Source organism: Taudactylus pleione, unplaced genomic scaffold, assembly GCF_031769625.1.
Source record: "Taudactylus pleione unplaced genomic scaffold, aTauple2 ptg000116l, whole genome shotgun sequence".
Classification (NCBI taxonomy): domain Eukaryota; kingdom Metazoa; phylum Chordata; class Amphibia; order Anura; family Myobatrachidae; genus Taudactylus; species Taudactylus pleione.
Genome location: NW_028284518.1, coordinates 8417884 through 8706241, shown reverse-complemented (window position 1 = coordinate 8706241; position 288358 = coordinate 8417884). Strand labels below are relative to the sequence as shown.

The following is a 288358-nucleotide window of genomic DNA, read 5'->3' as shown; positions in this document are numbered from 1 at the left end:
TATGCGTGCGCACATTGGCCACATCAGTGGCAAACATGAGCAAGGACACATCTGTATAATACTACAGACATATATACAGGGCCAGTGATCACAGCAAACCGTTAGATGCGACAGTAGGGCACAGCCCCGTTACATCCCTTATACTGCATATTGTGACCACAGCTCTGGCAAATCATATTATATAAAACTGCTATAGTGGTCATGATTTGAGCCATTCAAGCCAAGAGAGGGTTTCCAGGCAACTACCCTCCCCCCTCACTTGGGTTTGCCTATGATAACATCTACTGTAGATGTATTGTATAGTTACATAATTAGGAAGAGTGAAAAAAGGCACGGGTTCATTGAGGTAAATAAATTGTAATTGTATGTTGTGTATTGTAGGCATGGCAAAACAAAAACCCCATTGTGAGACAGTTGCCAGTTTGTCAATTTAGACCCACAGGGGGAAAAAATTACTTCTGACACCAAAAATGGCATTTGGATAAATAGCCTGGATCAAATAGGGTTGGTATAATTTAAGAGGTTTGTTCAACTAACACTGATAATATTATGAATCTATGCATTTACATATTTATGCTATTTTTCTAAATAAATAAGTCGCATGGATCAATGAGGATTATCTACAGACAAAAGGGGGTAAATTTACTAAGAATCGAGTTTGGTCGAGTTTTTTAGTTTTTAAACTCACTTTGCTTCACCAAAACTCGGGTAAGTTTTCCCTTTAACAACTCGCAAATTTACTAAGAAGTGGGTTTAGGTGAAAGTGAGTTTTTCGATGGTGAAGTAGATCAAGTTTTTTCCTCCAAATTGCTAGTTTAGAGGAGAGTTTAGAGGAGAATTTAGAGGAGAGTTTAGAGGAGAGTTTAAGGAGAGTTTAGGTGAGATTACTCACCCAAGATTGCAGTGTATTCTCTCTCCCAAACTCACCCAAGCAAGCAGCCTGAACATATCAGTGAGATATGTATAAGCTGCTTTTGTGTTAAGACATGTAAAAAACATAACCAGCCCCCGACTTGCCAGCCAGTCTTGGTACCTACAATTACGAGAAACAAATTGAGTAGGGTTCCACCGTAAATAAGGTACCAGCACCAGGCTGCAGGGCCAGTCCTGGTTTTAATTATAGGGGGTTAAAATTTGTGCAGGGGTACCCCTATAATTAAAACCAGCACTGGACCCTTTCTATCGAGGGGCTGATGCCACAGCCAGGGGAGCCCTTTCATCAGGACCCCCAGCTGCAGCATCAGCCCTGACCACTGGTCATCCCAGGCCAGGGATCCCTGGGGAGTTGGGGACCCCTCTAATAAAGGGGTCCCCCTCTCCAGCGGCCTAGGCTGATAGCCCGGGGCTATCCCCGCCACCCCTGGGCGGTGCATGGTCGGTTGATAGTGTTAGTGTGTAGTGTAAAATCAATGGTTAAATATTGTCTTTAGTTGTGGAACTACACATACCAGCAAGCCTCTCCTGCATGCTGGTATTTGGAGAACCACAAATACCAGCATGTGGGGCATTATGGGCCTGCTGACACTTGTAGTTCCACAACCAAAGCAATATGTAAATAAATATCATTGATGTGACCACAAGGTTAATTGTGTTTAACCTTGTGGTTACATCAATGATACAATGTAGCAGGATTGGATGGATTACTTCAGATACTAGGTGAGTATGTCTGATAGTGAGTGTGATAGTGAGTGTGAGTGTGCATGTATGTTATAATAAAATTTTACTTTCACGGTGTATGTTGTGTTTATTTACGTATTGCTTTGGTTGTGGAACTACAAGTGCCAGGGGGCCCATAATGCCCCGCATGTTGGTATTTGTGGTTCTCCAAATACTAGCATGCAGGAGAGGCTTGCTGATATGTGTAGTTCCACAACTACAGACAATATGTAACCATTGATTTTACACTACACACTAACATTATCAACCCGGCACCCAACGTCCACGGGTGCCGGGGATAGCCCCGGACTATCAGTCTAGGCCAGGGGTACCCAGGAGTGGGGACTCCTTTTTTGGAGGGGTCCCCAACTCCCCAGGGATCCCTGTTCTGGGCTGACCAGCAGTCAGGGCTGATGCTGCGGCTGGGGTCCGGTGAAAGGGCTCCCCTGACTGTGGCATCAGTCCCCCACTAGAAAGTGTCTGGAGCTATTTTTAAATATACGGGAGACCTCACGCCATTTTTTTTCTCCATATATTTTAAACCAGGTCTGTCCCTGCTGCCTAGTGCTGGTTCTTAAATTACAGTGGAACCCTACACATTTTTTTCCCTGTAATTTTAAGAATCAGGACTGGCTGGCAAGTCCGGGGCTGGTTAGTCTTTTGGGGGGACCTCTCATAATTAAAAAAAAAAAAATAACCCTATTTAAACAAGTTAAAAAGAAAAACAGACACAAATCACAAACTCACAGCTCAGGAGGTGAGTGTTTAAAACTTCTATTTCATAGTGAGTTTGTTACAATCTCACACGAGATTGGAAACTTGATTCTGAGTATATTTGCGAGTTGCATCTTTTTCATCTAAAGTACTTCCTAATTTGGCCGATGGTGAGTTTTTTCGAGTTTGCAGACTCACATGAGTTTAAACAGTGAAAAAAGAGAACTCACTTCCAAACTCACTCGAGTTTGTCTTTAGTAAATTTACGAGATGAAAAAAATGCCAAAACTCACATGAAAATGCAATCTCACCAAAACTCACACAAACTCGACTCTTAGTAAATTTACCCTAAGGACTTTATGGGTATAGTGAATAGTTCATATCTTGGCCTGTGTATGGTCTGGAAGCAAGTGTACACAAGTACAAGCTATACAGAGTTGTATGCATTTCATTCACATCTCCATTTGTGATTGACAGCATCAGTGTGCTGGAAAGTGGCAGAAATCCTTATTGTCCCAGTGTTTCTTGCATGGTGTGTGGAGAGTGATGAATGAGATTGATGAAATCAACACTGTTTTGCTCCCACCCAGTCTGGCCCCAGGTAGATTACTAGATTCTTCAGGGAATCAGGGAGATCAGCACTCATTCTGGGTGATTCAGGGTGACTTGGCAAGTGTATGAAACTGCAAACTGAGAGTTGGGTGAGATATATTTTGCTATAAAGTTAAAAGCAGACTGTATGATTTGCTCTTTAACAAACATATTTAAATTCAACATTATCATGACACATGGATTTCAAGTGAACTCTAGTCCCTATCTTCCATGATTAGCACTGCTTGTCTGTAGGTGTTCACCAAAAACAACTGCTAGGTGGGATGTACTTTTGCAGCAGAGATTCCTCAAGCTGTGGCCTCCAGGATTAGCTCAGGATGAGATTAGTGGGAGAAGTAGAACACTTGCACTAATGTGAGAGCCACTGAATGTATACTAGTGTTGTACAGGCATAGTAGAGCAGATAAAAATGTTGTCCCTCTCTAATCTGGGAAATCCAAATATTTTCTAGACTCAGGCTCCATGGGATCTGTCCATTTACTCTATTATTATGACATGGCTTGTCCATGTCACTACACTAACTGTACAGCCCCGCCTCCCTCTGCTCTATCAGTGACTGACAACTGGCATTAATGGGAAGTTAGGTTTAACCCCATCAGTGCCAGGCGTTACACACCTTCCTTACAAGACATGAAGGCTATTACTTGACCATCAGTTTAATAGGATTGTTAGATAAGGTATCTTCCTCACATAACATTTATAAAGTCCGTTCAATTTCATGTCATGTAAACAGCTTAGATGTCATTGCTGCTTCATTAATACAACCTACTATCAAGTATCATTGTCACTGTCAGGTAACAGTTAAGGATACCAAAGGTCTGTTTCTGGGAATGAATATAAATGAAAGGTACAGTATGTAGTCATGATATCGACACTCACTGTCGACATTCACCATGTCTACATGCTCATGTTGAATTTATTTATGTTAGTCTAATATACCAAATCCAATTTTATCATTAATTTATTAGTTATGGTACAAATTACACACAATGACATGCCATAGAAGGTAAAGATGACCCTGCCCAAATGAGTTTATAGTACATTCCAAGATATCTGGGTAACAGATGAAACATAAAGCATTAACAAAAACAATTGCGGCTGGTGATAGGGAAAGTGTATGTTGCCACTGTAAGGCAGAAGAATTATCAACCAGCAATATTACAGGTGTCAGTAGCCACTGGCAATATTTTACAGCTACTGGTGGTATGTACAGTATAGTTGGAATTAATACAGGCAGTGGAAGTTGAAGAGATAAAAAGATAAATTAGACTTTGTAGAAGATTGTCCATCACAATTTATATCAAGTGAACCACCTTTGACTTTTTGTTATGAAGAAGGCTTTTACTTTTGTGCCACATGTGCACTGTTTTGGTTATTTGCAAGCTCAGGGTGACTGTGTGCCTGGTATATTTGTCAACATGTTCTCTGTTGAACACAGAGCCAGGACATTTGTTCCCCATGATCGCAGAAGTAGTGGTGGCAACTGCTGTCACAAAAGGAATAACTATTGCATTTACTGGGTCTTGTGTTCTCCAAAATATCCTTGTATCTTAGTCCTTGGAATGATGACCATTCTTTGTTCTATTTTGTAATTTTTTACTACCTTTAAAAAGAGTTAACTGTTTTATATTTTAAGAAGACAATTATGAGGGAGGTAGGGCAAGAGTTGTTCTAAACTACAGTTATCTATAACTGCTGTTTGCATGGCATTTGTCTACAACTACACATGACAGTGGCTTACTTTAGCCACTTGCCTGGCGTGGTTGCATTGTTTGGAACCACGCCAGGCTGTGCTTTACCTGACATAGTTGCAAGCAATGCAACCATTCAGAAATGTCCACTGATTATCAAGATTATCTTTCTGCAGGCGCCAATGGCAGAATGACCTCCCATCTCCGCTGCATCTCTGCATCCTCCCCCGATATGTGCCATGCTGCCGATCACTGCTGATTGGGCAGCATGGCAGGACCCCCCAACTGGTGAATGTAAAGAGGAGTAGCCACTGGGGAAATGTAAATAAAGCAGCCCTCTGCCCCCCCTCCCAGTGTTTCCCTGGCTGCTTCTCAGAGAAGCAGCTTCCAGGGAATTGCAAAGTCGCAATTGTAATATATATCATTAACCAATATGTTAAAAATTGATATTAAAATTATGTATTTACAAAATATGATTTTTTAAAAAAAATAAACTTGTGTTGGATAAGTTATAGATAGATGTCCTTGACCTAATTCAATCATGAAAAAATCCAACAATTTCTGAGCGGTTTTTGGTAAAAATATTAGCCAGGTAAGTGGTTACCCCTCCTGGGAAACAGTGAAGTGTGTTGTTTATCAGATGCTCATAGGGCAGGGAGACTCAACCTATCTAGTCCAATTCAAAATAGAAGAAGAGAAACTTGATGAATTTAATTATTCTGGTTTGTGAGCTGGTTCAGCTACAATTAAACCGTTTTGATACATGTGGTAGAACATAAAGGGGAAAAATTCTGAATAGGTATCAAAGCTAAAAAAAACATGTAACTTAGTATCTGGAACAAACCATGTTGTAATGCAATGGGTTGGGTGTTACCCAGTGTGCCTACTCACCTGCTGTCACCCCCAGTCCTGGAATTTGGCGCATGCTCTCACTCCAGCGTGTGTTTTCCGCACGCTGGAGCTTTCCCTGTGCTCTGGTAACTGCTGGGAAGCCCCAGAGCCTCTCCCTGATCTCACTGCTGCTCGGTGACACCATCCGAGAGGGTGAACCCAAAATAGCAGAGCAACTCTGCTATTTTGGTGTAACCCCCTTGGATGGTGTATATTTTAGATTGGACATGCCCTTCACCAACCTAAATCTCTCTGCACATTTTACATCTGCCCCACCTGCAGTGTAACATGTTTTTCCAAGGTGCAAAGTTACTTGATCCTTTTTGCTTTACTCCCAACTAGGAATTAGTCCTAAAGTTATCTAAAAGTGGGAAACTTTTAAAACTAGGCAAAGGGCAAGCAAGAAGTAGCTAAGTCTAGATCTAGGTGAAGGGTTTCTACATGTACATAGACAGGTATAAAAGTAGATTTTTCTTTTTTCTAACAAATTTCACAAACATTAGAAGAAAGGTAGCAGTCATCATAGACCTCTATTCAGTTGAGTTTAGTTCTTTTTTTTGAAAATTTGTGTCAATCAACTTTGTATACTATTAACAGACATTTCAATTTTAATTATGTTATATGTCTTCAATCTACCTGTATAATTTGGCTTGCCCTTCATCATTTATTATTGTCACACTGCTTTGTCATAAACAGCTTTGTCCCATCTTTTTCTTCCCACATCCTAATTGTGTATGTAAGGTTTCTAAAGAACGCAGAGTAGTTCTACAAAAGCATCTTGTAGTTGTAATGAGTTATTAACTTGTATTATAAATTTGTTCAGGGGTTTGTCAGGTTTGTTGTTTTTCTTGTCTCCTTCATATCTTAAAAATATGCACACATTTGAGTTATGACTTTCCTACAGGAACTAACAGCTGTATGTGGAAATCATGCATATAAATCAATTACAGAGGCCTATGTTCTATAAATGCGCCCATTAATTAAGCAATGTCAGATGCAATGAACCATGAAGTTCATTACATCTTTAGCATTCAAAACACAGCTTATTTGAAGAAGGAGCAGAGAGTTTACCTTATAGTTAATAAAATTAGCCACGGTTTTGTCGAAATTCGTAGTATCACTTCTAATTCAAAGTATTTTAATAAAACAGTTTTTGCTGATTTTTGAAAATACTGCAATGCAATTACTAGTAAGTTATAGTGCACTTGAGTACTTGTAATGTCAGTCTTGGGAGTTTTAGGATTTTCAGTAAAACATCAGCCAAAAATATTGCATTTTATAGGCCAGGAACTGGAAAGACATAAATGATGTTAAATTTGTCCTGGATGACTGCAATTTTTGATGATCGTGGTACTGTGATTTATGACGGTAACATTTTCCAGTCATTACATGATTGCATTTTAGTATTGTGACAGGATTTGCATATGCGAGTATGCCAGCAAATTAACTACTGAGGAGTGTTGTTATGTTTGACTGATAAAAGAAACCTAGTTTTTTTTTATAGAACTACATAAAGATTTGAACACAAAGCCAAATTGGTTAAATAAAATCAGTATATTACAATATTGATAATGCAAAGGCTAATATATGAGGTTCTTTCATGTTAACTTAGCTGCTGTAAACTATTGTTTTATGCTACAGTTTTAAATAAATACATGGAAGGAATGCTGTGCTATAACAACTTCCGGTTATGCTGTGCTATAACAACTGTTCTACTGATAGGGGACAAAATGTAATCAAAGAATGAGAAAAAATACCTTCGGTACTGATTTCAGACTTTCCCTCAATCATTTGGGGACCATCCTAGTCCATTGCTTAACTCCTGAGAAAATGAGGAACACAACGATGGACCAGGGACAATCTTCTCCTGGATGAGATCAAATGGAGAACTTTATAATATATCTGGGTCTGCATTAATTATAGTTAATTGTGCAATCAAAAATGCATAAAATTAATGGTAGTGAGTCTTGCACATGACACTAGCACTATTCAAATAGCATGAACAACAATCAGGACATTCTGACACTTTGAGGATTATTTAAAGTTGGGAAAAGTTCATTCATACAAAGTTCACTTGCGTCCATATATAAACTGTGATGCGAAGAACTGGAAATGAGAACTTATGCCAGCTACTAGTGTTTTTATCTTATGCGTTAGAATAAAATTAAAATTTGACATTACTCTATTTGAACACAAAGCTAATAATGTAATGAATAATTTTTTTATAAATGACTAGGTTGTGTACATATAGAGTAAAACAGTCATAAACACAAGACTACTACTAAAAGCAAAAGTTGTATTTACCATAGGAAATATAATTAATTCAAATACCTCCTCATTCATTGGATATGTGCCTATAAAAATAGGGAATTAACTTCTTCCAGCAGTCTGTGAAAATGACAAGTAATGCGATCAGACAGATTCAAATTTTCATTAATCATCATAATATAACCTTGATGTTAATGAGGAGGTGAAATAACAAACAACCAATCAGAAGCAGCTTGATAATGCTGCTAATAGTCATCATCATCACCACGTATATTTGCAATCTCTATATTTCCAATAAAGAGCAACTGAATATAATGGCACTATAAAAATGATTAGATGAGGAGTGATCTGTACCTCTGTTCATGGCTGAGTGCTGGTGGACACAAGGACCAATCACGACTCTTTTCCAGGAGTTCGACTTTGACATGCGCTACTACACGACTTTCTCCATTCATTCTATGCTGTATGGATTTTCAACTAAGACTCTCCACTTCACTGAGCCATAGAAGGCCTTACAGTGTGCCCCAATACCCTGTGCCACCACTGCTTACCATAGGGAGCATATCACTACACACCACACGGGCATACATGCTAAAACTAGTAGGTGCACTGAAACACCCAGCATACCCTATACGCTCCAGGCTGTATCTGGCACTATATCTGCAACCTGTACCTGTGATAAACCCTGTGTCTAATGCCACCTGTTTCTACTTGGCTAATAAATCTATCAATTGTTTAAGTTATTTGTTGTGTGGACTAACCGCCACTCGCATCATCTGCTGTGCATCCAGCCCAAAACCCCAGCATCCTGCTAATAGGTTCTGAGCCCCATATTACTGGTGCTATCACTCTGCTAATGTAAATAAATGTTAATGAGGTAAATACCATTTACATATACTGTACATACTTTTTGTGTATATGTGTAGTATGTAACTGCAAATTGTATGCTGAAAAAATAGACATATGGCCAAATGTAAATTAATACACTGTAGTTTTGCCTTTTAGGAATTTTCATTAATCCATGGTATAACAAAAACACTAAAATCAGCATCCAGTATTAAAGTATCCAAGAAGTAAATAAGATAGTTCTAGGGAACCTTGTAAAATTCTAGGGAATCTGCTTAGATCCTTAAATCCTCTTGATTATCCTGTAAGGTTCATAAAGCTGAACCAGTACAATTTAGAATTATCTTTTGTTTAGGCTTAATTTCTTTAGTTAGTATAGTCTAGAGATTTGTGCTGACCCCCGTGTTTTTGTTTTGGATCTGGATTCTTCTTTGTGTTTTAGTTTTGGTGTAGCCAAACCACCCTCAAGTGTTTTGGTTTTGGTTTGGGATGTTTTTTTTTTAAAAAAAAAACCAAATTGATAAAAACAGCTAAAGTAATTTAATTTGTGCGATCCAAAATCCAAAATTCTGATTTAAAATCTGAATTCCGAACCATGGAAAGATCAGAACCGCAACTCAGATCTCTCCGAATCTCCCCAGGAGATCAGAAATTCGACTCGGTTTTGTTCAGATTCACAAAATTCGGGTGGATTCGGATTTCTGGAGAACTGAACTGCACATCTCTAATATAGAACAAGGCTGAAGGAGATAAATACATGCTGGAGACAAGGCGGGAGTTGTGCTATATTTTTTTTCCTTTTTAGATTGAACTTTATATTTCTTTTCCTTTACGAATTTATGAATCCTGTTTACCCCAAGAATATATATTCTATGACACGCAAGCAAAAAGAGCCACTTATAAGTGCCAACCAAATTGTATCATTAAAATATTTATCTTTGTTGATTCTATATTAAAATATATATATATTTTATTTAGCCACTTAGTTGCTTGGATGACTGTAGCAAGCTACTGGTATGTATAAGAACAAGGAACATTGTGCTTGTAACTATAAAAAAAATAGTTGCTAGATATTAAAGTTGGTGGCTGTACCGTATTACTAATACATTACTAAATTGTGAAATCATTCTCTGTTCACAGGTGTTAATATTGGTACACAAGTACCCAAAGGTCATGTCGAATGAACGGCCAAATTGGAAAGCTATACACACTTACCATTTGCAACTAGGTATGTCTGACCAGACATTACAACTGGGCATTTTAATTTGCTTGTCCAATTGTGATGTTAGTGTCAGCGGTCCCTGTAGCCAGTGTAAAGGCAGTCGGTAGGTTTTCCATACACACAGCCACCACAGCCACATATACCGATATAGTTGTGTGCTGCAGGGCTGACATCATATGTCTGTGAACAATTTAGACATACTGTATCAGGTGTGCACACTTGCTGATCCACTACCGATATATTATTTTTCTGTATATTCACCCGTAAGCAGTTATACAAATCTCCCCCATCCGTACTCTTGGTTTCATAGCTGTCATCATTATTAGTGTGACGTAAGGGGTGACTTAAGAGAGAAGGCGGTCTGTGGGCAGACTCCGTGGGCCCCTCCTCTTTTGTGAAGGTGCAGGTTAGTAGACCCTGGTGTTGTGCCTGAGTCTATTGTGCATGCGCCGGTCTCTAGAAACATGACGTCCATGCCATGTTCCCCATGGTTTTTCTACTGCGCATGTGTAAACCTCTGAGAAAATATCTGTTGAAAAATTTTCCCATTGATTTTTGCAATACCACAAGGAGCCAAGTGTATGCAAGTATGGGTGATGCAGATTCATACAACTCCAGTGCCTCTCCACATGCTGCCTAAGTGGCCTAATTGGGTTGCAATAGGGAATTCACATGTTGACTTAACTGCAGAATTTGCAGTTACATGAGGGAGAGGCAGTGGAATATCTATAATGAGAGCAGAATGTGCGGTGCACATTGGCCCCTGGGTCCAGAGGGCCTCGAATCCTGTTAACATGTATTATACTCAACACTCAAGAGTCCAGCATTGCTGGCGGTGCTGCACAAACCACAGTGACAGCAGCCATTTTCCCAGAGATATGCACATGCACAGTAGAAAAATCATTGGGAACATGGCACAAGTAATGTTCCTAGAGACCTGTGCATGTGCAGCACAATGCCAGAGTCTACTCACCTGCGACTCCCACAAGAGATGAAGCGGTCAGCATGGAGATTGTACATAGACCCCCTTCTCTCTTAAGCCGTCCCTGGGCTGATGCAATTGCACACTAATAATGATAACAGCTATGAAATCAAGTGTACAGATAGGGGGAGAATTGTATAGCTCTGCATATGGGTAAACATATCAATTTAGTTACAAGCATGCAATTCAAATCCAAGTAGAAGATGGCACTCAGGAACTTCTAATAAACATATAGGTTTATTGAATGCAAAAGCAACATTTCAGAGACATGTTCAGCTTGAGAAAGGAGCAAACTAGTCTCCAAACCCTTGCTTCTGCATTCAGTGAACTCATACGTTTATTGCAAGTTCCTGAGTGCCATCTTCTACTTATTATAATACTTTTACATTCTGGATCCAGGACAAAATATTTATAAAGTCCTCAGTATAGGGGTCTGTCTGTTTGTTCATGCTAATCTCTTGGACCACTGGACGGATTTGATGAGGTTTTCAATATTCTATATACAGCATTGGTAATGGAAGGTTTAAGTGTATGAACCATTCATTTGTGACAAAAGGGAGCTGAGCAGTGATGATTTTAGTTAAGTGAGTCACAGAAAAAATCTGCTGTTAAGGAGCTGTCCAGGGTGCTGGAACAGCAAGAGAGGATCTGAATCTGAGGCTTGCAATAAAGTAAGTGACAGAAAACGCTGTTGTGCTGTGTGAGTGAATGGCTGCTGCTGCAGGGCTGAGGGCTGCGCTCTGATTGGCTCTCTGAGACAGTGAGAGCCAATCAGAGATAGCAATGTGCCCAGTTGCTTAGCAGCAGCCTAGAGAAGGAAAGGGGTAAGGGACTGAGCAGAGTCACATCTGTGGCAGACAGAAAATGAGAGAGAGCCTCCAACGAACCCATGAAGATGCCCTGATGCTGACAAAATAGTCAGGAAAAAGCCAGGGGAGGCATAGCTATTATAATTAAAAGAAAACACAAACAACCATTTGAACACAACCAAATGATTTCCATTCGAAGGTGGCAAACATCAGACAACAGCCATCAAATGAAAAAAACACTACAATCGGAACAAAAACATTGATGGTTAGAACCTTTGATTTCCGATGTTAATCCCTACACTGAACCTGCAGGTGGACTCTGGCCACCACTCCTCTACCATAAAGTACTCCCTCTCCAGCGTGAGACCACCGCTCAGTCACATGCCCTTAGTGAACAGGACAGGGGCACCACAGCAAGGAATCTCAACAGTTAGCCCAGCAAATACATGGTACATTTTGCAAAGAGGATACTGCTCATCACCATGTTCGGCAGTTGGGGAGGCTGCGGAAACATGTACAGATGCCCCAGCCTATGGTAGCTGCAATACAAATCTCTCATCCATGATCCTCCTGCCCTTCTCAGCACATCCTAGTGGCCAGGCCCCACCCCGCTGCAGGGCAGCAGAATTGAGGGTTGTGGTGACACTGGTGAGATGCAGAGGGCAGGAGTGAGAAGCCAGGGGTTTGGGTGAGATACAAGGGAAAAGAAAAGACAGATCAAAGGACATGCCAACAAGGACATAAGTTACTGGGGCAATAATAAAAGCGTTAGGTACTGTACATATATATATATATATATATATATATATATACCTTTTATTATTGCCCCAGTAACGTATGCCCTTGTTGGCATGTCCTTAGCTCTGTCCTTCCTTTTGTTTAATTTATTTCCTAATTACACTGACATAAGATTTTGCTGTAAATTTTATATTTAGCCTTAGAGCTCATTGTTAGTGTATATCCCTAGTGTATTCTGAGTGGATTAATTATTTTATGACTTTACTGGTAATTAAATGTGTGTCGACTTATTTATGTTACAATGGTTGCAGCTTGATTAGGTCTACATTAAAAATAGTAAATTAGTATAGTCACTTTTTTAACTTTTTCTATGATTATGATTATTAATTGTAAACTATAAATTATTTTGGACACTGCTCTACAGACAGCATTAGGAGTTAAATAATATTAAAAATAATAATTTATTTTATAGACTAAGAGGAGAGAAATAGTTAATTTAAGAACTGTTCACAGTAATTCTTTATAATACTAAGGGTGCCCACTCAATTCTTTATAATCCCAAAGTGGCACAGTTTATTCTGAATAACTTGGCCCAGATTTATCAATGAGTTATATTCTTGTTATCACTCATTACTAATATTAAATAGTGCTCCAACCAATATGCTCCTAACTGTCATTTTGCAAGCACATGATAGTTGGGAGCTGATTGGTTGGAGCACCATTTAAGATTAGTAACGAGTAATAACAGAATATCATTTGTTAATATATCTGGGCACAAGAAAGCACAAATACTATACTTAACTATCAAGTAAGGGGTATTGTAGTAGTTAAAAAGGGACTGTATGCACTACAGCATATGTGAATACTGACTATTGCAGTGCCACAATAATGGTGCTATCATATATGAACATTTTAATCATGAATAAATTCCACAGGTACCAGGAGAGACAAAGAGCTAATTATCATGGGCATTGGACCAGGCCCAGACACCCCTACCACTGATATCTGGAGAGCAGCACAGTAGCAGAACTCCCGGAGGCCATGGAAGTATTGGCCTCTAAGTGCCAGCTTTCAGGGTGGCACAGAGAGATCCATCTATAATCACTGTGTGCACCCTTGTGATCACTGCAGTTGTTCAGGCAGTGGTTATATAGTATATGGATCTATCCTACCCATAACTGTAGGGTTCATCTGGGCAGCCGCTTGCCAATTGCTGTCTGGTACAATCAAGTTTTTTTATTTGAGACAAGGCATGCACGCTGCACCACTGACAACGGAGTTGAACGCAGCATGAATAGGAGCAGCCAGAAGACTGTCACAACCAGGCACTAGGGACACCTCTGTTGAGGCCAAGAACTGGGGGTTAAGGTGGTAGAGCAGTACCTGACAGGGGTGACAGTGAACATGTCTTCCTATTGCAGCCAAACCCAGGTTTAGCTAGACCTGCCCAGAGGCACGGTCTGACCCACTTGGTGGTCTTCACCAGTGACCCCTCCTATTGGGATTTGGATGTCACCGCACCAAGTGGGCAGGTCATGGCCCTCTGGACAGGTACCTGGGAGTGGCAGAAGACAGGAATATAATACTAGAAAATAACACTGAGAATTATTGGAAAATGTAATAACACTGGGAATTACTAAAAACTGTTGTAACAGTGGAGATTAATAGCAATGAGACAAAACTGGGATTTAGTAGAAATGAGATGGCCCTGGGAAACACTGGAAATAAAGTGGTACTATAAATGCTGGAAATGAACCAGATGCAGGCTTGCTCTGGGAGACACGGGAGATCCTGAGACTGACTTGTTGTAATGAAACACAGAGATGTAGACACAAGTGTACTAAGTAAAGCTAGAGATCCAGACGGTAACTTGCACTGAGAAACACCGAGAAATGTAGACACAAGTGTACTGAGAATAGCTAGAGATCTAGATGGTAACTTGCACTGAGAAACACAGAAAAATGTAGACACAGGCATATACTGAGAATTGCTAGAGATCCAGATACTGAATTGCTCTGAGAAACACAGGAAAAGAGCTGGACATGTAACACAAAAAAGCAGCATGAGAAGGAAAACTCAGAATACTGATAATCAGCTTAACATCTGAACATGTAACACATGGAGGGAGCTGGGCAGCACACCTGAATTAAGCATGAGAGCAAATACATTTAACACAGGGATTCATCAAGAAAAGCTGAACTGCAGACTGGAGAGAGACTCACTGGAATTCACTGGAAGTTGAAAACAACAGGGAGCCTGGAGTGAAGTAAAAGTACTCAGTCACTGGAACACTGAAGTCTTGAAATAAATGAGGAATTAAGTTGATCAGGCAACTTCCTGTTCCTGGAGTCAGACCTAAATACCCCTAGGCAGTTGATCATTGGATCAGAGGATCAGCTGAGTGACCACGGGACTTCCAATGGGAGAGACTAGTCAGGTGATATGGACTAAAATGTCTGCGCCCATGCCCGCTACCACGGGATCCAGGATGCATGCATGGAAGCCCTAGCAGACCCCGGGGAGAATACTCAGTCACCACTCGCCTCCACTGGCAGTGACTAAGCCCAAGGATGCCGGCATGGAGGTGAGTAGTGGCCGATCCCAGGCTGCATTGTGACAAAGACACAGGAGAAGGTGTGTATGCTGGCTGCAGGGGGAAGGATTCTGGGTCTGTCAGGAGAGAAAGAAGGGGTGCTGGCTGGAAAGAGAGAATGGGTTCTGGCTGGGGAGACAGATGGAATGCTAGCTGTAGAGACAAAATGGGTGCTGGCTGGAGAGACAGAATGGATGCTTGCCTGAGAGACAGAAGAAGTAATGGCTGGAGAGACAGAAGGGGTGCTAGCTGGAGAGGCAGAAGGGGTGCTGGCTGGGTATATAGAATGGGTGCTGGCTGGATATACAGAAGGGGCACTGGCTGGAGAAACAGAAAGGGTGCTGGCTGGATAGATAAAATGAGTGTGGGCTGAAGAGCCAGAAAGGGTGCTGGTTGGAGAGACAGAAGGGGTTCTGGCTGAAGAGACAGAAGGGATGTTGACTGGAGAGACAGAAGGGGTGCTGACTTAGGAGACAGAAGGTATGCTGACTGGGGAGACAGAATGGGTGCTGACTGGGGAGACAGAAAAGGTGCTGGCTGTAGAGACAGAATTGGGCTGGCTGAAGCTGGAGAGACATTGCGGGGCTGGAGTTGCAGAAACACAGGTGGGTAAGGCTGAAGAGAACTGAAGGGAAGTGGCTGAAGATTATTCTTAAATGGCAGGATTACTGGCACATTACTTCCTCCTTTGCCCCCCAGGTGTGCTACTGCTCATTAACTGATGGGACAGGGGGGGCTGCCTATTTTGTCAGTCTCAGGCCCCACAATTTCTGATGGCAACCCTGTGTCCAGAGGCCAAAATGTTTATTGTGACCATTTTCTAGAAGACAAGCCCAGGAGCTTATTAATATTGGCTGTTGCAGAAGGAGGGTTTGTGTTTTCTTTTTAATTTAGGAATAAACCACATTCATATCACCAGTGGTTTGGATTTTCATCCTTCAAAGGGCTGGATACAATAAATGTTACAATTTGGACATCATGTGGTAGTTTAAAACTCAAAAAAAGAGTGAAACTTAAGTATTTCCCCATTGGTCTTGACTTACACTTTGAATACTTCAAAACAGTTCCCATAGACAGTACACTATGTAAAACAATAATAATTATTACAAGCAATACGTACTGTATTATAATCCCCCATGTGGCAAAATGGGCTGTGGACATACTCTACCACCCTGTCTTTCTCGCTTAAGTTTATTTGTGTGAACAGTACTGGGCTGTTCCTTGTCTCAGGGCAGCCTGGTGAAGGGAGCAGGAGCAAGATGGAGAATGTAGGAAGAGGATTAGTGCATTTGGGAGCTGCCTGGAGAAGGGAACCAGAGCAGGATGGAGAATGTAGGAAGAAGTGCATTGCATGTATGAGCAGTTTGAAAAAGGGAGCAGGAGCATGGTAGAGAATGTAAGAAGACACGCAGTGCAAGTGGGAGCAACCTTTAGAAGGAATCTTGAGCAAGATGGAGAATGTAGGAAGAAGAGCAGCGCAAGTGGGAGCAGCCTGGAGAAGGAATTGGGAGCAAGATGGAGAATGTAAGAAGAGGAGCAGTGCCTGTGGGAGCAGCCTGCAGAAGGAATCTGGAGCAAGATGGAGAATGTAGGAAGACATGCAGTGCATGTGGGAGCAGTCTGGAGAAGGAATCTGGAGCAAGATGGAGAATGTAGGAAGAGGAGCAGTGCATATGGGAGCAGCCTGGAGAAGAAATTGGGAGCAAGATGGAGAATGTGGGAAGAGGAGCAGTGCATGTGGGAGCAGCCTGGAGATGGGAGCAGAAGAATGATGGAGAATGGACAATGTACTCCTTTATTGTAGCAGGACAACAATTTCCTGTCCTGTTTTATTTAGCAGTTGTTTTATTCTTAGTGAATCTTATTTTTGGGGTGTAAGATACACAGATATATTTGGTGTATATATTCAGTCTGACACTAGACTAAATGTTATAGCCTGTGAAATGCTAACGGCAGGATTTCAGCAATGTAGTCACTAGATATAGGGGCTGATTCAGAGACGGACATAGTTTTGATGTTCCCACAGTTAAGCCAATATTTGCTACTGCGCATGGACAAAAAGTCCAAGAATTCCTTACTGCGTACAAGCAAGCCCAAGTGTTCAACCCAGCATTAATAACACTTGAGAAGGGATTTTCGATCCCTGGGTACATCAGGGTAGAGACTGGGAGGTGACTAAAGTGATCACAAAATGAGGTAGCTTCATGTGCATGTTGTGGAAGTGTTACGGGCACGTCTGAGAATGCTGCTGCATTCCCAATAGCAAATCCACAGGTACAGAGGCCATGTTTAGTTGGATTGGAGGAGAGTAGCCAGAGTAGACACTTGGCTACCACAAATTTGACTGATGTTGCCTCAATGTTGGAGTTTTTAAAAACTCCATCGCAAATGCACAGATCAAGTACCCTTTTACACACTCCATTGCACTGTCCCACACAAAAGGAAGGCTGAGATTAGCATGGCTTTAACTACTGTACGGCTGCATTACCAACCATTTCTGAATCAGGCCCATAAAGCAGTAATTTGTTTTAAGTCAAAGCCAACTAATCATCTTTGCCAAAAGGTCTAAAATAAGTATTCTTAACCATAAAAACAAAATTTGTTGACTGTTAAGGTCCCCACAGTACTTACAGATGTGTCCTCATACACCTAGGGGTATATTTAGTAAGTATCATGTCTGGCAGAGGCTTGCATGTACCAGTAGTTCCACTGTGAAAAACAATATTAACCATTAATTTACACCATTATGTCATGATCCTGACTCATTTTCCCATATTCTCCTATGTGTTTGTTCCAGCTAGCACTAAGGTCCGCTTATGCTGTGACCGCACATCATTCCTGGATGACATAGAGGTCTGAATACACTGCATATTGCATCCATGAGGGTTGTCCATACTGTTGCTGCCCTGTGTTTACTCAGCATGCTAGGACTGAGGCTGCACATGAGAGTTCCCTCCAAAATGAAATATTGGTGCAGCCTTGTTGGATTCAGTCACCTGACTCTCCTCCACCACTCAAAGTGCTGCTCCCAAGCCAGCTGATTGCAGCATCCAATCCCTGGGGATCCACCCCTTTAAATTTAATTTCCTGACTGGCCCACTTTGCCAGTACAATGTCACTTCTGCTGAGGTTACAGCTCTATGCTGAGCTCCAAGGTACTCTGTTTCTAAACAGTTCCAGTCCGTACCATTCCAGTTCCAATTCTGGTTATCAAGTCTCCAATTCCATCTAGTAGTCCAGTCTGGTGTTACCACAAAAAAAGTGTTCATAACTACCTCCATCAGTCCCAGTCTATATCTCCAATCATTGGTCCCAGCTGATATCTCCAATCATCGGTCCCAGTCGATATCTCCAATCATCGGTCCCAGACAAAATCTCCAATCATTGGTCCCAGCAGATATCTCCAAACATCGGTCTCAAACTGGTCCCGTACTTCAATTCATCATCATCTGTCTCAAACCGATCCAGAAGAGGCATCCAAGCCTTCAGCTTTAGGAGAAAAATCTGATATGCCAACCCCAAATATGGTCTCCAGTGCCTCAGCCCCAGCAGGGGTCCTCAGTGCCAAGATCCCAGGTGTCATTCATAGTGCCATAGAGGCAGTCATGAACTCCTGTCAGACACTTCTTGAGGGTGCCATCATGACGTCAACCTGCATAATTCAGGTCCTAGATGAGCCATCTGAACAACCAGAGTCTGCCTGTTCTGGTAGTAGCCGGATTATACTTCCTTTCATACCAATAAAAGTTCCTACGGACTCCATCCAGTTCCATCTGTCAGAACGGGGTCAGCTCTGGTTCCAACCAGTTCAAGTAAATCCCATACCAATCTGGTTATGATTCCTTCAGTTCCAACTAATTTAAGTTCCTCTGGACTCCATCTGGTTCCATCCATCTGTCCAAAAGCCCCTTCAGTTCCAACTGATTAAAATTCCTCTGGATGCAATCTGGTTCCATCCATCTGTCCAAAGGCTCCTTCAGTTCCACCTGATTCCAGGTCCTCTGCAATCCAGTTCCATTTGTCTGTCCAAGGGCTCCTCCTGTTTCTGCTGGTTCAAGATATCCAATTCCAATTCGATTCAGTCCCACTTTGTTCCTACTGATTTAAGTCCCTCTGGACTCAATCCAGCCCTGTCCATCTGTCTGAAGGTTTCTCTGGTTCCTGCTTGTTCAAGAAAATCCAAATATATCCAATTCTGCCTCCTCCAGATAGAGCTGGCTCAAGTTCCAGTATCAATTCAACTCCATCTGATACCAATTAAAGCGTCTCCTTACCCAATCTGGTTCCATCCCTTAGAGTAGCACAGGAGGGGCACCTGAGTCTTCAACTCCAGGAGAAATCCAGATGGGGTCTCCAGAGCCTCTGCCCCATGAAGGGTCTTCAGTATCACATATTTAAATATTGGCTCCTGTCAGTCTTCTCCTGAGGATATCACCCTGTTGGACGACACTCACTCACTTTTTCAACTCTGTCTTTGAATTCTGCCCAGTCAATCAAGACTTCCAGTATGGTTCAGGTCTAAGAAAGGCCATCTGAATATCAGGGTTTCATCTACTCTGGTTCCTGCCAGATTCCATCTTCTTCAGTTCTAACTAGTTCAAGTGTACCTGGACTCAATCCGGTTCCACCCGTCTGTTCAAAGGTTTCTTTGGTTCCAGCTGACTCCAGTTCCTCTAAATACAATTAAGTCACATCTGTTGGTTAAAGTAAAGGACTCCAGTCAATTTCAGACATGCCATTTCTCCTCATGAGTGTGCTTTGCAAGCTTCACTCTGCCAGAACTGTGTGGTGCTCCAATGCCCTTTTACTTCGACTGAGATTTTACTCAGTTTTGTGCTTTAGCATGCCAATACCTCATTGACATTGATTTGGGAACACCAGTGAAAATTACTCCCGACAATGTTATCAAATGCTTACTCCTATCCTTTAGAGGTAAAGCCTTGGAATGGGCTAATCTGCTCATCAAATCCAAAGATCTGTTTCTTAGTGATCTCCCCACCTTCATTAAAGCTGCTCATAAAGAATTTGCTTCAAAACCAGTCTGTTTGGGACCATCTAAGTATCCTTCCCAATCTGCCAAAGATCCACATATTGCTCAGCCCTCTGTGGCATTGCTGCCTGAGCAAGATCGGATTTTACTTGACCAGTGTATTAAACACCTTCAAGCCATCAAGAGATGAGACATTTCAAAGTCTCAAAGCCCTCAGACCATGGACTTGAAAGGAGTCACTTCCTTGACTCCTTTCAGCAGCTCCTCTGAAAGTATTAATCTCCTGAAGTTATCATCGACTCGCTCTTCTAAATATTCATCTAATACTCAGTTTCCTAATCCATTGCTTTCTGAGCAAGATCAAGATTTGTTAGATCTATACATCAGGAATCCCAGGAAGTACAAGAATAGGAATACTCCAAAAACAGTTCAAATACAACATCTTGTTGACTTAAGTATGGGTTATGTTTCCTTCAGTTCATTCTCTGATTAATTTTGGTATTCCAGTCATATGGATGCATCATCTAACTTAAGTTGCCTACACACATACCGATTTTTTACCTGATCTTGGCGATTCCGACGCATCGGAACAACAGATCATGTAAAAAATGCCCAAATCACTAGTCCCCACTCATGATCATGATGCGATGAGCTTCCTCGCTGGTCGCACATCGCATCGTCAGATCTGCCATGCTGTAGGGCAGATCTGACAATCTAGGACACGATGCACTGTAAAAAGTCTGGATGAAGGAGAGATCGTTTGAAGATTGGACACCAAATCATTTGCAGATCATGTACAGAGCTGCCGGGGAGAGTTTCAAGGGAAATCATATATATCGGCTGATCATGAGCACATCACTATGTGTGTAGGCACCTTTAGACTCTGCTGTTTTCAGGTAAAAAATGAATCCAAAACTCACTTTGGATATGGACTCTGATTCCAATAGTGAGTTTATAGATGACTCAAGTTACAATATGGGGGTTCTATTCTTCCTAGTCATGTATTTTCCCAGGAACAAATTCCAGACTTTTATGCCATTGATCCAATGAACTTTCTAGATTAAGTAAACTCTCTTTACAGTGATGACGAATGATCCACTTGTTCTGACGACAAAGGTCTTATCTTTGAAGACGAAATTGGGAAAACTTCTGAGGACTTCAGCTTGCATATGTTCAGGAGTTCTTCTGGATTCCACTTCTCTACTTATTTTTGTATGGGAATTCTATTTAAAGTACTTCCAAGATTCAATGTGGGTGTCCAGAGTCCACCAATAAAGGAGGGGGTACTGTCATGATCCTGACTAAATTTTCCCATATTCTCCTGTTTTACCTCTGCAGTATTTGTTCCAGCTAGTGATGAGGTTGTCTCGTGCTGTGACAGCACATTAATCCCGGATGATGCAGATGTCCATCTGCACTGCGCATCACATCCAGCTGGCTATGAGGTCTGTCCACACTGTTCCTGCTCTGTGCTCTCAGTGTGTTTACTCAGCATGCTAGCACTCAGGCTGCACACCAGAGTTCCCTCCAAAACTCAGTATGGGCACAGCCATGTTGGATTCAGTCACCTGACTCTCCTTCACCACTCAGAGTGCTGCTCCCAGACCACCTGATCGCAGCATCCAATCCCTGAGGATCCATCCCTATAGCTCTGTGCTGAGCTCTGTATCTGAATAGTTGCAGTCTGTATCATTCCAGTTCCAAGTCTGATTATCAAGTCTACAGTTCCATTTAGTACTCTAGTCTGGTTTTACCACAAATACTTGTTCATAACTATCTCCATCGGTCCCAACTGATTTCTCTAATCATTGTTCCCAGCCAATATCTCCCATCATTGGTCCCAGCTGATATCTCCAATCATTGGTCCCAGCCGATATATATCTAATAAATCACAAGAGAGGACAACCCCCAAAACTCTGCGCACTCCTTATAATGTAACAAAACACTATTCAACCAAGAAACCAATGCAATACTGTAAGTCTTACCTTACTGCTCATAGGGGATGTTCAATATGGTGGATAGAATAGTACTCCTTCTTGGATGGAATCTTGCAGGTATGGGAAGAGAAAACAAACAAAAAGAAAACAATATAGTGTAGTAGTTCATGACAAGGAGGTTCTTAGATGACACAAAAGTGTGACTTCTTTCTCTAATTATGGACAGAAAGGATGGTTGTATTGCACTCACGTTCAAATACTATGGATTCCACATATAAAGGTATCTTTAAGTTAGATGGCTTCGTCACCACTGTGAATCATTCCAATAGTGTACCTCACCCATGCATATGGTACAGTATAAAAGGAGGGCGTACCCCAACTCACACTAGTTGTAAATGCATAGGCCCATAAAGGTATCTTTCAATCTTGATAATCTTCTCCTTATGCAGTGGTTGGTATCTTATCCTCTGGCTCCCCGGGAGGGCTGGGCGTCCTTGCTGAATATCAGGAAGAGACTCACCCTGATCCCCCCATGGTCAATCCTCACTTTGCAGCCCCTTTGTGCGCAGTTGTCCACTGTATTTTATTATACTGATATCTCCAATGATTGGTCCTAGCCAATATCTCCAATCATCAGTTCCAGCCGTTATATTCAAACATTGGTCTCAGGACCTGATTCAGACCTTCTCGCTAGGAAGCGTTCGCACACAGGAAGCCGATGTTTGCATTCTGCACATGCGTATGCATCGCAGTGTGGTTGCACAAACCAGTGCGACCGATTGGGAAGCGTATGCTCACCGCGCATAGACAGCCCTGTAAAATTAGTGACATTAGAGGCCATTTGTGGGTGGTGACAGGGGCTGGCCACTAGAAACAGGGGAGTGGAGGTGTGAACGCAGGCATCCATGAGCATCTTAACGCAATTGCAGAGGTGAGCATATTTATAGGGACCTGCTATTTGTCTCCCTGCTGTAGTGTAAGTTCCCCCTAGCTGTTTAAGCCTGGTACTTGTCTGAAACAAACTCACTTGTGTCCATGTGATGTCAAGCATGTTTAATACCGGGACAAACACAATCATTATTAAATTTACCCCCTTCCCTCTAAATGTCATGCAGCAGGAAATGCCTGGTGCGAGTGAACTGCCAGGTCCCATGCATCTCTTCTTATTCCAAGCATCTTTTTTGCATCTTTTTACCCGGAAAATGCATTTTACAATAGATTATTAAAATAAATAAACAAACTGAAAATAAATATTACAATCTCAAATTCAAATAATTCAAAATAAAATGTAAATGAAGATAACTAAATAGACAACAAAATGAAAAATGTTTTCCTTTATGGTATTTTATGGTGGTTTTGCCCATAACAGACTTGAAAAACCAAATATGCCCGAGAGTGCACAATCTGCAAATCCAAAAGAATTCCGTATTCATTCATTCAATCATTGCCATTAAACTTGGATTATGGCAATGCTTACCAACATTTTGGGCTCCCATGGTCATGGTGCCTTTTCACCTGGGTAATGCCTATCACTTGTTGCCACACAGACCAGAATGATCCTGTCACCATGAAAAGTAAGACATATAATAATTTGTGTCTCTAATGATAGAGCATCTCTCTGCATACTGTCACATGATGATGAGATCTATGAATCTATGGTTTTGAAGGTAAACTTGCCTCCCTAGTACAATCACAATATAAATTTAAAGTTGTAAAAACAAATAATATATATATATAAAAATAATGAAAACACCATATATATATATATATATATATATATATATATATATATATATCAAAATTGAAGTTGAGAACAATAATTTTTTCCTTTTTTACTTTTATAATTGCCCTAAATTAAAATATATATTAACTTGCCTATATGTTTTGAGGTTTTGTGGAGTGCATGCATAATTTTTTGTATACGTGACTGAGTGTGCATATGGTATGTGCGTGTATAAGTATTGAGTCTATTTGCATGTGTACGTGTTTGTTAGAGATTTTTACTTGTAAACTCCATTGGTGCAGCAAATGATGTGAATGATAAATTATTCTCTGTAAAAGTGCTTAGCATTATTATGGTGGTGTACAATAAAAATAATTATTATTTTCCAAATTCACTCAATTGAATTGTATTTATTTCGTTATGAACTGCATAAATATTAGAAAGTTTAGATATCAGTATATTAACTGGTGGAAGTGAAATGATAGGTTATTAAAATACCAAACTTCATATTATTGTGGATCTATAAAACTTTTACAGCCCAGTCTGATTTGCACAGAAATTACATCTCCAAAGCTCAGTTCCAAAGACACATGTTAATAAGCTCACAACTTTTAATTAAGCAATATGTATAAGTAGATTCCCATTAAGCAGTGATTTGTGGGCCAGTTCATTACAGTGGGTTTCAACCACAAGACACATATCCAATACAAATCAAGGAGTCTGAATATTATCTGGCTTAATGTGAGCTTATGTGTTATATTTTATTGCTGGTTCATAATGGTTGCATGAAACTTGTATTTCTGATCCAGCAATCCTGTGGTTGTAGGAAGCTAATTAATGCATTTCCTCAATGAGAATGTTAAATTATTTAAATAAAAATCCTTATTTTGATAGATTAATCCTACAATCTCAATTAATTGTAAATTTAAAGAAAAGGCCTGGTTTTGTCAAAGTTAGGACAAAGCAAACACTATTTTTTAACTCTTTTACCACTATAGATATAACATTAACTTTCTCTTCCAGTGAGGTTCAGTAGCAATTTATATCCAGATGGTACTCTTCACACTTACAATCCTTGACTTTGATTAAGATATCAATGGACACAGGGTAACATAACTCACATGCTGCCTGCAGGGACCTGACTTGGATTATGATATGTTCTCAAACACAATAATCTGTATAGAAAAATTCTGCCCTGTGCTTCAGGAGGCACTTCCAGGGTTCTTGAAACTCAGGTTATGGTCAGGATGGGTACAGGATGCCTGCGTCCAAGACCCCGGAGGTTAGAATCCCGACTCCAGTATCCTGACCATGTTACAATCACGACTGCTCTAGGTAAGTAACCCTAGTCTAACCCCTAACCCTCCCTCCCCGATGCCTAAAAGCTAAACTCCCCCTCCCCGCACACTAAACCTAACCCTCCCCCCTAGTGCCTAACCCTAACTCTCCCCCTAGTGCCTAACCCTACCCGTAACCCTAATGCTAACCGTACCCCTAACCCCACTACTTACCTTTGGTATGCAAGCGGTCGGGATACCGATGCAGGTATTCTGATAAGTGTTGGGATTCCAGCAAAGGCATTCTGAACTCCAGAATCCCCGCTGTCGGGATTCTGAATGTATCCCGTTATTGTCGGAAATCATCACCAGTGTTTCCCTACTGCAAATAGATTTTACACGATTGATGCCCAGCACAGAAAATGTGATTGGGACTTTTAATGTTACCAAAGTGGGTAAGCCATTGATTTGAAGATTAACATCATTGTGTCAGAGTTACTGTTACACACATTGGCAAATATATGATAATTATATGTCAGGAATTAAAAGGTGAATGGTGTGCAGTTGAGCAAATGGAATAAAGTTATAATAAAATTATAATCCATTCCCTAACACCCTTTCTCTTCTTACATTACTCTCATGACCAGAATAGAAAAATGTTAGACAGAGAGAGGACCTCATTCAGAGTCGGTCGAAGCGGCCACACGGTCGTACGGGAAAAGGGGCCGGATATTCAAAGGATTCCCTCGCAAGTTGCGTCCCTAAGTTCGGATCGGTAGCTGGCCGACCAAGGGGAGGAAGCGGTCGGAATTCCAAAAAATACGCCCCCTTCTAGTACGCATTGCACGTCATCTCCGGGCATATAAGGATTAATCGAGACCATCAGGAACCATCGAAACTGGTCGTAGAGCTTAAGGTTAACCATACCCTCTCTTAAGCTCTACGATCATGTCAGTGTAAAAACCTCCCATGTCCCATGTGCCATGATGCTACTTTGTTAATTATGCACTCCCATAAACCGTATGCACTCCCATAAAACGCCGTTCGCATAATTAGGCACGCCTGCGTTCGGATCTCCACTCCCCCTTTTTCAAGCACCTTCCCCTGTTACCACCCACAAATGCCTCAATCTGTCACTCAAACTACCGACCTGGCTGTGTTCAAGGAGAGAGAAATTTCTGATTGTAGCGGCTAGTTTGCGCACGCGCATTGCGAACTTTACGCATGCGCAGTATAGCGAACATCGGTGGCGTACGACCGTGCGGCCGCAACGACCGACTCTGAATGAGGTCCAGAGTCTCATATAGGCTTTCTTTGAGTTTTAATTGGTTAAAAAGCTATTCCAATCTAACAAATGGGAAGTAGATGATACATTTTTAAACTTCTGCATTTAGCTGAGAAGATTATTTTAATTATGTGTGCAGCATTGATCAGATCCAGAATGTCACCTCCAGGATCATCTCAATCCCCCATAATGTTCTATACTGGTGTAAAGATCATTGAGACCAGTGACCAATCTACAGTACATGTATCTGAAAACAAATCTATATATTGCAAGCATCTATTAATAAGTTATTTTATTAGAGGTACTTGTATACCCTTTGCGACATGATAGGCTTACTATGCTCCTGTTATGTGGACATTGGCCCTGTAAGCAGGTAGTGTAATACCGCTGGGTTCCTCATTTATTCATTACAATGATCATCAGAAGAAATCTCCTGTATATGGATTGAAATCTATAGGAATCGGGATGTAGTCAGGATCCCAATGGTCAGAATGCAGATGGTCACAATAACGGCAGCATCATCCCGATAGTCACAATCCTGGCAAATTCCGACAGTGAGTATTAGGGTTAGGTACTAAGGGAGGGCTAGGGTTAGGCTGCTAGAGGGGATGGTTAGGATTAGACTGCGGTAGGGGTGGGGTAGGATTAGAATACTTGCCAAAATCCATTTGGATTTTGACCTTTGGGATGCCGCTTTTGGTATTCTGACAGTCGGCATTGTGACCCTCGGGATCCTGTAACCAACCAGGGTTCAACTTCATCAGGAGTAAACAATTTGGTTAGAGCATAGAATAACGGAAGCTTGATTAGCCTTGACGGCCTTTAAACCTAGTCAGGGGCAGATGGGGTTAATAAATGTTGCTAGGGTTTTTAATGAGTGGGGTTTAGTGTCTGGTGATTAGGTTGTCTTGTTATTGGCTGGGTAGTGTTAAGGGGGGGTGATTTCAGGATTTTATAGTTGCTGCATTTCCTTGGCTTTTCTCCTGACTTCCCACTCTTCTTTACCTACTGCATTTTGTATGTCGGCTTTACTTGCGGGTGGGTAAGAGCGGCAATCCAGCATCCAACGTGCTGCAATATGGGGGTGTGCTCCACTTCAATACTTTGGGTAGGCTGATTTCAACATACTGGGGTCAGCAGCACTTCTCACCAGAGCGGGCCAGAATGCTGTATTGGTATGAGTGTCAGATACCTCCCACTCGATGAAAAAGGGATAGTTGGCCTCATGCTTGCCATTGATTATGGAGTAGTTGGCCCTAGCAAGTTGTGTAGCTATTTGACTAAGTCAAGTGGATTCTGAATAGCCTGCTGTTCTTTCTTCTGCCACCATACATTTATAATTTTAATAAAGCTGACTTTTTTTTAATGCCACATTCTGGTATTGTGTCAATATTTTATGTTAAGTCTGGTTCATTTATGTGTTTAGCTGACCTCTGACAATAGAGAGTTTAAAAGCATTGTGGTAGCCATTGCTGGTGGTCTCTAGTAGCAGCATTTCCATGTAGAGCATGGGGGAATCTATTTTAGAAGGTTTGAGGTTGTATATTACAGCATTTAGCAATCTGTTACTGCTGCCAGCCAGTATTGCTGGGGGGCTGAGCACGGCAGAGCTTCCCTGGGGAAATGTATTTGTTAAACTGAGGAGTTAGATTTTCTATCCCTGAGATAAGTGGCGGTAGAAAATAGTTTCTTGCGCTGCATCATAATATACAAACCCTTACTGCTGTGTGGAGACTGTTAAGTTATGGTAAAGTAAATAATTGTGTTTATGTAAAGTGTAGCATTCCTCCAATCTGGTGGTCGTCTCCCTGAAGTCTCCAATGATTTAGTGAAGCTTTACTCACTGCTGTTAAGGCCCCCACACAAGGAGCAATATAGCGGCCGATCTGACAGATTGGAACGATATCACAGCTATATCGTTCCATGTGTTGGCATGATATCATCCACTGCGCGCTCTCACGGGGTCGTCAATCACTCCTCCAGATCTTTCAGCATGCACAAGAGATCTGGAGAAGCAATGTACGATCCCATGCTGGTCTATGAAGGCTGGCATATTGGGCGGTCGGCCACCACATAGCTCCTTGTGTGGGGACCGCCCGATATGTCGGCCATCGGATTGTGGATCACATTGCTGGGTACACATCGTACACAGTTGTTTTGCCGATACCTCTCTATTCATCCAGATAAGAGGCAGCAATAACACCACTGCCAGTCTGAAACAGACAAGTGTTAGTAGCAGAAAGCTATAAAGTAAATTACTAATTTTACCATAATTTACTAAACTGAAATTTAAATTTAAATGATGTTCTATTATCAGTAAAGAATTATTTTTCAAGTGATGTATGTGCATATGTGTTGCTCACAGACACTAATATTTGAATGTCACTTATGAGGTAAGAAAAAGTTGGGAAACTGTACTGTAGAGTATATAAGTTCCAAATCATTCAAATACACTTATACTGTACATAGTAATAAGCTACCTGACAAGTGTGGAACTATGGTAATGAGTGCATTACTCTATAATAATGCTATGCTAATTTTCACTTTACCATATGAACACTATTTATTATTTATTTATCATTTATTACCAGTTATTTATATAGTGCACACATATTACACTATTTAATTATTTGTTTTGTGTTTGGGGTATTTAGAGGGATTTACTTTCAGTGAGTCGTTAGCCCCTGAAGGAGGTGCTTGAACTGCACCGAAGCAGCCGTCGGGTCACTGCTCTGCAGAATGACTAGTTATACACTTTTTCATGAGATTCCCCGACAGCTACATTTGTATAAATGTACCCTCTTTTCTTGATGTATACATCATGTCATACCTGCCTATTTGATATCTTATATGTGGCACACTGGAGGATACGAAGAAATGTAGCATCTATCAAGCTCCATGATGTGCTGGCTTATATTATATATATATATATATATATATACATTTTAAGAATGGTCAATGGAACTACAGTATATCAGCCAACATTACCCAGATCTGAAGTTCATATTGGCTACAAATAAAAGTATGTTGCATGGGAAGAATTGATATGTCATAACTAACCCCCATTCCTGCCCCCAGGGTCCTAAACATAAAGGGAAGCAGGGAATTAAGATTATCACTATTATCATGTGAATAGATAAGTGTTTTTCATCATCCTGTTAAACGCGCACTGTAGTGCTAAATGATATGTGCCTCCAATAGAAGCAAATTACTTAGCACTTCAACAAACACAGCATGAAAGCATTCCAATAGAAACTACATTGCTGACATGCTCAGGCTTCAGATTTATTAAATAAATCAAGTGATAATGCTTTGAGGAGCAATGAAAGAGAGCAGCAGCGATGCTACAACAATTGGTTTGCATTTAAACAATGTACTATATAAAATGTTAAGGCAAGAGTAAAAAATGTAAACTCAATGATATGTAACAGATTATATGCTGCCACATTTACCATTCTATTTACAGGATGGGTAACCAAACTTGTAAACGTATCAATAACATCCAGCTTAACTAATGATCTAGTCTACATAAACTTTACAAACCAATCCATTTAACTAATGTTTTTGTTTTGTATTTATGCAATAATAGCTATATACATTAACTACAATGTATTTATTTCTATACTGAAAATAGCCCCTGACTGTTGAAATATAAAAATACGCCATTCAGTATATACTATGACTACAGTGCATTACAGGTGTTAGGGAACTACACACCTCAGGATGCCTTAGCTCCCCAAGCAGCTACATATATATCCTATACAGTCAGGGCCGTAGCTAGGGTAGTGCGGACGGTGCCATCGCACAGGGCATCACAGGTCAGGGGGCGCTGTTTGGGCCTGTCAAATTTCTGTTTATTATTATTCTCACTTATAACTTCCTCTTATTTCATCCCCAGCATCTCCTGGCCTCCCCTATCTCTTCCCTGGCTCTTCCCCCTTGAGGTCATTCCCCTTTTTTGGGTGCATTATGCCTACCCTCCAACATGACCCCTTCCATCTGGTACAACACACTCTGCTCCTGGACTTCCCACCTAATGTATGATTGCAGTCACCTGTGTTGAACTAGGTAAATGATGAGACAGGTGTTTTTGCACAGGTGGATGCAATCATACATTAAGAGGGAAGTCCAGGAGCAGAGCATTTTGTACCTAATGGAAGGGGTCATGTTGGAGGGTCTGTATTATGTCCCTTTGAAAAATGACGGGGGCGCCAATGCTCTTTCTGGCACAGGGCACCAAAAAGTCTTGCTACGGCTCTTTATACAGTATATACCTTAACCAAATTAAATCTCACCAATAATAAGTGAATAACATCATAGTTCTATGTTTATTTATACAGATATTATTTACATGTAATTACTCACATATTAACATCAGTAGCAATGGCAGAACTAGCATAACCATAGGGTGCTTAGTGGGGGTGGGAGTTGGGGAGTAAGGTACTGATTATCTGGGCTCAAACTTTTCTGGGGGCCAGAGCTAGCTATGGAGGCTGACAAGTCTATTTACTAAGCTTTGTTAGGAGATAAAGTGAACGGTTATAAGTAGGGGTGTGCACCGCCACTTTTCGTGTTTTGGTTTTGGATCTGGATCTTTCTTCGTGTTTTGGATCTGGATTGGTTTTGCCAAAACCACCCTTCCGTGTTTTGGGTTCTGGGTTTTGTGTTTTGGATCTGTATTTTTTTTAAAAAAAGCATAAAAACAGCTAAAATCACAGAATTTGTAGGTTTTTCTGCTCCTATGCTATTATTAACCTCAATAACCTTAATTTCCACTCATTTCCAGTCTATTCTGAACACCTCACACCTCACAATAGTGTTTTTATGTCCAAAACGTTGCACCGAGGTAGCTGGATGACTATGCTAAGCGACACGAGTGGGCGGCACAAACACGTGACCCATCTAGGCGTGAAACTGCAGTGGCAGACAGGATGGCAGTTTGAAAAACTAGGCCCCAAACTGTACATAATGCAAAGAAAAAAAAGAGGTGCAAGATGGAATTGTCCTTGGGCCCTCCCACCCACCCTTATGTTGTATAAACAGGACATGCACACTTTAACAAACCAATCATTTCAGCGCCAGGGTCTGCCACACAACTGTGGCTGAAATGATTGGTTCGTTTGGGCCCCCACAAAACAAGCTGGCAATTAATGTGTCCCTGCACAAACTGGCTCTATGGAGGCAAGATGTCATCCTCATCCTCCTCATCCACCGATTCCTCACCCTCTTCAGTGTGTACATCCTCATCCTCACAAAGTATTAACTCGTCCCCACTTGAATCCACCACCACAGGTCCCTCTGTACCTTCTGGAGGCTGGTCTCCCTGGAAGAGCTGATAATTCATTTTGATGAACATCATCTTCTCCACATTCTGTGGAAGCAACCTCCTACGCCTTTCGCTGACAAGGTTCCCGGCTGCACTAAACACTCTTTCGGAGTACACACTGGAGGGGGGGCAACTCAGGTAAAATAGAGCCAGTTTGTACAGGGGCCTTCAAATTGCCTCTTTTTCCTGCCAGTACAGGTATGGACTGTCTGCCATGCCTACTTGGATGCTGTCACCGATGTAATCCTCCACCATTCTGTCAATGGTGACAGTATCATATGCAGTGACAGTAGACATGTCAGAAATTGTTGCCAGGTCCTTCAGTCCGGACCAGATGTCCAAACTTGGTCCTGCCTGCCCTGCATCACCGCCAGCGGGTTGCTTAGGATACCTAAGTTTTTTCCTGGCAGCCCCAGTTGCAGGAGAAAATGAAGAAGGAGCCGTTGACGTGTCACGTTCCGCTTCAGCTGACAGCGTGTTCACCAGCAGGTCTTTACACCTCTGCAGGCTTGTGTCGGCCGGAAAGAGAGACACCACATAGGCTTTAAACCTAGGATCGAGCACGGTGGCCAAAACGTAGTGGTCTGATTTCAACAGATTGACCACCCTGGAATCCTGGCAAAGCGAATGAAGGGCTTCATCCACAAGTCCCACATGCCGAGCGGAATCGCTCCGTCTTAGCTCCTCCTTCACTTTCTCCAGCTGCTTCTGCAAAAGCCTGATGAGGGGAATGACCTGACTCAAGCTGGCAGTGTCTGAACTGACTTCACGTGTGGCAAGTTCGAAGGGCTGGAGAACCTTGCACAACACGGAAATCATTCTCCACTGCGCTTGAGTCAGGTGCATACCCCCTCCTTTTGCCTATGTCATAGGTGGATGTATAGGCTTGTATGGCCTTTTGCTGCTCCTCCATCCTCTGAAGCATATAGAGGGTTGAGTTCCACCGCGTCACAACCTCTTGCTTCAGGTGATGGTGGGGCAGGTTCAAGAGTGTTTGCTGGCGCTCCAGTCTTCGGCACGCAGTCGCTGAATGGCGAAAGTGGCCAGAAATTTTTCGGGCCACCCAAAGCGTCTCCTGCACGCCCCTGTCGCTTTTCAGAAAATTCTGCACCACCAAGTTTATTGTGTGAGCAAAACATGGGACGTGCTGGAATTTGCCCAGATGTAATGCCCGCACAATATTGGTGGCATTGTAAAATATCACAAATCCCCAGGAGAGTCTAAGTGGGGTAAGCCACTGGGCGATGATTTCCCTCAGTTTCTCTAAGAGGTTGTCGGCGGTGTGCCTCTTACTGAAACCGGTGATACACAGCGTAGCCTGCCTTGTAACGAGCTGGCATTTCTGAGATGCTGCTACTGGTGACGCTGCTGCTGTTGCTGCGTAAGGTGATACATCTACCCAGTGGGCTGTCACAGTCATATAGTCCTTAGTCTGCCCTGTTCCACTTGTCCACATGTCCGTGGTTAAGTGGACATTGTGTACAACGGCATTTTTCAGGACACTGAGGACACTTTTTCTGACGTTTCTGTACAGTCTCGGTATCGCCTGCCTAGTGAAGTGGAATCTAGACGGGATTTGGAACCGGGGACACACTACCTCCATCAATTGTCTAAATCCCACTGCACTAATGGCGGATACCGGACGCACGTCTAACACCAACATAGCAGTCAAGGCCTCAGTTATACGTTTTGCTTCAGGATGACTGCTGTCGTACTTCATCCTCCTCGCTAAGGACTGTTGGAGGGTCAATTGTTTAGTAAAAGTAGTGGTGTTCCTACTTCCTCTCTGGGATGATGAACGACTCCCAGCAGCAGCAACAGCAGCAGCGGCAGCAGTAGGCGTAGCAATGCAGGATCCTCCAGAGGAATCCCGGATAGGAGAGTCAGTCATGCCAGTGACATGGCCTGCAGGACTACTTCCGATCCTGACTAAGGAGGAAATTGACGAGGAGGGAGTTGACGGTGTGGTTTGCAGGCGCTTGGATACAACAGGACAACGGGATTTAGGTGTCCCTGGACTGCTTACGGTCTTAGCCAAAGTTTCTGAACTTGACAGTAACTTTTTATGAACGCGCTGCAGGTGCCGTATAAGGGAGGATGTTCCTAGGTGGTTGACGTCCCTACCCCTACTTATTTCACCTTTACATATGGTACATATGGCAAGACAGTTGTTGTCCGGATTTGGATAGAAATATTGCCAGACCAAAGAGGTGGAATGTTTGGTCTTCTGCCCAGGCATGACCGTGATGGGCTTTTTCATCCCACGGACAACAACTGTCTCCCCCGGAGCCTGATTTAAACAAACCACATCACCATCAGAATCCTCCTTGCCAACTTCCTCCTCAGCGCCAGCTACACCAGTATCCTCATCCTGTTGTACTTCAACAGTGACATCTTCAATTTGCATATCAGCAAGTGGACTGTGGGTGCTCCTTTCAGCACTTGCAGGGGGCATGCAAATGGTGGAAGAGCCACCTCTTCCCGTCCAGTGCTGGGAAGGTCAGGCATCGCAACCACCACCACACTTGGACTCTCCTTGGGGATTTGTGATATCTTCTTAGAAAGCACAGTTCTTCGCTGTGCTTTTGCCAGCTTAACTCTTTTGATTTTTTTAGTGGGAGGAGGGCTTCCATCGTCATGTGAAGCTGAACCACTAGTCATGAACATACTAGGGATCGACCTTAGCCGTTCCTTGCCACTCCGTGTCGTAAATGGCATATTGGCAAGTTTACGTTTCTCTTCAGCTGATTTAAATGTCTTTTTCAAGGTCATTTTCCTGAACTTTGCCATTTGGGATTGTATGTGCCCTCTACTATGACATTGGGCATCGGCCTTGGCAGACGACGTTGATGGCATGTTATCGTCTATGTCATGACTAGTGGCAGCAGCTTCAGCACTAGGAGGAAGTGGTTCTTGATCTTTCTCTATTTTATTTTTATCGGAGAAAGTTTGGTCCTCCATTTATGTTATATCGATTTGATATATACGTGCGGCTAAACACAGAAAATAATTTTTTTTTTGGTTTGGACTGGAGTGTACTTTGTGGGTTACAGCACCCTTTAACGGTCAAGCCAGCCGGCCCTTTACTTATGACACAGGCGCACGCTTGGCACTACTTTGTTGATGCACGTGCGGCTACTGCGCACACAATTCACAAACACAGAAAATAATTTTTTTTTGGTTTGGACTGGAGTGTACTTTCGGGGGATACAGCACCCTTTAACGGTCAAGCCAGCCAGCCCTTTACTTATGACACAGGCGCACGCTTGGCACTACTTTGTTGATGCACGTGCGGCTACTGCGCACACAATTCACAAACACAGAAAATAATTTTTTTTTGGTTTGGACTGGAGTGTACTTTCGGGGGTTACAGCACCCTTTAACGGTCAAGCCAGCCGGCCCTTTACTTATGACACAGGCGCACGCTTGGCACTACTTTGTTGATGCACGTGCGGCTACTGCGCACACAATTCACAAACACAGAAAATAATTTTTTTTTGGTTTGGACTGGAGTGTACTTTCGGGGGTTACAGCACCCTTAACGGTCAAGCCAGCCGGCCCTTTACTTATGACACAGGTGCACGCTTGGCACTACTTTGTTGATGCACGTGCGGCTACTGCGCACACAATTCACAAACACAGAAAATAATTTTTTTTTGGTTTGGACTGGAGTGTACTTTCGGGGGTTACAGCACCCTTTAACGGTCAAGCCAGCCGGCCCTTTACTTATGACACAGGCGCACGCTTGGCACTACTTTGTTGATGCACGTGCGGCTACTGCGCACACAATTCACAAACACAGAAAATAATTTTTTTTTTGGTTTGGAATGGAGTGTACTTTGGGGGTTACAGCACCCTTTAACGGTCAAGCCAGCCGGCCCTTTACTTATGACACAGGCGCACGCTTGGCACTACTTTGTTGATGCACGTGCGGCTACTGCGCACACAATTCACAAACACAGAAAATATTTTTTTTTTTGGTTTGGACTGGAGTGTACTTTCGGGGGTTACAGCACCCTTTAACGGTCAAGCCAGCCGGCCCTTTACTTATGACACAGGCGCACGCTTGGCACTACTTTGTTGATGCACGTGCGGCTACTGCGCACACAATTCACAAACACAGAAAATAATTTTTTTTTTGGTTTGGACTGGAGTGTACTTTGGGGGTTACAGCACCCTTTAACGGTCAAGCCAGCCGGCCCTTTACTTATGACACAGGCGCACGCTTGGCACTACTTTGTTGATGCACGTGCGGCTACTGCGCACACAATTCACAAACACAGAAAATAATTTTTTTTTTGGTTTGGACTGGAGTGTACTTTCGGGGGTTACAGCACCCTTAACGGTCAAGCCAGCCGGCCCTTTACTTATGACACAGGTGCACGCTTGGCACTACTTTGTTGATGCACGTGCGGCTACTGCGCACACAATTCACAAACACAGAAAATAATTTTTTTTTGGTTTGGACTGGAGTGTACTTTCGGGGGTTACAGCACCCTTTAACGGTCAAGCCAGCCGGCCCTTTACTTATGACACAGGCGCACGCTTGGCACTACTTTGTTGATGCACGTGCGGCTACTGCGCACACAATTCACAAACACAGAAAATAATTTTTTTTTTGGTTTGGACTGGACTGTACTTTGGGGGTTACAGCACCCTTTAACGGTCAAGCCAGCCGGCCCTTTACTTATGACACAGGTGCACGCTTGGCACTACTTTGTTGATGCACGTGCGGCTACTGCGCACACAATTCACAAACACAGAAAATAATTTTTTTTTTGGTTTGGACTGGAGTGTACTTTCGGGGGTTACAGCACCCTTAACGGTCAAGCCAGCCGGCCCTTTACTTATGACACAGGTGCACGCTTGGCACTACTTTGTTGATGCACGTGCGGCTACTGCGCACACAATTCACAAACACAGAAAATAATTTTTTTTTTGGTTTGGACTGGAGTGTACTTTCGGGGGTTACAGCACCCTTAACGGTCAAGCCAGCCGGCCCTTTACTTATGACACAGGCGCACGCTTGGCACTACTTTGTTGATGCACGTGCGACTACTGCGCACACAATTCACAAACACAGAAAATAATTTTTTTTTTGGTTTGGACTGGAGTGTACTTTCGGGGGTTACAGCACCCTTAACGGTCAAGCCAGCCGGCCCTTTACTTATGACACAGGCGCACGCTTGGCACTACTTTGTTGATGCACGTGCGGCTACTGCGCACACAATTCACAAACACAGAAAATAATTTTTTTTTGGTTTGGACTGGAGTGTACTTTCGGGGGTTACAGCACCCTTTAACGGTCAAGCCAGCCGGCCCTTTACTTATGACACAGGCGCACGCTTGGCACTACTTTGTTGATGCACGTGCGGCTACTGCGCACACAATTCACAAACACAGAAAATATATTATTTTTTTAGCACTTGGGGGGAGCACCCCTGATGGACAGAGCACCCCCTGGACAACACTACAGCACTCCTTTTGGACTGGGACACTGCACAGGACTTTGGAGTGGACACAGCCCCTATGGAGAACTGACTGCACAACACAGTCCAGCCAGCCCCTATGGACTTTGAAGTAGTGGACACAGCCCCTATTAACAACAGCAGCACAGCACAACACAGCCAGCCCCTATGGACTTTGAAGTAGTGGACAACAGCAGCACTACACTAAACTACACTACACTACACTACACTACACAGCCCTAACTCCCACCCTCCCTCTTCACTGTCCACAGCCGAGTGAGAAAATGGCGCCGACGCGGGTACCTTATATAGGATCCAAAACCCGCGAGACTCGGAAGGCGGGATGATGACGTTTTGCCTCGATTTCAGATCCGAGTCAGGCGGGAAAAGTCGAGCCTGACTCGGATCGGACTCGGATCTGGGGGGCTCGGGGGGGTTCGGATTTCAGAAATCCGAACCCGCTCACCCCTAGTTATAAGGTAATAGCCAATCAGCTCCTAACTGCCATCTCACAGGCTGTGTTTGAAAAATGGCAGTTAGGAGCTAGGTGTGGCCATACCCTGTGCTTGACCATTCCCCCTCTATAGCTAGGCTCTTGTACTGCTACTCAGAAGAAAAGCTTCCAGCATTCTAAGGGCTGCCCAGGGATATACTTACCTGAAAACTCTCATTGCTCAAAGAACCCAGCAGGCAATGGGTGTTAAACAAATAACAGGTTTGAATACATAACAGAATAGTGCGTAAACTGTGCAAAAAATCAGTGACTTTTGGATTCAAGCAACTTCACTAATCACTAATCAATGTGGATTTTTTTTGTAGAATTTTACATGGGGTCGCACTCTGGGAGCAGTGCACAGTTTTTGTGGTTGTGTGGCTCTTTTGCAGTAGTTTGTTATGTAGCACAGCTTTATTTTATGTACTGTACTACAGAGCTCTCTCTTTATAGCAACATATTAAAATGAAGGCATAAATGTCATAATAGCAAATGTGATATTATAGAGGGTGTCATATAATGTAATTAATACATTTTAATATACTTTTGTATAGATAATACACTTGTTGATGATGGACTGCTACTAAGGGATCACTGTACTCTTGTGGAGGTACAGTACACCATGATTAAATTGTTTATAGTACTGTGCAGACTTATTCAGTTCTACTAGAGATAGTCTGCACCCACCAACACAACATTAATGCCACTCACTTCATTTAACTATGCATGGCCAGGAGAAGCTTCCTTTAAAGGAAGTCCACTATCATAATGCAATATTTTAATTTTATTGTGCAATAAATAATAATATGTAGGTGAGTGGCTGAACCTGGCCCTGCTGTTTGGAAAAGACAAGACTCTGCTTGTCAGCTAGTGGCACAAATCCAAACCAGCCCTCAGCTGTCGATTCACTAAATAAAACTTAGAAACCAGTGAGGAATGAAAAATGGATCTTAGTCTTCTGTTGTTATAAAACATTATATATGCCAGCCCCAGCAACACAGTCCAGCCAGGTATAATTCAAATGTCTTTATATTCATATCTTTCTTACAGGTACAAGATATTATGTTAGAATCCCTTAAAAATGGACTGCTATTTTTATTTGCAACATTTATTGGCATTTTAAAACAATTATTTAACTGCATTGGCTTAAATTTTACAATGGAGTATGTCTTAAAATTAGGAGGCTTGGCACATATGGTAACAGTGGGGGGAGATGTATAAATCCTTCTAAAGAGAAGTGGATAAGTTACCAATAGCAGCCAATCAGCTTCTACCTACTGTATCATATATTAGAATGTACTTGATAATTGCCAGCTAGAAGATGATTGGTTGCTGTTGGTATCTTATCCATTTGTCCATGTCAGGATTCAGCCTGAAATCGTCCGTTACTCACTGCAGTGGTGGCTTCCCCTGACTAGCCATCTGATCAGACGCCAGGTGTGGCTGGTGACATGCTGAGTATTATCTCTGGGGCCCTGTTGACTTCCACGCAATCCTCCATATCAGAGTTGTGGCGGCCATGGGTGCAGCCATGTTGTCTTTCTCACCTAACTGGACCCTCCTCTAATGGTAGCCTTGCCATCTCTCAGATGACACACTCCTCCAATGGACAGCTACTTAAGGGTATAAAGCAGGAATCCAGGAAACAGGAAGTCACTTGAACAACTTCTCTTCTCCAGTAGCTGGTAGCTTCAGATCGCTGTACCAGGCTCCACACTGTTGTATCCCCAGTGCGCTTCACCAGTCTCTGAAATATTCTCAAGTGATATTCAGCATCAGTCACTACTGATACTCTTCAGTGATATTCAACATCAGTCACTACTAATACTCTTCTGTGATATTCAACATCAGTCACTACCGATATTCCTCAGTGATATTCAACATTAGTCACTATTGTTATTCGCCAGTGATATTGAACATTAGTCACTACCAATATTCTTCAGGAATATTCAACATTGGTCACTATCGATACTCTTCAGTGATATTCAACATCGGTCACTACCAATACTCTCCTGTGATATTCAACATCAGTCACTGCTAATATTCTTCAGGAATATTCAACATCGGTCACTACCGATACTCTTCAGTAATATTCAACATCAGTCACTACTAATACTCTTCTGTGATATTCAACATCAGTCACTACCGATATTCCTCAGTGATATTCAACATTAGTCACTATTGTTATTCGCCAGTGATATTCAACATCAGTCACTGCTAATATTCTTCAGGAATATTCAACATCGGTCACTACCGATACTCTTCAGTAATATTCAACATCAGTCACTGCTGAGACTCTCCAGTGATATTCAATATTCACCAATGATAATCTCCAGCCACTCAGTTGTCTTTCTTATCTACCTGTCAGTTGCTAATTCCTGGGTCCATGAACAGGGGGCCTCAACCTGCTCATTGGGCGCAGCTAAACCCATATACCAATTGAAGGGGTCACTGGTGAAAACCACCAATGACTTAGATTCTGCGCCTCTGGTCAGGTCTCGTCAACACCCAGAATTAGCCGATGAGGAAGTCGTATGTAATGCCTCCTCGTCTACTGCTGCCTCCCCACGTAGTCATCCTGACTCCCAGTCCTCTGACTGGAAACCTGTCATAACAGTCCATTTCTCCACTCTTCAGTAGGGTTGATACATTTCACCCAGGGTTCTAAATTGTTACCATTGGCCACAAGCTATAAAGTTAGATGGCTGGAAAGCACTTAGATAACACAAACAGAATCATGGGATGTCCTCCTGGAGTCCAATTGCTACTGAGATATATGAGGAAAGTAATCCTTTAGAGGGTGTTGCCCCATATGTCATAATGGCAGGTAGGATTGGCTTATTAATCAACATCTGTAGTCTCTGCATGAAAGAAATGAGATAAATCATCGTTGCTCCTTATGGTAGAACATATGATTTATGCTGTACTGTAGATGTGGTTGTCCATGACTTCCAAGTTTACGGTATGGTTTTACATTAAAATGTCTTGTACAAAAAGAGCTAAAAATAAAATTAAATGTTGAAACTTGTATAAAACACACATACATATGCACACAAAAGCACTATATATCCTGAAAAAAACAATGTAAAACAGATTTGTGTAGAGTAAAGGATAATAAATCTTTATATTCTTGGTGGCATTGATACTGTATGAAAGAGATGGGATATGTTGTGGCCTCCTAAGCAGGAAATTTAGCAAATACTCTTAGCATCTAAATGGTTAAAGAGTATAATATCTTTAGTACTTCTGTGGTTTTCTCCCCACTGGGACTTTCATGGCAGCCAGATCCGATAGTCCAAGGGGTGCTGCAATAATCTTAGAGAATCCTTCTGCTAGGAAATGAGTTAAAAAGAAAATAAAATGTTGAAATTTGCACAAAACATACACACACATACACACACAAACACACACAGGTATATACTCAGGGCATCACTTATCAGGTACCACAATGACTACTACATACTATTCCTTGCACCCCAGTTTATTTGCATTATCAGCGTGGTCCTTTTGATCTCCTCATTATCTATCTTCTCAGAAAACCATCTACTTTTATCTACCTTTATGAGCTCTACCCAAAGCCTCTACATGTTACATATATGTAAATGTACTGTAGATGATACACTAGATCCTACATACGTCAACATGTGGGTAGTTATTATATAAATTTTACATTAACATACAAATTGTAGAATACATACAGACTGCATATTTTTCATCCATTGCTAATACTTTTTATTTTATTAAACCTATTTATGATATATTAGAGTATATGATTGTTGTTCTTTCTTTTTCCTCCCTCAAAGCAGTGATGGAGTACCAACAAACAAAACAGTAAAATCTCAGATAATTCTGTTTTTATTATTCACTTGGAGCTAAGCAGGTGCCTGCTAAACAATCTGAATATAGCAGCAATGGAGTGGACTAGGTGAGGTGAGTAACAGTGGCATACCTTGGTCTGGGGCACTATGTTACACAATGTGAACTAGAGGCATACAACTAACAGGGGCACTAAAATGTGGTATATTATGAACTGGGGCTCTGTGTGGCATAATGTGAACTGGGGAGCATAAAATATAGTACAATGTGACCTAGTATCACTGCAGTGTGGCATATTGTGAACTCATTGCACTAAAGGAAGGTATGATGTGAACTGGGGCACTAAAATATAGCATAATGTGAACTGGGGCACTACAATTTGGCATAATGTGGACTGGAGACACTACAATATGACATAATGTGAACTTAAGGAACTACAGTGTGGTATAGTATGAACTAGGGGGACTATGATAAGCCATAGTTTGTACTGGGCACTGTGTTGCATAGCTTAAACTGGAGCACTGTAATTTGTCATAGATTGTACAGTGTGGCAAAATTTTAAGTGGGGGAACTGCATTGTGGCATAATGTGAACTGAGGGCAGTGTGTGAGATATTCTGAACTAGGACACTACTATTTGGAATAAATTAACTACTACACTGATATAGGGCCCAAAAAGTAACTAGAGCCCTACAAGGGCACTACTATGAGGCAATAAAAGAACAACTACTGAGGAGAGAGGTATATCTATAGAAGAATTTGTGGTCCTGTCCAAATGGTGCTAGTAATGGTGCCTAAGCACATTGCTACACCTGTTGTACAGTTGATGCATTTGAAAGGATGCTGCCACAATTTTTTCCCTCTCCCAATACATATATGTGTGGATTTAGACATCACACTGAAATGAGTTTGTCAAAATAAATCCAAGGAAACAATGCAGAAGCATGACTCACAATCGGAAATATTCATGTAATGAATGCTGTAATATTGCTATATAATATCTGAAAGAAACATGAGTGCCTCAGTGCACATTTCAATCAAACTATGAATGCCCATGTACCACAACAAGGTGACCTCATTCAGATGTGTTCCTGCAATAAAAAATAATTTCTGTAACAATCCTCTCTGTGTCATCCCCCTACATGCTGCAAATAATGATGGTAGGGTCTAGCTGAAACTTATTCTGATTAAAAACCCCTATGAATAGATGAATGGGATGCCAGACCACAGTGAAGACAGTCACAACCTTCAAAGTACTAAACAGAATAAGGGAGATTTAGTCCGCACATTAAAATTAGTCAAATGGATAGAGATATGTGCATAACCAATGTAATAAACTTTGTAAAACACAGGGCATTTGTATAATAATAATAATAATAATAATAATAATAATAATAATATGCATTTGTCAATTTCAGACTTTTATACATTTATTAATAATGTGCAGTGTGCAGGGTACTTTTTGTGATAATAAGAGAGGAGCTCATATTAAGGAACTAATGTTATTGTATCTTAAGGGGCTGTACATGTGTATAAGGTATGCAGTAAGGAAGCCAAAGGTCAAAATGCCGACCGCTGGCTTCCTGACTGTGCAATCCAGACAGGGGACTAATGACAGGCATCGAAATCCTGACACCTATCATCCCTACGCCTGGAACCCGACGCCTGGCATACTGAACAAAGGTAAGCCAGGCAGCGGGCTTGGTCAGCCATGAAGGGGGAGGGTTGTTAGGGGCTGCTGCGGGGGACTTAGGGTTAGCCCCCCCGAGAGGGTAAGGGATAGCCTAGGGGAAGGGGTGGTTTGGGTTAGGCAGCCCCGGGGGAAGGTTAGGGTTAGGCACCCCCCTGGGATGGTTAGGTTTAGGTTGCGGGGATGGGGGGGTTAGGTTTAGGCACTTATGGGTGGGTTAGGCACCCCTAAGGGAGGGTTAGGGTTAGGGGGGGAGAGGGTTAGGTATAGTTAGTTTACTTACCCATTGGGATCTTCACTGGTGCTGGTCTTCCGGTGTCGGGATTTGGACCGATTCATACCGATCCCGTGTATACTGGTGGGAGAGAATCATTAAGGGGGAGATATATTAAACCTTCTGTAATACTAAAACTGGTGGTAGGCAGGATGTTGAAATGGCTTTTTATGAACATTTCCATATCACATCCAAAGAGCTGAATGGGTGTATGAACTATTGTGTGTGCACAGTAGCCAACTCGGTACATTTGCACAACCAGTACATACTGTATATTTATTTGTGATTTCTGAAAGACTCTCCGTGATGCCTTGCAGGTTCCAGACTGGGCACTTGAATTATATATTATATATTTGTTACATTTTACTACACAAGACAATGGTGTATTTTCTACAATACTGGTATAGCACCATTAGCAACATGATCTATTTTATATAGGGTGTACAAACAACCAGGCAATACACTCAAATATTGTTATTATTTTTCAGTGACTTGTGGTAATAAATATGGTTATCTTCTATACTGTATTATTATTTATTACCAGTTATTTATATAGCGCACACATATTCCATAGCGCTTTACAAAGAATATTTGGCCATTCAGGTCAGTCCCTGCCCCAGTGGAGCTTACAATCTATATTTCCTACCACATGCACACACATACAAACAAGGGTTAAATTTGTTGGAAGCCAATTAACCTACCAGTATATTTTTGGAGTACTGTACTTCACAGTAGCTCCATTATCTATCTAAATGTGTAAATTTACAGGCAATTCAATATAATTTCAACTGATGTATTTGTTGAAATGCTAAAATGTAAAAATGGTTACATTCTTTGCTGTATCTGAAAGAAAGCTGATATGTATGGATCACCAAGAAACACTAATTCCTCAGTCATTCATGCAAAAAAACAAAGATGTCAGAGAAAAATTCCATTAAAGGCTACAGCAACCTCATATCAGTGGCAGTAAGCATAAAGTTGTGTCCTGCGAGAGGCTTGTGCCCAAGAGCGGATACAGGCACTGCGTTCGCACCCGCACTGCCATAGGAATACATGGTGCCATCGTAGTGCACACCATAGCGTATGCTGCTGCGGGTAATCGCGTGGCGCGATGTGTGCAAACTTTTGTAGTGCAATCAGCAAAGATGTAGCAGGACACATCTGTAATAATAAAATTCTGAAAACTTTCACCAAAACTCTCAGATAAAATCTAAACACAAAATACTTTCTTTTGAGGAGAATGATGAAAATGTTTTTTAATAAAGAGGATGAAACGCCTTAAAATTGTGCATTTTATGGACAGAAAATGGTGAAATCATACCTGATATTCTGTATACTACTGCCACCTCGTATACCAGAATGTGGAAAGAAGAAGTCTGACCATGTTCTAGTACAGGAGTTATAAACCACTGGCACATGTGCCAGATGTAGCATGCAGAATAGTTTTCAGTGGCACAACACTACAAACATTCTATCACATAAAGCAATTGCACTGCTTACCCATCTTGTACTGGTACCTACTGGGATACCGAATACAGAGCCCATCCCCACTACTCACACTGCCACATCCAGCCAGCCCAGCTCCTTGCTCTTCCTCAGTCTTCCTGCCTGGGGGTGACTCTCTGATGTAGCCTCCCTGTTCTTCCTCTCTGAGCTTCTCCTGCCATTGCTCTGTTAGTAAACACAAAGCAGAAAACAAGACATTGCACCCACCTGGAACTCACCTGGCCATTTGAAGAGATACCAAAAGCCAAGAATGCTCATTTCCATGTAGTGTGGGGATGACGCATTATTGTGTGCAATGCTGGACAAGTGGTTCCATAGTGCACACTGGGCCTGATTCATCACGGATCACTATTGCAAACTCAGCTGCAATTATGCACGCAGGTCTGCTGCGAAAATATGCTAATGACTGCAATCGCAAAGCTTTTAGTGACATAACGATTTTGGATGATTTATTTCTATGGGTTGAAGATGAGCACTAAAAGGCCAACAGTATGGAAAAACATGTTTATACATATATAGTTCAGAATGCAATTGACACAAAGCATGCTTCCAGTGGGAATCCACTCCCCTGTCTTCCCATCAGCCTTACTTCCTCCTGGGGCTGCAGCTGATGTAGTCCCTAGACGTCGGGCAGTGTTTGTGCACTGGTCCTGGTGCCTTTCAGATTCATTGCACATGCACAATGGGCCTGGCAGACGGCGAGATATGGGTATTGCAGTCTTCAGTGCCAAGTGCAGTCCGAGACCAGAAAGCAGCATGGTGGGCAGATAAGAGCCGCCCGCTGCTTACAAGACAGTTTTAGAAAGTGCATTGCACCACCACAACACATGGGAGAAGATTTGGAAAATGGTGGGACTTTTTATTATCTGTCTTCTGGGTTATTTAAATATCATATGACAAAGTTTAGGTAAAGAACAAAAACTAAGGAAAGACAAATATGTCTATGTGGGCGCACTCTTGTAACAAAATATATTAAAATAGATAGGAATTTATTAAAACTTAACTTTTAATGAAATTAATTAATTAGTTTAGAAAAAAAGAAAAGAATATCTATTCACTACAAAGTATCACACTTATTTATAAATCGACGTATAGATACAATGGTCTGAAATTTAAAGAAACAAATATTAAATCGAGGTGATACACAATAATTATTATGTTTCCTGCATAAGAGGAATAAGATATGGAAAACAAAGACTGGTATACAATATATAGGATATACCTATTATAATTAGCCCATGCTTGAAGGCATAATGCAGGATATTCATAAATCGATGTATAGATACAATGGTCAGAAATTTAAAGAAACAGATATTAAATCAAGGTGATACACAATAATTATTATGTTTCCTGCATAAAAAGCCTAATATAATTAGCCCATGCTTAAAGGCATAATGCAGGAAAAAATGGCGAAAATAAATGCATAAATTAGAAGGATCTCTAAGGTCCTGTTTCTATGATTAAAGTCCACAGTGGACACAGGGACACCACACACAACAAACATCAGATACGATTGACATAAAATGACTCAATTCAATACGAATAATATGTAGAGTATCAGTCAGTGTGATCGCTACCGATTCCAATCACATTTGGATTCTCCCAATATTAATAATTCAGACACAAATCAATGTAATAGTGTAATTACATATTATTAAAAGGGTGCAGACCAGTATGGGCTTGACCTCAAAGCACGGGGGTCTGAAACCTGAATATATAAGTATAATACCAGGAGTCACGTGGTTAGAGGAAAACATTAAAGTCTGAGGTGAGAGAAACGCTCTGAGTCTCTTCTACTGTTCCCAGTCATTTTTATTTAAATATCACTCAAATTTGAACTCTCATATAGAACATGATTAAAGAGCAGATTAAAGAGCAGATTTTATCACATTAAATCATGTTTAGTTAAAAGTTTAAAAAATAATTCAACATGTTATGCTAAAAGTGGAAGATGATAGCAACAAGAAAAGATTTTGTATATGAGCAATAACCTCAAACATTTTCTCTGCTTAATCGTGCCTAGCACAAGGATATATATATATTTTTGTAATCATTATTCAAACATTCTGATGAGGCTCTGAACAAACATAAAAGTTGTACTTGCTACCTCTTTACCTCCTCTATACTATGTTTTAGACCATTGTTGGACATACCAATAATTATGTCATATCCCACTCTCAGTGATATAACACATATCACTTTCCAACTATAAATTATTGCATTGTGAAAAGCTTATTACACCTGAGTTATATTGAAAGAGGGGTTCAGCAAAAGATAAAGGGATTCTGAGGAGGAGAAACAAACAATGGTACTGTAATAAATGATCAGCAATGCTAGAAACTAAATCTTATAACATTATTTATAAATACAAAAGAAAAAAAAACTAGTTACAGGCCTTTTAAATAGCTTTGTATACAGAAAAGAATGAGCAGTACATCATAATTGTACAAATTCATGTAAGCAACATAACAGTATGTTGTTATTGCCTTTCTACAGTATGTTTGTTTTTTGTGTTTATATTATTGCACAATAATACAGAAATGATTTTATTATAGGAATTTCAATGAAGTTTAAAATCAGAAAAGACTGGACCATGAGGTGTTTATTTTTATTTAGTTACTGAGGCTGTTGCAGAGTTCCATAGACATGCCTATTGTCTGGCTCTGCTTCTTTTCCAGCAGGTGTTACAAGAAAAACTGAAGTTGCCTTTCTTGCATCTTGGTGATTTATTTCTATGTAGATCTCATCTGAGCGTATCCAGTTGTTTTGAACATTACGATCCTGGTTGTTCCATTCTTAATGATGCATATGAATGGTAAACTAAAAATAAAATATAACAATCATTAAGAATATGACTTTTAGAGTGCATTTTTTTGTAGAACATTGTAATTGCTTAAAGATGCAGCTTTAGACGATCTCCTAGAAAGGACAAGTTTAATTACATTTAATTTACAATTCTCTGTATAAATAATGTGATTTTTCTTCCGCCTTCCATAGTGATTTCCTGTAAAAGTGGAATATACATGTTTATATATTTTAGCTTTCTTGTATTTGTTGCATATAATACAGAGGATTCCATCATTGTAAATTAGAACATGGAATAGAATTATTTACCACAGAAACCTTCTTGTATTCTGTTATTTTACTTTACATTTTGTTTTCATAAATTATAAAAATGTGTTAAAAGGGCAACTTAACCCCCCAAAAAGGCATTTTCCCTGTTAAAATATGTAGTTAAAAGGCAAAATCCAACCCAGGTAACATTCTGTGCGCCTAGTTTAAAAGTAACGTGTGTTGCTATATTTCCTCGCTCAGGGGGAGATTTATCAAAGCTTGCAGAGAGATAAAGTACCAACCAATCAGCATCTGTCATGTTACAGGCTGTGTTTGAAAAATGACAGTTAGAAGCTGATTGGTTGGTACTTTATCTTTCTCCACTTTATCTTTCTCCAAGCTTTGATAAATATCCCTCTTAATCTTTTACAAATGACAAAATATTATATAGTAAGCGGAATCGGCATGATTTACTGCCGGACTCATGCCCGGCGGTTGGAATCCTGACAGCGGCATCCCGGCAGAGGAGGAAATCCCGATCGTCAAAGGTAAGTATATACTAACCTATTTCTACCCCCTAACCCTAAACCTCCCTTAGGGGTTCCTAACCCTAACCTTCCCCCCCAGTGCCTAACCCTAATCCCCCCTCTAAGTGCCTAAACCTAACCCCCCTTCCCCGACGCCCAAACCTAAGTCCCCCGGGGGAATGACTAACCCTAAGAGTCCCCCACCGGGGGTGCCTAATGCTAACCCCCCCTTCCCCTAGCCTAAACCTAACTTCCCAGGGGGGGTTGCCTAATCCTAATCCCCCCCAGGAACCCTGAACCTAAGGCCCGGCGTCCCTTCGATCGGGATGCCGGGCTTCGGGCTCCCGGCGTATGTCTAATGACAGGCGTCGGCATATCGACACCTGTCTTTAGACCCTAGCCAGGATATTACAGTCGGGAAGCCGGCTGTCGGGATTAGGTCCGCCGGCTTCCCGATGCATACCTTAGTAACATACAGACAATCACTGAAAGGCTACTGCTGTAGTTATAAAACTGCAACTTACAGACTTTTATAACTATTTAATTTTACTAGAATCTATGTACTTTGGTTTTAGAAGATTTAGGTTTCTGTGCATTATCCTCCTCTTATCTTCAATGCAAGTGATGTAAGCTGTGGTCAGTATTAAAAGAAGTAATAACACTCGCTCAGCAAAATAAATTTTGATATATGCCACTTTGTTTAGTGCACTCAATACTCCTGAAGTCTACTTCAAGTTGTCTCTGGTAAGTTTTAGATCTATTTCACTACACATAGCAGCCAACACACATTTTGTTAATAATCCTAAAAAATCACACTAGGAAACTCATACTACTTACAGTATCTGCCAATTCAAGGGTCTTTACTAAGCCTTGGAGAGAGGTAAAGTGGACAGAGATAAAGTACCAACCAATCAACTCCTACCAGTCCCTGTACAGGCTCTGTTTGAAAAATTACAGTTTAGAGCTAAAGTACCAACCAATCAGCTCCTATCACTTTATCTCTCTTCATGGATTAGTACAAAGACCCTAAATATATTAGTAAAATTGGATCTTATACAATTTTGATAAAGATTTTAAAGGGGTTAAATGAGGACATTGAACCCAATTGATTGTATCCATCAACTGTCTGGAATTCAAATTGCTCAGGGTGTGACAAAATACCACCTGAGCATGCAAGATAGGTTGGGGTGAGTGTGATATATGTTATAGGGGTGATGGAACAAGGCTTTCCAGTGTTTTTTCAACTTCAAACTAGATCACATAGATTATGTGCCTTTCCCTATTGGACCTGTGCTAATTAGTTTGGAATGATTTGTATGATTATAGAGACACCCGCTATGAAAGGTGTCCACTTACCTTCACCATCACTGATGCAAACAAGTAGGCAAAAAGAGAACAAATGTGGTAAAATCTGCACTGATGTCTCTTCACATTTATGATAATAATAGACATAAATGAGTAAAAACCAAGCAGTTTTCTTGTAGAAAAGCATAGACTAAATTAATGAAGGGAATGGTTGTAAAGTACCTTTGATAGTTTCACTACTTCCATTGTGTGCCATTGCAGGCTAATGTGCACATCTGCAAATTTAGGCATACATGGCATTAATAGGATGTTTGCAAAGACAGTGAAGTGGAAGTGTATCTTGTAATGCTGTGTGCACCTATTGTAATTAAGCATTGCTAGTCCACACTTTGGACCTCATTCAGAGTCGGTCGAAGCGGCCGCACGGTCGTACGCCACCGATGTTCGCTATACTGCACATGCGTAAAGTTCGCAATGCACGTGCGCAAACTAGATACTACGATCAGAAATGTCCCTCTCCTTGAACACAGCCAGGTCGGTAGTTTGATTGACAGATTGAGGCGTTTGTGGGTGGTAACAGGGGAAGGTGCTTGAAAACAGGGGAGTGGAGATCCGAATGCAGGCGTGCCTAATTATGCGAACGGCGTTTTATGGGAGTTCATACGGTTTATGGGAGTGCATAATTAACAAAGTAGCGTCATGGCACATGTGACATGGGAGGTTTTTACACTGACATGATCATAGAGCTTAAGAGAGGGTATGGTCAACCTTAAGCTCTACGACCAGTTCCGATAGTTCCCGATGGTCTCGATTAATCCTTATATGCCCGGAGATGACGTGCAATGCGTACGAGAAGGGGGCATATTTTTTTTAATTCCGGCCGCTTCCTCCCCTTGACCGGCCAGCTACCGATCCGAACTTAGGGACGCAACTTGCGAGGGAATCATTTGCATATCCGGCCCCTTTTCCCGTACGACCGTCCGGCCGCTTCGACCGACTCTGAATGAGGTCCTTTATGTGGTTCATAAATTACTTAGCTGCATGGTACGGGTCTGCCGCTAATTACTCTGACTATTTAATGCGCTATAGGAATATAATAAGAGAGGGATGGGTAAGTAAAATAAATTGTATTTTTATTCTGGCGACATAAAACATATAGGGAAAAAGAGAAGCTACTTTTCTAAACTAATGAAAACTGTAATTTTCAACTTGTTTTTCTCTTTTTGCTCAATTTCAAGCAAAGACTCCTTTATGTGATATATTTATGCTGTATATTTTTTTGAAAAAAATCTATAAGTGTTTTATAAGTAACATATACAGAGTAAACATTTTTATTTTAAACTATTCATCATATGTTTTATCTCACCAGAATAAAAATACTATTTATTTTACTTACCCATCCCTCTCTTATTATATTCCTATAGGGCATTAAATAGTTAGAATAATTAGCGGCAAATCCACTTTACCTCTATCTAGAAGTACATTATCTATATATTTGCACCAGCAAAATCACTTTCTTCATAGTAAATCCCTGAGTCTTTGGAAAGATACACAACCCCATTGCCGGCAGCACTATATAGACCAATTATCCCTCACTACATATAAACCAAAGGAGAGCGCAGTAAAAACTCTCATTCTTTCTAGCATGGTACGGGTCATTGTGTCCTTGATGCTTTGGTATTTAAGGTCAGAACTGAAGGTATTGGGTAAAAAGATAACACTGGAAGTCATTTTAACATGCAAAATAATGAGATATTACCTCCTCAGCTGCTTGCTGTACTTTCTTCCTCTCTCGCAAATCCGTTGTAGCATCACATGCTGTAGAGTACAATTGGTTGACATGTTCTTCAACAGCATTGCTTATTTCATTAGGTAACAAGTTTATGCCACTGAAATCTCCAAATATCTAATGGAAGCAAATAATCCAATCAAGTCATGCTTCAATGAAAAGGTGCACTTATATTACATATATAATAATATGTGCATCTCTGTTGTTGTTTGATACATAGGGCTGAATAAAAATAAAACCATGAGATTGTTAGAGCAGGGCCCCTTTAAGATGTTAGCGGTGTAACATTTATATGTTAATTGGTTGATGAGGTGGTAATCTGTCAGCCTATCATGGATACTGTAGAGGCATGTTTAGGGGATTATGTTAGTGATAACTGCCAGTTGTTTCTTCCTGTTGCCTGCTGGACACCCTCCGCCTTCCCCTTTTTTGATGTCTCTGTGTTTTGTTGTGGTCGCAGTAAAAATGGCTGTTTAGCTAAGTTGTCATTATTCCTTAGTAAGGTGCACTTTCCTCAGTCAATGATATAGGATTATTGTCCTGACAGGCAGGGGTGTAACTATGTATTTGAAGGCCCCATAGCAAAAGTTTGTAAGGGCCCTATGTACCACCAAATGGTGAAAAATGTATATAACACATGTAACTTTGACAAGGAAGATTGGTCCCACTAAGCTCTGGGCCCCATAGAAACTACTCCGTGCCCCTACGGTAGTTAAGCCCATGCTGACAGGGCTTTTGACATGGCCCGTCAGTGTGTTGTCTAATATTGCAAAGTGAACACCAATGTTTAAGTTTGGAATGTATGACTGTCTTGATTTATGTTGTCCATTATTGTATCATTATTATCTTATTTAGGAAGCCTCTTTGCAATTTTCCAAAATCGCCCAGGTTTACTGATGTTTGATGTTTTTTAAAAAGTACTTCAACAAAGTCTGTTCTTCAGGTATTCTTCAACTGTGGTTGACCTACTTATGAACCATTGATGTACTGTTTTGCTATGAAAGCTTTTCTGCTTTCTTATTTCCCTGAAAATGTTACCTAAACACACTATGAATTAACCTTTCATTTAGATGGTGAAACTCTGATCATTCAAATCAAGGTATAGTAGCTGCTATTTCAAATTATTTTTATTTTGATTTTATTCAAAAATGTTTTACATGTTGATATCAACAAAAAATTTTTTTTTCATTTTAGATATTTTTTTATTGATAAAATGGCCTCTAGTTGACCCTTTTTTCCCTTTTACTGATTGTTACTTTATTTACACTGTCAAAACCTGTCTTCATGCCACTAAAATCTCCTTTACCAGAACTCTGCAGAGCATTTAAGTAACACCATTTGTTATGCTATAAGGGCTTGAGGGAAAGTAGGTAGGTTGTTTTATGTGCATTTAACAACAAACAGAGTAGAAAATATAGTTTTTTTATGAAATGTAAAAGATGTATATTAAAGTGTTTGTGTCTGTGTTTTAGATCTGTAAAATCTCTTTATTTGGCTATTAAATTAATATAGGAAACTACTGTACATCAGTAGACAGAAACTCAAGATGTATAAGAAAACTATATAAATTTGTATAATTGTATTTATCAAGTTCCTCATATTGATCTAATATTCATTTCCTTCTGCAGCTTTGGTTTCCTCTACTTATCTGACCAAGGGTTGTCACACTAACGGGTAAATTCACTAAATGTCAGTTTTGTTGTCAGTTAAAAACTGATGGGCATCACAGGTGGAATACTGTCTAAAAAAAATCTGTACTTACAGACCATCAGATTTGACCATCAATAGAAATACGACGTCGAAATCCTTTTTTTTCTGTCTAAAACTCAGTTGGATTTGCCATTTCTGATAGAATATGATGACAATTATAAGTGTTATTCCAACAGAAATCGATGGATATCCAACCAAAAACCGATGACCATTTCCTAGTGCTTTTCTATTGGTTTAAACAGAGCACATGCTATTTTGACATCACAAACCCATTATAAAAATTGTGTGTATAGGAAAGATTCCTGGACTGCACACCATCAATATAAATAATTGGAGGTGCTACCTGTTGAGACTTTATTGCAGGCACAGAAACAGACAGATCACAGGTGCACAACTCCAAATTCCTAATTATATATAAATACATTATGAAATAAAATGTTGCAATCAATAGAGGTTTTTAGCATAATCATGGCCAAGGTTATGGGCCTACCCACCATATCCAGGTAACCTCGGTAGGGTAGGTCCCTATCATACTAGGGTTCAAATCCAGAATGCAGGACACCCCTAAATCGGTGCATTGCTCTTAAAACTATCTGAGATGTCACTGGTTACGTGTTATTCGACGTGACTAAAATAGCAGAAAACTGGCAAATTGCATCCGACCCTAGCAATTAATGAGATCGGTTATTAATAAGACTATACTTAGGGTAGAAAACACACAACCTATTATAACTGTCTGCTTAGATAATTTATTATATCCTACTTATAAACTCTCCCACCATCTACTGCATTTATCTTGTGTTACTTAGTATTTGTTGGATTTCATATTTTTCAGACACATATAAACAAAAATATATCTGACATTGATTATTGCATAGTTTATAATGTGTTGGATAGGTGGATACATTCTGGTGGTTTCGTTTTTCCCTGACTTTAGGGGAAATATTTTGAGTCCTGTTAAAATATGAAAAATCTCACATACTTGTGAATGTAAAAATAGAAGTTCTTTAGACTGTTTCAATTTAGCTCGAAGTAGTCAGGATAGCTCAGAAATATTTTGATCTTTTGAAAGATTTTTAAAGAAATTAGTTTTAAATTAAATGTTAAATTTGGTTATAGAAATTATCCTAATAAAAGTGTTAAGTCAGAACTTAAAAGGCATAGAAAATCTGAATTAATTCACTTGTACAGTACGTGTGAAGAAATATAATCGTCTGCCCTTTATAGGCTTGTTTATTGAAAGATGTTGAACCATTAAGTGTCAGTGGAAATGCTGTAACCTTTGCTGATGAAGATGAGAATTTTACTTTTTCCTAGTATTAATTTTGTAACATTCAAAGACATTAAACTCACTAGTTAAAAAAGCGGAGTTCACAGCCAATTCGATTATAAGACAAAACAACCCCGAGCATAAGCCTAAGAATAAAGAGAAACTAATTTGTTTTTATTAAGGGAGGATAGATGGGCTGGATAGTTAAAAAAAATCAAAGAAACCTGGGGCTAGAATTGCAATTCTAATTATATGACCTATTGTGTCACCTGATATCATAGTAAATACAACTATCTATTAATGTAGATAGCAACACTTCAGAAACAAACACACATTTAACAAGAGTGGCAAAACAGTTGACATGCTAAATTTTGCACGATGCCCTTTAATCAACTCTTGTAAATGTAATGTGTGCTGCAATGCTTTCAAACCGCCCGCTGCCCAGCTCAACTGTTGTAGTACTCTTTGTATTTCTACATAAGCAATGATTTAAAATATGCTTTCAAGAAAAAGAAATAGACACTCTCTAAATGTATTATTTATGAGCCACATTTCTTACCCTGAGAAACCAGGATGTTTTTCCAACTCACAATACATTTAATGGTTCTGTAGTTGTGGTTAAGATATCACATTACAGATATATTTTATTCATAAGAAATGGAACTTTCTGTCATTTTATATTGTACCCACTTACAAATTGGTGGTTTCACTCACCATACAATACTTTTAAAAGCAATAACCAAATAATTAATAACCTAATATGCACAATTTGCATACAGATGGCCTGTCATGTGATTTCTCATCTGATATTAAATTAATTCCTAATATGTATAATGCCAAGGCCCAATGCCTTAATGCAATGTGCCTTTTAGCAGGGTAGGCTGTGAGTTTGTGTCTTCAGTGTTTGTGATAGAGAGTACAGATACAAACTGTAGAACAATGTGCATAGTTTGGGTTGCATAAATCAGAGGATATGTGCAAATGAAAATACCAAGTATAAGACGGCATTAAGATAAGCATTAAGCAAGTATAGAAGTGGCCGAAGTAAAGACAAACCAGACATTATTAAATTGATAATGATGACTGTCATTTATTTTAAATGAATAAATAAATATTTAAAAAAATGTACACTCTCCTTATAATTGAGAGGTCAAAGTTGTGAGGTCTTCCTGCAAAGTGGTAACTGTATAATACCATGATCTGTAGTGTGGGGTTACTCTGTCATGTGTGATGCAAAAAATGTGCACCTCCAAGGAAAATCCACCACGTGCTGAATAGCCACATGCTATATCAGATCCACCTGAGGAGTAGGGTGGCCAAGGTAAAGTGTAAAGCTAGATAAACATAAATTAAGTAATGTAATTAAGTATATGTTTCCTTAGTGAGTCACAATTAGCCCAGTCAGCTATTAAATCTTTGGGCATGTTGATAATTGTACAACTAGTTGGACCAGCTTGCACTGGCAGCCAGAAACTTAACAATAAATAAAGATGTGAATACTAAGCATTGAAATTATTTGTTACAAATAAATACTCACCCTGTCAAATAATGAGAACTTACTCCTAGTGTAGTTGTGACACAGATTAATTAAACGATGTCGGTCTGGACTAGCCAATCAGAGGCTAACTGAAGCACAATAAAACATATACAGTAGATACCCCGTAGTCTATGTATGAAACTCAATGAAGTTAATTTAAACATTGATACAATGAACTTCAATAAGAATGCAAGGGTTTGGTTGAGCATTAACTTCTAAAAATTGATACTTGGTGTCTTTACTATTATCTAGGTTTGTGCAACTACATTTCCAATGAGCTTCATCGGAGGGCCGGGTGCCCAGCCCTCCAATCACCCCCCCCATTTGCCGGGTGCCCGCTGAAATTGTGTTACCAGCGGGCACCCGGCTCCTTCTCTACCCTCCCTGGCAGCATCCGCCTCCTGACCAACCCCCCCAGCGGCTGAGGAGGGTGGAGCTCACTCCTGAGCTCCGTCTTACAGGTCCCGCAGTGCACTATGGGAGTGACGTCATGACGGACGGCAGCAGGCACAGGAACGGGGTTTAAGGTTAGTGTTGTTTTTTTTTTATTTAATGTGTGTGTGTGTGTGGGGGGGCTTACTATTGGGGCATTACAGGGCCGCATTACTGGGGGCACTACTGGGGGCATTACAGGGGCTGCACTACTGGGGGCACTGCAGGGGCCTTACTATTGGGGGCACTATAAGGGCCTTACTGTTGGGGGCACTACAGGGGCCTTACTATTGGGGGCACTACTGGGGCCTTACTACTGGGGGCACTACAGGGGCCCTACTACTGGGGGCACTACAGGTGCCTTACTACTGGGGGCATCATATGGGGCACTACAGGGGCCTTACTACTGGGGGCATGAAATGGGGGCACTACAGGGGCCTTACTATTGGGGACACTACAGAGGTCTTACTACAGGGGCCTTATTACTGGGGCCTTACTACTGGGGGCAGTAAAGGGGCCTTACTAGTGGAGGTGCTACAGGGGCCTTACTTCTGGGGCACTACAGGGGCCTTACTAATGGGGGAACTACTGGGAGCACTACAAGGGGGAGCACTACAGGGGCTCTTACTACTGAGGGCACTTCAAGGGAGCATTACTACTGGGGGCACTACAAGGGCATTACAACTGGCCCCCAGTTGTAATGCCCTTGTAGTGCCCCCAGTAGTAATGTAGTAGTGCCCCACTACAGGGGCCTTTACTACTGGGGGCACTGCAGGGGGCATTACTACTGGGGGCACTACTACAGGGGACATTACTTTTAGGGGCATTACTACAGGGGGAATTGCGTAAGTGGCACCATTACAGTGGGCATTGCTTAAAGAGCACCATTACAAGTGGGCCTTTAGTGTTTTAGGGAAACTACTACTGAGGGCATTGTGTAAGACCTACGTTAGGGGAGCCCTTACAAATGTTGCTATGGGACCCAAAAAGTTCTAGTTAAGCCCCTGATACTTGTGTGTGTGCGTGTGTGTATATATATATATATATATATATATATATATATATATATTATATATAAAGTCTCCAGGTCCAGCACTCCAGATAATAAACCAAATCCTGCAGGGGTGCCCTCACATAGGGATAAATAGAAGCATGAAGGTGCAGCACTCCCCTCTCAATAAATCAAGCAGAGACCAAAGGATCAATAGAACGTTTCAGTACTTTTAGTACTATCTTCAACCATATATATACATACATAAACTTCTGCCTGTGCCCCCCTCTTCGTACTCATTTAGCCCCTAGGGTGAAAATGACTTTGCACAAGTTGAGTTGCGGATAAGTTTTGTGTTTTATTTATATATATATATATATATATATATATAAATATTTATTTTTAACACAAATCTGCCACTCCATCTGTGCAAAGTCATTTTCACCTGAGGGGCTAAATGAGTACAGGCCCTGGCTCCATCAGCATTATCTTGCAGCCATGGACAAGAGCCTGGATGCCCAAGCAGTTAATAACTTGTTAGGGCTGTAATTACACAAGCTTAATATTATATTTATTTATTACACTGTACCCCACAGTATAGGGGATAGGGAAGTGTCCATAAGTAATTTCATGTCGAATTGGCTTTACTTGGGTTGTCCAAACATTTTTGCTGGTCTGAGTCCACACCGTGCTGACCAGTCTGTTATATTATGAGAAAGTACCATCTTCCCCCAGTCATTCTCCATGGAGGTCTTATACCTAGTCTATAAGCACTAGTGTGGTTTACTGCTTATTTGTAAGAAGAAGGTGACAGAAGAATGTTCTATTTTTTAAATATTTGTTTATTTTTAAGTAATAAAGATCAATGCAGCTATTAATAATGGTCATCAGATATCCCCAAGGGGATGTAGTTACTATGCCTACAGCCACGTTGTCGGCTCTTGAAATCCCGGCCCCGGAATCTCTACTGCCGGCCAGAAGACTGGCGCTGGAAGTAGTGGAGATGCCGACACCTGAATACCAACAGCCAGCATCCCAATTGTAAGTATAATGGGGCCGGTTAGATCTTAGCTGCAGGGTGGGAAGGGTTAGGGTTAGGCGTCACAGGGAGGGTTAGGGTTAGTCACCACTGGGGGGTTATGATTAGGCACTAAGGGGGGAGGGTTAGGTTTAGGCACTGACAGGGAGGTTTAGGGTTAGAATGCAGGAACAAAGGGTTAGGGGGAGAGGGTTACCATACGTACTGGAACCATGTTTGGATATTGTCAGCATATTGACAGCTGACATCCCAAATGCCAGTGTTTCATACCCAACCCTTTCCAAGGGACATGCCATTCTTAAATGTACCTCCCCCCTACTGTAAGTAACTTTTATTTTCATGCCCCCAATCTTCCTGTACAGATCTAGGGGTTTACAGCTACAAGTAAGATATAACTTACAATTATACTTTGTTATACTGCACATGTAAATAACGTGAGACTAAAGCTGGCCATACACGGTGCGATATGCACTGTGCGACGAGATGAGGGATCCCACGTCCGACATATTGGGCGGTCCCTACACACGGTGCGATCGGGTGGCCGACCACCCGATATGCCGGCTCCCCCTCCCCCACCCACATAGCGATTCATGGGATCACACATCGCATCCCCAGATCGACTGAACCTGCAGTGAGATCTGGGGATGTGATGTACAACCCCACGGGTGTGCACTCTGTCTGATATCATGCCCATACATGGTACAATAGAGCCGTCAAATCATACCAATCTGTAGGACTGGCTGCTTTATTGCACCCTGCATGGGCACCTTTAGTCAATTCAGCTATTGGTGATGGGTACAAGGATAAGGCATTATGACCTGTTTTTCCAGCACGTAACTGCCTCCAATAACACACATATTTATTTGCACCTCATGGCGTGCAGAAATATATCTGATATACCATATAAGCGGTCATGTCCAAAGCTGCAATTCGCAGCCACACATTACCGCTAATCCAATTTACCCCTAATTTAGGTTTAACTGTCTCATAGTATTGTGTTACTGTATATAGCACAGATGGTGTAATGGTTAGCATTACTGCCTCACAGCACTGAGCTTGTGAGTTTGATTCCCACTATGGTCCTAACTGTGTGGAGTTTGTATATTCTCCCTGTGCTTGCGTGGGTTTCCTCTAGGTATTCCGGTTTCTTCCCACATTGGTATGTTAATTGGCGCCCAATAAAAAATGAACCGTAGTGTGTATATGTGTGTGAGCAGCATGTGGTAGGGAATATAGATTGTAATTAAAATGTTTGCTGTTTATGTACAGTATGAAGCACATTCAGGGTTTGCCTACAACTCTGAATCAGGCCCTAAGGTCGCATGCTCTAAAAACAGGCTTGCAGAATAGTAATTGCCTTCTCACATGTCCATAGTATAGGAGAGTTGCATCTATTTTCTTGTAGCATACATGTAAGTAATGGTCTTTATGCTGGAGTGCAGTTGCCATTGTTTTGTAGTACAAATATTGTCACTGAAACTTATTGTTATATTTTACATGTATTAAAGTCTGAGAACTAGTAAAAACACTGTAAGGAAATACACTTTAATTAACGTATAACAACAACATTCCTCTGTTTATGAGAGTGTTAGGGGCTTATTTATCATTAAATATTTGTGTCATATTCCCCGAAAACACCTGCTTTCAAGAGATACTTGCAAATATTACGTATCACCCTAAGAAGGAGGGACCGCAGCAGATATCTTCGATATTTTCACGTTTCTATGGGGGTCACAAAGCTGTAAGATATACCAAGCTCCAGAATGTGAAGCATTCTGGAGTTTGGCTCCTGAAGCTGCCACTGTAACCTTATGGGCAACCCTTTACAAAATATACATAGCAATGGCAGTTGCACATGTGTGGTCTGTAGACCGCGCACGCCCAGGAGCCCAAGTAGAGGAGTGCAGAGACTGCTGAGGTGGAGCACATCGCAGGAACTGGCTTTTTTCGGAGCCCCTGTCCATGCATGTGCTATTTCATACCTGTCGGTGGAATGATCACATACTGCAATACGATTTTGGGTGCTAATATCGCACCCAGATCGCATTGAGAATGTGATAATAAACAAATTTACCCCAGTCAGTTCGTTTTAATGTAGTGAATATCTGAATAAGTGGAGAAACAGAGGGGTGATGTGCATCATTGTGGTAGTAAAGGAGAGACTCTAAGAGTACAGCATTATGACTAAACCCCTAAATAGGATAGATGAGGAAACATGGAATGCATTAAGGAAAATGGGAAATAACACAGATGACTTAAGGGAAAGAGGAGAGGTACTTGCATTAATTGTTATGTGTTACATACATACAATAATGCATTAAACATTTTCTGAAATTTATTTCACAATATAAAAATCCCTCAAGTATTTAGGGGCCTCAATGCATTTCAAATTACTGTATCATCAATTCTAAAGTCCAACTTTCACTACTGGTTTAGTGTTTGATCTCTAGTTTATACAGTATATGAAGGACATACCTCAACAATAGCTCCATCAGGTAGACGAAGGAACTGACGATAGAGATCCCGGAAGCCTCTGAGATGAACGGTGTAAATGAGTATGTGCGTGGTTATGTCTTTTGAGCTATCCCCATTACTTGTTGAATCATCATGCTCCAGATGCTGGATGTCAGTTGTTACTTTTTTCCATATGTAATCATACACTGTGACCTAGACAAACAAATCAGCTAATAATTAATACTTGTCAATATAGGAAACTTATTTTTGCTTAATGTTTTTAAAAATTATATAAAAGTCAATAACTATTAAAACTTATTTGAATTATGTATTTGGCGAAAGAGAGACTAAATATGTCACCGCTAGAGGTACAGGTTATGCTACATAAGACAATTGTGACACAAAGACAGCCACTCTGTTATACCCCTTTTACACCGGAGCTAAAACCCGGGTTTTGTAGGGTTAACCTGGGCAGCTCCCTGGTGTAAAAGGGGAGAGAGTTGGATCGCTGGGTCGAGTGACCCGGCAATCCAACCCAGGTAACTAGCAGGGTTTAACACGGGCTTAGCCCGTGAAACCCTGCTGTGAGAACAGCGCACTCTGGGTCACGATAACCTGGAGTGCGCTGCTAGCCGGCCGATTGATCCGGCTTCAGTGGCGCTTGGAGATGACGTCATCTCCAAGCGACCACTTTCACTCCGCAAAAGCCGGGTCTATGCAGACCCGACTGCGGTGTGAGCCGCGCTGACTCGGGAATATCCCGAGTCGGCGCCGGCAAAATTCCAGGTCTGATCCGGATAGGAACTTTGTTCCAACTCCGGGTCAGACTCGGAATTTAGGTGGAAAAGGGGTATTAGTCAATGTATTTGGCTACAAATCAACATTAGCCCCTCTTCAAAAAAAATATTCACATTTAAATTGCTTGTCTTTTTGTCAAAGAAGCCTGTATTTGTATTTCGTTCCTGATTATCTCTGCAATATAAAGAAGTGACTTGGCCCATTGGAGACCCATGTTTTTTTTTATCACTTTTTTCCAAATTATAAAGTGCTACAGAATATACTGACACTATATTAACAAATAGTAATTATTACTATTATTATTATTCACACATATATATATATATATATATATATATATATATATACAAAGCGACAGGCCGGCACTCCAAAAACTAAAACATGTACTTGCCCAGGTGCCTTCTCAGGACCAAGTTCCAAGCCCAAATATGTACCCACAGCAGAGCAGCACTCACGGGTCATTCAATCACAAATACAGGATACCAGATCCACGATGTATCAACGTTTCGGTTTATTCAACCTTTCTCAAGAATACAAAAAAACATACAACATACACACCTTAAATAGCCCTGAACCCTCGTATATCACCGCGTCCATGTTGGCGCGCAGAGATGACGTCACACGCCTATTGCGCCCGCATGTCACGTGACCAAGACACGTGTATCCAATGCAGAGGCCCGGCAAGTGCCCGCCCCTCTCCCGCTCCATTGGTAGATCATAGTCACCATGGTGACAAACATAATACAAACAGTGAATATACATCAATCTGAACGCCAGTACAGCCAGGTAGGTTGAAGTAAACATATTCAGACGTACCAGTATGAACTAACCGTGCAGTAATCATGTCACCCATATCCAGGCAATCAATATATATGCCCCATGATACTCCCGAATGTGCAAATATCACATCAAATAGCGGATGGCAAACTGCAGGATATAACTCACAAAAAGCAAGAAATGGGTCTAAATATATGACACCCGGATAATAAATCTTAAAATGAGACAGACCTAACAAAGACCTTACAAAGACACTGTAATATATGCTGTATAAGTCATAACACCGGCATAGGAGAAATAATACATATACATTATACAAATCAAGCCACAGACAACGATTCGTTTAACCCATTGGGTGCAACCGTGTCCATATTGTATATCCATGTAGCCTCACATTGCAGCAACTTGCGGTCACGATCCCCACCTCTTTTCAAGGTGGGAATGTGATCCACTATTTTATATGTAAGCGATGCCAAGGAATGTTGTTTCACTTTAAAATGTTTCGCTACAGGCTGATCTATGTCTCTGCCACTTAATGCAAGATGAATGGCAGAACGGTGTTGTGCCATTCTTTCGCGAAACATACAACTCGTCTTGCCAATGTACATCAGACTGCAGGGACATTTAATGCAGTACACCACATACTTGCTAGTACATGTGACAACATGCTTAATCGGTATCTGTTTGCCAGACCGAGGATGGGAGATATAGCTCCCAGTTTCTAAGTATCTGCATGTGGTTCAACCAGTGCATCTGTAACATCCTGGATGTTTGGTTAAAAAGTGAGTGGTATTCAAGGCTGTATGTCTGCCTATGTCGCTTTTAATTAACCAGTCTCGCAAATTTCTCCCTCTATTGTGACACATCATCAACTTGGAGTTCACAAGTGGTTTCAAAGCGATGTCAGTGTTTATGATTGGCCACAATTTTTTAGCCGTACGTTGTACATAGGTACTGGCTGTATTAAATTCACTAACAAAGAACATTTTCTGAGGCTCATCATTACGACTGCTATTGTGGTCAGAAGATTGTAATAAATCCCTCCGATCCAAGCTCAGAACTTTATTCTTGGCCATTATTAGATTGTTCATTTTATAGCCTCGTTGTAGAAATTTTAAGAGCATCTTGTCAATTTCCAGTCTAGCTGTATTGTCATCCTTGGTGATGCGTCAAATGCGCAAAAATTGGGAGTAAGGTAACCCACGTATCAAGGCCGGAGAATGGTGGCTTTGGGCATGTAGGATAGAATTATAATCTGTCGGTTTATGATAAACACGAGTTGATAATTCATTGTTGATGAAACTAATTTCCACATCCAAATAGTGAATTACTTCATGATCACACAAATATGTGAATTTAATGGCTGGATGGAGCATGTTAATATCTTGCATAGCTGATATGAATTCCTCAATTGTACCCGTCCAAAAAACTAAAATATCGTCGATGTACCGGTAAAATAAAAAACAATGACGGCCGGACCTTGGATTATTCAAAAAGAGATCCTTTTCCACCTGAAACATGAAAATATTGGCAAAAGAGGGGGCCACAGGAGATCCCATGGCACACCCTCTACGTTGCAAAAAAAACTCATTATTGAACAAAAAATAATTACATGACAGCGTTTTTTCTAATGCCTGCATGAAAAACGGTATAGCAGGACCTGTGTATTGTGGATGCTCCTGTAAAAATTGGCAAACACTATTCAACCCTTGTTGTTGTGGAATGCTAGTGTACAATGACACAACGTCAATTGTACACATCACTAGATCCCTGGGGAGTACACCGATGTTATTTAATATCTGTAGCAGCATGTTAGTGTCTCTGAGAGTAGTACTTTCTGCCGCTACTAAAGGTTGAAGAAAAAAGTCCAGATACTTAGACACCTTGCTATAAATAGAATCCCTGGCCGAAATTATTGGTCGACCAGGTGGTGAAGTCATGGACTTATGAATCTTTGGTAGCGTGTATATCAATGGGATCCGAGGATGTTCTATCGTCAAATTCTTTTTCACACTGGCAGAAATGACGTTATTATCCACTGCTTGTTGTAAGAATCCAATTGGAAGTCTTGTGTAGGGTCCCATTCTAGTTTATGGCACACCTCTTCATCTAGTAATTGGCGGTAAAGTTCAACTTTGTAGTCCTCTATATTTTGAACCACCAAGGCACCCCCCTTGTCTGCCGGTCGTATAACGATAGACTCATCTTGACTTAAATCTTTGAGGGCTTGGAACTCATTTGGGGCAAGGTTGTGGCGTTTACTTGAAGCCACATCATGTTGGGACATGACATCATGGTCCAGTAATCGTATAAAACTTTTTATAGAAGGATTGTGTGACTGGGGTTCAAACGATGACTTAGATCTTATATTCCCCAACTCTGAAGCAGGAAGTATATTATCCGTGTTAGCATAAAATTCTTTGAGTTTCAAACTGCGTTGAAATCTCCATAAGTCCTTTTTCCACTCAAAGGGTCTAAAGCTGTTAGTTGGAACAAAGGTAAGTCCCTTGTTTAATACACTAGCCTCTGCCTCTGAGATGTCACGGCTAGATAAGTTGATAATGTTGCTTATTACCGGTGGTTTCTCCTGCCTTTCCCTCTGGCCACCACGCCTCGTCCTATGCCTCCGTCTTTTCTTGCCAGGGTGACACGGGCTACCACCCCTAAAGGGGGTTTGGAATTAAGGGGTAATGGAGAGGGCTCAGTGTCACTTGCGGAGGAGTTTGCACTGCTGGAAGCTTCAATGTCTCTAATCCGGAAATGTCTCCTATTCCCCAATCTTTGCGAATAACCATCAGACTGGCGTGATGTAGCCCAGGTGTATACGCTTTGGTCCTGGTAGTAGGCATTTACTTTAGCAAGTTTCTCTTTTTTAAACTTGATTAAATTCCTTTTGTACTCCTCAAGTTGTTTATTCAGTTTGCCTAACCAATCACATTGCGTGTCATTGGAAAGAACCGCTTTGTGGGTGTCCTCAAAGATTTTAATTTTTTCTTTAATAATACCAAGTTCCCTGGCTGATTCCTCGATCACGAGAATCATCAGATCCAGGGAACATTTATTTAGGACCGCAACCCACCTGTGGCAAAACTCCATGTTGTTACGTCCAATAGTAGGGACATTGCGGACTCTAAATCCTCGCGGAATTTTCCTTTCTTTATGGTACTCAGTGAGTGTAATTCCATGAAGTTGGAAGTCAATTTCTTTTTTCTTATATTTAAGTAATAAACTGTGCAAATCCTCTGGTGATTCACAGCCAGCAGTAGTATTGAATGACTCTTTAAAGTATACATTCTCTGCTTCCGAGTCACTGAAACTGAGGATTTCACCAATAGGTAAATGGAAATTCACAAACCCACTCCCATCATTCGGAGTACCCTGGGTTACATCCCTGCCAGTAGTCATGTTATCAGTCACTGGGAAAACTTCATATAAGTAAATAAATCCTTTAGTGAACACAAATAAGCCCAGCTCTTCCTGTTAGTTATAGAGCAAAATAGTGAGTACCTTAATCAGGGCAACCGCATAAATCAACAGCACACTTGGATATACCAGCGTTACAGTGATGTATAATTAAAAACAAGTTCATATGGTTATTCAACCCAGAGAAAGTTCTTGTAGCAAAAAAGGTTGTGAATCTCCTTAAAACATCAAAGACATAGCTGGGTGCCTTGCAAATAATCCGGAGGTTATCAATAAACAAAGCGACAGGCCAGCACTCCAAAAACTAAAACATGTACTTGCCCAGGTGCCTTCTCAGGACCAAGTTCCAAGCCCAAATATGTACCCACAGCAGAGTGGCACTCACGGGTCATTCAATCACAAATACTAAATATGTCACAGCTAGAGGTACAGGTTATGCTACATAAGACAATTGTGACACAAAGACAGCCACTCTGTTATACCCCTTTTACACCGGAGCTAAAACCCGGGTTTTGTAGGGTTAACCTGGGCAGCTCCCTGGTGTAAAAGGGGAGAGAGTTGGATCGCTTGGTCGAGTGACCCGGCAATCCAACCCAGGTAACTAGCAGGGTTTAACACGGGCTTAGCCCGTGAAACCCTGCTGTGAGAACAGCGCACTCCGGGTCACGATAACCTGCTACCTGCTACGCTGCTAGCCGGCCGATTGATCCGGCTTCAGTGGCGCTCGGAGATGACGTCATCTCCAAGCGACCACTTTCACTCCGCAAAAGCCGGGTCTATGCAGACCCGACTGCGGTGTGAGCCGCACTGACTCGGGAATATCCCGAGTCGGCGCCGGCAAAATTCCAGGTCTGATCCGGATAGGAACTTTGTTCCAACTCCGGGTCAGACTCGGAATTTAGGTGGAAAAGGGGTATTAGTCAATGTATTTGGCTACAAATCAACATTAGCCCCTCTTCAAAAATAATATTCACATTTAAATTGCTTGTCTTTTTGTCAAAGAAGCCTGTATTTGTATTTCGTTCCTGATTATCTCTGCAATATAAAGAAGTGACTTGGCCCATTGGAGACCCATGTTTTTTTTTATCACTGTTTTCCAAATTATAAAGTGCTACAGAATATACTGACACTATATTAACAAATAGTAATTATTACTATTATTATTATTCACACATATATATATATATATATATATATATATGTATATATGAAAGGGTCGGGGTAGATGGCACTGCGCGGCAGCTGGGAAATCATACAAAGTCCATTGGTCTGGTGCAACTGGCCTCAGCCAGTTTTATTATGCAGCAAAAACATAATAATCAGAAATAAACACCTTGCTTTAGTTGCTGGCACTAACTAAACACATAAGTGATCCTAGCTCACTAACAAAAAAAGTACAAGAAGTTTTACCAGTCATAGGGCCTGATTCAGGTTGGATCGTACTCGGCCGATGTTCTCTATCTGCGCATGCGTATAAGACGCAGTGTGCGTGCGCCAACCAGACACAGCGAGCGGGTATGTGATCACAGACAGTACACAAACCCATCACTCAATGATTGACAGGAAGTGCTGTTTGTGGATGGTAACAGGGGGGTGGTCGGGCAAACGCAGGCATGCCAGTGCGTTGCAACGGCATTGAGGGGCATGCATAAATTATGCATTGAAAGACCCTATGCAGCCTGAGCTCCCACTGTGTGCAGGAGTTGTAGCAAAGTCTGCGGTAGAGTCGGGTCAACCACTATTGTGCGTATGGTTTCTATGGTTGTCGATGGATACACACACAATTAGGTAGCAGGTGCTGTCCATTGCAATGAGTGATTGGATACTTCTGTATAGGTGTGTATATTTGCTCAATGCAATATTGTTTCTGAGGTATGAATGCAATGACATTCCACCTTACGTAGTCTGAATGGTTTTTTAATGTGATGTGTTTACAATTATCAAATAAATATTAGTGCCCTAAAAGTTTACAGCATGTTCCTTTTATAAAAACATTATAAATTGTGAAATACATGAGTAAAATAGTAAACTCAGAAATAGTTGTTTCTAAAAAATTTGTTTTTCTTATTGTGCTCCCCTCCTGCTGCTGTGGAACTGCACATCCCAGCATGTCATTCCACAGTAATTACATGCCTTAATAGCAATACGGTGGCAGCTCATGCTTGGATGTGTAGTTCCACAGCAGCTGTAGTGCTCCTCTTATTAAAAACTGTTTGTTTTTTTTGCAAAATAGTTTTTAATGCATATTTAAATGTTTTTCAAATTTAAACTCAAAGACTTTTTTAAAAATGTTCAAAATTATTTATTCAAATTAATAAACATGCAGAATGTCTGTAAATTATGTGTTTTTCATAAAAATAAACAAATATGATAAGAATACAGTAACAAAAAAAATATTATTGGAATATACACGATTTACATGATATTGGAATATACACGATTTTCTGGTCGAATTTGGAAGATGTACACACTTGCAAATGTGTGATGTGACTTTTGTGCCATCATCAAATGTCCCTACTTCACCTCCTCCAAAAAAAAAATCACCTCCAAATGTGTCTGCCACATATGATGGCAAGATACAAGTTCAAAGTATTAGTAAGATGGTTTACAGAAGCACTAACCAGATTTCATATTAGGCAAAATTTCCAAAAGCTCGTGGAAAGATCTGGTTAGAAAATTTGCAAACAATATCAATCATGGCAAAGACGCACTGACGCTTCGCAGACGAAATCTCCAAATCTGGGTGGACCGTTGTGTACCATGCCCAAAGCTGGTTCCTGCCAGGGCACTGGTCTACCTCATTCGAACACTCTCTTGGGCCAGGAAGTCGTTCTTTGATTTTCCTGAGATCTTGGGTGATTTCCCTCAGAACGGAGGCTTGCTGGTCTGGACTGTTTGATGCATAGCCTCAATGGCTGCAATCTGTCATTCCACTGCCACCCTAAGGCCATAGATGACTTTGGCAAAGGTGGCAGTGGTGAATGGGGGTGACACAGATGATGGAGGTTGTGCCTCCCTCCCATCCAACTGCAGCCTCTCAGCCTCGACAGCTCCTTTAAAATAATGAAATTAAAAATTACTTTTTTGACTAGACACATCAAGAGACAGATGCAGAGATAGGTCTAGGCAAATATTTACCAGACACAGCAAGTGGGGCGTCTTTGGCAGGCAACAGCAGATGTAATATGTCGGCATCTGCCAATAACCTCCGATCCAAGTACCCCAAAAGTTGGATTTCATGTTGGTTCATTTCCAAGATCTCAGGGAGGGGACCCCCTGACCCATTTTGTGTTAGATCTGGGAAATTATCTTTCTCCGTAGTTGGCTGCGAAGGTAGCTCCATTTAATAAGAATTTGAGAGCAAAATTATAAACAATATCTTGGTATTTAAAAAGTTCTATATATAACATTGGGAAAAACATATGTTTTTTTTTTATATTTAACATTTACTACTACATTTTTTTTTTTTTTAAAGGAATAACAAATAATAACAAATATTACCTTTTACTAAGGTAGTTTTTGGTAAAATTCCAGGAGTGCTCATGATTGATTTTGTTGCAAATTTCATTCCAGATCTTTCCACGAGCTCTAAGTGGAACTTTTGGCCTACTATGAAATCTGGTAAGTGCCTCTTGTATAAGTGTAGTAGTTACCATCCAACTAATACTTTGATCATGTATCTTGCCATTTGATGATGAAGATTCATCATCTTCCATTGTGACAGAAATATTTGGAGGTGATGTGTTTGGAGTAGGTGGAAGAGGAACATCTGGTGTAGGCACAGCCACAGTTTCAATATCCACATCTGCAAGTGTGTCCACAGGCAGATTTTCATATGATAATTCCCTTCCAAATTCAACCATAAAATCATGTATATCTGCATAGCAGTCTTCCAAAGAGCAGAACTTTTCCTCCATGACTGCAAAAGCCCAAAAACCAGCTGAGGCTATTTATAGGCATATGCATATGCAGGGATAGTTGTGCACCTTACATACGCAATCCACATGCGTATATCCGAAATTAACACACGCCTATAAAAACTCCTTCCAAGTTAGACCTACTTTCACTAGGATCTTCGATGTGGTCGGATCTCCAACATGGCGCACATGCATATGCCTGATCTGGCACTAGGTAAGACACCTGCTGTATGGTGATTGTATTTGCATATAGAGTTTTCGGTAAATAGAATAAAACAATAACTACTGTCTTGTACTAAGCAGCCATTTTTTGGGGGACAGCCAATCAGATATCACCATAGTTTATATAAAGTATGCCCACTGTAAAATTTGACATTGCCAACATGAGAGCCGCAAGCTTCACCCGCAGGGAGCTGCAGATAGCAGTCCAGGTAATGGACCGGCGCCTGGTGCCCGTGGCCCCATTTATCAGGAATGCCACAAAAGTGGGGGCGCATGTGGTGGAGACTTTGCCACATAGGCTGTTGCTGCACCATAGTGCAGCTGGAAAGAAGGTGGTTTGATCTGAGGCATCGGACCCCTGACCTCCTGGCCCACTTGTGGGCCATTAACATCCGCAGAAAGTTTCTTTGCGGTTTGTATGAATGTTAGTGTTGATGTATAACAAATATATACACGTAAATCCCCTTGGCGCTGTGCAAAAAAAAAAAAGAGTACAAAAAAGACCAGATATGAAAGATTGACTAGCAGCTGTCACTAATAAACAAACTATTATTCACAAAAATGGCAGCGTTAGTTCCCAATACAGTATATATAATATTACGTCCAGCAGTATAACAATATAGATAATAAAAAATAGACCATACATACATCAAAGGCATAAGAAGATCACACTTTAATAAAACATATAAAAAGTATTACTTAAAACAAATATTCTAATACAATTACCACATATATAAGTTCTACTTAAAGCAAAATCCACGAGTAATTAGCACTCTAGGTGCCTTGTCATTTTAATAATGTCCTTTTTTCTCATCAATAGGACTAGCTGGATAGATTTTGCAACATAGTATATTGTTGTCAATACTTTCAGTTCCTTTTATTAATTCCCACTTCAAGGGTATATTTCAAAATCGCTCTTAAGGCACATCAAGTCTTTTAAACAGAACAAACACCGGCAGGTCTCTGAACAATGGGTCTCATTCAGACCTGCTCGCAAGCGCTATGCGCTCACAAGCGGGTCGATGGTGGGGCACTGCAAATGTGCAGCATGCATAATGTGCATGTGTGAGCCTGGAGCGAGTGAGAAATTCACTCGCTCCGGGGCTCGCTACAAACGGGGCAGCTGTCGATGTTGATCGACAGCTCACCCCGTTTTGTAGGGGGGTCGGGGGGTGGCTGGCCAAACGGAGACATTTCCGAAGGAACGCCTGCCATTTGGGGGCGGCCCTACTGACATCACATGTGATGTCAGTAGTGAACTTCCTGCTCTATGCAACCATCGCGACCATCACCTGGCTGCTCACAAAAGCTGTGGGTGGTCACCCACAGCTTAGCGAGCAGCCAGGAGGCCGGTTTAAAAAAAAAAGCAGCTGCCCTGATTCAGAGCGAGCGCTCGCTTTTTGCGAGCAGCTGTGAATCAGGGCCAATGTCTCTTCTTCAAAAATACACTGTTGTAGTTTTCGATAGAAAAGTCACTTTTATTTGTATTGGATAGTTGGAAACAGTTCCACCTTAATCTCTGTATAGTCATTGTATAATTAAATGAGAGACTCACCCTCCAATCCATCCCTAAATGGCCCCTGCAGGTAGCCGCTTTTATAAGATAAGAAACGGTGCTGAGATCTTGTGGCTGGTAGTGGAGTCCAGTGTTTTAACAGCGTCTGCCTGCTGTTTATGATCGCTCTCCTAAGATGAGAGCAGGTCTGCCATATTTGTGAATTAGTGTTGATGTATGTACGCATATACATACAGTATGTGTAGCTCCTGGGCTTTCTTTAGGTTGCTGATATGTGTTTTTTTGGAGGGTTCTTCTGCCATTTTCTTTTTTTGAGGGGCCATTTTCTTTTTTTGAGGGGCCATTTTCTTTTTTTGAGGGGCTATTTTCTTTTTAGATGATTATTATTTTAGTGTGATAGTGTGTGTGTGTTTTGGTTTATTTTATATCTTCAATTTTCATGTTATTGCATTCTTCATGTACATATAAAGGTGTTTGTATTTTAATATATTCTTATTTGCCCAAAAAACATTAATATATCTATCTATCTCTCTATCTCGCTCTCGAAAAAAGAAGTGCCTACTAGTGTCTAAAAATATTTTAAATCAAACCACACATGAAACAAAGCTGGTGAGTATTACACTACTTAACTGGTATGAGATTCTTCGGTCATGTGACCATAGGGAGAAATATATGGAAAAAACAAAAAGAAAACCAACATAGTGTGTACCATACCATGCTGTATTTTATTGTCTAAATCATGAAAAACTCTATTTTGACCCATTTTTAGGGAGTATTCCTTTCCCAAAAGATTACCACAATCACAAGGTTTCTCAATATAAAAAGTATTTAATAACACAATGACACATAATGGTAAGAAGACATACGTACAAGAAAAATAAATAATATATGCTTATCTATCCATTCAGGGGAGATCAAGGTACAGCAACCCAAGGTACAGAATACCAACACGTTTCACCTCTAGGACTTCATCAAACAGATTGATGAAGTCCTAGAGATGAACACATTGGGCATCAAGTCTGTCCACACTCACGCTGTTTGATACAAATTGCTGTATCTTGACAAAGGTCCATATATATATATATATATATATATATAGAGAGAGAGAGAGAGAGAGAGAGAGAGAGAGAACTATATTTATGTATTTATAGATATGTATGCACACACTTCTTTTATGGGATTGTATTTTTATATTGTAACTTAAAAAAATATATATATATCTTACCTGTCATTTAAACATTATCTCATAGGACAACAGAGACAACAGTGGCAAAGGAGAAAAGGGCGAGGCAACCAATCACCCTCACCCCCAATATCCACTTCCACTGCACCCTCTTCAAATACTTCTAACCCTCCCTCCCCTGCACCCACTTCCAGTCATTCCACCCCTTCCTACCCTGCACCCACTTCCAGTCATTCCACCCCTATCTCCCCTGAACCCACTCCTCCCTCCCCTAAGCCTGCTTCCAGTCATTCCACCCCTTCCTCTCCTGCACCCGCTTCCAGTCATTCCACCCCTCCCTCCCCTGAATCCTCATCTCTTCCCCCAATTTCCTCCCCTCACCAACCCAATTCCCACCACTACTCCCCTGGCCCAGCTCCTCCTTCTGAATCTTCAGGGGGATCCAACTGGTCTACTTCTTCCCTGGGAGGACCTGTGGCTGAAGGTACATGAAAGACCAAAAAAACATTGACACACATATCCAAATCACGCTTGAATATGCAACCCTTAAATTTAAACATGTATGGGGAAGGGAGATGGAGACATTTAAACATGTATGGGGAAGGGAGACATTTCACACAACAAGCCAGTTTCAGTTAACATTTCAAAAACGGCAGAGCAGGCTACAGGCCTCTTTGAAAATACTTGTGATTCTTGCTATCAGGTTAATTCTGCTGGAGGTGTCTGAAAACCCCTGCTGCATTTGCAAAGGCTGCACTGTAACATAGCTTGCAGTGCTGGGTTTATCACAGCGCCCATGGGTGGTTTATGGTTTCAACAGTAACTATTGCATTTTGAAAATGTTTTTTTTTTTTTTTTTTTTTCAGATGTGCCACAAGATCATTTTGCCAGTGTGCTCTGGAGGGATCTGGATCTCCTGAGCACATACAGTATGTGCATCTGATGGGCAAATCCATCAGCTGCATACGGAGGGCCTTATAATTTTATATTTAGTTTAAGTTGTTATATTAAGATTTTTGGACAATAAAATTTTTTTTAAATAAAAATAAAAACATGTGTTGTGTCATTATTATATGCTATCATATTAGAATTTGTAAATGAATAGAAATACACATTGATATATACACTGTAAAAATAACTACCAACAACACATACATTATAAAACGTAGGGGTGTATAAATAAAGCCTGGGAGAGTGATTACACGGATGGAGGTAACCTGCCAAACAATCAGCTCCTAACTGATATTTTTCAAACACACAGTACAGTACAGTGATAGTTAGGAGCTGATTTTATATATATATATATATATATATATATATATATACTCTGTATATATGGAATCGGTATGTAATGCTGGCGGCTCAAATACCATCAGCGGCAGCATGATAGGTCGGAATCCGGTGAGTAGTCTAACCCTCCCCTCTCCCCTCCCAACCCTAACCCTCCCTTAGGGGTGCCTAACCCTAACCTCCCCCTTAGTGGCTAAGCCTAACCTCCCCCTGTTAGGCGACTAAACCTAACACTCCTGGGGGGTGCCTAACCCTAACCCTCCCTAGTGGTGCCTAACCCTAGCCCCCCGTTTCCCTACCCTAAACCCAACCCTCCCGGGGGGGTGCCTAACCCCAAGTCCCCCCTGGGTACCTAACGCTGAGTCTCCCCCCGCGCTACATGCTAAGACACCCAGCTTACCTTTGTTTGGTAAGCCTGGTGTCGGGATTTAGTAGTGGGGCTAATGACTCAGAGAGAGAGAGAGAGAGAGAGAGAGAGATTTCTATAGATTTTAAAGTAAATGTATGCATATGTAATTAGATATCTATATATTAAGGATGAGCGGGTTCAGATTTCTGAAATCCGAACCCCCCGATCCCCCCCGATCCGTGCCGGATCCAAGTCAGGTTCGAGTTTTCCCGCCTTACTCGGATCTGAAATCGAGGCAAAATGTCATCATCCCACTGTCGGATTCTCGCGGGTTTTGGATTCAATAAAAGGTCCCCGCGTTGGCGCCATTTTTCACTCCGGCTGTGGACAGTGAAGAGGGAGGGTGGGAGTTGTGCTGCTGTTGTCGTCCATAGGTGCTGTGTCCACTCCAAAGTCCATAGGGGCTGGCTGGGCTGTGTTGTGCAGTCTGTTGTCCATAGGGGCTGTGTCCACTCCAAAGTCCATAGGGGCTGGCTGATCTGTGTTGTGCAGTGTCCCATAAAGGCTGTAGTCCTAAAGGGGTGCTGTAGAGTTATCCAGGGGGTGCTCTGTCCATCAGGGGTGCTCCTCCCAAGTGCAAAAAAAAATATTTTTCTGTTTGTGTGTGCTGTAGCTGCACGTACATCAAAAAAGTAGCGCCAAACGTGCGCCTGTGCCATAAGTAAAGGGCCGGCTGGCTCGTCTGTTGAAGGGTGGTGTAACACCCAAAGTGCATCAAAAAATATAAATACATCTATGTACTGCAAAATTCTAATGCATAATGTATTATATATAATTAGTAATGTTGGAGTTGTGCACCTGTACTTTTTCTTCTTGTGTTTGCAACAATAGTCTCCACAGGTAGCACCTCCCATTATATATATTCAGGGTGTGCAGTCTAGGGCCCACTTTTCTATATACTCTATTTAGTGTGCTCTCATGCACACCTGAAGATATGAGACGTCTTCAGCCTAGATTAGCACCCCTCTCCCATTGGTTTTAAGCAGGGATTATGGCATTTTGACTGCACCTTAGTACAAGGCACAATTCCAGGTAAGTCCTATAAATTTTTATACTGCAGTGCAGCAATGGGTTGATTTTTGAGGCGTGGGTCCCCTGGATTGCTTTGGTTGGTCGGCTTCAGGGCATCGCATTATAAACACATTTTCCTTTCTGCACTTCTTAGCACCTCTATTGTTTTTTTAATATATATGTATTATTTTTAAACATCTATTTTTCACACTTCACCATCTGTCATTAGAGTGATGCCCTGGGGTGGCTCAGCTGGGCATGTTTGGGGGTGTCCTGTGCTCTGGATTTCAACCCCAGTATGTTAGGGACCTACTCTCATAGGTCACCTGGGCACGGTGGGTAGGCCCATAACCAGGGATGCCATCAGAAATCATGGGGCCCGGTACTGACAAAGAAAACCGGGCTCCCCGGGAAATGCTGTAGAGGTGGGTGGAGCTATGGGAGGAGCTACACGGGGGGGTTGGATGTCAATTGTGCATAACCCAGTTTAAACTAGGGGTGTGCACCAGCCACTTTTCGTGTTTTGTTTTATGGTTTTGGATTTGGATCTTTCTTCATATTTTTCATCTGGATTGGTTTTGCCAAAACCACCCTTCCATGTTTTGGGTTCTGGGTTTTGTGTTTTGGATCTGTATTTTTTTGAAAAAAAGCATAAAAACAGCTTAAATCACAGAATTTGTGGGTTTTTCTGCTAATATGCAATTATTAACCTCAATAACCTTCATTTCCACTCATTTCCAGTCTATTCTGAACACCTCACACCTCACAATATTGTTTTTATGGCCAAAAGATTGCACCGAGGTAGCTGGATGACTATGCTAAGCTACACGAGTGGGCGGCACAAACACGTGGCCCATCTAGGAGTGACACTGCAGTGGCAGACAGGATGGCAGTTTGAAAAACTATGCCCCAAACAGTACATACTGCAAAGAAAAAAAAGAGGTGCAAGATGGAATTGTCCTTGTGCCCTCCCACCCACCCTTATGTTGTATAAATAGGACATGCACACTTTAGCAAACCAATCATTTCAGCGCCAGGGTCAGCACACGACTGTGGCTGAAATGATTGGTTTGTTTGGGCCCCCACAAAGCAAGCTGGCAATTAATGTGTCCCTGCACAAACTGGCTCTACGGAGGCAAGATGTCGTCCTCATCCTCCTCATCCACCGATTCCTTGGATAAAACAGGAAAAAGGGATTTAGGTGTCCCTGGACTGCTTACGGTCTTAGCCAAAGTTTCTGAACTTGACACTAACTTTTTATGAATGCGCTGCAGGTGCCGTATAAGGGAGGATGTTCCTAGGTGGTTAACGTCCCAACCACTACTTATTTCACCTTTACATATGGTACATATGGCAAGACAGTTGTTGTCCGGATTTGGATAGAAATATTGCCAGACCAAAGAGGTGGAATGTTTGGTCTTCTGCCCAGGCATGACCGTGATGGGCTTTTTCATTCCACGGACAACAACTGTCTCCCCCGGAGCCTGATTTAAACAAACCACATCACCATCAGAATCCTCCTCGCCAACTTCCTCCTCAGTGCCAGCTACACCAGTATCCTCATCCTGTTGTACTTCAACAGTGACATCTTCAATTTGCATATCAGCAAGTGGACTGTGGGTGCTCCTTTCAGCACTTGCAGGGGGCGTGCAAATTGTGGAAAGAGCCACCTCTTCCCATCCAGTGCTGGGAAGGTCAGGCATCACAATCTACACCACACTTGGACTCTACTTGGGGAATTGTGATATCTTCTTAGAACGCACAGTTCTTTGCTGTGCTTTTGCCAGCTTAATTCGTTTGAGTTTTTTAGTGGGAGGAGGGCTTCCATCGTCATGTGCAGCTGAACCACTAGTCATGAACATAGGGAAAGACCTTAGCCATTCCTTGCCACTCCGTGTCGTAAATGGCATATTGGCAAGTTTACGTTTCTCTTCAGATGATTTAAATGTTTTTTTCAAGGTCATTTTCCTGAACTTTGTCATTTGGGATTGTATGTGGCCTCTACTATGACATTGGGCATCGGCCTTGGCAGACGACGTTGATGGTATGTTATCGTCTATGTCATGACTAGTGGCAGCAACTTCAGCACTAGGAGGAAGTGGTTCTTGATCGTTCCCTATTTTATTTTTATCGGAGAAAGTTTGGTCCTCCATTTATGTTATATTAATATATACGTGCGGCTAAGGCGCACACAAACACAGAAAATAATTTTTTATTTTTGTTGGAGACTAATGCACTTTGTGGGTTACACCACCCTTTAAGAAATGAGCCAGCTGGCCCTTTACTTATGGGACACAGGCGCACGCTTGGCGCTGCTCCTTTGTTGATGCACATGCAGCTACAGCCCACACAATTCACAAACACAGAAAATATTTTTTTATTTTGTTTGGAGTGCCCTTTGGGGGTCACAGCACCCATTAACGGACAAGCCAGCTGGCCTTTTACTTATGGGACACAGGCGCACGCTTGGCGCTGCTCCTTCGTTGATGCACGTGCAGCCACAGTGCACACAATTCACAAACACAGAATTTTTTTTTTTTTTTGTTCGGAGTGCCTTTGGGGGTTACAGCACCCTTTAACGGTCAAACCAGCCGGCCCTTTACTTATGACACAGCCGCACGCTTGGCACTACTTTGTTGATGCACGTGCGGCTACTGCGCACACAATTCACAAACACAGAAAATATTTTTTTATTTTGTTTGGAGTGTACTTTGGGGGTTACAGCACCCTTTAATGGTCAAGCCAGCCGGCCCTTTACTTATGACATAGGCGCACGCTTGGCACTATTTTGTTGATGCACGTGCGGCTACTGCGCACACAATTCACAAACACAGAAAACATTTTACTTTTTTTGCACTTGGGGGGAGCACCCCTGATGGACAGAGCACCCCCTGGACAACACTACAGCACCCCTTTAGGACTGGGACACTGCACAGGACTTTGGAGTGGACACAGCCCCTATGGACAAATGACTGCACAACACAGTCCAGCCAGCCCCTATGGGCTATGGAGGAGTGGACACAGCCCCTATGGAGAACAGCAGCACAGCACAACACAGCCAGCCCCTATGGACTTTGGAGGAGTGGAAACAGTCCCTATGGACAACAGCAGCACAGCACAACACAGCCAGCCCCTATGGACTTTGGAGGAGTGGACACAGCCCCTATGGACAACAGCAGCACAGCACAACACAGCCAGCCCCTATGGACTTTGGAGGAGTGGACACAGCCCTTATGGACAACAGCAGCACAGCGCAGCACAGCACAGCACAACACTACACTGCACTACACTACACTACACTACACAGCCCAGCCAGCCCTAACTCCCACCCTCCCTCTTCACTGTCCACAGCTGAGTGAGAAAATGGCGCCGACGCGGGTACCTTATATAGGATCCAAAATCCGCGAGACCCGGAAGGCGGGATGATGACGTTTTGCCTCGATTTCAGATCTGAGTCAGGTGGGAAAAGTCGAGCCTGACTCGGATCGGCCTCGGATCGGGGGGTCTTGGTGGGGTTCGGTTTTAAGAAATCCGAACCCGCTCACCCCTAGTTTAAACATTCTGAAAGTTTGGGGTGGGGAAGGCAGGATGGGCATGGGGGGCACAGGGCTGGGAAGGCTGGCCAAGGGGTGCACAAGGCAGGAAAGGTTGGACCTTAATTGGGGGGCACAGTGCAGGGAAAGCTGGCTGGCCTAGGGGGGAGGGGGAGGTAACGCTAGGTACACTAGGGGGAACGCACAGGGCAGGGAAGGCTGGACTGGGGAGGGGGACAGGGCAGGGAAAGCTTGCTGCACTAGGTGGAGAGGCACAGGGCAGGGACTCCTACCTTGTTTCTTGACCGGGCCCGGGAGACAGCAGTGCAGAATATATGAATCGACAGCCAGGGAGACACAGCACCGCTGGCGGTATTTGAAATATGATGCTGCCCACAAGCCAATCACAGCTCGTGGACCGGCAGCCAGTCAGCAGCGGCCGCAATGGCTGCTCCTGATTGGCTGCCGGTCCGCGAGCTGTAATGTCTTGCAGCCGGCACCATATCTCAAATACCACTGGCGGTGCTGTGTCTCCCCAGCTGTCGATTCATATATTCTGCACTGCTGTCATCCGGGCCCCTGCTCTCTCTGGCAGTCCCCTCCTGACGGCGGCCCTGCCCATAACCATGGCCAGGATTATGCTAAAACCTCTATGTATTGCAAAAGTCTATTGCATAATGTATTATATATAATTAGTAATGTTGGAGTTGTGCACCTGTACTTTTTCTTCTTGTGTTTGTAACCCCCAAAGTGCCTGAAAAAAAAAATAATATTTTTCTCTGTTTGTGTGCACCTTAGCCGCACATGCATCAACAAAGTAGCGCCAAGCATGTGCCTGTGTCATAAGTAAAGGGCCGGTTGTCTCATCTGTTGAAGGGTGGTGTCACCCCCAAAGTGCCTGAAAAAAGATTTTTTTTTCTGTGTGTGTGTGTGCGCCTTAGCCACACGTGCATCAACAAAGTAGCGCCAAGCTTGTGCCTGTGTCATAAGTAAAGGGCCGGCTGGCTCATCTGTTGAAGGGTGGTGTAACCCCCAAAGTGCCTGAAAAAAAATAATCTTTTTCTGTGTTTGTCTGCGCCTTAACCGCACATGCATCAATATCACATAGATGGAGGACAAAAATGTTTCCGATAAAAATAAAATAGGGAAAGATCAAGAACCACTTCCTCCTAGTGCTGAAGCTGCTGCCACTAGTCCTGACATAGATGATGAAATGCCATCAACGTTGTCTGCCAAGGCCAATGCCCAATGTCATAGTAGAGGGCATATAAAATCCCAAATGGCAAAGTTCAGAAAAATGACCTTAAAAAATAAATGTAAATCATCTGAGGAGAAGCGTAAACTTGCCAATATGCCATTTATGACACGGAGTGGCAAGGAACGGCTAAGGTCCTCCCTTATGTTCATAACTAGTGGTTCAGCTTCACATGATGATGAAAGCCCTCCTCCCACTTCAAAAATCAAACAAATTAAGCTGGCAAAAGCACAGCAAAGAACTGTGCTTTCTACTTCTAAGAAGATATCACAAATCCCCTTGGAGAGTCCAAGTGAGGCGACGGTTGCAATGCCTGACTTTCCCAACACTGGACGGGAAAAGGTGGCTCCTTCCACTATTTGCATGCCCTCTGCAAGTGCTGGAAGGAGCACCCACAGTCCACTTGCTGATATTCAAATTGAAGATGTCACTGTTGAAGTACAACAGGAAGAGGATATTGGTGTAACTGGCGCTGAGGAAGTTGACAAGGAGGATTCTGATGGTGAGGTGGTTTGTTTAAATCAGGCACCTGGGAAGATGTTGTAGTCTGTGGGATGAAAAATCCCATCATGGTCATGCCTGGGCAGAAGACCAAACATTCCACCTCTTTGGTCTGGAAATATTTCTATCCAAATCCGGACAACTGTCTTGCCACATATACCATATGTAAAGGTGGAATAAGTAGGGATATGAATGTTAACCACCTAGAAACATCCTCCCGTATACGTCACCTGCAGCGCATTCATAAAAAGTTACTGTCAAGTTCAGAAACTGTGACCATAATCAGTACAGGGACACCTAAATCCCGTTGTCCTGTTGTATCCAAGTTCCTGCAAACCACACCTTCAACTCCCTCCTCGTCAATTTCCTCCTCAGTCAGGATCAGAAGTAGTCCTGCAGGCCATGTCACTGGCATGACTGACTCTCCTATCTGGGATTCCACGGGAGGATCCTGCATTGCTACGCCTACTGCTGCCGCTGCTGCTGGGAATCGTTCATCATCCCAGAGAGGAAGTAGGAACACCACTTCTTTTACTATGCAATTGACCCTCCAACAGTCCTTAGCGAGGAGGATGAAGTATGACAGCAGTCATCCTGAAACAAAGCGGATAACTGAGGCCATGACAGCTATGTTGGTGTTAGACGTGCATCCGGTATCCACCATTAGTGCAGTGGGATATGGACAGTTGATGAAGGTAGTGTGTCCCCTATACCAAATCCCATCTATATTCCACTACACTAGGAAGGCAATACCGAGAATGTACAGAGATGTCAGAAAGTGTCCTCAGTGTCCTAAAAAATGCAGTTGTACCCAATGTCCACTTAACCACGGACATGTGGACAAGTGGAGCAGGGCAGACTAAGGAATATATGACTGTGACAGTCCACTGGGTAGATGTATTGCCTTGTGCAGCAACAACAGCAGCGTCACCAGTAGCAGCATCTCAGAAACACCAGCTTGTTCCAAGGCAGGCTACGCTGTGTATCACCGGTTTCAGTAAGAGGCACACCGCCGACAACCTCTTGGAGAAACTGAGGGAAGTCATCGCCTGATGGCTTACCCCACTTAGACTTTCCTGGGGATTTGTGATATCTGACAATGCCACCAATATTGTGTGGGCATTACATCTGGGCAAATTCCAGCACGTCCCATGTTTTACTCACACAATAAACTTGGTGGTGCAGAATTTTCTGAAAAACGACAGGGGCATGCAGGTGATGCTTTGGGTGGCCTGAAAAATTTCTGCCCACTTTTGCCATTCAGAGACTGCGTGCCGAAGACTGGAGCACCAGCAAACACACTGGAATCTGCCCTGCCATCACCTGAAGCAAGAGGTTGTGATGCGGTGGAACTCAACCCTCTATATGCTTCAGAAGATGGAGGAGCAGCAAAAGACCATTCAAGCCTATACATCCACCTATGACATAGGCAAAGGAGGGGGTATGCACCTGACTCAAGCGCAGTGGAGAATGATTTACGTGCTGTGCAAGGTTCTCCAGCCCTTCGAACTTGCCACACGTGAAGTCAGTTCAGACACTGCCAGTTTGAGTCAGGTCATTCCCCATATATATATATATATATATATATATATATATATTTATCTTGCTATAAAAAATTTTTAAGACATCTATAAAATCTATCTTTATATATATATATATATATATATATATATATATATATATGTGTGTTTCTAAAATAAAGTAAAAAACAATGTGTAACACATATCACATTAACAGGCCCAAAAAAACTAAAGAATTGAGAAAAAACATTTAATAAACTAACTAATACATCATTAACAAGATCAAATTTGCAATTAACATTCATTGCATACGCACAACACGCAATCAGCAATGGCATAATATCGAATGCTGAGATGAGTATAGAGTAGTTCTACCAATATCCTTTATATAGGTCTGATGGTTCACGAGGTAACCTATGATTCTGCTAACTTGCAGACTACTCAGACTGTACATAGAAGGAGGTGGGCGGTATTGACTTTTGGTGGGTGTCTTTGTGTTTTACGATTACCGTGCGTATGCATGGATTAGCACATTTATGCAGCGGCCAAGCGGGTGTGAACGCAGCCTTGTGAACCAACCTGAATCAGGCCCATAGTTCACTTGGTTTCAGCAACATGTTTCTCTCACAGAGAAATAATAGACTCTCCTTTTCACCAGGGAGTGTCTCCCAATGATCAGCCTGACAACCTTTAAAACACAGCCACACAGCTGAAAGCCATAAGTAGCCTCCTGTGAGGCCAAAAGCCCAAAACCTGAACTGGGCCTAATTAAAGGAGCCTGCCCTCTCTCTCCATTCATAAACCCCAGGAACCCTTTTCCAGCTTTGTCAAAAAGCCCACACAGCTGTTAACAACACAGACATTTTTCTAGGGTTTTTAAAATATATAGGTTAGGAACCTAGGAGAAATGTCTCCCACCCCTGTTTCGACCTAGAAGGTGGAACACTTGCAGCCCCTAAACAAAAGATGCAATACAATGCATCTGCATTAGCTAGTTGGTACCCGGGCCTATGTTCCACAGAGAATGTAAATTCCTGCAATGCTATGAACCACTTTGTTACCATGGCATTTTGGCCTTTCTTTACTGACATCCATTTTAACGGGGCATGATCCATTATGAGCGTAAACTGTCTGCCTAAGAGGTAATACCTCAAGGTGTCTAACACCCATTTAATGGCCAGTGCCTCTTTTTCAACAATAGCAAACCTTGTTTCATGGCCATTGAGTCTTCTGCTCAGATAAACAATGGGGTGCTCCTCCCCATTGCTACTTTGGGACAACACTGCTCCTACCCCTACTTCTGAGGCATACATCTGAACCACAAACTCTTTAGAAAAGTCTGGTGTTATCAACATCATTTGTCTACACAAAGCCAATTTCAATGCCTGAAACACTTTTTCAGCCTCAGGGCCCCATTTCACCACGCTAGACTGTTTCCCTTTTGTAAGGTCATTTAGTGGCACTACTGTGGTGGCAAATGTTAGGATAAACCATCTGTAATATCCAGTGATCCCTAAAAAGGCTTAACTTGTTTTTTTGTTTATGAAACGTGGCCAGTTTTGTATAGCTTCAGTTTTGTTTAACTGGGGCTTAATCAGGCCTTCCCCTATTGAACCTCTTCCATTGCTAGGCAACATTTCTAAGGCTGTTAGTCCGGCCTTCCTAATTGAGTCCAGCACCGCCTGTACTTGGACTAAGTGAGATTCCCAGTCTGGACTGTGGATTACCACATCATCCAGATAGGATGCTGTATACTGTTTGTGGGGTTTTAAAATTCTATCCATTGCACATTGAAAGGTTGCTGGGGCCCCATGCAACCCAAAAGGCAACATCATATACTGGAACAGCCCTTCTGGAACAGTAAAAAGGCTGTTTTCTCTTTCGCCCTATCAGTTAATAGTATCTGCCAATAACCCTTTGTCAGGTCCAGTGTGGTGAGATATCTTGCTGTTCCTAGCCTCTCTATCAACTCATCCACACGAGGCATGGGATATGCATCAAATTTGGAAACTGCATTTAATTTACGAAAATCGTTGTGGAAGCGTAGGCTGCCATCAGGCTTCGAAATCACAACTATGGGCCTGGACTGCTCACTATTAGACTCCTCGATGACAGCAAGCTCTTGCATATTCTTAACCTCTTTATAGACAGCCTCACGCTGTTCTTCGGGAATTCTATATGACTTTAGGTGGACCTTAACCTCTGGCTTTGTAATGATATCATGCTTTATTATGGCCATTAGGCTGGGCAGTGCTGAAAACTAATCTCTGTTTCTAATAAGGAACTCCTTAGCGTTGTTCTTTTGAGTGGTTGACAGGGTTTCGGACACTTTTACTTCTGGAGTCAAAGGGACTGAAGCTACTGGCGGGCTAGGTTCAGTTGATAGGGGTAATCAGGGTTTCCAGGGTTTTATTAGGTTAACATGGTAAATTTGTTCAGACTTCCTCTTACCTGGTTGGTATACTTTATAGTTAACCTTTCTCCCTTATCTCATATGGACTTTGCCATTTACCCATCAACATGCTTTCCCCTTTGGGTATCAAAACAAGCACTCTGTCCCCAGGGGGAAATTTACGTATAACCAGGGCATTCTGGTCATACACTCTCTGTTGGGCTTGTTGGGCCTGATCCATATGTTCTTTGACAATGGGCAACACAGCTGCAATCCTATCTTGCATCTGTGGCACATGTTCAGTTACACTTTTACAGAGAGTGGGCTGTCCTTCCCATGTCTAATTAGCAACATCTAGCAACCCCCTGGGATGTCTCTCATGCAACAGATCAAAAGGAGAGAATCCTGTAGAAGACTGTGGTACTTCTCTAATAGACAACATTAAATATGGCAACAAGTGATCTCAATTTTTCTCATCCTTGTCAACATCCTTTTTTAGCATGCTTTTTAAGGTTTTGTTGAATCTCTCTACCAACCCATCTATTTGAGAATGGTAAAACTGAGGTTCTCAAGTGAGTAACTTTAAACAATTTGCATAACTCCTTCATAATTCTAGACATAAAGGAGGTACCTTGGTCAGTTAAAATTTCTTTTGGTATTCCCACCCTGATCAAAACATGCACCAGCTCTCTATCTATGCCCTTGGTTGACATATTACGCAAAGGGATTGACTCACGACATCGAGTAGCATAATCCACTATTACAAAGATATACTTTAACAAGTACCCAACCAAATCCATGGCTATTTAGCCAAAGGGCCAGCGATGCACACATTGCGCTCGGACCGACAGTGTGACTCCCAGATGAATCAAAATTTCTGCTTTTAGTTTTTCATAGTCCAAAGCATCTGCCGTGCTTAAGTCAAAGTAAGCTTTTTGATGCTCGTCTGAGAGAAAGGGGGCCAGCAGACCAGCCCACTGTTCCATAGGCCAGCTCTCCCATTCGGCAGTCCTCTAAAACATAGTCAAATATGCCTCCACATCGTCAGTCTCTATAAATCTTTGAAGGAAATGACTAGCCTGTATGGAGCTGGAGCTGGTTAGGACATTTGGGGAAGCATTTTCCAGGCCTTGCTGCAAGATGCTGCACCACCTCTTTAAGGAGCTCATGGTTCTGGTGTTGTTGCCTATTTATTTCCTCAACCTCCAGTTGATGTTGCCTCCATATCTCCTCAACCTCCAGTTGATGTTGCCCGGTAGCTTCTTTCTATACCCTGATGGCTTCTTGCTATACCCTGGTGGCTTCCTGCTGCACTGCTGTCTCTTGTAGCAAGGTCTTGATAATATTTTCCATGTTGTTGGGTTTTTCCAGCAATTTGTAGCCACTTTCACCAAGGACATGTATCAATACTGGTTTCCAGCAAAAAGAAAGGTCTGACCGTTTAACTGAACCAGATTTGGACATGTATCAATACTGGTTTCCACCAAAAAGGAAGGTCTGGGCCTTTAACTGAACCGGATTCCACAACTGTGCAGACAGAGGGCCTGATTCAGAGCCGCTCGTTCGCTCCGAGCGATGTTCGCACAACTGCGCATGCGTATGGGTTGTTTAACGCATGCGCGAACCAGTCATTGCGGTCAGAAATTGTGTGCTCGCAAAATAGCGAATGCCTGCTAATTTGAGTGACAGAATGAGGCGTTTGTGGGTGGTAACAGGGGAATGTGCTTGAAAACGGGGAGTGGAGATCCGAACGCAGGCGTGCCAAACGGTCAAAACAGGCATTTTAAGGGTGTGCATAATTAACAAAGCAGCGTCATTGACCACGTCACTTGGTTGTCTTTTAGCCTGAACTGCTCGCATGATTGCGGTAGGAAAATGCTACCACAAGCACTGCGAGCAGTTCATACGCCTTTCGATGTACTCGATTAATCTAATAAATAGCGGAGATGACGTAGGATGCGAGAGGCCAGGGGGCGTTTTTTTAAAAATAGCGAGCGCATGTTTCGTTCGCTCGTTCAGACATAGAGGCGTCAACAGACTGCAAAGAGCGAGCGTTCTATTTAAATATCCGGCCCCTTTTTCTGAACGAGCGAGTGCAAATAGCGTCCGGCTCTGAATCAGGCCCAGAGCACCACCTGTACTTGCTTCTGTGTGTGAGGTACCACAGGTCCCTGCATGTCACACTGTGAAAAAGCCTCTGCAGAGTTTTGCACCTGCAGTTTTACTCTGTGCCATAATTAATTTTAGTCCAGGCAGACACAGACCTCTTTTCTGCAGGGCTCTCAAAGCTGCTGCTCCCTTCACTTAAGCACAGATCATTGCCTGCATTCTCCTTCACATGTTACAGGGTTGGGGAACCGGTACCATCTCCTGTGGTAGATGGCACTGTGCAGCAGCTGAGAAATCACACAAAGTCCATTGGTCTGGTGCAACTGGCCTCAGCCAGTTTTATTATGCTGCAAAAACAAAATAAACAGAAATAAACACCTTGTCATCTGGCACTAACTAAACACAGAAGTGATCCTAGCTCACTAACAAAAAAAGTACAAGAAGTTTTTCCAGTCATAAGCCACTCTGTTTCATCAAAATGTTTCTCTCACAGAGACACAATAGACCTTTTGACCAGGCAGTGTCTCCCAATGATCAGCCTGACAGCCTTTAAAAGACAGCCACACAGTTGAAAGCCCTAATTAGCCTCCTGTGGGGCCAAAAGCCCCAAAACCTGAACTGGGCCTAATGAATGGAGCCCGTCCTCTCACTCCATTTATAAACCTCAGGAATCGTTTTCAAGTTTTGTCAAATAGCCCACAAAGCTGTTAACAACACATTTTCCTGTTTTTTTTTAAATATGTAGGTTAGGAACCTAGGAGAAATGTACCGGCCTTCCAAAACTGTACCAGTGACCTTGTCACAATATATGAGAAGGTTTGTCTCTCATCTGAATTGCCCTCATTCCTGTGGGATCAGCTCCCTCCAAGGGAGTCTAGAGGTAAGCCTGTGCATTCTGCAGTAGCAGTGGAAGTGCGGAACTCCAGGTTTTCACGATTGCACAGATGCAGCTGCAACTCACCACTGAGCAGCAGAGGAAGACTTTAAAACTCTCACAAACCCACTGCTCTGGGCCCTTATGCTGTCTAGCGGCCAGATAGTATGATTAAGAGTCTGTAGTGACAGGTACCAAGGGCTATGCTGGGATATTTTAATAAAAATATCCCGGCTACTATATGTATTACAGGGAACTCGCAGGGAAAGCGGTTGCGGTAACCACTGTACCCGCGAGTTATATCCCCGGCATTTAGGAGAAGTCTGTCACAGTATGTGCAAGACTTCCCTGGAGGAAGCTGACACTGCGCATGCACACAGTGTCAGCTTCCAGAACTGGCAAGTGGCTGCAGGGGAGAGATTGAAAGTACAGTAGTAAACTACCAGTGCTAAACTCCAAAAGCTTCACTTTTTGGAGTTTAGTACATATGGGTCAGATCGTAGTCCCCATTGATAATAATTGGGACTGTGATCTGCAGTGCTAATTAGTATTTTTCCAGAGTTTTCTGTGAAATCTCCGTCATTGTGCTATTAGTACATAGGAACAAAACATAAAATTATGCAGAAACTGCAGTTTCTGCATAATTTTATGTAAAAAAACTACTTGATACATAGGCCCCCTAAAACAGTTAAAACTATTCATCATACAACTGTTACCAAAATGTTATGAATGCATAACGGTACTTGTTAAAATAATGGGCCAAATGTAATAGGGTGAGAGTTTAGAAAATGTGAGAGTTTTCTCACATTTTTTAATCTCAGCATATGTTATAGAGTCAGAGAACATGCAAAAACATGATTTTCAGACTAAATAATATCCACGGTTTAAACTCTTATCCAGATATTTTTTCAATTTTGAAGATACATATTGACCAATGTAATAGTGTCACATTTTCTAAACTCTCACCCTATTACATTTGGTCCAATATGCTGGATTGCGGCTTGTGGTAGCCAGCAGATTGTGCAGTTTGCTTTAGAATTATTACATTTGTGTGTATAAGTACAAGCATACAATATGTTGTATTTGGTTTTTCTATTTAAAACAAATATCTTTTATTCAAATGTAATAACACCAGGGGCGGATTGGGATGGAAAACCAGCCCGGGAATTTTTTGGAAGCAGCCCTGATGGGGGCGGGCTCTGTTAAAACGGAGGAATCTGTTGAGGGAATAGGATACGCCCTCCTTAAAGGGCCTGATTCTAAATTGGATGCAGTTGCAGCTACTACTAACTCCTTGCATGGTGCACAGCCGTGCATCCAAATATGCAAGAACTGAGACACCCACTTTTGTCTTTAGACATTACCATCAGATGTGTCATCTGCTAGGTGCAGATTATCCATGAAGTATGGCCTCCAACGTGTGTGATTCAGCGTCTCTGCACGCACCGACTTTCAGCAACACTCCTGTGTCACTCCAATAATACACCCATCGTCGTAGTGATAATATATAAATATATATATATATATATATATATATATATATATACACACACACACACACACACACATAGTATATAGCAAGTGAATGGGTGGCACTTTAGGTGTGTGTATATTATATATGTGTACTCTGTATTCCAGCCGCTTGTGGTTGCAAACAGTGCCAGTGTGCCGTGTATGGTACAGAGATGATCCTGGAGGCACTGAGGCAGACCACAGACAGCATGGAGATGTAGCCGTCAGTAGTGACTGACAGGCTCCGCAAAGGCTTATGGGGGAGCTGCAGCGGCTGGCCGTGTGCAGCAGCTCCCCCATCGGCAATTTTTAGGTCTGTAGGCTTAACGCTGAGGTCCGATCACGGCAGCTGGGATGGAAGTGGGGTGACTGAGGAAAGGGTGGCTGCCGGCGTGTGCAGCAGAAGCGGTAACGCTGCCCGCAGGGCCGAATTAAGGTCTGAGGGCAATAAACTTGTGGGGGCCCATATATATATATATATATATATGTAGAAAACAGAGAGAGGGCACTCAATGGGACTTATGCAGCAGATGTAAATAAATTAGGTCAAACCAGAAATGCTGTCAACGTTTCAGCAACTTAATGCTTTTATCAAGACATACATATAATAAAAAACAGTGCAATATATAACAGATAACTCACCCATGTACTGTCACCTCCACGATCCCCAGCTGTGGCTCAAACTGATGACGTCATCAGAGAGGGCCTGGGGGCGTGTTCAGAAGACACCCAGTGCCATCACCAGAGCAACCTGACAACAGAGAGGGGAAACTGACTCACAGGATTAACTATGCGATGAACAATCACCGCAATAGTGCAGCTGTAACATAGCTATAAACAATATAGAGCAGACAGTACACAGGGGTGAAGTGTCTACAGGTAGTCATCCCCCAGCTGCATATGTACAATGTTACATGCATGCTAAAGCATAACGGAAGGCCATATTTAAGTGACTTAGGATGTTGACTGTGACTTGCTAGCAGGGTGTTCCTGTCGGTATCTTTATAGTACATGGATGTTTCCATAATACCATCATGTGTGAGATGGATGGAGACATCCAGAAAGTAGGCCGAGGCATAGCTACCCTGCTAGCAAGTGACAGTCAACATCCTAAGTCACCTAAATATGGCCTGCCTTTTTCCCAATTTCTAAGGGTGGTGAAAATTTGCAGTGATCCTGATGATGTTAGATTTCAAATTCACAAAATGATGTTAAAATTCCTGTCGAGGGGTTACCACCACACCGCTCTTATCAAGGCTAGAGACCATGCACTGACGGTTAGCCGTAAAGATGCACTGGTACCCGTTTCACCAAAGAAATCAGAGAACAACATAGTTTGGACACAAACGTATACGGATGACAACAAACCCCTTATGCAAACGGCTAAGGCTATGTGGCCAATAGTAGCCACTGATAAACAGATCCCGTCAGTGATGGGATGCTCTATCCTGCCGTCCTTCAAATGAGGGAGAAACATTAGAGATAGGGTGGTACATAATGACATTAGTCATTTTTCAATAGACCAGCCGATTCATTTCCTTACTTGCAAGCCAGGCAATTATAGATGCACGGGTTGCACGACGTGCAGCTTTTTAGAAACAGGTGACAAATTCACCCATCCTAGATCAGGCAAAATTTTTCTAATTAAGCATCCACTGACTTGCTTGACCAAATTTGTAATTTATTACATTAAGTGCCCTTGCAGTTTGCTATATATAGGAAAAATGACACGCCAGCTAAAAGAACGTATGGCGTTACATCGTTCCAACATTAGGGCAGCACTGGATGGCAAGAGCTGTGACCAGCCAGTCGCACGCCACTTTCTACAGTTTAAACAGACCCCCCTGAGCCCCCCCGATCCGAGGCCGATCCAAGTCAGGCTCGGCTTTTCCCGCCTGACTCGAATCTGAAATCGAGGCAAAACGTCATCATCCCGCCTTACGGGTATCGCAGGTTTTGGATTCTATATAAGGTACCCGCGTTGGCGCCATTTTCACACTCGGCTGTGAACAGTGAAGAGGGAGGGTGGGAGTTAGGGCTGGCTGGGCTGTGTAGTGTAGTGTAGTGTTGTGCTGTGTTGTGCTGTGCTGCTGTTGTCCATAGGGGCTGTGTCCACTCCTTCAAAGTCCATAGGGGCGGGCTGTGTTGTGCAGTGCTGCTGTTGTCCATAGGGGCTGTGTCCACTCCTCCAAAGTCCATAGGTGCTGGCTGGACTGTGTTGTGCAGTCAGTTATCCATAGGGGCTGTGTCCACTCCAAAGTCCTGTGCAGTGTCCCAGTCCTAAAGGGGTGCTGTAGTGTTGTCCAGGGGGTGCTCTGTCCATCAGGGGTGCTCCCCCCAAGTGCAAAAAAATAAAATATTTTTTCTGTGTTTGTGAATTGTGTGCGCAGTAGCCGCACGTGCATCAACAAAGTAGTGCCAAGCATGCGCCTGTGTCATAAGTAAAGGGCCGGCTGGCTTGACCATTAAAGGGTGCTGTAACCCCCAAAGTGCACTCCAAACAAAATAAAAAAATATTTTCTGTGTTTGTTAATTGTGTGCACTGTGGCTGCACGTGCATCAACAAAGGAGCAGCGCCAAGCGTGCATCTGTCTGTTAAAGGGTAGTATAATCCCCAAAGTGCACTCCAACAAAAATAAAACATTTTCTTCTGTGTTTGTGAATTGTCTGCACTGTACGTGCATCCTCAAAGCAGCAGCGCCAAGCGTTCGCCTGTCTGTTAAAAGGTGGTGTAACCCCCAAAGTGCGCTCCACAAAGAATAACATTTTTTTTTTTTTTCTGTCTTTGTGAATTGTGTGGGCTGTAGCTGCACGTGCATCAACAATGGAGCAGCACCAAGCGTGCGCCTGTGTCCCATAAGTAAAGGGCCGGCTGGCTCATTTCTTAAAGGGTGGTGTAACCCACAAAGTGCACTAGTCTCCAACAAAAATAAAAAATTATTTTCTGTGTTTGTGTGCGCCTTAGCCGCACATATATATCAATATAACATAAATGGAGGACCAAACTTTCTCCGATAAAAATAAAATAGGGAAAGATCAAGAACCACTTCCTCCTAGTGCTGAAGTTGCTGCCACTAGTCATGATATAGACGATAAAATGCCATCAACATCGTCTGCCAAGGCCGATGCCCAATGTCATAGTAGAGGGCACATACAATCCCAAATGACAAAGTTCAGGAAAATGACCTTGAAAAAAACATTTAAATCATCTGAGGAGAAACGTAAACTTGCCAATATGCCATTTACGACACGGAATGGCAAGGAACGGCTAAGGTCTTTCCCTATGTTCATGACTAGTGGTTCAGCTTCACATGACGATGGAAGCCCTCCTCCCGCTGCAAAAATCAAATGAGTTAAGCTGGCAAAAGCACAGCGAAGAACTGTGCATTCTAAGAAGATATAACAAATCCCCAAGGAGAGTCCAAGTGTGGTGGAGGTTGCGATGCCTGACCTTCCCAGCACTGGATGGGAAGAGGTGGCTCTTGCTGATATGCAAATTGAAGATGTCACTGTTGAAGTACAACAGGATGAGGATACTGGTGTAACTGGCACTGAGAAGGAAGTTGGCGAGGAGGATTCTGATGGTGATGTGGTTTGTTTAAATCAGGCTCCGAGGGAGACAGTTGTTGTCCGTGGGATGAAAAAGCCCATCACGGTCATGCCTGGGCTGAAGACCAAACATTCCACCTCTTTGGTCTGGCAATATTTCTATCCAAATCCGGACACAACTGTCTTGCCATATGTAACATATGTAAAGGTGAAATAAGTAGGGGTAGGGATGTTAATCACCTAGGAACATCCGCCCACCTGCAGCACATTCATAAAAAGATACTGTCAAGTTCAGAAACTTTGGCTAAGACTGTAAGCAGTCCAGGGACACCTAAATCCCGTTGTCCTGCTGTATCCAAGTGCCTGCAAACCACACTGTCAACTCCCTCCTCATCAATTTCCTCCTTAGTCAGGATCGGAAGTAGTCCTGCAGGCCATGTCACTGGCATGACTGACTCTCCGATCCGGGATTCCTCCGGAGGATCCTGCATTGCTACGCTTCCTGCTGCAACTGCTGCTGTTGCTGCTGCTGGGAGTCGTTCATCATCCCAGAGAGGAAGTAGGGACACCACTACTTTTACTAAACAACTGACCCTCCAACAGTCCTTAGCGAGGAGGATGAAGTACGACAGCAGTCATCCTGAAGCAAAACGTATAACTGAGGCCTTGACTGCTATGTTGGTGTTAGACGTGTGTCCGGTATCTGCCATTAGTGCAGTGGGATTTAGACAATTGATGGAGGTAGTGTGCCCCCGGCTCCAAATCCCGTCTAGATTCCACTTCACTAGGCAGGCGATACCGAGACTGTACAGAAACATCAGAAAAAGTGTCCTCAGTGTCCTGGAAAATGCGGTTGTACACAATGTCCACTTAACCACGGACATGTGGACAAGTGGAACAGGGCAGACTAAGGACTATATGACTGTGACAGCCCACTGGGTAGATGTATCACCTTATGCAGCAACAACAGCAGCGTCACCAGTAGCAGCATCTCAGAAACGCCAGCTCATTCCAAGGCAGGCTACGCTGTGTATCACCGGTTTCAGTAAGAGGCACACCGCCGACAACCTCTTAGAGAAACTGAGGGAAATCATCACCCAGTGGCTTACTCCACTTAGACTCTCCTGGGGATTAGTGATATCTGACAATGCCACCAATATTGTGCGGGCATTACATCTGGGCAAATTCGAGCACGTCCCATGTTTTGCTCACACAATAAACTTGGTGGTGCAGAATTTTCTGAAAAGCGACAGGGGCGTGCAGGAGACGCTTTGTTTGGCCCAAAAAATTTCTTGCCACTTTCGCCATTCAGTGACTGCATGACGAAGACTGGAGCACCAGCAAACACTCTTGAACCTGCCCCGCCATCACCTGAAGCAAGAGGTTGTGACACGGTGGAACTCAACCCTCTATATGCTTCAGCGGATGGAGGAGCAGCAAAAGACAATTCAAGCCTATACATCCACCTATGAAATAGGCAAAGGAGGGGGTATGCACCTGACTCAAGTGCAGTGGAGAATGATTTCCGTGTTGTGCAAGGTTCTCCAGCCCTTCAAACTTGCCACACGTGAAGTCAGTTCAGACACTGCCAGCTTGAGGCAGGTCATTCCCCTCATCAGGCTTTTGGAGAAGCAGCTGGAGAAAGTGAAGGAAGAGCTAAGATGGAGCAATTCCGCATGGCATGTGGGACTTGTGGATGAAGCCCTTCATTTGCTTTGCAAGGATTCCAGGGTGGTCAATCTGTTGAAATCAGACCACTACATTTTGGCCACCGTGCTCGATCCTAGGTTTAAAGCCTATGTGGTGTCTCTCTTTCCAGCTGACACAAGCCTGCAGAGGTGCAAAGACCTGCTGGTGAAAACACTGTCAGCTGAAGCGGAACGTGACACGTCAACCGCTCCTTCTTCATTTTCTCCCGGAACTGGGGCTGCCAGGAAAAAACTTAGGTATCATAAGCAACCCTCTGGCAGTGATGCAGGGCAGGCAGGACAAAGTTTAGACATCTGGTCCAGACTGAAGGACCTGGCAACAATTTCTGACATGTCTACTGTCACTGCATATGATACTGTCACCATTGACAGAATGGTGGAGGATTACATCGGTGACAGCATCCAAGTAGGTATGTCAGACAGTCCATACCTGTACTGGCAGGAAAAAGAGGCAATTTGGAGGCCCCTGTACAAACTGGCTCTATTTTACCTGAGTTGCCCCTCTCCAGTGTGTACTCCGAAAGAGTGTTCAGTGCAGCCGGGAACGTTGTCAGCGAAAGGCGTTGGAGGTTGCTTCCACAAAATGTGGAGAAGATGATGTTCATAAAAATGAATTACCAACTCTTCCAGGGAGACCAGCCTCCAGAACGTACAGAGCAACCTGTGGTGGTGGATTCCAGCGGGGACGAGTTAATAGTCTGTGAGGATGAGGATGTACACAACACTGAAGAGGGTGAGGAATCGGTGGATGAGGAGGATGAGGACTACATCTTGCCTCCGTAAAGCCAGTTTGTGCAGGGACAGATTAATTGCCAGCTTGTTTTGTGGGGGCCCAAACGAACCAATCATTTCAGCCACAGTCGTGTGGCAGACCCTGGCGCTGAAATGATTGGTTTGTTAAAGTGTGCATGTCCTGTTTATACAACATAAGGGTGGGTGGAAGGGCCCAAGGACAATTCCATCTTGCACCTCTTTTTTTTCTTTGCATTATGTACTGTTTGGGGCCTAGTTTTTCAAACTGCCATCCCTGTCTGCCACTGCAGTGCCACTCCTAGATGGGCCATGTGTTTGTGCTGCCCACTCGTGTCGCTTAGCATAGCCTTTTGGACATAAAAACACTATTGTGAGGTGTGAGGTGTTCAGAATAGACTGGAAATGAGTGGAAATTAAGGTTATTGAGGTTAATAATAGCATAGGAGCGGAAAAACCAACACATTCTGTGATTTTAGCTGTTTTTATTCTTTTTTTAAAAAAAATACAGATCCAAAACACAGAACCCAGAACCTAAAACACGGAAGGGTGGTTTTGGCAAAACCAATCCAGATCCAAAACATGAAAAAAGATCCAGATCCAAAACCAAAACACGAAAAGTGGCCGGTGTACACCCCTAGTTTAAACACAATCTGTCGAGCATTAGATATAAAATGATCGATTGGGTGCCCCCTAGTATTAGGGGTGGAGATAGAAGCAAAATGGATCCATATTTTGCAGACTGTACAGCCTTTGGGTCTGAATGAAAATCTATCTCTGACATGTTTTTTGTAATCATGCTGTTTACTTTAAATGATGCTCTTACTGTATTTTACAGGTTTTGGCTATCTTCCATTATGCTTTAGCATGCATGTAACATTGTACATATGCAGCTGGGGGATAACTATCTATAGACACTTCACCCCTGTGTACTGTCTGCTCTATATTGTTTATAGCTATGTTACAGCTGCACTATTGCGGTGATTGTTCATCGCATAGTTAATCCTGTGAGTCAGTTTCCCCTCTCTGTTGTCAGGTTGCTATGGTGATGGCACTGGGTGTCTTCTGACCACGCCCCCAGGCCCTCTCTGATGACGTAATCAGTTTGAGCCACAGCTGGGGATCGTGGAGGTGACAGCACATGGGTGAGTTATTTGTTATATATTGCACTGTTTTTTATTATATGTATGTCTTGATAAAAGTATTAAGTTGCTGAAACGTTGACAGTATTTCTGGTTTGACCTAATTTATTTACATCTGCTGCATAAGTCCCATTGATTTCCCTCTCTCTGTTTTCTACTTATTTAACCCATGGTTGATTGTGGCACCAGGGCTGTTGATATTTTGTAGGAGAGTGCCGGACTATTATTCTTACATATATATTGAGTATTGAGCAATACTCGGCCAGGTGCCCACACAAAGTAACTTACAGACAGCAGTGGGGGGTGCAGCACTCCTGGTTCTTCATAAACAACACAACTGCTGTATACAATTTAAAAAGCAACATTTCAGTGCTCCATTGTTTAAGCACTGTCATCAGTGCTCAAATAAAGGAGCACTGAAACGTTGCTTTAAATTGTATACCGCAGTTGTGTCGTTTATGAAGAACCAGGAGTGCTGCACTCCCCACTGCTGTCTCTCTCTCTGTCTCTCTGTCTCTCTGTCTCTCTCTCTATATGCACACACAGTATATATATATATATACACATGTGTATAGCTTAAGAAGCCCCCACACCTTGCCCCGACGCTTACTATAAAAAAATCCGGAGTACAGCGTTTAGCTGTGTCAGCTCCGGTCCTTGGTCTCGTCCTTGGCGGCTCAGCTGTTATTACCTGTTACTGCGGCTGTTGAGGAGCTGTCACAGTATCAGTCTAGCGAGATTTGACTCCTCTCGCGAGACTGGTTCTGTGACAGGAGCTGTGACAGGTAATAACAGCCGCCGCGGAGGAGACCAAGGACCGGAGCTGACACAGCTAAATGCTGTACACCAGATTTGTATGGTAAGCTTCGGGGAAAGGGTGTGGGGGCCCCAGAGTTGCCGCCTCACCTATAATCCAGCCCTGGCTGCCAGGTCGGAGCTGAGCTCTGATTGCAGCAGCTGGGCCAGCATGGGCCCTTAAAATGTATAAAAAGAGACCGGCCCAGCATGAACCAGCCCGGCATCCTGGTGGCCCAATCCGCCCCTGAATAACACCCACTTGGAGGTTTATATATGCAATAGTAAAAAAGTGGAACATAATCAACTGTAGCTACCAGGCACATACATATTTCGAGTAACCAGTCACTGAAATCCTATAGAACAGTACTGTTCTTACAAAAATCTATTGTTTTTTTTCTTTTCATCTCTCATTCTTGAAAAAGATTAGCTTAAAATAATGTAAAATATATTTTTTTTGTAGACACTGTACAGGTTTTACATAGAATCCAACAAAGCATTAAAGTGATTGCGAAATTGTTGCTTTGTGAGGCAATTAGGGCAGATTTTTTAAAAGAAAGAAAAAAGAACATCCTACACTTATAATATCCAGCCCCTCATTGTTTCAGTACAACTTGTTTTACAGAAGCTATAAATAGATAAAATAATAACAAAAGCACCAACATTCATGTAAAGCATAATTCAATTTTCCAATAGATATAAAAAGTAATATGCTAAACAAGATGGTCAGGATTAATTTTCAGCAGGGGGAAAATAATTAGAATCACACTTTTCCACTGACGGCAGAGAAAATGTAAACAATACTTCCCCCCAGGCAAGTGCTTTATCAAGTCGACAGATGCATTTGAATTTCCATGGGCGGGGGGCAAAATAGGTTACGTGTCATTGTATTAGAAAGGTCTAACCATCAAAATGGACTGCAGACTGTATCAGTGGGCCTGTCTGTGACTAATCCACCAACTTTATGCCTTCATGGAAATCTGTATTGCAGAGTGTAGTTTTATTCCATACACTTCTTGAATACAAACGTTGGGGAAGCAATAATCTAAGTCTTTATTGAATTTGCTATGAACAATGACATGCTAATATTTCTGTTTGGAAATGCATTTACTATAAATAAACTATCAATAACTATTATTTCTATGTATACATCCATCTTTATACACACATCTCCTTTTCTATCAGTCCATCTGTATGTACAGTATGCTAAATATTCACTTCATTTTCTTCAATTTGTATTTCTGTCTGAATCAGATAAATATTTGTTTTAAAGAAAGTTAAAGCTCCATACAAACAAAAAGGAAAAACAAGCAGATATACCATAGAAAAGCTAGCTGCAAGGTCATGTACTGTTTAAGAATCCATTGAGTCCTAGGATAAGTCCTGACTTGTTCACTAGCACTTTTTAATTTATTGTACGCTTGTAGATCTCAGATATCATTAGCAAAGATGCAATTTAACATATTATTTTATAATTAAAAATTTTTGTTTTAACAAAAGGGGTCAATACAATTAGGTGTGAATTGCAAGGTGCGAGTTGCTGTTTTCTCTGTGAATTCGCATAGCGAATTAATTTAGCAATCCCATTAGCAACTGAACCAGGCAAACTAAACTAAAATGTTTCCATTTGCACCACCCTGAGGGTGAAAATCTTTATTTTAAGGTTAAAATGTCAGGACACCATGCAAAACCCCTTGAACACTCCCCTTAATGACTAATTAGGCAATTGGAAGTTTCCAATTAGCTTAATTAGTCCAATAATTACATGCCATTTTTGGGGTTAAAAAATGGCCTCAAATTACCCCAAAATGTAATTACAATATTTTTTTTTATTGAAAAATAATAGCTTTTTATAATTTTTTACTTTTTACATTTTTTAAACTGCCCTCAAAGTACCCACAAATCTCCCTTTACCTTTTTTTGCAATTATTGTTTGATTTGCGTGAGATTTAATGAAAAAAGTTTGCTTTTTACTATTTTTTTGTTTTAAAAAAAAAAGCACAAATCAGCCATTTGACACCATTTAAAAACCTACAATACTTTCCGTATGCCCACAAACAGCCTTCTATATGGTCCTGCTTACAAACTTATACATTTTGGGGGGTCCAGGGTGGTCTCTCCACTTTTTCATGCACTTCTTTCACATCGCATTTGGCAGTCATTTCACACACTCCTGCTGCGAGCGCCGTGAATAAGCATTTTTAATTGAATTGGAGAATTCTCAGGTGGGTGCATTCGAGTGAAGTATGCGTGTTTCATGAAACAAAGTCGCAACTTGCAATTCGCACCTAATTGGATTGACCCCCTAAGTTCTAAACTAGATTTTGAGGAAATATTTATTTATTGCAGGACTTATTATATAGTGTATATGTATCAGTCTTCACACTTCTTCATATATATAAAATACTACAATTACTCATCAAATTTGGAGATGTGTATTTCATTTCTCAATCATGTGTGCATTATCCCTATCAGAGCCAGCTGTACGCATTGATTGCTGCAGAGTATCATAGTCAAAAAGTGATAAACTAGGGGAATCTTGGCTAAAATAGACATTTGTTTGTATGGTATTTAAAAAACAGATCAGCAGGTGCTGTTGGCACCAGTTCTTCTACTAGTATAACATGTTCAATTTTAATCAGTACAGACTATTCATGGCTTATAACAGTACACATCATGTTATTGTTTAGTTTCCAGTTCTAAAGAAACTCATCTGCAAATGCATTTGTATATATAACAGATGATTTTTTTTATTGTTTTACATCCCTCCCTGCGTTCTTTTGATAGTGGCAAATTCCATAATCCAGCAGGGTTATTTGGAAATAGTAAGCAAGAGCAATAAACTAATCAGCAATTAACTTTGATCAGTTTAATTAATAAATGACAGGAAGGCTCCTGAAAATCTGGAGGTGCTGGTGGCGCTCCTGGATGCTTGAAAAGAGGGCAAGTTTCCAGACCGACCACATAGCCCATGGACCCCACCCCCGCAAACACCAAACGACGCCCTGCTCCCTGCTTCACAATGCCAGTAATTTCGGCGTTGTGTTGTGGGGGAGGGGCCACAATGACGCGATTATGCCCCCGCTCTGCACCCAATTCATGTCCCCTGCCACACCCCCCAATGCCACATCATGCCACCCGCTATGACGACCTGGCTGCCCCCTCCAGAATGTCGACAAGTATGAGTAAATGATGCACAAACTGTTGTAATACTGGATTTTTGTTTCCATACTGTAACAGTCATGTAATGGGCCTGATTCGGAGATGCACACTAACTGCACACAATACCAATATGTACGCAGTTGGCCAATGTTGGAAGAACTGCACATGGATCCGAGTCACACTGCGCATACATTTGATTGGTTACCACCGGGAGATGTAGAACAAATTTGGAAGCAAGAGCTATGTATTTTAATGGGTAATCCTGGTAGGTAACATGGGGGAGGCTAGCTGAATGTGGTCATGTAATGAGTGAGTCGCTGACAGCGACTGTGTCTAAAGATGCCATGTTCAGGTGGAGATCCTGCACCTGCCATGGGACTAATGGTGCACTGATGCAACTTTTTATATATTATGCATTCAAGGGGGCCTAAAAATTGTGAAAATAGTTTATTATTCAATATTTGGAATTTCATCTAGCAGAGTTTAAGTATTATTAACACCCTTAATTGCTATTATTTTGCTCAATACCAATTCTAACATTTATTTTTTAGGATATGATGCACTTGGATTTGTTTATTTTAACTCTCAAAGGGTGTATTAGGATGATTCAGAGTTGGACAATAGCTGGTTGTAAGTGCAGCCACGTCGTCTATTCAGAAGTACAGGTATATGTAGCTTTTCACCTGTATTCAGAGTTGTACATGTCTATATGGCTGCACTCCCCCTGTCTATTCACTTGTAAAAGTAGCCATCATGATTATCAATGCACATTGCACTTGCCCTATCCTTGGTGCAAGAGATCTCTCTGAAATCAGATGGCTCTCTGCTTAATGTTACAATAGTAGCACACTACTACTCAGTCTCCAATATGACTCCTCAAGGGATGACACTTTATTCCCCTACCAAGATGGCCACCAGACCCTACTACTGTGCATGCACAGCGCCATCTTGCCACTGAGACATAGTAGGAGACGGAAGTCTCCACCTATGCTCCTGAGATCTGCCACTTATTACCTGCAATACTGCTGTTCCAGCACCCACACCTTTAACACATCCAAGAGACAGTCACAGGCTGGTAATCTGTTTGAACCTCGCTCCTCTTCTTGCTCTTCAATCAGTGTAACAATGATTATGGCTGTACTATCATGTGCTCAATAAACCACATTGCCTGGTTAAGCTACACTGTACTTATCCTTGGGTTAATCACACATGTCGCTGGTGTGTACATTAACTCTGCCAAGTCACCATCTATACATACATTTCTTCCATTTAATAGCCCACAATTCCCTCTATAAGCCCACAACATTCTCATGGAACACTTATCTTATAAGTGGACGCCCAGTTGAGGTCCATTTAAACTAGGGGTGAGCGGGTTCGGATTTCTGAAATCCGAACCCCCCCCGAGCCCCCCCGATCCGAGTCCGATCCGAATCAGGCTCGACTTTTCCCGCCTGACTCGGATCTGAAATCGAGGCAAAACGTCATCATCCCGCCTTCCGAGTCTCGCGGGTTTTGGATCCTATATAAGGTACCCACGTCGGCGCCATTTTCTCACTCGGCTGTGGACAGTGAAGAGGGAGGGTGGGAGTTAGGGCTGTGTAGTGTAGTGTAGTGTAGTGCTGCTGTTGTCCACTACTTCAAAGTCCATAGGGGCTGGCTGTGTTGTGCTGTGCTGCTGTTGTTAATAGGGGCTGTGTCCACTACTTCAACGTCCATAGGGGCTGGCTGGACTGTGTTGTGCAGTCAGTTCTCCATAGGGGCTGTGTCCACTCCAAAGTCCTGTGCAGTGTCCCAGTCCTAAAGGAGTGCTGCAGTGTTGTCCAGGGGGTGCTCTGTCCATCAGGGGTGCTCCCCCCAAGTGCTAAAAAAATAATATATTTTCTGTGTTTGTGAATTGTGTGCGCAGTAGCCGCACGTGCATCAACAAAGTAGTGCCAAGCGTGCGCCTGTGTCATAAGTAAAGGGCTGGCTGGCTTGACCGTTAAGGGTGCTGTAACCCCCGAAAGTACACTCCAGTCCAAACCAAAAAAAAAATTATTTTCTGTGTTTGTGAATTGTGTGCGCAGTAGCCGCACGTGCATCAACAAAGTAGTGCCAAGCGTGCGCCTGTGTCATAAGTAAAGGGCCGGCTGGCTTGACCGTTAAGGGTGCTGTAACCCCCGAAAGTACACTCCAGTCCAAACCAAAAAAAAAATTATTTTCTGTGTTTGTGAATTGTGTGCGCAGTAGCCGCACGTGCATCAACAAAGTAGTGCCAAGCGTGCGCCTGTGTCATAAGTAAAGGGCCGGCTGGCTTGACCGTTAAGGGTGCTGTAACCCCCGAAAGTACACTCCAGTCCAAACCAAAAAAAAAATTATTTTCTGTGTTTGTGAATTGTGTGCGCAGTAGCCGCACGTGCATCAACAAAGTAGTGCCAAGCGTGCGCCTGTGTCATAAGTAAAGGGCCGGCTGGCTTGACCGTTAAGGGTGCTGTAACCCCCGAAAGTACACTCCAGTCCAAACCAAAAAAAAATTATTTTCTGTGTTTGTGAATTGTGTGCGCAGTAGCCGCACGTGCATCAACAAAGTAGTGCCAAGCGTGCGCCTGTGTCATAAGTAAAGGGCCGGCTGGCTTGACCGTTAAGGGTGCTGTAACCCCCGAAAGTACACTCCAGTCCAAACCAAAAAAAAAATTATTTTCTGTGTTTGTGAATTGTGTGCGCAGTAGCCGCACGTGCATCAACAAAGTAGTGCCAAGCGTGCGCCTGTGTCATAAGTAAAGGGCCGGCTGGCTTGACCGTTAAGGGTGCTGTAACCCCCGAAAGTACACTCCAGTCCAAACCAAAAAAAAAATTATTTTCTGTGTTTGTGAATTGTGTGCGCAGTAGCCGCACGTGCATCAACAAAGTAGTGCCAAGCGTGCGCCTGTGTCATAAGTAAAGGGCCGGCTGGCTTGACCGTTAAGGGTGCTGTAACCCCCGAAAGTACACTCCAGTCCAAACCAAAAAAAAAATTATTTTCTGTGTTTGTGAATTGTGTGCGCAGTAGCCGCACGTGCATCAACAAAGTAGTGCCAAGCGTGCGCCTGTGTCATAAGTAAAGGGCCGGCTGGCTTGACCGTTAAAGGGTGCTGTAACCCCCGAAAGTACACTCCAGTCCAAACCAAAAAAAAAATTATTTTCTGTGTTTGTGAATTGTGTGCGCAGTAGCCGCACGTGCATCAACAAAGTAGTGCCAAGCGTGCGCCTGTGTCATAAGTAAAGGGCCGGCTGGCTTGACCGTTAAAGGGTGCTGTAACCCCCAAAGTACACTCCAGTCCAAACCGAAAAAAAAATATTTTCTGTGTTTGTGAATTGTGTGCGCAGTAGCCGCACGTGCATCAACAAAGTAGTGCCAAGTGTGCGCCTGTGTCATAAGTAAAGGGCCGGCTGGCTTGACCGTTAAAGGGTTCTGTAACCCCCAAAGTACACTCCAAACCAAAAAAATATATATTTTCTGTGTTTGTGACTTGTGTGCACTGTGGCTGCACGTGCATCAACAAAGGAGCAGCGCCAAGCGTGCGCCTGTGTCCCATAAGTAAAGAGCCGGCTGGCTCATTTCTTAAAAGGTGGTGTAACCCACAAAGTGCACTACTCTCCAGCAAAAATAAAAAAATATTTTCTGTGTTTGTGTGCGCTTTAGCCGCACGTATATATATCAATATAACATAAATGGAGGACCAAACTTTCTCTGATAAAAATAAAATAGGGAAAGATCAAGAACCACTTCCTACTAGTGCTGTTGCTGCTGCTGGGAGTTGTTCATCATCCCAGAGAGGAAGTAGGAACATCACTACTTTTACTAAACAATTGACCCTCCAACAGTCCCTAGCGATGAGGATGAAGTACGACAGCAGTCATCCTGAAGCAAAACGTATAACTGAGGCCTTGACTGCTATGTTGGTGTTAGACGTGCGTCCGGTATCCGACATTAGTGCAGTGGGATTTAGACAATTGATGGAGGTAGTGTGTCCTCGGTTCCAAATCCCGTCTAGATTCCACCTGCATCCTCAAAGCAGCAGCGACAAGCGTGCGTCTGTCTGTTAAAGGGTGGTGACACCCTCAAAGTGTGCTACACAAACAATTAAAATATTGTTCTTTTTTTTTCTGTCTTTGTGAAATGTGTGGGCTGTAGCCGCACCTGCATCCTTAAAGCAGCAGCGACAAGCGTGCGTCTGTCTGTTAAAGGGTGGTGACACCCTCAAAGTGTGCTCCACAAACAATAAAAATATTCTTCTTCTTTTTTCTGTCTTTGTGAATTGTGTGGGCTGTAGCCGCACCTGCATCCTTAAAGCAGCAGCGACAAGCGTGCGTCTGTCTGTTAAAGGGTGGTGTAACTCACGAAGTGCTCCAAAAAATAAAAAACTATTTTTTTAATGTGTTTGTGACTTGTGTGCGATGTAGCCACACCTGCATCCTTAAAGCAGCAGCAACAAGCGTGCGTCTGTCTGTTAAAGGGTGGTGACACCCTCAAAGTGTGCTACACAAACAATAAAAATATTCTTCTTCTTTTATCTGTCTTTGTGAATTGTGTGGGCTGTAGCCGCACTTGAATCCTCAAAGCAGCAGCGACAAGCGTGCGTCTGTCTGTTAAAGGATTACATCAGTGACAGCATCCAAGTAGGCATGTCAGACAGTCCGTACCTGTACTGGCAGGAAAAAGAAGCAATTTGGAGGTCCCTGTACAAACTGGCTCTATTTTACCTGAGTTGCCCCCCCTCCAGCGTGTACTCCGAAAGAGTGTTTAGTGCAGCCGGGAACCTTGTTAGCGAAAGGCGTAGGAGGTTGCTTCCACAAAATGTGGAGAAGATGATGTTCATAAAATGAATGATCAACTCTTCCAGGGAGACCAGCCTCCAGAACGTACAGAGGGACCTGTGGTTCCAGCAGGGACGAATTAATACTCTGTGAGGATGAGGATGTACATAACACTGAAGAGGGTGAGGAATCTGTGGATGAGGAGGATGAGGACGACTTCTTGCCTCCGTAGAGCCAGTTTGTGCAGGGACAGATTAATTGCCAGCTTGTTTTGTGGGGGCCCAAACGAACCAATCATTTCAGCCACAGTTGTGTGGCAGACCCTGGCGCTGAAATGATTGGTTTGTTAAAGTGTGCATGTCCTGTTTATACAACATAAGGGTGGGTGGGAGGGCCCAAGGACAATTCCATCTTGCACCTCTTTTTTTTCTTTGCATTATGTACAGTTTGGGGCCTAGTTTTTCAATGCCATCCTGTCTGCCACTGCAGTTTCACGCCTAGATGGGTCACGTGTTTGTGCCGCCCACTCGTGTCGCTTAGCATAGTCATCCAGCTACCTCGGTGCAACCTTTTGGACATAAAAACACTATTGTGAGGTGTGAGGTATTCAGAATAGACTGGAAATGAGTGGAAATTAAGGTTATTGAGGTTAATAATAGCATAGGAGCAGAAAAACCTACAAATTCTGTGATTTTAGCTGTTTTTATGCTTTTTTTCAAAAAAATACAGATCCAAAACACAAAACCCAGAACCCAAAACACGGAAGGGTGGTTTTGGCAAAACCAATCCAGATCCAAAACACGAAGAAAGATCCAGATCCAAAACCAAAACACAAAACACGAAAAGTGGCCGGTGCACACCCCTAATTTAAACCCACTCAGTTGCAAGTAGAAATGCATTTAACAGCACAGTAAGTTTAATATATTCCTTGACTAAAAGGAAGATTTAGCAAATCTTGGAGAGAGACAAACAGGAGAGAAATCAAGTACCAACGAATCAGCTTCTAACTGTCATTTTACAGGCTGTGCTAGAAAACTACAGTTAGAAGCTGATTGGTTGCTATGAGCAACTTCTCCACTTTGTCCCTCTCCAAGATTTGATACATTTCTCCCAAGTATTCCCTCATTCACAGTTGTATGCTCCATTCTATGTACAGCAAATTACATATATCCTGTTTGCTATTGAATTCTGCCCAGTATAGAATGTTGTTCGGTGCATGTACTGTATGTATCTTTTTAAATAGAAATTTTAATAACAGAATAATCCAATCCTTTGATAAAGCCACACACTTGATTTCTATAATCATGGTTGATTAAAAATTTGTAGAGCACACTATGCTATCTCTATCCCCTTTAATCTCCACCCATAAACTCTTTATCTGCTTCAAAATATTGTGTCCTTACCAGCTTTCACATTTACAGCTGTGCCCTGCACATTAATCCACTGTGCCTTTCCTTGAAACAACCCATTAATATAATTGTAACCATACTTATCTACTTTACTGGTACATGCAATTTTGAAGTATAGTAGGTCACTTCCTAGTGAAATGGGTGGGGCCGAGGGGCATGATGATACAAATCTTGTTGAATCATTTAATTAAAGTTCCGCCCCCTGTGCACATTGTCACAATTCAGAGCATTGCCACTCTCATATTAGGGATGGCTATCAGTGGGGTGTCCATCAATGGTCACCATTGATGGTTCCGTCAGCAATTATCATTGATGGAACAAAAACCATCTAGGGTGAACCATTGATGGTTTGCATCCCTCGATGGCCATTGCTGCTGGGGGTATAGCGGGCCATGGGCCAATCAGAAACATGGGGCAGAACATAATGGCCACATGTGGAATTGCTGAGCACTGTCTCATCACAAAAAAACAACCATTGGGTCCCACTTGGCCATTGATGGTGGAGAACCCCATTGGCTCTCTACCATCGATGGTAAAACCATCAGACATTTGTAGTTAACCATCGATTGTTAAATATCGATGGTTGATGGCCATCCCTACCTCATATCCCTTGCAAGAACTCCAGTGGGGAGATCAAGAAAGTCAGAAAGAATTTTACCAAACTGTAAAACCAACTTTACTGTACACAGCCACAAAATTTAACAGTCAGAAACACTTAGCTTTTAAAAGTGCTCAGTACAGGTTTTGGGAATGTGTCTTAAGTAAATATATTTAGGGAAGGCTAAACCATGCTTCCTATAAGTGTAGAAGAAAGGAAGGGAAAAAACATTTTTCAAGAATATTAAAACTCAATGTGTAAAAGTGACAAGGAATGGTATATAAGAATATCAGTAAAAAATGAACAAGATATATGAAAAAAAAATAATTTTGCTTACCATACTACTGTATGAATAAATCAATCTACATACACAGTTAGCCGCTTAGGTTATGATATTACTTTTGCAGAAATTAAGAAATGTGACAGCATTCAGATAGCAACTTATAAGTGATTTTCTGAGTGACCCTAGCTGCTCTTTCATAAACAGACTGATAGGATAGTACATAATAGTACTATACTTCTACATGGAAATAGATTTGTAGGTATTTATTGCCAAATGCAAAAAGTAAATTTTGCAGTCATGCAATGATGGTGTTCTCTTACTAAATTGCTGTACAGTGCATCTACCACTGCCTTGGCTAATCTATTGACCTTGTCTTCTCCCATCTCTGCACTCTCTGTCTTTTCCAAGTCTCCCTTCCCACTCTCTGACCACCATTTCCTCTCCTTCAATCTCACCTCTTCTCCTGTACCCCTCCTCACACTCAAAAATCCACCATCAGCAGACACAATCTCGATGCTCTTGACCCCGCTATTCTCTCCTCTTTGTTTGATACTCTTCTCGCCCCTCCATCCACCTTTGATTTCCCCAATTAGGCAGCCTCCTTCTACAACCTAACCCTCACTTCTGTGCTCTGCTCTGTTGCTCCCACCTCTCCTGTCCAACTTCACTGCTCAAAGCCCCCCAGGTCCTTCAAAGATGATCATGCACCACTGAATGCCACTCTCACTCCTTAGCAGACTTCCTCCACTTGGAGTACATACTCTCTTCCTACTGCTCTGCCCTCTCTCTTGCCAAGCAATATTTGTTCAAATCTCTCATCTCTTCTCAGTCCTCCAACCCCCGCCGGGTGAACTGATTAGTTCCTTTGGCCTCCAGTATCACCTCTGTGTTGATGACAGTCAAATCTACATCTCCTCTCCTGATCTCTCCACTTCCCTTTTCTCTTGCATATTTAGTTGTCTCTCTGCCATCTCCCCCTGGATGTCCAAGCACTTTCTCAAACTCAACATGGCCAAAATTGGACTCATATAGAGTCTCCTTCCCTCCCAACCTCTCTATATTTGTCAACAACACCACTATCTCCTCTGTTCCCCCACTCCGCTGCCTGGGAGTAATTCTTGACTCTTCCTTCTCTTTCACCTCAAACATTAAGTCTCTTAACCTATCATATCATTTTAAGTGCTGCAACATTGCTCAATTCAGACCCTTTCTCTCCCAAGATGCCACCAAACCATTGTCCACTCACTGATAATTTCTCGCCTTGACTACTGCAACCTTCTCCTCACTGGACTCCCCTGCTCCCATCTTGCTCCTTTAGAAATCTATATTCAACACTTCAGCTAGACTTATATTCCTCTCCTGCTGCTCTACATCTGCCTTCCCTCTCTGCAAAGCCTTTCCCTGGCTCCCTTCCCCTACATAATACTTTTCAAACTCCTAACTACAAGGCCCTCTCCAAATCCACAGCTCCCTACATCTCCAAGCTCATCTCCTTACATGCACCCTTCTGCCCTCTCCGGTCAGTCAATGACTGCTGCCTTTTCTCCCCTCTTGTTACCATATCTCACTCCAGAAATCAAGATTTCTCCAAGCTGTCACCCACCATTGGAATGATCTCCCTTGTTCCATCAGACTATACCCCAGCCTGCGCTACTTCAAGCGGGTGCTGGAAACCCACATGTTCATAAAATCATATACGTCTACCTCTTACCACCCCTTACACTTACTCACTCATGTCTTCTGTTTGTCTCCCCATTCTCTTTAGACTGTAAAACTCAACGGGAAGGCCTTCCTCACTCCTGTTCTCATCACATACATCTCTTGCACACCTGCAACACATCCTTCTTGGGCTCTGCCCCTGGACCCTAATCATATGCTTTTTGATTTTTCAGATGAACTAGACCTGTCATTTGTACCCATACTGACAGCTACAAGTTTCAGCTAATGCTGTTCATTTCAATTGCACACATTGCATCAGTGGCTGTGTCAAGATTTGTAGTGCTATTTGTGTTGTACTGTTTTACCCTCTATTGTCCTATTGTTTTGCTCTCTGTATGACGCTGCTGAACACTTGTGGCACCCTAAAAAAATTAATAATAATAAAATACAGTGCATCACCACTCTATTGCTATAAAGTGCATCACCTCGCTTATGCTATACAGTGCAATACCACTCTATTGCTAAAAAGTGCATCACTACTCTTATGCTATACAGTACATCACTACATTATTGCTATACAGTGCATCACCACTCTTATGCTATACAGTGCATCACCACTCTATTACTATACAGTGCATCACCACTCTATTGCTATAAAGTGCATCACTACTCTTATGCTATACAGTGCATCTCCACTCTATTGCTATACAGTACATCACCACTCTTATGTTATACAAGGCATCACCACTCTATTGCTATACAGTGCATCACCACTCTATTGCTATATAGTGCATCACTACTCTTATGCTATACAGTGCATCACCACTCTTATGCTATACAGTGCATCACCACTCTTATGCTATACAGTGCATCACCACTCTTATGATATACAGTGCATCACCACTCTTATGCTATACAGTGCATCACCACTCTTATGCTATACAGTGCATCACCACTCTATTGCTATATAGTGCATCACCACTCTTATGCTATACAGTGCATCACCACTTTTATGCTATACAGTGCATCACCACTATTATGCTATACAGTGCATCACCACTCTATTGCTATACAGTGCATCACCACTCTATTGCTATATAGTGCATCACCACTCTATTGCTATACAGTGCATCACCACTCTATTGCTATACAGTGCATCACCACTCTATTGCTATACAGTGCATCACTACTCTTATGCTATACAGTGCATCACCACTCTTATGCTATATGGTGCATCACCACTCTATTGCTATACAGTGCATCACGATTCTATTGCTATACAGTGCATCACCACTCTATTGCTATAGAGTGCATCACCACTCTATTGCTATACAGTGCATCACCACTCTATTGCTATATAGTGCATCACCACTCTAATGCTAAACAGTGCATCACCACTCTTATGCTAAACAGAGCATCTACACTGTATTGCTATACAGTGCATCACCACTCTATTGCTATACAGTGCATCACCACTCTATTGCTATACAGTGCATCACCAGTCTATTGCTATATAGTGTATCACCACTCTAATGCTAAACAGTGCATCACCACTCATGCTAAACAGTGCATCACCACTCTATTGCTATATAGTGCATCACCACTCTTATGCTATACAGTGCATCACCACTCTATTGCTACACAGTGCATCACCACTCTATTGCTATACAGTGCATCACCACTCTATTGATATTCAGAGCATCACCACTCTATTGCTATACAGTGCATCACCACTCTATTGCTATACAGTGCATCACTACTCTTATGCTATACAGTCCATCACCACGCTATTGCTATACAGTGTATCACCACTCTATTGCTATATAGTGCATCACTACCCTTATGCTATACAGTGCATCACCACTCTAGTGCTATATAGTGCATCACCACTCATATGCTATACAGTGCATAACCACTCTTATGCTATACAGTGCATCGCCACTCTTATGCTATACATTGCATCGCCACTCTTATGCTATACAGTACATCACCACTCTATTGCTATATGGTGCACCACTACTCTTATGCTATACAGTGCATCACCACTCTTATGCTATACAGTGCATCTCCACTCTATTCCTATACAGTGCATCACCACTCTATTGCTATACAGTGCATCACCACTCTATTGCTATACAGTGCATCACCACTCTATTGCTATATAGTGCATCACTACTCTTATGCTATACAGTGCATCACCACTCTTACGCTATACAGTGCATCACCACTCTATTGCTATATAGTGCATCACTACTCTTATGCTATACAGTGCATCACCACTCTTACGCTATACAGTGCATCATCACTCTATTGCTATATAGTGCATCACTACTCTTATGCTATACAGTGCATCACCACTCTTATGTTATACAGTGCATCACCACTCTTATGCTATACAGTGCATCACCACTCTTGTGCTATACGGTGCATCACCACTCTATTGCTATACAGTGCATCACCACTCTATTGCTATACAGTGCATCACCACTCTATTGCTATATAGTGCATCACCACTCTTAAGCTAAGCAGTGCATCACCACTCTTATGCTAAACAGAGCATCACCACTGTATTGCTATACAGTGCATCACCACTGTATTGCTATACAGTGCATCACCACTCTATTGCTATACAGTGCATCACCAGTCTATTGCTATATAGTGCATCACCACTCTTTTGCTAAACAGTGCATCATCACTCTTATGCTAAACAGTGCATAACCACTCTATTGCTATATACTGCATCACCACTCTTATGCTATACAGTGCATCACCACTCTTGCTATAAAGTGCATCACCACTCTATTGCAATACAGTGCATCACCACTCTATTGCTATACAGTGCATCACCACTCTATTGCTATACAGTGCATCACCATTCTATTGCTATACAGTGCATCACCACTCTATTGCTATACAGTGCATCACTACTATTATGCTATACAGTCCATCACCACTCTATTGCTATACAGTGCATCACCACTCTATTGCTATATAGTGCATCACTACTCTTATGCTATACATTGCATCACCACTTTTATGCTATACAGTGCATCACTACTCTATTGCTATACAGTGCATCACCACTCTTATGCTATACAGTGCATCACTTCTCATATGCTATACAGTGCATCACCACTCTTATGCTATACAGTGCATCGCCACTCTTATGCTATACATTGCATCGCCACTCTTATGCTATACAGTACATCACCACTCTATTGCTATACGGTGCACCACTACTCTTATGCTATACAGTGCATCACCACTCTTATGCTATACAGTGCATCTCCACTCTATTCCTATACAGTGCATCACCACTCTATTGCTATACAGTGCATCACCACTCTATTGCTATACAGTGCATCACCACTCTATTGCTATATAGTGCATCACTACTCTTATGCTATACAGTGCATCACCACTCTTACGCTATACAGTGCATCACCACTTTATTGCTATAAGGTCCACCACTACTCTTATGCTTTACAGTGCATCATCACTCTATTGCTATATAGTGCATCACTACTCTTATGCTATACAGTGCATCACCACTCTTATGTTATACAGTGCATCACCACTCTTATGCTATACAGTGCATCACCACTCTTATGCTATACGGTGCATCACCACTCTATTGCTATACAGTGCATCACCACTCTATTGCTATACAGTGCATCACCACTCTATTGCTATACAGTGCATCACCACTCTATTGCTATATAGTGCATCACCACTCTTATGCTAAGCAGTGCATCACCACTCTTATGCTAAACAGAGCATCACCACTGTATAGCTATACAGTGCATCACCACTCTATTGCTATACAGTGCATCACCAGTCTATTGCTATATAGTGCATCACCACTCTTATGCTAAACAGTGCATCACCACTCTTATGCTAAACAGTGCATCACCACTCTATTGCTATATAGTGCATCACCACTCTTATGCTATACAGTGCATCACCACTCTATTGCTATAAAGTGCATCACCACTCTATTGCAATACAGTGCATCACCACTCTATTGCTATACAGTGCATCACCACTCTATTGCTATACAGTGCATCACCATTCTATTGCTATACAGTGCATCACCACTCTATTGCTATACAGTGCATCACTACTCTATTGCTATACAGTCCATCACCACTCTATTGCTATACAGTGCATCACCACTCTATTGCTATATAGTGCATCACTACTCTTATGCTATACATTGCATTACCACTTTTATGCTATACAGTGCATCACTACTCTATTGCTATACAGTGCATCACCACTCTTATGCTATACAGTGCATCACCACTCTCGTGCTATATAGTGCATCACTTCTCATATGCTATACAGTCCATCACCACTCTATTGCTATACAGTGCATCACCACTCTATTGCTATACAGTGCATCACCACTCTATTTCTATATAGTGCATCACTACTCTTATGCTATACATTGCATCACCACTTTTATGCTATACAGTGCATCACTACTCTATTGCTATACAGTGCATCACCACTCTTATGCTATACAGTGCATCACTTCTCATATGCTATACAGTGCATCACCACTCTTATGCTATACAGTGCATCGCCACTCTTATGCTATACATTGCATCGCCACTCTTATGCTATACAGTACATCACCACTCTATTGCTATACGGTGCACCACTACTCTTATGCTATACAGTGCATCACCACTCTTATGCTATACAGTGCATCTCCACTCTATTCCTATACAGTGCATCACCACTCTATTGCTATACAGTGCATCACCACTCTATTGCTATACAGTGCATCACCACTCTATTGCTATATAGTGCATCACTACTCTTATGCTATACAGTGCATCACCACTCTTACGCTATACAGTGTATCACCACTTTATTGCTATAAGGTCCACCACTACTCTAATGCTTTACAGTGCATCATCACTCTATTGCTATATAGTGCATCACTACTCTTATGCTATACAGTGCATCACCACTCTTATGTTATACAGTGCATCACCACTCTTATGCTATACAGTGCATCACCACTCTTATGCTATACAGTGCATCACCACTCTATTGCTATACAGTGCATCACCACTCTATTGCTATACAGTGCATCACCACTCTATTGCTATACAGTGCATCACCACTCTATTGCTATATAGTGCATCACCACTCTTATGCTAAGCAGTGCATCACCACTCTTATGCTAAACAGAGCATCACCACTCTATTGCTATACAGTGCATCACCACTCTATTGCTATACAGTGCATCACCAGTCTATTGCTATATAGTGCATCACCACTCTTATGCTAAACAGTGCATCACCACTCTTATGCTAAACAGTGCATCACCACTCTATTGCTATATAGTGCATCACCACTCTTATGCTATACAGTGCATCACCACTCTATTGCTATAAAGTGCATCACCACTCTATTGCAATACAGTGCATCACCACTCTATTGCTATACAGTGCATCACCACTCTATTGCTATACAGTGCATCACCATTCTATTGCTATACAGTGCATCACCACTCTATTGCTATACAGTGCATCACTACTCTATTGCTATACAGTCCATCACCACTCTATTGCTATACAGTGCATCACCACTCTATTGCTATATAGTGCATCACTACTCTTATGCTATACATTGCATTACCACTTTTATGCTATACAGTGCATCACTACTCTATTGCTATACAGTGCATCACCACTCTTATGCTATACAGTGCATCACCACTCTAGTGCTATATAGTGCATCTCTTCTCATATGCTATACAGTGCATCACCACTCTTATGCTATACAGTGCATCGCCACTCTTATGCTATACATTGCATCGCCACTCTTATGCTATACAGTACATCACCACTCTATTGCTATACGGTGCACCGCTACTCTTATGCTATACAGTGCATCACCACTCTTATGCTATACAGTGCATCTCCACTCTATTCCTATACATTGCATCACCACTCTATTGCTATACAGTGCATCACCACTCTATTGCTATACAGTGCATCACCACTCTGTTGCTATATAGTGCATCACTACTCTTATGCCATACTGTTCATCACCACTCTTACGCTATACAGTGCATCACCACTTTATTGCTATAAGGTCCACCACTACTCTTATGCTTTACAGTGCATCACCACTCTTATGCTATACAGTGCATCACCACTCTATTGCTATACGGTGCATCACCAATCTATTGCTATACGGTGCATCACCAATCTATTGCTATATGGTGCATCACTACTCTATTGCTATACAGTGCATCACCACTCTATTGCTGTCAAAATTCCATTGATTGCTCTTTGGAAACTATTTTACTGGCTCTTTTTCAACTTTTAATTTGCCAAGCTACAATATTATTATTATTATTATTATTATTTACAGTATATGGTGCCACAAGTGTTCTGCAGCATCTTAAAAAGTACATAAACAAATAATTGACCAGTGACTTACAATACAATACAGTGCCGGACAAGGACATGGATAATATAAATTTCTACATTAGCGACTATAACACCCAAATGCAACTGCATAAACAACCAAATATTAGGTGCCCTAGTAGGGAGTAAGGAGTAGATGAAAATAAAGTAAAGAGAAGCACAAGAGGGTAGATTGCCCTGCTCGTAAGAGCTTACATTCTAAATCATTGTTAATATCTTGGGTACTGTTTTCCAAATTGTCAGACAGAAACATAGGACCTGATTCAGTGGTTGATGAAGTTGCAGCTGCAACTGTGTCTTTATGCTAATGTAATGGTTTTCCTACTGAGATGCCTACCGGCTGCAGCGCTATTCCGTCACTGTGCATATTAAGAGGCACCATCAGTCACACCATCGAACATTGCATCAGCCAAATGGAGGTACAGATACTTCATCTGAACATGGCCGTCTGTGTCAGTGCTGACCAAGACACACGCACGTCTGGACAGCAGCCTTATACTGAAAGGAACCTGTGATTCCTTATTGCTCACATATTGATATACAGTATACTAATACTACTTTTTGATGTGAAATATATAGAGATGAGTGCCGGCTTGAATCACTTTAGGGTTTCGAGCAAAACCGAGTCCCTTTTCAGAATCACTTTGGGGTCCTGACTCAGGTCTTCTCGCAATTAGGAACTCGGATTTAAAAATCAGATATTGCATGTTTTGGATTGCATATAAGTCCCTCCGTCATGATTTCAGGTGCTGTGAAGTGTTTAAAATTGACTGGAAATAAATGTTATTGATGATAATATTAGTATAGGAACATAAAAAGGTCAAAGTTACAAGAAAATAGCTATTTTTATCAATTTTTAAAGAAAACCAAAACCAACACTGAATCTGAACCAAACACTTGAGGATAGTTTTGGAAAAACCAAAACCTTTGAGGGTGGTTTTGGCAAAACCAAACGCTTTGAGGGTGGTTTTGGCAAAACCAAAACACATGGGTCAGCGCACATCTCTAGAAATATAATGCCTTTGTATCTCCATGCTGCAGTACAAAACACCAATTAGTAAACATTTGAGCGAAAACACACACACACAAAACCAGTTTTCTTAATTAAAAAGTGTGAAAGTTAATACAGTAATTCCACAGTATTAAAAAATATTGCACTTGGCTACATTCAGATGCATATTGATTGCTAACAGAATGCTAATGTGACTATAAGTAAATACTATTACATTAACATTTCAACATTCATTATGTTATGCATCAAGTGTGTTTTAATTTCTATATATATATTTTTTTTAAATAGGACTTTGTTAATGATGACCCATTTCAGCATATAGTGGATATGATACAAAGAATGTGTCAGGAAGAAACTCTACTGAACACTGTCTGCATACAACAAAAGCACATGGGTTTCTCCAGTGTCAGTAACGTCATGCATCAACATGGCAAAAATGTCACTGATACTAAAGTGATACAATTTGACTCATTATCACTGGCTACTACACAGGACATCTGCACCTTATTAGAAACAATGGAACAAATGTTGCAAAAACAAATAATGATTTACTAGCTGGAGATTGGGGAGATTCCTACACTTCTTTTTAAAATAATGATGTAATGTATTCTTTCAGTAGAATAAGCTGAAATGTTTAATAAGAAAAAAGCTTAATTGCTCATATTTTATGGCCACAGTTTCAACAATTAACCAGAAAAATTGGTTACTCTACCGCTCGACATATATGTTTTTGGGTTACATCAATAAATAGTTATTGCTATAGGTTATACTTTGAATGTTTATTTGACAGACATAGGTATCTATGTACTAAGGGCCTGATCCAGAGGTGGACAGAATTGCATAAGCACACACAAGCGGCTATGCAATTCCGTCCATTTAAAATTCAAATGCAAAAGGAGGTGTCAGAAACCTCCTTGCTGCATTTGTGCGATCCCAGTGCTACGGCCCAGGTCACAGCCTTGGGACACCATTGGTCACCATCGAAACAATCACGACCATCAGTGTAACTTTTAACCTTCAAATGCGTCTTGTTCGCAAAGTGATGTGAACAGGATGCACATGCAGCTTCTGTTGATTAAAATTATATGCGGCATGCATATATTCTGTGTGCAACTGCAGAGGGTATCTAAATGACAAATGCTACGTTACAGTGTCACAGCCGCTAAGAATGTTCCATAGTATTTCGCATGCAATAAGATGCATTTGAAGGTAAAAAATTGAACGAAAAGAAACTACTGAGTTGCAAGGCGCCCATGCATGTTGTAGCGCATGGACGTAAGATGTATGTGGACACATCTGTATCTTTTTTGTTGAAAGGTTAAAGGCTATGACCGACTTAAAATATTTCAGGCCTGACGTAGAATTGACCACAGATGCTCCCTCTTTAAGTGGTATATTTATTAAAGTGTGGGTTTACAGAAGTAGAGATGTTGCCCATAGCAACCAATCAGATTCTACTTATCATTTATCTAGTACCTTTTAGAAAATGATAGCTAGAATCTGATTGGTTGCTTTGTGCAACATCTACACTTTTGTAAAACCACACTTTAGTAAATATCCCCCTTAGTGCACAAAAAACCCTACATATATATTAGATTGTATGCAGAGTTATACACTTGTTTGCAGAGCATGAGCAATGGGATAAAATGCAAGATTTGCTCTGCAAACAGACACATGCTCACTCTGCATTAGCCCCTTAAAGATTCTGATTGACTTTAGCACATTTTCAACCAATCCTTTGCCTTCCACAAAGAATCAGTAAAGTGTGGGCACACATTAATGAGATTACATCAATAACTAAGTTTACCAAAGATTTATATAATCCATTAATTGATAATTGGATCATTTCCAAAGGTGTCTTGGTGACTACAGTAACTAATTGGATCATCTTAAGGACAAAACTTGTAGGGTAAATACATCTAAGTATATATTTGGATGAAAAGTACAAACAGTACAAATATGCTGTAACTTGCAGCATATCAACCAATCATAAAATAGCAATTTAGATTAATGAATAAAGATTGCCATGGGTAACATTTACATAATAATTGATTTTTGACATTTTATTACAGTATTCTTTCTGTAAAACCTTGTATACAAGTATAAATAAGTTGGTGCAGTAATAAGATGGTTATGTATAATGGGAATTGTTTCATTATTAGCTCACTCTATTATTTCTCATTATATTTCTCAGTTCTGTGTTTTATTGTATATACTTTTTTTGTATATATACAAAACATAATATCCCCACTTGTCTTCTTCTTGGATTTCAACCACTTTGTAGCACATTTGTACACTGGGCATAGTACTTGTTCTTGTTCATCCCTCATAGGGTATTCCTTTTTGTTTACTATTGTTGTCTAAAGAAGGTATTAATGGCAACATAATGATCTGGTCTCAATGGGTGTCAGCATGAATCAGTGGACCAAGAAGAGATCCTCAGGAAGTAGCACAGAACAATTCCTTCTCTCATGGGAGCAATGTGTGCTATCAGTCACTGAGGTGTAAGTCTCTAACCTTTTTGACCTTCCCTGTCATGGGTTTCAAACATATGAAGGAAAAGTAGAACCAGAACTCAATGATTGCCACTGTATGGTGTCTATTGTTCTCCCTGAGGGAATTTTGTCCCAGTTAGGCTCTAATGGGAGGCTACACCAGGCTCATGCTGAAACTCTGCCTCATTACTTCTCTTGATCCCTCCCAGAGGTCAGCTGTCATTAGATGTGAAGGCCAGTAAAGCAGCATTAGCATGTTAGCCCATGTAAAATACAGACAATTTACAACTGTTTTTGATGGATATGACAAAACTAAAAAATGTATTAATAGGCCAATAAAATAATCATTTAAGATCATAACAAGATTGTGCATGTTCTGAGTAGTACTTTATATACAATGTTACATGTATTTATTTGTTACAGATGATATGCATGCAAAAAAAAAACACATTTAAAAAATGTTTGTGAGTTTTGGCATTTACAGATATATGATTCCATACACTTTTGACTTCTTTCAGCAAAACTCAAAAATGAAACACTTATATACTTAAAAATGGATAAATGACATACTTTTTATAAGCTTGGCTTACGTTCACTTCCTCAAAGTGGTTCTGTGATACACTAAGACCACAATATCTTCAATACTATAGAAATAATTCTGCGTGTATGTGAGGGTTTATTTTTTTTAAACCAGGCATTTAAGGAGTAAATGCAAACCTTTTTGTCATTGTGTATTTGTAGCATTTTTGGTTGATGATTGGAAGTGTAGAATGTATGTACTGTACATTTTTCTTTCTAAAAAATAGAAACATCCCATTAGCGACAATTATAGTTAGTTAATAATTTCCCAATTTTAATTCCATGTTAATTACTATTGTCAGTGACCAGATTATTTTTAAGTAGCTTCTGCCAATAATATCACTTAACTAGCTGCAGAATAAGCAGTAATAATATGAAAATGACAGAGCAGCTAACTATCACGTGCCATTTATATGCAATTTTGCCAGAGAATGTTTGATTCTTCCAGCCCCATCACATTTATAATTGTACCCCTATGTATTTAAATGTGTTTTTTATTGTATCAGTTCTGATCCTCATCATTATGCATCCTACATACAGGCACAATTACAAGAATTACACGTGAACAAGCAATTTACAATTCAGTAAGATTGGTAGTGACTGCTGATCTGGTAAACTTCAGAATGATGACTGAATGACAGGGGAAGGTGAAAATGCTTTAATTGGGTAAGCCTGTATAATATCTGGCCTCCGGATAAAAGACTTCCCCTTCCTGCACTCACAGTGCCTCAGCAATAAAACTGTGAATATACAACCACGATGACTTATCACTATCATGAATTACAGGTTTCCTCGCAGTCTAGGAGGTATAAAATTGTGAGGTTACAGAAACAACATTGTATAAATTTTAACAAATTGCCCACTGCGTATTTAATAAGAAAAGTATGGAGAGGTTAGTTTGAAATAATCACAGGCCTAAAAAGCTGTCTGTGTACATGAAACAAAGTTAAATTGATGTATGTTAGACATAAGGATTTACACACCAGGTTTGTTTAAAATGACTAGGGGAATCAATTTCAAAAGCAATTCATAAATGATATATGTATAAATACTGACACACGTGCACACGCAGACTCGATAAATAATAGATATAAATATGTTGGAAAGATTAGTATTACATAACATTCTTTTAAAATAACACGAAGGATGAATTTATCAGAAATATGTCTTTGTCACCTGCAAACCTCACACCTGCATGACCCGTTTTATGTGATTTTGATTTGCCAAAAATGTCCTAAGTTTTTCCACTCATGTTTGATAACAAACTTCCTAAATCTAAACCACTTTGGTTTCAAAGCTGCAAAACTTAAAAGAAAGGGAAGTATAACAACCCATGTAATCTAAAAGCCTTCCTGTCACGCATTTATTCGTCTCATTGAAAACACATATGGTAAAACTTAGAAGAAAATTCAGTTCTCTTTAAAATAAAAACCCCATGCATCTAGCCAAAGCAAGTCAGTGTTAACACGAAACCTGAAATGAGTTATTAAATCAGAACATGTCCATGATGCAGACCCATTCATTGGTGGCATTCTTAATAAATGCAAGCATTGTTTAATACTGTAATAACAAAATTAATTACTCCATGTTAGTTAAGTGTGCATGCAATAAATATAGCAATTATGTATGCATACAATAATTAAACCAACATTAGAAATGATAATAATAATTTGAGTACATTTTGCAAGACTGTTTTGGGAAATATTCACCTCTATTCTGCATTTAGCAAATCTTGCATGACATCACTTTGCACATGCTCAGAAAGCAAATGCATTCAATTGTGGGGGTTGGGTATGGGATGCCAGCACTCAGGATCCCGGCGGTGGCAATCCAGATGCCGGGATTCTTGACACCTACTGGTAAGTACCCTAACTCTACCCCTACACATAAACCTAATGCTTCCTCCGTGCAGCCTAACTCCCCCGCAGCCTAAACCAAGCCTTCACCCCGCAGCCTAAACCTAACCTCCCCCACCCCGCAGCATAGCCCTAACACTCCCTCTAGTGCCTAACCCTAACCCCTAACCCTCCCCATAACCCCAATACTTACTGTCGGTATGTCAGCAGTTGGGATGCCAGCACCAGGAATCTTACTGGTGTTGGGATTCCAGCGCTGGCATTCTGAGAGCCAGCATCCCGGTTGCTGGAATGTCAACTACATCCCAATTGTGGGAATGCAGACTGACACATATCTACTGCCACTGTATTGGGATTGGACGCAGTGTTGTTCCCAAGGATGCTGTCCTATTATTATTACAGGCGGGTGCTTACCATATCCACGGGGAGTACAATCCATGGAGGAATCACCATCTTATCACTGCTGTACCATGATTGGAAAGTGTGATTGACTCTCTATATTGGAGTAATAAGTTCAATTGACGGCAGGGAGACTAATAATATTATACCTAAAGATGCTCTTTTGTTACATTGCTCCATCATTGGAACACAATTTTACAATCAGCTGGTCTAAAGAGACTTTTTCCTCATAATTAAGTACCCAGAGCTTAACACCAGTACACATGCAGAGCCGCCATCAGGACGGGACCACCAGGTCTTTATCCACTTTTTGAAATGGATTCCTCCGACATTGGATGAACCAATTTTTAAGTGGGTTATATCCTCAGTTTAAATAACGTAAGATAAAACCAAAACCAATATCTAAATCAGGATTGGCACTATAGAAGAGTTGAGGGAGAGGAAAGTGGAGAGAGATTGGGGAAAATTATAGCTTAAAGAAAACATAGGGAAAATTGTAGACAGGGGGATAGATCACAAGGAAAATCGAGGCCACAAATAACCAAAAGTAGTGAGATGTCTGCGTAACCTTTGTTAATAGGACAACCTAAACACATTATAACACAAGAAATACAAAATAGGAGCAGAGACAGAAATCAAAGCCCCTAAACCAAGTCCAGCATTATTGATAATAAAACAAAAAATGCAAGATCGACTTAAGATCACGACCATCGGTTGCAATGTTTGTAGCATTGGTCATTTGAGTAAGCTGAAGCTTACTCAGACTGGTCGCCTCCTGCCCACTTGCAAGGCCAGGAAATCTGCATCTTCTGATGTGATGCAGACCCTGACCTAAGCACTCCCAGGAATAGGAATGCAGACACGTGCCACCTCCTCTCCGCCCCTAAACTTGGGAGCACTGTGTGCATTCATGCAGGACTCTGGGCCTAATTCAGACCCGCTCGCGAGTGCTGAGCGCTTGCAAGTGGTTCGATGTTGCCCAAGTGCACATGTGCACAAGGGAGCCGGCTCCGTCGTGCGCATGCGCGAGACCCGAATAACGATGGCCAAGCCATCGTTATGGGTCTCGCACCAAAGGGGGCGTGCTGTCGATGGTGATTGACAACACGCCCCCTTTTGTGGGCGTGCCTGCCCAGACGGAGGCGTTCCCATGGGAACGTCTACCGTCTGGGACCGGCCCCACTGACATCACTAGTGATGTCAGTGGGAGTGCTTTTGGCTCTGATAGAGCCAAAAGCACTCCAGGGCTTGCGTCAGCAAGACCCTACCACAAGGGTCTTGTCGCAAGCCCGATGGTCGCGATGGTCAAGACATCATTTTGGCCGCTCGCTATGGGTGGTCACCCACGCTATGCGAGCAGCCAGGAGGCCGCTCCCAAAGGTAGGAGGGCCGGCCCTGATTCAGAGTGAGCGTTCTGTCAGAGCGTCCGGTTCTGAATCAGGGCCTCTGTTCCTGGACTTCCCTCTTAATTTATGATTGCTGCCACATGTATTGTACTAGTTAATTGATATGAAAGGTGTGTCCAGGAACAGAGCAATTTGTCCCTCCTAAAATGGGTCATGTTGGGAGGTATGTAAATAATCATTGATGTATCTATAATGGGTGCAGGGTGTTTGGCGAACATTGGTCCAGGAGGGCCCTCACTACACACTCTGCATTTATGTTTAATACTTACCTCTCCAGAGTCCTGCATAGGTGCTTCAATAGCAGTGCAAATCACAGGGAAAATGATGTGACAGACATTTTCCTGGAGATTTGCGCATGTGCAGTAGATGGTGTCCTGGGTACGAAGATGTGGGCATCATGTTACCAAAGACCTCTGCATGTGCAGTAGACGCTGGCACAATGCCAGAGTCTATTGCACCACAGAAGGAGGTGGCCCGCACGGTGTAGTCTGCATACTGTTCCTCTCCTCTCTTAAACCAACCCTATAAATAATATATACATTAGACTGCAAGTTACATTTTTATCCTTGGTCTGGGGATCATTACTACATTTTTTCAAAATCTCCAGGGTTAAAAGTGAGGATTTTAATCAACAATACTATGAGATGCAGAGGCTAATAATATGCAGAGGCTATGAATAATAATACTTTATGTAATCCTACCTCCTGCTATTACACTGATACCCCCTGCACCTGTTAGCAACATTGTGTAAAAGATGTTGCTTTGCAGGACAAACTGATTTGACAGCTACAAAGTTGGTATTGAATATGGCAATGCAGCAAATTATTACTTTAATTCTGTACATATCTTTTTTTTGTGCCAATTGAAGCTAGGATACTACTATAGGTCCATTCTATAATCAAGACTGCCCACCTGCCTCACTCTCAATCAATGTTTCAGTATGCATATCATGAACCTACATTATTTTTTACAATTGTTGCAAGGCCTTGCAACAATTGCATTCATATCAACAGCAAACACTAAAATAATAAAACAACTACTTGTTAATGCTATATGCAGTGCTGCCATGAGAACTGCTGGGACCAGCACAAACTATCTATCTATCTATTTATCTATCTATCTATCTATCTATCTATCTATCTATCTATCTATCTATCTGTCTATCTATCACATGTTTTGACTGAGTGCCGCCACTTTGGAGGCTGTTTATATTACATTATTATGAAGGCACCAGATTGATGAAAATGGCTATAAATAACGTGGCCCTGGCTGTATGATACAATAGTTATTAAATAGTTATTCTTTCTTTTCTATATAGAATGGTGGATGTTTCCAACAATTAGAACTACGGTTACAAAAAATATCTAACCAGCAGTACATTTTTTAAGGGTAACCAGTGCTTCAAAACTGTAAATCAAATTTTTGGATTTCATTATAATGTGATAGGGGGGAGAAATTGTAGAGAGATGCACAGGTTAGTTATGAAATCCTGGCTGTCAGGATGCCGCTGTTCAAAATACCGACAGTGGCATCCCCACAGCCTGAATCCCAACACCCGGTTGGTAAGTATTTTCCCAACCCCAACCTTAACCCTAACCTTCCATCACCGCTGCCTAACCACTCTCCCTAGTGCCTAAACCTAACCTCCCCACACCGTAAACCTAACACCCCCTCCCCGGTGCCAAAACCTAACCTCCCCACAACCTATCCTAACACTCCCTACCAAGTGCATAACTCTAACCCTCCCCCTAATGCCTACCACTAACCCTAACTCTAACCTCCCCCTAACACCCCAATACTTACCTTCAGGATGCCGACAGTCGGTATACTGGTGCCAGGATCCCGACCTGTCGGGATTTTGGAGCCGGTATTTAGACCGTCGACATCCGACATGCCAGGATGCCGACTACATATACATATATATACATATATCTTTATTTGTGACATTGCAAATGGTATTGAAGAGAAACTATGCCTTTTTGCAGATGACACAAAGGTATACGACAGGGTAGACACACCAGGAGGGGTAAAACAAATGATTGATGATCTAGGTAGACTAGAGGAATGGTCAAGAACGTGGCAACTAGTTTAATGCCAAAAAATGCAAGATCATGCACTTGGGTCTCAAAAAATCCAAAGGCTAAATATAGTATTAATGGCACTATACTGGAAACAACTGAAGAGCAAAGGGATCTAGGAGTCACTATTTCAGGTGACTTAAAGGAAAGCAAACATTGTAACAAAGCAATGAGGAAGGCAAGTCAGATGCTTGGTTGCATAGGGAGGGGAATCAGTAGCAGAAAGAAAGAAGTGATAATACTACTGTATAGGTCATTGGTACGTCCTCATCTTGAATACTGTGTTCAATTCTGGAGGTCATATCTCCATAAGGATATTAATACATTAGAGACTGTACAATGAAGGGCAACTAAAATGGTGCAAGGTCTACACCACAAAACGTACCAGGAAAGACTAAAAGATCTTAATATGTATAGTTTGGAGCAGAGAATGGATAGGGGCGACATGATAGAAACATTCAAATATATAAAGTTTTATCAAGGTAAAGGAAGGAGACATTCTTCAAAGAAAGAGAAGTATTAGAACAAGAGAACATGTTCTAAAACTGGAGGGTGGTAGGTTCAGGGGAAATTCGAGGAAAAATTACTTCACAGAAAGGTTAGTGGACAAGTGGAATAGCCTCCCATAAGAGGTGTAGAGGCTAAGACAGTAGAGAAATTTAAACACGCATGGGATAGACATAAGGATATCCTTCAGAAGAAGTAAGGATCAATAAGGGTTGATGTAACAATATGTTTAAAAATGGGCAGACTAGATGGGCCAAATGGTTCTTAACTGCCGTCAAATTCTATGTTTCTATGTTACATCCCAGATGCACAATAGTTCAATAGATCATAATTTTCCTTCCCCAATTATAGTTCATGCCCAATGGAATCTAGACTTGCATACTCATGTTTTGAAGGATGACTATGGTGTCCATCAAACAATTTGTAGTTCATTTTGATGAACACCAATTTCTCTACATTTTTGGGTTGTAGACTCCTATACAGAGGAGTAGAGTGAAATCATGGCACCCGGAGAAAGTGCATGTCATAGCGCCCCCCCCTCCCTGTACTGAACTGTGCCAGTGGGGTATGGCCAGCCTGCGGGGGGAGTACTGAAGTGAAGACAAAAACAGGTAACAGTAGCAGTATCACGCTTGGCATTGAGGTCCCATTGGGGGAATAGAATGCTTTAGTGATGCACTATATGACATTAAGGGGTAGCTGCTTTGGCACTGCTTTATTTATGTATAGCACCTAGGATCAAGCTTTTATCTCCTTTGAACCATTGTTATCAGTCAATAGAGGAGATTGTATTATATACTCTGAACATTTAACTTCAATTGACAGCATACATGTGCTAGAGTGAAATTCCACAGGGTGCACAGCTTATTACTACAATTACTGCCCCGAGCAGCTATCACTGGAGTGGGAACATCTATGGGAAGTTCCCTTCTCAGCTTTGCTCCTACTTCACAAATATACATTGCACCTATATTAATGTGAGTACTACTAACCATGTCATGTTCTGTCTACCACCATTATTATTATTTCAGGTCACCTAATAAAATTTTAAAAAATCCGTAACTTATTTAGGATATAGAGCAAACTAACCAAGATAAAACTAACAGGCGGCCATAATACTATGTAGCGCCCCAGGAATTCCAGAACTCTGGATGGCGCCCTCTGTCCATTTTGGCGCCCGGAACTCATGCTCTACTGGAACCACCCTTGCTCCTATATCGATAAATCCCAATGTTCCCTGCTGTGCAGAACACACTATAAGAGTACACATTGGAGAGTGGGCAGCTTAAGTACACTGTAGCTAGCTAAGCTGCTCTATATTTCCTTCTTTCCCACCCAAAATTCCAATGGACACTCTGTGTACTGGCATTAAGATATTCCTCCACCATTCTACTAAATGACACTGCATCACAATGAGATGTGGTGGAGTTTTCATTTAAGCCCTGCATATTTTTTGCCCAAAAATGCATCTTAGTCACAAACAGATGTGACAAACAGCTTTCTGAGACTGCATTAATTCATTTGATATGTGACACTTGTATATGTGCATTCGACTGAATCTGCATATAAAGCACAACAGAACTTGGCATGTAAAAAGGCCACGGCCACTGAAACATAGCACTTTGGATACATATTCAGATGCAGTCGCACCTTTTCTTCTTCTATGAACACTCATTTTGCTCTTTGGCCTCAGTGTAACTTTTTTCAGTAATGGATATGTCTGTTTTGGAGATGACACTAGTAACAATACTAGTTCTATACTTAGAGCAAGAGACTAGTGCTTGGGGAGTTGAAGGAGATGTATGACTGTGTTGGCTGCTAACTTATGATCTGGGTTTGTTTCTACTAGTATCATGTTAAGCAAAAAATGGCCATGGCCTGAGCCTTTCTTTCTCACTATGGATGGTGTAGGGAATGTTAGCTTGTTTCCTTATTTTGGCCATATCACTACATTATCAATGACATTTCCACTGCCAGTCACATCACCACTAGCTGATATTTTATTTAACATTGAACAAGATTTATGTGAATTGGAATGGCCTCACTTAAACTTTCTTCTTCCCAAATTAACTTTGTTTCCACTAGTAGAAGATGTTGATTTATTAGTACTAATGCCAGTGTTGCTGCTAGTACTAGAATGATTATCCTGACCCATAGACTGATCCGTCAATATAATACAGTCTGATGATTTTCCTATTAAATTCAGGTAAACCAGTGGCGTATCTATAATGAGTGCAGTGTGTGCGGGGCACATAGGCCCTGGGTCCAGGGGGCCCCATACTGCACACCCTGCACCCATATTAGTTTAAACTTACCTGTCAGTGGTCCCGCGTTGGGTGTCAGCGCTGCTCAGAACACCGGAAAATTGCCGCCGTGGCCATTTTTCCAGTGCTCTATGCATGCGCAGTAGACTCCGGGCACACTCTAGTGTCCAGAATTTACTGCGCATGCACAGAATGCTGGAAAATGGCCACCGCGGCCATTTTCTGGTGTCTTGCGCATGCGTAGTAGTCTCCGGGCAGACTCTAGAGCACGGAGTCTAGTAATGCTCCCATGGGTGGCCAGCTGCATCAGTCGGCTACCGGGGAGAGAGGAGGGGGCCCTGCATGGGGAGTGCACACGGGCCCCCTCCACTCTTAAGACGCCCCTGAGGTAAACAGTACATTATTACACACAGTATGATAAGGAGGCTGGGGGGCTGATAACTTGCAATTCACAAAGATAAAACACCAGTAGCTCAATATTATGTAGATTCCTAGGTAAACTCACCACACAATAGATAAGACTAAGTACAAGATATTTTTTTATTATTATCTTGGGAATCATATATAGTCAGGGGAGGCAAAATATAATTTTGGAATTTCACAAGGAGAGATATTTTCTCCCCAGCATGTGACTGCCAAATAATGGAGAATATAGGCTAGGTAGTAAAAATTGCTGGGTCCCACTTGGGAAGTATAATGCAAGAAAAGATAATGCAATTATCTTTATCTTCCCTAATAAATATAAGTGAGAGTCCAGCCCTGGACGTAATACTGACAGGCAGTGATCCATCCTTCTTTGCCTACATGCACTAGTGTCAAACTGGTAGATGAGTGTCCTTGTAGTGCCCTTATATGTGATCAAAAAACCACAAGCACATAGAATTATGGGAAAATGACATTAAACCTGCTGCAGCTCGGGATTGGATTATGCAAACCAAGATCTATGATTTTCCAGGAAAATGGGATTTCATCTCATGACAGGGTCTGATTTTAGCATGCAGATTTGAGTCATGACTCAGTACTACTTGGTACCCCTAAATCTGGTTCTACAGGATTTCTCCAAGTCCAAACTGCTCATCTTTAATTAAAGGGCTGTGTCTCCACGTTAGACCTTAGCTGATCACAGAATTTCCTGTCATTTGATATGTGTCTGGTCCATCTTGCATTGAATGTGGATGGGATTTAAGCCAGTGTCACTTGTCTATTACCACGGACAAGTCTAGCCAGATGCTAGTAGTCACTATAATTAAGCACCTGTGGTTGGCCATTGCACTAAGCACGGTGGGTGGTAATGCCTTCAATGAGGTATTCCTGGAACACACATGTCATTATAGACAAGGAATGTAGAATGTCTGCACAACTTCAGAAATAGAATGTCCCATCCGTCCGGCACCCACTATCATGCCCCATTCAAACTCTGATAATTTAGGATGCTTTGTATGAGCAGCCTAGCTGTTGTTCAAACTGAATCATGAGATGTCAGATTGCAACTGTTAGAGGAATGAGCATTTCCAAGATCTCACAGTACAGTGGAAACACCTACCATTACCTTTACATACTGCTATCCCATGATGTTTCGCACTTTAGTGTACAGTATATGTAGAGTGTAATCTATGTCATAAGACATTTAAGACCTCATACCCACTAGTTTTTTCACTTGCATTTTCAATAGTAGTAAAAACTCATCAAAATAAAATGTAATCACACAAAAAATGAAATACAATACATTTTTAAAAAATGCACAAAAAATGCCTTTGAAAATATAGTAAATATTAAGTAAAAGTAGAATTATCACAATTGAAACATTCAGAGGTTATGTACCTGTTTCATAAGGAATCCATTAAAGTTAAAAGAAAAAGATCACCAAGCAAATAAGTATAAGGGGTAAATTTACTAAAGTTAGAGTTTTTATAAGTGAGTTTTAGAAGAGATGTTGCCCATAGCAACCAATCAGATTCTAGCTATTATCTTCTAGAAGGTGCTAGTTAAATGTTAAGTAGAATCTGATTAGTTGCTATGGGCAACATTTCTTCTAAACTCATTTCTAAAAACCTTCACTTTAGTAAATGCACCCCTAATAGTGAGAAGAACTGAAAGTGCTTTCTCTTCATTAGTGCACAAATCTGCAACATTTCACTGATGACATATTTACAAGGGAGAACTGCTGCAGACTAAGCTGCACTAATTTTTGAAAAGCTTCCCTGTGGACATAAATTATATAGATGGACGATAGATGGATAAAGTAGAACAGTTAATTTATTAGGTGGAAGAAAAAAAACCATAATGCAACATTTGAAGACTTCTTAAGTAAAAACATCCTGAGGGCAATCAAGGGCCATTAGTATTTAACACATGTCAATGGCTCTTGATGAAATACTGATAACAGAACTGTTACTCTGAATATTTACACCACTATTCAAAGCTCTTCAAACGCTAAAGGAGTCTATCTCCCTTCAAGGTATAGAAACTGTAAAAGCAGATAATTTAATAGTTCATTGTATCTCTCACATATGTTAAGTAATCTTTAAATTGTAAATTAAGAATTAAGACATACAAAAAATGTGTGCTGTAAAAAAATAGCAGAATAAATGCTTTAAAATAGGCATAAAGTGTGTGAGAATTTGCTAAATACAATATAGTTCCTTTCCCATAAACTGTCATTCAGAACAAGTGTTTTGTGTGGAAATGGTTTATTATTGTTCGATTATTTCTGCTGTGTAAAATCATGAAAATATATAAACCCAGCGCTAAACAGCGCAGGCAGATCAAGTATAAATGCAGCAGTAAAAGGAAGAGGTATTGTCAACCTCACTTAGGGGTCTATTTACTAAGCAGTGTTAGGAGACAGAGTGAAAAGTGATAAGGTGCCAGCCAATCACCTCCCAACTGTCATTTTTCATACACAGCCTATGAGATGGCAGTTAGAAGCGGATTGGCTGGCACATTATCACTTTCCACTCTGTCTCGTAACACTGCTTAGTAAATAGACCCCTTAGACACAAATAAAAAATATATATACTGCGCTCTAATACTTGTGTTGGGACACTAGTGGTACACAAAGCAGTTAATAGCCATAAATGTATTCAGTAGAAAAAAAATAATACAGTAAATATACAATAAATCAAATAAATGAAACAAAAGGGGTTAAAATGAACATCTAACAATGACATACAAAAAATGTATCTAATCAATGCGACAATAAGTATCCATAGTATAGAAAAATTGTATAATTATACATAGTATCAACAAGATGGAAGGAGTTAATCAGACTCCTAAAGACATTGAATATATATATATTTTTTTATGAAAATAAAAATAGAAAAAATATACCACTACTAAGCTGTATATCTTGAGTCAATTGAAAAAGTCAAGTGTTACTGTTGACAGTAACTAATCCAACTGTAGCAATTAATTGTATCCAAAAGAACTGATATTATTGAAGCATAGTAGCACAATAGAATTTTCCCGGAGATTCTCTCCAAAAGAGATTGTATACCAGTTCTCCTATAGTTGTTATATAGTAGTGGTAAAATCTCAGTGGCAATTATAAATATGTAGCAGTATAGCCGTCCAAGAGGGACCAGATCACTGTACAGGTCTTCTCTAATTTAACTGCTAGTAATGAAGGTCTTGTAAATAAGCAAACCAGTGAGCAGGATCCTGTCAGTATGCAATCACTGGCAGCCCGTGATTTACACTATACCTTTGAGATGGCCGGGACACTGCAGAGAGTATGGCGTGCTGTGATGGCTCGCCATGAAGTATAGACAGCTCCCGTCTCTTATTAGCCTGCAGTGACGTATGCAATGTAGCAGAGGATGATCCGCAAACAACTACCACGTGTGCCGGCACCACAGTCACAGCCCGCTTTCGTCTCGACAGCCGCCTGGCAATGTAAACTTGTGGCAGTTAGGAGGAATATACTGGTCACTTGTCAGTTGGCTAGATAGTGGTCAGCAGCGGGTGGCTATAATCAAGCTATAATCATAACTATAACTTGAAAAAAGCTACGGTGGTAGCCGAAACGCGTTGCTGCTCTTCTACAAGGTAACCGGAGATTCCCTCTGTGTCCAGCCACCTGCTGGATTATTACATTCACCAAAATTGGTGAGTTAGTGAATGAATGTGTAATTAAGGATTACAATATTCCGTGTGTGTGTAATGTGGGCCTGTTTCAGATTTGGGAATAGAGTACAATAAGACAAGCAACTGTGTACCTGTACAAACCATGTTGTAAGCAAGGAGTTCAAATACATACTTTTTTTTTACATGTGGGGTAAATACTGGCTGCTTTTGCATGTAGCCCACAAATGCTGGACAGCTTTAGTCTTACACTGCAATTTAGATTTCAGTTTGGACACACCTCTCCCAAATATAGACTGCCAACCCTGGGCTGACAAGTTTGGGACTGGTTAATGCTTTGGCAGGCAGACCCAATGCTGTGTGTCCTTGAGCTGGTGCATTACCACTCCGGATGATTCAGCCTGGTGCTGGTTAATGGAAAATAGGGGGAGCAACACATTGTTTTTTTCCCAAAATTTTCCATGACCAGACCAGGATAAAAGGTACAGGGCTGGTTATGGGTTAAAGGGCAGGGCATCTCTTTTTATTTTTAACAATTAAGCAGCTTTTAAGCTTAAATAGCATGCACAAGTGCATTGGTGCATGATTCATTTTTAAACGTAATTCATTTTGGCTTTTTGGTTTGATTTGCATTCAATTTTGCATAGAAAGTTCAAAACCAAAAGCAATTATACCTGCCAAATCTGACTAACATCGATTTCGATTTCAAGATCAAAATTGAATATTAGTAAATGAGCATTTTTGGGAGTGCTTTATACAGTCAATTTTGAGTAGTTTAGTCGATTAAAATAGACATAAAAATGTACTCAAAAATCAATGTTTAATAAATATACTTCCAAGAGTATCCATTGTGATTCTCTCTGTAAGAATTTTCCTTCACTTAAATGGCGGAATGTGGTTAAGTGGCATAAACTTGAAGGGTATGAGTTGTGCAACAGGAGGAGTACTTTGATCAATGGCTGCATAAGATTTGCATATGGAGGAGTGGTGCAGTGCAATTATTTCCTTCAGCATTCTTACAGTTTTTTCTATGTAAACTAAGTTACAAGGACATGTAATTGTACAGTATACTGTACACAACATATTTTGTTTCACATGTCAAGTGGAATTTCAGCTTCTAGGTTTTACTATTTAAGGATCAGAAAAGATATCACCAGTAATCAAGTGTTTGCAGTTAATGCAACTAGTACTTTTAAATGCTCCAGGTTTAAAAGCGAGCTATCCCATTGGTTTATTTGTACTGACAAATAAATTCATCACAACATACTAAATATTAGAGCTCCCTTTATAAAAAAAAACCATTGGAACCTCCTGGCATGTTGGGCTCTAATGTTGATCTGTCTGGATTATGTGCCAGTGGCATAATGTATCTTTTTTAATCAGGTCCAATGCAATTGAATATGTGCTTGTGAAAATCATTCAGTCAGTTAAATTATCATGATCCTTGGTCTTCAATAGCTCTTGTTGATCCAATTGTTACCCATCTCTTCTTGTGCTTTTGGCATAAGTTCTCAAATTCATGCTATTTGTGTCACTCTGACCATTTGCAAGTAGGGGAGTCCCTTTTTCAAAGGTTTAGGATGAAGCAGCAACATGTTCTTATCTGCAGATTTATTGTAAACAGTAGTTTGGTATATTTCATTCACTATATTGACACCTACATCTAAAAATTTACTATGTGGTGACTAGAGGAAAAGGTGTACCAAAAAGTGCTGTTGATATTCTTAAGACCCCAATGAAGGCCACCAGAATTTCTTTACCACTAGTCCACACAAAAAAATAATCTATATGGCAAATTTAAAGAGAAATACATTTTGAATAGTGTGATTAATAATGTGTTTGGTTTCATAAACAAACACAAATAGGTTGGCATACAAAGGGCTGTATTAGACTCCATTGCTGTCCGTTGCAGTTGTATATAAAAATAATTTTCAAATGGAAAAATATTCTTAAGTAGGTTGATATGTATTATAAACCTAAAAAAGTCAACAGAAAGACCACAATAGTGAGGACTGGTTGTAATTACTTGTCTGACAACACTCATTTCCTCAAAATGAACTAGAAACATTAGTGGGGAAGAAAGCCAGAGGCCCTTAGTCTATTTAGGAAGTTAATGGTGTATGCGTTAAGTAATTTTGGGTATTATGAGTGACTAGCTGGAGTAAAACATTTAAGACAAGGTTTGACACAGAGAACCTCATGATGAAATTATTGGTCTACTGGGTGGTTGGGTCAATTAATACCCTATTTTACTATATTATTATATCTATCCAATAATTTTCAAAGGTCTACCCATCTCCTCAATACATGCACAGTGGGAGCCAGGGCAAGTGTCCCAATGGCTTCAATTGCTAGGGAGACAGCACAGACCAAGGAAAGGGGGACCAGCTGTCAGTAATGAGGTTATCAGTAGGAGAACAGGTGGCAGAGAAGATGCACCACTGAGAGGGCAAAGCAGTGGAAATATTGGGGTAGGAAGGGAGGTCTGGAGTGGGAGAACAGACCATGGGTAGCTGGATCTGGTACAAAATACTAATATATAAACAATTGCAATGGGTTTATAATTTACTCAAGAAAATAATTTAGATACCACACTTAAAATTGCTTTACCATGAGCTCTCATAATTATTATAACCATTCTCTTGCAAAGACAGAATCGGTAAATCTATATACATGATACTGTACTTTCTTTATAATATTTCACCCACTATAACTGTATGTCCATATGTAGACCACAGAAGACCCAGAAAACTGTTTATTCTCATCACTGAACAAGGAACACCATTTTATTTTACATTTAAGTTATACAGTGTGTCTTGTTTTTGTACTTCTTTGTCAATGTAACTTGAATATTTGCTTTTAAATCTAAAAATTAGCAAAAGTTATATTTTAAACTTATTTTCCAGCTAAAAGAGTAACTAAAAATAGTCTTCTTTTCTCTTTATTGGAACTGTATCTGACTCCAGGGTGCACCACTGGCCTACGCTATTGAAATTTAATTTTGAAACTAAAAAAGTAATACTGTTGGCTCCTGTAGAATTTTTACCTCTGAAATAGAACTGAATGGTGTCAGAAAATCCTTATGTCAACTACTTAAGTACTGTAGTGTTATATTACACATATAAAATAGCTTTGCTTCCGATAAATCCATACACAAGCATCTACAATACAAATGCAGTATAATATAACAGTATCTAAGTGTAGTTTCACAAACATGCTGTACCCCCAAAGAGATAAAAAAAAACCTAGAGATGCTTTTACTAACATTTATATTAAATTACTAAAATTACTATATTATTAAACTGCTAATTCAAAGGGAATCTTCTTTCTAATGGTACATAGGGAATATTAACGACATAATTCAAAGGGAAATGGAAAAAAAATAAGAGACAAATATAACTGCACTTTTCAAAGCTCTGTCGCTAAATAAATAAGGGTGAGATGGATCAAGCATCACATTTTGAATGCGATACATCCTGCTACTTACCACATGCATAACGGCATTTATTAATGTATGAAGATTTGTGATTATTTGTGCATACATATTTCTTCCAGTAAGAGCTGTCCATTGCGATATAAGAACTTCTGGGTTATGACATGGGAGTCCTACTATGCATATGTGGCCATCGGCCAGTGCATGCGCAAGCTGGGTGGGTCGGATCCTTCTCAGGGTTTTATGCGGAAAGAAGCCCATAGGATTCTATAAGCAATGCCATCTACAGATGGCATTGCCTATCGTGTACAAGCTCCAGAGGGTTTTTATTTCCGGAGCTTTATACATATTTGGAAGAGGTAAAATCTCAGAAAAAGACAGTTTTATGAGTTTTGACATCTTTTGCCTTTAGTATATCCTGACCAAAGAATGAATAGAGATGGACAAGCATAATATAATCTACCTAAAATATATCATGTCTATAATGGCACAATCAAATGACAGTGTCTACATTAGAAATGTAGTACCTTATTACAGTATACAATCTATTTTATGTAGTGTAATATGTTATGCGTACAGTATGACACATTTTCCATACCTACTACATCTGATAACTACCGTATATAACACATTTTTGCTCTGGATGCACACTACAATGGAGTACATTACTATAATATATCTATCTGATTATATTGTTCTGTAATACGAAATCATGGTTGTAAAGTTTACATTTGTTTTAGCTTTAAATGTTAAGGGCTTGACATTAAAAAAAAGTCATATTGTGCTATTTAGAACCTTGAAACCTTTCTGCACATCTTTATGTTACAGTGGTTAATTGACTTTATCAAAGCTCCCAATCTTTGCAGATAGCTATTGTCATGTAGACTCAGCTTAATGTTCTAGCTTTATTTAAATTTGCATATATTAAATACAATTTTCTTAATGTGCAAGATAAGCATTGGAAATGCTGTTGTTGTGAAAAATGCAAAAAAAAAATTATGTACGGTGCCTCCAGATGTCATTATATTCGATGTCCTATTGTTAGGATATATAACTTACATTGAAGACCAAGAGGTAAATCATTCACATACTGTACAGCACTGGAGCTATACCAGACTAACACCCAGGATGTTGAGGAGCCAGGGCAGGACCGTTATTAGTGGCGTTCGATGAATGCCGCCACACAGAGTGCAAGGCTCTGTGAGTGGCACTGTCCTTGCCCCACATCCTTTGCTTCTGGTGTGCCTTGCAGCCAGTATCGCTGTACCAGTGCCATCCATAGTGTCCTTTTGATGCTACAGGCAGGCACCCTGCCATGTGTACAGCTGCCCGGAGCATCTTAAAGATGCTCTGGGCACTGCTGCACTTCTGGGTGCTGGCAGACCCACTCCCTATGCACAGCACAATGTTGAAAGAGGCGGGGCCAACACAGGGCACTGTTAAGTCCTGTTATGGCCCTGGGCCATGGTAGTCTGTAACAGATAGATGTTAACTATTACCTGCTTTGGTATACAAGCAATATTACAGTATATTATCTATGTTCAATAAATAAACATATGACTGTATGATATAAAACAACTCTAAAGCATACGTGTCTACCTGCCCAGAATGGTTGGGAGGCATAAGAAACTTGGGTGCTGCTTATGACAGCCCAAAAGGGCAGTCAAGTCTCCTGGTCCTGCCTAGCATCTGCCCAGTGCCAAATAAAGTGCCTGTCTGAGTAAAGTGGGTGGTCTGGGCGGCCTATGATGCAATTTGTGCTGACTCTCTGCATTGTATAGTGGGGGCAGGGTCACAATAATGCAATCGTGTCATCATGCACCATGCACCACCCACCTATGCTGAGCTACACCTGCCATACACTCCCAGAGGGGGCAGCCAGAAAGTCAGTAAGTATGCTCTAGAGCCATCACCATCTCCTCACTGCCACAACACCACCACTACCCCCACAGTACCACAACACCATCCCCTCAGTCCCACTACCACAATATTACCACTGTGACACACTACCACTAAACCACAATAACATAATTTAGCAATATCACCCACACACAATTACCCTATCATTGGACCATCCTTTTCTTTGTGTCTGCCACTTAGCTGCATAGCACTCTCTATGCATCAATGGTAGCAAGAGGCTGGGAGAATCTGGGATTAAGAGAAAGAACTACAGTATGTATATATTCAGAACACAGCTGACATTCTTCAGAGCAACCAGGATGCACTTTGCTGTAATTTACTGTGTTGTTAGTCAGTTAGTCTGATTAGTATAATTTAGACTTGCACTTGTGAGTTTGAGAACGTCTCTATTATCTAAACTAAGATACCTATTATAAATATTATTGTTTTTATCATCTTTTATTTCTATGGCACCACATACAGTAGGCAACATCATACAGTGAGCAATATAGACAGCATACAAATTTATATAGATTCATAATTAACACCCGCATAATGCATAATTACGTAAGATGCCATGAGGAGAGAGGACCCTGCTAACATTCTAAAATACAGTATGTCATCTCCACCTGATATATTACACTTTCTATAATGTAGTGGAAACCTGTGGATCACCACTATCCTCCACTCACAGGGCCAGCTGTGTTTTTCCACAGAGAATGGCAGTCCATAAAAGACGGTCAGAAAGACTATGGCCCTCATTCAGAGCCGTACGCTCTGAGCAGAGCGCACGCTCTGCATGAGGGCCGGGCTCCTTTTTCATGGAGCGTCCTCCTGGACGCTCGTATAGCTGTGGGTCACCACCCACAGGCTATACGAGCGTGCATTTTGATGGCCGCGATGGTCGTGACCATCGCGACCATCGAAATTGCGAGCCGGAGCCTGCGGTTGAGGTTTTCAACCGCAAGCTCCGGAGTGATTTTGGCTCTATCAGAGCCAAAATCACTCCCACTGACATCACTAGTGATGTCAGTGGGCCGGCTTCTGACGGGAGGCGTTCCCGTGGGAACGCCCCCGTCAGGGAGGCACGCCCCCGGCACGCCCACCAAAGGGGGCGTGCTGTCAATCAACATTGACAGCACGCCCCCTTTGATCGGACACAACGAGCGAAGGAAAGTCCTTCGCTCGTCGTGTCTGGCGCATGCGCACGACGGAGCTCCCTCCATCGTGCGCATGCTCAGTGCAGACCATCGACCCACTTGCGAGCGTACAGCCGCTCGCGAGTGGGTCTGAATCAGGCCCTATGATCATTATTTTATTTATGAACATTATTTACATAGCACACACACATTCCACTGCAATTTACAGTAAATATTTGGCCATTCGCATCAGTATCTGCCCCAGTGGAGTTTACAATCTATATTCTCTAACAAATGTACACACACATATACACTATGATTAATATTATTGGGAGCCAATTAAACTATCAGATTGTTTTTGGATTATGGGAGGAAAGCAGAGAACCTGTAGGAAATCCATGCAAGTACGGGTGGACATATAAACTTAACACAGTTAAGGACATGGTGGGATTCAGCTAAACACCTCAGTGCTGGGAGTCAGTAATGCTAACTATCACACCATCTGTGCTGCTCATTTAGATGATCATCTTGCTGGGAAGGTTCTTACAGGTCTGGCTCTGGTCAGTGGGATGCATGTAATCCTGTACAGGAAAGCAGTAAACATTGTAGTGGTCCTATTCTTTAATATATTGCTGGTTTCATCTATAATCACTTTCAATTTTAGGTTTTCTTTCTGAATTTCTATGCCACTGACTCCATGCACACACCACTGGTTGCAGGGGGCTGGAGAAGAGAAAAGAAAGTGGGAGAAAAGTAGTAGGAAGTTAAGGGAAGGACCAGCCAAGTGTTGCTCTTCACATCACATTAATAAGGAGGTTGGTCACAGGGGAGGGGCCAGTAACCATGAAGCAGAACTATGTCTAGGTAAGTAATTAATAGGCCAAAGCTGGCCCTGATGAGGGTACAGAGTAAAACAAATATGCAAGTGTTTAGTTTACCTACCTGGAAAACTCCTAAAGAGGTCTATGTGCTAGTGATTGTTAATTACCCATTAAAATATATAGTGATATAGTGTTGAATATAAAATGGCTGTTTTCTGCTTCTGACAGACAAAAATTAACTAAATCTTAGGGGGCTATTTAATTGTTAGCACAGGCGGCTTTCAGTGCTGGATGCCCTACAGAGCAGTTCATTGTTGCTACATTTGGACGCGAACAGTCGTGTGAGGAGGAGAGCAGAATTATGCAAAAGTCTGTGGTTTGGATGCCCTAACCAGGACTTAGATGGATTTAGCTGTTGTGATAGGATCACTGGTAAAGTGGTCTGTGACAGGGACATTTATCACAGTTTCCTGTCTTATGTGTTTTAAAATCCCCAGGAGAAAGTCTGCAGTGTAGCAGGCTTGAGTTTCGGCTTTTTGAAAAGCCGGTTTGGGACCTGGGGGTTGTAGGTGAGAGGAGAGGGAGGGCTCCACCCACGGCCACTCCAGGTTTTGGTTTTCGCAGCCTGGTAACAGGTTGTTAGTTTTCCACCTGAGAGTGGCCAATATAAGCCTAGTGTGTTTAGGGCTGATTGTCTCACCTGGGAGAGCAGACAGGGAGTTTGCTCAGAGAAACTTGGAAAACCTATTTGTGAGTACTGTGCTGTGCTTTGTTGCTGGCGAGGGCATTAGGCCCTGCCAGGTTCCGGTAGTGAGGGAACTACCGGTGAAGTTAGTGACCCGACAGGGCTAGGATTTATGTTTATGTTTTCTTTATGTTATTTCTGACATTGTACAATAAAGACTGGCGCCGACCAGCTTGTACTTGCTTCCAGACTGGTGTGCTGCTTCCCTGCTGCTGTGTGTGTGTGTAAGGAAGGAGTCCCCTACCCAGGAGAGGGACCTCCTAATCTGACTGTGTCACACTGTGTAATATGGCTAAATCCATCTAAATTCGGGCACAACAAGCACGATAATTAATGGGCGCCCAAAAACAATTACATTTTAGCATTGGGCAGCCATTAATTGCAGCTCCTTAAAAATCAATTGAATCTCCCCTTTTATGTATTTTGAAAAAAATACTTAACTACCACACTAGTTAAGATTTTGAAGTGTTGAAAGGAATTAATGATGAGATTTGCTGTTACAAGAAACACAGAACACCCATGTTTCACCTCAACTTTAGGCATGAAGATACATTATAGGCTACATTCACAGATATTTACATGACAAACAAAATGTTATTTTTCTTTCCATCAATTTAAACTATTATGTGCAATAAATTAACTACAAAACATGCATGTTCATTTGTAACACGTTCAAGTTTACTTCCATATAATACTCATATGATGAGATCCAGGACCCAAATAACTATACCTTTAATTATTTATCTGTGGTACTTTCACCCAAAAGGTAAACATTCTTTCCAATTTCTCCTTGAATTGTAATTAAAAATAATTACAATTCTCATTTTGCTGATTAGTTTTAACTTGTACTGCTAGACACTGTTCTATTTACATTAGTAAATGTAGCCATTGGTCTATTATTTTAGACTTATAAAAGTGAAGATGGAAAAATAAGATTCCTGGTTTATTTGGTACCTTATCACAATTTGAATAAATGTATTCCTTTTTTTTTTTAAAAACACAATATACAGTATAAAAAGTAAATCTATAGAATGAGCGAAAATGAAACTATGTACAAAGAATACATTGTGAATGGAGGTCCATGCTGCAACAAGCTTATAAAAATGTATTTATATTACAGCTAGTATAATTGTGACATATCAATTTATGTAGTGTACCTGAAAATCCTTTTCTAATTAAAGTTTTCTGTACACTTTTATTATATGTATATTTTTCCATCTTGTTTGAAAAATTGTCCAATAATGTTTTGTTCCTGAATGATCATTTCATTGCAAAAGCAAATTACAAGTTTAGTTTGCAAACTGAATTTATAATGGGAAACTCGCACATTCTGACCTAATCATAAAAACATTGTTATCTAATTAAAGATGTAAAACTCATTAAAATGACAAATAGTAGGTGTAGTCATATTATATTTAGATAACCACTTCTTTCTTTTTGCAATTATTATTATTATTATTATTATGCTTTCTCAAATAATGTAGCTAGTTATGTTAATAATTAATTATGTAAACTACATGCAAACAAATTAGACTGAAGAGGTCAGATTTTCAAATGTTACTAATAAAATATGATACAATGCCAAAATATAATGGATACTCTAGCACAAATGATTCTAATGTTAGTGTTTATGGTCATTGCGAGTGGAAAGCATAACAAATTGTAATTATAAGTTTGGATGTTGGCTTTTACTATTGTAATATAAAAAATACAATATATGTCATTAACTGTCAAAAATGTATTAAACATTTTACATTAAGACTGACTATGCGGGATGCATCAAGTCAAGAAATTGGATGTGTAATATGTCTAATTTTTCTTTTACCCAATTACATGGTTTTTCACACTTACAAATGGTTTCGATTTTAGAAGGATCATATTCATATTTAAATTTAAGCTCCAAGTCTTCTGTTTCGGTGCTGATTGCAATAAGCTGTTAGACACAACTTGGGGAGAAATGGAGATTGTTAGCATCTATAAATGTATTATAGCCAAAAGACTTTGCATTTATTTGCAAAAGCCTAAAAATTATTATCTTAGTTAAGTAATAAAAAACATTTGAATGTATGCAACTGTATTAACCATTTTGCTAGATGTGTACATTTTTCCTGGTCTCTCTGAAATTTCTTGAAAACATTCAAAATACAATTAAGGTGTTTAGATGATATATGTATGCTGTGTAATTTCAGTTTTTTTTATACACCTTGAGATGACCTGCTAATTTTCAACTAGCTCTCTAGAGACCAATATCAAATGATATTATGCACATTACATTTGATATACATGTCAGTTGAACAGCTAAGATCTGAAATTATTACAGTTGCACATATTTTTAGGGCTAGACATGCATCTTCATTCTTCACACATACATTTTCTATTGGTTTGAATTGTTTATATTACTGGAAACATGCAATAGCAGCTATAATAATAATAATAATAATAATAATATAATACAATAAGGAGAAGAATATTTAAGCATTTCACATCTGCAGACAGATATTGTGATAGATATATAGAATTGCACTGTTTACACATAAAGGACAACTGGCAGGTACAGAAGGGGCCTCATGGCCCCCTCAATCCCTTTGCTCTCATGAAAATAATCTCATGTTGCAAAACATATTCTAGTTTTTGTAATGTAGATGTATAATAAGGCCAGGCAAGGCAGGCAAGAATCTACCCAGCTTTAAAAGTTTAGAACCTCACAAATGTCACCCTGTTTACAATTCCACACATTTTCCCCTACAACCTAACCCTAACCCTCCCCTTAGTGCCTAGCCCTAACCCTCCCCCCAACTCCAATACTTATCATCGGGATTCTGGCAGTTGGGATGCTGGCACCAGGATTCTGACTAGTGTCAGGATTTCGGCGCTGGTATCCCAACAGCCGGGATTTTGAATTTTTATCCCAATGTGACAAACAACAAATCAATGGTTTTTAGGTCTTCATCTGTACTTCCACTGGAATGCATTCTGCACTACATTTGCACTTTATTGGAAATGTGCATTTCAAGGTTGTAATAGGAAGCTTCACACACCCAATATCCCCTCAGTCTTATTCATTACTTAGATCACAGAGAAGACCAATTTAAAATTTGAATTCACTGAAATTGGTTGCTCTAAAGCAGGAAGAGGTTGGACTTTAGTGTGGCATTTTCATATTTAGAAAGTATGTAATTTCTCACATTTATGGGCAATTCTGGTTCATAGGCTATCATTAGCCCCACTACAAAATACCAACACCCGGTATACTAAATGAAGGTTAGCCGGGTGTCTTAGCGTATAGCCACATGGGGGGAGGGTTAGGTTTAGGGACCCCAGGGGCTACTTAGGGTTAGGCATCCCCAGGGAGGGTTAGAGTTAGAGTAGGGAAAGGGGGGTTTAGGGTTAGGCACCCCCCCAGGGAGGGTTAGGTTTAGGGTGCCGGGAGGGGGGGTTAAGTTTAGGCACTAACGGGGGGAGGTTAGGTTTAGGCACCACTAAGGGAGGGTTAGGGGGGGAGAGGGGAGGGTCAGGTTACTTACCAGCTTAGTAGGGAATTAGGTCCATTGGGGTTCCGCTGTCTGTATTTGTATGGCATTAAATACTGATTCCCTTCACATGATCAGAACGTGGGTGCATGCTTATGCTACCCTGCAGGTAGAGAGGTGGTATGGGTTAGGGAAGAGAGGTTCTAATGTAAAGCATGCACCAGGGCCGGCCCTAGGCATAGGCATTCTAAGCAAATGCCTAGGGCATCGGGAATGCCTAGGGGCATTTCATGGCTCTGCAGTCATCCCCCTGCCACTACTGCGATCAGAGCTAAGCTCCAATTGGGTAGCGCAGTAGTCAGACTGTCAGGTGATAGCCACAGACATGTCAGATTGAGCTTCTGAACAGAAGCTCATTCTGACTACAGGGGACAAGGAAGATGGCAGCGGCCGCAGGAGGGCATACTGTGCATGCCCAGCTGTGGCCACTCCTCCCACGGTCCTTTGCGGAGCTGTGAGTGACTGACAACTCATGGCTCTGCCTCCTTATATGCCGCCCGCCACCAAGCGCCCATAAGACCAGGGCACTGCACTGCAGCACAGCCCAAGCCCCAAAGCCAGCGACTCTCACTCCAGCCACATGGACTAGAGTCTTCTCTGTTTAAATTAGCTCAGTATTGCACTCACTAGACAGACAGTGGTGCAGGATATATATATATATATATATAGATATATAATCCACTCTGTCTGGCACTCCAAATAAATGATACACAACGTGCCCGGTGCCCTTCCTGGGTAGTGGTAATATCAAACAAATGAATGGATGGCACTCGTAGCTTTCATAACATGTGAAAATAATACGCTAAGACCAGCATTTAATCCGTCAATGTTTCAAAGTATTAACTCCTTTATCAAGACAAATGAACAATAGACAATTACATACCTTTATAGAAAGACACCCCTGTGCATCACCTTCACCATAACGTCGTCTCATGGAGATCTGATGACGTCATCAGATTACGCCGCAGCATCCGCTACACAGCAGCCAACAGAGACACGTACCTCCCCATGTGACCCATCACCATGGTTACAACTAAACATTCAACTGAAAAAGCAAAAAACAGGGATAAGTTAACAAATGTATAGCGATATTAGCCTGGAAAAAATAATAATATTATACATATTGATATGCAGAGAAGCTGACCAAGAGCGGGATCCGCTCATTCTATACAAATAAGAACTACTATGATGAAAATATCGGTACTAATATTACATAGACTAATTAAAATGTATTAGTACCTAAAACACATATATTAGACTATACTCAGTTATGAAGCCCAATATAAAGGTGATTATTTTACAAAAAATATGTTAGCGACAGTGTTTCATTTAAACCATTTGGTTGTACTGTGTTAAGTTTATGTATCCATTTTGACTCCCGACGAAGTAAAGCTTTGTTGCGATCACCTCCTCTAAGTTGTAGGGGTTCATGATCTATCATTTTGTATCTGATAGAGGATAATCCATGTCTGAAATCCCGAAAGTGTCTGGCTACTGGTTGTTCTGATTCTTTCCCTTCGATTGCAGCTCTTATAGCTGAACGATGTAATGCTATCCTCTCTTTGAATTGGTGAGTGGTCTTCCCTATATATAATAGGCCACATGGGCACCTAATGAAGTATACCACAAACTTGCTGGTGCAAGTCAGTGGATATTTAATTTGAAATCTTCTTCCCGAATGAGGGTGTACAAATGTATCTCCAATTTCCAGTGAGCTGCATGTAACGCAGCCGAGGCATTTAAAGTTGCCAGATTTATGTGACAAAAAATGTAAGTGTGTACTCGTTTTTAATCCAGAGATATCATTGTGTACAACTTGGTCCTTTATGTTCTTTCCTCTCCGGTATGCTGACAAAATTGAGGTATTCTTAAACATCGGTAGTGTATTATCACCTGTTATAATAGGCCATAGTTTCTTTGCCTCAAGCTGTAGATCATTATTTATCGGTGAAAACTCCTGTATCCATAAAATTTTGTCCTCTTGTTTCTTCTTAGTTGTAGGTTGTAAGCATTTGTTTCTGGATAGAGCTAACACTTTCATTTTAGCTGCTTTCAACTTCTTGTATTTGTATCCCCTTACTAAAAATTTCAAAAGCATCAGGTCAATTTGTTTAATGCCATCCTCTGGGTCACTGCAGATTCTGAACACACGGAGGAATTGTGAGAATGGGAGTCCTCGTTTGAGTGCTACAGGATGATAACTATTTGCTTGTAGCAATGTGTTTCTATCCGTGTTTTTTAAGTATAATGTAGTATGGAAACCCTTTGTATCTGTAAGTGATACAGCAACATCCAGAAAATGTACCATAGTCTGGCTGTACTGAAACGTAAATTTAATAGCGGTGTCTTTTTCATTGATAGAATCCATCATCTTTATAAACAAATCCTCTGTGCCAGTCCATATGAAGAATATGTCGTCTATATAATGTCCATATCCCTTAATGTAATCAGAATAGGGGTTACCAGTCAGAAACAGATCGTTCTCTACTTCAACCATAAATAGGTTCGCGAAACATGGTGCTACACACGAACCCATAGCGCAACCAGCGCGTTGGATATAAATGCCATTATTGAAGACAAAATAATTACGGGTTAAAGTCAATTCTAAGAGGGTTAGTACAAAGTCCACATTTGGTCCCGAATATAATGGTTATCTGTCAGAACTTTACGAATAGCAGCCAGTCCCCTGTCATGTGGAATGCTGGTATAAAGATTGATTACATCCACTGTACACAAGTACACTGTCTCATTTAGAGGTTGTAGCGATTGCAGTTGAAGTATAAATTCAGTGGTATCCTTTAGGACCGTACTTTGCCCTTGGACTACCGGCTGAAACACGTAATCTAGATATTGGGATATAGAGTAATATAACGAGTCATGGGCTGCAATGATCGGACGACCCGGTGGAAACATAGGGTCTTTATGCAGTTTCGGAATTGTGTATAGTACGGGGATTTTTGGAATAGTACATTTTAACATCTCAGCAATTTTATTTGGGATTATGAGATCTTTAACTGCATTGTCCAGGATGGTATCCAATTCTTTTTTAAACATTGGAGTGGGGTCCTTTGGTAAAGCTTCATAAACTGTTGTTACTGATAATTGTTTATAGATCTCAGTTTTATATACTTCAATGTCCTGGACCACGATCCCCCCACCTTTATCGGCAGGACGGATTACAATGTCCGTATATTGACTGAGATCATGAAGAGCAGTTTTTTCTGCTGCTGACAAATTGAAGTTTTCTTTCTGGTTAGGACCTTTATATTGGTCAATATAATCATTCATCCTGGACGTAAAATATTTCATAGCTGAATTTTTAGAAGGGGGGTCAAACGAGGATGGCTTATAGAAAGATGGGGTAGATTCCGTAGGTCTATTAGTGGGGCCAAAAAATTCCCTCAATTTCATACGTCTATTGAACTTAAAAAGATCAGTACACCCTTAAATTTTTTGTCACGTAAATCTGGCAACTTTAAATGCCTCGGCTGCGTTACATGCAGCTCACTGGAAATTGGAGATACATTTGTACACCCTCATTCAGGAAGAAGATTTCAAATTAAATATCCACTGACTTGCACCAGCAAGTTTGTGGTATACTTCATTAAGTGCCCATGTGGCCTATTATATATAGGGAAGACCACTCGCCAATTCAAAGAGAGGATAGCATTACATCGTTCAGCTATAAGAGCTGCAATCGAAGGGAAAGAATCAGAACAACCAGTAGCCAGACACTTTCGGGATTTCAGACATGGATTATCCTCTATCAGATACAAAATGATAGATCATGAACCCCTACAACTTAGAGGAGGTGATCGCAACAAAGCTTTACTTCATCGGGAGTCAAAATGGATACATTTACTTAACACAGTACAACCAAATGGTTTAAATGAAACACTGTCGCTAACATATTTTTTGTAAAATAATCACCTTTATATTGGGCTTCATAACTGAGTATAGTCTAATATATGTGTTTTAGGTACTAATAAATTTTAATTAATCTATGTAATATTAGTACCGATATTTTCATCATAGTAGTTCTTATTTGTATAGAATGAGCGGATCCCGCTCTTGGTCAGCTTATCTGCATATCAATATGTATAATATTATTATTTTTTCCAGGCTAATATCGCTATACATTTGTTAACTTATCCCTGTTTTTTGCTTTTTCAGTTGAATGTTTAGTTGTAACCATGGTGATGGGTCACATGGGGAGGTACGTGTCTCTGTTGGCTGTTGTGTAGTGGACGCTGTGGCGCAATCTGATGACATCATCAGATCTCCACGAGACGACGTTATGGTGAAGGTGATGCATGGGGGTGTCTTTCTATAAAGGTATGTAATTGTCTATTGTTCATTTGTCTTGATAAAGGAGTTAATACTTCGAAATGTTGACGGATTAAATGCTGGTCTTAGCGTATTATTTTCACATGTTATGAAAGCTACGAGTGCCATCCATTCATTTGTTTGATATTATCACTACCCAGGAAGGGCACCGGGCACGTTGTGTATCGTTTATTTGGAGTGCCAGACAGAGTGGATTATATATTATAGCAGTTGTGTCACAGGTTTGGACTATGTGAAAATTGCTACAGTCGAGGCACCCATTATTAATATTTCTGACACCAGCATCGAGTCGCCAGAGGATATTGTGATATCCAGATTTTAACAGTGATGTCTAATAATGCTGAAAGTAGAGAAACAGGAGGTTTCTTTAATGTTGTTCTCCCATTAGGAGACATTTTGACATTCTCGGATATGGATGCAGAATCCATATTGATAAAGACCAATTTACAGGTCACAGCAGGAGAGGAATCTTTGGAGCAACTTTTTATACAGCTTGTACGTCTCAAAAAACGCGAAATAGATTTTTTCCTCCATGGTGTTACCATTTCAGACTATTTTAGGGATAAAAAGATCCCACGTGGATTTCGAATCAAGAATATACCTACAATAGGACGTTACAATGCGGAATTCTGCCGTAAATGGGCAGCAGTACTAAATAAGTGCTCATTTGATTTAATGCTGCTGGTGATAGCTGAATTGACCAGGGAATTGGAGCTAGTTAAGGAAAAGATTCAATTATTTGAATCTATCAATGTACCTAAATTTCAAACGGATACTTCTAAGGATTGGTTGAAGAACCTGACTGATCAGGTAGAAAAATATAAACTGGATTTAATAAAGTTCAAAAAAGCATAACAAGTCTCTGTGGATAGAGACTATTCGGAATCTAAAGTATATAGCTGGGTTCATAATAGAGGACGAAAACCAAATTGGAGATCTAGACCGAAATCAACAAAGAAGTATCCTCTTGAGACGGATACATCTAGTGGTGCAGCCACCTCTAGTGACGCAGAATGTGTAGGGGGACCCTCAAATATAACCTCAAAGAGACCCCCTTTAGGGGTAACTACGAGGAACCAACGGGAAGTAGACAAAGGGGATTCACACGTCGAGGAGGTCAATGGACGAGGATATACAAAAAGAATTTACAAAAAGAAGACCTAGTCTTTAACCTATCTAATAGGATTTTAACATCTGCTGAAATAAGTGTCCTTAATAAGGGATTATCCTTTGTCCCTACTACTCAAATTAATAAATTTAACAACAAAATTGATCTTTTTAAGTTCAATAGACGTATGAAATTAAGGGAATTTTTTTGGCCCCACTAATAGACCTACGGAATCTACCCCATCTTTCTATAAGCCATCCTCGTTTGACCCCCCTTCTAAAAATTCGGCTATGAAATATTTTACGTCCAGGATGAATGATTATATTGACCAATATAAAGGTCCTAACCAGAAAGAAAACTTCAATTTGTCAGCAGCAGAAAAAACTGCTCTTCATGATCTCAGTCAATATACGGACATTGTAATCCATCCTGCCGATAAAGGTGGGGGGATCGTGGTCCAGGACATTGAAGAATATAAAACTGAGATCTATAAACAATTATCAGTAACAACAGTTTATGAAGCTTTACCAAAGGACCCCACTCCAATGTTTAAAAAGAATTGGATACCATCCTGGACAATGCAGTTAAAGATCTCATAATCCCAAATAAAATTGCTGAGATGTTAAAATGTACTTTTCCAAAAATCCCAGTGCTATACACAATTCCGAAACTGCATAAAGACCCTATGTTTCCACCGGGTCGTCCGATCATTGCAGCCCATGATTCGTTATATTACTCTATATCCCAATATCTAGATTACGTGTTACAGCCGGTAGTCCAAGGGCAAAGTACGGTCCTAAAGGATACCACTGAATTTATACTTCAACTGCAATCGCTACAACCTCTAAATGAGACAGTGTACTTGTGTAAAGTGGATGTAATCAATCTTTATACCAGCATTCCACATGACAGGGGACTGGCTGCTATTCGTAAAGTTCTGACAGATAACCATTATATTCGGGACCAAATGTGGACTTTGTACTAACCCTCTTAGAATTGACTTTAACCCGTAATTATTTTGTCTTCAATAATGGCTTTTATATCCAACGCGCTAGATGTGCTATGGGTTCGTGTGTAGCACCATGTTTCGCGAACCTATTTATGGTTGAAGTAGAGAACGATCTGTTTCTGACTGGTAACCCCTATTCTGATTACATTAAGGGATATGGACGTTATATAGACGACATATTCTTCATATGGACTGGCACAGAGGATTTGTTTATAAGGATGATGGATTCTATCAATGAAAAAGACACCGCTATTAAATTTACGTTTCAGTACAGCCAGACTATGGTACATTTTCTGGATGTTGCTGTATCACTTACAGATACAAAGGATTTCCATACTACATTATACTTAAAAAACACGGATAGAAACACATTGCTACAAGCAAATAGTTATCATCCTGTTGCACTCAAACGAGGACTCCCATTCTCACAATTCCTCCGTGTGTTCAGAATCTGCAGTGACCCAGAGGATGGCATTAAACAAATTGACCTGATGCTTTTGAAATTTTTAGTAAGGGGATACCAATACAAGAAGTTGAAAGCAGCTAAAATGAAAGTGTTAGCTCTATCCAGAAACAAATGCTTACAACCTACAACTAAGAAGAAACAAGAGGACAAAATTTTATGGATACAGGAGTTTTCACCGATAAATAATGATCTACAGCTTGAGGCAAAGAAACTATGGCCTATTATAACAGGTGATAATACACTACCGATGTTTAAGAATACCTCAATTTTGTCAGCATACCGGAGAGGAAAGAACATAAAGGACCAAGTTGTACACAATGATATCTCTGGATTAAAAGCGAGTACACCCTTACATTTTTTGTCACGTAAATCTGGCAACTTTAAATGCCTCGGCTGCGTTACATGCAGCTCACTGGAAATTGGAGATACATTTGTACACCCTCATTCGGGAAGAAGATTTCAAATTAAATATCCACTGACTTGCACCAGCAAGTTTGTGGTATACTTCATTAGGTGCCCATGTGGCCTATTATATATAGGGAAGACCACTCGCCAATTCAAAGAGAGGATAGCATTACATCGTTCAGCTATAAGAGCTGCAATCGAAGGGAAAGAATCAGAACAACCAGTAGCCAGACACTTTCGGGATTTCAGACATGGATTATCCTCTATCAGATACAAAATGATAGATCATGAACCCCTACAACTTAGAGGAGGTGATCGCAGCAAAGCTTTACTTCGTTGGGAGTTAAAATGGATACATTTACTTAACACAGTACAACCAAATGGTTTAAATGAAACACTGTCGCTAACATATTTTTTGTAAAATAATCACCTTTATATTGGGCTTCATAACTGAGTATAGTCTAATATATGTGTTTTAGGTACTAATAAATTTTATTTAGTCTATGTAATATTAGTACCGATATTTTCATCAGAGTAGTTCTTATTTGTATAGAATGAGCGGATCCCGCTCTTGGTCAGCTTCTCTGCATATCAATAGGTATAATATTATTATTTTTTCCAGGCTAATATCGCTATACATTTGTTAACTTATCCCTGTTTTTTGCTTTTTCAGTTGAATGTTTAGTTGTAACCATGGTGATGGGTCACATGGGGAGGTACGTGTCTCTGTTGGATGCTGTGTAGCGGAAGCTGTGGCGTAATCTGATGACGTCATCAGATCTCCATGAGACGACGTTATGGTGAAGGTGATGCACGGGGGTGTCTTTCTATAAAGGTATGTAATTGTCTATTGATCATTTGTCTTGATAAAGGAGTTAATACTTTGAAACGTTGACGGATTAAATGCTGGTCTTAGCGTATTATTTTCACATGTTATGAAAGCTACAAGTACCATCCATTCATTTGTTTGTTTTATATATATATATATATATATATATATATAAAAAACAGAGAAACTTGCACACCCAAACTAAGTATACTGGTGGGTGCATGACCTTAAAATTGGTAAATAGCAACAGTCCTGTTAGAGACAATCAGCACACCAAATTGAATGCAAAAAAAGTCTTTATAAAGCACATAGCATGTATCCCATAATCAGTTCCACAAAACTTCCAAATGTCCATAGACACTGCAAAAAACTGTATGAAAACAAGGGAAACACTTCCCATATAAATAGAATACTCATCGCTTCATATTGGGAACAATGATCAGGGTAAGCAATCCGATGCCCATGCCCGACAGCAGCCGTTTCGGTGCGTACGTGCACCTTCCTCCTGGGGTAGCATAATGCATACAGAGCCAGCTCTATCTGATATACCCACCAGGCCATCCATCAACACCCACAATCATCCACAACAAATGCATTCACCTGTGTAATCCCACCGGGATCTCACTGCTGCGTGGCATTACCAGAAGTGACATTCTATCCAATTTCCTGTACAATGGAACGCAAGCCATAGCCAGCGTAACCAAGCAACCACCAAGGCTGCATAACTAGTTCCATAATCGGAATACAAATAAAGTTGCCACGCTACCATAATGATAACCTTATTTACCTAATGAGAGCGCATAATGTAGGGGATGAAGAGGGCTAAAACGGATGAACAGATGTGGTCTATCAGTATAATACATGCTAATTATCCCACAAAAAACACACATAGAACACATAAAAAGAAAAAGAAAAATTTAAGGCAAAAAACTGATAATAAAAAAGATTATAAAAAACAAGAAAGGCTTAATTCCTCATTTAAACCAACTGGAGAAATTGATTTCAAGTTATAGATCCATCTAGTCTCACATTGCAACAGACTCCTATTTCGATCACCCCCTCTTTTCATTGGTGGAATTTGATCTATAGGCATGACTTTAAAGTCCAATGGGCTATGTTTCATTTCCACAAAATGTCTCGCTACCGGGGGAGTATTGCCGTCCATACTGATAAAGGCTTTTTTAATAGAGGAACGATGTAAAGGAAGTCGTTCTTTGAGCATTCTGATTGTTTTGCCAACGTATATACGATTGCATGGGTTAAAATGAGGAATTAAGCCTTTCTTGTTTTTTATAATCTTTTCATTATCAGTTTTTTGCCTTTTTCTTTCTTTTTATGTGTTCTATGTGTGTTGTTTGTGGGATCATTAGCATGTATTATACGGATAGACCACATCTGTTCATCCATTTTAGCCCGCTTCGTCCCCTACATTATGCGCTCTCATTAGGTAAATAAGGTTATCATTATGGTAGCGTGGCAACTTTATTTGTATTCTGATTACGGAACTAGTTATGCAGCCTTAGTGGTTGCTTGGTTATGCTGGCTATGGCTTGCGTTCCATTGTACAGGAAGTTGGATAGAATGTCACTTCCGGTAATGCCACGCAGCAGTGAGATCCCGGTGGGATTACACAGGTGAGCGCGTTTGTTGTGGATGATTGTGGGTGTTGACGGATGGCCAGGTAGGTATGTCAGATAGAGCTGGCTCTGTATGCATTATGCTGTCCCAGGAGGAAGGTGCACGTATGCACTGAAACGGCTAATGTCGGGCATGGGCATCGGATTGCTTACCCTGATCATTGTTCCCAATATGAAGCGATGAGTATTCTATTTATATAGGAAGTGTTTCCCTTGTTTTCATACAGTTTTTTGCAGTGTCTATGTATGTTTGGAAGTTTCGTGGAACTGATTATGGGATACATGCTATGTGCTTTATAAAGACTTTTTTTGTATTCAATTTGGTGTGCTGATTGTCTTTAACAGTACTGCTGCTATATATATATATATATATATATATATATACACACATGTATGTACTGTATACATGTGTGTGAATATAAATGTGTGTGTGTGTATATATATATATATATATGTATGTGAGTATTTATATGTATATCCATGTGTATAGATATGTATATATGTATATTTTGATAAAAGTATCCTTGATAAAACAAATATTACATTTATGAAACGGTGATAAGGAGGAATCCATTCTGATTATTTAAAACCCAGGAGTGCTGTCCCATTTTAGGAGCATGGGTGAGCACCCGGGTATTCCTTGAGTTGGGTGCAGTGCCGGTCATATTTCTCTCTCTCTCTCTCTCTCTCTCTCTATATATATATGTATATATATATATATATATATATTTATGTATAGATATATGTATATACTCGTGAGATAAAACATTGATTTTACGAAAGAGGGTAATATCCGAAGGTTATTGAGAGATATTTATATAAAGCCAGAACTATCTTTAATAATAAGAGAGAGAAAACAACTAAAGATGATAAGAACTTTGGACCTCATTCAGAGTCGGTCGTTGCGGCTGCACGGTCGTAAGGGAAAAGGGGCCGGATATGCAAATGATGCACTCGCAAGTTGCGTCCTTAAGATCGGATCGTTAGGTGGCCGACCAAGGGGAGGATGCGGCCGGAAGACAAAAAATACGCCCCCTTCTCGTACGCATTACACGTCATCTCGGCTATATAAGGATTAATCGAGACCATCGGTAACCATCGGAACTGGTCGTAGAGCTTAAGGTTGACAATACCCTCTCTTAAGCACTACAATCAGGTCAGTGTACAAACCACCCATGTCACGTGTGCCATGACACTACTTTGTTAAGTATGCACTCCTATAAAACACCGTTCGCATAATTAGGCACGCCTGCGTTCAGATCTCCACTCCCCCGTTTTCAAGCACCTTCCCCTGTTACCACCCACAAACGCCTCATTCTGTCACTCATACTACCGACCTGGCTGTGTTCAAGGAGAGAGAAATTTCTGATCATAGCAGCTAGTTTGCGCACGCGCATTGCGAACTTTACGCATGCGCAGTTTAGCGAACATCGGTGGCGTACGACCGTGCGGCCGCAATGACCGACTCTGAATGAGGTCCTTTGTCTTTCTGACCATATTTGACACTAGGAACTTTGCAACCAGGACAGCTATTAAAAAGAATTGGGATTTAGTAACCTCTGATCCCTCTTTTGGCAAATCACTCCCCAAAAAACCTATGATTCAATCAGAGAGGTCCTAATCTAAGAGATATGCTAATGCACCCTAATATGTCACTGAAGGAAGATAATGAAGGTTGGCTATCCACTACTAAGACCGGGTGCTTTCGGTGCCTAAACTGTATGACCTGCAGAAGTATGAATACAGGGAGCTTTTTTTCACATCCACACAACGGTCGTAAGATGAACACCAAGCACCGATTAACATGTACCTCTAATTATGTGATATACATTCTAATTTACCCCTGTTCATTTGTGTATATGGGGAAAATGATACGGCCATTTCGTGAACAGATGGCCAACCACCGTTCGTCTATAAGGTTGGCTCTGAAAACTGGTAACTGATAAACCTGTAGCACAACATTTTGTACAACATCAACATCAATTGGCATCCCTTAGATGTATGATCATTGATCGGGTACCCCCACTACAAAGGGTTGGTGATAGAGCAAAAATACTTCCACGCCGAGAAGCACAGTGGATATTCAAATAAGACACCATATGGCCAAAGAGCCTAATTGAATCAATACATATGAATTAGGGGTGCACTCTGAAGTAAAATAAAACAAAACACAAAATATTAAACTTTTTAATATTTTGTTATATTCACAATATTTTTTCAATATTTTTTAATATTTGTAATATTTTTTCATATGTTTTGGTGGTAGTTGCAATCGATGCCCAAATTGGTCAATATCATCTCTGTATGTATGGAAGGTCTACATATGTTGAATATGCATATGATGTAGACTAATTGTTATTTTATTGTGTCTACTGTATTATTTGATGTTACGTGGTTATATAACAAGATCCATCTGATCCACTAGGTTCCCACTAGTCTAGTGCTGATAGTCCATGGGGACAAGATATTATATGGTACATTTCTGTACATATTGTAGTTTTAAACAGATTGTATTTTTATACATATTGTATAACTAGTGCTGCGCTCACTGATCCAATACCTTTCTGTATTGTATAATGACAGTGCTTTAACGCTTACTATGGGTACTTGTTTACCCCGGTTGCCACAGTTACCATGTTATGACGGTATGTTGTGGTGTGACTGCGGCTGCTTCCGGCGGTGTGCGGTTCACCTGAGTGTCACCGCTGGCACTGGATTCCGGACTCGCGGCGAGTGTGTATATATGTATCCACAGGACACTGGATGTCCTTTAATTGGCAAAGGACTTATACCTTTGTTATGTTGCACCGCTGATTCTGAGTCTGAAAGTGTATCCATGTCTGGGTTTATATGTTTGTATGTGTTTTATATGTGGGAGGGGTTATGGGTATTTAATGTCAGTTGTAGGATAATCTCACTTGTTCCTTGACAAAGGTCCAGAAGGGACCGAAACGTGGGTGTGATTGTGCTTCATTGCCATGGAGTAAAAAACGTTTTTACTGAAACCTAAAGTCTGTTGAGTGCACCCCTATCCTAAGGATTTATGCATGCTGGATGTGGACTCGTCTACTCCATATTGTGGTAGCACCCTGGCATATTGACTACACATAAGAGTGTGCAGACACACAATATATTTGTGTATATGTGTATATATATATATATATATATATATATATATATATGTGATGGCTAGTCCCATGTCATAATTCTGAGCAATAGAGTAGGGACTTGCAGTAACGTAGCGTCCCATAATGGGGGCTGCAAGCTTAAATACATTGATAAATTCATGAAACAAAACCCCACAGTTTATTATATGTATTAATAATATTATTGTTAGTTATTATGGTGAGTGCAGAGCCTCTGTGATTTCTATTTAAACAATGTGGTCACCCTGTTGCACCCCAAATCTAGGAATGGTGAGTGCCGTGGATTAGTGCTTTTTGTATGTATGTATGTATGTATATATATATATCTATATATATGTGTGTGAATATATATGTATAGATATACATGTGTGTGTATATATATATAAGTCTCATCCGCTGAGATGCTGAACATATCCCGTACACACAATATGTCCGTGAACAACGTTGTTCACAGACATATCGCATCAGCTGTGCAGTACAGCCGTTGGCAGATATATATGCTCATCGTGCTGTGTGTACATGCATTCAGCTGAACACCCTTACACTTACTGCAGTGGCCAGAAGGGAGGGGGTCGCTATGTGATAGCTGGCCAGCGGGGCCCCAGATGATGGTTGTTCATTGTGTATGAACAACCATAATCTGCAGATATATCTACAGATCAGTCGATCTGCAGATATATCTGTCATGTGTGTACCCACTTTAAAATTGGTTGAGGGATTATCTTCTAGAGGGCACCAGCCAAAATCTTGCCTAGGGCACCAAATTGGCTAGAGTCAGCCCTGGTATGTACAATAAAGGTGACACATCCAGACCTGCAGAAACTGACTATATGCCTGTTAGGGGGATTATCTTCTGCACCTGCTACAGAGTAGATGCAAATACATGCTGATGTATTGTCATAAACAATGCACAAATGCTGCTGATGTGAAGGTGATGCATTTTATATTGTGAATGGCTCTGTGCAAAAATATGCTATTATTTAGTTCTTTTTTTTAAGGAAATGTTTGCTCTTTTTTTTACCATAACTCTGCATCAGTCCCTTAATGTGTGGCTAGAATTAGACACAGTAAATATTTTACCCTCTTTGTTAATTCTCTTCCAGAGGGAGATACATATATACAACCTTGGAGAGAGAAAAATGCATATGTTGTCCAAAGCAACCGGTCTGCTTCTAACTGTCATTTATCTAGCACAGTCTATAAAATGACAGAAGCTGATGGTTTCTTTGGACAACATATCCACTGTATCTCTCTCTCTAGGGCTTGATACATCTCCCTTTCAATATGTTGTATAAAATGTGAATTGTTTCAGATTCACTGATAAAACATAAATAGCAAATTATTAACTTTGTAACCAGTTTGCCAAACACAGGCTAATTATATGGGCCATTCACCAGTAATATAAACGTGTAGTCAATGACATAAGCCACAAGTCAAGTATTTATGAGTAACAAACTCAATATAACAGTTGTAGGTTGCTATTCCCCTTAATCTTGTGAATCCAGTTGCAATGTACTTTCTAGGCAGGTCTGAATTCTAGGAAAAGACTCAGACTAAGGTCTAATGTTAAAGTGGAAATTAATTGTTATTGTTCTCTGATGTCACAGGCTAGAACACGATGACAAATATAAATATTTTTATTTTATATGACTAACTTGACCAAATGATAAAATTCATAAATATTGTTTTTTTTCTATTTAAAAGACTTTTCAAGGACATTTCTGAAAATTCATTTAAATGAAAATTGTGAAGTAACTCTTCAAATAATTGCTTTCATTCTCAAAGTAACACTAGAAAAAAAAGATAAAATTTATAAACTATTATTGCTAAGGGTTGCAGTACATTTGCTCAGTTTCTATAAAAATTCTCCAATCTTATGTAAAGTATAGCATGTATAAAAACAACTAGAACTGATGTAATTAAAAATGTGCGCCAACCCCCGTGTTTTGGTTTTGGTTTTGGATCTGGATTCATCTTCGTGTTTTGGTTTGGCAAAACTATCCTCACGTGTTTTGGTTTGGGATCTGTATTTTTTAAAAATAAATATAAAAAATAAATCCAAGTTCCCAACAGCAGGAAGATCTGAACCGGAACTTGGTTCGACTTGGTACACAAAAGTGATACCGAACTTGGACTCGGTTTGACTCAGAACCCATACATTCGGTAGTTGTCGGTTCTCTGAGAACCGGACCCCCACATCTCTTCATGTAATATATGCATAGTATCTGACCAACTGCAACAAAATGTTTATTCTGCTTTTTTGTAATAGATACAACAGAGAAAAACAAAATAAAAAAATAAATAATCAGCACAGACTCATCATAAATAAGTCACTGCATGTCTTCAATAAATTTTAACTTCTTTATGACAGTACACTGCCTATCTACAGTATATATGTTATACAGTATATCAGTTCAGTCTGAGATGAAGTAGATAATTAACAGGTCATTATGGCTCACCTATTTTCAAGTTTGTTTCCATTGCAGAAACAGACCATGGATTCAGGTTGTACTGTAAGTAGGATAAATTGAACACAGCAAACTGGAATCTCCTAGCACTTCCGCATTCAATGCTATGTTCTTATTTGGAAACCTGGTTACATCATTATGATCGTTAGTGGAAATGTGCTTATATATAAATACTAGCTGTTGCCCGCTGCTTCGCCCATGATAAAACCAGAGTCCAGAGTCTGCTCCACACGTATCATAACAGGACACCAGAGTCTGCTCCACATGTATCATAACAGGAGACCAGAGTCTGATCCACATAAATCAACACAGGACACCAGAGTCTGCTACACATGTATCATAACAAGATACCAGAGTCTGCTCCACATATATTAAAACAGGAGAAAGGAGTCTGCTCCACCTGTATCTAAATAAGAGGACACAAGAGTCTGCTCTGTGATTTAATAACAGGGCCCTGGAGTTGGATGCACATGCAATGCAGTACAAGAACACCACACTCTGCTCCATCTGTATAGTAAATGCCATCATTACCTGCTGCTGCTGCATGTCACATTCCCACTCTCACTACTTCCCACTGCAGCTACACAACAAATAACACCCAGAAGATGTTATCATGGATAGCATGGGGAGTGTCAGCTGATGAGATTAGGTGTGTCTATGCAAATGAGTGAAAGATACTTCTTGGAGACTGGAGAGGGAGTATATATTACAAACTCCACCCCCAAGATTATACAAGGAGCTGCTGCTGGAAGAAACCCTTAAGCTATTTCTGTAATAACTTCCTGATGAGGAGAAAGGATTGGTGTTCATGGAACATTTCAGTGAAAACCCAATCAAAATCAGTTCAGTAGTTCTCGAGTTTATCACGAACATACATACAAACAATTTTATATGTGTGTGTGTATGATGTGGTAAGACAAATGTAGAAGAAGGGGATGAATCCGCACAGAATATTAATATATATGATTATATATTATTTACCAACATATATATACTGTGTGTGACCCAATTCAGGGTTGAGAATCACTCAGGTTGGTGGTGCTCCCTAGAGCCAAAAGTTTTACACATGTACTATACAAAAGTAGAAAGAGAAGGCTCTTTTTCTGGGGCACTCTGTGGTAAGACAGATTCAAGGAACATCAACATAATAATTTGATACAGATAATATCTTTATATGAAAAAATAATTTCTAATAATTAAGCACATAGAAATAAATAACAATCAATTGTAAATATAATAACTACTGTACAGTAGGTCTGATATACCAGATATATGAAGAGGTGAATGGATGGAGGTGTTATGTTATGTTTAGAAGAAACTGAGATATTTACAGTTGAAGATAAATTCTCCACTAAAATCTGACTTAAGAATTGGACATACCACTTTTATTAACAAAATTAGTAACTAGACTATTAACATTTTAAATAACATTGTTACTATGATCCCTAGGTCATAACACCTTAATCCATTAGAAAAAAATAGTTTTCAGAAAATTGTTACATAACACCTTTATCCACTTGCCTGCTTACCTTTATCCATATACCGTACTTGCTATTTCAGTTGTACATGTCTTAGTGCAAATACAGCTCTTTTGCAATTTAAATTACATCCTGGAACCTGCAGTCTATCATCAAAATTATTTATACTTGCATTGCAGTTTTTCACTTTTTATATCTGAAGGAGAAATACTGTATCTGTTAGATTTGCATGCTTAGGCTGGTATTTAAGACCCAGTTGTTAAATTTACAATTTATTGTTATTTATTTCTATGTGCTTAATTAGAATTTTTTAATGTAAAGAAAGCATCTATATCAAAGTATTTTGGTGTGTCTTGAATCTGTTCTGAAACATCATTGTACCCTTTTTGTTAATATACTGTATAAGCGCATTTACATTAGTGGTCATCTTTTTGTAATTGTTTTTGTGCACACACACTCACATTTAGAATTTGCAGCTATAATAAATTTAATAGCCAAGTTAGTTACATTCAATTTTGCAAATTTCTACCTCCTTATGAGATCCCAAGGTGTTTAAAGTAGATAAGTTTGATAATAAAATATTAAAATTGCTTTTTCCCTACCTTTCTTCTTTCTCCATTGATACCTCGCCACTTTTCTGCTTTTCTTACTATATGGCTCAATTCTTGATTTGAAATTTCCAGATCATATGGTATATGACAGATTCCTTCATCACTACTAATGCGCTGAAAGACATCCAGGATCCAACTTTCTTTATGTATCCTGAAAAAAATATCTAAAAGTTGCATTGCCCTGTACTAGAATTCTAAGTATACAGTATATTCCAAACAATGAATTTATGGACATCAATAATATACTGTAGTATTTTTTAGTAAAAATCATGTATGTTATGTGTCAGAAGAATATATTTAACAATTTTAGATGAGAGAAACATTTCAGCAGATTTAAAGTTTTCCATAAATATCAGTATTTTGCAGCAATTGAAATGTTTCTCAAATATGGTGTCAGCAAAAGTTTCTAAAATTTCATGACTAAACATTATTTTTGCAAAATTGTGTTTAAAAAAATGAATTCTTTATAAATATAAAAAAGTTACACAAAATTAATTGTTTATTTTAAAACAATATTTATCCATTTAATAAATATATTGCTTTTTTTAACCAGTATTTTATACAAACATTTGTAATTATATTATATTAGAATTTTGATTTTCACCACAAACGATAATAATGAAATAATTATTTTTTACATGTTTAAACTTTATATATTTGTGGAATTGTTCTGGATTTGATATGTTGTATTTTATTATGAATATTGTCCTCCTAATTTTTACTTACAGATCTATATGAGTTTAAATTCACTTTGCTTCATTTACTGCAATGCTGTGACACAGGTTTAACAATTTACAGATACATGCACAATACATCAATTATATTAGAGCATGTATTTACAGTATAAAGATGTGTCCTCTATATCCAGCACCTAAATGTGAGACGCCTGGTGCTACTGAGCCAATCTAAGATGTGGAGCATACCCTCTTTTTCTTTAGATTTTGCATCCTATTTATATCATAGACTCAAGGAAATACCACTCAAAGTGTACAAGAGAGGCTGGGCTGCGACTCTAACCACACAGGAATTAGTTTTAAACACATGCAGACGTAGAACACAGAAACTTGGTGTGAGAAAAAAACGTGGCTGCTGCATCGCAGCACTTTGTATACAGATTATGACTCAGTTGCACACAGATGTGCAAATGTTACATATCAAATTGATCAGTGTAATCTAGAAGAATATGGCTTAAGACAAAAATTTGGAGCATGAAAGACTCTTGGCGTGCCCAAGTTGTCCGGGACCTGATGTGCAGACAGGGTCTGTTTGGCACGACTGATGCCACAGTATTTGAGGAGACACCTGTATTTGTATTTATACCTACAGTATCTCTTTTCTATAGTAGGAAAACAATGTAGGATTAAAATACTCTTTGGCGCCGAATAGATATGGTTAGTAAATATTGAGCTTAAAATATGTTTTACTATACTGATTATTTAGTATATTTTACAGTCGGCTATTGAGGAATTGTTTATATTGTACTGTATCTGAGTAAATAAATAGGTGTTTATTTGTTTTGTTTCTTGAAAGTGACATAATATATTAGTAACACTTTTCCATTTCTACCATCTGTGGGTGACTTAAGTATATCACTCCAAGACAATTATTCCCTTCTTGTATTGAATGTCCAATCCTTATTATCAGTGAGAGCAACCCCTACATATATAAATATCACATGGTTATGATAGAAAAACCAGTGCATAAGATTCTTTTCAACTTTCTTTTCCATTACTTGGTGACATAGAGCACAATGTATCTGAAAGGTCTAAGCATATTTTCCAGGTTTGTGTTTCGCAAAACCGATTCTCTTTGCCCACTCAAAGTCCAGACATTAGGGATAGCCCTGTTTTAGCACATGTGGGTAAATCAGAATGACCAAGGTAATAAATAAGCCACCTGTGCTCAGGGGTGTAGCGTGTAGCCATGGCACTCGGAGCATGTGTGTGATACCATGCCCCTACCCCCGCAAGTGTGCCAAGTAGGGGGCATGTCAAGCATGTAAGGGTAAATTAAAGGGAAATAAAAATAAACATAAGGGGCAGTATGAAACTGGGTCATGGAGGGCTAGATATATTCCAGCCCACTAAAGTAATATGACCAATTAAAAATAAGCCACACAGTAGTGCTCACAATTCATGTTATGCCACACAGTAGTGCCCACAATTCACATTACGCCACACAGTAGTGTCTTTTATTTATATTACGCCACAGTAGTGTCCTTTATTTGCATTATGTTACACAATAATGGCCACAATGCAGGTTATGCTACACATTAGTGTCCATTAATTTGCGTTATGTCACAATTTGTCTAATTTTTTACATTATGCTACACAATATTCCCCACATATTATGCCACTGTAATGTCCATACATAATGTCTGCACTCGGTATGACTGGGTGATGCATGGCTGGCAGTTCAATTCCCAGCAGCGTCAGCCCAACAGATGCAGAGATCCCGGCAGCGGCAGCCCGACAGCGCTGGAAATCCCGATCATCCCTAGGTAAGTACAAATTAACCTAACCTAACCCCCCTAACCATCCTTAGGGGTGCCTAACCCTAACATCCCCCATGCCTAACCCTAATCCCCCCTCTAAGTACCTAAACCTAACCACCCCTTCCCAACGCCTAAACCTAAGTCCCCCAAGGGGGGGTCTAATGCTAACCTCCCGCTGGGGGTGCCTAGCCCTAACACTCCATCCCCCTAGCCTAACCCTAACCCTCCCGGGGGGGTGCCTGACCCTAAGTCTCCCCCGGGTGCCCAAAACCTAACCCTCCCCCCGCGACTGTCTGCTTGCGGCGCCCGGCATCCCGATCAGTCTCCCAGCGTCAGAAAAATGACAGGTGTCTAGATTTAGACACCTGTCATTTGACCCTCACCAGGATAAAGCAATCGGGAAGTTGGCTGTCGGGCTAACGTAAGCCGGTTTCCAGATTGAATCCCATAATGTCCATAGTTCACATAATGCCACAGTAGTGCCCCTTATTCACATTATGTCTAACAATAGTGCCCCTTATTTATGTTATTCCACAGTAGTGTCCCTTTTACACATTATGCCACAGTAGTGCCCCTTTACCCATGCCATAGTAGTGCCCCTTATTGGAATTTTGGCATCAGAGCAGTCAGGCATGACCTAACCAGACTCACCGCTCAAGCTTATCCCAGTCATGGGTGCCACGACCCAGGCTCTCAGGATCAGCACCCAGCTCAGCCCTCCCCTCAGCAACAGGGACACAGATGCCATGTTCTTTCCTTCGTGCAAATCAGGCTGGCTGATGTCTGGACCAGGGTGGTAGATGGGAGCCACCTCAGAGGTGGAAAAGAGGAGTAGCCGGGCTGATGATGGGAGGGGACCACCTCCTCCTCCCTCTTTATTACCCGTGGATCCACCCTTCCTCCCTTCCGTTCAGTTCCAGAGTCTGATTAAGATCCCACAGGGTCATATGCAAAATACTGCCCTGGGGCTACATATTAATGTATATATAAATGCACACAGTGTATACATTTCTTACACAGCTCTCCCCACTCACTTAGATCTTCCACCTGTTGATGAGCTGAGCCTGAAGCACATAAATAGATCAGTGCATCCATATGGGGGCGTGGTGAGCAACCCTTGTCTAAAGGCACTGATCTTTTCAGGCTCAGCAAGTGCTCTGCCATTTGTTGGATAGCTGATCTCTGGCACCCTGGCTGGAGCAGGTGCCTGGAGCATGTGCTCCACTGGAACCACCCTCGCTATTTCCCTGCCTGTGCTCATGCATGGATATCCTTCGTACCTGCACTGTGAGTGGGTCATGAGAATTGGGTTTGGAAAACACTAGTTTAGATCATATACCTTTGACCTCTGCTTGCATTAGCTCTAACAAATCCAATTGAGGATCTGTTAATATAAACACTGTAAATATAGAGGCTCATTATACTTTGCAACAAATACAGTTAATTGCTTGGTTGAAATCAATAAAAAATTCAAGTAAGAATGTTCAAAGAATAGATGAGCAATATGAGAGCACTGGTTGGCATTCAGAAATACAGAAAATGCTAGATCAAGTAAATAGAAGGAATACACAAAAAGCAGTGCTGTAATGGGGTCTGTGTACTGCGGCTCTCCTGCATCAATGGCCGACATCATCACAACTGCACCTTGCGCCCAGAGGCAAAAACTATTGTTGTCTCTGGGAGTTAAGCAACCGTTCTAAGGATAGCAAGCAGAATATCAGATTCAGTACATGAGCTAACTGTCAGGGTCATTAACAAGCAAACATACAGATGTGTACTCTTGCATCTTTGCTGCCCGCGCTGCAAACATGCACACGCATCATGCTATGCGACTAGCTGTTGCGGTGTGCACCACGGTATGCCATGCCACGTACTGCGTTTGAACCATGCAATCCTATGGAGTCGCAGGTCCGCATGTAGTCTGCGTACCAGTTTGCAGGTGCTGCGACTCGCACCATGCATGCTGCAATTTGCCACACAATTGGTAAAGATGTAAGAGGACATCTGTATTCACTAAACAAGGTCAATAACATTTTCTCAGGACATGATACAATTGATAGAGATGAAGGACTAAAGAAGCTCAAATAAGCCTTTTTCTCATGTGCTAAACTGTAGTCCAGAGCATTGTACATAGAAAGAGTAAGACACTTCAGCAGGCATGCATCAGTATGCATGGCTAGTATCACAAAGTGCACCTACAGTAAAAGGTTGCACACACTTAGAAAGGATCACAAGAAGGTATGTGATTACTACTTCACTTAAGGCATCTGGAATGATTTGTGTCAACTTTATTCAGGAACATGATGCAATTCTAAAGCATGGAAATAATAGTATACATATGGTTTTACCTCTGATTGTATAGTTTTGTGCATACTTTGCAAGCAGTGCACAAAATTGCAAACCTTACTGTGTTTTGATTGAACCTCCATTCATATGTACTGTATATGCCATAGGGGTGTGCACCGGCCACTTTTCGTGTTTTGTGTTTTGGTTTTGGATCTGGATCTTTCTTCGTGTTTTGGATCTGGATTGGTTTTGCCAAAACCACCCTTCCGTGTTTTGGGTTCTGGGTTTTGTGTTTTGGATCTGTATTTTTTTTTAAAAAAGCATAAAAACAGCTAAAATCACAGAATTTGTAGGTTTTTCTGCTCCTATGCTATTATTAACCTCAATAACCTTAATTTCCACTCATTTCCAGTCTATTCTGAACACCTCACACCTCACAATAGTGTTTTTATGTCCAAAACGTTGCACCGAGGTAGCTGGATGACTATGCTAAGCGACACGAGTGGGCGGCACAAACACGTGACCCATCTAGGCGTGAAACTGCAGTGGCAGACAGGATGGCAGTTTGAAAAACTAGGCCCCAAACTGTACATAATGCAAAGAAAAAAAAGAGGTGCAAGATGGAATTGTCCTTGGGCCCTCCCACCCACCCTTATGTTGTATAAACAGGACATGCACACTTTAACAAACCAATCATTTCAGCGCCAGGGTCTGCCACACAACTGTGGCTGAAATGATTGGTTCGTTTGGGCCCCCACAAAACAAGCTGGCAATTAATGTGTCCCTGCACAAACTGGCTCTATGGAGGCAAGATGTCATCCTCATCCTCCTCATCCACCGATTCCTCACCCTCTTCAGTGTGTACATCCTCATCCTCACAAAGTATTAACTCGTCCCCACTTGAATCCACCACCACAGGTCCCTCTGTACCTTCTGGAGGCTGGTCTCCCTGGAAGAGCTGATAATTCATTTTGATGAACATCATCTTCTCCACATTCTGTGGAAGCAACCTCCTACGCCTTTCGCTGACAAGGTTCCCGGCTGCACTAAACACTCTTTCGGAGTACATACTGGAGGGGGGGCAACTCAGGTAAAATAGAGCCAGTTTGTACAGGGGCCTCCAAATTGCCTCTTTTTCCTGCCAGTACAGGTATGGACTGTCTGCCATGCCTACTTGGATGCTGTCACCGATGTAATCCTCCACCATTCTGTCAATGGTGACAGTATCATATGCAGTGACAGTAGACATGTCAGAAATTGTTGCCAGGTCCTTCAGTCCGGACCAGATGTCCAAACTTGGTCCTGCCTGTCCTGCATCACCGCCAGCGGGTTGTTTAGGATACCTAAGTTTTTTCCTGGCAGCCCCAGTTGCAGGAGAAAATGAAGAAGGAGCTGTTGACGTGTCACGTTCCGCTTCAGCTGACAGTGTGTTCACCAGCAGGTCTTTGCACCTCTGCAGGCTTGTGTCGGCCGGAAAGAGAGACACCACATAGGCTTTAAACCTAGGATCGAGCACGGTGGCCAAAATGTAGTGGTCTGATTTCAACAGATTGACCACCCTGGAATCCTGGCAAAGCGAATGAAGGGCTTCATCCACAAGTCCCACATGCCGAGCGGAATCGCTCCGTCTTAGCTCCTCCTTCACTTTCTCCAGCTGCTTCTGCAAAAGCCTGATGAGGGGAATGACCTGACTCAAGCTGGCAGTGTCTGAACTGACTTCACGTGTGGCAAGTTCGAAGGGCTGGAGAACCTTGCACAACACGGAAATCATTCTCCACTGCGCTTGAGTCAGGTGCATACCCCCTCCTTTGCCTATGTCATAGGTGGATGTATAGGCTTGTATGGCCTTTTGCTGCTCCTCCATCCTCTGAAGCATATAGAGGGTTGAGTTCCACCGTGTCACAACCTCTTGCTTCAGGTGATGGCGGGGCAGGTTCAAGAGTGTTTGCTGGCGCTCCAGTCTTCGGCACGCAGTCGCTGAATGGCGAAAGTGGCCAGAAATTTTTCGGGCCACCCAAAGCGTCTCCTGCACGCCCCTGTCGCTTTTCAGAAAATTCTGCACCACCAAGTTTATTGTGTGAGCAAAACATGGGACGTGCTGGAATTTGCCCAGATGTAATGCCCGCACAATATTGGTGGCGTTGTCAGATATCACAAATCCCCAGGAGAGTCTAAGTGGGGTAAGCCACTGGGCGATGATTTCCCTCAGTTTCTCTAAGAGGTTGTCGGCGGTGTGCCTCTTACTGAAACCGGTGATACACAGCGTAGCCTGCCTTGTAACGAGCTGGCGTTTCTGAGATGCTGCTACTGGTGACGCTGCTGCTGTTGCTGCGTAAGGTGATACATCTACCCAGTGGGCTGTCACAGTCATATAGTCCTTAGTCTGCCCTGTTCCACTTGTCCACATGTCCGTGGTTAAGTGGACATTGTGTACAACGGCATTTTTCAGGACACTGAGGACACTTTTTCTGACGTTTCTGTACAGTCTCGGTATCGCCTGCCTAGTGAAGTGGAATCTAGACGGGATTTGGAACCGGGGACACACTACCTCCATCAATTGTCTAAATCCCACTGCACTAATGGCGGATACCGGACGCACGTCTAACACCAACATAGCAGTCAAGGCCTCAGTTATACGTTTTGCTTCAGGATGACTGCTGTCGTACTTCATCCTCCTCGCTAAGGACTGTTGGAGGGTCAATTGTTTAGTAAAAGTAGTGGTGTTCCTACTTCCTCTCTGGGATGATGAACGACTCCCAGCAGCAGCAACAGCAGCAGCGGCAGCAGTAGGCGTAGCAATGCAGGATCCTCCAGAGGAATCCCGGATAGGAGAGTCAGTCATGCCAGTGACATGGCCTGCAGGACTACTTCCGATCCTGACTAAGGAGGAAATTGACGAGGAGGGAGTTGACGGTGTGGTTTGCAGGCACTTGGATACAACAGGACAACGGGATTTAGGTGTCCCTGGACTGCTTACGGTCTTAGCCAAAGTTTCTGAACTTGACAGTAACTTTTTATGAACGCGCTGCAGGTGCCGTATAAGGGAGGATGTTCCTAGGTGGTTGACGTCCCTACCCCTACTTATTTCACCTTTACATATGGTACATATGGCAAGACAGTTGTTGTCCGGATTTGGATAGAAATATTGCCAGACCAAAGAGGTGGAATGTTTGGTCTTCTGCCCAGGCATGACCGTGATGGGCTTTTTCATCCCACGGACAACAACTGTCTCCCCCGGAGCCTGATTTAAACAAACCACATCACCATCAGAATCCTCCTCGCCAACTTCCTCCTCAGCGCCAGCTACACCAGTATCCTCATCCTGTTGTACTTCAACAGTGACATCTTCAATTTGCATATCAGCAAGTGGACTGTGGGTGCTCCTTTCAGCACTTGCAGGGGGCATGCAAATGGTGGAAAGAGCCACCTCTTCCCGTCCAGTGCTGGGAAGGTCAGGCATCGCAACCACCACCACACTTGGACTCTCCTTGGGGATTTGTGATATCTTCTTAGAAAGCACAGTTCTTCGCTGTGCTTTTGCCAGCTTAACTCTTTTGATTTTTTTAGTGGGAGGAGGGCTTCCATCGTCATGTGAAGCTGAACCACTAGTCATGAACATACTAGGGATCGACCTTAGCCGTTCCTTGCCACTCCGTGTCGTAAATGGCATATTGGCAAGTTTACGTTTCTCTTCAGCTGATTTAAATGTCTTTTTCAAGGTCATTTTCCTGAACTTTGCCATTTGGGATTGTATGTGCCCTCTACTATGACATTGGGCATCGGCCTTGGCAGACGACGTTGATGGCATGTTATCGTCTATGTCATGACTAGTGGCAGCAGCTTCAGCACTAGGAGGAAGTGGTTCTTGATCTTTCTCTATTTTATTTTTATCGGAGAAAGTTTGGTCCTCCATTTATGTTATATCGATTTGATATATACGTGCGGCTAAACACAGAAAATAATTTTTTTTTTGGTTTGGACTGGAGTGTACTTTGTGGGTTACAGCACCCTTTAACGGTCAAGCCAGCCGGCCCTTTACTTATGACACAGGCGCACTCTTGGCACTACTTTGTTGATGCACGTGCGGCTACTGCGCACACAATTCACAAACACAGAAAATAATTTTTTTTGGTTTGGCCTGGAGTGTACTTTCGGGGGTTACAGCACCCTTTAACGGTCAAGCCAGCCGGCCCTTTACTTATGACACAGGCGCACTCTTGGCACTACTTTGTTGATGCACGTGCGGCTACTGCGCACACAATTCACAAACACAGAAAATAATTTTTTTTTGGTTTGGACTGGAGTGTACTTTCGGGGGTTACAGCACCCTTTAACGGTCAAGCCAGCCGGCCCTTTACTTATGACACAGGCGCACGCTTGGCACTACTTTGTTGATGCACGTGTGGCTACTGCGCACACAATTCACAAACACAGAAAATAATTTTTTTTTTGGTTTGGACTGGAGTGTACTTTCGGGGGTTACAGCACCCTTAACGGTCAAGCCAGCCGGCCCTTTACTTATGACACAGGCGCACGCTTGGCACTACTTTGTTGATGCACGTGCGGCTACTGCGCACACAATTCACAAACACAGAAAATAATTTTTTTTTTGGTTTGGACTGGAGTGTACTTTCGGGGGTTACAGCACCCTTAACGGTCAAGCCAGCCGGCCCTTTACTTATGACACAGGCGCACGCTTGGCACTACTTTGTTGATGCACGTGTGGCTACTGCGCACACAATTCACAAACACAGAAAATAATTTTTTTTTTGGTTTGGACTGGAGTGTACTTTCGGGGGTTACAGCACCCTTAACGGTCAAGCCAGCCGGCCCTTTACTTATGACACAGGCGCACGCTTGGCACTACTTTGTTGATGCACGTGCGGCTACTGCGCACACAATTCACAAACACAGAAAATAATTTTTTTTTTGGTTTGGACTGGAGTGTACTTTCGGGGGTTACAGCACCCTTAACGGTCAAGCCAGCCGGCCCTTTACTTATGACACAGGCGCACGCTTGGCACTACTTTGTTGATGCACGTGCGGCTACTGCGCACACAATTCACAAACACAGAAAATAATTTTTTTTTGGTTTGGACTGGAGTGTACTTTGGGGGTTACAGCACCCTTTAACGGTCAAGCCAGCCGGCCCTTTACTTATGACACAGGCGCACGCTTGGCACTACTTTGTTGATGCACGTGCGGCTACTGCGCACACAATTCACAAACACAGAAAATAAATTTTTTTTTGGTTTGGACTGGAGTGTACTTTCGGGGGTTACAGCACCCTTAACGGTCAAGCCAGCCGGCCCTTTACTTATGACACAGGCGCACGCTTGGCACTACTTTGTTGATGCACGTGTGGCTACTGCGCACACAATTCACAAACACAGAAAATAATTTTTTTTTTGGTTTGGACTGGAGTGTACTTTCGGGGGTTACAGCACCCTTAACGGTCAAGCCAGCCGGCCCTTTACTTATGACACAGGCGCACGCTTGGCACTACTTTGTTGATGCACGTGCGGCTACTGCGCACACAATTCACAAACACAGAAAATAATTTTTTTTTTGGTTTGGACTGGAGTGTACTTTCGGGGGTTACAGCACCCTTAACGGTCAAGCCAGCCGGCCCTTTACTTATGACACAGGCGCACGCTTGGCACTACTTTGTTGATGCACGTGTGGCTACTGCGCACACAATTCACAAACACAGAAAATAATTTTTTTTTTGGTTTGGACTGGAGTGTACTTTCGGGGGTTACAGCACCCTTAACGGTCAAGCCAGCCGGCCCTTTACTTATGACACAGGCGCACGCTTGGCACTACTTTGTTGATGCACGTGCGGCTACTGCGCACACAATTCACAAACACAGAAAATAATTTTTTTTTGGTTTGGACTGGAGTGTACTTTGGGGGTTACAGCACCCTTTAACGGTCAAGCCAGCCGGCCCTTTACTTATGACACAGGCGCACGCTTGGCACTACTTTGTTGATGCACGTGCGGCTACTGCGCACACAATTCACAAACACAGAAAATAATTTTTTTTTTGGTTTGGACTGGAGTGTACTTTCGGGGGTTACAGCACCCTTAACGGTCAAGCCAGCCGGCCCTTTACTTATGACACAGGCGCACGCTTGGCACTACTTTGTTGATGCACGTGCGGCTACTGCGCACACAATTCACAAACACAGAAAATAATTTTTTTTTTGGTTTGGACTGGAGTGTACTTTCGGGGGTTACAGCACCCTTAACGGTCAAGCCAGCCGGCCCTTTACTTATGACACAGGCGCACGCTTGGCACTACTTTGTTGATGCACGTGCGGCTACTGCGCACACAATTCACAAACACAGAAAATAATTTTTTTTTTGGTTTGGACTGGAGTGTACTTTCGGGGGTTACAGCACCCTTAACGGTCAAGCCAGCCGGCCCTTTACTTATGACACAGGCGCACTCTTGGCACTACTTTGTTGATGCACGTGCGGCTACTGCGCACACAATTCACAAACACAGAAAATAATTTTTTTTTGGTTAGGACTGGAGTGTACTTTCGGGGTTTACAGCACCCTTTAACAGTCAAGCCAGCCGGCCCTTTACTTATGACACAGGCGCACGCTTGGCACTACTTTGTTGATGCACGTGCGGCTACTGCGCACACAATTCACAAACACAGAAAATAATTTTTTTTTTGGTTTGGACTGGAGTGTACTTTCGGGGGTTACAGCACCCTTAACGGTCAAGCCAGCCGGCCCTTTACTTATGACACAGGCGCACGCTTGGCACTACTTTGTTGATGCACGTGCGGCTACTGCGCACACAATTCACAAACACAGAAAATAATTTTTTTTTTGGTTTGGACTGGAGTGTACTTTCAGGGGTTACAGCACCCTTAACGGTCAAGCTAGCCGGCCCTTTACTTATGACACAGGCGCACGCTTGGCACTACTTTGTTGATGCACGTGCGGCTACTGCGCACACAATTCACAAACACAGAAAATAATTTTTTTTTTGGTTTGGACTGGAGTGTACTTTCGGGGGTTACAGCACCCTTAACGGTCAAGCCAGCCGGCCCTTTACTTATGACACAGGCGCACGCTTGGCACTACTTTGTTGATGCACGTGCGGCTACTGCGCACACAATTCACAAACACAGAAAATAATTTTTTTTTTGGTTTGGACTGGAGTGTACTTTCGGGGGTTACAGCACCCTTAACGGTCAAGCCAGCCGGCCCTTTACTTATGACACAGGCGCACTCTTGGCACTACTTTGTTGATGCACGTGCGGCTACTGCGCACACAATTCACAAACACAGAAAATAATTTTTTTTTGGTTAGGACTGGAGTGTACTTTCGGGGGTTACAGCACCCTTTAACGGTCAAGCCAGCCGGCCTTTTACTTATGACACAGGCGCACGCTTGGCACTACTTTGTTGATGCACGTGCGGCTACTGCGCACACAATTCACAAACACAGAAATAATTTTTTTTTTGGTTTGGACTGGAGTGTACTTTCGGGGGTTACAGCACCCTTAACGGTCAAGCCAGCCAGCCCTTTACTTATGACACAGGCGCACGCTTGGCACTACTTTGTTGATGCACGTGCGGCTACTGCGCACACAATTCACAAACACAGAAAATAATTTTTTTTTTGGTTTGGACTGGAGTGTACTTTGGGGGTTACAGCACCCTTTAACGGTCAAGCCAGCCGGCCCTTTACTTATGACACAGGCGCACGCTTGGCACTACTTTGTTGATGCACGTGCGACTACTGCGCACACAATTCACAAACACAGAAAATAATATTTTTTTTGGTTTGGACTGGAGTGTACTTTCGGGGGTTACAGCACCCTTAACGGTCAAGCCAGCCGGCCCTTTACTTATGACACAGGCGCACGCTTGGCACTACTTTGTTGATGCACGTGCGGCTACTGCGCACACAATTCACAAACACAGAAAATAATTTTTTTTTGGGTTTGGACTGGAGTGTACTTTCGGGGGTTACAGCACCCTTAACGGTCAAGCCAGCCGGCCCTTTACTTATGACACAGGCGCACGCTTGGCACTACTTTGTTGATGCACGTGCGGCTACTGCGCACACAATTCACAAACACAGAAAATAATTTTTTTTTTGGTTTGGACTGGAGTGTACTTTCGGGGGTTACAGCACCCTTAACGGTCAAGCCAGCCGGCCCTTTACTTATGACACAGGCGCACGCTTGGCACTACTTTGTTGATGCACGTGCGGCTACTGCGCACACAATTCACAAACACAGAAAATATATTATTTTTTTAGCACTTGGGGGGAGCACCCCTGATGGACAGAGCACCCCCTGGACAACACTACAGCACTCCTTTAGGACTGGGACACTGCACAGGACTTTGGAGTGGACACAGCCCCTATGGAGAACTGACTGCACAACACAGTCCAGCCAGCCCCTATGGACTTTGAAGTAGTGGACACAGCCCCTATTAACAACAGCAGCACAGCACAACACAGCCAGCCCCTATGGACTTTGAAGTAGTGGACAACAGCAGCACTACACTACACTACACTACACAGCCCTAACTCCCACCCTCCCTCTTCACTGTCCACAGCCGAGTGAGAAAATGGCGCCGACGTGTGTACCTTATTTAGGATCCAAAACCCGCGAGACTCGGAAGGCGGGATGATGACGTTTTGCCTCGATTTCAGATCCGAGTCAGGCGGGAAAAGTCGAGCCTGACTCGGATCGGACTCGGATCGGGGGGGCTCGGGGGGGTTCGGATTTCAGAAATCCGAACCCGCTCACCCCTATGCCATACTATATGCAATTTTGCCAGAGTGTGAATTTCCACACAATATATAACAGAAATAAGAAGATGTTAATTGATTAATCAATGGTTTTGAAAACAATTTAACTTTTTCTGTACATGTTTTTGAAGGGGCAAATATGTACTTTATTAAAATGAAATTGCATTTAGGTTATGGTAGGTATAATGGGCAGGGTATGTAGTGTACTTGTCTTATGCAAAGTCTATCTTGTACAAATCAAGGAGTAGCATACAGTAACTGCCCCCACTGCAATCCCAGTTATTCATTATTCCTGCTTCCATCACCCAGTGTGTCTGGAGTAACTCCAGATCTTCTTAGCACAGAGCCATATTGGGCCATGTAGTGTTTTTTTTTTTGCACCTTTCTAGGATCCAGCATTGCACTGACCAGCGTATGTGCTAAACAAAATTAGTCTGCTCTGACATCAAAACCAGCACTATTCTAATTGTATACTCCTTCCTTTGGAAACACAAAGCCTGCTATTGATTATTTACTATAGCATGCAACTGAAAAAAAGCATAAAGTTGATAATGGCATATGACATGCACATGGTTAATACTATCAATTATTATGTCTCAGTAGCAGTAATTGTAATACCACTTTTCCATCTAAGTCCTGGTGTTGACCTGAGATTTGGAACACAGTTCCAAAAAATGTCATGCCCAGGACAGACCCCTTTTCTACTCCCGCATCGGCGCCGTTCACACTGCACACAGGTGCAGTGGAACACTTCTACCAACGCTGGGAGATGACAACACCTCCAAGAGCCCTCTTCTTGGACTGGCCGCATTCACTCTAAAATAATGCATTTGGAAAAACCCCTCTAGAAATCCTGCATTTGCCACTGCTTCACCACATCTTATCTCACTTAACACTTTCATGTTTGAAAAAGAATTAAAAAGTTAATGTTACTGCTCTCTATAAAATGTACACAATATGCTTTTAGCTTGTTTAATTTACTGTAGCAGCACCCTATATTGGAAAGAGATGACATTCACGTTATTGTATTGTTACATGACTCAGTAATGATCTCTGATTTAAAAGAGTAAAACATTATGTGGTTAAATATCATAAAACATAATTTCTCCTGAAGTGTCAACACATCTAAACACTTTGTAGTTACATATTACACGTTACATTACTTTGAATCTGACAAATAATTATGACCATTGGGAGTGAAATGTTTCAATCTAACAACTTATTACAATGGACACTATCTTCATAAGTGCAAATACATCTGGAAAAATATAGACGCTGATCTGAGGGGATTCCGGTCATAACACCAACAGTCAGGATGCTGGCACTTAGGAAGCCGGTGCTTAGAATGCTGGCTCCGGAATCCCGACACCTGTTGGAATCCTGGAGTCAGCATCCCGGCTGCCGGCATCCTGATGGTAAGTACTGGGGTTAGGGGGAGTGTTAGGGGTTAGGGTTAAGCACTAGGGGTGGGGTTAGAGTTAGGCACTAAGGGGGAAGGGCTAGGTTAAGGGTGTTGGAGGTTAGGTTTAGGCACTAGGGGGGAGATTAGGGTTAGGCAGCAGGGAGCGAGGGTTAGGGGTAGGAGAGGGATACTGACCAACAGGTGTCTTAACCCTGTCGGGATGCCGGCAAAATACTCTGTTAATGTTACAATAACAATCATTATATATCATAGAATTGCATACAGAAGCTTAGAACAATGAGCTTGCATTAGCAAAATCACTTTAAGCATTTTAGTAGCCACATGATGGCTTAGATTTTCAGGTAACCCTGAAGCCCAGATAAAAATACACAAAAAAATATTATTTGTCTTTTTTATACCTGTTACAGTATTTTACCTGTTAGAATATTCAGCTAGTTATTTGTAATCTTCACGGGAAACATATTAATTTGGATCTAACATGTTGCCTGTGAAGATTACAGAAAAACTACAAGTATGATAAGAACTACATAGAAGTTCTTATCATACTTTGAGGCACTGTGGTATTTATAAATTATATGGTGATAAAAAGTTAATACTAAAAGAATCCTAAACCTTTTTGCGACTGTATATTGTTGCTAATTAGATATAAAACATCTTTTTACTGGTGCAATCATATAGGACTGTGTTTCAGAGTATTCTGAGCATACATCACTCAGGTAAATAGGATTTTCAATATATTTTTCAAAGTAAAAAAAGAACATTGAGCATGTCAATTCTAGTAGCTTTTTGCAGTAATAATCTGTCTTATTTTGCTATTCTGTAAATTAATTTAAAATATTATGTCCTTCTTTATAAAAAAAAACATTCAGGACTAATCTATGCTATTTTAAAAGGCAAATAAGAGAAACATTTGCAATATTTTTATAATAGCTGATAATCATATTGGCTGTATTTAAAAAGTAAGCACAAACTTTCTATTAGCAACCTATTTTAGTGTATAGATATATATATATATATATATATATATATATATTTAATGTACAGTATATAGAATAATATGTTCACAGTGTATTAAAAAAGAAATAAACACAAAAGATAATAAAATATATAAAACACCATGGGAAAATACTTCTATTTGTTTTATATAAATATATATATATATCAACATATCAGCCTTACATTACATTCTGATCCCAACCCTGGCAACTTCCCGGTAACAGTAGACAGCTGCATCTCTGTTATTATTTTTGTGCATTATGGGATTTTTTTTCTGTATGATGGGGGCAACTCAATTTTCTGTACCATTGGACATCACTGCAATGTCTGACTGTGCAGATTACCACTTATTACAGTAAGAAATGTTCCTGTCACCAGTTTGGGATGCAAGGGGAAATGAGCAAAGACACATTGTGGTGGAGTACCTCCCCAACTGTTCCGAAGTTATTCCCTTTGCACAACACAGGGCATTGAATAGTCCCCTATGAGCGTAAAGTAATAAATATGTACACTGAAGGGTTGGTAATGCCCTTGATGAGCTCCGGTCTTCATATCATAGCCAAGAGGTCACAGTACTTGGCTGCTCTTATTAATTTGGAAGTCCTTGGAAGACTTTATTCACTGCTAATCCTGCCATCCGTACTCACCTGTGATGGCAGCGTGCTCTATCCCCCACTGTCGAATATAAAGGAACACCCCGCAGATGTAGGTCCCCATCTGGGGTTATTTTCTGGCGCTGTGCCCACCATCTGGAAACAGCTTGGTGAAATAACGGTGGTGCTTGGTGGGGGAGGTAGAGTTAAGCGCTGGCCACTAATATAAGAGCTGCGACTATGCAGGCAATGTAAATACAAAGTTAAATTTACCCAAGGAGCTACTTTACCAATCACATTATCATAAACCAGGAGTACATATTCCCCTTTTTTTCAACTATACTGAAATAGTCCTATATTTTTTTATAGCCTCTAATTTTAGCCGCTGCAAGTGATGTGATGAACTGATACAATATTGACATATTATTTCCTTGTATTCCTAAAAGCGCTATTAAGGGAGTTTGTCTATTTTATGTAAAGAGAATGTTTTAACATTTGATGTTTTTTAATGTTGGGATTTTACTATGTGATATTATTACATTTTTTAATAAATATTATAATTAAGTGCTCTCTTTGAGAAATATATATATTTTTAGGGTAAAACTTACACTGCATTTGCTGCTATTCTTCCCTACTACTGTATGTCTTTGTGCCTTTTTGTAAAGTACATCCCTCTCATTATGCTGAGCATACACTGAGTATCTGTATCTTGGTACAGTAGTAAAAAAATTAACCATGTTACCTGTGTAACACTCCGGTCCTTAAAAAACACTTTGTTACCTCTCTGGTGTCTGTCGAGGTTAGCACTGAGGTCAGCTTGCTTTACTCTCGGATAGCACAGAGGTCCATTCATGCTGCATATTGTTCCCAGCTGGTGCTGAGGTTTGTCTGTACTGCTCCTGCCTCATCCACTTAGTGTCCTGTCCCTGAGCATAGAGATGGCTCTCCACAGTCCCTTGGTCACAGTGTGTCTTCCCAGCATGATGGCATACAAGATGCACACCAGAGTTCCTTCCTAAACCTCAGTATGGGCAAAACCATTTTGGACTCTGTCATCTGATGCTCTTCCTCCACTCAGAGCGCAGCTCCAAGACCAGCTAATTGCAGCTGGGGATCAGCTCCCCTATGAATTCCCCTAGGGAATCCTACCCTATGAATTCCATTTCCTGACTGACCTCTGTTGCCAGTACAATGTTGCTTCTGCTGAAGTTATAGCTCTGTGCTGAGCTCCCAGGTACTCTGTATCGGAACAGTCCCAGTCTATTATATTCCAGTTCCAAGTCTGGTTATCGAGTCTCCTATTCCATCTAACATTCTAGTCTGGTTTTTACCACAGAGACTTGATAACATTAAACCTCCAACCATTGGTCCCATCTGATACATCCATTATCGGTTCCAAACTGCAATTCATCATCATCGGTTCAAAACTAATCCAGTACTGCAATTCATCATCATCAGTCCCAAACCGATCAAATTCTTCAATTCATCAACAAAGGTCTCAAATCAATCAAGTTTTTCAATTCATCAACATCATTCTCAAACCAATCAAGTTCCTCAATTGATCAGTATGTCTCAAGCCAATTCAGCTCTCAATCCAGCATCCTCAGTCCCTATCCGATTCTGCCCATCTCTTCAGTATTTTATATCCAGTTCCTATTCTGGAATTGGTATGTTATAAAGCTAGACATAAGCCCGGTGGATGAAATTCAATGCCGGAAGGCCGGCAGATAGAGATCCCAACAGGGTAAGTATTAAGCCTATCCCTACTCCTCCCCCTCCCTAACTCTAAACCTCCCTTAGTCGTGCCTAACCCTAACCTCTACCCCTAGTGCCTAAACCTAACCCTCACTCCCCGCACCCTAAACCTAACCTGCAGAGTGAGGGGGCCTAACCTTAACCTCCCCCTGTGGGTGCCTGAATCTAACCCCCCTTCCCCTAGCCTAACCCTAACCCTCTTGATGGGGGTGTCTAACCCTAAGTCAAACCTGGGGACCCTAAACTTAACCCTCCCTCCCCCAGCAGCTAACAGCTCCCGACGCCCGGCTTACCTATGTTTGGAATGCCGGGCAATGGGATCTCAGCATGGGGCTAATGATAGGCATCAGTATTTAGACGCCTATTATTAGTCCCATATTGGGCTTTCACTGTTGAGAGGCCTGCGGTCAGCATTTCAACCGCGGGCTTCCTGGCTACATCCACCCATTCCAACCTGCTGTTCAATAAAGTAATTTACTTTACTGTCCTCGCTTTTGGGCCCATCATCCTCTACAGTTCATATTATTCCTCACATCTTACATGAGGAAGTCCTGGCTTGTCACCCAATTTTATCCATGCCTCCCAAGTCTCCTCTTCACCCTCCCATGCCTGTTCAGACCAACTCCTAACCTCAGGTGTGACAGCCTGCATATGTGAATCCTGTTTTCACATCTACTAATAGCAACCCTCTAGTGCGTGAAAGGTTGTTGAGTCATATTTTGAAATTCATTGCAAGGATTGTGTTACTATCAAATTCTGAAGTTAAAGGACCCAATTTGTTCACAAATTTCTATTTTATTGGTGTCCTGTACATAAAACAGCCCATCTGTGCTATTAATGATTACTACATTATATTTATAAAGTCAAAATTAATTTTGCTTATTTAACAATCATGAATGCTTTTAAATATATAGTTTTATGTAAATATATTTACTTCTTGTATTTCTAAACTAATACTTTCTGCAAAAATACAGTCGTGCCCACATACTTCTAGCCTCTGTGCGTTACAAGTCATGTTACACATAACTCTGGAGCACCGTGTGACTCGGTAGTGCAGAGTGTTTGTTCATGGGACTTTTCCATTAAAATGCATCTTATTCGCAAAGTGATGCAAACAGAATGCACAAGTTTATGCTGATTAAAATGATATGCGGGATGCCTATATTCTCCTTTATTTTGTATACCAGAATTCAATGGCCAGGACTAAACAAATCTGTGGATCACTGTAAGGATTTTTCTTATTGTATGCATTAAAAATTTGTTTATTGGAGACATCACAAATCCATTACACACTACAAAAATAAATATTAGTCTTACATTCAACAAATGCATAGAAAGCATATAGAGAATTTTACGAGAGAAATATTATGGCAAAAACAGGATAACTTGAAATTACATATAAACAGGGAAAATAAAATAGTTTATATCATAAGTTTTGAATATTTCTAAACACATTGATGTTTGGATGAAGGATGTGGATCAGAGTCTATAGGAAGGATAGGATAACTGCAGATGGGGATAAAGAATCCAATCAAGGGTAGCTTGAGGTACTGTAGTAACCTTACCCAATATAGATTCCTTGTGGAAAGGTGAGGGCTCTTGGATGGAAATACAAATCAAAAGGTAGCTACTCTGTTATTATAGAAAGACACACATTTTGTAAAAGTAGGGCAGAGCAGTATCTCAAATTAATTATTGTGTTTGCTATTACCTTTTAATACATAATAAAAGAGATAGGGACTAGGAATTTTCATGATGTCATGAGCTGAAATGTAACTGAATTGAAAATATGCAAAAAAAGCTGGTTCTGATGAGTAGAGATTTCCTGCATTGGTAATAATAATATCACATATGTTGGATCAGATGGAATCAAGAGGGCTGTAACAGAAACAAATCAAGGTTTTCATCTGAGACCACACAGTTTTGAATTTTCAAGTAACTCCATCAGACATTCAAAAAGGACCCCTGCTGCTCTCAGTTCCTCCATCTTTATCCATTACATCTGAGAATATGCTTTGTAGCTTGGCCAGGGCTTAGCAATAGTAGTATGTATGAGGTTTCATACATTCAAAAATTGATATACTGTATAACTAAACTAATCCACCCCAGATATCAGCACAATTCTCAACATATAATATGTTCTACAATCTCATTTAGGTTTGTGATGTTCCTTGTCACCATTTGATGAGGCTAACATTGCATTATACAGAGTCAACATTGGTGGCGTAATATTTTATGCAAATGTTGGGTTTGCCCAGAACTACAGCTGTCATTGACCATTGCAAAGTACAAAGATGATGACCAAGTTTAATTTCCCAGACCAGACAAGTATTGTCACCAAATATTAAACGAAAGAAAACATTGCAGGATGGATTCATCTTAGAAGTATAGAAAAGAGTTATAGCAGTCTCATTTTAATGGAAGAAACATTCTTGACCATGGTGTATTCAAAATATATTGTTAAGCCATGTTGCTAAGATCTTAGTAAAAATCCTGAGGTCAACATTTAGTAAAGAGATGAAGTGGTATGTTTAATGTGAGTGTGGTTTTATAAGTCTAACATAATATCATACCAAAGCCCAATACAATAAAGTGAACTTCCGGGTTACCCTCCAAAATTTGCTTCTTCATATAACATTGTGCCTTTCCCTCCTCAATTGATTTTTACACTCTGTTGGGGTGGTTCCTGCAGAAGGAAAACAGCATACAGTATCTATGACTAAACTAACCCTAGTTTATATATGTGTTTGATAGGGAACATAGATTGTAAACTCGACTGGGGCTGGAACTGATGTAAATTACTACATATCCTATGTAAAATGCTGGATAATATGTGTGCGCAGTGTAAATAACTGTTAATAAATAAACAATAAATAAATCTCTCTAGTATGTTCTCAAGATGAGGATCTCAATTGTGAGGACTAATTGCTTCAAGACAACATGTAGATAGTGGCAGCAACTCAGAATGTTGCTGTCAGGCTGCCTGTCTTGTGAAATGCTAATTGATGGGGGCAATCTATTTAGTCCAGTCTGGCCTTGATGAAAGTCCAGACTAGCAAAAAAATACCCTGTGTGAAAATAATATATAAATATTATTTTAGAAATTAGAAAGAAAACAAAATCAAATACATTAGGCAGCCTTTAGGTAGCCCCAGGGGAATTAAGGTTGTATACAGTAGTTTAGCATAAAACTTCTTAGATTAAATTAGTATCTATGGATTATAATTGAGCAATACTTGACATGTGAAATGGCACTTACAGTGTGTTTTTGCTTAAATTTTTTGCCAAAAGGCTTTATACTTTATCCCTTTTCCCAGAACATTGTTGAAAGAGCCATGCAAGAGATTTGGTTCTGTTCTTAGATAAGAATATATTAATCTGGTCCCTGCTGGTAGTGCTTAAAGGGTCTCAGGACAATGAAATGTCTGGTGCTGTGATAGGAAAACTCACAACACTGAAATGGTGATGTTAAGGGATGTATTGATAAGAAAATAATCACCATGAGTGAGAAAGATTAATAATTTCCATGACTCAGAAAGATTAAGAATAAGCAACTTGTCTAGGCCCAATGTAGCTTGTATATTAGGAAAATGAATAAGGTCACTTAGGAGCAACATACCCACATGGTCTGTCCAGGGGTAACAGCAAACCTCCGCATCTCACAGTTTAATATCTAGGTAGAAATAATTGTTTTGGAAAAAAGTGTATGGGAATAAACAGTGGAATATCTATCATTGCCCCTTTACTAAAGGAACCTGTTAGGGAGCATACTTTTAGCTATCCCCTGTCCCTGAGGGACACTGCAGGTGGGAGCAGAGGACAATTAAGTGGTATGATTTAGATAGAAGGGCAAAGTCAGTGGCACAGTTGTAGCTCAGTAATCTATATAGGCAGCAAGGTGATGGCATTTTGGATAGCCCTGTTCAAATTTGCTGGTGAGTGGGTTCCCTTTGAGAACATCTGGCTGCACGATTAGACTTATTCCTTAAGGCTGGTCCAAACTGTATAAAGGCTTGAAGACCTGAAGGATTCCTACTAGCAGCCAGTGGTATCAGGGACCAAAGTCTGACATGTTTCTTTACAACCATGCAATAGAAATAATCTAGCAGGCTTCTCAGTGCACAGTGTCAGCTTCCCCCAGAGAAGTCTTTCACTTCTGTGCAATACTTCTCCTAAATGCCGGGAATATAACTTGCAGGGACAGTGGTTACCATGTCGCATTTATTAGTACGTAGACCCCTTAGACTGCTTCATTTTAGAGAATGGTGTTTTGCTTTGCTCTGTTTTCTTCACCACATGTACAGCACGTTAAGTTTCCTTGTGTAGCTTTTTGTGTAGCTTTTTGGCTTGAAATCTAGTTATTTCTGCAGATCTACTCTACACATATTCACTGCCTTGTCTAGTGTTAAATCTTGCTCTCTCAGCAATCTCTCTCTGAGTTCATTATCAGGTATGGTAATCTCTAGGTAATCTCTAATCAGTGAATCCTTTTTTAATCACCAAACTCCCACGTTATTGAGTGATTGCAGTTCTGTAACATACTGATCAAATCCTTCTCCATTCTTCTGATCTCAAGTGAAACACTTATTTCTTTCATATGTCACATTTTTTCTTAGTACAAAGTACACTACTCTTCAAACTTTTGCATTATAGAGGATAAAACCATATTCAGCCCCAGCACATCCTCTCCTATCACATGGAGGAAAATGGATGCCTTAGTTTTATCTTCCTCATTATCTGCTCTACATGCAGTGAGGTAAATATTAAACTTTTGTTTAAATCTTTTCCAGTTTTCAGACAAGTTACCAGACATTTTCGTGCCTGTTGGAGGAGACAGCTTATCCATTGCTACTCACAGTTTGATGTGACAAGAGCACAAGGCAGAGTTTTCACACACTGGGTATCACAGCTTTGCAGACTTTTGCAGGATCCTCTCACTCTGAGCACTAGCAGTCCATTTAAACTTCTTCTGACACCATATTTTGTTTGTATGCTTGTAAATCCATTCATAAGGGTAATAACTGCTGTGCTTCTTTATTCAGCCATTTTCAAACTATATACACCTGGAAAGGTATATTTCCCCTTCAGTTTCTGTACCTGGAAGTGATGTGGAGTGTGGGTAGAAGTGCTTTTCCCTGCCCACACAGTCCACCCCCCAGAAAAAATTGTCACCTTGTGGGCTCATTTTCCTCACCATGCTTGGTGGCTTGCTTCGCTTGCCACAAGATTATATCCCCCCTCTGTGCCCACATGGATGGTAGGGTATTGGACAGTAGCTGTTGACGTCAGGGTACCAACTGAAGATGATCTATCCACTTCCATATACACCTGTACACCAGAATACACCCACTTCTCAGCATTCCCCATGGTCCTAAGGATCATCACTGAAGAGTCAGGCTTTCACCATAAGTAAGGGAGTGTCTACACACATTAAGAATATCTAATCCATTTATTGTACATCAAAATTTTTTCTTTCTGCTCTCTATTTTTTTTAAACTTATATCTATTTTTCTCAGTTCCATCACTCTTTCTTTAAAGTTTACTCTTAGGGGCCTATGTATCAAGCCATTTTTTACATAAATTTATGCAGAAACTTCCTTTTCTGCATAATTTTATGTATCAATCCTATGTCTTAATAGCACTTTTCAAGAGATTTCACAGAAATCTCTGGCAAAGTGCTAATTAGCACTTCAGATCGCTTATCCCCATTATCAATGGGGACTACGATCTGCCCGCTATGTACTAAACTCCAAAAATATAAGCTTTTTGGAGTTTAACCCCGATAGTTTAAACCATCTTCAGATGGTGTAAACTACTGTTTGTCTATTGGAGCTCCCGGGGAAGGAGAAAGATCTTTCGATCTCTCCCCCACAACTCCTGCCCGGCCACGGAATCTGACACTGTGCACATGTGCAGTGTCAGCTTCCCCTGGAGAAGTCTTTCACTTCTATGAAAGACTACTTCAAAATGCCGGGGATATACAGGCAAAATGGTTACCGCAACCGCTGTCCCTGCGAGTTCCCAGTAGTACATAACCGGGATATATTCATTAAAAATTCAAATATTCCCAAAGAGATGGAACCGTAATAACTGCGGCAGTGCTCAGATTATTAATACATATGTACATTAATGTTTGCTCTTTTTCACTTTCATTTTCTCTTGTTCCCTGTTCAGCTTTGCTTTTTACTCCCATATTTTCTTCTTTAAGCAATTATTTCCATTTTTCTTTCTCTCCTCTACTGTTCATTCTTTTTATCACCATTCCTCTATCTCTCTCTTCTCCATATCACTCATAACATTTCATTACCTTTTGCAGTGTTTTTCACATTTCACCAAACAGCACCTGAACACAGATACAGAAAATGACACAAACCAGAACCAATGAAGGCGAAAGAAAAAGTTAGAAACAGATGGAGGGAGAGAAGAAATACAAATAATATGGGAATTCTGGGTAAAACAAAAATGATAAATGAAGTTTTACACTGGACACTTATGAACAAATTCCACTAGGGAAAATTGTGGAACTCTTCACCCACAAAACAACTATTCTGTTGAACAGTTTTGATATCTATTGGTTTCCGAAATATATTCTCTAATAAACAATATGCTGCCCATTGTTAGTGATTGTACATATTATACTGAATATAAGGTGTGTTTTTAGTTTTGTGCAGTTTATTTTTTCTCTCTTTTTCCTTAACTTTTAATATAATCAGCATATGTTTACAAGGACAAAACATAGCTTACATGTTAGTGACCCAGGTGCTATCCCTTGTTCATTGAAACCTTGGAGATGATTGCAGATAAAAGAGAGCACATTACTTGCCAGGTTCTATATCAAATGCTGCACAGGATTCATTTAATGGCAGTAAATAATTCATTACGGTTCTGGTCATTAAGCAAGGATAGGCAGATGTCAGTGACAGATAAAAGATGAGGACATCGTTTATGTGTAATATAGGGGTCTATGTACTAAGCCTTGAAGAGAGATAAAGTGGATGGAGATAATGTGCCAACCAATCAGCTCCTAATGGTCTTTTTCAAACACAGCCTGTAATGTGACAGTTCTGAGCTGATTGGTTGGTACTTTATCCCCATTCACTTAATCTCTCTCTAAGGCTTAGTACATATACCCCATAGTCTCAGAACCATCAGTAATCTCCTTTTTTTTTTTTTTTTTAAAGTGAGTGATTATATTGGCCCTGTACAACGTAAAATGTAAACATAAGCTTATCTGCAATCTGTTGGAATATCCTGGATAATGTACCTTTTGCTGTCAATCTCAAACAGAAAACACGATAACAAGAATTACTACATAGTAGCACAAGAATAACTACATACCGTAGTATAGTATTTTTAAATAAAAAATATGTTTTTAATAAAAACAAAAGTAATACTCTTACAAGGAAATCATCTTAAATTTCCATAAATTACAGTCCTTCAAGGACAGCAAAGATAATTTTGAAAAGAAGTCCAGGTAACCCAAATTTCCTCTCACAGATCTGCATGTGCGAAATTACACTGCATGTTTCATCAGAGGTACTGTAGCTTATGTAAGAATCATTATATACTTTATTAACAAAGATAGAGGTGGGCAGAATGTTGGCAGTCTGTAAAGTTCCACTTAAATAAATATATCAGAGTTTATTTTTTTTATATTTGGTACACTGAGTGACGTATAGGAAGGCTGCCACACTTGAATTCGATAAGGGGAATTGTGACAAAAATTGTTTCCTTAAGTAAACTTTCTAGTTGTGTATTGTGACACTGGGCCTGATTCAGCGTTGGATGCTATAACACAGTGACCAATTTCACAGACACAGATCTGCACAGTACAGGTCCTGCGCATGCACTGATCGCCAAACATTGGAGTTGTATGTAAACTATTGGGTTTGCGTACTATGCTGGATCAGGCCCACTTAGAACATTGCTGATCAAACTTTTTGGTGTGTGCATATATTATACACATACACTATTTATTTGTGCATTAATCAGATGTCATTAAACTAAGGCTGCATAGATGTAGGCTGTATTAGATTCAAAGTGTTAGATTATAAGTGTAATTACAATTTGATAACTAAGTCGGAGTTACGCCGTAGATCTTATTAGCCATATGCGCACCATGTAAAGACTGATGTGACTTCTCCTTCTCTGAAATTCACAGGTAAATTATCACTACTGCTCCCATCAGATGCTGTTTTATTGATTGCCTCAGCACAGTTTTGAAAAATTCCTACTAGGTAAATTATCACTACTACTATATTAAGAGCAATTTCTATAAAGGAAGTTAGGAATATATTGTGAATCTGTGATGGTCCACTCCCTTCTCACAAATTGTTTATCTTAGACTTTTATTGCATCCCAATTTAGTGTGTTGAGCTCTGGGGCTGGGGTCCCAATCAGTGAGCACACAGAGACATGTTTGTAACTTTAGTTATTAGTGCTCACTAAGGCTGCATAGACGTAGGCTGCATTAGATTCAAAGTGGTAGATTATAAGTGTAATTACAATTTGATAACTAAGTCAGAGTTATGCCGGAGTTAAACTGGAGGAAAACTGAGGGCAAGCAACCTCAAAACAAGTACACTTTCTGAATAAAAACAAGCAACATATTTAGGTGAATTACCAAAATCACCATCTTCTGCTTTAAGAATATCCAGGAAACTCCTTACTGCACTCGCTGCTTGGACATTGCAAGCACTCCCCTATCTGTGTGCTGCTATGGTTGATTGTTCTTTGTTGATCATAACACTTTGGACTGGATTGGCTCGGTAGATTGTAATTTTTCCCTCATACTACATAAATTCTTGTTTGTATTGCCTTTTCCCAATGCGTCACATCTGTCCACTTTAATAATTTGTTTAATAATTAATTCCTGCACCCACTACTCACATACCTCTCTTTATATATCACTTTTGGAGCTGTGCTCATACATTAGCAGCACTGTTCTTTTATCTCTATTTTTAACATTTAACAACTTTTATCCACAATGTCCCTACATCACACAGCCTCCACTCCAGCCTTTTCATCTCACTTATTACCTCATCCACAGCATGAACACCCTTACTTCAAACACCCCCCATATTCAGTGCCCACATAATCCTCTACTTTATCTATTCCCATCCTCCCCCTCTTGTCTCCTCCACTTGCTGTTTCCCCTTTTTTCTCTCATCAGTCTCCCTTCCATCCCTTTGCTTCTTTCCCCCACATTTCCTGTTCCTCCACTCTCAGCCACCTCCCTCCCTCCATGGCCTTGTTACCCCACCACTGCCTGTCACCTCCAGGGCTGCCAAGAAAAATTCTGGGCCTGGGTACTGCAACATCCTGTGGGAGCACATCATGATGGGCATGGCTGCACCCATTTGTGGGTGGGTCTAGTATGTGAGATGCACCCACTCACAGGAGCATGGCATAGCACCCAGCAGCTGGGATTAAAGTAGTCACTACTGTATTAGGATGGCAGGACAATCCCATAATAGCTGCATTTTTATCAGGATGTATTTAGATAAAATGTAACACACATTAATTAACACACTACTACTTTATTTTGTACATCTGTCATGTAAATAACACATAATTGACAACTATTTTCTGTCATAGAGATAGGTGAATGAAGGACTTAATTTTGACATTACATCAGGTCATCTTTTACACACACATTCCACAGCACATATCCTAACCCACTGCTCCATGCTCCTTCCTCACTATCTACCCCATGTGTGTCACCCCTCTCTGTCTGCCCCTCCCCTTTAGAATGTAAGCTCTCACGAGCAGGGCCCTCATCCCTCATGTGCTTCTCCTCTCCCTACTTATAGTATAATTTACTCCTAACTCCCCACAACAGCACCAGAAACTTGGTTGCTCATGTCCTGCTGCTTGTGTTATGCAGCTATGTTTATAAACCATGTCCTTGTCCTGTATTGTTTTGTATTACTTTTAACTGTTTTACTTGTGTGCTCATTTATGTACTGTGTAAGGCGCTGCGGAACCTTTGTGGCGCCATATAAATAAAGGATAATAATAATAATAAAGGCCTGGTTTCTATGCAGACAAAGCTTGCAGTAGTAGAATTTAACTAACAATATTTCCCATGCACCACATAAGAGGACATATATTTATGCTGTTTTGTGTAAATGGGTTAAGGAAAAATACATAAAACTAAAAACAGTTTTATACAAAGAAGTTATTGTGGTTAAGATAGTCATTTAATATGTAGTGGAAATAACTAGTATACAGCAAAAAAAATCAGTTCCTGTAACTAGTAATAATATGACCCATTACTAACAACTGTCTAACTACAGTACTTGTTTTACAGAAATCAAAACAAAAATGGAATAGTAATGGAATCTCCAATCTTTTCTTACCTCAGGAAATAAAGGTAAAGAACAGTGGAGGATATGATGAAAACCATGGTGTATATAAGCAAAGTGATGACTATGCCAGGAATGCCAGACTGTTCTGTGCGCAAGAAAAGCCAATAGAGTTTTGCTGCATCAGCGATGGGCTCCACTGCGCTGTAGGAAAGTCTCTGTAACAATACAATAGGAAAAATTATGAAATGAAAAATAAAACTTTTTATTTATTTAAACTATTTTATGTATTCTAAATAGAATATTACTGCTGCACTCCAACCTGATACTGTTACATTCAGCTATTCTTCCACCTTTCACTTGGGAGGCAGTAGTCACACTTTGGAAAATAAAGTACAGATATGGGAGACTCAACCTGTAATAACATGTTATTTTTATTTAAAATAGAACTCCCTACCTTGCTTATATGTTAAAAATTAACAGCATTCTCTTTGTAGAGAGGAGGGGGGATAATATACAGAAGTGCATACATACATGTTCTATGTAGTAAATCATTTCTACAATTTTTCTGCTGTAGAATTCAAGTTAATGTTGTCCAATGTGGTCAATAATGAGCTCATGGAGAAAAGCATGTATGTAATTACACTTGCATACTCTTTTTAAATGTCACAGATTCAGATACTATTGGATACAGGACTGCATTTAGGCAAAATTGTACAAGCTAGATAAGGAGCTATTTTTGAAAAATAGATCATATAATAAACATTATTCAAGTTACTGTAGTTATATATTCATTAAATAATAATTAGCTTTTTTCATTTTTTTTTGAAAGTCCAAAAATGCATTTAAAAGACATAGGTCTACATGCACAAACCTGTTCTATATTCTGAGATTTTCTGTAAATCTATTTTTTAAATTTAATATTTAGGAAATTCCAATACATTTAGAAGCAGTTCGGCAGTTTATGTACAGTTACATCTGACAACCGGGGCCTAAGATAAAGGAAAACAGAATTTCCATAGGGTGTTTTAGGGCAAAGTTTCCCAATGCGGTCCAGGATGCCCCGTTAGGTAGTCTGGGGGATGAAGTTTCCCAAAAGCTGAATATTACTACAGAATAACAAACACAGAATTCAAAAAACGGTTTCATTATGCACTGCTAGCTATAGTCAACAAAATACAATGTCACCTTAACTTATGTTAAAAACTTTTATTTTCCAAATGTGTTGGTTTAAACACATACAAATATAAGCCTGCACAATGCTTAACCTGTCAAAATCCAATATATTTAAGAATATTCAAAAGAAAATATTTTTTTCCACATGTCAATAACATGAATATCTGTAACCAACAATTTCAAAGTAATAATTATGTTTAGTTAAATTGGAATGTTGATGATCAACAGGATTTTACAGAGGGTAATTTGCAAGAAGCAAATTAAAAGAAAAACAATCTATTAGTGGGTTTCTCATACTGTAGATACATTGGGTGATGTATATTTATGTAGGAGCACACCTTTTTCAGACATATGTATCATGTTACTTTATGGAACCATTAGATTACTTTTATTAAGCTATTTATAATTATATGTACAGTATTACAGTTTTGGTACCTACAGCAAATTCTAGATTAGTATGTTTCTCCTTTCCTATCAGAATGTGTAAGAACCTCCTCTTCTCTAGATTACAGTTTTTAGGTTGCTAAGCATAGTTTGGAGAAAATATATTAATTTGGAAAACTAAATATCGCGGAAGACGACAGTGGCTATAGTGACTAGATCATAGCAGTACAGGATATAAGGACCAATTTATGAAAACTGTGGCACAGATAAAGGCAAATCAAGGACTGTAATCCATAACAACCTACAAATGTCTAAATTTGTAAACTATTCTAAAAATGTCAGGTACAGTCTAATATTTGCTATGTGTTTCCAACATAAAAATCTTGTAGAATTAAAAAAACATTATTATAACATGTACCACTTACCTATGACCCATATAATAAATGTATATTACAAATATTGCTACTGTAGTGTAATATTATAGTAATATTTGACAACAGACACAAGTGCTATTAACTCTAGCTATACTCCACAAAAATAGAAAGTGTACGTTTTATATTTTTTTAAATGGCCATTATAGAAGTTATTTTAGTGACTTACCCCAAGGAGTGCATCAACTATAAATACAGCCAAAGGGTCTAGCACTGTCCAGAGACCCAGAGCGATGATAAACTTTGACAATATAGTGGGGAATGAGTGAAACAATATTTGACAGCTCCATCTTAGAAGAATCATTAGGAGCATGGATACATTTAAGGACATAGGTCCCACCGCAACTATAAATAATTCCTCTCTGGTATGCATTAAAGAATACTGATAGGTTAGATCAACGGTATGAGGATAAAAAGTAAACCTGTGGGGAAAAAAAATATTTAATTTTAAATTAGAATTAGATTGCAAAAAAATTAATCAATGATTGTAACATAAATAATTTAAATGCCATAGATTGACTAATGTTGCACACCATTAATAAGATTTGCTTTTATTTAGCTCTCTATAATTAGGAATTTGATAATTATGTGTTTTCTATAATATATTAAAAAATACTTGTTTGTACGTTGATTTGTAAAATGCATAGTATACCAATTCACACAGAGCAATTAAATTTCTAAGCGATGTGCCGCCATGCTGGACTGTGCACTTTATCACTTATTATGATACATTCTTCACTCAAATTAGAGAAGATACATTGATACAAAGTGCTTTCTTGGTCAGGAGACTCATCGTGCAGTGTCTATTGGCTGTATTAATAAATACCCTCACAAGGAAACAGATTGATTGATGCTATGGGGAGGCACTAGATGTGACCTGTTTTGTATTGCTCTTCATTGGGAGTAAACTAAGCATGGCAGAGCTAGCCACATGTTTTTCATTGAGCACCATGAGGTTATAACATAAAGTATGAACAGTTGTATGAACAAAACAATCCTAGTTTATTGCACTTTAATTTAGAGATGTGCAGTTCAGTTATCCTGTAAAACAACCACACGCAAACTTAGAGGTTCCAAATCAAATCAAGTCCCGACTCAGGTCACTTTTCAGGTTCCAAGTAGAAGCTAGTCCCGGCTCGGGTCTGCTGTAAATTCTGAACTCGGATTTAAAAACTGAGGCCCTGATTCAGAGCCGGACGCTCTGACCAGAGCGCTCGCTCTGAATCAGGGCCCACCTCCATTAATATGGAGCGTCCTCCTGGACGCTCGTATAGCTGTGGGTCACCACCCACAGCATATACGAGCGTGCAGAATGATGGTCGCGATGGTCTTGACCATCGCGACCATCGAAACTGCGAGCAACAGCCTGCGGTTGAGTTTTTCAACCGCAAGGCCAGGAGTGATTTTGGCTCTATCAGAGCCAAAATCACTCCCACTGACATCACTAGTGATGTCAGTGGGGCCGGCTTCAGACGGTAGGCGTTCCCTTGGGAACGCCTCCGTCTGGCAGGCACGCCCCCGACACGCCCACCAAAGGGGGCGTGCTGTCAGTCAACATCGACAGCATGTCCCCTTTGATGAGACACTCCGAGCGAAGGAAAGTCCTTTGCTCGTCATGTCTCGCGCATGCGCACGACGGAGCTCCCTCTGTTGTGCGCATGCGGAGTGCGGACCATCGACCCACTTGCGAGCGGACAGCCGCTCGTGAGTGTTTCTGAATGAGGGCCTGAATCTCGGTTTTGGATTGCATGTAAACAGGTCCAAATTTCATAATTTTAGCTGTTTTATCAATTTTAAAGCAATCCAAAGCCAAAACAAAATCCAAACCAAAACACTTGAAGGTGATTTTGCCAAAACAAAAACCATAACATTTGAGGTTGGTTTTGCCAAAACAAAAACCACAACATTTGAACCAAAACACAGGGATTTGTGCATCTCTACTTTATTGTAAAAATCAACATTCCTCCCTTAACTCCAATACTATAGGTTAGCCAATGAATCTATTAATGTACTTATATATAAAGTATGAACAAATATAATTACAGGTTTTTTTTTTTAACATGAATAGTTTTTATGGATAACATTTGAAAAATGAAGGATACAGTACAATATAGGCGGGCCAGAGAAATAACAGCTAGTGAAATAAAAGTGTAGAATGACATTTTTTTTACTGAAATCCACAGCTCATTAAGGTGTTGAATCAGGGTACAAATGAGGACCATAAGTTGGTAAGACAGTCATAATGGCTTGATATCATGTTAGAAGCTTGCAAGCAATTGGACTTTATTAAACCTGGACAGTAAGCTATGTAACCTATTACAGTCCACATGAATTATTTATAACAAAGTTATTTAATGACTATTTCTCAAAAAGATCTAGGTTAATGAAAATGTAAAAAAAAAATCTTATGTACTTCTTAACCCTTTAACTCATTTAGACACAATTGGCCTGGTGCAGAGTGAGTATTCCACCAGTTTGTAAAACACATCTGGTGTGAAATAGCTCCACACATGCTCTGAAAGTGCACTATATGTGACTATGCAGACTTACATCCACATGCACCCGGAGAAGGAACGGGGGAAGTGTGTTCCAATGTAGTCCAATTACAGTAAGGATAGGTTCACAGAATTGCAAACAGATATATACAGGTACAGGGAAAGAAACAAACCAAAAAAAACAACAAAAATACCTTTGCGCCTAGACACAATGTCATATGAACTACGTCTGCAGCGGGAAAAAAACTGCAACCCCACACAAATAGAGAAAGGTAAAAGAAGAATACCGCGCTGGCAGTAAAAGTAGTGGAGTAAAAATATATATATATATATTTAATGACCAGTATAAAAAATGTACAGTGTACACATGGATACCAAAATAGGTATATGAATAATTATAAATTCAGTAATTTAAATCAACAAATATGCATAAACATTGATAAGAAAAATGAAAAATAAAAGCAACAATAGTAATATTGGAACATGAAAATAATAAATAGATAAATCAATATGAATGCTTCAAAAAGTCCCAGGATCAGGACGAAACGCATCGCTGCCCATTGTTTTGTGCTGTTACTGGATACCATGTAACACGTTTGTATCCAGTGCCCGCCACCCCGACTGCTGGTGTGAGGAATTCTTCTTAAGACGCAGCTGCATTTATTATACACACGCTAGCTCAACAACAACTCCCCAGTACCTTCCTACCTGGGTGGCTTCCTGCACGTGTGAGCCAGGCAGAGAGCCATCGTTGCCAGATTACTACCAATGGCTTGGGATATATATTTTTACTCCACTACTTTTTCTGCCAGCGCGGTATTCTTCTTTTTCCTTTCTCTAGATGTATACAGGGACGTAGATACACATGCAACTGAAAAAGTCATATTATTTTTGGGTTGTCAACAGCATGTGCAAAAACTGAATTATGGTCACAGTGGTCACCAGCACTAGTGCACTGCTTCTTTTGATTGTTTGCAAATGCACTACTGACTCTTATTGGTACTTTCTTTGTTGCTCATTCATATATTATGCTTTTGGTTGTGCCAAACTTATGCCATGCATACTGTACATCACATACACTTATACTCATATTTAATCTATTTATTTTACTTGCAGAAAAGACATTTACTATTAGACATCAATGAAATATCAAAAATGTCTTGCACAACCTGTAAAATAACAGTTAGGAGCCGATTGGTTGGTACTTTATCTCTATCCACTTTATCTAAGCTTTGATAAATCTCCCCTTTATCTCTATCTAAGATTTGATAATTCTCTCCCACAAGGTCATCTTCCTAACAAGCAATAATCATAATCATTTCTGTTTTTAGCAATTATGCTGAATCCATCTAATGCAGGCAATAAGAATGACGTGTCAGTGTAAAAGTGGAGCCACAGATTAAAAAACTAAAACAAATGTAGAAAAAACCTTATGAAATCTATAATTAGCATATTATATAGATAATATATAGATAACTATATTGCATACAGCATATTTGATTTAGAAAATATGAATGATTTGAGACAGGTGCACTGTAAACATAGCAATTTCCACTTACTTGAAAACAGGAATGGCTATAGCCTGGAGGAAAAGCCACTGACTGCAATAGTGCAGATAAAGTCTGATAAACCACATCAATGTCATCATTAACATAATAGACCAGAAATCATGTGACCGCCACTGCCCAATCTCCAGCTCTGAGAACACTGCCCAAATTACAAAAGGCGTGTGCTTTGCAATCTTTTCATACATGTGCATCTCTTTGATTGGTTTGCTGCTGGAAGAAAATACATCAACATAAGGAAGAGAATGCTTAAATAATATAACATTAGCCAATATAAGCATATCTCAATCTTAAATTGTAATTTGGATCCAGTTAGTGCATGACAAATTAGCATACTGTATATCTTTGAATACGATTGCACCTGATTTTGCACTTTGCCTCCTCTTAACACTATACTGCAACATGCAGACTATTAGCAAAGCTTGAAATGGATTAATGGAGTATCAAGCATATTCACAAAAATGTGTTTAAGCACATAAACAGAAAATTAAATGTTTAATATTAGGCCATAATAAAGTAAGAAGCATTGTTGAATAAAAATCTGATTTTTTAAATATGTTTTCATTTTTGTATTAACAAAAGAGAAAAAAATACTACTAAAAAGGTTGTACAGTCTATGCACGCCTTTATATGTTACTTGTTTAAAACAGGAGAAGGCACATTTATTTTATGCTAAACAAAAGATAAAGCATCAGGCCCAGGTGACATACCCCCACATATGGTAAAGGACGTAGATTAGTACCTAATAGACCCTTTTACATCCATTTATGGACTTCTCTATAAACATAGTAGTAGTACGAGATGGGATGAAAGTAGGTATAAAACCAATTATTAAAAAGGGAACAAGGATGGAACCAGTAGAATATAGACCTGTGAGCCTGACTTCAGTTGTGAGCAAATTATTCAATAAGATTTAAGGGATTTGTTTCTAAATTATAATGTAAAAAATAATATCACAGTATAAACATGTCTTTATGAAGGATTGGTCAACAAATTAGAATTTTTTTTAGGAGGTGAGTATAAAACTGAATTTTGTTAGTGGAATTACAATGAAACTAGTATTTTGATGGTGTGCCAGGTCCCTAGTTATTGTTCCCAGTGTTGGCTCATCTTTGTCCCCCTCAACTCTGGTTAAAGGATAAAAGATAAAGAGTGATATCCAATTCAATGTGAGGTCCTACAGAAGCCTTGTGTGATGAGCATCTGCAGGATTTTGCAGGTTAGAAACATTGCCCATTTTTCCTTGCACTCCATAGCATGATGCTCCAGAAGGGATGGCACACTGAACTTAATCTGCAGCAAAGGGTTGTTATAAATGGAATATAGTAAGACTGGTAAAAGTTATTAGTGGTGTACCACATTGATCATTATCAGGGCCCATTCTTTTCAATCTGTCAACAATTTTACAAATGATCTAGAAAGAATTAGAGATGTGCGCGGACCACTGTGTTTTGGTTTTGGATCTCGATTCAGCTTCGTGTTTTGGTTTTGCAAAACCACCCTTAAGTGTTTTGGTTTTGGATAAAAATCAATAAAAGTCGATAATAAATTGATAAAATCGATAAAAACAGCTAAAAAGTCAGAATCCAAAACCTGAATTCGGTTATTAAATCCAAGTTCTGAACTGGCAAAAGATCTGAACTGGGACTCTGTTCAAACCGGGACACAAAAGTGAATCTAAACTTTGACCTGGTTCTACTCGGAACGCCTAAATTTGGGTGTGCTCGGTTTTCAGAAATCCAGACCAGCACATCTCTAGTAAGAATTTAAGAAAAAAAGATTTGAACTCAGGTATTTTCCTATGGCTTATGGTAACCAACTATTTTCTATTTTTATGTTATAAATTTTAAATGATATTGAATTAATACAAATGCAGATGGAACCATAATGGAGAGCAGTGTCTCATATATGAATCGTAACCTATTCTTTGTGTAAAGTTTTTTCTGCATTTCTTTGACAAAGTGCAAAATAAACAGCAACAGTTTTAAAATCTACTATCATTTTATTTAGTGACATGCATAATAAAAAACAGTTCTCAGTGGAATAATACAAGTGAACATAAAAGAGTAGGGTAGTCTTTTATACAAGTGATCTACCCTTAAAAGTCATAATAAATGGTCATCATCATTCTCAGTTTTAGAACTAATAAGTTGACAATTTGAATAGGTAATTGTAAACAACAGTGTATTTAGCTCTCCCTCTCTATTTTGGATGGTGGAGCCAAACTGTTGCCTATTACATACTGCTACTGGTTCATGCTGTTCTTTTTAATTAAAAGAGTTCTACCTGTGTGACACTTAAGAAGCATTTTGCAACTAATGCCATTCCTTTATTACCAAATGAATGAAACTTGGCAGACACATTTATTTACTCCCCATTGGACTTGGTTCGACTCAATTTATACATCACCATTGGAAGTAATTTCAAAACATGCATGATCCTTATATTTGGCATCCAAAGCAATATTTCAGCTGGCCTGATAACATGCTTAGTATTAAATTTTACGTGTTTGTTGTTTCTTCCCAGTCGTTCCTTTTTTCGGTTTCTGTCAGTCACTGTGTTAGTGCTGGAAAATGTCAACCTAGTTCTTTAATACACTGCGCACTTAAAATTAAGAAAGAAACTGCACTTAAATGTAATTGCACTGCAGGCAATTAAGCTTCTAAAATGTCACATATTATAAAAGCAGCAAAGTGTATTTGTTATAACATTTAAGGAGACAAAAAGGCAGCAATATGTCTCATTGCCTTTAATCTGGCTAGTATGAATTAGAAACACTGAATTACATATTTCTTGACATTATAAGGGCAACATAAATCACATAAATAATACAAATGTAATAGCCATTCACTCACTGCGGGAAGGTTCTTATATTGTCTAATTGGTGAATTTTGAGTTCATTTCTGTTATCAACACTGACTTTAAACTCTTATTTTTGACTAATGTAATCTTAACATTTGACTTGAGAGTACACATCTTATGACCTGATAGTATACAATATATGAAATAAAAACTAAAAGATATCAAACTCTTTGCTTTAATGAGCTGTATAATATATATGAAAAAACTGAAGACTTTATATTTGAACTAAATATTTCTATAATGCAGCAACTTGTCATGTCATGAGGGGAGACTCAGAGGGACCCCTTTATGGTATGTAGTTAGGAAGCTGATGGTCAAAATTCCGACCACCGGCTTCCCAACTGTCATATCCTGACAAGGGACTAATGATAAGTGTCAAAATCCCGACGCCTATCATTATCCCTACGTCGGGATCCCTACGTCAGGATCCTGATGCCCGGCATTCCGAATGTAGGTAAGCCAGGCGGCGGGTGTGGACAGCCGTGGGGGGGAGGGTTAGGTTATGGGCTCCTGGCTGGACTTAGGGTTAGGGTCAGGCTTGGGGAAGGGGGGTTAGGGTTAGGCACTCCTTGGGGGAGGTTAGGGTTAGACACCCCCTGGGAGGGTTAGGTTTAGGGTGCAGGGAGGGGTTTAAGTTTAGGCACTTATGGGGGAGGTTAGGATTAGGCATTAGGGGGAAGGTTAGGGTTAGGCACCCCTAAAGGAGGCTTAGTGGGGGAGAGGGTTAGGGATAGTATAAATACTTATTCTGTCGGGATCTTCTAGTGCAGGTCTTCTGGCATCGGGATTTGAACCGCCAGACTTAGGTCCGCCGGTAGCTCATACCAATTCCATCACTTAGAAGAGGACACATTTGCATTTAAAAATTGACAAGAACAATGTTTACCACAAAAATTGCACAATTATGTGGTTATTTATACTTGCACATTTCCTAAAAATCATGTGTGTTAACATGTATTCGCTTTAGGTGTATCATGATGTGGCAGCATGATATAGCTAATAGTCATCATCATCAACTTAATGAAGATGATAAGTGTTTTAATGTATACTTAAATAATAAATAATGCATAAAAAATAGCACCCTTAAAGTAAACCAAGCACTAGCTCTCATTGCCTGTGTGGGTTACTGATAAGGGTATACAGTCAGCAGGTCAACAACTGATGACATCTGCAAAATAAGGGGGGGGCTTGGACCAAACACCCTCATTTTAGACATAACAACATTTCTGTCTACATATTAGAATTGGCACTATTACAGGTAAGTCCTGGATAAATTTAATGCAATGTGTTAGTATTAGGGATGCTAGGGACCCATCTTATGGGGTTCACCTTGATGAGGTGAATGGGCAAACATTTTTGGCCAAACATTTACTAAGAACCTTACTTATACTCCATGTTAATTGTAGAGTATATCAGCATTATTTTTTCTATCATTGTTCTTAGTACATACAGTGTGCACTTGCATTCTATGTCCCCTGACATCTACAAAATGTCAACACAACTAAAATGTCAACATATGCTATGCCTACATAGGACAATATGTTGACAATAGACATGTTATGGTTAGGAACAGCATTAGGGTTAACATTAGCTGTTGATATTTTGACCATGTTGACTTTGTGTCACTGTTAAGAGTCGAAATTGTGCTTGGTAACATGTACTCTGTTGATATGGTGTAACTGTTGACATAATTAAGTCTAGATAATCACTATCTACATTGTTAATATTGATAAAACATACAGAACCCTTGCTAAGATTCAAGAATAAATAGAGTGGCCACCCCCTTCAAAATGAACTACCAACACTTGACTATTACTGGGCTGGTCACACTGAAAAGAGGAGACCACTGTCTTAGTGGTGTATGACACAGACCAACCCTGTTTAGGATTTAGTTGAACTCCATAGGCAATTGGGGCAAAAAAATGGGATTCACTTACCTAGGCAAGTTAGCCACATGTTCACAGAGCTGGTTTTAATCAGAACACCCCAGGGTAGTGAGTGTTGGGGATAGTCTTGTTTAAAGACAAACAATATTTAACATGGTTTACTAGTTGTCTCACCAAGCACTTTCAGGCATAAACTGCTTGTATGCTGTAATGCTTGTAGATCTACAAATGACAGCATACTTATGACAACATACCTATGGCACTGTGGCATTTAGTGCCACATTGTAAAATTATAAAAAAATATCTGCAAAAACAAAACAGTGCTGTAATGTAAATAAACAATAATTAAATATCTTGTTCTCCACTGTATTATACTGCATCCTCAGAGAAAACAAGCATTTCTTGATAGAGAAACAAGTCTGGAAAAAAAGTTTAGAAACTTTCTGCACTATAGGACATTAATTTTAAAGCTCCTAAAATGTGTCAGTGAGTGGGTATGGAATGGGCTTTGCTACAAATAATATGACAGTTATTTGTCTGGAGAATACAGTGGCTTCACTTAAAACACAAGCCATTCTTCTATTGGGATGGTAACTAACTAACACTGTCTGCATCTATGATTTTTCATTGGGTACTCAATGCGTAATTAACACAAGCTGACTGTAGCAGTTATACATTCTTTACTGGAGATGTGCGGGATTGGTTTTCGAAAACTAAGCTCACCAAGCTTTCTCGACTTGAGTGAATCTGAGTGGTGGCTTGGGTATTCCCGCCTTGCTCGATTTCTAAATCATCACCCTAAAATCAAATTCTCACGGGTTTTGGATTCTATACAAGTCTCTCCTGCTGGGATTCGGGCGCCATTTCACACTGACTCCAGTCTATGCTAAGTTATCCAATGGCTGCTGTGCTGTGGTCATCCTTTTCCACCTCCAGTGTCTAAGGCTGTGTTGTGTCCACTTCAGTCCCTGTGTCCAGTGGCTGCTGCTGTGTCCATCCACTCCCTGTCTCCAGTGGCTTCTGTGACCAGCCTGCATACCTCCAGTGGCTGCTGCTGTGCTGTGTTCAGACAAGTCCCCTTAGTGTTAAACACTGTTAATATTGGCCAAGCTAGATTTACAGTACAGGCAGATAGCAAATCATTGTTTATTATTTTTTATTATGCAGGAATTATTATAGTATTAGCAGGGGCGTATCTACCCATTGGCTAGGATTGCACTTGCCAGGGGTGCCAGCCAAATGGGGGGCACTATCCAGCAGTGCACCAGCAGCCAATGGGTGGACTACCCCAGGGGCTTGAACTAGACCTGCTAGTCCCCCAGGCCCCATGTAGGGCAGACCACAGTGAGAGTGGTCTGCCCTACACAGTTGCAAACAGACAGCCGCAGCTGTCTGTTTGTTAAAGCAGCCAGCCAATGAGAGTCAGACAGACTCTCATTGGCTGCTGCGTCACCCACGGAGGGAGCCGGCTGCAGCTCACTCATGAGCTCCATCTTCCAGCTCCCCTCTGCAGCGGGTGATAGTAGAGACGTCATGACGTCTCTCCCATCCCATAGTGCAGAGCGTGAGCAGGCCCGGAGGAGTGGACAGCAGCGGACGTCGGCAGGAGCGGAGATCAGGTAAGTTGCTTTTTTTCTGTGTGTTTTTTTTTCTGACACAGCACGTGGGGGAGCGTGGCTACTAGGGGGCACTGTATAGGGTGTGGCCGCTACTGGGGGCACGTTATGTTGGGATTGCCACTCCTGGGGGCACTGTATAGGGGGTACTACTACTGGGGCACTGTATAGGGGGGACTACTACAGGGGGCACTGTATGGGGGAACTACTACTGGGGGCACTGTACAGGGGGACTACTACTGGGTGCACTGTGTAGGGGGACTACTACTGGGGGCACTGTATAGGAGGACTACCACTGGGGGCACTGTATAGGGGGACTACTACTGGAGGCAATGAATAAGGGGACTACTACTGGGGGCACTGCATAGAGGGGACTACTACTGGGGGCACTGTATAGGGTGGACTACTACTGGGAGCACTGCATAGAGGGGACTATTACTGGGGGCACTGCATAGGGTGGACTACTACTGGGGGCACTGCATAGAGGGGACTACTACTGGGGCACTGCATAGGGTGGACTACTACTGGGGGCACTGCATAGAGTAGACTACTACTGGGGGCACTGCATAGGGGGGACTACTACTGGGGGTAGTTCCTGAAATTATGGGGGGAGGGGGGCGCCAGTCCATTACCTTGCCAGGGGCGCTCGGATCCCTAGATACACCCCTGAGTATTAGTAGTCTAACTGTCACACAGTGGTGCTGCACTGTGACTCCACAGTCCATAACTCACTGTGATATAAGCAGTGTGACTCTACAGTTGTCATTTGTGGAAAAAGTAAAAAAACAATTAATAAGTTTAAAAAAAAATTGTTTATACAACCTGTGTGCACTGTCCCCAGTGTGTTGTTTGCTCACGTACATATAAGCACTGTGACTTCACATAGTGTCAACTGAGTTGCAAATGTAAAAAAAGTGAAACAATAATAATTTCTTCTATTGTTGTTTGTACTATGTTTGTGCGCTGTCCCCCAGTGTGTTTTGTTCACATCCATATAAGCGTTGTGTCTCCACGCAGTATGAGCTCAGTGTGTTGCAGTTGATGGCCAGCTTTTTTTTACTTGTTTTACTTTTATCAAAATCAAAAAAAATTTGTGTGTTCTAAAAAATTCAGCATGTGATACTGAAGTGGTTAAGAACACTAATGGTCAGTAGGTCAAGGGCCACCGTCTTAATATCTGCAGAGTGTGTTCCAGTTGGTGGGCAATTTTTTTTTCCTTATCAAATTTAAAATTTTATTGTGTGTATTAAGACTCTCTGGTGCTCATAAATGTAAGAGCTGTGTCTCCACACAGTGTGAATTGAACATGTAACAATTGTGTGTATTATCAGACATTCTGGTGCTCATAAATGTACTACAGGGGTGTGTTACCCAATTGGGGGGGTTACCATCCCAATAGAAGAATGGCTTGTGTTTTTAGTGAAGCCACTGTATTCCCCGGTCAGTCTCCTCTTTTTAGTATACAATAGGCTGATTTGGAGTTAGCTGCTCTGCAGTGCAACTATTAAGATTCTTCATTTCTCTTTCAACCCTTGTGAGGAGTCCTTGGCTACTGACAATGTAATGTTTTATGCCCATCTTACATTTTTTTTAAATGTACTACATGGGTGTGTAAACCAATTAGGGGGTAATATGGCCAGCAGGTCAGTCTCCTCTTTTTAGTATATGATAGGCTGATTTGGAGTTAGCAGAGCAACTATTAAGATTCTCAGCTTCTCTTTCAACCCTCTTTCAACCCTTTTGAGGAATACTTGCCTACAGACAATGTAATCTTTTATGGCCTTAAATGTAATTTTCTTCATCATTAAATTATTAATTAATCAATGAATCCATCAAAAAATTGTTAATGCACCATGTTCATCCATTTTGGGTACTTGTGTTTTAAAAGCATTTTCCACAGTAACAAAATAATTATTAATCAATCAACCAATCAATCTCTCTTCCACTACATACTCCACCTCTATTTCCCTCTACTGTTCTCGGGCCTCTGATATAGATCTTGATTAATGAAAACATTCCTTAGCATCATATAGTTTATATTAAACTACCATCCTGTCTGCCACTGCAGTGCCACTCTGTTTCCTAGATTTGCCATGTTGGAAATTGAACTGCCACTTATTGTGCTGCCAACTGCTATCACTTAGTTTAGTCAGCCAGCTAGCTCAGTGTAACCTTTTGGCATATACTGGATAAAAAGAATATAGTGTGCTGTGAAGTGGTTAAAATTCACTGTAAATGACTGAAAATTAATGTTACTGAGTTTAATAATACTGTAGAAACAAAAACAGGCCCAAGTTATGTGATTTTAGGAGTTATTTATAAAAAAACAGATCTAAAACTGAAACCCATGAGGGCAGTTTTGACAAACCCAAAACATTAAATTAATACAGATCCAAAACAAAAACCAAAATATGGGGGTCAGTGCACATCTCTAGTTTTTACTAACTTTTTTTGTGTATGTGATAAAGTACAAGACTGACATTTCTGGGAACCCTGCAAGTAATTTATTCAGTTAACATACCTCTACCTGAGTTATCTATGTCAGGCAGCCAATATCCCAATTATAATATTGCTCTTAAGTAAGTTTTTGAAAAAAAATAATTAGAGAGACTGAATATACTGTATATCCACATTAGATGCTAGGAATTTTGCTTGAATATTTTGTAAATATTTTATAGTATATATTTAGATTTTATGTAAAAAAAACAGGTATTTATATGTGTTGAGAATCAAGCATCATTTTGGTGGTAACATTGTATTTTTCTTTTTAATTCTTGCATTGTAATCTAATTTGGACAGTGCAATATTTTTCATTTGTTTCATGTTATTTATTTGTATTGCCATTACCGCAATGTACAGCACTACATAATATGTTTTGCTCTATAAAAGATGATAATAATAATAATAATAATAATAATAATAATAATAATACAAATAATAATAATAATTTGTCTCATATCTGCAAAAATAATTAGAAACAATAACAAATTTTCACCCATTTCAGTTTGGCAAAGTTGACTGAACAGAAAATTACCATCTTTCCTAGATTTCTTTTGGTAGTAATATTTGCAGTATAGGCAATTGTGTAGCCCATTGGTTTGAAGCAGTCATTTAATATATTTTGTTATAATACATAAATAATTAAAAATTATTATACACCATAAAGGTTAATATCCCTCATTATCCCCTTAATAAAAATGTCAACCTACAGAAATAAACCTTTATAGAAATAAATATTGACACATGATAACTGAAGCTAATGTATAAAAATGTATCAAAGTTATGTTTGCATTTTGATTAAATTAATATATGATTTTAGTATGGTGGCAGACTAAAAAAACAAAGACAAACAAAACAACAACACACATTCCATGTACAATCAAATCTCCTCAATATACATATGTTTGCCGGGATGAGCAGAGTTCAGTTTCCTGGTCCTAAAATCAGAGTAGTTTATGAGGAGAGCAAACCCAACTAATGTGGTATAGCAAATTCACCAAAACACTACAACCCAAGTGACACATAACATGGTGAAGTCTTCAGCTTCAGTTTCTCCTGTAAATTCTTCTGCCAGAAAAATACTGATGTTTCTTAAGAGACCCATTGGTGAGGAGCAACTCAGCACACGAGAGTGAAACACAATTATGACATCTGGTCAGGCTTAAAAAATTTAACAAACATTATTGACAGCTCTACAGTGACTCAATCTGATACAGTACATATCCATAGAATGGTGGAGGATTATTTTAATAACAATGTATAAATTAGAATGTCACATAGTCCTTTTGAATTCTGGGAGATAAAAAGGCAAGTTGGAGCCTCCTGTACAAAGTAGCTTTACTTTACTTAAGCTGCCCACCCTCTAGCGTGTACTCGAAAAGAGGGCCTGATTCTGACCCGCCGGCGAGCGCTGAGCGCTCACTAGCGGGTCAATGGTGCCCTAGTGTGCATGCGCACGATGGAGGGAGCTCCATTGTGCACATGCGCAAGACCTCAATAGCGATGGGCAGGCCATTGCTATGGGTCTCGCACCAAAGGGGGCGTGCTGTCTAAGGACGCACCAAAGGGGGCGTCCTTGGGAACGCCTACTGTCTGGGGCTGGCCCCACTGACATCACTAGTGATGTCAGTGGGAGTGCTTTTGGCTCCGATAGAGCCAAAAGCACTCCTGGGCTTGCGGCAGCGAGATGCTACTGCAGGGTCTTGTCACAAGCCCAAAGGTTGCGATGGTCTTGACCATCGCGACCATCTTTTTGGCCGCTCGCATAAGCTGTGGGTGGTCACCCACAGCTATGCAAGTGGCCAGGAAGCCGCTCCAATAATAGGTAGGAAGGCACTGATTCAGAGCGAGCGCTCTTGTCAGAGCGTCCAGCACTCTGAATCAGGCCCAGAGTGTTTAGCACAGCTGTGAACCTTGTGAGTGACTGGAATAGGTGGATACTTCATAAAAATGTGGAAAACTGAAGACCTCTGCTGCCAATTATAACTAAGTATGGAGATTTCTATAATAGTAAATTTGAGGGGGGATGAGCTAATATTGTGTGAAGATGATATTAACAACACTAATGAGGGTGAAGATGAGGATGATAATGACATCTTCTAACTGTAGACATGATTAACAACACTGTGATCCACCTTAAGCCCATTGGTAGCTTGTTTTGTGGAGGCCCAAACAAACCAAGCACTTCAGCCACAAAAGTGTCAGTCCCTGTCGCTGAAATGTTTGGTTTGTTAAACTGTGCATGTCCTTTTTAATATATAACATAAAACTGAATGGATTGGAGCAGGGCTTAAAGTGGTCCTGGAGTGGTGGTGGAACTTATCTCCCCCCACCGTCTACTCCCCCCCATCCCCCCACCCCAGAAGCTTTTAGAGCTGACAGTGTAAAATACATTTTAGATGCTTTTTAGCACTCCTGCCATCAGATGAGACTACAATGTTAGATCACTTAAAAAGAAAAAAATTTATTCTATATCATGTTATATTTCTGCCATGCCTCTGAGTTTTTTTATGGGGTCCCCACAAACTAGTGTATGTCACTTGGATGCATAATTTTTTTGCAACCCCTTTGTATTGCCTTTGCTTGATTCTTTCCTTACCTATATGCTGGTTTCTCTAAAATGAGGGACCTCTGAAGAAACTGAGAGTTCCTAGGCAGACATAGAGTGACTCTCTGTCTGTGGGACTTCTGTGCAGGGACTTGGTGGAGGTGGAACTAGTTCCACCTACCATTAGAGGTGACGAAACTCTGTTCCACCATCCATTCCTGCCCATTTTAACCCCTGGGTGGGAGGGCCTAAATACAATTCCATTGTGCACCTCTTTTTATCTTGGTCTTTGCCAAGATTGTGTGTGTTTGACAGGCAGTGTACTGTATATTACTGTACTTTACTGGGGCATTTATGTTCTTTTGTATCTTGCAATGCCATTAATTATCAGCTTCTCATTCAGGCATATAGGCCTTCTCAGCAGATACAGACTAGTACCATCATATCATATAATTAATAATGAATTATTCAATCTAACTAGTCTGTTACTCTGCCTTAAATCCCAAGGAACCCATCTCATTGGGATTTGGATGCTTGTTTTTTTTGGTAGTGTTTTTGATTTCTATTTAGTTAAATTAGTAACACTAATCTATCAATTAATCAATCAATCAATCTCATTTCGATTCTATTTTTTAAATGGCGTGTTAAATTTGAAAAATTATTTTTCATTAATATTATATTCTGTTATCAATCAATCAATTAATCAATCAATCAATGATCCTCATTGGTATATTGGATGCTTGATTTGTAATAGTGTTTTACATTTCTCTGATTAACTTTTTATAGCTAAATTATTAACATTATTTTATTAATTAATTAATTAATCAATCAGTCAATGTTTTACCTGTCTTCCATTAAATAGTACTCTACCTCCATTTACCTGTTCTGGCCTTGGGCCTATCTAGTTCTTGATTAGCGAAAATATTCTATAGCTTCATATAGTTTATATTAACATGCCATCCTCTCTGCCATTGCAGTGGCACTATGTTTCCTAGATGTGCTATATTCTTTTTAAACTGCCATGTGTATGAGCCACTGCTCTGTGACTTAGTTTAGCAAATCAACTCATTGCAGCCTTTGGCCAAGATGGGTGAAAATGAAAAACAATAGTGTGAGCTGTGAGGTGGTCAAAATTAACTGGGAAGGCATGTTACTGAGGTTAATAATACTGTAGGAACAAAATCTGGCCCAAATGACATGATTTTTGCTGTTTAAATCAATTAAAGAAAATCCAGATCTACAGTTAAAAGCAAAATACTAGAGGGTGGTTTTGAGTGTGTTTTTGGCAAAACCAAAACACGGCAGTCTGTGCACATCTCTTATGCAGAGTGCAGTAGAGCTTCGACCATGCAGCTAAGAATGCATCGATCAGTCCCCTCTGAGCAAGAAGTAGCCAAATGTATCTCTACAGCTCTCAGAGGGTGCTGTAACCCACAAATACACTTTTGTATGTGCACCACTCCACAAAAGACAACATATGTTGGCAATCATGCTGACCACCAAGATCAAAAACTGGCCCCTTCAAGCAAGAGAAAATAAATTCCTCTGGCTCTGTGAGTCTATCAAAATGACAGGGGGAGGAGCAGAGTCTGTGGACACATGATATGTGACCACAGCAGAGAACCCAACTGTCTGCAGTCATAACCCATGCTGCCATGCCAGGCAAATGTTTAATTCATTATATAGCCAAAAACTACAAAGTTACAAATTTCCATAAATTACAATCTAACCTTTACCAATATACATAAAGATTAAATAGTGTCAAATAAAATCATAAACTACTTAGGCTACTTTTACTAAATGGCAGCTTTTGTAAGTCACCAAATCTCTGTGGTTTTGAACATGACATTTAAAACAACAATCATATTAAATGCAAAATACACCATTTAATATTATTTCCATTTTAAATGTCATGGTCAAAACTGCTTAGCAAATTTAACCTCTCATTTATCCAATAATGTACATGTAATTTTTATATATATATTTTGTTTTATTTTGTAATATTTTCATAAATATGCTGCAAAAGAATACGCCAAGTTAAGATGAATCAAAACTGTATAATGCGAAAGGGTAAATGTCCACAAAGTAACCAAATAACTCTGTGTAACAAATAATAATAAAAAGTATGCCCAACTGTTAACTTTTGGGTCCTGAGTCCTTTAGTGCTCAAATACGGTGAATACAGATAAAAGGGGAAAACAAATACATAGTGTACTACTGTACCATCAAATAATTAAATAAATGTGCACTGGGTACATCAGTTGAAAACACATTCATAAAGGCATTGTACAAGAGTAAGGGCAATATTTACTAAGAGGCGCTTTGACTGCTGTTTCTATTCTATTCTAAACCCCAGCGGTTTGGTGGCGGTTTTGCAGCAGTTTCTAAATGAAAGCCCTGTTCTATTCTATTCTAAAATGTGTTTTGACTGTGGTTTGGTGGCAGTTTTGCTTTCTGCAGATTTACTAAGGCCAAAACCCGCTGCAAAACTGCCATCAAAACACATTTTAGAATAGAATAGAACAGGGCTGTCATTTAGAAACCACTGCAAAACCACCACCAAACCCCCGGGGTTTAGAATAGAATAGAAACCGCCACCAAACCCCCGGGGTTTAGAATAGAATAGAAACCGCCATCAAACCGCCGCTTTCTAAATTTTGCCCTAGATCTTTAAAAATGCCAATCAATGGAGGTTGTGCAAGTGTCTGATTGTTTGGTGGATATTTTTTGCCCCATCACAGGCAGACTCCATAGATGTCATATTAGAAACAAGATATAAACTCATAGTGTAGTATTTAGAAAACAAAATGGTAATTTAATAAGTAAATAAATCATGTAAACACAAATGCTGAGAGAAGTCTAAGACTGAAATACGGTTTAACACTGACACAGAGCCTAGGCTTGTAGGCTGGAATAAAACTTATTTTATGACAATATTAGAAAATATTGTGGCTAGCCAATCAGGCAGCTAGGGGGAGGAGGATCTTGGTTTTATGAGTCTTTATGTTTCAGATGTGCTGAGACTGAGGCCTCTTTGTTTCCTGATGACCTTCCCTTGCTCCCTCCCCTTTTATTCTTTTATCTGTACTGTGTCATAGCAGGAGGGTCTGGCAGATCAAAAAATGAGTGCTGCACAGCAGGTACCCAATTCTGACATCTTAAGGCTATTATGGTTGCAGAGCCTGTTATATTACCTAACTATGTATTGATCTGCCAGCACCCTTCTCATTGGCACCATTTTCTTCTTCTGCTAATGTTAGCAATCAACTGATGACCAATTTTAATGCCATGAAAAGCTGTCATGTTTTTATCTATTACAGTTAAGTTAAGTTGTTATTATGAATAGTAAAAGTGTTTTTGGTAAGAGGTACAAGCCAGATTCTTCTGTAAGTAGTATAAAAAAAAATGAAAAGTTTTATCTTGAAGAAAACCACTTCAACAATCTCAATCTCGAGACAATGATATGGAGGAGTACAGTAGGTAAGTATCCAGAATTAAAGAATCCAATGTAATATTGCAGCACCCCAATGCATTTCTTCCAATTGGGGAAAAAGGTATCTATTAACTTGAGTAGCTATCTATACCCACAACTATTAAGTCCATAATTATGCATGTGCTGAATCCAAAATTACTTTCTGTGTATATGTATGTAATGTGATAATGTGGAATACAAGGAAAAAAAAGGATAACCAGTACCTTCCTAGGGCCCCATGCAGTCTTAATCTGTCTCTGCTATCTATACTTATAATGGGGCAAATGTAACAAAATTCTAGTTCTTGTTTTGTTGTAATATTTCTTTCCATTCAGCATTTGGTAACAAAGTTTCACTGATGGCATTAGAATTAAACCTCACCACAGATCAAAATAAGTTGACTTTCATTTGCTCAAACCTAATTTACATATATGGGACCTGGTTCAGAGTTGGCCACATAGCTGGCTTGAAAATGGCTTCAGATTTCCCATGTATTCAGATCTGTGTTGCTGCATTACATATTCACTTTTAAGAGCAATTGTCACTGCTATAAGCATGAATGCACTTTTTCAGAAATGCAGTATCTAGCAATCTGAAAATGTAGCCACATAATTATTTTACTTGGGAGATCTTTCAAACTGAGAAGTGGGCATACACCTTGAAATGAACTAGCAGTACAAATTTTCACATACAACTGTGGAACAACTCAACACTATCTGGAAGCCAAAATGCTTCCCAAAGTCAAGTGGGACCCACTAACCACCAGCATCTCCACTTACCTAGAAGGACAATGACCCTAACCCACACAAACCATCAACAACTGCCAGTTCCACAACCTGCAGGCACTCTTTTGTTACTTAACTGGTCTCGTGTCTATTGTAAATCCATCTCCCACCTTTCAAAGTCCTGCCACCTCAGTTGCACACTCTTTGTGGCTCATTGTTGCTACTTAAGCCCACTTAGAGGCCTTACTATAGTTGTGACTTCTGGACACAGACTCCTTCACCCACTGAGCCGGTGACTGACTATGTGCTCGACAGTTATCTGTATGACACACCTAGCTCTAGGTCATTGGAAGCAGTGAGCTGTGGCCATTTCATACAAGTAAATGACATCTGTCACCCTGGTCACTCCTCACTTGACCACCTCTGGCACCAATTTCTAGCCGCATCTGGCTTAATATCATGAGGTGGTCTTTATTGTTGCAGTGGTCGAAGTGGGAATTTACACAGATTGAATAAGGGCAAAACTCTTCTTTTGAAATTTCAAATATTCAATCAATGCCTCACATTCCATATCATTTCTGTTCACAAAGAGGGTCAATTGCGATTCTATAGTGCCATACTGGTAAAAGTAGAACCTCTGTTGGAAAGTATAATGATATTCAGTGGCACACAGTGAGGGGTTTCTGAGTACCCAGAAACCCACCCTGACAGACGTGAGACAAGGCACCATGTTATTAAGCTCCGCACCCTTGTGACTATTATACCCTCAATAGAGACATTGCACTGAACTATTAACCGGCTGCTTGACCCACCCACCCCTTTCACCATCCACATGACCAGGAAACAGCCAGAGACAGAAGCTGCTCACTATGCTAAGCAGAGCAGGTACACAGAGAGATGCATAGCCAGACATCCAGGCAAGACCAGACTGTCACCACCAGGAAAAAAACACTACATCCCCACCACCTGCATCACCATATGAGATGATCAGGAAGCAACTGGAGACAGCAGCTGCTTCACATGCTGCAAAATCTCATAACAGTACCATTAGATCCACCAGCAGCTGGACATATCAACCATCCACAGTGCTGCAGAGGCTAAAAATACAGGAAGTGTGAGTGGAGAACAGACCCAGAGAAAGTTGGAAGACTGGACAATACTGCAGGATGCTGCTACTGAAAACAATTCAAGGATCCTTCCAGCTAGAATGAGATCCAACTGTTACACAGTAGCCACCCTGATGACAAAGGCTTTTGTGGACCAGGTATCTATGGAGTGTACGGCCTGCAAGAATCACCTAAACTCCATTAACACGCTCCGTAACACCATTACTATATAACATTCCATTCTTTTCTCTGACACCTAATTTTGCCTGCACACATAGTACCAGCTCACATCATTTCCACAATTTACATAAACCCAATTCACCCACCAACATTACAAAGTCATATTTTTGACACTACAACTATTAAAATACTTCCATATTGTTCCAAGATATGCTAACAAATTTTACCGCAAGGTAAGATGCATTTTCAATGAATTCCAAGTGGATGACACCAGGAGACTATTGAATACCACAAGGAGTGATTACACATTCTTCTCACACCTCCGTAAAGCATATTCTAGAATATATTTTTTATATTATTCTATTCTAAAATAGACTTAATATTTTTCAGTAATTGGCACATCCACCAGGAACCTAACATAGGCCTATAACCTTGGCAAAGCACTTTACCTGTGTTCACCTCAATCTCCTTGCCATGATCTACTTTTAAACAGTGGCATCTCAGCAACTTATTATTACAAGACATACAATTAAGGTACATCTAGAATCATCTATTATACCTCTTTCAGACTTACTGCCTCAGCCAAATTCTTGGGTTGCCGCATATGTCTGAAAGGTACCTACCTGGGAACATGTTCCCGGGTAGCTGACCCTTCAATCAACCAGGGAATTTCCCAGGACTTAAGTCCTGGGAAATTACCCTGCTTATGTCTAAATGGTGCTACCCGGGAATTTACTACTCCCGGGCTGCAGCAAGCAGCTTTTACATTAAGTTGGCAGCGCAGAGCGTCCTATAGGATGCTCATTGTTGCTGCTTTGAGTTGGCAGCACGGATGTTCAGCGCTGCTGCTTTGAGCTGGCAGCGCAGAGCGTCTTATAGGATGCTCAGCGCTGTTGCTCACCACACCCAGCACTGGATGCTGGGGACACCTGCCAGCAGGTCTCTGTCACAGCATGCCGCCCACACTCCCGCTGGGCCACCAGGGCAGATTTAAAATAAATAATTTAATACAATAAAATGCTGGTAGTGATTTGTCGGCTGCCTGCTGCATGATGATGACATCATCAGCGGCAGCCGGAGAGGGGATAGGCTAAGAAGGGCAGAGGAGAGGCAGGTAATATTAAAAACTAAAAAAACCTGCACTTGTCTGAAAGGGGTCTACCTGGGAATTCCCTGATAGATGCTGTAGTGTGAAAGGGTGGTCTCGACTAAATACCCGGGAATTTGTACAGGAGAAATTCCCGGGTCTGAGCAGGAAATTTCCCAGGTTGTATGTCTGAAACGAGTATTAGAGACTTTATTGAACTTAACAATGCAATAAATGTTTCTAATGTCTCTGTATGAGAGGCACATACATGTACTGTATAATTAGGAGTAAGCGCATTCAACTTAAAGAAATAAAATCTGGCTCATATTGATGCCTTAAGAAACTATCCACAGATCCTCATTATCATACATATTGTACCAGGCTCAACATCAGTTGGCAGAGATGAGATTGATTTTAAATAAAAAAGCTGAATGAAAAAGTAAAATTGTCTGTATGTTTGATAATAAACTGGGTAGAATTCTGGCTAGCTTCCTGAATGTGATCAGAGATCCTCTTGATTCATTTACTTCATTAACAATGAGAATCACAATATATATGTATATCCATATCTCACTATAATATCCCTGGATCCTTCTATCACAACAGGTACCCTGTTTCAATAGGCAAAATTATTGACTTTCTGACCCTAGCTGACTTCCCAAGACTCCCTCATGCAGATAAGGATTTCATGAAGTAACCCTTCATCACACAAGATGTTGAACAAGTAATCTCCCCCTATAAAACCTGGGTCGTGATGGTTTTACCATCTCATATTATAAAATATTCTGAGACAAGATTTCTCTTCTTCTAATTCAAGCATCTTAGATATGATAAAGTTATCTGTGAAGACCTTGGAGACCCAGGTAACTGTCATGCTCAAGGATAGCAATCACCCTTTTCTCTGTCCAAGCTATAAACCAGTATATCTCTTGAACTTTTATCTAAAGTTGACACAAAGCTCTATGCTAAGATCGAAATTAATCTAGGGGGATCAAGTACGGTTTATAATTGGGTATGAATCAACAGATAATAAAGTTAAGGTAATTGACTAATACTGCAACTAATACTGAAAGGTTATTTGATAGAGTTGATTGGGGATTTATGGAATGAGTGCATGGACACATGGGAATGGGACAATTGGGTCTTCATAGGATCATGACACATCTCCTTTTGCCAGGGTTAGAGATAACGAAATCTTATTGAAAGCAGTCCCCATCTAAACAGTAGCAGAAAAGGCTTCGCCTAATCAACCCTTATTTTGTTCTCTGCATGGATGTTCAAGTGGGGTCAATTAGGGCAAACCCAAATACCTCAAATTCAATCTGGCCCTGATGAACCTAAACTGGCCTTGTTTGCTGAAAATCTGTTAGCTACAGTGCAATAAACTATCCTGTTACATCTCTCCCACATTTGCTTGAATTTCAAAAATTTGGCAAACTGTAAAATAAACTTTGCAAAATTCATGGTCTTGAACATGCCATCCCCTCATTGTACTATAGAAGGACTCAAGAAGGCATGCCCTTTTACCTGACACACTTCCAAAATAAAATACCTGTAAATGAAAAAACCTAGCAATATGTTTGTACTCTTTCATACTAAATTTGAATCTTTAATTTCACCCTTGTGTTCTTATTATACAAACTGGAAACCTAAAATGTCTCTTGGCTAGGAAAATTAAATGTATTAAAAATGAACATGCTCCTGAAATTACTGTATTAATCTTCAGACTCCTGGTTTAAAACTATACCAAACTTGAGGCCTGATTCAAAGATGGACAGTGGCTGTGCAAATCCATCCATCTCAGATACAAATGCAGAAGAAGGTGTCAGACACCTCCTTACTGCATTAGCGATCAAGCGATCACAGCACTGTGACCGACGCCGCAGGCTGGGATCACCATCGGAACTATCGTGACTGATGGTCATGGTGGTTGATTCTATGGTCAGGCTGCGGGAGCTGAAGCTTCCCACAGCCTGACCAGGTGCTGGCCATGTAAGAGGCCAGGACTCTGCATCCATCGACGCACCATGGATATCTCTAAAATCTGAATTGTTGGGGTGCCTTGAGGACCGCGTTTGGGAACTTCTGAGATAGGGTCTTTTTAAGTTTTTTTTAAATAGCAAAAGCATATTTTGCAAGCAAAATAAATTATTACAAACATATGTGTAATGTATGTGACATGTGCTTAAAATTAGCCAAGTGCATATCTGCTGGGGCAGAGCAGCACACATAATTCAATGTCTGCACCTCAGCCTATCTGCAAAAGTAAATACACTATTTACCCTGCAATTTTTATGAACATAAATTCTGTCCAATATACTGTATGGGTAGCGCAGCATCAGGCCCAATGATTGCAGACTGGCTAATGATGATTAGATTACACACTATTGTACCGGCCAATTGACAGTGTATGGGGAAAATAGTGAAACACTATTTGCTGATGCCTTTTCTGTACAGTTTATCAGTAAAACAGGTTTAATATAGTGCAATGACACAGGGTCATTGCCACGGATAAATCAGATACACATGTGATTTACAGGATAATGCTGTATATCCTATATAATTATGTGTTAAGCTTTCAGAGATAAAAATAAATAAAAGGATGAAGTTTATGTTTCTGTTTCCAGATAAAATAATTACGTATTAGATGATGTTAAGCAAACAAGTCTAGAGCATTTGACCTTTAATATTATCTTCTTTGTCCATTTACCCTAAGTAAGTAACAAGTTGTGATTTCTAACTGTATGATGTCATCAAGCAGCCCTTTGATATTCTCCTCAGTCACATGTTGTTTCAGAGATTTAGGACTATGATTACTGCACTTTGCTTTTTTTTTTTTTGTAGAAAAAACAAAGAAAAGAAAATATTGGTTCTCTACATCTTGTGACTACAGGGAAAATAGAACACATCCTGCCATGTGATTTTATCCCCCAAATTACTTTTTATTAGTTACATAATGTTTCCTGCACAACTTTACCATTTATAGTTTAGCTTGTTATCTATCGATCATATTGTTCACTGTATAGCTTATAGGATTTATCTTGATCATTAAGATCATTAAGAGCAAATCTAAAAAAGATAATCATGTTGTTACATATAAAACAGCCCATGATACAGATGTGTGATGAACGCACACTCGGATACAGCACCAAGGTGCATCATGGGTCACATTATTACAAAATATTGTTCTAGGGGTTGTTAGTGAATAAACCTTAACTTAGGGATAATGATTATGTCCTTTTACGCAAATTTCCTTCTTAATTATTAGGAAAAAATGTGGATGACAAAGACCAAATAGCAAATAAAACACAATGTAAATTAAAAATAAAATAATAATAATAATAATAATGATAATAATAATAATAATAATAATAATAATAATAATAATAATAATAAAATAATAATAATAATAATAATAATAATTTTACCATTTGCATACAGTATCTATGTGATAACTACAGCCTTGTACACATGTAATATATATCAGAATACGAGAGGAACATGAATATTATTACAAATCAGTAAAGTTTCATTTGCAGATTAACATTCTGTTATTTTAATAAACTGTGCACAGCAAGCTTTGTTTTGAAGAAAATGTTTCTCTATTAAAACCATTTTCCTTATTTAACATGATGTTGTTGAGGAAAAGATGTGACTTATTGTGATATGCCTGAGGGATAATGTGTCATGCTCCAAAATCACAGTATTCCTGTAGTGCTTTCTCGCAGGTAACTGCCAATTGACTACTTGCTTTAAATGTTGCCCACATTGTAATCATGGATGCTTGGATCTGGTGAGATATCCATTGGGACATGCTACAGTATCTGTCAATCACACCATTCTGTTTCAATTTCTTTGGAAGTACTGTAATATATATCTCAGGACCCCTGCTCCACAGTTACATGACTATACAGGAGGGGAGGCTTGAAGCAGTGTGGTGACAAGCCTATATGGTACTGACACTGTACTGTCTCTATTGGCTGACAAAGGCTCACACATGACACCCACTCATTTACATAGGTGGTCATCCACGTTGTGTAATTCATCTAAGAAAAGAAACGCTTTTTACTTTTTTAATTTATTTGCTGTACTGTATTCTTCTAGCATTGTGCCAAATGGCCCTATGTATAGACCTTGCAATCCTCATAGGACTCAGAAAGTCAAGCACCTTCTGAGATGCCTTCTGTTCCACTATTGAATAAAATGCAGATCAGATGAATAGGCTAAAATCAATGTTTTGATGTACAGTCACGACTTCTGTATGGCTTGCTTCACAATCTTTATTAAGATTATTTGACTCAAATTAATAAACAATGTAGAATGGAACAACTTCTAGCCTTAGACATGGGCTACAAGTTAATGTTGTTCCTCCAACATTTAGCTTGTACAATACAGTTTTCATTAATTACTGACAAAAATTTACCAATGACTTGTTAATGCTGATATATGCTGCTCTATTGTATTGTCAATATACACATTATTGGGCTGATTCTAAGTCGGATGCAGCCGCACCGGTGTCTGCATCTTTTCTGCCAATGCCACTATAAAGCTAGGTACACAATATAAGATTATCTGTCCAATCTAGCTGATTAGAATGAAAATCTGGTAATGTATGGGAACAAATTACAATCGACCATTTACTTTCAAATTCCGGAAAATGGACCAAAATGGTCATTCGGATAAATTGGTTTAATGAAACAGATTTAACCATTTTGTCAGAACAACCATTTTTGTCTGATTATGGGGGTCGGGTGCGCTCTCTTGTAGGTGTAGGGCTAGGTGTTGTGATAAGTAAAATGAGTCGTGTTGTGTTGAATAAAAAACAGACAACAAAATGGGGGGCCATACAGTTTATTGAGTAGACACAATGCTGCTCTGGTGTGGTCCAAAGGAGAGGGGATGGGGAAGTTGGTAGGAAGTGGAGGAGGGGGTGTACAGGAGGGGGGGCATGTACATGACTAGCTCAAGGTGGGAAGGTGGATAGAATCTTTCAGGGGGCTCCTTACCATGCAGTTCTTGACCAGCACATCTTCCCTGCTGGAGCTTTGGTCGACAGTCTTGTAAGCAGTCTGGATATGTATGATGCAAGTAAAGTCAATAATAAGTTCTAATGTTGGCGGCATCCAGCACTATGGTGTGGCCATGCTCTTACCTACCAGTAGGTGCTTGTGAGGTATTCTGATGCGGCTGAAGTGTCTCTTAGTGAGGTAAGGCTTCCTTCATCCTGGTGTGGACTGCTGGTTCTGTTGCAGGAACACAGGTGGTGCAGTACATGTCTTGGTGGGGGCGGGCCCATGGGATTCTAAGCACAACCACCTGATGGGGACGACAGTGTGGTGTGATGGAAGTAACCACCCGCCCAGGACCAGATGAGGGTAATGTTTGCTGATTATGCTACCGGCTGGCCTGAGGCAGTGGGTGCCCTTCCTCTGTGATTAACTGCACTCTCCATCTATGCTGAGTATGGTGGTGTAGAAAACAGGGGTGTGCTTGATCCGTTCCAGGACAGGCTGCCAATTGCTAAGGGTGCTCACTGCTGCCTGGACCAGTGAGTGCCCTGAGTTGCAGTAGGAGCCTTTGGTGTTGATGGGGCAGAAACTGTAGGTTGGGTAGCTCTGGATGCTGTGGTGATAAGCAATGGTTAAGGCATCACAGCACCAGTTCTGGATACCGGTGTGGATGTGTCCAAGGTTAAAGGTGGGGATGGGATCTGCAGTAGCGTGGTCTCTGGCTCATTTTGGCTCATGAGCCTTCTTCCAGGAGGTAACCAATGTGCTCTGGTGGCAGCAAGTTATGCTGCACTTCTGGGTTTGACTGCAGTTACATGATGTGTCGTAGCCAATCAGACTCATTGATGCTGGCAGACATGGGTGTGCTGTGGAGGGTATGTGTGCTCGTGTGTGATACATAGGTGGGAGTGGCCGGACCTGGTGTGTGGGATCACTGAGTGATCTATCAGCCAAAGGGAGAGGGACAGTGTGGAATACAAACAGATATGTTGAAGACATACCAGGGAACCAGAGATAGGATGCATGCATTAATGCTGGGGTGATGGGGAAGTGGAGGAGAAAAAGTATGTGTGAGTGGAAAGGATGTCTGAGGAAGGGGATGTGTTAAGAATGACAATGTCTAGGTGCATGGCATGACTGATGGTGCAGATCTGTTAGATGTCAGGGGGAATCTATTATTCCCAGAGTGAATGTAGGGGGTAGGTGTGTGTGTAAACTAGCTGGAGATAGGTGGCCAGAATGGTGGGTATAGCTGGTCGGATTACATGGCTGGGATAAGTGTGGATCTAGTATGGGAACAAGGGGTGTCATAGGTGGGCCGTATGTTGTGTGTGTTTGAAGAGGAGAGGGTCTGTGGGGGTGTTCTGATTGGACATGGGTGTAGTTTTGAATGGAAATGGGTGGGTAAGGTGGTGTGTATGGTATGAGAAAGGACAGGGGGCTGTGGTTCTGTGGTCTGTAGAAAGGGTAATGTGTGGCAAATGTGTTTATGCCCTCGGCTATAGGGCATGTGTAAATCTGGGGTGTGTATAATTTGATGGGGAGAGGGTTGTTAGGGAAAGTTGTCTGTGAGGAAAAGAGTCATTGCAATGGGGGTGTTAAATGTGGAGGACTTTGTGTAGCCAGGGATGGAACTGGGAATAGAGAGTGACTACATGGAGGCTGGCATGTATTGGTTGGGTGCAGTGCCTAAGTAAGGAAAGAAGGGGAAGAGAATATGTGGGTTGTGTGAGGCTGGTGTGGGAGTATATGGGTGAGGGGGCATGATGGGGTGTGAGGGCTGTTAATGTAGTGAGGGGATGGAGGTGTGATGTAAGGGGACAGGGAAGTGTTGCCAATACAGTGTGGCATGCATGGGGAAGGGGATATTGGGCCATGTGATGGGATACTGGAACTGCGGGTTGAATATGATGTTTGATGGATGGGGTAGATGCTGGGTCTTATGCTTCTAATGGGGAAGTGATTACCTTATGATGATGGACTTGATCTTTTTGTCTATGTTCAGTCCCTTAGGTAAGAGGGTTTGTAGTGTGATAATCTATTCTCAGTTCTCAGGATTTTGGTATGGTCACCACCTCTCCAGTTTTTCTTAATGTGTTTCATCCCAATGAAACTTACAGTAAGTGTTCTGCAATTCTGATTTTGAGTGGTCTGTTTGTTCTCCCTACATACTGACTGCTGTAGGGGCATTGTATGAGGTATAAGACATTGGTAGTGTTGCAAGAGCTATGTTCCTTTATTTAATCTTTTGCCTATCTGCATGGATGAGAATGTCGTGGTTGGTTTAGTGCTTCTGCACTGAAGGGTTCTGCAGTTGTTACATGTTCTGCAGTGGAAGAATCCTTCAGTGGTTGTAATGTTGTCCAGTGTGGTCTGTGTAAATCTGGGGGTGGGATGTGGTTGAGGACTAGTTTGTTGTAGATATTGTGTATATTACTTTGGCTTTGGCTGGTAGTATGTCCGTGAGTTGTTTGTCCTACTAGGTGCCAGTGTTTGTTGATGAATTTTTTAATATTGGTTCCATGGATATTATACAATGTGATGAAGGGGATGTGATCCTCTGGATGATGATTTTTATGTTGTTTGTATTCTAGGAGTGGTCTTCTGTCTTCCTCCCCTTTTTTAGTGAAGGTCTCCTGTAGTTTATCTCTGTTGTATGCCTTATTCATGAATGGTCGCTTGAGTGCCTCCCCTTGTTCTAGATAGTCTGTGAGTTTTGTGCAATTATGTCTGATGTGTTTGAACTGCCCTGTTAGAATGTTGTGTAGCCAATTGTGGTGATGACCACTACTTGATAGAATGTAGCTATTAACATCTACCAGTTTCTGGAAAGTCCAGGGGTGGATTTGTTTGCTTTCAATTAAAATTTGCAGGTCAATGAAGTTGACAGAATTTTGGCTGTATTGTGTTTTGAAGTGGAGTTTCCTATCGTTATTGTTAATGTGTTGGATGAAGTTGAGGAGTGTGGGTAGGGGTCCATTCCATATGCCAATATAGGGTGGCATGCATGGGGAAGGGGATATTGGGCCATGTGAGGGGATACTGGAACTGCGGGTGGAATATGATGTTTGGTGGATGGGGTAGATGCTGGGTCTTATGCTTCTAATGGGGAAGTGATTACTTTATGATGATGGACTTGATCTTTTTGTCTATGTTCAGTCCCTTAGGTAAGAGGGTTTGTAGTGTGATAATACATCTTAGTTCTCAGGATTTTGGTATGGTCACCACCTCTCGAGTTTTTCTTAATGTGTTTGATCACAATGAAACTTACAGTAAGTGTTCTGCAATTCTGGTTTTGAGTGGTCTGTTTGTTCTCCCTACATACTGACTGCTGTAGGGGCATTGTATGAGGTATAAGACATTGGTAGTGTTGCAAGAGCTATGTTCCTTTATTTTATCTTTTGCCTATCTGCATGGATGAGAATGTCGTGGTTGGTTTAGTGCTTCTGCACTGAAGGGTTCTGCAGTTGTTACATGTTCTGCAGTGGAAGAATCCTTCAGTGGTTGTAATGTTGTCCAGTGTGGTCTATGTAAGTCTGGGGGTGGGATGTGGTTGAGGACTATTTTGTTGTGGATATTGTGTATATTACTTTGGCTTTGGCTGGTAGTATTTCCGTGAGTTGTTCATCCTACTAGGTTCCAGTGTTTGTTGATGATTTTTTTAATAATCACAGCACATTGGTAACTCCTGGAAGAAGGCTCATGAGCCAAAACACGTCGGAGACCGCACTACTGCAGATCCCATTCCCGCCTTCAACTTTGGGCACGTCCTCACTGGTATCCAGCCTTATCCAGCGCTTATCACCACAGCACGCAGAGCTACCAGACCCGCAGTTCCTGCCCCATCAACACTATGGGCACCCACTGTGACTCAGGGCACTCACCAGTCCAGGCAGCCAGGAGCACCCTTAGCAATCGGCAGCCTGTACTGGACCAGATCGAGCACAACCCTGTTTACCGCACCCAGCCACAAGCACCACCATGCTCAGCATAGATGAGGAGTGCAGGTAATCACAGAGAGGAAGGGCACCCACAGCCTCAGGCCAGCCAGCAGCAGCATCAGCTAAAGGCACCCTCATCTGGTCCTGGCCGGATGGTTATTTCCACCATACCACACTGTCGTCACCATCAGACAATAGCACTTAGAACCCCATTGGCCCGTGGGATCTAGCAATGCACCAAGGACACCCACCCCCTATTGAGACATGTACTGCACAACCAGTGTTCCAGACACTTCAACTGCATCAGTATACCTCACAAGCACCTGCCGGTAGGTAAGAGCTTTGCCTCACCATCATGCAGGATGCCGCCAACATTAGGACTTATTATTGACTTTACTGGCATCATACATACTCAGACTGCTCACAAGACTGTTGACCACAGACCCAGCAGGGAAGTCTTGCTGCTCAAGAACCACATAGTAAGGAGCCTCCAGAAAATGTCTACCCATCTTCCCACACACAATCACAACACCAAGCCGTACATCCACAGGAGAGTGCACCTGACCCTCTTAATCAGATCTCATTCCAAACAGGATCAGGTAATCCTGTAGATGGGGCAGCACTCCTTCATCCCCTTCCCGCACACAAACACACATCCTTTACCCTCCCCACCCCCCTCCACCCCTCTCACTCCTCCCTGCTCCCATCCCCATCATCTCCTACCCTCTCCCTTCATCCACCCCTGTGTCACCCCCCATACCCCCTTCCTTCCATCACCAGATTTTGGATGAACGCAGTTCACCCCATTACCTTCAACCATTTTTGTCTGTTTTTCAGTGTTTGGGAACAAATGGTCAATTGTCATTTGCTCACATACATTTCCAGGTTTTCATTCCAAAAAGCCAGATTGGACAGATAATCTTATAGTGTGTACCTTGCTTAAAGCCTTTCCCTAGTGTACAGCTGTGCATCCATCTTGTAGGCCTGGGAGTTCAAGGGAGCCATAGCCATGACTCCAAGATGGCACATCTCTTCCACTCAACACACAGCCTCTGACAAAGGGCATCCAATAGGACAGGGGTTAAAGTGGGCCAGAACAGGGTGGAACTGCGTTCCATCAGTTCTAATTGGAGGTGGAACCAGCACTGCCCATGCCATATTAATAAATGTGGCGCATGGGTGGTGCTACAATTGTATATGATGATTGATTTGGCCTGCCACCCGCCCTTCCTCCTCCAGTCTGGGGACAGTCCCTCTTTTCAGATGGGAATGATACAGCTTGATGATGTCATTGTGTGCCAGTCTCTCCCTCTGCATTAAGAGGAGCAGCCCTGAGAGGACCGTCCATGCAGATGCTGAAGCCAGCACTCACTGAGTACTGCTGTCTGTGTGTGAGGTGAGTACTGAGTAGAGCAGAGCAGAGCAGGATAGCTGCTGGATAGGATTTATTTTCTTCTGAAGCTGTGTTCGCATGGTAACTGTCTGTTTGAGCTGCTGATAGCCTGCTACACTAGAAGTTTAGGATTATGAAATTTTTATATTTTATAAAATACCTCTGTGTTCTCCCACTGCCCCTTCCCCACTGTGTGTGTTCAGCCTGCTCCCACTGCCCCCCTCCCCACTGTGTGTGTACATCCTGCTCCCACTGCCCTCCCCTTCCCACTGTGTGTTTACACCCTGCTCCCTCTGCCCCCTCTCCACTGTGTGTGTACACCCTGCTCCCACTGCCCCTCTGCCCACTGTGTGTGTACACCCTGCTCCCACTGCCCACCCTCCCCACTGTGTGTGTGCACCCTGCTCCCACTGCCCACCTCCCCACTGTGTGTGTTCACCCTGCTTCCAATGCTCCCCTCCCCACTGTGTGTTCATCTTGCTATTACTGCCCCCCCCCCTCACCAATGTGTGTGTACACTGCTCCCACCCTCCAAACTGAGTGTGCTCACCCTGTCACTATTAGGGGCACTACTATAAGGGGCATTAATGTGGGCATTGGGTAAAAGGGGAACTACTGTGTGTCATAACATGAATAAGGGACACTACTATGTGGTGTAATGTGAATCAGGGGCACTAGGTGCTGTGTAATGTGAATACGATTGTGCTCCTATGTGGCATAATTTGAATTGGGGATACTATTGTGTGACAATGCCCCTTTCTTTTGAGACCACACACCCCTTTCTTTTGGGACCACATCCCTTTCTTTTGACCACACCCCTTTTTGCGATGCGTGCCTAAGGCTCACTGTCCCTTTATTGAGAAAGCACCAAGGTCGGGGGTATGTGAGTTCCACCACATCTCCAGGACCACTTTAAGCACTGCAATAGGACATGGTATGCCTCCAAAATATTGGGGCCCAGTCAATCTCTTGGCTGCACTGACATTCTATGGATAACGATGAAAAGGGAAAATACATCAGTGTATATATGGATGTGTCCTCATAAACCACCCTGGGTGAGATGTTCTAAAGGCTGAAATGTTGTCAAAACTCCTAAAACCCACATTTTCTAAGTTTTGGCTGCTTTTCCATATGTACCAAGTTCCGGAATGTGATATATTCTGGAGATTGGACCTGGTGGGTAACACCATCTTTAGATTGGCTTCTTTAGCCCTTCCCCCTGAGAGGGATCCAATGGGATCACCTTCCAGCACCCCTCACGACGTGCTTCATTTTGCACAAGAAGGACTTCTGGGGCCATGACCCCGGAGGTCCCTCTTTTGCTAAAGACAGCTCTTTTCGGTAGAGCTGTTATTTGTGATTTTAATCTCATTTCTAGGTATATACCAGCGATAATATTGCTGGTGCGTACCCAATAAGAGGCAGAATGTACCATATGCTTAGTACATCCTGCCCCTAGCGTCTATTCACCATACAGCACGAGACACCCAGCAAGATGCTACAAGAGGTGTAGTGAACCATCTTTTTTCTTAAATTTGATTTGCATTGCAGATGCAGCAAAACACCACTGACAGTGTAATAGAGACATGGGGCTGCAACTTTATCAGCGTAAGAATTCATTTTAAACATGTACAAAGTTTCAGATGAACCACAACAGAACTTCCCATGAGAAAAATCCCATTGAATTCCAGCACTTTGTACAAAGATTCAGACTCAGGGCCTGATTCAGAGCCGGACACTATTTGCGCTCGCTCGTTCAGAAAAAGGGGACGGCTATTTAAATTGAGCGTTCGCTCTTTGCGGTCTGTTGACGCCTCTATGTCTGAGCGAGTGAACGAAACATGCGCTCGCTATTTTGAAAAGACGCCCCCTGGCCGCTCGCATCCTACATCATCTCCGCTATTTATTTGATTAATCAAGTACATCGAAAGGCATCTGAACTGCTCGCAATGCTTGTGGAAGGATTTTCCTACCGCAATCATGCGAACAGTTCAGGCTAAGAAACAACCAAGTGACATGGTCGATGACGCTGCTTTGTTAATTATGCACACCCTTAAAATGCCCTTTTTGACCTTTTGGCACGCCTGCGTTCGGATCACCACTCCCCATTTTCAAGCACCTTCCCCTGTTACCACCCACAAACGCCTCATCCTGTCACTCAAATTAGCAGGCACTCGCTATTTTGCGAGCACTCAATTTCCGACTGCAATGACGGGTTGGCGCATGCACATTACGACCCATACGCATGCGCAGATGGGCGAACATCGCTCGGAGCGAACGAGCGGCCGCTTACGAGCGGCTCTGAATCAGGCCCTCAGTCCATCCAGATATACAAATGTCGCACATCAAATTGATCAACCAACCTAGCAAAGTAGTTTTATCGCTCAACGTTGTTTTATTTATGTAAATAAGATGTACTGTACATTTTAAGGGAGAAAAGTCACCCAGGACCTGGTGTGCTGAGAGGGGCTATTTGCCAGGACTTGAGCAATAGTGTATGAGGACACATCTGTGTTTGTTACCTGAGAAGGTGCATTTTTTTATTTAAAAATGTTCTGTGCCTACATATTTTTTGTTCCTAAATTATCCCATTGCCATAAGCTTTTAGAATATACTTTTGTACCGAGTGCCGAGTTAGTCCGAAAATATTTTAAAAATGGAAGATGTTAAATTTGCATGTATTAGCACTTAGCCTTTATTTGTTTAACACTTCTACCACCATTAACAACAGTTACTAACTAGAAGGCACAGGGAAATAACAATGTCAATTAAAAAAAGCCTTTTGCAAAAAAGAAAAAAAAACATTTATACTAGTTACTAAGAAGTTACAAACCTGGAGTTAATGATTAGGTCCTAATGTAGTGTAGACCACATGGTTATAACAATTTAGTTTTGTTTGATCAGACATGACCCACTACTATCATCAAAACAACAGCCTAATTTCTCTAATGTCATGTGTATGTAAGAGGTCAGAAAATAAGTTCCAAATGACAGACCCCATTTCCGTGCAGATTTCTTTGCAGGGTATACATTTAGGTCACATCTGTGAAAAAGTTACATTTGAGACCAATGAGCATTTATTTTTCTTTTTGAACTTTCTAGCAATTTGCATATACTGTGTGCCTAATTACACTCCGGAGAATTAGCTTCTGCCCACTAGGTTTTGAAAGCTATTGAATACATTACCTTAGACTCAAATGAGCAAGATCAGGTTTCATCTAATTAAAATGCATTTTTACTCTTTCTTAATATCCACTTGTTGACAGCTATTCTCAAGAAAAATCACCCTCCTCCTTAGCATCAGATACAGATGTACATTGTTGTTACAGAATTCTCTGGCTCATATTCCAGACCAAAATATAGATTGGGGTAAACTAGAGAATGTATTATCTATTTAGAAGGAAATATGAAAAATGTCCATTCTGTTTATCAATAGTTTTAACTCTTTACTAACTGAGGAAGTCTACACTCTGGAGATGTGATGCTAGATTGTAACAATTGTTCTATTTGTACATAAAACACGATACAACTGGAGAGATCTGAGATGAAAAATTATTTAGGTATATAAGTAGATATTATACGGAGTAGCAACACTCAGTGTCAGGCAGTTGATGCACTAGCTAATAAAACCTGACAACACATAAAACAAACAAAAGAAACACAACAGATGTACAAGGAAAAAAACATAAGTTTACCATTGTATATATCACTGGTTAAACCACATACTAAGGGGTACATTTACTAAAGTGAGAGTTTTTAGAAGTGGAGATGTTGCCTATAGCAACCAATCAGATTCTTGTTATTTTCTTCTAGAAGGTGCTAGTTAAATGTTATGTAGAATCTGAATGGTTGCTATGGGCAACATCTCCACTTCTAAAAACTCTCACCTAAGTAAATTTACCCCTAAATGCTATTTTGGGCATCGACTGTATGTATAAGAAGAAATAGGAGAATTAGAGATTGTTAGGATACACAGATAGCCTTGCTATTTACTACTTTACTAAAAGTTGCCTCAGAGAGGACACAATTAAAGTGTACTAATATATTTAAAGATAAAACAAAGATTAGTCTGACTATCAATTCTAATGACTGTATACAGTAGTTGACTAGAGAACATGCACTACAAATAGATCAACAGCATTTTTATTTTCAAAAGGATTTCACTGAGGAAGGTGGTAAGAGCAGATTCAATGAAAAGATTTAAAAAATTGGATTTATGAATTTAATTTCATATAGAGGTGCATTTAGCAGTATAATCACCCTACATTAGCCTCACCTGATTACTCTATACTGGCGGGAGACATTGCTCTTTCATCTGTCTTTAGGTCTGTGGATTTCTGCTTGTCCTATTCTCATCCTCACAATGTCCCTGTCTCATTGAAGCCCTATTCCAACATTACACAAGTGGACTAGTCCCAGCTTTCCACAAGATGAGCACATTCATTGCCTGAAATATTGTGTGATCATAATAATGTACTTTGACTCTAGCAAAAAAAAATACCATAAAATTGATTGGATACCTTAATAACAAGGAAAGGTAGCAATAATTCTAATGAGCAGGTTAAATGTTTGGTGAGATGAAGCCAATGAATTAACATTTTCATTATCAACAACATAAAGTCTAGTTGAGAAGGTATTTTTCTCAGACGTTGTAAAAAAGAATCACCAACTTACAGCATCCTAATGTAATATGGAGAGTATTCTAGTGCCCAAAACACAATACAAAGAGCATCATAGCAACAAACATCAAATTCAGAGAGCATCCCTGTGACTGTCAAACAATACAGAGAGTATGTCAGTGACTACCATACTGTACAGAGAACAACATAGTGACCACAATATAATACAGAAAGCATTCTAGTGACTGCTATATAATGCAGAGATCATCATCCAGACTGCAATAAAATATAAAGACCATCCTAGTTACATATACATGCAGGTACTTACCTGTCCAAGGTACTTGAATCTAGATGCTTTCTGTTCCAGCTTCAAATGCATATGATTTTCTCATTCTTTCCTTCAATACAGAATCAGTCTGTAGGTCAACAATTTCTGTCATGGACTGTGGTCACTGAAGTTCAGTCATACAATGGGAACCAAGATCTGTTGGATGGTGTTTTCCTCTTCCTTCCTTTTCTATCCTCCTTATCTTCCTTTTCACACTTTCACCTATCTGCTTTGTCCCTCTTTAGCCTCTTCAACCTCCTTTCCCTACCTTCATCCTTCTCCTCCTCCTCTTTATTTCCCTTTTGACCTCCTCCATCTTCCTCCTCCTCCTTTTCTCTCTTTCTTCTTCTTCAGCCTTGACTAATCCTATACCCTTCTCTATTCTCCCTCCTGTCTCATGAGTAAGAGTGTTTAAAGAGCTCAAGGCACATAGTTATTGAGTACCAAAGTGGTGCAGACAGTACATATACTGTACCACTCTTGCTACACTATGGAGATGAAGGTCTGGTAGTAGACCACCCATGGTACAATATAAAGACCATTAATGGTAGGGAGTAGAGCAGAGCATGGGTGGAGTTGAGAGGAATGCAGTAGGTGGGGAAGGCACAAAGAATTAGGCAATTGGTCCTTGGGAAGGACATTGGCGGACTCCAGCTAGTTCCATAGGGCATTGGCTTAGCATTATGATATATATCCAATCTGTCCCAAGTATGTATTACTGTATTCACATTGATCCTCCTTGCACCCATGTTTAACAATTATTCATCCTGTCCTTATTTTGCTATTATATGTGCATATTTGCACACATAAAACCATAATGTGCAGTATGATTTAGTATAGTTGCATGTATATACAATAGGTAGATAGATAAATTAGAGATTTACAGGTAGAATGAAAATTAGATACTATACTGAGTTTGTTTTGCAAGGAAGCAAAGCCAAGATAGAAAACTCTTTGAGGGGGCACTCTTTGTTAAATAAGTGAAATATTAAAATGTAACCTTTATTAGTCAATACTATAAGATAACGAGTAGTTAAAGAGGTAGATACTTGTGAGTCATGAAAAGAATAACTTTACTAAAATTCTGCATCAATAAGCTTTTCTAAGTGAATTTTCTATAAAAAAAACACAGACAAGCATGACATCAAAAAGCATTACTAAGATCTGGTAGATTCCAACCACATGCAAGTGGTAATAATTGAGAACAACAAATTATAAATTACTCATGATGTCACTATGTCATGTTTGTCTATTTTTGTTTAGAAAATACACTCATAAAAGCCAATTGTTGCAGATTTTTAGTCATTATCTCCATGATTCACAAGTATCTACCTATTTCACTGCTCGTGAAAAATAAAATAGAATCAATCTCCTAATACAGATGTCTCATGAGACTCTGCTGGTGGTAAGCATCTTTTCACATAATTTTCACTCAAAAATGTAATGCAATGCAACTAAGACGCACCTGAATAATTTTATATGTGACATCTATGTGCGACTGAGTCTGAATCTATATGCAACGTTCTACAATGCAGTGGCTATGGTTTTTTTCCCACACCAAGTTCCGTACGCTTCATATCAGTGGTCAAAGTTGGAATTTTGAAGTGAGGGTATGGAATATTTATAAGTGGCCAGTATGAATATGAATACAGTATTTAGGAACCATGGAATCTCTTGCTCCATGTCCCATCCGTACACCACATACTACTGTATATGTAATAGGGTAACATAGTAATAATAGCACATTCCTCTACCTCCATACACACATACTACTACTGTACTTGTAGCAGCTGGGTCATACTTCACATCATCACGTTTTACCAGGTGTTCACCAGCTTCATCACAGAGCTGCATGTCACATACTCTGCCTCCTCGCTCCCATCTCCTGGGCACCAAGAGCAGCATAGGCTGAGCAGGAGCATCATGTAATGCAACCACAGCATTGCTCTGCCCATGGTCCATGCTCAGTCCAGCTCCACCATACAGCTTCCTGCAGCATGTCTGGTGAATAAATCAGCGGCCTCCCGCTGCTGGCTGCTGATTGGCCATCTGACATGCCGGCACTCAAACCACACCTCCACCCTACTGAAACAGTAGAAAGAATTTCTAGTGCTTGAACGAAGTGCTGATATGTCATAATATTGCATACTGGCAAACTTTGAGCACTGCTTCGTAAAACAGATTCAGTCACACACAGATATACAAGTGTTGTTGTGCATCTTCATTGCATTTTCTGGTGAAAAAGATTCGCTAGCAGAGTTGCACAGGAACTTGCAGCTTATTGGTGTATTGAGGATAGGTTTATGAGTACACATCTGTAAACTGTACAATACATTGATTAGGTTTACTTTTTGTAGTAAGAGTTATATGTTTCTAGCACTTCTCATTGATTATAACAATGTAAGATAGTACACTGGGGGTGGCACTTACTTTTTAATGCCAGTGAGTCTGCCTTACTGTATATATGTGTTTTGTTTTTTATATCTATGAAATAAGCACAACATTGTATATAGCAACTTAAGTTATACTGATTTAATGAGAGGGCAGCAGAAAAAAATGGGATATACTGTAGCTGGGATATATCCTTTTGTAGTCATTTACATATCAGACAAGTTGAGAGTATGCATGCAGGGGAATCTGGTCAAACGTGAAATTCCAATGAGAAAAACAATTAAAACAATTGGACAATTAAAAACATTTACTTTTTATTTGTTTTTCTTTGTAATTTTGAAAAATATTGAGATCCTGACAATCTGGTCTTGTTTAGAATTTGCTTAAGCCCATCTTTCAGATTCAAGAGCCACAGTATTGTTTCACTTCATGAGGCACAGCTCCTTATGCTGCCTGGCTATCACACTGTGAGTGATATCCCCAACCCGTTAGCCATGCACCCACTACTTCATTAGAAAATATAGTAATGAAATAAAAATTAAGTCGACTCTCCCAGGGGTCCCATCAGAACAACAGCCTACTCATAAAATTATTTATAAGCCCTTAAATAAATCCTATCCTCACTCCTCATACTTGGAAAGGAAGAATGATGAAGGGAAGAGATGGAGGAGGGCAGTTAGGCCAAATACAATAAGTTCATGTGAGGTAGACCTAGATGCAGACACATACAGTGCTGGATTACCAACAGCGTGTCTAGGGCAGTCGCCCAGGGCCACTGCACATACATACCTACAGGGGGTCCCCACACATATCTACATTATCAGTATAGGGAGCAATGACGTACAGTATAAAGTGAACTGGTGTTTATGTGTGGCGTACTGTGAACAGGGAGCACTACAGTGTTGTCAACACATTTGCAATGCTGGGAGTATTTACACATTATACTTTTTAATAAAATCTCTAGTATATCATATTGAGAATTTTATTGGTTAGGGTCCTAGCAAGTTAGTTTCCCGGGCTCTCACAACTCTTAATCTGGTCCTGGATACAGTAGGCACATATTAACTGATTGACAGAAAAATCACCTCTAGCAAGCTGCTTCTTATTGTACCTTAAACCTTCCACTGTATTTTTCACATTTGTGTGGTTATTATAGTTTTTTTCATTATAGGTTATGTTTAGTTATTCAATTTTGTATGGACATGCTGCCCCAACCACGGGGCACATTGACACAATCAACATTGTCAACTGACACCATTGTGTGTTAATCACTCAAGTGACTGACTAATTATAAGATATGACAAAGTATGAAGAAGAGAGTAGACTCTTGTTTTGGGGCACTGTTTAACATGTTATACTATGATAAAATATATCATTTATTGATATGTATTAAACATCTTAGCCATCCTGGCCACCAAACACAAAGTGTAATAACAAATGAACATTAAGAAAAATATATTTCTTAAAAAGTATATTTTGTAACAACCAATATGTCAGTTATAGTAGCAATTAGGGATAGGGAACCATCCTGCAGATCACTGTGTAGTATGACTGTATTTTATAAGTAAGAGTATTTTACATAATAGTAAAAGTATGCATCTAACTAATGTAAGATCATGATTAGGCAAAATATATGAGCAATGATATTATAGGATATAAAAGTACAGGATTAAATCCAAAAAGATGGTAGGTTTTGCTTTGCACATTAGTCCTAGTATGCTCTTTAGAGTTCCTGCAGTATTATCATAGGTATACATCTTATCTTATCTTAATAAAATAATATAAAGAATAAGATAAGAATATATCAAAATCATGCAATTTTCCACTCAGTTTCTGCTTCCCACCTGTGTGCCTTAAAGGCAGTGAACAGGTGGGTGAGGGCACTGGGATTGGAGTGGATTTCTGAAAGAAGAAAGATGAAGTCAATTGAATCTGATTTTGTGTGGATAAATCTTCTGGTGCCCCCTGTTGGTAAAAATCAGTGCAGGGGGGTGGGGTTCTCCTTGCAATGAGAGTTCAAAGAAAGTGGAGAGAAGAGAGATAGTGGTATAGCAGTTATGTATGCACCGTATGTCCGAGGTACGTGTCACACAATGTGCACCCTATAATAAATATTCAATCACGGTCTCTTGGTGGTCAACCAGATTGTGCTAAATATAAAACAGAAATAAAAGATAGATGTAAATAATGGATAACAATACTGAAAACACATATAAAAACATATACACTGCAAAGGCATAAAATAATATCATTCATATTTATATTTATCTAAAATACATATACCTCCAGGTATAACAGTATCATGTGTATAAATCCAAAATAGCTCCCTACATACTGTAAAGAAGGATTAACCTGATACTCACCTTTTTTTGGTGTTAAAATATATTCAATACACATTTATTGAGGCTCACAAACTGGACCATAGAGATTTGTAACATGTAGAGCTACAAACATTTCAGTCCGCTAAAATAAAACCATAGTAAGCCATTTAATTATTTTTAGCAATTTTAAGGTTAGATTTATAGTATCCAAAGTTATCTTAAGAAGTTTGTTTGTTTTACCATGTAAATAAAGAATTTGATATTAAGTTTTAAAAAAATCTAACCCTAACATATTAATCAGTAAGTGACTGTTAAAAATAATTATCTTGGAGATAGATCTGCATGTACAGCGACTAAAATAATGGTAACAGAATTTCATGACACAGAAAAGTGTACCATTTCTGGCTACAGTTATCATCAAATTGATGTGAATACTACATACAAACTTATTTTTGCAGGGAATAGTGGCAGACTAGTCTAATTCTGTAGTCTAAATTATTTTCAGAAGTAATTTGTCTAATCAAATTACTTCAAAACATAATAGATAAATTTATAATAAACCAAAGATTTATCACATAAATGACATGACAATCCTTTTCATCAGCACAGAAGAAAACACTTTTAAAAACTGGTTATTGGAAGAACCCATTTATGAGGTTCTGAATGAACATCAAATAAAACATCATTGCACGGGCACCAATGTACTTATAAGATTAGAAACATCCCCAAACTTTTACGGGATCCTGCACACTATGGGTTAAATACTGTATACCTTGTGGTGCTTTTTTAAAGGGACACTGACATTGAATACAAAGCAGGCCTGGTTTTGTATTTGAAATTATTTCATATTATTACTTCTTTAAATCCAGTGACCGAGATACAGCAAATAATAACAGGCATTATGTACATTGTGAATATTTTAAGTGTCTTAATGAACAAACTACTGTATCTGACAGCTCAATTAGAGTTACTGTACTTCATTTTAGGATTACCTACCTCCAAGAGGGGTGGCCAATGCTGACGAGCAAATATAAATATGTATTTTAATCTCTAACAGCATCACGTGTTTATTGTGGCGATAATACTGCTGTCAAATTAATTTTCTTTTTGTCCCATTAATTATTTGAATAAATGTAACCCTTAAAATCTAAGTATTTTCAAGGTCTGAATAATAGTAGTAGTATTGGGGAATGTAATATGTATGCCTTTAATTTCAAATTAACTAAATTTGTATCTGGAAAATGTTAACATTGAAATGTTTTCTAATGTTCTGCATCACAGTGTGCTGCCGTATTTGTACAGAACTAATGGAAACTCCCAAATGAAACATTTGATAAGCTTAAAACTATAAACTTTCTCTTGATTACAATACAGGTTGAGTCTCCCATATCAGATTATACCAAAATACGGAATAATTTTGGCATGACTGAGACAATTAAACCTTTGATTTTTGATGGTTCAATGTACACAATCTTTGTCTAAGGCACAAATTATTAAAAATATTGTATAAAATTACTTGCAGGCTGTGTGTATAAGGTGTATATAACCCATAAATGCATTCTGTGAGTATACTGGGGTCCCATTCCCAAGATATTTCATTATGCTATGCAAATATTCCAAAATACGGAATATTCAGTTATCCAAAATGCCCCTGGTCCCAAGCATTTTGGATATGGGAGACTCAACCTGTATTACTACTAAGATGATGGGGGAAAGGGTGAAGTTGTAGTTCTAAATTATTCTGACTTTAAATAAATTGTGTTAGATATTTAAATTGATGTTAATACATGCACACCTTTACCTTGTGGTCTATTGCAAGAAAATGTATAACATTGTACAGATTAGTTTTTCACAATTATGGCTTACCTAGGGGCCTATTCATCATAACTAAAATTTCTCTGGAGGTAATTAGGTTTAGAACTCGCATGGAGTTCTACCTAATCACCGGAGGAATTCATCATTCCTCCTCTCCATAACTATCTATTTCGAAAAGCTGTCATTTTTGCGATTACAGCTTTTCAGAAAACAGATAGTTTTCCCTATCTACTCTACCTTACCGCAGCTGTAAATAGTGCTGCACATGCGCTGTTACATCCGTAAAACCAGCGCATGTGCAGCACTGCCTACAGCTGCGGTAATTATGTGTGCCCCCCTATTTGCTATTTAAATGGACATTTGAATATACTTTTAATGTATCTGTTTGTGTTTGTATGTATTATCCTTGTTTACTTTTATCATTTTGATCTTTAGTAGTGTATCACAATTTAACCAGTCACAAAGCCACCAAGATCAAAAACCTACATGATATCTCTGGCTACTGATTGAGGGCCTGATTCATTATGGATTGCAACTGTGATCGCAGCTGCGATTAGGCACGCAGACCAGCTGCTAATGATTGTGATCGCTATGCCCAACATAAGGACACCCAATTCCCCTTACTCACATCCATAATACCTTGCAAGTCTGCAAAACCATCGGTAACATCGAGTAATCGCAATTGCGATCCTTGCTGAATCAGGCCCTAAGTAATGGGTTATTGTGTTTTCCTATGTATTTAGTGTTGTTTGTATATTTATTTATTTTTGTCCTGATAAGAATACTGTAACCATACTGAAACCATGACCTTATTTTATGTGTTGTTTCATCTAGAGTGCAATGATATTATCTTAGATAGTTGCTTGAATTCTTGGCAACATTTTTTCTCAATTGGCACCTTGTTTTTATATAGAGTATTTTGTAGGCAAGCATGTTTTTATATTATATATATATATATATATATATATATATATGCAATCTTTTTCCCAGCATATAAGAATACAATTTTTGATGAATGTACAGTCAGGTCCATAAATTGACATTGACAGAATTTTCATATTTTGTCCTCTATTCACCTCCACAATGGCTTTGAAATGAAACAAACAAGATGTGATTTAACTGCAGACTTTCAGATTTAATTTGAGGGTAATTACATCCAAATCAGGTGAATGGTGTAGGAATTACAATGGTTTCTATATGTGCCTTACACTTTTTAAGGGGCCAAAAGTAATGGGACAAACTAAACAATCCTAAATCTAACTTTTACTTTTTAATGCTTTGTTGCAAATCCTTTGCAGGCAATTACAGCCTGAAGTCTGGAACGCATAGACATCACCAGATGCTGGGTTTCATCCCTGGTGATGCTCTGCCAGGCCTCTACTGCAAATGTCTTCAGTTCCTGCTTGTTCTTGGGGCATTTTCCCTTCAGTTTTGTCTTCATCAAGTGAAATGCATGCTCAATCGGATTCAGGTCAGGGGATTGACTTGGCCATTGGATAACATTCCACTTTTTAGCCTTAAAAAACTCTTTGGTTGCTTTTGCAGTATGCTTCGGGTCATTGTCCATCTGCACTGTGAAGCACCGTCCAATGAGTTCTGAAGCATTTGACTGAATATGAGCATATAATATTGCCCGAAACACTTCAGTATTCATTCTGCTGCTTTTGTCAGCAGTCACATCATCAATAAATACAAGGGAACCAGTTCCATTGGCAGCCATACATGCCCACGCCATGACACTACCACCACCATGCTTCACTGATGAGGTGGTATGTTTTGGATCATGAGTAGTTCCTTTCCTTTTCTTCTCTTCCCATCACTCTGGTACAAGTTGATCTTTGTCTCATCTGTCAATAGGATGTTGTTCCAGAACTTTAATGGCTTTTTTAGATGTTGTTTGGCAAACTCTAATCTGGTCTTCCTGTTTTTGTGGCTCACCAATGATTTGCATCTTGTGGTGAACCCTCTATATTCACTCTTGTGAAGTCTTCTGTTGATTGTTGACTTTGACACATATACATCTACCTCCTGGAGAGTGTTCTTGATTTGGCCAACTGTTGTGAAGGGGTTTTTCTTCACCAGGGAAATAATTATTTTGTCATCCACCACAGTTGTTTTCCATGGTCTTCCGGGTCTTTTGGTGTTGCTGAGCTCTCCGATGCATTCTTTCTTTTTAAGAATGTTCCAAACAGTTGATTTGGCCACACCTAATGTTTTTGCTATCTCTCTGATGGGTTTGTTTTGATTTTTCAGCCTAATGATGGCTTGCTTCACTGATAGTGACAGCTCTTTGGATCTCATATTGAGAGTTGACAGCAACTGATTCCAAATGCAAATGTCACACCTAGAATCAACTCCAGACCTTTTACCTGCTTAATTGATAATGAAATAACGAGGGAATAGCCCACACCTGTCCATGAAATAGCTTTTGAGTTGATAGTCCCATTACTTTTGGCCCCTTAAAAAGTGGGAGGCACATATTGAAACTGTTGTAATTCCTACACTGTTCACCCGATTTGGATGTAATTACCCTCAAATTAAATCTGAAAGTCTGCAGTTAAAGCACATCTTGTTTGTTTCATTTCAAAGCTATTGTGGTGATGAATAGAGGCCAAAATCTGAAAATTCTGTCAATGTCCCAATATTTATGGACCTGACTGTATATGTCTATGAATTCTGATGACTCAAGCAAATAAACTCTGGATAATAATTTTTTGATTTGTTGGCAAAATTCCTAACCAAGGCCCAATTCAATCACAATGAAAACCATTTGTTGAAAATATTGTTAGGAAATTTACACCTTTATCTCACCTTTATGTAAGATTGCAAGATTGGAAACAGGCTTTCAACACAGTTTTAGTTTATTACTGTGTGTGCTCCAAATTGAAAAATGCAGCATAAATAATAATAATAATAATAATAATAATAATAATAATAATAATAATAATATTGCTGATATTGAGTATTTTGCCAACAATAATTCTTTACTAAGTTCTAAAACTATACATTATGTTACATATTTTGTTTACATTGTAGCTTTTTGTACAGTAGTTACCTGTGTTTTGTATACAGGTGTGTGTATTTATCATTGTATGTAATCAGAAGATCAGAAGCAAACATTTGGTTAAATGATTTGTTACCAATCAAGTTACAATTTGAAAATATGAATGCCCCATTAAATCAAACTAAAATTGTCAGTTCTTTGTGGTACTCCTAAATTATTATTTTTCTCAACATGTGGTGTGTAAATAAAACTGTGGGTAACCACATTCCCAATAGTACTATATGATCACCATCATTTACAGTACTTCATTTATATCACTGTATACATAGCACACTTCCTTGGCCTTTAGCTGATACAATCCTTAATGATAGAAACTCCACAAACCACAGTAGTGTAGAATTTGTTTTTTCCCTTCACAGTGTAATTCATTGACTTTCCATGGTGTAAAATCAATCTGTTCTGTTTATATGGCATAAACAACAAGAGTTTCACAGGCATGAGGCAAACCATATGTGGAGGTGTTTAGAAAGGCACAACAGGGAATACATGAAGCATCTGCACCTTTAGTGTTTCCATGTCAAATCACAGGTGTGTTGTAAAAAAAAGTTATAGTTTTTATTGAAGAATAATATTACTGTTGTTCTCTTTACTGGTATTAACCCTTTACAAAGATACAAGATTTAAAAAAAAGGTAAAATTAACAAAATGTCTAATATCTGATAAAACAGTATAAATACACATTTTAGAATATTTAATTACCATGAACAGAGTGACTTGAAATATAAAGTTACATTATTGATGTTATAGATTAGTGAAAAATGTTAACAAAATGTTGAAATCAGTTTTGTATGTTTGTACAGTGAATTACATTGTGTATATCACATTTTTGGAAATAGTTAATTAATACATATTTTATTTTCACACAAATTACTAGAACTTCAATTTACACAACTATCTGTATTGCATTTTAGGTTTGTTATGGTGTACAATACTTAGTTTTGGCCAGTGGTTCTCAAAATCAACCCTCAAGTATATGCAAAAGGTCATGTTTTCAGGATTTACTGACTCAAAATAGATTAACTCACCTAGTCCTGTGGTTCACTAACATGTCCATTCACTGAATCCAGGTTTTTAATTTAATTAACAATTTAACCAGTGGGAGTATGTAATATCTAATGGTACAATTTTTTACAAACCCACTTCTCTAACAGTCTCCACAGAGTGACAACAGATAGGGAAGACCAGTCCTTATTATGTAGGACCAGAATACCTAGCAGGGAGCAACATTTAATAGATGTTACATCATAAAACAATTGTATCTTTAATTAGTAATAGATATACATGAAATTTATGAATGGACTGCTTTAAGTGGCTGGTTTTATTTGTTTTTGTTTTTGTTTTTTTTGCGGGGTGGGGGGTAGCATTTTTTATAACGATCTCCATTAAAGAAGTCTTGTTGTCTCATTACATCCCAAATACACATTCTTCAGGATTTTCTAACTATTAACTAGAAATCTTGGGCACACAGCAATATTGTGAAGCAGACATCTAACTTTCTAAGTAGAAGCATCCTCCACTCACCCTAGTGGGTTGATATCTCTCTAGCCAATCAGAAATCCACAATGACATTTTAGTTTTCAAATTATTTTACATGTTACATTTGTTATTAACTTGTTTTATGTAACTGGTGTGTTCTTTCATGAATGCACTTGCTTCTTATTTATTTCAGATATATTATTTAGCAGTCTAAGGTAGACTACAAAACTACAAAATAATTTTATTTAGCAAATGCACCAACTAAAATGCTTTAAATTAGAGATGAGCAGTTCTGTTTTGCTGAAGCCCGAATATACCCATACTTTGAGGTACAAGTCCCGCGCCGGATCACTTTGGGGTTCTGAGTAGAACCGGGTCTCGACTCGGATCTTCTTGCAAGTTTGGAAATCGGATCTAAAAAACAGATCTGGCTCATTTTGGAATGCATTTAAGTCACTCACATGTTATTTCAGGTGCTGTGAGGTGGTTATAATTGAGTGGAAATTAATGTTATTGATGTTAATAATACTTTAAGAATTTTAAAAGTACACCTACTGTATACCAAAACCGTAACAGATCCAAAATAATTGAAGGTGGTTTTGCCAAAACCAAAATATTTGAGGGTGTCTTTGCCAAAACCAAAACATGAGGTCCGTGACCATCTATATTATAAATAAGCATTAAAACAGGATTCCAATTTTGAAACATACATGCAAAGAAAACACACAGGTATATAGCTAAAGCACAACTGTAAACGTACATAAAAAAACAAGCATGGAAAAATTGTACATGCAATTAGTTTTTTATTGTGATAAAACAAGCTAATTAAGATTGTATGTTATCTTTGACCAGAGCTTTGGAAACAGGCACAAAACAACATTTATGCAAGGAAGCAAATGCAATCTCGCAGAATTAAAGAGCCTTAGAATTATTTGTGCTGTTTAAATGTGCGGCGAAGGAATTGCATTAGGAAATGAGGCAATCATCCAGAACTCTTCATTTCTTCAGTTACTTAATTAGAAAATGAGTTCAGTCTAAGGAAGGGAAAAGATTAGTGTTGTGTGGTGAAATTGCTAAAAGTATTTTCAATGTGAATGGATTTTGGATGAATATATGTATATTTATTTTTTGTTAAACTCTCCCGCGATATGATATCATTTACAATTGAAAAAAGAAGAAAGCAACAAAAGAAGGAAACTTTTCTTAATTATTAATCATTAAAAAGGCTCACATGTACACTTTAATGTCATTATAATACAGTACATTTACTAATTTCCCACACAAATATTTTTTTATTTGGATTTTAGGAATTATTTTACTTCTTAAAATTGACTCAATATACAAAAAATAATATTTTAAGACAAGAGTTAGCGCTCACAGAATTTTTCTGCAAAAAAAGGGGGGGAGGGGGAAAGGTTTTGTGGGGGTATACCACTAGCTGCTGACTCAATAAGATGTGTCCTAACCTCCTTAACATAGAGTAATTTTACATAAGGGAGCAGAGCAAGCGCTCTATGGTAAGAAGGATGTATTCTACTTAAGTGTTTGATTTGTGACAGAATAATGGTTAAATATATAAATTGGAGTAGATGTATAGATTATTTTTATTGAAAACGGCTAGGCAATAACTGTAGGGAGAGTGTTTGTTTTGTAATGTGGGCTAAAGTCGGACTGTTAGGCAATAACTGCAGGTAGGGTATTCGTCCTATGGTGAGGGCTTAAGTAATGTTCCAAACAAATGTCCAAAAAATGAATGTCTTAGATTAAACTCCAAATAACTAGGTGTCCTTCATCCACTGGTAGGCAAAAACTGTATGCAGGGTGTTCTCAAATGGTCACTAATTGGATTTTGTAGATGAGCTGGTGTTTCTATTTCTGTATATCCCCATATGGCTCTTTAAGTCACATGCCCTTGAAAAAGTCCCAGATTGGGAAGAAACGCATTGGGTACAACTCAGGATACATCCAATTTTATTATTTGATTTTACCTTATTGATTGCAGTACTGTAGCCTCATACTACATGTACTTAGTGTAATTTGACTAATAAATGTGAGATTTTACTTTCACCTGATATCCTCTCAGTTGTCATATATACATATATTGCCCTCATACTTGCATGCAACTACTGAACAGATGTGCAGACCTGTGGGAAAAGGAAGACCAGCAGAAGTTATTTGGTGAGAAGTACCTTACTTATTCAACATCTACATGCTAGTGTCCACATCCATCCCTGATACTGCACATATTACCCCAAAGGTATGCACAGGCTGTGACCTAAAGAGCCATATGGTGATATACAGAAAGATAAACACCAGCTCATCTACAAAATCCAATTAGTGACCATTTGAGAACACCCTGAATACAGTTTTTGCCTACCAGTGGATGAAGGACACCTAGTTATTTGGAGTTTAATCTAAGACATTTATTTTTTGGCCATTTGTTTGGAACATTACTTAAGTTCTCACCATAGGATGAATACCCTACCTACAGTTATTGCCTAACAGTCTGACTTTAGCCCACATTACAAAACAAACTCTCCCTACAGTTATTGCCTAGCTGTTTTCAATTAAAATCATCTATACATCTACTCCAATTTATACATTTAACCATTAGTCTGTCACATATCAAACACTTAAGTAGAATACATCCTTCTTACCATAGAGCACTTGCTCTGCTCCCTTATGTGAAAATACAATAAATAATGACAGGTGATGATTTCTAAACAAATAAATTTTTATACATGAATCATACAGCAGTAACTCTACTTTAGGTAAATTAGTACTTCTGTATAATAAAATTTACTGCTGATAAAAAATGATGTCATCAAGTTGGCACATAATGACAGTTGGTGTGAACTCTGGGCCTGATTCAGAGCCGGACGCTATTTGCGCTCGCTCATTCAGAAAAAGGGTCCGGATATTTAAATAGAGCGCTCGCTCTTTGCAGTCTGTTGACGCCTTTATGTCTGAACGAGCGAACGAAGCATGCGCTCGCTATTTTTTTAAAAACGCCCCCTGGCCGCTCGCATCCTACGTCATCTGCGCTATTTATTAGATTAATCGAGTACATCGAAAGGCATATGAACTGCTCGCTATTCTTGTGGTAGCATTTTCCTACCGCAATCATGCGAGCAGTTCAGGCTAAAAGACAACCAAGTGACGTCGTCGATGACGCTGCTTTGTTAATTATGCACACCCTTAAAACGCCCATTTTGACTGTTTGGCACGCCTGCGTTCAGATCTCCACTCCCCGTTTTCAAGCACCTTCCCCTGTTACTACCCACAAACGCCTCATCCTGTCACACAAATTAGCAGGCATTCGCTATTTTGCGAGCACACAGTTTCCGACCGCAATGACTGGTTCGCGCATGCGTATTACAACCCATACGCATGCGCAGTTGTGCGAACATCACTCGGAGCGAACGAGCGGCCGCTTACGAGTGGCTCTGAATCAGGCCCTCTGTCCCCTCCTACCTTTGTCATGACTGTTATTTGCAGAGAGTACTGTACCTGCATAACATACATCTACAGTTTTCAAATACATGTTATTTCCCAAATTTACCCACCTAATAATGAAAACAGAGACACTCCTGACAATTAAGTAATAACATCACAACATTATCCACAAAATAAAATGTATAACATATAATGTAATGTAGAAAGGAAAAATACACGGGGATGCACAGGCCACATACAGAGAAGAAAAACACTCTGTAGAGAAGGAAAAGTGAGGATGTCTCAAAAAGTACAATAGTAAAGATGAAAAGAAAAAAAGGTAATGCTAAGGATAATCTATATAATAAACTTAAATGCTCCTAAAAATTATATAATATATTCAGCCTCCATTATGTTTAAAAACACAATACAAGCATGTGCATATACTCGCTAGGTCCACCGCACACACGCGCATGGGCCAATACAGTGATGGTACACATTGCACACTGCAGCCAGTGTCTGGTTGATGCTACAAGTACAACAACTGGAAAAACTGAAGATGGGCTCATGAATTAGGAGACACTAAAGTCTAAAATAATGAGAGAGAGAGGAGAGAAGAACAAGAAATATAGACAGAGGAAATAAAAAAAGAGAGGAAAAAAAACTCAGACAGCGCCGGGGACAATAGCTGTAACCAAATAAAGTATTGGAAATAAAACTGACCAAAGACACAGAAAAACAAATATATTTCACCTACAGCAGTGAATAACTATCATTAACATTTAAAGTAATGATATTTAAACAGGAATTTTGTTTTACAATTAGACAAAGTAATTACCAAATTTCTACATTGACCCAAAAGTCTTGTGTCATAAAGCATCCATAAGTAATTTGTTATCAAAATGGCAGGTGTACTCTAATTTAATTTACAATTAATGACGGTAATTTATGAAATGCAAAATATTCAGGGATGAAATACCTTACTAAGTGCACAACTACATGTCACAAATTACAAGTAACATGACTTAATTCCAGTCTTTAGAACTGCCACCCTGTATCCCCCAAAGATAGACCTCTTAAAAAATGAACTTCCCTTGCCATTAATTCATTGCTTCTCACCTGTGATAAATGATTGGCTATAAATTGATTGCTTGGCTACTTAGATGTTTTTACCTTCCCAACATTACAAATTTCCTTAATGACTCTATCGATACTCATACCTGATCTAAGTGTACAAGTCTTGCAGAGCAGAGTTAGATTTATTACTCATTTATATAACTGTTATGATATTGCAACTCTGATACCATTTTTCACACATTTAAACTAGGTGTAATATAAATTCTCATATTTTTTATAAATATCTACAAATTGACAACTATCTACAGTATATTCTTATTCTGCAAATCATTTAGAGTAGCTTTTTGTAATGCTAAAGTACCTACTCAGAATCATAAATGGTGCACTTAATCCTATTATAACTTGATCCTATTGGCTAAACAATTGGTCAAGTTTCAGCATTTTATCCAAAAGTGAGGCTAAAATACAATAGAGCATTGAAATAGAGGCTATTGATTGCAAATACTCCACCTTAGCGTCCTCCCCTTTAGTTGCACATACCTGTAATTTACTATAATTTACCTACTGACCAATACCATTATATTGTTTAGTTACACAATAGTTACACAAAACAATGCATGTATTTCCCATTACATGATCTTGATTTACTTATTTTTATGTACATTACAGTATATTTAGTATTCCCCTGTAGTGTTTTCTTTCCTTTCCATTCCTTTTTTCTTTCTGTAACTTATTCCCCCCTGTTTAAATAAATACAAAAATAATAGGTAAGGACTGTCTCACTGTTAAACACCCAGTGTGAGCTTTTGTTGGGTTTTCAGACTGGGCAGGAGATGCGTCTGGTAGAAACAGTAGAAACAAAGCCCCCTCTCCAGCCATGTCAATCAGTCTTTTACATTTCTCCTAAGATACTGCTCAATTTAACCTCAGTTATTGGTTACATTAATAATGATAGGGGACATCTGGGCTGTCATTATTACAAGTGACACTTTTGCATGAGAACATACAGTATAAAGAAAAATTATTTTGTGAGGAGGAAATGCTCTCTGCACACTTCCCTAAACAATGTACTGCAACTCCTCTGCTCTTTAAATTAAATGAAATCTTTCTTTCGTATGTCATGCATTTGGTCAGAAAAGGAATGTCTGAATCTGCCCATCTGCTTATAGATATGTTGCTCTCACAATTTTCAGATGTAAAATCCATGTTCCTTATCAAAAAATCAGGACCATGTATGCAGAGTGAGACTTTCATAAAGTAGAAGGAGCATTTTTGTAAGTTCACAAATGACTCTTTATTTAAAATATTGTTTGAAGCTTACCTTACCCATCAGATCACATGGTCACCCTCATTCATTTCATAATATCAATTTAAAGCTGGAGACTCAACCTCTTTTCTCCAACTTTCTACTATTTACTAATAATAGCTGAGCATGGTGCTCAGCTAAATAGGTATTTATTCTGATTTTTCCAAGATAGCATTTGAGTGTGAGGTGTATGTGTGGGAAACTATGGACTTTGTGGGAAAAAGATAGGGAGACCATATTAGATGAATGGAAGAGAGACTATGGAAAGTGTTGCAAAAAGAGTTAGGTGGAGGTGGAGGGGGAGCATATTTTTGAATCTGTGCTTGTTGCATCTATGGCTGTGGCTGTGTAAGGCTGCAGAGGAGGCTGTGACCTCATGGACCAAAATGAAGCCACTAGCATGGAGTTATTTCAGAGGGGAAATTGTTAAATAGTCATGGAATTACGTCTTCATTAAATTTTAATCTTCTGAATCTATCTTATGTTCTAGCATAATACTCTGCTGTGTAAATCAGTCACAAATAAATCTGCCTTTCAAAACAATATAAATGAAAACTCATCTTACCAAACAGAAAATTGATGTTTCTCCAATTCATCCAAATAAGAAGTACTTGTGGAGCACTTTTCTATGTGCTTATCATGAGCTGGTTCAACTTTTGTTGTCAACTGCAGATGCTGTTTTGGTGAATCTTTTTCTCTTTTCTGCATAAAAAATGATGTCAGGAATAAAAAAATGGATCATGAACATAAAATCATGTCAAAATTTTGCATACAATCAAAACTTCTAGCTATACAATAAATGTAAACAGGTCTGTTCTGGGATGTGTGATTAGTTAGATACCTAATTTCTCCTGAATCATAAGTGATACATGCCCTCAAATCACACCAGTCCAGCATATAGATTTTAGGTATTTTTCTTTGATTTTGGGAACTCCTAGCTGTTATAGAAACATATATTTTACATCAAAACAGATACAAAAAATAGTGAGGTCTTTGATCCATGTTTATGTTAATACACACCTTGTGACCAGACTGTTGTTTGGATACGTCCCTGTGGTGCTAGGAGCCAGGTAGCCATACTCACATCATCTATATGCAGACATAAATGAAATGCTTTGTTTACCAATGTCCTGTCCAGGTCATTGGTAAACACAGGATACCATAGTTAACATACATACTAATGAAGCTACCCCAGGTCACCTCAGGATTCCTGTTTGTAATTAAAATGCCTACAGATCTGTGTGGGCCAAATTTTAATAGTAAATCAAAAGAACATAACAAAATACATTCAGATTACCTACCCTTAAGGACCTTACATTTACAAAAAAAGTTCATATATACAGTTATAATGTGAGCTATAGTTGAATTATCATTGACCACCACAGAGGACACTTATTTTTTAAGGTTTTGTTTAATTTTCCTTTTTTACAATCAATACTATAATCTTGATTTTGTGGCTTCATTCAAAAATACATTTAACTAGAGGGGATACATATACTAATGTGATTGTGCCAATAACAGATAAAGGTTTTTTATTAGTGTCAGTCATTAAAAAAAACAGTTAAGATGGCATTGTTGTTCCTTGGTAATTGATAAGCTAAATGAGTATGATATGGGTGTTCAATGGAAGAATAAAACTACACAAATCTATAGGACTTGAACTGAATGTGAATCACTATTGGACTGTTTGAAAGTAAAATAAAACACAAAAACCAGGCAAAGATGCTTTGCACAACATGTGCACAGGGCAGAGGCAAAGCTAAACTTTGGAATACATGGAGACCAGGTAACCAGTAATTTAAAGCTCCCATCACATGTGGCAAGCACAAATCATAGCATTCACAGACATATTTCTCTATAACAAGTCAGTAAGGCTGGATACACACCTAAACGACCGGCAATCATGCCGATGTTCAGGGTGATTTGCCTTCACCCTGGACACCTCATGATTGCCGGGTCTCGCTTAAAAGATTTGATGAAAGACGGAACGATCACTGTTCCATCCTTCATTAATATGTACAGCCTCACATGCGATATCGTGTGATTGGCCATGCAGCACGGCCAATCATGATATCACATGCAACCATGGGAGTGCGCAAATTGGGCATACACACTGCACGATATGACCAATTTGTCATTCCGATTTGGGCCAATCTGATATCATCCTGGTGTGTATTCACCCTAAGAATGAAAAACAGAGGAGTTGTAAGCTCCCTTTATAAGGATGCACAAATATGACATTTGTTTATGATTGCAGCTTGGTTTCTTTAAGTTAATTACATTGCATTCAGCATGATTCTCCTGGGGGTGATAATTTTGGATAAATGTACACTGTTTGTAAATTAGATTGTGAATCACAAGTCATTCACATTTGATTTGCCCATGTGTAGTATTGGTGACAACAAGTAGATTTAAATCAATTGCTACCCATCAGAATGATGCTTTAATGATAGGGCATTGTACTGAGGGATAGTGGAAAGAGTGTACCTGTAATCATCAATAGCTTTGTTCAAGCCTGCAATGTGGAACCTTCCCAGTATTCATTCGCTTTATTTTTAACCCTAAATAACATCTCAAATACATTTATGGATTAAGTTAAACAAAAACCAAATACATACCAAATTGTTAAATTCTATACAGCAAGTTATTATATATTATTTAAAAAAGTTGTAATTGCTAGCATTTAGAAAAAATTAGTACCCCCCAATACTCTAACAAGTGCTTAACTGTGTCTGATTTGTCTCCAAGATAGAGTACAAACATTACAAGCCTCTAAAACAATGACTTCATTCTTATTATAAGATATGTTGTCCTGGGTACTCCCATCATTAATATGGACACATACTCTAGCTTTAGGAGACATGAACATGGCATGCTGGGGCATGGTTACACCTCTATAGAAGGCAACTCTACCCCTTCCTCAAGGCAATCCTGCCTCTAAATATTGCTTTGTCAGCACTAGACAATACATTAAATTAAACCAAAAATTGTAGACATTGTTTCCTTCTTATGAAAAATTTGTTATATAGAAATACAACTTCCAACATAATGTTATTAATTAATTTATTATGTAAGTAATTATAGATTTCATTATAGATGTGATTCCCTGACAATAGATAATTGCTAAACAGTATTGAGATTATACTACAAAAATACATTTGTATACAGTATTGTTGGTGTCTCAAATGTTGTACTGTACACTCTATGAAATGGAGGTATGTACAGGCAAACCTAAAGTTCCCTTGATTTTCCGCATTCTTTACATTTGTTATCAGAACAAGTTGAGATTAAATGTATAGCCTAAAAACTGTAGCAGCAAAGCCAAATCAGCAAAGAAAATAATTATCCAATTACTACTTCAAAGCCTGTCAGAAAGGTATGGACTTTGATTAATTTAACTGATGTGTTCAGCAGCTACAGAAAAGGCGTGTTTGGAGCAATAAAAGGTTTAGTAGTATTGCTGATCTCACAAAATGTCAGTTGCTTTGACTTGTCAAGCACATCAAAACTACCTTTGAAGCCCAAAATACCAACTGCCTGGAAATGCATGTTAGAATTTTATTGTTATATTGTATGAAATAGAGCGTTGTGCACAGTGTGATGCACCTAATTGTTATTGTTACCTTTTTGTCAAAAGAAAAATCTTCTTTCGATGTAAAAACATTGTATTGCTGATCCATGTACGGAGAAATTTTATTCCGAGAAACTCCTGTCAAGGCACAAAATATAGCATCATAAGCATTACTAGATAAACACAAAAATATATTATTCATAATGGTATCATATGTATAATTATGTTACTATACTTAAATGTCATGGCAAGAGTGCATGGAGTGCACAAAATGCTACATTTTATATGTATTTTAACTATAATAATCATTAAACAGTTTTTTCTTACTGCATTGGTAATTTATCAAAAATCACAGGAGTCAACTTTTTAAAAATGGTTGGAGAGCTCAAGCACCCTCAGAGCTTGCTTCTATGGGACTATTTAACACTCTTTATATTACAAAATATTGAATAATTACTGTCCAAAGCAATTATAAAGCAGCTAGTATATTTATGAATGCCTTGTGCATTTATGGGGTGATTTGTTAGAAATGTAAATTTCACACCCAAGCATTTTAGTTTTTTTTCCTGAATCATCTGTTTTTTTAACATTTTCCTAACCTGATTAAGATTTATCAGCAAACATAGTTTTGCAAAGCTTGCCTAAAATTTACAGATTTAGCTAGTAATCTAATTAGTTCACACATTATTATTATTATTATTATTATTATTGTTATTATTATTAGTAGTAGTAGTACTATTAATAATAATAATAATAATAATATTATTACTACATTTTTAAAGCTCAAAACAACCCTCAGTAATACATTGTAATTTATAAAATATGTAAAGCAATCTATTTGTACATTTTTGAATCTCTTATTAACAGAAACCTATTCTGTTCTTTTTTGAATGTGCAGAAAAGTAGAGATATAAGAATAAAATATATCTGTGTTCTGTAATGGTGTCTGCTAATATATTAAACCTTTTACCATCTTTTAACACTGTTCTTAGTAAAATTATTATTTTTTTATATCCATAATAGTGCTGGATATCTATACAGGTTTTTACGGTTGAACTGAACTTTTTTAAGTCCGCTAATAATTTATTACTGGAAAATATATACCCCCCAATATGATGGAAATTGAATAGTGCAATTTAAAATATATATCCTATTTTTATGGTTGTATTGTGAAATACCCACTATATTTTTTAAGTTAATTTAAAATTGAACTATAGAAAAATTAAGAAAATTAATATTAACTTTTATGCCACCTTTTGGTGGAAGATTAAGCATATGGAAAATTAAGCATATGTCAAAATGGTTTCTATTCTATCTAGTTGTGTGCTAGATATATAGGCTGATGTCTCCTCTAGAACAGCATATATTTATTTGTAAACCACTTGCCTTGTATGGTCCCATCAATTGCGACCATGCCAGGCTGTGCTTTACCTGACATAGTCGCAAACAATGCGAAGAATCAGAGAAGTACACAGATAATCTGCCAGCAGTTGTCAATGGCAGGAAGACCTGCTGACCCCTCTGCATCCCTGAAACCTCCCCCAGTGTCTGCCATGCTGTCAATCACTGCTGATTGGTCAGCAAGGTAGGACCTCCCACCCAGCAGCAGCAGTGAGGAGCAGCTGCTGGTGAAATTTAAATGAAGCACTCTCAGCCCCAGAGTGTATACCTGTATACAAGGAGCAGCTGTTAGAGAATTGCAAAGTTGCAATGCCTTGATGATCATCGACAGTCTGATAAATCAATGACCAATATGTTTAAAATCAATATTAATGTGTTTAAAGAAAACAATTATTTTTTATATAAATTTGTGTTGGATAAGTTATAAATATATTTCTGGACCAAATTCACTCATAAAATAAACCCTGGCAGTTTCTGAAAGGTTTTTGGAAAAATATTAGCCCGTGGTTACAAAAGCATTTTGAATGTATTAGGGTAAATGCTGCTTTGATACTTCAACAGCTTAAAAAACATTTACATTTATTTCTTTTTTTTACCTGATATGCAAACTGTGGAGCTGCTATATTAGCCTGATGAAGTCATAGTGACATCATCATGTTGCTTCTGAAGAGAATGGTAGATACTGTATGTCAGTCACAATCTAAGTTCTCTAATCTACAATACCAAAACAATAATAGATCACTAGTAGTAACAGAGATCTAAAGCTAAATGGTACTGTATGTCAGCGTGCATTAGATAATGGATACAATAATGATTTAGTGTTGGTGAAAACTGGATCAGTGGCTTATGTTTAACTCAGCAGGAGAAAAATAATGTTTTAAGTAAATTAAATGAATTGAAAAGTTGAAAGTAAATGGTTTTAAAAATCTATAAAAATTACATATTAATATACAGGTTGAGTGTCCAATATCCAAAATCCTTGGGACCAGGGGTATTTTAGATAATGGAATATTCCATATTTTGGAATATTTGCACATCATAATAAAATATATTGGGAATGGAACCCAAATATACACACAGAATGCATTTAATTGTTATATACACCTCATACACACAGCCTGCAGGTAATTTTATACAATATTTTCAATAATTTTGTGGCTCAAACAAAGTTTGTGTACATACATAAAATTCAGTTATGTTTCATATACACACTATACACACTGCCTGAAGGTAATTTTATACAATATTTTCAATAATTTGTGCCTTAGACAAAGTTTGTGTATATTGAACCATCAGAAATCAAAGGTTTCATTATCTCAGTCAAGCCAAAAAAAACTCCATATTTCGGAATATTCCGTATTTCGGAATATTTGGATACCTGTACTATCTTCCGCAGCTATAAAATATTTTCTCTTTTTTGCATGACTCTAGTGCATTTTGTATGAGAGTTATACAAATGCACATAGGTTTCATTTTGAAGCAACCCATAAAAATAGTATCAGAGCCCCCAAATTATATCCAATTATTATGGCTTATCTTCAACCAGTTTAATATGCTATAGACAAAACGCAAATGAAAAAAATCCTGATAACTTCTAAAATATATACACTTACAAAACAAAACCTCACATACAGTATGTACTCAATAGGTGGTTAAAACTTTAACCGACTTATTAGTATGGTGAGTAGATGGGACCTGGTTACATGGTCGACATGGACAATTTTTTGACATTCATAATGTAAATACCAAAATGTTGACAGTAGACTGTAAATATGGTTCAACATGTTGAATCTCACATGTGAAATGTAACATGCACAGAATGCTTAGGGTCAGACTATGGGGGAGGTTAGAGTTAGGCTGAGGGGAGGGGGGTTTAGGAATAGGCACTAGGGGGAGGGTTAGGGTTACAGGTAAGGATAAGGGATAGGGACGGAATACTTACTGGAATGCCTTTCCTCAGGTGCCTGACCACAACTGCCTGTTACACAGCCACAGGGACCTGAAAGAAAATGCTGTAGCCACTGCAACCGCTGGGACCAGTTAAGTGACTGCTGGGCCACCAGGGACATTAGGCCGACATTCTATCATGTCGACATGTCATGATAGGCGCCGTCAACATGTTAAGTATGTTGACATGCTGTGTGTTGACATTTTGACCATGTCGACAGTATCATGTTGACCTAACATACCACACCCGAGTACAATACTTAGCATAGTGTTGCAATATACAGGGTGGAACATAATAAGATTATGCTATTAGCAGTAGGATTGCACATGTATATACAGCTTTGAATGAACATAGTGGCTAAAACATCCTCCCAATGTGTTAAGAAATTAGGGTTTAATTAAAGCTTAATGATACATTTTTTATTTTGCAGTCTTAATTATAATCGCTATCTTTTTTTTCTCTCTAAATTATGTATTCATTGTCAATGGTAATTTTGACAATCAGGTTAATTGCAGGTCTGTACATTATATTGTTTAGAATGTTTGTCCATTGTTTTATTTACAGTGAATCTGTTGTTGTGCATTATGTATTGTTTGACAAGTAATTAGACTAAATGAGCATGAACATAGAAACAGGTCACATCTAAAGAATTTGGAATGATTTTAATCACATACTGTATGGTCTGAACTTTTTTCAGGAATGTTGTTAAAATGTGTTGTTATGGATGCAAATAATTTAACAAGTGTCCAAATAGTTTATAAACAACAGCAGATTTCATGAAATCTTGTCATTTATTAGATCTAATTGCTTATTACAATTTTATTTTATGTTATTAAATTAACCAGATTAATGTTGGATTTTAAATATTATAAGTGATTAAACATGCCCCAGAACACTGTGTAGGTATGTCAGAAAAATAAACTCTATATTAACATTTTAATAATGCATGCAGAACACTAGAAAAAGGGTTGTCAAAACAACTTACTGTCAGAATAAAACAAATATTTGGTTACTCCTTTCTTTTGCATGTAGTGTAGGATTTCATTTGTAATGTGAAGAAATGAGATTTACATGATGACTGCATATACTGCATGATAATATGAATTAACACTTTATCTAGCTTACACTGATAGATAACTGTATGTTAGAAAATATTACAAAAAATGTGGTAGGCTTACAATTATGTTTCTTGAACTGATTTGCTAAATTTAAGCCAATATAAAATGTGTGTATCTGATTTCTCATTTATATTCAAATTATCAGATTTATAGAAGAACTTAAACAAGGAAAATGTTGCACTGGAATTATATTAGTACTGTCAGACCAAACAATACAAAATATTCAGAACAATTCAGTGTGCCCAGAAAATTATGTATTTATTTATTGGTTAGTGGAAGCTGTAATATATCTTTAACATTTTATCTGACATTTTAAGTCACTGACTTGGATGAATACAAGTGCTGACCAATTAGACGCATTGTATTTTAAGTATCTGTTTTATTCATTTTGTATAGCAAATTAATACCAACTTTAACGGCTGTTCATAAAGAAATTTTATTAGAGCTACTTTAAATATAATTCTGTGATAAATGTCCCTATGGTAAATTATATATGTTAAGATAATGAAATGTCAGATAATTGGGCAGTATGATTGGCGTAATGGTTAGCATTACTGCCTCACACTCTTTATACCTTGTGTTTGATCCCCACCAAGGCCCTAAATGTGTGGAATTCATATGCTCTCCCCATGTTTGCATGGGTTTACTCCTGATACTACATCCCCACCATCTCACAATCCAAAAACATAGTGGAATGTTAATTGGATTCTGAAAAAAGTAAAATCTAGTTTATATGTGTGTGCATGTTATAGGCAATATAGATTGAGTGCTCCACTGGGCAGGGATTGAAGTGAACAACAAAATAATAACTGCAGAATATGGGCCTGATTCATAGATGTACATTAATCCGATGCTTAATGTACATCTTCGATAGGGTCTGCGCCTGTCCAGGACCCATTCTGTGCATGTGCAGAATGGGTCCTGTGATCCCTCTTGCAGACACCCTCAAGCCACAGCACGAATGACATGCTGCAGCATTTGGGGGCAATCCTGGTCCCATTTCCCGGATGGATGAGGCCAGGGTCTGCATCGGTAGCCACAGATTCCTGGCCTACTAAGTGACCAGCACCTGGTCATGCTGCAGGAAGCTACAGCTCCTGCAGTCTGACTAAAGTAGCAACCATCGGTCACAGACTGGTATCATAAATGCAGCAAGGAGGTGTATGACACCTACTTCTGAGATGGACGGAATTGCACAGCCGCTTGTGTGCATCTCTGCAAATCCATCCATCACTGAAGCAGGCCCTATGTGCGTACAATATAATTAAGCAAATAATAAATAAATTATTGATAGTGTCCTAAAGGTGTGTAGGGTGTGAAGACTTTTAGTACAATTGAAACAAAAAGAGGCAGCGCCACAATAGCAGTCCATGTGGTTGTTAAAAGATCCAGAGCAGTCTGGGACATGAAAAAGTCTGACTGGCATTTTCCTTACATACAGTATGTAGAGGGGAAAAAGTTGGTTGTATGTCCCAGATTGGAACAGGCAAAATGTAAATGTAAAGGTAAGAAGATAATAAAGATGAATAACGTACAATTTATAAACAACCACAGTCTGTCAGTGAAATTATGTATTATGTGTCCTCACATAGGAAAATGGTCTTCTGAATATAGATATAGATATGTCCACATACATCTTACTTCTATTCACGTTAAACAGCCCTTCTAGTCATGCCATGCCATGGTGTGACTTGGTAGTGTCGAGCGACTTTCACAAAACTTTTTGCCTTCAAATGTGTCTTATTCACAAAGCAGCTCCTGCTGATTAAAATGATATGTGGCGTGCCTATTTTCTGTGTGTGACTGCGGGTGTATCTGCATGCAAAATGCTACATTACAGTGTCATAGACTGTAGTTGTATTTAAACTGTTTATTTTCACCTTTATTTTCTTCTTACTCACACATTCATATTTCACCTGTTCCAATTTGGGACAACATCCCTCCAACACACACACATTTACCATAACAATATTTCCCAGTATTAGTTTCTGCCATATTACGAGGCTTTAGCAGTTTAATTGCTAATAAATTCCCTTTGTCACACATAACATAAATTCTTTACAACATAAATGCAAGTGGATTGTTATTCTCTATGATGTTTCACTGGGGTATACCAGATGCAAATGCTACTGTTGCAGACTGGAAATCATCTTGAGCTCTGCTTATGGGTGGAAATAAGCTATTTCGCATGAGCTTTTTATTGAGAGTTATTTAAGCCTATTTTATGTCCAACTTTGCATAATAGCTTATTGTGAAATCAGTAAAGTTTTGTGCATGCTGGGGTTCAATCCATGGCAACTCCAAATTTCACTGGATTCCTTGATTTGCTAGACATGGCCTGATTCAGTCTCAAGGTCTGATTCAGATATGGATGCTATTGCACATCTTCTGTGACTCTGGGCCTGCTTCATTACGGATCGCAACTGCGATTGCAATAGCGATTACCCACGCAGTCTCACTGCGATAGTATGCTAATCCACTGTGATCGCTATGCCGTTGCAGCATAACATAAGGATGCCCCCTTTACCTCACACACATCTGTAAGCCTTCACAAGACTGAGAAACCATCGGTAACATCGAGTACCATCATAGCCTTATGCACTCTTGCACAAGTTCTGATATTATTCAGAAATTGCTAACCTCATCTCACGCTATGAGGACTCAAGCTGCGTATGGCATCACAGTGGATAATTTATGCAAGCCCATGCAACGGCGTTCAAATGCACTGGCACTCCTGCATTTTGCCGACCACTCCCCATCACCTCCCACAAATGGCACTTCCTATTAATCACTCTGCGACGGGTCTGTGTAGTCAATGTGATTGGAGTCCCAATCGCAGTGGCTGGTTCATGCACTTTGATGCATATGCATGCGCAGAATGCAACAATTGGATGATTGCGTGCATAATCGCAGCTGCGATCAGTAATGAATCTGGCCCATTGTATGCAGCGGCTGTGCAATAATGTGAAAATGACACAGGAGCCATCTTGAATAAATAGATGCCTCTTGTCAGCTTTTCTGATCTGCTGCTGTGTCCATAGATGCAGCATCGGATCATCTACATGAATATCAGCCATCTGAGTAATCCTCAGGTTACTTAGTATGGCTGGTGTTTTTACACTGCTGGGGCCAGTGAAGCTGCACCAGACGATGCAGATACTGCTCTTGGCTCACCTCAAAAACAGGGCAGACACATCCTCATTTTTGGGAATGCTAGCCTTTGCCACGCCATACCCCAAATGGCTGCAACATGTCAATCATGCTGTAGCTTGGGGGCAATACATGCGATCTTGCAGAACAGTGCAAAATTAGTGCATGCGCAAATCTCTCGCCATTAGAGATTTATATAAATATTGCGTACATTGCTGACTCAGGCCCTCAATTACATTTTTATGTATTACCAGAATACTGTACCACTGACACTTTGTCTGAGAGTGCTCCTGAGAATAATCCTAGGTGGTAGTGTACACTGAAGAGGAATAAATGTCCCCTGAAGAGATCACCCAAATGTTGCAGCAGGTGCTGCTTTATAGGGAACCAAACAGCAGTATAAGGGAAATAACCAGCTACAGTATTTTTGAGCCTGCAACATGTGACCCAAGGTTGTCCATGAGATGAAGACTGGAAGATTATGGATGGACAGGTCCATCGGTTGTGGAATGTCATTAAAAACAAATAGAAGTTCTTATCCTCACTTGTTTGATCAATAAATCTTTAAAAATGCAAATCTTTAAAGAACTTATTTGAAGATACTGGTAATATCACAAGTTCACTTCCTCTCTCTGGAATTTTCACCAATCCCTCCAAAGAAAGAAAATAAAATGCTGATGTGTTTTTCAATAAAGACAAGTACTGTAGTTCTCTGCTTTAATAGTTTCTTTTACACCAGAATTTATTGCTTCAACAACATGCAAGAAAAACTACCGGTATATATCCTTAGATCACTTCTTTCCTCCACAGTTCCAAAGTCAGAAGTGTAATTCCTTAAAATGAAAGAAATTATAAAAAAATTTAATAACCGTTTATTTTCAGGTTATTAACATTCAAATACAGGAACAGTTCCCCACCTAAGGTGAGCGTGGGTGCCTTCCAGATTTCAGATGTTAGGTGCCTGTCACAAACATACAGCAGATGGAAATTTGGGGATGTGCTTTCAGTCATGTCAAGTTCTATATGTCCACCTAATATTAGGGAAGACACAGCTCCACACACCAAGGCATTTTGACTTCCCCAATTATAATGAAAGCCAATGAAATGGAGATGAAAAGTCGGTTAGATGATAGACCACAGGTGTTAAATTCATCTGGCCAGGGTCTCCAGAGAAGATATCCTTATCTGCAAAAGATGGAAGTGGAATCTGGAAAGCTGTTAATGCAGCACTGTTAGTAATGTAAAGTGAGGAAGTCCTGGATTTCATTCTGTTGGAAGAGTTCAGGCACATCTACTGTAATACCACCGGCTGCATGGCCAGCAGTTCAAATCCCGGCAGCGTCAGGGCGACAGAGGAAGAGATCCCGGCAGTGGCAGCCCAATAGCCCTGGAAATCCTGATCGTCCCCAGGTAAGTACTAACTAACCTAACCTACCCCCCTAACCCTAACCCTCCCTTAGGAGTGCCTAACCCTAACCTCCCCCCAAGTGCCTAACCCTAATATTCCCTCTATGTGCCTAAACCTAACCCCCCCTTCTTTGCTGCCTAAACCGAAGTTCTCCGGGGGGGTGCCTAACCCTAACCTCCCCCCAGGGATGCCTAACCCTAACCCTCCCTCCCCCTAGCCTAACCTTAACCTCCTGGGGGGTGCCTAACCCTAAGTCCCCCCCCGGGAGCCCTAAACCAAACCCTCCCCCCACAGCTGTTTGATCGGGATGCTGGGCGCCAGTCTCCCGACGTCGGTAAAATGAGCGGTGTCTACATCTCGATGCTGGTCATTTCACCCTCGCTGGGATATGACAGTTGGGAAGCCGGCTGTTGGTATAATGTCAGCTGGCTTCCCGATTGTATCCCCATCTACTGGTGTACGCATGACTTGGCCTAGACAAGTGTGCCAGATGTGTCATGGGTATACAATACCAAAAAGATGAAGAATGTCACTTGTGAGGAGAGTTGTAAAGAAGAAATGGGAGGGGCTGCTGGATGATGCAGTTACTTCCTCTGGCTTTCACTCTCACCAACATTGCGCTCTTCCACAAGAGGCTATGGTGGACATGAGAGATGTCGACCACTTCAGAAGATTGTCTGTTCCACATAGAATAAGTGGATGGAGACAAAAAGTGTCTGAGTATAATGAGAGAAATGGTTCCCGTTGAAGATGAGGGAATGGTGAAGATGCATTATGAAAATGTGCTGCAGATGGCAATGAGAGCTAGTGAGGAGATGGATTCAATAGAAGAAATTACTGTTTAGAGTTTGACACCACCACACATTAAAGTTAGTGTAGTTATCCCAGAAGAACAGGAGGCTGTTGAATGGGAGGATGTTCCATTCTATAAACAGAACATAGACATAATTCTATGCACTCAAATGCAAACATCATCACTAGAGAGGTAATTGAATAGTGATTGAGATAAGAAGTGTTCCTACAGCACAGGGTGCATCAGAGACAGCAGCACATCAACATGACTCAAACTAGAATGCCCTTGATAAAATATAACATCAAGCATGTACAGATATGACACACACATACATATATATTTTAGAGTTCTGATGCTTTCTCTGTGAGTTTATCGCCACATATTGGGTTAATGCAGAGTTGGCCACAAAGTAGGCATAAAGTACCAAAACAGAGAGCATAATACAAGATAACGTATTTGAGTCCATGAACAAGGCTTGACAGAACTTGTGATGTTTTTCACTCCATATTAGCAGTGTATATGGATGCTTTATGCCAGACATCATTCTTACAGTATATTTGCATCTGTCCTTTAGCAGGAGCAAAAGATATGCTTCCTAACGGTTTACATCGGCTGCATATCCTCAACATGCTCTTACGCTACTGCATATCCATTCCCCTCCCACCTTGTTCCACATCTCCAGTTGTTAGGAGGCACAAGTGCCAGATAAGTAAAAGTTTACCTTGGCATATATACATTCATTCTCCTTATGGGTATGCTCAGTGCAAATTTGAGCAAACTGACATCATTTTATGTCAACATAGACCCTTTGTATGCTTCGGCCTTTGTGTAGACAGAAAATTGATGCCATTGCTGGGACAGAAAATTACTACATTCTAAAACATTTATGTGCCCATCATATCAACAGTTTGTTCATTAAGCTAAAAACATCTGGTCTGTGTTTCATACGTGTACAGTAAATAGTTGTTTTATATTTTATCAAGGGAGTTCCAATTTGTTTAATGCTGATTTACTGCTGATTCTGGCACACCCAGTTACTATAGTTAGAACAGTGACAGTCTGAAACTTTATTTTTGAAGTTTTCAGTGTTCACATTTTTATATGAGTAGTCAGATTAGGATTAAAACGAATGTTTGTTTATGATGTTAATTTCTATATTACTAATAGTTTAAATTAAATTTATTAAAGCTGCATCACCACCTACTACCTTTATATTCCTTTCACTCTCCAGCCTTGGGGTGATCCATTCAGCCATATTTCTCAGAGTTCCATGCTTCTTCTCAAAGCCCCAGGTGGAAACCATAACTGTTTGATGCTCTTGGAAAGGGGTGTAGTGTTTTTGGCCAGGATGAACAAACATGCAGACTACAATTATTGACTGGTCCCCCTACTCGCACTCATTTGCTCTGAAATTTTTTTAAAGGGGCAAACATTTATGTTCTGCCATTTAGGTAATGACTCAGCTTTAAAGTTTGCCATCACTATGATCTGTGCAGGCTTTGTTAATTTAAAAGTTAATGGTAACAAAGTGTTAAAATTAAAAAAGCATGGAGTCCCCCTGTGACAGAGTGGGTCTCTCCCACATTCTGAGGAAAGGGTTAACCTCCCTGTAGCCAGGGAGGAACCACACCCTTACCTCAATTAAGATCAGCTAAGGTATAAAAACCTGGTAATTTTAGTAGGCAGTAGAAAATGTGATGGAGAGGTTGCACCTTTAGCAGCTCTCTCTATGCTGGACAATCTGAACCATACATGTGCTGGGAATACTCTGCTCGTTTGAACTGCTGTCTCATGTAAGATTAATTATTGTTCCTGAACTGTGTATGCCTTATGTAAGAAGTCATTACACTGACTCTCTTTTTAAGTCTGGAATAAAAAGCTTACTTGTTTGCATCATCCTAGTCTCCCATTGGTCGTTTGAACTTACCCACTACATGTCAGAAGTGGGATGAAGTGGATCATGTGCCAGGGATCCTAAAGAAACCACCATGGAAGCCATATTGCAACAAATGTTGGACTTTTTTAAACATAAGCAAGCAATGGTAACTGCTCCAGTACTCCCCAAAATGCAGCATCAGATGACATGGAGGCTTTTCTTACCACTTTTAAAAGGGTTGCTACCTTGCAAGCATGGCCCAAAGATTCCTGGATCATAAGGATTGCCCCACTGCTACCAGGGGAGCCCCAAGCTGCATACGCCACCCTCTCCCTAGAAGATGCAAAAATATGTGACCGAGTGAAGGCTGCCATAGTGGATCAGTTTGGCCTCTATCCAGAAGCATACCAGTGGAAATTCAGGCCTGAGTCCGAATATCCTAATGGAAGGCCACACGTCCTGACCCAGAAACTGGTCAACCACGCAGTTAAATGGCTGCAGCCGGACCTACATAATTACACCCAGCTTGTAGATTTGGTCACTTTGGAACAGTTTGTTGCACTTCTCCCTAACCAAGTTGCTTGGAGGGACCAGCTGCATCGAGTTGAGAATTTGGACCCCACTGTCAGGCTGGTGGAAATGCCTTGCTGGTGCAGGATGGTATGGAGAACTTTTCTTCTTTAATTACGCCAGAGTCTCCCTTTCTGTCTCCACAGTGGGTGTGGACTCAGGATAAGGATTCTCCATGTATGGATTTGGATAGGCACCAGTTCCCCTCGCAGGCAATGGCTCCGGGGGATATTGAGGCCCACAGCTTTGCCCCTTCTCTTAAACGTTAAGAGGGTTTTGGCCCAGAAGTCATTCTATGGGGAAGGTGATGGCCACCCTTTTTCCAGAAGTTGGAGGTCCAGAGTGGAGGACTTCCCCAAAAACTGCAGCTCAAGTGTGTTCCTCATGTGGCCAAGGTGGGCATCAAGAATGAGTGTGTCCACAGATGGATTGCTCTTTTTCCAGTGTCTTTACAGCTATAGAGACCTGCCCTCTTCTGCCTTGAATACAGGTACGTGTACAAGTCAAAAAGAGACTGATCGAGGGCTTGGTGGACTCTGGTTCTGCTACTATGCTGATACAAAGAAATTTGTTGTCCCCAGAGTTGTTGTTAACCCATGAACTAGTCCACATCTGTTGTGTGCATGGAGATGTTTGGGCCTTTCCTGTTATCATGGTCCCTTTGATAATCAGGGGAAAGATTGTCAAACTACGTGTGGGTGGGTGTCCTTGGTTGGTATACAATCGGGAAACCAGCTGCCTTAATACCTTAATAGACAGCCGGCTTCCTGACTATCATATCCCAGCAAGGGTGAAATGCCGGGTGTCTAGATGTAGATGCCTGACATTTTCCTGATGCCGGGAGACCGGCGCCCAGCATACCGACCAAAGGGATGCCGGGCGCCGTGAGTGGACAGCCGTGGGGGGGAGGGTTAGGTTTAGGGCACCCGGGGGGACTTAGGGTTAGGCACCCCCCCGGGAGGGTTAGGGTTAGGCTGGAGGAACAGGTGCCTGCAGCAACCCTTGGACGATATTGTCATTTATAGTCAGCATTGGAATGCCCATGTTAATAGGCTTAGGGTTGTTTTTTAGTCTTTGAGAATGGCAGGTTTAACTGCTAATTTTAATAAATGTGTTCTAGGTAAAAATTAAACCAAGTACTTAGGGTATGTGTTGGGCAGGGGGTGTCTGAAGCCACTTGTGAGTAAGGTACTGGCACTAGCTGATGCCCCAGTTCCGACTACCAAGAAAGAGTTAAGGTCCTTCTTCAGTTTAGTAGGATATTATAGGACGTTTTTGCCTAAATTTTCTACCTTAGTGGTTCCCTTTGAAAAATTCTGCTCCAAATAAACTTGAGTGGTCTAGGGACTGTCAGTTTGCATTTACCAAAAGTAAACATCTTTTGTGTAAAGGCCAGTTTTAAAGTCTCCAGATTTTACCAAGCCTTTTGTTGTACAAACATACTCATCAGATGTGGGCTTAGGGGCAGTTTTGTGTAAGGAGTTTGATGGCATTAAACACCCTATTCTATATCTTATTAGAAAGTTGTTCCCACTTGAGGCTAGGTATTTTGTAATAGAAAAAGAATGCCTTGCTATAAAATGGACTCTTGAATCATTGGATATTATTTTTGTGGGACCATGTTTACTGTGGTTACTGATCATGCACCACTAAAATGGTTACAGTCTATGAAAAATTTTAATGCAAGACTGACAAGGTGGTACCAGGCTCTCCAGCCTTTTTCTTTTGAAGTCTGGCACAGACCATGATGTCTACATACGAATGCAGATTTTTTTGTCCCGAACTGGGCTGAAGAGTCAGGCTTCCCGCTGCGGATGATTTAGGTTCGCCCTTTAACGAGTAGGTATGTGACAGAGTGGGTCTCTCCCACATTCTGAGGAAAGAGTTAACCTCCTGTAGCCAGGGAGGAACCACACCCTTACCTCAATTAAGACCAACTATGGTATAAAAACCTGGTAAGTTTAGTTAGTCAGTGGAAAATATCAGGGAGAGGTTGCAACTTTAGCAGCTCTCTCTATGCTGGACAATCTAAACCATGACTGTGCAGGGAATACTCTGCTTGTTTGAACTGCTGTCTCATGTAAGCTGAATTATTGTTCCTTAACTGATTGCCTTATGTAAGAAGTCATTACACTGACTACCTTTTCAAGCCTGGAATAAAAACCTTTTCTGCTTGCATTCAGTCTCCCATTGGTCATCTGAACTTACCCGCTACACCCCCAAACCAGTAACTAGCCCCAGACCTCTCGGACAGGGCTGGTATTCATAGGAATGAATGGGGAAGCACTGATTGGCTAAGAATGGACACTATCATAGCAACCAATCCGCTCTCAGCCAATCAGCACTTCCACATTACTCAATCCTAAAACAGTGTCCGATAGTGACCTGTAATTTCTCGGCAGCACTGTACACAATGTACAACATGTACAGTGCGTGTCCATGGGATTTGTTGCTCTTTTTTTTTTCCCAAGACTTATGCATGCCTACATTAACTGAAGAAGAGCCCATCACAGCATTTGGTAAGCATGAAATTTATTTAAATTATTTATTCCCCCCCCCCAATAAAGGATTACCAATCGGTGTTTGAGCACATTTTTTATTAAAAAAATTTCTTTACAGGCAAACTACAGGTATAGTCCACAAGTGTAGGGTAGGCTGCCAAGGACTTGTAGTCCACCTGTAACAAACTATATTACTGTATTAACTATTTTATTACTATTAACTAGGGGTGAGCGGGTTCGGATTTCTGAAATCCGAACACCCCCGAGCCCCCCCGATCCGAGGCCGATCTGAGCCAGGCTCAACTTTTCCCACCTGACTCGGATCTGAAATCGAGGCAAAACACCATCATCCCGCCTTCCATGTCTCGCGGGTTTTGGATTCTATATAAGGTACCCGCGTCGACGCAATTTTCTCAATTGGCTGTGGACAGTGAAGAGGGAGGGTGGGAGTTAGGGCTGGCTCGGCTGTGTAGTGTAGTGTAGTGTAGTGCAGTGTAGTGTTGTGCTGTGCTGCGCTGTGCTGCTGATGTCCATAGGGGCTGTGTCCACTCCTCCAAAGTCCATAGGGGCTGGCTGGACTGTGTTGTGCAGTCCGTTGTCCATAGGGGCTTTGTCCACTCCAAAGTCCTGTGCAGTGTCCCAGTCCTAAAGGGGTGCTGTAGTGTTGTCCAGGGGGTGCTCTGTCCATCAGGGGTGCTCCGTCCAAGTGCAAAAAAATATTTTTTTTTTCTGTGTTTGTGAATTGTGTGCACTGTGGCTGCACGTGCATCAACAAAGGAGCAGTGCCAAGCGTGCGACTGTGTCCCATAAGTAAAGGGCCGGCTGGCTTGTCCGTTAAAGGGTCCTGTAACCCCCAAAGTACACTCCAAACAAAATAAAAATACAAAGTACACTCCAAACAAAATAAAAATATATTTTCTGTGTTTGTGAATTGTGTGCACTGTGGCTGCAAGTGGATCAACAAAGGAGCAGCGCCAAGCGTGCGCCTGTGTCCCATAAGTAAAGGGCCGGCTGGCTTGTCTGTTAAAGGGTGCTATAACCCCCAAAGGGCACTCCAAACAAAATAAAAAAATATTTTCTGTGTTTGTGAATTGTGTGCACTGTGGCTGCAAGTGGATCAACAAAGGAGCAGCGCCAAGCGTGCGCCTGTGTCCCATAAGTAAAGGGCCGGCTGGCTCATTTCTTAAAGGGTGGTGTAACCCACAAAGTGCAATAGTGTCCAACAAAAATAAAAAATTATTTTCTGTGTTTGTGTGTGCCTTAGCCGCACGTATATATCAATACAACATAAATGGAGGACCAAACTTTCTCCGATAAAAATAAAATAGGGAAAGATCAAGAACCACTTCCTCCTAGTGCTGTTGCTGCTGCTGGGAGTTGTTCATCATCCCAGAGAGGAAGTGGGAACACCACTATTATTACTAAACAATTGACCCTCCAACAGTCCCTAGTGAGGAGGATGAAGTACGACAGCAGTCATCCTGAAGCAAAACGTACAACTGAGGCCTTGACTGCTATGTTGGTGTTAGACGTGCGTCCAGTATCCGCCATTAGTGCAGTGGGATTTAGACAATTGATGGAGGTAGTGTGTCCCCGGTTCCAAATCCCATCTAGATTCCACCTGCATCCTCAAAGCAGCAGCGACAAGCATGCGTCTGTCTGTTAAATGGTGGTGTAACCCTCAAAGTGCGCTCCACAAACAATAAAAAAATTCTTCTTTTTTTTTTTCTGTCTTTGTGAATTGTGTGGGCTGTAGCCGCACCTGCATCCTCAAAGCAGCAGCGACAAGCATGCGTCTGTCTGTCAAAGGGTGGTGTAACCCCCAAAGTGCGCTCCACAAAAAATAAAATAATCTTTTTTTATGTGTTTTTGTGTGAAATATATGCGCAGTAGCCGCTACTGCATCCTCAAAGCAACAGCGACAAATGTGCGTCTGTCTGTTAAAGGGTGGTGTAACCCTCAAAGTGCGCTCCACAAACAATAAAAAAAATCTTTTTTTTCTGTCTTTGTGAATTGTGTGGGCTGTAGCTGCACCTGCATCCTCAAAGCAGCAGCGACAAGCGTGTGTCTGTCTGTCAAAGGGTGGTGTAACCCCCAAAGTGCGCTCCAACCAAAATAAAATAATCTTTTTTTCTGTGTTTGTGTGTGAAATGTATGCGCAGTAGCTGCACCTGCATCCTCAAAGCAACAGCGACAAGCATGCATCTGTCTGTTAAAGGGTGGTGTAACCCTCAAAGTGCGCTCCACAAAAAATAAAAAATTCTTTTTTTTCTGTCTTTGTGAATTGTGTGGGCTGTAGCTGCACCTGAATCCTCAAAGCAGCGACAAACGTGTGTCTGTCTGTTAAAGGATTACATCGGTGACAGTATCCAAGTAGGCATGTACTGGCAGGAAAAAGAGGCAATTTGGAGGCCCCTGTACAAACTGGCTCTATTTTACCTGAGTTGCCCCCCCTCCAGTGTATACTCCGAAAGAGTGTTTAGTGCAGCCGGGAACCTTGTCAGCAAAAGGCGTAGGAGGTTGCTTCCAGAAAATGTGGAGAAGATGATGTTCATAAAAATGAATTATCAAGTCTTCCAGGGAGACCAGTGGGACCTGTGGTGGTGGATTCCAGTGGGGATGAGTTAATAGTCTGTGAGGATGAGGATGTACACAACACTGAAGAGGGTGAGGAATTGGTGGATGAGGAGGATGAGGACGACATCTTGCCTCCATAGAGGCAGATTGTGCAGGGACAGATTAATTGCCAGCTTGTTTTGTGGGGGCCCAAACGAACCAATCATTTCAGCCACAGTCGTGTGGCAGACCCTGGCGCTGAAATGATTGGTTTGTTAAAGTTTGCATGTCCTGTTTATACAACATAAGGGTGGGTGGGAGGGCCCAAGGACAATACCATCTTGCACCTCTTTTTTTTCTTTGCATTATGTACTGTTTTGGGACTAGTTTTTCAAATTGCCATCCTGTCTGCCACTGCAGTGCTACTCCTAGATGGGCCACGTGTTTGTGCCGCCCACTCGTGTCGCTTAGCATAGCCTTTTGGACATAAAAACATTATTGTGAGGTGTGAGGTGTTCAGAATAGACTGGAAATGAATGGAAATTAAGGTTATTGAGGTTAATAATAGCATAGGAGCAGAAAAACCAACACATTCTGTGATTTTAGCTGTTTTATTCTTTTTTTAAAAAAAATACAGATCCAAAACACAAAACCCAGAACCCAAAACATGGAAGGGTGGTTTTGGAAAAAACCAATCCAGATCCAAAACACGAAGAAAGATCCAGATCCAAAACCAAAACACAAAACACGAAGAGTGGCCGGTGCACACCCCTACTATTAACCCTGCTTCCAATGCAATCAGGGGATAGCGAAGAATAGCAGAATCTCTTTCCCATGTCTCTGATCCTTGTTTCTTTTTTTTCCCCATTAATTAATTATTAGAAAGTTACAAGTCACAGAGAGATCATGAAAATTGTCAAACTGTATGTATTGAACATCTTAAGAGATAACTTAGGACTGCTTTCAAGTCATCCCATTTTTCTGTCTACATTTTATTATTTCTGCATTTTCTAGCAATTTGTATGCTTAGTTTTTTATATATATTTTATTATAATAAAATGAAAACAATTGCTTACTTAACATTATGTAATAATATACGTACAGTGATTCATCATGGACATACATATTTTAATTCATTACACAAGTTTTGTGCTCAGGACATTACAAATTACTTTCTCAGTGTCACAAGGGCCTATCAGCAGACTCACTGGATTATCGTCTATAACACAGTATATTATGAGACAGCAATAAAGCAGCCAAATGTCTATAAAATGAATTTATTACTATTAAAAAAGTGTACGGCTGCATGCACATATACACACACCTTTAGTTTTGCATTGTGCAGAGTCTTCATACAACTATTTATTTGGTTACTGGCTGAGATGAAAATGTGCACAATGTAAAAATGTCACTTCAAAGTCTTGCATATTATCACTTTAAAGCTATCCGCTAATTAAATGTTATGTTTCCTTTTTACCCTTAAAACACTGGTTGCTTGAGACTCATATATGTCTTTTACTGCCATCAACATAGGTTTCATGTGGGTGCCTGCCCTAAACTTAGGCGCTTCCCACAGTTCTGTTTGCAGCAGCTTGGAACTTCAGTGAGCCAGAAAGTAACAGTCTCACAAACTGCTAATTAGACTCAAGGAAAGAAGTTTAAAAAATATTTATCTACAGTATTCCCATGTGCCACAATGATCCGTTAGTGACAAACACTAAATATTAGTGACGTTATCACCAGTGTTACATAAATGGAAAATGTGATCTACAGTAAGTCTATTACAAAGACTAACAAGCTAGTATTAAAGCAGGAGCTATGACATCCAAATATATGGTACTTTATGGCTTGGTAACACATGGTATACAAAAAAAAAGTAACGCTGAAAACAAAAAAAATGGAAGAATCTCTCAAAAAATGTTTTACCCCCATTATTTCTTTTGTAAGATCCATAACATAAAATTAAATGTAGTTAACTATGGCTCTGAAAGAAAACCCAATCTATTCTAAAAAAAAATAATAATATAATATTTGGATTGGAGAGCAAAAAAAAATGCAAAAAGTTATTCTGGGCTAGACTAACGCAGAACAAAAATGTTAATTATTTCCTTTTGTAGAATTGTGCCTACAGTGTGAATGTGCTTAACTGAATGCAATGTACTATGATGTCTATAATTCAGTTGTTTTGTGAAGAAGATCTTAGGTCCTAATCAACTCCAATAATAATAATAATAATAATAATAATAATAATAATAATAATAATAATAATAATAATAATAATACCAAAATAAGAAATTTCTATCCTCAGAAGTACAATAAATGATCTTGTTCCTCAACACAAAATCATGCATGTTGGGTAATATAGGCTGCAAACCTGCACTTAGGGGCTAATTCAGAGTTGTATGCAAACTCAAAGTATCTGTACTGCACATGTGCAGATCTCCTTCTGCAAGCTTGCTCCCAGTTCCCAGATGCTGCAGATTTATTGACCATTGCGAGAAACAGTAGAAACAATATATTTAACATCTGAATTCAATACAATCTTACTATGCAGTATTTGAGCATAAAGGAAAAAAAAGGAAAATAGCATTACAACAATGGGCTGCATGTGATGCAAACAAACACATGGTATGTGAGTACTGTGTTAGGTGGGATTAAATAGTAATTAAAAAAAGTGCCTATATTTATTTTTTATTGTCTTTAATCAATCCTTGAAATTCTGGTTGTGTGTGATTGATGGATTCAGGAATCATTTAATAACACTGCAATACAGTAGGTGCAAGTCAGTTAGTATGACACCTTCATGCAGTATTCATGTGTGCTAGCTCTGATTTGCAGTAGGACACCCTCCACTTATATTTATTGCTAAGACATTTGTGCCAGTTATACAAAACAACTACGTGTCATAATAACTTTATCTGTATTAAATGACCAAAATATCACCTTAAAAAAAACACAGGCCATTGAGTGCATCAATGATATCATATCTACTGAGCAACAAAATAAATTATCAAAATGAATATGTTTGAAATATATTCACAATCAATCAATATTTTAAATAGACATACTTTGAACCCATATAAGCACAATAATAAAAAGAATGATCAAGTGATGGGAAAAATATGTACAATCTTCAAAAAGACCCACAGTTTTTTAATAAATGTAATTTTGTTTTAAATTCATATCCCATTTTTTTTCTTGTATGAGAACTAACACTGGTGTTTTTTTATTCTGTAATTTAAATGTTAAGCTGCCAGATGTGTGTCTCATGCTTCAAGAGTTGAAGCTTTGCATTATTTAGCATATTAAGATTCACAGAATTTAAAAAAAGGGTTCCTTTATTGCCTGAAGGTTCTAATTAAGTAAACCTCAGCCTGATCCATGTAAAGCTTGCAAGACGAAAGTATTCTCTTTTTTTTTTCTTCAGTCAGGCAGAGTGATATAATAAAGTGATACAATAACTATGAAAAATCCATAGATGATATAATTTTTCTTGTGCTTCATGAATTAAACCTATAAGTTATTCTTAGAATAGTTAATGGAGACTAGCAATCAGAAAAGCACTGCAGAGACTACAATTTGCTTTTTTTTGTTCAATTGTAGCAGGCTTCTTCAAATGATGAATTAAATAAGCTTTTTTTCCCATGAACAAAGGAATAGAAAATATGATCAGTAAAATTGACATTTGGCCAAGCCACATTTCTTTGTTATAATAAATTGGAAAGCACCAAATTGCTTGTCGATCAACAATAGGTCTCACAAAAAGTTTCTATGGCAAGAGTCATATGAAAAACAAGAGACTTTCTGTATGTGACATTAATAAATCATGTCAAAGTTGAAATACAGGGTATTTCTTTTGACTTTTCTGAAATGTCAAAGGTGTCAAGTTTGTCCAGTCATACAGTTTAATATGAAGTAGAGTAGACTCAAACATTCAAGACAAAGTAAGTGTAATGACAATTTAATTTTCCACTAAATAGAAAAAAGTGATACATACCATATATGGGAGTGTAATAGAGCCAAATGTGTTCTTATCATAGTTACAGTTATCTAACTTTAAAACAAATATTACCTGGCATATTTCAAAATAGACTATTACACTTTTTATCTATGTGTATGTATGTGTATATATATATATATATATATATATATATATATCTCAAATGCTGTGGTAAAATGACAGGAATCTCACTAACATGATTGGACACACTAAATCACATGACTGTGCATTATATCCCAGTGACAGCGCACCTCCCAGCATTACACCATGGCTGAACTACTTTCAACTGTCACTACACAAGTGTAAACAATAACATCATTCATAGAGAAATCACTCGGAGAAAAGTAGCACATCACTGCCTTACTGACAGAAATATACATTTCTGACAGAAAAAAATCAACTGTTTTATTCACTCACACTGTTATCCAGTTAAATGTTTATTCTTTAAAAATAATTCAAATTAAACATCCTATTCTGAACAATTTTTTATCTCCTATTCTGTATCTGTTTCACACTACAATATCTCCACTTAGAACTATTTCATCACAAGCAGGGGGCATTTTATAAGATAGATTTATTACCTGCGCACTGATATAAGCACCCCTTGTGTGGTTAAACACACTTGGCCTTCGGACTCATAAATTGTGACTGTACACCCAAGAGTATAAACATAAAAACAATAGTCTTTAAACCATGGCACTCAACTATCTGCGATGCCTGAAGTATGTGAACACACAATTTCAATAAAAAAAATCATACATGCTCTGCACTCATTTAATTACACTCCAAACTGTATTTCATTTAAATTCATGGAATTACACTTTAATACCAACTTGCCATGGTGTCCTTCTAGAGCCTGGAACCTGCAGTCTCGGTCCACATAATAATTGCAAAGTAGTGCAGCACTCTACAGACTTTTACAGAATTAATTGACTATTACTTTATATAGTTACCATGCTAGCCTTCTGACCCCTGACATGTGTATCAGGTAACCACGGATGCACCCAAAAGTCATGAAGAGACCACCAGTGGAACCTCACATGGTGCTATGTAAAGATACTGTCAAAGTAAAATAATTGGATATGATCGCTGTACAATTATTATCTGACGATATAGTAGTCTATGGTCGGATGACGTATTACTAGGATGCTACTTTGCATCGGTGCAATCCAATGCACACAAATGCGAATCCACAATACACATACACTGACACACATAGGACCTCATTCAGAGCCGCTCGCAAAATGTGAGAGCTCGCTATGAATGAGGGCGGCAGCTTCCTCATTGAAATCCGGCCTCCTGGCCGCTTGCTAAGCTGTGGGTGACCACCCACAGCTTTAGCGAGTGGCCAGGTTGATGGTCGTGATGGTCAAGACCATCACGACCATCGGAGCTTGTGACGAGACCCTTGTGGTAGGGTCTCATCTGCCGCAAGCCCGAGTGAGCTTTCGGCTCTAATAGAGCCGGAAGCTCACCACCTACATCACGAGTGAAGTCAGTGGGGCTGCCCCCAAATGGCAGGCATTCCTTCGGGAATGCCTCTATTTGGCCAGCCACCCCCCCACCCCACCTACAAAACGGTGCGAGCTGTCGATCACCATCGACAGCCGCCCCTTTTGTAGTAAGCCCCAGAGTGAGAGAATTTCTCTCTCGCTCCGGGGCTTGCACACGTGCAGTGTGGCCGCTGCGCGTGCTCAGGGCCTCAACATCGACCCGCTTGCGAGCGCTCAGCGCTTGCAAGCGGGTCTGAATGAGACCCATAATGCACACATATATATATATATATATATACACACACACACAGACACTCATATGCGTATTCACATACTTACACATGAATGCTCATCTGTATATATTCACGTACATACACACAGACGCACATTTGCTATTTCAAAACACAGACGCACATATGTGAATGCATACATATAAAACGGTTCCCACACATTATAGTTAATAATCAGAGTTATTAAAGGTATTTGTTAGCTAATAATTATGGTGTAAGATGTACTTAAAAGATATCTAAGGTTCAGAATATAGTGGACATGTCATGTTTGGTATCATACTAAATCCCTGTTTATTTGCAGACATCCATTTCTATCGGCAAAGAAGTTGCATCATGCGTCCGCTAGTTTTGGATGATAGGGAATTATTAAATAGAATGTTATTACTTGTATGCAGTGTTGTAGCCAGTTTTAACCAGTTCTTCAGCAGGGAACTACTCAATGTGACTGTTGGAGGATTGAGCCATATCCCTGATGACACCACATGAAGTGACCAATGACCAGATTGACCAGAAGCAAGAACCAATAAGAACCTGTCAATTTGTCCCTTTGTTAACTCTGAAACCTATAAGGTATATAAGGTATATAGGCTGTGTCCTGACCTCAGTGTACACACATTTTCTTGCAACCGCAGACTTCTGGATTGATGACTGTATACAGGACCAGTACGCATGCGTATGTATCGGGCTGTACTATTTTCATTGCTTTTTACTCTAATTGTTAAATCTTACATCGTGTTATGCCTTTCACATAAATAACTTTTTGTGCTTTGGAACCACATGATTGGACTGGAAAGCAATTTGCACTTAAGTGACTTGCAGCACTAAATAGTGACTGACAGGAATCAATAATATTAATGGTAAGATAAACAATAAAAATATATGGATCTGCGCTTCACAGTAGGCAGCTACTGATGGCAAAAGGTAATCCCTAATATTACCCCAAAAGAGATATATAAAACACAATGTAGTCACCAGAGCGCACAAAAAACAAGGACATAGAGTTAGAATAGTAAATGCTGCCACTATATACTCATATACAATGTGACAAAAACTTCAACAAAAAGTGTGTAATAAGAGTCTCTGTGGACTATCTCCGTAGTCACAATAGGAGGGTTGCTTCGTTGTGTTCAGAAAACTTTTTTCATGAAGGTCTCCTTAATCCCATGTCACTCACGTGCACATAAAAGAAAGGAAAAAGAAAGGGACCTTCCTGGTGTATTACCATTTATTAACGTAAAACATGTAAATGCAAGACATATAAAATCCACCGTATTTTGATAAAAATCAAGGCGTACCGTAAAGTGGGGGTGTAGACAAAGTACACCAAAAGCGCTATAGGGGTCCTTCCTGAGAAACAGGAACAGAGAGTCCCAAAACGATCTGCAGTGTCTTTGAAAAGAGCTTCACTTCCTGGATCAGACCTTGAACTGGAACACCAACACGTTTCAACTGTAATTTCAGTCTTTTTCAAGGTGTAAAGAATGGTAGAGTGAAGTCAATATATATACCCTCCCTAGAGATCTCATTGGTTGATTCAACATTAATCAAAATGTACACAAATAATATTGGAATATGGTAAAATCCACATACAATACATAAAAGACCTTATAAATATGTGCATAGAGAACAATAAACATAATTAAAACTTAGAGGCAATGTATAACGCTAAAACGGAACGCGGAAGTGGCTAGCTTCCGGTAAGTGATGACACGCATGCGTCACTTCCTGTCCATGTGAGGCGGGTGTGTAGTGAACCTTATTTCATCCGGTCCAGAGTGACACGCAAACGTCACTTCCGGTATCGTAAAAGGTAAATGCGCATCACAATAAAGGACTTGATTCCCGCTACTACCCCCAATAAAAGGTTCAATACTAGTAGCATATAAGTGTTATCAGGGGTGTGTGCACAAAAAGAAAAGCCATTTGTGAATAGCTAAAAGCTTCATGTGAAAAGAGGCCCTTTCCGCCATCTTGGATCAGGGAAAATAAATGCAAACATTTTTTTTAAGAATATAAAATCCTAAAAAATTAAAACTAGTAAATTAAAAAAGGATAATGACAATAAAAATACATTTGTCATAAAAACCATTTTAGCTCAAAGTCTGTGTTAAGACCATTGGGTTTGAGAGTATTAAAATCAAATATATATTTCATTTCTACCTGAGCCAAACGTGCTTCCTGATCTTTCTTTCTCCATTGGTTACACACCTGCCTAATGCCTATCATTTGTTTAATATTTCCAATTGAGTTGTTATGCATTTCTTTAAAATGAGCAGATAAAGAGTGGTTTTCAAAGCCCTTTTTGATATTTCAGAGGTGTTCTGACCATCTGTCTTTTAGGCAGCGGCTTATCCGTCCAATATACCACAAACTACAAGTACACTCTATTAAATAGATACAATTTTTTGTAGTACAAGTTATAAAATCTGGTATAGGGTGGGATTCCCCAGTTTTAGAATAAAAATTTTCAATTTTTGTAGTTTGTTTAGTAAAAGATCTACATACTAGGCATGTTCCACAGCGATGGAACCCTTTGGTTTTCACCCTTCCTGTTCTTTTAGGCGGGATGGCACTTTTAACAATTTTGTTCTTAATGTTAGGTGCCTTCCTATAAACAAACTTGGGTTTAGGAGAAATTACTGATTTTAAAACAGGATCCCGAGTGAGTAAGTTCCAATGTCTCCGAATTATTTTTTCAAATTCTTTGTGTTGGACATTAAAAGAAGTAATAAAGGGTAACTTAAAGGAATCTGAAGTATTCTCTTGAGAACCCATCGGTTTTAGTAGTGTTTCCCTGTCTACATTGATCATATTTTCTATATGTTCATCCATTTCTTTATCAGTATATCCTTTAGCGATGAATCTATTTTTATATGTATCGATTTGATCTTGGAAAACTTTCACATCCATACAATTTCTTCTTATCCTTCTGACCTGACCTTTCAGGATATTTCTAAGCCAATTCATGTGGTGATTACTTTTACAATCTATATAGGCGTTGCAATCCGTAGCTTTAGAATATTTACGGGTTTTGAGAATATTATTCTCCACATAAAAAGTAAGATCCAGAAAGTTTACTTCCACCTTACTAGAATTATAAATTAATTCAATATTAAAGGTGTTTGGTTCCAAGGTTTTTTTAAAGGATTCTAATGTAATTTCATCTCCCTTCCATATGAACCAAATGTCGTCTATGTATCTATACCAATAGACTATATTCTCCAAAAAAGGATTATTATTCCAGATAAACATTGTTTCCCAGAACCCCATGAAGAGGTTGGCATATGAGGGCACAAACCGAGTGCCCATGGCCGTTCCTCTCGTTTGCATGTAATAATTTCCTAAATAACAGAAAAAATTATTCTTCAAAATGAATTCAATGCCCTCCTCAAGAAATTTATTTTTTCTGTTGCTAACTCTCCCCTTTTCAAAAAATAATCGACAGCCTCTAGGCCCTTATTATGGTCAATGATAGTGTAGAGACTTTTGACGTCGGCAGTCACTAACAGAAAATCTTCATCCCATATGATGTCTTTGGTCTTATTTAGTATGTCAGAAGTATCTTTAATATAAGACCTAAGTTTAAGTACTTCCGGTTGTAGGTGGTGATCAACAAAGTGAGATAGATTAGCCGTTATCGAGTTCGTTCCTGCTACAATTGGACATCCTGGTGGATTACAAAGATCCTTATGTATCTTCTGGAGAATGTAGAATACTGGAATAGTAGGTGGTGAGATGACCATATATTGCATTTCATGGTCTGTGATAGTACCTGAATCCTTATACCTTGCTAGTAGATTTAATAAGAGTTTCTCAATTCTATCACTAGGATTGTTTTTAAGTAGCTTGTAAGTGTCTGTGTCATTCAGCTGTCTCATCACCTCTGTATTGTAATTACTGGTGTCCATAATCACTATACTCCCACCTTTGTCAGCTGGCTTTATGACAATCTCTGGGTTATTTCCTAGATCTTTGAGGGCCTTTCTTTCCTTATATGTAAGATTGTCCCTTTCATAAGGCTTCTTTTTCATTTTTATACCCTCTAAATCCATACTGACTGCCCTCGTAAAGCTGTCAACAAAACACCCACCCACAAATCCTCTTCTGTATACTTGTTTTCCCTACATACGGGTCCGCTGCATCATGCTAGGATATAGGGATCAGCGAAAGCTACTAATTAATACTATTTTTAAGACCAATGATTTTATAGATGACCATTTGGATACTACAGAAGAGGATTTAGACCTTAATATGTGCAATTTAGAGAACATTTTAATTCAAGAGAGTAAAACCTGGTGGGAGGTAGTTACACTTGAGAACTACATTTCCCATCAGATTATACCTAGGGGTTTAACGATACAGAAAAAATCTACCTCTAGGAATATGGATAATGAATTTTATGAAAGATGGAATAAAATATTAGAAGATTGTTCAGTTTCATTAATGCAATTAATTATACAACAAAGAAAAAAGGATTTATCAACTTTGGAAGAAAAAATCAATCACCTAACCACAGTACTTACACCATATAGGGAATCAGAAGATTATATTCATAGAGAAAGACAAATGGAAAGTAGAATTGTAAGGAAAGAAAAATAAATTATTCTCCGTAAACAGAGAAAATTTAAGAGAGATCTTAAAGAGTTAAATATGAATACAAAGATCCACACTAGAACTGACCACTCTCGTCAGAATGAAGAAAGCAATATAGATACTCCCAGTAAAAAGGGACAGTCTAATTCATATGATGACGATTGTACTTGCGACATAGATGACCTAGAAGAAAGCTTCTCTGAGGAGGTACAATGAGAAGAAAGGTATCAGAGGAGAGACCGTAGAGAGAACATTAAACCAAGAAGAGTCAGTTTCAGAAAGGACGAATGGGAATATCCGTCCAGTTCCAGGACACATTATCAAGGACAAAAGAAAAATAATAGATATGAAAAACGTCTTCCTAGGTTTCAGAACTCTTATAGACGTCGTCCAAGAAGTACTTCTAGGGATTCCTTATATATCAAAGACGAGTGGCATATAAATGATGGAAGAAGATCAAGAAGTCCCCTACCCACCTACAATAGATTTCAACATATGAACAAATGTGATTTTTTAGACAGGAACAGAAGGAGAAGGAATTGGAATTAATAAGAAAACCCAGAAAACACAAAACTAAATCTTCACGGGGTTGCAGGGGGGGCAAGAAAAAAGAGAAAAAATGTCTTCCGGTCACTAATCAGGATCCTATAGAGGAAGAAACATGTATGAAAGTTTTCAATTTAAGTACTCATATACTTACTAAGGAAGAAAATTCTGTATTGGCAAAGGGGTTAAAATTTGCCCCAAATAATCAACTTGATAAATTTGGTACCTATCTTGACCTACAAAAATTTGTCAGAAAATTGTCCATTAAAAAATACTTCCTCAGTACGAATACCGAAGGGAAGAGTGAAAGAGAGTTATTCAATCCTAGATCCACTTTTAATCCCACCTTTAACCGTGGGTGTTTTGTTGACAGCTTTACGAGGGCAGTCAGTATGGATTTAGAGGGTATAAAAATGAAAAAGAAGCCTTATGAAAGGGACAATCTTACATATAAGGAAAGAAAGGCCCTCAAAGATCTAGGAAATAACCCAGAGATTGTCATAAAGCCAGCTGACAAAGGTGGGAGTATAGTGATTATGGACACCAGTAATTACAATACAGAGGTAATGAGACAGCTGAATGACACAGACACTTACAAGCTACTTAAAAACAATCCTAGTGATAGAATTGAGAAACTCTTATTAAATCTACTAGCAAGGTATAAGGATTCAGGTACTATCACAGACCATGAAATGCAATATATGGTCATCTCACCACCTACTATTCCAGTATTCTACATTCTCCAGAAGATACATAAGGATCTTTGTAATCCACCAGGACGTCCAATTGTAGCAGGGACGAACTCGATAACGGCTAATCTATCTCACTTTGTTGATCACCACCTACAACCGGAAGTACTTAAACTTAGGTCTTATATTAAAGATACTTCTGACATACTAAATAAGACCAAAGACATTATATGGGATGAAGATTTTCTGTTAGTGACTGCCGACGTCAAAAGTCTCTACACTATCATTGACCATAATAAGGGCCTAGAGGCTGTCGATTATTTTTTGAAAAGGGGAGAGTTAGCAACAGAAAAAATAAGTTTTCTTGAGGAGGGCATTGAATTCATTTTGAAGAATAATTTTTTCTGTTATTTAGGAAATTATTACATGCAAACGAGAGGAACGGCCATGGGCACTCGGTTTGCACCCTCGTATGCCAACCTCTTCATGGGGTTCTGGGAAACAATGTTTATCTGGAATAATAATCCTTTTTTGGAGAATATAGTCTATTGGTATAGATACATAGACGACATTTGGTTCATATGGAAGGGAGATGAAATTACATTAGAATCCTTTAAAAGAACCTTGGAACCAAACACCTTTAATATTGAATTAATTTATAATTCTAGTAAGGTGGAAGTAAACTTTCTGGATCTTACTTTTTATGTGGAGAATAATATTCTCAAAACCCGTAACTATTCTAAAGCTACGGATTGCAACGCCTATATAGATTGTAAAAGTAATCACCACATGAATTGGCTTAGAAATATCCCGAAAGGTCAGGTCAGAAGGATAAGAAGAAATTGTACGGATGTGAAAGTTTTCCAAGATCAAATCGATACATATAAAAATAGATTCATCGCTAAAGGATATACTGATAAAGAAATGGATGAACATATAGAAAATATGATCAATGTAGACAGGGAAACACTACTAAAACCGATGGGTTCTCAAGAGAATACTTCAGATTCCTTTAAGTTACCCTTTATTACTTCTTTTAATGTCCAACACAAAGAATTTGAAAAAATAATTCGGAGACATTGGAACTTACTCACTCGGGATCCTGTTTTAAAATCAGTAATTCCTCCTAAACCCAAGTTTGTTTATAGGAAGGCACCTAACATTAAGAACAAAATTGTTAAAAGTGCCATCCCGCCTAAAAGAACAGGAAGGGTGAAAACCAAAGGGTTCCATCGCTGTGGAACATGCCTAGTATGTAGATCTTTTACTAAACAAACTACAAAAATTGAAAATTTTTATTCTAAAACTGGGGAATCCCACCCTATACCAGATTTTATAAATTGTACTACAAAAAATTGTATCTATTTAATAGAGTGTACATGTAGTTTGTGGTATATTGGACGGACAAGCCGCTGCCTAAAAGACAGATGGTCAGAACACCTCAGAAATATCAGAAAGGGCTTTGAAAACCATTCTTTATCTGCTCATTTTAAAGAAATGCATAACAACTCAATTGGAAATATTAAACAAATGATTGGAATTAAGCAGGTGTGTAACCATTGGAGAAAGAAAGATCAGGAAGCACGTTTGGCTCAGGTAGAAATGAAATATATATTTGATTTTAATACTCTCAAACCCAATGGTCTTAACACAGACTTTGAGCTAAAATGGTTTTTATGACAAATGTATTCTTATTGTCATTATCCTTTTTTAATTTACTAGTTTTAATTTTTTAGGATTTTATATTCTTAAAAAAAAGTTTGCATTTATTTCCCCTGATCCAAGATGGCGGAAAGGGCCTCTTTTCACACGAAGCTTTTAGCTATTCACAAATGGCTTTTCTTTTTGTGCACACACCCCTGATAACACTTATATGCTACTAGTATTGAACCTTTTATTGGGGGTAGTAGCGGGAATCAAGTCCTTTATTGTGATGCGCATTTACCTTTTACGATACCGGAAGTGACGTTTGCGTGTCACTCCGGACCGGATGAAATAAGGTTCACTACACACCCGCCTCACATGGACAGGAAGTGACGCATGCATGTCATCACTTACCGGAAGCTAGCCACTTCCGCGTTCCGTTTTAGCGTTATACATTGCCTCTAAGTTTTAATTATGTTTATTGTTCTCTATGCACATATTTATAAGGTCTTTTATGTATTGTATGTGGATTTTACCATTTTCCAATATTATTTGTGTACATTTTGATTAATGTTGAATCAACCAATGAGATCTCTAGGGAGGGTATATATATGGACTTCACTCCACCATTCTTTACACCTTGAAAAAGACTGAAATTACAGTTGAAACGCGTTGGTGTTCCAGTTCAAGGTCTGATCCAGGAAGTGAAGCTCTTTTCAAAGACACTGCAGATCATTTTGGGACTCTCTGTTCCTGTTTCTCAGGAAGGACCCCTATAGCGCTTTTGGTGTACTTTGTCTACACCCCCACTTTACGGTACGCCTTGATTTTTATCAAAATACGGTGGATTTTATATGTCTTGCATTTACATGTTTTACGTTAATAAATGGTAATACACCAGGAAGGTCCTTTTCTTTTTCCTTTCTTTTATGTGCACGTGAGTGACATGGGATTAAGGAGACCTTCATGAAAAAAGTTTTCTGAACACAACGAAGCAACCCTCCTATTGTGACTACGGAGATAGTCCACAGAGATTCTTATTACACACTTTTTGTTGAAGTTTTTGTCACATTGTATATGAGTATATAGTGGCAGCATTTACTATTCTAACTCTATGTCCTTGTTTTTTGTGCGCTCTGGTGACTACATTGTGTTTTATTAATGGTAAGATGTCTTAGTTTTACTTCCATGATGAAAGTCATTAAAGTGTGACAAAAATGTTGGAGAAAAAAGTAATCTAATGAGTGATGGTTATTTAATTCTGCAAAAGTCTGTGGAGTGCCACCCTACTTTGCATACATAGAAAAGTATTAAAAAGGTATTTATTTTTTTTTCTACTCAAGAAAAGTTATTTGAGTCCTGGAAATAAGAATGTTAAATTTCCTTGTGTAAACAAAGTGTCAAATAATTCTAAAGAAATGTAAAAACCCATTTATATGTCTATACTATATTTTATATATATATATATATAGATATATATTTATATATATATATATAGAGATATATATTATGAATGCCGTTCTGTTGCTGTTTTATGCTGCTAGTCGCTTAAGAAAGAATTGCTTTCCAGTCTAATCATGTGGTTCCAAAGCACAAAAAGTTATTTATGTAAAAGGGGTGACACGATGTAAGTTTAACAATTAGAGTAAAAAGCAATAAAATAAACAATAGTACAGCTGATACATACGCGTGCACACTGGTCCCAGTATACAGTCATTCAGTCCAGTAGTCTGTGGTCGCAAAGAAGATGTCTGTACACTGGGGTCAGGACACAAGCCTATATACCTTACAGGTTTCAGAGTTGCTTCTGGTCAATTTGGTCAATGGTCAGTTCATACGGTGGCATCATGGGTATGGCTCAGTCTTCCAACAGGCACATTGTGTAGTTTACCGCCGAAGAACTGGTTAAAACTGGCTACAACACTGCATCCAAGTAATAACATTTTATTCAATAACTACCTATCATCCATAACTAGCAGATGCATGATGCGACTTCTTTGCCGATAGAAAAGGATGTCTGCAAATAAACAGGGATTTAGTATGACACCAAACATGACATGTCCACTGTATTCTGAACCTTAGATCTCTTTTAAGTACATCTTACATCATAATTATTAGCTAACAATACCTTTAATAACTCTATTATCTATAATGTGTGGGAACCATCTTATATGTATGCATTCGCATATGTGTGTCTGTGTGTGGAATTCGCATATGTGCGTCTGTGTATGTGTGTGTATGTGAATACATGTGTGCGTTTGCATTTGTGCGCATTGGATTGCACCGACACAAAGTTGCGTCCTAATAACTCGCCATCAGACTATAGACGACTATATCGTCAGATAATAATTGTAAAGTGACCATACCCAATTATTTGACTTTGACAATATATATATATATATATATATATTCTGTTGAAATATAAAGAAAAAGGGGGCACTCCATAGTGCATAAAGGATTTATTTTGTAAAAACACGCAGTCAAATATCAATCTCTGCTGTGTACATTCGTACCATTTAACTCACGGAGTGGACTGGTTACCACTTGGCATTATATTAAATCCCAGGCAATCACCATCAGATGGTCCTTCTCCACCAGGAATGAGCCACGTACCATACACCTCTCTCCATAGCAGGCAGCACGCCTCTCCACCTCTGGACAAGGACCCAACCTTCGGGACTCCGGGACACATTATGGATGTGTCAGCAAGCCACGCCCTAATGTGTTTCGTCAATCATTTTGGCAGAGGGCTGGCTTGCATGACGCAAACAAGGAGTATATAAGGACGCTTTTAGCCAATCACTATACAACTAATTTACATAAAGTTTCTCTTTATACTTCCTGACTAACCTTGGGACAGGTGTTTAATAATTCTTAACTACCTAATTAAAACTTCTGCAATAGCAGCACACACATCTTATAGTTAATCACTCAATGATGTAGTAAGTGGTTATGCAGTCATCTGCATCCACTTCTAGATATAGCAAATCTCAGTTTTTAGAGTGTACATTTAGTGAGTTCCATGTGCACTAATCGCCGTGCATAAAATACAATAAATTTCAAAATAAAATGTTACAAAACAACATCAATGATACATACAAACATCGAAGGTGCAATACATTTCAATTATACAGACATTTCCATCAATAAAATATACACTTTGAATGGTTGCAACCTTCACCATACATATAATAAAGTAAAAGTGCAAAATATAATGCAACATAGCATCACAAAATAACATTGATGGTACATACAAACATCGATGGTGCACAAAAAAGCAATACATTTCTAAAATTATACAGACATTTCCATCTATACAATATATACTTTGGATGATTACAACACAATGTTTAAAAACAATCCAGGGAATTAGTACATGACAACAAAGCATCACCAACATCGATGTTACCCTTGTTTCTTAAAAAACATTGATGATCATTTTTACTTGAGCAAATTTGTTCTTATCTTTTCAGTATCTTATCCAGATAGATTATCATAAACTATCATTTTTAAGGAAAATGACCATATCAAATCTCCATTTAAAATTATTTTCAATAATGATTGTAAATAATAATATTAAGAATCAAGTTTTAGCTAACTAAACATTATGTCATTATTTTATCTTTTATTACCGTAACAAGGTGCATACTGTAGATCTAATTTTGAAATATTTTAGTACATTTTAAGACATAGACAGGTCATCCTGATGGTCATATTATAAATATACTCAGCCCTCCCTCAGGTAACTTAAAGCATTTCTAGTCTATATACAAAATATATAATGAGGACAGAAATCCAATTACATATAGATTCATAGATTATATATACAAGACTAAATATACAGATACAGATCTTAAGGGTGAGAAGAACACATAGGGGAATGCACCCTTATTCTACTCTATTAACTATTTTCTATGAAAGGTGTAATCTCAAACCCTTCATTCAGTCCTGCTGGTGCAAGAGTATTTAATGTTAGTATCCAAAAGGTTTCACTTTTAAGCAGGGCCTTGTCTCTATCTCCCCCTCTTTTGTTTTGGGGAACAATCTCCATCCCCTTAAATTTTAGACCTTCCGGGTTATCTTTATGAAACTTTCTAAAGTGTCTTGGAATACTGTAATTTGTAACCCCATTTTTAATATTTCTGCAATTTTCCAAAATTGGAGGCTTCAATATCCGTTTTGTTTTCCCTATATATTTAAGTCCACAAGGATAAAGTAACTGATAGACCACATTAGTAGTATTACAATTAATAAATGATTGAATGGAATTTAATTTACTCATATTTGATCCCTTCAAAATCTGAGGACTCTTTTCTCCCAATGGGCAAATTTTACAGTTACCACATGGAAAAAAAACCTTTATACCTGAAAAAAAATCCCCTTTGACTATCATTTGTCCTGTTAGGGTCTAAATGACTCTTGGATATAATAGATTTAAATTTTATTGCTGTTTTGTAAACTGTTTGGACGATCAGGTAAATATTCTTCAAGTACTAGATCTAATTCTCAGTTTATGCCAGTTCTTACTCAAGATTCGTCTAAGTTCTTTTTCAGAACTACTATATTGGGTAACAAATGGACAATTTAGTTGTTTGTTTACAGTGGGATTTTTCTCTTTGTATACTAATAATGTGTTAGAGCGTGGCTTGCTGACGCATCCATCACGTGTCCCGGAGGTCGATTCCTTGTCCTGAGGAGGAGAAGCGTGCTGCCTGCTCTGGAGAGAGGTGTCCGGTATGTGGCTCATCCCTGGTGGAGAAGGACCATGTGATGGTGATTGTCTGGGATTTAATATAATGCCAAGTGGTAACCAGTCCACTCCGTGAGTTAAATGGTACGAATGTACACAGCAGAGGTTGATATTTGACTGCGTGTTTTTACGAAATAAATCTTTTATGCACTATGGAGCGCCCCCTTTTGTTTATATTTCAACAGAATATATATATATATATATATATATATATATATATATCTTACCCTGTGGATTCCAGGAGACTTATAAAGGGGAGCAGCGACTCTAATCTAAAGAGTCTAGTGCTTCAGACCCTAAAAGTGGAAAAAAGTGTGCTGGACTGAAAAATTTAAACACATTGCAGCAAGTGGTAATATGAGCGCCTGCTTATATATATATGCATATACATATATATATATATATCAGGTAGATGAATGGAAGGAACTCAGTGAGACTCCATAAATGAACCACAAGGAAGCAACTGTGCTGAGAGTCAACGTTTCAGTGTATTGACACTTTTAAAAGTGTCAATACACTGATACGTTGACTCTCAGCACAGTTGCTTCCTTGTGGTTAATTTATGGAGTCTCACTGAGTGCCTTCCGTTCATCTACCTGATACATTTCCCCTGTTTGGAAGGGCACCGGAGCATTGCCTATACAGATTGAGTGCCGGGTACTCTGTGGTTGATATATATATATATATATACACACATACAGGTTGAGTCACCCATATACAAATATTCCGAAATATGGAACATTTTTAGCATGACTGAGAAAGTGAAAACTTTGCTTTTGATGGTTCAATGAACACAAACTTTGTTTAAAGCACACAATTATTAAAATATAGTATAAAATAACCTTCAGGCTTTGTGTATATTTTGACACACAAAATTATTAAAAATATTGTATAAAATGACCTGCAGGCTGTATGTATAAGGTGTATATAGAACATAAATGCATTCTGTGTTTAGATTTGGTACCCCTTCCCAAGATATTTCGTTATGGTATACAAATATTCCAAACAACGGAATATTCCGATATCCAAACTACCCCTGGACCCAAGCATTTTGGATTTGGGAGAATCAACCTGTATATATATATATATATATATATATATATATATATATATATACATACATATATTTTGCCATAACGATGTTTGCCATAACGATGTTCCTCCATAATTTGAACAGGATCCTCATATTCTTACTGTGGTTTGTTTGTGGACTCTTTACCTTCCACTATATAATTTCTTATCATTATTGTTGTAATTATTAATAACATTCATTTATAGTGTGCCATTATATTCCACAGCTCCTACAAGTACCAAATGCAGGGACACACATATCGATGGGATGGGATCATACTGTAGTTAAACTCGCACTGAATCAGTCAGACTGAATTCATAACTTTCCAGTCGCACCTCCCTGAGGGTGAGAGATGGAAAGGAAAATATTTATTTTAATGTTAAAATGTTGGGATACTGTGCTGAACCACTTGGACACCCCCTAAATGACTAATTAGGCATTTAGAAGTTTCCAATTAGCTTAATTAGTCCAATAATTACATGTCATTTTTTGGGGTAAAAAAAAATTCCTCAAATTACCCCCAAATCAAAGTTTTTCATTAGTTTAGGCACCCCAAATCTAATTACAATAATTTTTTAGTTGAAGAATAATTGTTTTTATATATTTTTTTTATTTTTCAAGGTGCCCTCAAAGTACCCCAAATCAACCTTTTTCCTACTTTTTTTGCATTTTTCATTTAATTAATTTGAGTTTAAATGAAAGAAGTTTGTTTTTTGTCATTTTCTTGCATTTAAAAAAAACCCACAAATCAGCCATTTGACACTATTTAAAAACCTACAGTACCTTCCTAATGCCCACAAACAGCCTTCTTTACAGTCCTGCTAATTAAATTATTCATTATGGGGGGTCCAGGATGATCTCCCCACATGTTCATGCATTTCTCGCAAATCTCATTTGGCAGTCAACTCACACCCCTCTGCTGTAAGTAGTGTGAATAGGGATTTTTAATTGGACTGGAAAATTCTCAGGAGCGCGCTTCGCTGCTAAGTGTGTGCGTTTCAAGAAACAAACTCGCTACTCGCAATCTTGAGAGTTTTTGGGTCTAAAAGCCTGCGATTTTGCATGTTCTTCGACTCTATTTCATTGGTCGAGTTTAAAAAGTCTTAGAGTTTACTCTCACCCTTACATATGGCACAATTTCTGAGAACCCTTCTGTAAAGTTGGCACTGTAAAACAATTTTTCTCATTTTAATAATCTTGATTTGCAAAACTAAATATCAAGTTTACATGGGTCCCAACACGTAGTCCGCACTTAACATGATTTGCTACACCCAACTTCTTCCATCCTATGAAAATACTGCAATATTTCCCCACAAACCCATTCTCTATGGTAGAAAACATCACAACAGCAACACACTAACACAAATTGAAGCGCTTATTTTCAGCAAAGAGTATTTTGCACTATGCCTTTGCAGTCACCATCAATGATTAAGTGTCAATATAACTTGAGAGTGTTTCCTGAAAAATTATTTTGAATAATAATAATAATTGTTTGTATTTTAATATCTTTTGTAACCTAATTTCTATGTGTTACAGAAAATGTCATTAAAGTATAAAAACAATCTCCACCAACTCTGTGATGATGTAAAATGCAAGTCACTTTGCAGAGTGGAAATTATTGTGCACCCCTCTGCACCTGAAAATGTTTTCTCTCAACTCCTTTATGGTATCTCAGTAGTCTACCTACACAAACTGAAATCTTGCTTCTGTCTGAATCTTCAGTAGAAGGGACATCGGTGCTCCTACTCTTTGAGAAATACCTTTACTCAGCCAAATGTCTTCCCTCTGCCTATGCAAACTAATGCTACAACTTGGTAGACTTTAAGGGGAGAATTCAGTTGTTCAATTGCTTTGTTCAGCCAAACCAGGTCCTTTTGAGCACGTCAAAAGTAATGGACGCCCCATAAGAGTAACAATTGAATTTCTCTGATTGGCATCTATTACTTTGGGCACCCAAAAAAACAATTGAATCCCCCCTATAGGGTATATTCACTAAAGTGTGAGTTTTTAGAAGTGGAGATGTTGTCCATAGCAACCAATCAGATTCTACTTAACATTTATCTAGCACTTTCTAGAAGATAATAGCTAGAATCTGATTGGTTGCTATGGGCAACATCTCTTTACCCCTTACACTTATTTGCTTGGTGATCTTTTTTTTTTACCTTTAATGAATTTCTTATGAAACAGGTACCTTTGAATGTTTATATTGTGATATTTCTACTTTTAGTTAATATTTACTGTATTTTCAAAGTCATTTTTGTGCATTTTTTAAAAATGTATTGTATTTAATTTTTTGTGAGATTACATTTTCTTTTTATGAGTTTTTACCATCGGTAATATTAAGTACAA

At 40.1% G+C, this 288358-nt stretch overlaps 1 protein-coding gene across 1 annotated transcript; it reads right to left on the bottom strand.

Annotated features, from left to right (window-relative positions):
- Positions 1–47422: 47422 nt before the first annotated feature.
- LOC148524750 (uncharacterized) lies at positions 47423–231117 on the bottom strand. Its single transcript, XM_088471632.1, has 11 exons — positions 230937–231117; positions 229424–229545; positions 201356–201430; positions 195879–196132; positions 191994–192246; positions 189888–190051; positions 161182–161341; positions 60936–61127; positions 51452–51598; positions 49744–49882; positions 47423–47601 (listed from the first exon to the last, which is right to left on the bottom strand). The coding sequence occupies exons 1-11, from the start codon at positions 231115–231117 to the stop codon at positions 47423–47425; spliced, it is 1866 nt and encodes a 621-aa protein (XP_088327758.1).
- Positions 231118–288358: the final 57241 nt, after the last annotated feature.

What these genes read in the sequence shown, in the direction of transcription:
- LOC148524750 (XM_088471632.1), bottom strand. Translation starts at nt 231,117, where the DNA reads ATGGACCATGGGCAGAGCAATGCTGTGGTTGCATTACATGATGCTCCT. An exon ending in GGAGGAGGAGAAGGATGAAG is followed by an intron (nt 201,431 to 229,423) that starts GTAGGGAAAGGA and finishes ATTTGATTTTAG; the next exon opens with GGTGATGATTTAGAAATCGA. An exon ending in CTGATGGAGCTATTGTTGAG is followed by an intron (nt 51,599 to 60,935) that starts GTATGTCCTTCA and finishes TGCTTCCATTAG; the next exon opens with ATATTTGGAGATTTCAGTGG.